The 218718-nt window shown below is 41.0% G+C and overlaps 4 protein-coding genes and 1 long non-coding RNA gene across 8 annotated transcripts; 3 read left to right on the top strand and 2 right to left on the bottom strand.

The window, feature by feature from the left end:
* Positions 1 to 22921: 22921 nt before the first annotated feature.
* C1H13orf42 (chromosome 1 C13orf42 homolog) lies at positions 22922 to 29311 on the bottom strand. Its single transcript, XM_069881875.1, has 3 exons — positions 28884 to 29311; positions 25519 to 25666; positions 22922 to 24688 (listed from the first exon to the last, which is right to left on the bottom strand). The coding sequence occupies exons 1-3, from the start codon at positions 29295 to 29297 to the stop codon at positions 24447 to 24449; spliced, it is 804 nt and encodes a 267-aa protein (XP_069737976.1). The 5' UTR covers positions 29298 to 29311; the 3' UTR covers positions 22922 to 24446.
* Positions 29312 to 47846: 18535 nt separating this feature from the next.
* On the top strand, positions 47847 to 103591 carry FAM124A (family with sequence similarity 124 member A). 3 transcript variants are annotated; one of them, XM_069881725.1, is made up of 4 exons: positions 47847 to 47906; positions 71038 to 71069; positions 89202 to 89941; positions 102573 to 103591. In XM_069881725.1, exons 1-4 carry the CDS (start codon positions 47860 to 47862, stop codon positions 103371 to 103373), a joined length of 1620 nt encoding a protein of 539 aa, XP_069737826.1. In that variant the 5' UTR covers positions 47847 to 47859; the 3' UTR covers positions 103374 to 103591. The 3 variants fall into 3 exon arrangements, with proteins under 3 accessions (XP_069737826.1, XP_069737818.1, XP_069737828.1); XM_069881717.1 differs by lacking the exon at positions 47847 to 47906 and adding an exon at positions 59273 to 59352; XM_069881727.1 differs by lacking the exon at positions 47847 to 47906 and adding an exon at positions 66031 to 66068.
* Positions 103592 to 126914: 23323 nt separating this feature from the next.
* On the top strand, positions 126915 to 147023 carry SERPINE3 (serpin family E member 3). Its single transcript, XM_069850007.1, is given in 8 exon segments — positions 126915 to 127143; positions 127957 to 128254; positions 132172 to 132405; positions 134227 to 134424; positions 140156 to 140354; positions 141559 to 141659; positions 144464 to 144550; positions 146731 to 147023. Coding segments are annotated over 8 exon segments (1386 nt in total). The 5' UTR covers positions 126915 to 127017; the 3' UTR covers positions 146874 to 147023.
* Positions 147024 to 150095: 3072 nt separating this feature from the next.
* INTS6 (integrator complex subunit 6) lies at positions 150096 to 195793 on the bottom strand. Of its 2 annotated transcripts, XM_069881644.1 has the most exons (19): positions 195504 to 195784; positions 195250 to 195327; positions 194421 to 194570; positions 176030 to 176119; positions 168317 to 168500; positions 167256 to 167381; positions 166253 to 166407; positions 163351 to 163503; positions 163086 to 163218; positions 162501 to 162595; positions 161995 to 162105; positions 160178 to 160393; positions 159943 to 160069; positions 158661 to 158803; positions 157810 to 158044; positions 156736 to 157107; positions 156201 to 156294; positions 150912 to 151656; positions 150096 to 150227 (listed from the first exon to the last, which is right to left on the bottom strand). In XM_069881644.1, the coding sequence occupies exons 1-18, from the start codon at positions 195612 to 195614 to the stop codon at positions 151563 to 151565; spliced, it is 2667 nt and encodes an 888-aa protein (XP_069737745.1). In that variant the 5' UTR covers positions 195615 to 195784; the 3' UTR covers positions 150096 to 150227; positions 150912 to 151562. The 2 variants fall into 2 exon arrangements, with proteins under 2 accessions (XP_069737745.1, XP_069737752.1); XM_069881651.1 differs by lacking the exon at positions 160178 to 160393 and having other exon boundaries at positions 195504 to 195793.
* LOC138734347 (uncharacterized) lies at positions 195255 to 199777 on the top strand. Its single transcript, XR_011339562.1, has 3 exons — positions 195255 to 195353; positions 195491 to 195542; positions 198247 to 199777. It is a non-coding gene; the product is annotated as an uncharacterized lncRNA (long non-coding RNA).
* Positions 199778 to 218718: the final 18941 nt, after the last annotated feature.

Here is a 218718-nt window from a genome sequence, read left to right on the forward strand (position 1 = left end):
AAATCTTTTTGATGAGTACCAGCTCTGCAACCATTTGGCCTCTGCTCTTTTCTGGCTCACGCAACACGGCCAGAAATAAAAAAGTCCTGCAACTGCAACTTAACAATTCCACTGCAAGACATGAATCAGGAAGGAATCTAGAGTTTTCTCCTACAGCTCTGTTAGTTCTGCAGTGCTAATAGAAAAAACTATTTGTTCCTAGACACTTTTTTAGCAGAAAACAGCTTTTCAAAATTTCTCAGAAAGGGATCAGCTCTAGGTATTGGTGACTTCATTTGCACACTAATTTTGTTGCTGTTTGTTATTACCCTTTGCAGTAGTAATTGATGGTGTAAAGTATGTGAAGGTACTTCATGCAGAGCACGGCAAGTAGCATTTCATTATTCTGTAATTAATGAGTATTTCTATCTGTTCCCTTGGAAGCATGTGTCACTAATGCACAATGCAAGTCAAGAATCTGTGGTACTCATCTCTTAAAGTGTGCTACAAGAGCATTTTTCCTACTTAATATAACAACATGGAAATGTCTTGATCTTACAAACTGGGCATTGTTTTTCCTGCAAATAAAACCAGAATCATTCAGGGTTGCATGATATGAAGTGATGCCTGAAGTCACTAGGAGGTAAGGTAGCCAGCTGAGAACCTCAGTTGCACAAAGGGAGCAGAGCAAACTAGATTCCATGCACTGTGTCACCACTATGACTAACAACTGCTGAGCAGATTTTAGACTATGAAGGCACCAGTCCCATTAACACCAACAGAACTTCTGCTTAAGTATGGAATGCAGAATAAGACTCTATTTGTTCACACAGGGAGGAAGTTATCCCACAGTAAGAAAACTGTTCTTGTAAGTTATTTATTGGTGATTTTGGGGTCGGTTACAGCTTATGTCAGGTACTAAATCACTGCAGGTCATGGAAATTTTATTTTTAAGCATTGCTCTTTTGGATGTCCCAAAAATCACTTTTACTGTGAATTATTCTGAAAGACCATGACCAAAAAAAATGTGTGAACCATAAATCAGAGCCAACATGTCCCTGCTGGAGAAGCTGAGTATAAAATAGGAAACCAGAATCTGGACTGCTAGGAAATAGATTCCTTCCTCTTCTGCAGGTATCGCAGAAAACCAAGCCTAAGTTTTCAAAGAGGCTGCCTCAATTATCCTGCAAGACCTACAAGTGCTGGCAAATGATCATGTTTATGTTCCCAAGCAACTTCTCTGCATCCTCTATATATTAAACTTTCTTCTCTCCCCTATTCTGTGCTCTCAGTTTATTGCGCACCCACAGAAAGCTTCGTTCCAGATTATTTGTCCCACATCTAGCACTGCTATAATGCACTGACCTTCTGAGCTGTGCTAAGGAAGGGAATACAAAGATACTCGAAGACTTTGTAGAACCTCTGCAGCTCAATTTTATCCAGGTAAAAGCCTGAATAGAAAGAGGAGAGCCTGCCAGTAAAGAAGTCCAAACACAGAAGGTAGCGGATGTTATACACTTCTCAAGTTATTACATCACTCAGTACACCTCATTGCTCTGAGAGGTCTTGAGCCCATGTAAACCTGTCCAGACAGGGACACATACTACTGCCGAGAGGTCTGTGTCCATCTGCAAACAATTGACTCTTGTGTGAGTAAAGCATTTGCTAGGATTTTTTCAAGGTGAGTGTTAGGAGAATATTGTTCCTCCATTTAAGCACCTGGATTTTAGGTGGTGGATGGAAATAATAATGTGAAAATAATTCTGTTCATAAGATCTGTGGGTGGCACTGTTCACACCTCCTTTTACAGCTTCCCTTGATGTCTCTCTTAGACATGCTGGATTGTCCTCTTGAAGGACCTACCTTTTTCCACTGACTCACATGTTGAACTGACAGATCTTAGGAACACCCCCCAGGTTAAATCTCCAAAGTAGCCTGTTGTAGATAATACCAAAATGTCCCTTGTTTTATTACTGCTTTAGCTGGAAGTGACAGGAAAGAAAATACTCAGGTTGGCTTTTCCATTTGGCACTTCCTTTTCCCTACCCAAAAGCTGCTGAGCTGAGGTGGATGCTCCTGAGGAGACTGCAACTCCCCATCTGTGAAGCTGTGTTGATAGTGTCTCCAAACAAGCAGTGCTTTGCCATTTTCTCATCAAGACCCTCAGCCAGAAGTGGTGCAATGTGGATCCCAACTCTCATCAGTAGGTATGAATCAAAAAGGAAATGTGATACATCATATCAGCTTCTCATTGTCACTACCTAGGATATTTAGCAGTCCTTTTTTCAACAAGCATGCCACGCACAATCTTGAATAGACTGTTCCCCATCACTCATTCTAGAGACTAAATAACAGCTTACTCCTCCACAGGAACCCATGCATTTGCTTGCATAAACAAGGACATATCCTTGGGCTGATGACAGGGAGTGCATTGTGTGTAGGGAGGAAGAGGAGGAGGATGAGTAGCAGCTTAGCTACTTTCCTATCTTGCGACTGTCACACTGTTGATGCCAATTGACAGAAGGGAAGAAAGATTTACAGCTCCATTGTAAAGAGTTGCAAAATTCCATCTTTTCAATGAATAATTTAATGTATGGCCTTGCGTAAGCAGCTCTTACAAGCAAGGAGCAACTGCAAAGTAAATCATTATGACAATTACTTTTTGTCTGTGCATGAGTTAGTAACAGACTTTCTGATTATCCCTAAACACAAATGCCAATAACTAGAGTTTGTTTCTGAGCACCTGTTTCTCTAAATTGTAAGTGGATGGACTACTTGGCTGTTGTTAAATGCATGTTTTGGTGCACTGGTGGATTCTGGACTGCAAAGTTCTTCCTGCTGTAAAATTAAAGCCCTAGAGCCTGAATTCAATATAGCATTTAGCATCAGTTTTAGATGAAGTCAAGTACGTTGACCTTCACTGGAACTTGAGGTCTTGCTTAAATATCCTTTGATATATATAACACCTATTTCAAAGTAAGAATTCAATCATCCCTACCTGAATGGGCTCCACAGTCATCAGGTTCATGATCTCTTGGGATACAAATCCCATATCAATGCAAAATAACTACTCTTAGTGCATGGCTAGTGATGGGACTGAAACACATCCAGCCACCGTGTATTCATCTCTTGGTTCTTCAACTTAACAGTGGGAAATTCTACAGCTGTAAAATGCCCGGTCCCTGCAGCTCACTGAAGTCGGTGGAAAAGCTCCCATAGATGTGGAATGGCCCCATCTTATGAGGTCTTAAGTGCTTCCATTTCCATTGAAGACATGGATATTCACCCATTGAAAAGATAAATATTGACACATATCATGGATAAGAAAATATTTTTTTAATAATTTCAAAGATTGCCCAGTGACAAATTTTTACTTTAGGGTTTCTTTATATGGATGAATGAAAGGGAAATTGAAAAGATCTCTAAATTCTGATCTCAAGCCACTGAAAGGAGTGAGAGTGCCAATTTACAAGAATGGATAGTTGAAGTTCTGAAGAAACCCTGTCACCCTAAATTTTCACAGAACCACAGAATGGTCAAGGTTAGAAGGGACCTCTGGAGATTATCCAGTCAAACCTCCTGCTAAAGCAGTTTCACCTGGAGCAGGGTGCAAAGGAACGTGTCCAGCCAGGTTTTTAGTATCTCCAGAGAAGAAGATTCCACAGCATTTCTGGACAGCCTGTTCCAGCGCTCTGTCACTCTCACAGTAAAGAAACTTTTCCTCATGTTCAGGTGGAACTTCCTGTGTTCCAGTTTGTATTCATTGCCCCTTGTCCTTTCATGTGGTACCACTGAAAAAGTCTGCCCCCATCCTCTTGACACCCACTCTTTAGATATTTATAAACACTGATAAGGACCCCTCTCAGTCTTCTCCAGCTTAAACAGACCCAGGCCTCAGACTTGTCTCACAAAAGAGATTCTCCTGCCCCCTAAACATCTTTGGAGCCCTCCAGTATACTCTCTTAACTAGTTTCTTGTCTTTCTTAAACTGTGGAGCCCAGAACGGGACAAAACACTCCACATGGAACCTCATCAGGGCAGAGCAGAGGATGAGAATAACCTCCCTTGACCTGCTGGCCGCACTTTTCCTTATGCACCCCAGGATACCATTGGCCTTCTAGGCTACAAGGGCACATTGCTGGGTAATAGTTAGCTTGTTGTCCACCAGGACCTCCAGGTTCTTCTCCACAGAGCTGCTTTCCATCTCGTCAGTCCCTAAACTGTCCTGGTGCATGGGATTATTCCTCCCTAGGTGCAGGACACTATACTTGCCTTTGTTGAACTTAATTCAGTTTGGTATCTTCAGCAAACATCCTAAGAGTACTCTGTGTACCCTAGTCCAGGTCATCGATGAGTATATTGAACAAGACTGGTCACAGTACTGAACCCTGGGGACACTGCTAGCTACAGGCCTCCAACTAGGCTGCACCACTGGTTACAACCCTCCAAGTTCTTCATCCAGCCAGTTCTCAATCCACATCACTGTTTATTTGTTTAACCCTCACTTCCTAACCTTACATCTGAGGATATCAAAAGACTTGCTAAAGTCAAAGTAGGGACCATACACTGTTCTCCCCCCACCTACCCAGCCAGTTATACCATCACAGAAGGCTATCAGATTGGTCATGTATGATTTTCCCTCAGTGAATCCATGTTGGCCAGTCTGAATAACCTTCTTTTCCTCCAGATGCTTAGAGGTGACATCAAGAATGAGCTGTTCCATCACCTTTCCAGAGGCAGAGGTGAGGCTGACCGGCCTGTAGTTTCCTCAGTCCCCCTCGCCCTTTTTGAAGACTGGAGTGACACTGGCTTTTCTCAGTCCTCAGACACCTCTCCTGTTCTCCATGACCTTTCAAAGATAATGGAGAGCAGCTTAGCAATAACATCTTACGAGGAGCGACAGAGAGCGCTGGGGTTGTTTAGCCTGGAGAAGAGGAGGCTGAGGGGAGACCTCATTGCTCTCTACAACTACCTGAAAGGAGGTTGTAGAGAGGAAGGAGCTGGCCTCTTCTCCCAAGTGACAGGGGACAGGACAAGAGGGAATGGCCTCAAGCTCCACCAGGGGAGATTTAGGCTGGACATTAGGAAAAAATTCTTCACAGAAAGGGTCATTGGGCACTGGAACAGGCTGCCCAGGGAGGTGGTTGATTCACCTTCCCTGGAGGTGTTTAAGGCACGGGTGGACGAGGTGCTAAGGGGCATGGTTTAGTGTTTGATAGGAATGGTTGGACTCGATGATCTGGTGGGTCTCTTCCAACCTGGTTATTCTATGATTCTATGATCTGCCAGTTCTCTCAGCACTCATGTGATGCATCCCATCAGGGCCCATGGATTTGTGTGTGTTCAGTTCGCCTAAATGATCTCTAATCTGACACTCCTCGACCATGGGCAAGCCTTCCTTTCTCCAGACTTTCTCTCTTTCCTCCAGAGTCCAGAATTCCTAAGGGCTGGCCTTAGCAGTAAAGACTGAATCAAAGAAGACATTCAAAAATTCTGCCTTTTCTGTATCCTCTGTTGCCAGGGCACCCACCTCATTTAACAGTGGGCCCAAATTTTCCTTAGTCTTCCTTTTGCTGCTCATGTGCTTGAAGAAGCCCTTCTTGTCCTTAATGTCCCTTGCCAGACTTAATTTCAAGTGCTCCTTACCCTCCCTTGTTGCATCCCTGCATACTCTGACAGAGTTCCTATGTACATTTTAAGTGGCCAGTCTTTTTTTCCACATTCTATAAACTTCCTTCTTCCATTTGAATTTTTTCTAGACATTCGTTGCTCATCCATGCATATTTTCTATCTCTTTTGCTTGATTTCTTACTCATAAGGATGCATTGATCTTGATCCAGTTTCATTTCCTACCACAGGTTCAGTTTGGTTAGACAGAAAAAAAGCTCATCATAAAAACAAAACAATCAATCAAACAAACAAAACCACACACACATACACAAAAAAAACCTAAAGAAAGAAATAATAGAAACACGTACTTTATAAGCTCTATGGATATTGCCTAGTCAATCAAACTTGGAATATATTGAATTCAATATTTTCACCATTTGGGCTCATAGGCAGAGCAGGTATTTGTGAATGTCACAACATCACTGAAGAGTACTGTGCAGAGATCAAATTCTCCTGAGGAACAAGTTGGCTCTTAGATGTACATTTCTTCATAAAGATTTCTATTCTTATTTGACTAAGCCAGTAATAGACTGTGACAACAGATTTTTGTAACTTGCCAAAATCCTATTAATTGGTTTTATAGCTGAAGGAAAGCTCCCTGCAAGCAGGGAGCTCCCTAATTTCTATTGAGTTCCAAGCCTAAGTAAGCTAATATCCTTTGCCACACTGGCAGAATTTGAGACCTCTCTATATTGCATCTGTTTAAAAAATCAATTCTTCAGACAGAACTTTTCTGAAGCTCGAGTGCCAAGAGCCACAGAGCAGACCTAGTGGTAAACAGCAGGATGAGACCAAAGGAAATTTGTATCCTGCGCAGTGGAAGCGTGCTGCGGAGTCATGAACTGACAAGCTGGGGACCTGCTAACAAAATAACTCATCTCCATTCACACTCAGTGATTTTTTCTGCCTAGGGAAAGCAGTGAGTTGGCGTGGGGTGAGGAGTGCATTGTAGAGTTGAGAATGGGGAGGATCTAGATCTGCACCCACGAATTTAAGAGGACTCTTGTACTTGCCTGTTTAGTTGTAATCAGAGAATCTCTCTGAACTCCCATTTTCAGAGAAGAATTAAAGGCATAAATTTGTAGGTTACACCAAATTAGTGGTCACCATTTTGTGCAGTCAAGGTTTGAAGCTCATAGTTCTAATACAAGTAAGCACAGGCAAAGTGGGCAGAATATCATGTGTACTAAGTAAAGACACATCTGACTGGAGGAGCTAAAAAGCTTTTGTTCAGCAAGTGTTGGATGGTACTTTGCAGAGTTGGTGTATCCCAGACTGAGAACAAAGCAATACCCATGCCACAAACGCCCTGCTTTCCTGCTATGAACTACTTCTACTGCTTTGTAACAGAGTTCTCTTGTGAAAAGCTTTGTATAAGCAGGGTTCAGGCATGAATTTATGATGCAACTCAGAGCTGGTGTTCCCAGGCAAGGCCTGTTCTTCATGTGCAGCCATCTGTTCCCCATCATCATACATGTAAGAGTCCCTGATGATGCTTATATGCTCTGGGTGTTGTAATTCATCATGTAGAGAAAAAGGATACCTTGGGACTGCTCTGGTAAACACACTGTTACAAAGGGAGTTGCAAAGTTTAAGATCATATATACTAGAAAAATCATGAGCAGAAGGAAAGAAAAGAACCTGCAGCACCTGCATCCACCTTAAGCTGATTCCTTAAGCTTCTTTAAGTTGATGCGTTTTGGCAGCATGGCATACAGCAAGTTCTCGGTCTTTTCTGCCTCCAAATTCTTTGAAAAGATCCTAAGCTCCTTTTCCTTTCCAGCTAGTTTGAAAGCTCCATTTCTGCTAGGTGCCACTGGTTCATCAAGATAAGTTTTGTTGTCACATCACAAGGCACAATGTCAGCTTCTCTAGTTATGCCAAGGCGCAGAGCTTGGTGGAGCACAAGTACATCACGCATTACACAGTCTCCATCTAGATCATCCTTTGTTTAAACAAAAACATAGGCCAATGACACTACCAGTGTATGCATTTTTCTCCTTTACAACTTCCAAGCCATAGATTAGTCTGTAATAGAAACAACATGATCTAGCAACACTAAGTATTTTTTAGACACATCTAAGACTAAGACATTTGGGAAAGAAACCTACAATAATAGACTAGTATAAACAACTTAGAGAGTCCAGAGAGCCACAAAGATTGTCAAAGGGCTAGAACACCTCCCATACAAGGACAGGCTTGGAGAGTTGGGTTTGTTTAGCTTAGAGAAGAGAAGGCTCTGGGGAAACCTTATAGCAGCCTTCCAGTACTTAAAGAAGACCCAGAGGAAAAATGAGGAGGGACTATTCAGGACGGAGTGTAGTGATAGAGTGAGGGATAATGGTTTTAATTTGAAAGAGGGGAGATTTAGATTAGATATCAGGAAGAAAAAGTGGAACTTATTGCACAGAGAAATAGCAGATGCCCCATCCCTGGAGGTGTTCAAGGCCAGGTTGGATAAGGCTTTGAGCAACCTGATCTAGTGGAAGGTGTCCCTGTCCATGGCAGCAGTATGAAATTACATGATCTTTAAAGTCCCTTCCAACCCAAACCATTCTATGATTCTATGGTTCTGTGATTCTATGATTCTATGATTCTATGATTCTATGATTCTATGATTCTATGATTCTATGAACTGAGTAAAGCCTCCTGTGCATCACACTGCTCCACAGAGACAGCTCTATCTCATTCATTGGCAATACTATGCTCTCTCTTTGTTTCCATGCCCTGAATGCAATCAGCTCCCCTATGAATTTGGCTGCTGCATCTGGCCACGGAATAGGAGAAAACCATAACTAGCAGTCTAGGAAGAGCTCTGTCTACCCAAAAGACTTGCTAGGAAACTTAACCCACCCTTGCTGTAACCCATCATCTCTAGTCCCAGCTCAAAACAAAAGCAGAACTTGTTTCATGGAGCCAAACTAGAGACACTTGCAAGGTTTTCCAGACATTTTAACAAACAATTGTCATCTTCACATAAAGATGGACAAGATGTTTCAAAAAAGAAACAGTTAGGAACAAGAATGGGGTTGTCATCATTGTAATGGCTGATGAGGCTTCAGAAGCCTTATATATCCATAATAAACTGATCCCAGAGCATCTGTCAATTAATTAAGAACATTTTTATTTTCTGCAAAACAAAATATTTTCACAAAACTGATTTGCAGAAATTTGCCAAACTTTTCCATAGGATGAATTTAATGGGAAAATAGAAAACAGTTTTGTTTTCAGATTTTCTAGAAAATCTGAACTATTTCAGTGAAACTTCATTTTACTTTGCCTGGAGAAATGTATTTTTTTACCACCTTTCATCAAAAGAATGAATTGAAAATGTGGCTAGCTATTTTATTCTCTAAAGGAAAGAAACATAAGCTAATGCAATAGTTTGAAATATTTCCATGAAGTACTCTGAATGTGATATTTTTTTCCAGTTCTTGTGACAATGTGCATGTACATTGTCCTGTTTTTAACGAATGCAACCTTAGCAAAGTAAAAGCAATAAGTTCATACTGGTGCAGCAAGAGAGAGCCATAAAAGCAAGATGAAATCTACCTATCTCAACCCACGTACTGTCCCATGTATATTAGCAATAATCAAATGAATTTTAATTTTCCTAAGTAAATATAGAAGTGAAATGTGAGAAAACCTTACTTATCATATTCAGACTGCTCTCCAGTGCCCAATTTCTACCCACAATATGGTTTTATGGAGAGTATAGTAAGTCTAGAAAAACTAGTTTTATGAAAATGCAGCCAGAAAAAGACCCTGCTCATACTAACAGTCGTATTTTTTTTATTGCTACACAAAATTCCTTTGCACGGTGCTGGAGGCTACCTTGGTGACTTGTGAGATGACTTTCTTCTTTACACATAGTCTCATGAACCCAGAAAAGCAAAGGCTGCATTTCATGTGGCTTGGTAGAAGTGGCAATAACTTGGCTGCCTCAGCCTATTGAAATTCTGTGGCTGACCAAAGTGCTGACCAAAGTGCAGTTATTTTCTAATTGCCAGTGGGAGAGTTCAAAAACAACCCAAAGATAGTCCAAAAACCCCACTGAACCGTGGGTTGTATATGAATTTATTCTTGTTCTAGATCCATAATCCTTAAAACTGAGACCCTGTCTTTAGCTAGTGTACATATACGCGTGTGTGTACAAACACTAATGATGGTAGCGGACGGCCATCAGCAGCCCAGGTCTAAAATCTAAGGAGTTGTCATTCTGATAAAGAATGAACAGTTTCTTCCTCTTAATCAGCCTTCCAAAAATCAGTGTCCCATCTGACACCATCTATGAAAGTTATGTTGCATTTTTTTCACTTCAGACACATCTCTGGAAAGCTAACTGAAAACAATTCTGGTTTCCTCCTTTGGTTGTATAAGCAACCGCAGCAATTATGTAACTGCTGCAAAACTAACCTCCTTTCAGGAAAAAATGTACACAAAATTATCAAAAGAAACAAAAGGAGACCCAAAATACATATTTTTCCTGAGTAGATAACCTAACGAACACCCCCATACAAATGAAAGTCAAGCAAAAGGTCTGCTACAATCAGAAGAAAATAAACTCATTGCATATCATGGTCTCGATGCATTTAGATAAGAAAACATCTCCCACCAAATCCAAACTCTGCAATCCTTGCATAAATCAATGACATCATCTTTGGTGACTCACTGCCTATAATATTTATATTCAGCAGTCTGTCTCCCTCATGGGAAAATGTACTGCTGAGACCCATAGCTCATTCTGATCCTTCTATGTGAGGTAAAGAGGATGTTCTCCCACCTTGCCTTAATTTCACACACTTTGCAAAACATCCCAGTAGGATTTCTTTCCTCAATTTCACGATGAGGTGAACAGTTCTTTGTCTCCCGAGAAGCTTCATCTTGTGCTGTCTAGGGAACGGCATAGAGAAGAACATATGTGAGTGTGCTCATGTTCCTGTGCACAACATGAATCACCTTAGTAGACTGTGTTAATATGATACAGTCAGATAACACAAAGGCTGAAAGATAAGCATTTACTAAACATGAGATGGCAGTGCTGCATGCAATATTCATTTTGCTTCAGTCTGTGAAAAAGTGATGATGCATTCTTTCATTACATGCTCATATACTCTTTCTCAAATACTCTCTTACACATTTTTGTTATGCTTTCCCATTATCTGAGCTGGTCATCCCAGGCTCCCTTTATGGTCAATAAGAAGAAAATGGCATTTCTGCAGTGCAATTCATCTCATCTGAAAATAGACATCTAAAAATGACAGCTGAATCACTCTTGAGAAGTACCCTTCAGTCATTTACACCTGTATAAAATACAGCCACTTGGCTTGATTTAGCTCACAGACAATTGCCCTGCATGAATGGCAAGATAAAGCACAATCCAACTCACCCATCTCCACCCCTCTTTAAACTTCAAGTCTGTAATGTGTGTTATCTCTAACATATTTCTGGTAGATTAAAAAAATCTCCAAAGTGGCAGAGAAAATTGTAAGCAATTTTCCTCATTTCTCTGAACAATTGAATGCACCTCATCTTTATGGAAAGCTCCATTTTCTGAATTTATGTCCATTCTTGTTTTCCTCTTTGGGCTGTTAAACTTGATGCAGCACAAGCTCATATCCCCCTTTACACTCCACTTCTTGATTAACAATTTCCATTGTCACTTCACTGTTGAAGAATTCTGACGACTGGCTCTGGGTTACCTGATTCGAAAGCAGCCACAGCTGAATATTGTGGCCAATATTTTAAAGTTTATTAATGAAACATCTTTTCTCCCTCTGGTTTATCCTGTATTTCTGCTATTCCTTAGCTCATCAACAGGACCATTTGATATAAAGTATGGCATATAAAGGACAATTATAATCAGATTTAATAATGATTTATGTTCCTGTAACTTTGTAATCTTGAAGAATTTTAGTCAAAGCATAACGATTCCAGATTTACACCAGAAGAACTGAATTCAACATCTGGCTCAGAATTTAATCCAGAGTAAGAACTATTCAAACTGTGAAGCTTCTGGGTGCCTGTATTGGGAGGGCGGGGAGAATTGCAAGAAAACAGGTGTCTTTCTGAAATGGAAACACCAGGCAATTATATAATTATATTACTAAAAGCTGGGAAAGCAAGTTATGTCTTCCACACCCAACATAAAATTATAAACCCAAAAATACAATATTCATATGACACTTTAAATGGTATCTCAATTATTTTCTGTCTATGGTATTTATAGAGTATCTGTCACTGCATATAGGCACCAGCTGCATAACCACAGCTATTTGGAAATGATCAACTTAAAGCCATAAGACTAAGAACTGCAGCCATTAATTTCTATTACGATTACCACTGCCCACAACAAAGTGATACTCACAGTAATACATGCATATGTACAGAAAATAAATCTTGACCTTCAAACGAACAACCAATGTTGTCTCTTTGCTAATGGATAGTTCTTAAACATCAACCAAGACCACAGTATCATGAATAGTTTAATTTGGAAGGGACATGTGAAGGTCATCTAGTCCAACCCCCTTGCAATGACCTGGGACATCTTCAACTGGATCAGGTTGCTCAGAGCTTTGTCCAATCTGACCTCGTGTTTTTCACTTCTTTGGGCAACCCTTTCCAGTGTTTCACCACATTCATTGTATAAAAAATTATCTTTCATATCTAGTCTATCCTCTTTTAGTTTAAAGCCATTACCCCTTCTCCAATCACAACAGCCCCTGCTGAAATGTTTGTCTGCATCTTTCTTATAAGCCTCCTCTAAGTACTGCAAGGCTGCAATAAGGTCTCTCTGAAACCTTCTCCGCTCCATGCTGAGCCCCAACTCTCTCGGCTTCCTCTGAACAACAGGTCCATGTCTTTACCATGCCAAAGACTCTAGATGTGGACACAGTACTACAAGTGGAGCCTCACCAGAGCAGAGTAGAGGGGCAGAATTGTCACCCTCAGCCTGATGGCCACGCTTCTTTTGATGCAGCTCAGGATACCACTGGCCTTTTGGACTATGAGCACACATTGCCAGCTCATGTCCAGCTTTTCATCCACCAGTACCCTCAAGTCCTTCTCTTCAGGGCTGTTATCAATTCCTTCATCCCAGCATGTATTGATATCCAAGGTTGCCCTCAGCAATCTGTATGACCTTGCTCTTGATCTTGCTGAATCTCACAAGGATCACATGGGCCCACTTCTCAAGCTTGTCCAGGTCCCTCTGAATGGTAGCCCATCCCTCTGGTGTGTCAACCGCACCACTCATCTTGGTGTCATCTGCAAACTTGCTGAAGGTGCACTCAATCCCACCGTCTTTGTCACTGATAAAGTTATTAATCAGTACTGGTCCCAATACAGATCCCTGAGGGACATCTCTTGTCACTGATCTCCATCAAGGCACTGAGCTGGTGATTACTACCCTCTGAACACAACCATCCAACCAATTCCTCTTCTACTGAACAGTCCACTCATCAAATCCATATCTCTCCAAAGCAGAGAGAGCAGCGTCATGGCGAACCATGTCAAAGGCCTTACTGGAATCCAGATAGACAACATTGGTAATGCTTTCCCCTTATGAATGAGTGAACAAAGCCTGTGGAGTTATTCAGTTCTGGTCAGCTGAATAACTGCAGACCCCATTTGATCCTTTGACTAGATCTCCATTTTCCTTTATGGGAACTTAGACCTCTAACTTTCATGTGGACACTGACATATGGACAACTGGAAATTAAGCATCTACATTGTCTACAGTCTGGACCCAAATGGGGGCTACATGTCACCGCTGTTTTGCACAGGAGTGCTGATGTTCATTGAGGCCTAAATGTAAGAAGACTGATTAGATCTAGCCAGCTAGAAGTGCCCCTTTGACATAAGAGAAAGGCCTGGGATGTAGTATAATGCAACGGCAGTGAGCAGAAGTAGAGTACAAAGACACACCCTTTGCCTCTCCTTTTGCCAAATGCAGGTGAAAGACCCTGTTTTCTACAGCACATACCCTCAAAGGGCTTGCCCTGGGATGGGAAATAATTTCCTTTTGCCCTATGAGAAAAGTTACAAGCAGATCTGCCACAGTCTGACATCTTGGTACGGCAGCGAGGTCTGCCAGGAGCCACTGTGACAGATGTCAGTGCTCTCTAAGCCATAGATGAGTAGCAAAATGCTTTACTTAGTGTGCCACAAACTTCTCAAATCAATAACATCATCGTACACAGCATAGGTCGTGAGGGTATTTTTGATTCCTGCCTGGATTCTGAAGAACACAGAGGATGATGACTTCAGGTAGCATACAGGAAAAATCATCCAAGCTCATTACCTCGGAAAATAATCCTGCCAGTGATACGAATAAGCACAGGAGAACCAGAAAAGAGATCTCAGCATTCTCTAAATTTCTTGATATTATAAAAGCAGTTTCCAAGGAACAAGAAAGATATTGAATCAATCCCTGCCAAGAGGTCTTCAGACTGGCGGGCTGAAGGGAGTGCAGGAGGCATGCAGGGGTTCCTAAAAAAAAAAAAGCTCTCAAGTGGGAAAAAAAAAGCCATGTGGGAAAAGAAAATGTATTACTTTAGCCTTATATTTTTAGAGAGCTTTATCCCTTTATATTTGTTTATTGTAAACATTTTCAACCCAGTGTAGAACTGCCTTCTTCTCACATGTTGATAAAGAAGATCCATGGATGCTCTAGATAAGAAAACTAGGCAGAAGTCCACAAACGATCATTCGCAGAGCATGCAAGTAGCCTGCATCCTTCTGCATGTTCTACACTTGAGTAGTTTCCAGAGGGCCCAGACAAACCCCTGGGCTGGTGTACCAGATACTATAAAAAAGCTTGCATAATAAAGGGCCTCTGGCCCAGTGGGAGAAGGGAAACTCTGAGAAGGAAAGAAAGATGGCATGAGTATAGAGGTACAGTTAACACCAAGGTCTCAAAAGTAGGGTTTGGATGCCCAGTTTGAAATATTTTGAAGGACCTGATCATCAGGTAACTTAAGCAGAATACCTAAAATCCCTAGAAGTTTTGGAAAACCTTGACCTATACCACTGTGTTATGATAAATAATATTTCCCTCTGCACAGGGAATATTTGGGATTGAATACTCATCTCTCAGTGCTCTTCCTTACATTAAATGTCACTCTTACCTACCTAGTGAAGGCAGATGGAGACAGGTCCCGTGATAATTGCTTTCTAGATCTGAGACACTAGTGGCATAAAGCAGTCAGTAGTAAATTCAGATACCTTCCCAGTGCAGCTACTGAGGTTGATCTAATTTACAGTCCTTTTCTGATGGCCCTGTAAGTGTCATCAAAGCAGTATAAAAATTGCAGAGAAAGGGACAGAGGTATATTCAGGCTATCCACAGTGTGCTTAAGAACATTACTACTTTCCACTTATGATCAAGAGCATTGGATTTGAGCAGCTCTAGGTAGCAGGCAGGGTGAATGGTACAATGCTCTAAGTTATCATACATGTTACAAAAAAAAAGAAAATTATTTGCAATTCATTTCACCTATCTTTGGATTCCTAGAAGACGTGCATGTAACCAGAGCTAATTGCCTAAGGTCCTTTTATAGACTGTGAAAGAAATGCATTTTCGGAAGGTTATTCATCCTACCCATCCTGCCCCTGAGATGAGTAGCCTGTATGAAGGGCTGGAAGCCTCTGGTAAGTGCACAAGGAGCTGAGGTATGATTTATACTAGATGCAGTAAGTCTTTAGCTGGTAAGAGTCACCTCAGCCAGAATTATACAGGTTAAACATGAAGCCCTTATATCCTGTCCAGAAGAGTTCACTTGCACACGTTTCTTTATATCTAATAGAATATGCTTATATCAGTCAGTCCTCTTTCTCTGCCTCCTCTTGTATTTTGGCTATGTCTATCATTACATTTTTCTCCCTGTTCTCCTGACATTACTGCAATAAAGCACTACTGGAGAAATACAGTTGTACTGAGGGGAAAAGGAGGAATAAAACACACTGTGTGCAAACCCATTTCAGAGGCTGAGAACAGAAAACCAGAGCACAGGCAGAACAGCCTGAATATTTCTGGCACGCTTGCTGGCACAACACAAGTAAATATCTGAAAGACAAAACTACTCTCAGCTCAGCATATAAAGCAAGCTGCCAGATCCAGACAAAAAATGAGTGTGAGGCCCAACCTAAGCATGTTTGTGCATGCTGAAGAGAGACGGAAAATCTCTACAAATGTCACCATCGACTCTGGTTTGACACACGGGCCCCAGAGGCCAAGTATTTGACACTCAGATCTTTTTTGTGCAAACAATCTCAGACTTACATCAAGAGCTTTCTATATGCTTTGGCTCAATATCTGCTCCCAGTTATGCTGGTGGAAGGAACTTCAAATTCACACCAACCTAACAGAGTTTATTTTGCCATCTGTCTATGTTTAGTCTTCATATTAATAATTAAGGCAAGCAATGCAGATTGGGATGGAAATTCTTTCCTGAGGAGCAGAGCTGTGTGCCATGCAAACCATCTAGCAGCTGCTGAAACTCTTGTTTCAAAAACTACTAGTGAGAAAGCTCACTACGCATTTTTCCATAAGTACCGGCATTTCTAGGATGTCCATTGCCATGTGCCTGTTATTTAAAATTTCTGCTGAATAAGAGCATGCCCAGAGAGTAATGGGCTTGGTTAATAACATGCTGTGAACTTTGTGAGGGTTTTTTGAGCTATAAATGTACTTTCTGTGGTCTGTTAATGAAATCATCCTTCCTGTCAATGAAACAGGGCTCTGCGCAGGCCAGTTGCATGAGTATCCCTTGATGAAGTTTTTCCCAGCCCATGCCACAATGCAGGCTTATTTGCACAAGGACCTCTTCACTTCAGGGAGCCCTTCCAGTCAACAGACTTCATCAGCATTTAGTATGTTTCGTGTTCATGGCCTTCCTCCACTCAAGAGAGGGAGGATGAGTTACTACTGAGCCAGGAGCATCTCTGTCAGCCATTTGCCACTTTCTAATGCAGTTGGCAAAGAAGATGATCCAGATGAACATGTCTGGTTTATGATACGCAACAAATGAAATCCCAGAGGGTGAACGCAAACCTGGCAACAGGTAAAGGCATTATTAGCCTCACAGACAAATGCATCTGTCACCACCAATGTGGGATATCTTTACGTCTTCCAAGTTTTTCTCCATTTACACTGAGCAAAAGACACTCAAATTCTATGGGGATATGACTCAGCATAGAACTCTGGCACAGGCTGCTCAGAATCAACTATAACGGTGAAATGCAGAGCCGGGGCAGGGGGCTGGTGGTGGTGTCCCAATCTTATTGATAATCCTCCTCACCACATAATCAGATTTTAACCTCCTTTGGCCCTATTACAAAAGTCCACATCCAAAACTAGTACTTCTGTGCTAGAGGATAAAATATTTGAGGGCTTTTTCCAGGTCTTTATACCAAAGTTCTCCATAATAAGGGATTTCAGACAGGAATTGATAAGTTTGTACTAAAGGGAGAGAAACATTAACATATTATAACTCACGGAATAAAAGGGTGAAAACAGAGCTCTTGGATTGTTAGTTAAAATGTAATGGCAAGCCTCTAAAAAAAACAACAATGCCCTTCATTTTTTGTGTACATTTGGCTTTTTAATAGCTCTGCTGATTTTGACCGCCAGTCCTAAATTCTTCACATCACTAATTCAACTTTCCATAAAGAAAACATTGTAAATTTTAAAGCCAGAGTGTAATTAAAAGCAGTTACAATAAAATCATCTCTGGGTAATTTGAACCTTTTTAGAACCAATATGGCTAACTATTGACAGAATAAAGAGGGGAAACTAATGGCTCTCATATCAAACTTGAATGAAAGGCAACTATTTTGTTTGGGAAAACTACAAAGCAATTGATTGGCATTTAAACCTGACTTACAAAGCTTGCTATTGATTTTTTTAAAGTGCTCTCTCATGGCATATTTTCATCTTAAACAGTAATACTGAAAGAAGCTTACCATGGTTTGGCTGCCTGCTCGCAGCTTCTGCAAGACAGGTGCTCTCAGCTCTTTGTAGCAACCACACTGGTTCTGGTTGTTGCTGTTCTGGCACAACATATGAGAAGTAGAAAGACCAAATGCTGTGTTTTAAAAGGCAGTTCTTGCACAGAATCTCTTCATCCTGGGATGTCTCATAAATTATTTCATTTCTTAGAATCGTAGAATCATAGAATAGTTTGAATTGAAAGGGACCATAAAGATCATCTAGTTCCAACCCCCCTGCCATGGGCAGGGACACATCCCACAAGATCCTGTCTTTTGTTTCCTTTCAGCTTCCTCCAGTCAACTGATGAGCTCCAGGTCTACCATAGCAGAGAATATCAGATTGTGATTTTTCATATCTCGCTTCAGGTTAGAACAAGTTTGAAACATTCTCCTGAGGTATGGGAAGTGAGGTAGGACGTTGCCATAATAGCTTGTCTGTGGAAAATGCCATGTTGCCACGTGCAAGTATGCCCTGGCAGAGGGGTACTTTTGCAAGAGCCCTTGGACATACTTTTATGAATATATAAGCAGAAGCATTTCTCATATTCACACAGAATTCATAGAAAGTCTGTTTTTTCTGAGTAATTGCACTTCCAGGAACATTATCAACAAACCTTTAGGGCCCAGGTTACATGGAAGCATCATTAACAGCCAACAGCTTTGCAGGAAGAGAGCAGCAAAGGCTGCAGAAATCTGACAAAGGTGTGGGACGATTCTTTCTTTCAGAATTACGCCACTTGAGGGCTTAAAGATAGCAGGCTTAGAGGCAGACAGACCAAGCTAATTCTGAGCTTCTTGTAAGCCTAATTGGATTCCTAGAATTGGAGCTGTGTTTGCTCAAGCTTGGCTCAAAACCATCATTTCCAAGAGCAGCCAGGCACCAGTGTAATTGTCAGAGTCCCCTAACTCCCACTGATGCTAGTTACTTGCCTTTTGAAAATCCCACTAAGAAATACTCCAAATCTTGCCCTGAGTATATTCACTTCAGTTTATGCAGATGTAATGACAGGTCATCTCTGCTCACACTGGAGTCCTTCCATTGAACTGATCACTTTCCTGGCACAGCAAAGACCCATATCATTGAGTTAAGGGATGGGGGGGAAGCAAAAATTAATTCTGTATTGAAACTGAAAAGTGAAGCTATTGAAATGTAAGAATGAGATTAATCAGTTCACTACAGTGAAGTTGTACTAAAACTAGCTCCAAATTAGGAAGAGCACAGGGCATTTAATTGTTGATCAATCCCCTTCTCCCTTTGCTGTTCCCCAAACAAGTAGCTGGAGGCAGTGGCACTGTATTTAAAGGATGTGGCACTGTATTTAAAAGTTTAAAAGGATGCAGTGTCATGCATCAAACCACCAGCATACCCAGACTAAGGGCCTGTGTGTGAGCAGTCCCAATGCTGATGTTATACCTGGGCCACCTTAATGCAGGGAACCTCATTAATCTGAACACTTTGGAACCTTACAGCCATCTGAATCAAAGAAAGCTCCCATTGCTGATGTGTAGTCATAACCAGTGCAGATATATGTGCTTTTTTTTCCTGTAAATGAGTATTTTTGCATAAAAACAAAGCAAAAGAAGTTTAAAAGTTTAGCACGCATGCACCAAATATAAACATCCCCTTGGAAGACACAGGAGCAGTTGAGGCAGGAGCAGGTTGGCTTTTAACTAACTGAGCTGCTTGGATTAGCAAATTCTGGAATAACAGCATTACAGGCCCCAAGAAGCTGGAAACCTCATATAGTTTTTCTCCTGGGCCTTGGAAGGAACTTGAGAATCAGGTCAGAAACTCTGAGCTCAGGCCTACCTCAAGACTGAACTTCTGAATCTTCAAAGCCTCTGTTTATTATTTTTAATCCATCTTGATGTTTTCTGTGCCTGAGTGCATTGTTTCTGGCAATACCCAGTCCATTTGTTTCCAGACACAGTCAGAGGTAAGTGGTCAGCATCTCAGACATGATTTACTGAGGTCTCAGTGTCTCCTATGATGTCATGGTTATTTATTTCCTAACGAAATAATCTCTCTGGAAGAATAAACTCATTTAAAGAGCTAATGTTAATAGGAAACTGCCAAACAAATTCTTGTGAATTAAGGAGCCTAGAAGTGAATAACAGATACGCACACTGACCGTCTGTTGATGAGGCAGGACAAAACATTTCCCTTTCCCTTTCATCTGTAGTTCTCTTGCTGATTGGAGAAGTAGGAGAATCAGAGAAATAGGAGAGCTGCAGAATAGCTAGGAATGAACTGCCACCGTGTGGCCAAGAGGCAATTTTAGCTATCTTTCTAGAAATCTCCTTCGAGAGCTGTTGCTCTAAGCAACAGTACTCAGTACCTAGCAGTGAAAGTTCTCTGCTTAATCACACATTTCGCCTTAGTGGTACTTGCAGTGCTTCTCTAGAAGGGGCCATAGGATTCTTGGTGAGGTCTTGCTCCCTTCTTAGTCTCATTTTAATCAAAGAGTGGAATTCCCTAAGTTCTTTTTGTATTTTCTCTAAATAGGTCGCCTCAGCTTCTGAAAGGATTCAGGGTGTCATAATCACTGAGCCATTCAGGTGATGTTGCCTGGTCTTGCCTTTAAAAAGATGGATATTTTCTTAATGTGACAAGCTTGCTAGTAGAAAACGTTTTACCATGCACTAAACTGTTGCTATTCAAGTAACAGACTCTACTCTCTGCTTCTCAGGCTGGTCTAAAGCAGCTGGGCTCATATGTTTGGATTTTCCTTCAAATTCTTTCAGAACAACATATTTTTCTAGACATTAAATTCAAGATAAGTCAAGAGCCATTCCACTGACTTGATGCAACTTGGTTCACCTTTATCATGGGCATAGCTCAGACCTATAGACCCAAAAGGTGGCAGAAACCCTCTAAACACAGCCTGCTGTGAATGGCCAGCTTTATACTGCTTTCATCAACTTGTGGACCTGTTCCACCACAAAACCAGAAAAGATTCTCTCCTGAATTTGCCCAAGCAAATTAGGCCTACAGCTGTGAAAATTTTGAAGACATCCACTAGGTGCTAATCTAATATTTTTCATACACCCCATTCAATCCAGAGTAGCAGGTAACTATCTTTGCTGTGCACCTTGGAGGAGTTCCCGCATTACTTAATGTAGTGCTGACACCTTCTGCCTTCATTGTAACTTTACGGCACTGGAAGATTCAAACCAGAGCGTACATCTTGTGTGGCTGCCAACTTTCCATTAGCTGCCTGCATTTCTTCTGTTTCTCCCAAAGACACTTTCAATTTCAGCTCACTTAGGTGCAACGTGATTACATGAAGTTGCTGAACACAAAAGGACAAAAAATTTTTAATTCCCCAGGACATAATCTCTTCAAGAGACTCCATCTCTCTCCGCTTACTGGTGTAAGAGACATACAGTCTCTTTAGTTTCTCATGGACTGCTGTGGATGTGACAGCACGGAAATTAATAGCCAGAGCCCCATCTGGGCTAGTGCTCACAAATGCCATGAGCTAAAGGAACTTCAAATATTGCAATACTTCACCTGAGCTGGATTTGAAATGACAAAATAAGAAGTGCTCTCCTAAAGATCCTGCCTATTAATCCAATGCACTCTGGGACAGACCTTTTGGGGATCAGTGCTGGGGAACACTAGTACACAGCGGCCTTGATCGATAGAGCTCCTGGTTGATGCACTTCATTATGAGGGCCTGGGGGCATGACTGAAAGAGCTCACTAATTATCTCTGCAAGGGATCTAGGTCATGCAGAGCTCTGCTGGTCATGAATAATTCTTCAGTAGGATTTGCATTGTCAGAGCACCTATAGTAGGTGCTTCATTTCAGCATTGCAATGCCTGAAAATAACTGCGTATTGCAGCAAAATCATTTAGAGGCCTACGCAAGACCAAAAGAGTCCCTTTAATGTCTGTACAGAGAGGTCTGCCTCCAAAGGCATTAGTGGAATAATTCAAAGCAGCTGAGAAGCACCTTTGTAGGGCAACCAACTGCTCCTGGAAACTGCAGACAGCTGCCTGGAGTGAATTGGTGTTAGAAAAGGTCACGGTTCTGTGTCAGGGTAATACAGAGTGTGCTGCCATCCACACTTAATCCTTCTCTGAGGAGATAGCTAACACTGGGGATGGAAACGCTTCTTCCCTTTCTGCTCTCCTGCCCTTTTTCTCCTCAACTGCCCTGTGCTTGCAGGTAGCACAACACGCAGCTTCTGGGCTTGAACCCTCAGCTCCTGTTTCCCCAGAGAGTGCCCTAAGTTGCTAGGGCAGTTCTCCACAGCTCTGTTGGAGCTAAGCCATGTCTAGTGAGGAGCTCCCAGGGGCTAATACGCTAGGAGAAGGAAGATGTCTGCATTTATGGGACAGGGGGTAGAAAAGGTTCTCAGAGAAAAACTGCTTTATTTTACTTGCTTAATTAAAATTTCCTAAGATGATAACAGATTTGAATTGAGTGTTAAGAAAAGGGGGAAAAAAATCACAGAATACAAACATAAATTACAAATATCTCCCCCCATCTCTTACTCATAAAAGCAAACATATATTTCACACTGGAGTTTGTGTGCTGGACGGCAGGGGGACCCTTACCCTCTGTCACAGCAGATGACCAGAAATACTCTGTTCTATAAGGACAGACCAGAAGTCACACATGCTGAAGCAGTCTGGTTCTGCACATCACAGTGCTTTCTTAACCAACAGCAAAAAGATCTACTACTTCCATGAGTAAAACCTTGGCACTATGAACACAAATCACAGACCAGGGTCAAAGACTGCTGGAATCCTTTTCTTCTTCTTTCATCAGTATTTAATTATGCACATGCCTAATTCTCTTAAAGTATCTCAAAAAGGTGCTGAGGTTTTCTGTCAGCATCCATCCATGTTGCAGGTTCTAGTAGCAAAAAAGACACTCACGAAAAATGTTAATCAGCAACTTCAGTGTGTGATTCTACTTAGAGAGGGGTTTTAGGGTGACACAGTTACCAAAAACATGCAGGTTTTGTCCATAAATGATCATATGCCAAAGTCAGAAAAGTTTTAATGACAGTTATGACGTTCAGTTCAGGCCAGTCAGAACAGGACGGAGGAGGTACAGACTAGACAAAGAGTGGGAAAAGCATCTCTGGAATTGAAGTGCTACAGAGACAATTCCTCCCTCTCCTTCATGAGCACCACTAGAGATAGAAACAAAATGCTTTAATCGAACAGGAGATATCAGCTCTGAATGAAGGAACATCTGGGGGTTTTTTGGCACTGTCTTATCTCATGACAGAAAGTGTCCTAGATCAGTGAGATCTGACAGCCTTGTGGTAGAAATGCTGCTTGAATAACTTGGCCCCAAAGACCAGGCACACAAATCAACAAGAATTGCCACCTGCCAAATGTTCTCTGTGGTGGGCACAAGATCTGTGGAGGTTATGATGCATCAGATGGGTTATATTGATGGCTAGTGCCCTAAGAAATTTATCCAAGCCTGTGGACACAGAAACTACTGGACACAGAAACAAGAAATCACTAGTGAATCACCAGCTGGTCATACCAGTGCTGCCATCATCCTCCTGTCATAGTGAACCATAATTTGAAAACCAGATATAAAAAATCAGGGTAAGCAAAGGCTTGATCCCAACCATCTTAGAGGATTCTTAAGACAAAGCATGAGCCAGGGGATGTGACTCATGGTTGTAGTACAAACTCTGTTGCCCTATCTGAAGTGCCATAGGCTAGTATTTCCACAAGGTCCTAGCTCCTTGTCCCTTTCCATGCATTTTTACATCGCTGTACAGCAGTAAAACAGACAGAGTATGAGTCTTAATCCATTCCAAGTATCACACACAGGGCATATCACCTCTAAGATGAAAGAGTCTGGAGAAGAACACTCCTATGCTGTGTTCTTCCTAAGATGTAGTCTTTAATGATGTAGTAGCAGAACTGCAAATACTGGGTATAATCTAATGCTGATGCAGTGTACTTGTCTGCAAATTGCCTTCTGCCCTTGACAGCAACCTTTGCTCCAGTTCATTGACAAAGTGTTCTTCTCCAAGACATTAAGCTTTTCTAGTGTACATGAGGATGCCTCGATTCAGCAGCTGGGCATTAAAATAGATGAAAACTAACAGGTAGTGTAACCGTATAAAAAAAAAAAAAGTATAAATTTTTGCATGCAGTGAGTCCCTTGATGTTGTATTCCAGGACAAAACCATTCCCAATAGCAGCAGAGTACAAGACAGCTTGTTTTCTTCAGAATACACTGGAGTTTTGTTCCTCAAAAGACCTGTTTCTAATGTCGATTCCTTCACTGCAGGTTTTTTTGCTTGCACCACAGCCTGCTTGTACCTCAGTGCTGCTGTACTCCAAGATCACAGAGTCAATGATGGCACACACAAATTTTCAAAACCAAAAAAAAAAAGGAGGAAATTCTGTTTCACTGTTCTGACATTGGAAACACTTGTGCAAAAATCTCCAATGTATTAGCTGAATTGTTTGAATCACTTTGCAGTACTGGAGTCAGAAGAAAAACTATTGCACCAGGCAATCTCTGAATCATTGCTTTCACTAACAGCACTAGAAAAAAGGCTTGTCAAGTTGGAGTTCCTCCCTAAGCTGAATGAATGACAAAGCAGTAGTGTTAGGCAGAATGAACTCAATGAGTTAAACCCTCATATGAGCCCAATGTTTGAGTAGCCATGGCTTAAAATATGTCCTACACAAAGAACCTTCAGTGACTGTACATGTCACTTCTGGAGTGTAAGAGCTGGGTCAGAGGTAAAAAACCTGAGTCTTACATGCCCTATTTCATGTATTCTATTTTCAACTGAAGAGCAAATATTCTTTCAATATTCTTTCTTACGCGTTTTGGGCTTAAATTTTAAAGTGCTGTATGCCCCTTCCACAGCTTTGGGCAAGTACATGGGATGCCTTTCCAACCTCTTCCTAGAACCAGTTGTTCTTCTCTGGCTGTTTCTTTGAGACTGGTTTGCAGCCTTTGCTGACTGGGCAGTATCTTGTGAGTATCGCCGGGGAGCACGAAGGATCCAGTTTGAATGTAAACTGTGTTCACTTGTGCTGGTAGCAACTGAAATACAGAAGAAAATCTGGCATTAACAGTTTGCTAGTGATATTTCTACATGCACAGTGAGAGAACAGGTTGCCTGCTGGGTCCTTCCTAGAGCTAACGCTGAGAAACCAACCTGTTTTCACTGCAGGATGTTGCTTGGGATGGGATTCATCTTATCTAGTATTTCAACACCTGCAGTGTAAATACGTACGTCAGAGCTAGTCTCTTTGTACACACTTTTAGAGCACAATTAATCCAATCTATTTCAGATATCCACCTTAGCCTAAGACAAAGGAGTGAAATATCTTTTTCTCTCCACTGATTATTCAGGATAGATGACGATCTCAGGTGGGCACATTTTCATTTTACTTGGGCTAGCCCATTCTTTTGGATGTAAACATACTGTTATTTAACCTAAATTCTAAATGGCTTGGGTTTTTGTTGGCTGGAGAGAAAACATCCAGCCATTTATCAATGAGAAAAATTAAAATCAGATTAGGAAAGAAATTATCTTAATTTTTTTTATTTCTCTCCTCCAAAGACATCTCAGCATAGAGATACAAGGTTGGAATTCAATGAAATTCAGCCCCGAGGAGAAGGCAAGCACTATTTCAGCTACACATACTATATTTGCTCATGTAACAGCCACATGTCACAAAAAATATTTGCTCCTTTTCAACAGGGAACAAGCAATGTCTTATGTAGTTTCACATACTGCATATAATGGTCCTATATTTGGGAAGTAAAATTCTGTCCTTTAAATAAACAAACATGATCATACAATGCCACTCCTCCCCCTACTCTCTGCACACCAAAAATAATCATATTTTGGCTGGTTTATACTGCACCATCAAAATCAACATCCACATTTGGCAGATCCACATCAGGAACTCTCCACCATCTGTCTGAATCCAGGTTTGCAATAACTGAGTCAAAGAAAGCTATTGCTTCTCCTACATCTGAACCGGACTGTGGCCCTCGTCTCTCCATGGATGCCTGTTGAGCAAATGGAGGGGGAAAGGAGTTAGCTGAAGGTTGAGCACAATGACTTCTTAATAAACAAACTGTATTAGGAATCGGCAGAAACTGAATTTGATCCCATAATTCAAGCTGTCAGAAAAGGACACAGGTCCAGATTAGTTTGTAGTCTTGTAAGAAACCAGGGCAGCAGCCTAACAAACATATATCTTACATGCTCAATACCAAACATCTTCTACTTGGGCGCTGCTAACCAGGTGCTATAAAATCCCTCCGAATTCCCATATCAGGCCATTAATTACAGCTAGGCTTTGTGACCAAATTTATTCTGCCTTAGCAGTAGGTACCTAAAAAGAAATACATTAGAAATGTAGTCATGCAGGGTTCCTTCTATAATTAATGTTGGGCTCCACTTCTTTCAGAAGATGAGTCAGGCCTTAGGTGGGCTGAATTCTCCTCTGCAGGCAACTCTTTCTGTTAGATGCAGAGGGATTGTGGGGTAACTTGGTTACTAATTTAAGCATCTTATTAAAATGCCTAGGTTAGGTGGAATGAATCCAGATTTAAATTGCCGAAGTCTTTTTGAAATGGAAAAGGACTGTGTTGCTAAAATATGAGTCATTCAACATTGTGATAATTCCCACAGGAATATATAAATGCTGAAGCAGTCACAGAGTCTTGATTAACAGTTTTGTAGGTCCATATGGGATGAATACTTCCTGCCAGGCTCTACCTAATGAGGTCCATTTATTTTCCCTGCTGATCCAAGCTAGGTCTATTGCCTGGCAGTAAAACCAAGTCCAAAAATTGCCACCTTGGGTTTCAAATATGCAAGCAAAGGATACACGTTGTATCACATCTCCAAAAGACCAGCTTACTCTCTTTTCTGTGCAGGCAAAGAGATGAGGTAGCTTACTCCACTTCTGACATTTTGGGTTGATTGACATCCTCAGAAGTGATGAAAGATAGCTTCTACCACACATCTACTGAAAATAGTAACTGCTATTGTGACTAACCCCTTATTGGGTAAAAGGTGTTTTAAAGAAATGCCTATGTACTTCCAGCAACTGACACACCTCTCTATTCTTTTCTTTCACTAGACTCAAGTGGCAGATTTTGAATTCACAGTCAGCCTGTAGTCCAGATCCCAGGGGTCTTTGGATTAAGCCTCCCATGAGGACAGAGTTGTCTGGACAAAATACCTTCATATTAATCACAGAGCAAGTAGGAAAAAGAAGTGAATTTCCACTGACAGGTAATTTAACACAAATGGGTAGTTAGGGATAAAACCATTTAAGCCTGGTGATAAGACAAACATAAAATTTGTAGTTAGGAAGCAGAGTATTCTGGCTATTCTAGAAGTCTTCTTGACTTCTTCCTAACTTTTGCAAAGCCTGTGTGGCTGTGACCCTGCCAATTGTGTCAGCAAGAATAACTGACTCATATGTGTGGTGTATCATGCTGATGTTCTTGCCTGCTGCTGAGGGGACAGCCCATGGAATTTGCTTGCCGGCCAGTACCAGGGCTGTTCATACACAAGAGCTAGCTTGCCACAATCAGATGGCAGCACTCTTAGCACTCAGACTGTGAAAAATTGACTAGTTTGCCAAACCTAAGTTAAGCTTTTGGCATTTTTTTAAGTGGTATTTGCAGTGGCAAATCTCAGAAATTCACAACCCTTCATGAAGACTAGCTGTGCAGCATCTATCCTCCAGACTCCCAGTCCACGATTTTAGCATCTTCTTGCACTCATTTTTTCCCATCTGGCTCACAGTAAGTCATGTACTGCTCTGTTACATCACCACTCAGCTCATCAGGGAACTGGCACGCTGTAAATCTCCCCTGCCTCAAGCCAATCTTTGTGCAACAGTGCACAAAGTCAGTTCACAGACTGTATCCATAGCATTGAGATCCATCTCCTGGCATTTTGCACCACTAGGTCACTCTCCTATATTTCAGGCATTCTCTTTAGATATTTTTCTTGCCCTAAATACCAATTTCTTTATAAAATCTATCCCAGCCCACTGAGCTGAATACTGTTCCTTACCACTATTTCTGCCTTCTGAGAGTCACCATTCAAAGCATTAAGAAGGTGACATAAAGCCTAATAAAACCAAATGAAAAATTCACACTGACTGAATAGGTATTAATTAAAAGATATGATACCTATCCTTAAACACATGAGCCTTGTCTTTTGGTTAAACAATGCCTACAACAGAGCTCAGCTTCAACCACTGACATTTCGCTGTGACAGAACATCTAAATGCGGCAACAACTTTTTTAAGTAAAGTCTACCTGGCCTAATCAGTAAATCAGCCATACATCCCTCCTTCCCACCATCCCTGTTAGTATCCAGTTTGAAGAATGCAATGGGTAACCTGTGAGGCTGCTGTTGAAGTCATTTTTGTGGTCATGTTACACAAACAGATCACCCCACTTGCTGCAATCCTTTCCTTTTTCCTCACTGAATCAAGTCTATAGTCATATTAATGACTACACTGTCTAGTGATATGCAGTCCATAAACTGCATCCAGGAGGAAGCTTTGCAGTGCTTTTCTCTCTAGGACATACAAAGAAATAATCTGCATCAAAGATGACATTTCAGTTTTATTTTTGTTGCATCATTACAGTAAAAGGTGAAGAATTATACTCTCTCAAAGTTAGAAGCAAACCTATTAATTAACAGAGAAAGGAACTCTTAAGAATTCCTCATGCCCTACAGGCTATCAGGAGAGCTTGCACTGATGTTAAACATAGCACTGGCAAGCTCTCTGACCAGTCAGAAAAAAATCCTATTTGTTGCAATGAATTTTGTGGAAGTAATTTTATGCCAATAAAAAGGCTGCTGGTAAACTTAGGGATTACTGTGCTTGTCAGTCTTTAACAGCTATAAATTACCATAGTGGAGAATTCTGAGGCACTTAAGTAGCCTGTCAGAGTACCCAGAGAACAGTTTGCTCTTTCACAGCACATTTTCAGATACCTCCCATACTTCCATACCTCTTCCCTTCTCCTATTTTCTCTCCCTTCAGAAAGATATAGACAGTTCTTTCCATGAGCAGCCATTCATACTTAATTTCACACTACTCAAAAAGAAACATAAGATATTTAACAGGATTTCAAATCATGTAACAGTAAAAACACAAGTGACTGAGACCAATAAAGCAGAAAAACAGCATAGCTAATTTCTTCATGGCTTAAGACCAAGCACATGACAAAAGTTCTCTGGAATTACCTTAGAAAAGTCTTTGGAAGGAAGTGGAAGAAAGGATTTCTTTCCAGTTTTGGATGATTTTGTGGACATCAGGGAATCTGCAGCCATATGCATGGATTTCAAGTTATTGATGTTGTCAAGATACGTTTTCCTCAAGGCTAACAGGTCCTGTAAGTACTTCAAGCAGTCCCGAGTCTTAGAGTACATCCAGTCCCTGTCTTCCTCTTTTTGCTGGAAGCAAGAGTCGATGCTGGTTGTGCTTTTGCATTTTTTTAGTGGTTCACTAACTTTTTCCTGCTCACCTCCAAGTACGTACATAGAAGTGCTGCGGATCAATCTCACCGCAGAACTGGTGCCATCACAGTACGGGATGTCATCTGTCACATTTCTTCGGTGGAAGTTGGGGTGAAAAATAGAATGGATCTTTTTGAACATAGTGTATTACTTTCTCCACTTTGTAGTTTTTCTCTTTCAGACGCTTAATTTAATCTTAGATCTGGTAATGAGCAGCTCTTATTCTTGCCCTCAGCAGGCAATGTTGCCACTTATTGTAATGAGAAGGAATTTGTTGCACAAATAGGTTTTCGGTCTAGTACGCTGTGAAGAGCACGATGGTAAGGCAGAAGCGCGTTCTCTCTTCCATTTGTGCCAGCGAGATCGCTTTATCCTTCCCTGGGTTTAAAATACAGTGCAGGAGGTCAAATACCATGCTTTGGCCTTTCATTTGACTGCCGGTCCCCGCAGGAACCATCAGCGGGAGGCTGGATCTTATTCCCTCTCCCTCGACTCCTCCGCGTCTCCCACGCCGCCGGGCGCTGGCCGTGGTGCTGAACCGCCCCGCTCTCCACCGGGCGCCACCTCGCCAGGTGCTTCCCTCTTGGAAGAGCTTCTTGGGATCAGCTTCCAAAGTCTGAGTGAGGGAGAATGGTTGCTGCCGAGTGGAATTCAGCTGCTGAAAGAAGTCGCTCTGGGTTTCACCCTATGGTAACCAGGAGATGGCTGCAGCTACCTGATACCACGGCACGACTAGGAATAAAGCGGATTCAGGTGTCAGGTTCTATTACACTCAACACAAAGATGCCCTCTGTAAGGGATGCCATAAAATGAAACACTCTTCCGAAGTTCTCATTTGACAAGATATTGCAGACAGGAACCAATGCATTTGTGTCTTTATGAACATTAGTTCTCCTAGAACAGTTTTAGAACATTAGTTCTTCTATATTACTGCAAGAACACTTAATATAGAGGGTTTGATTGCTTTTTTTTGGCTGAAAGCTACGGAGAATATTGACTATTACTGGCATGTTCAAGCATTGCTAGTACCTTCTTCTCGATGAGAGTGGTGAGGCATTGGAACAGGTTGCCCAGGGAATTTGTGGCTGCCCCATCCCTGGAGGTGTTCAAGGCCAGGCTGGATGGGGCCTTGGACAGCCTAATCTAGTGGGATGTGTCCCTGCCCATGGCAGGGGGGTTGGAACTAGATGATCTTTAAGGTCCCTGCCAACACAAACCATTCCATGTTTCTATGATTCTATGATCTGTGACTGTGTGACAACATGATGTATGTTTTAGAGAAAGAAGAGAATGAATTTGGTCAGTTCTCACTACTAAGACAATCAACAACTTTTTAAAGGCAAGCAGGGATGTCCAGATTGACCATGTTCAAATGAGTTTTCATAATTCATCCTGCTTAAACACTGAGTGCTTGAGAAAATAATGAAAGCCTATGGATATCACCCTGCAACTCCACTGAGCAAATTTCTATTAATGCCACTAGAAGTCTCAATTGAATGTTTAAGTACCCTAAAAGCTGTAGGACCTCAACAGGAAAAAAAGGTTCTAATATAAATTTGTATCCATTCCCTCAGGAATTCTGACTTACTGGATGCTAAACCACAACCATCCTAAAACATGCACTCTGTTCCTTTTACTTTTAGCTAAAGTTGAAACATCCTTACAACGTAACTAAAACAAGAGGCAAACTAACTTTTTCACACCTTTTCAGACTTTTAATACTAGCATAGACATAATTCCCACTACAGCTGAGAGCAACCTAGAGGATTTTTTAAAAATACATTCAGCTGCTTGAGATCTAGTACTTGTATAAAGTCATGACTGTTGATTATCTCCAAAGACCCACTTAGTCTCACAGCTATGTTATAGATCAAGTTGACTTTTTGTTAGCATAGATCATTAGAAATACAAAAAGATATGAGATCTCTCCCCAGAATTGCATGTCTGAGATGGAGAAAGTTTCCAGTCATCAATACTAGCACAGGAGAATAATAATCCTATCTATAGACTGATTTCCCTTTCAGAGCAAAAAGCCACAAAGGGGTTTTTAATTCATTGTCCTGAATTAGTAAAGTAAATATCTGTCATAGTCTTTCCAGACACTGTGTTTACTCAGTAAATTACGAAAATGAGAATATCCCTATTAAAAATAACTTAGACTTGCTACACAGGATACTGGTCTTCAGTTCTAGACATAATACAATACAAACAAGCCCCAGAGAGGCGTGCTAAGTGACCCTGTAGTCACTTCACCCACACAGCCTGTGATTCAAGAAAATCAGTGAGAGCTCAAGGAATTATTGACAAAGACTCAAGACATTAAGGTCAATAGGAACTCCACAGTGCAACTGGTTAGGGAATCAGACGTGGCCTTTCAATAGCAGATTGATTCCTAAGCTCATGTGGACTTACAAAGAGCTACAGGGTAAAGCAAGGGGGAAAAAATGAAACAAACAAAATACATCTATGAAGAGTAAATCTGGTAATTTACACCATGATTTGAAAACCATTTCATAAGGACCATACATTTTCTTATCCCACCTCAACTAAGTATTTAAAACATGTGCTGACATCTCACTGATTAAAAAAAGCTTTCAAGATCTTAAGAGGGTTCTCAATTTCAAGCATGCTCATTCCCAATTTTTAAAATAGCTTCCTTGGCCACTCCCATTCTGTGCCAACGTGAGCATGGTTCACATTGTTTGCAGTGGTGTTTAAGTAAGGAAGGATTTATAAATGCATGAGATGATACAGTAGCTGCATTATATGCTAGAATTTCATTTGGAGTAATAAAGTGTCATTTATAATTATATCAGACATTATTATTCTATTCTATGCACTGGTTATGGGCAGTAGGTATACACAATCTACCTCTCCTGTTCTAAAAATGAATATTAATTTATTTTCTTCAGAGTCTCTACTGTAATTTAAATAGCTCCTTGGATTTAGAAAGTTGAAGGACAAAATAATGGACAAATTTAAAGGTCACAAATGTCTCTAGTGTGTTTCTGGGGAAAAGGAATGTCCTATGTCTTTTCAAGATAATTTCCTATAAGGTATTTGAGTCGAAACATGTTTCCTGAACAGTGCTGTATTTATTTATAGTCAGAATCTGGTCCCCTTGTACCTGTAAGTGTTTCCATTTAAGTAAACAGAAGGACAATTATAATTCAGCCACCACAGACCATAGATCTTTTCCCCAGCATTATTTCTGGGGACTGATTATGCTAACATTATCTAAGACAGCTGATAATTTAAAAGCAGGGTCCTATTAAAGAACTATTTCTTTCTGCAAAAAGACTCTCATCAAATGGCAAATATGGTTGAACAAGAATAAATAGCCTTCAAAGTACCAAATTCACAGGCAGCTATTAAATCATAAATAAAGACCTCCCAAAGAAGGAACGTGTGAGAAGCAGATCAAATAGACCACACTAATCAAATTGGCCACTCTAAATGTTTAATGGCATCTAAGATTACCAACATTGACAAGGCAGTGCTCATACCTTGTTTGTTCATTTAGTTACTTGAATATGATTTCACCTACTCAATACCTTTATTTTAAATGACTTTTCTTACTTTGAATGTTTCTGTTCTGCTTTGTGTCTAGCAGAGTGATAGACCACCACCCAATCACTCCCCAAACTGCTTTTGTTATCTAGCCCTGGCATTCTGGCAGTTCCTGAGCCATCCTGGCTGGGTAGGAAAATCAAGTTGAAAAATATGCATGTGTTCTGTTTAATTATATTTTCTATAAAGTTGAACAAAACCCCATAAAATCAAACCTGTATATAAATTAAAAGAAATTCATGTATAATTTAAGGGTTTTTTACAATAATTTAATCAATAAAATGCATTGCTATCTCCAGGATAATATATCATGCATACAAAGCTCTCTATTTGATAGCTACATTTCACCCAAGTGACTGATACAAAGGAACGTCAAATCATCCTCGAAACAAAGTAAAGCTCTGATGCCAAAGAAGAAAACCATTGACAAACTGTAGAAGGCAAGGTATTCTTTCTCCATTGTAAAACTGTATCGAGGTGTTCTATCAAGCTGTTGTATCTCATTCAGGATAATATACTTTATTAAATTTTAAAAATTAAACTGAAAGCACTTTCTTCAAAAAAAAAGAAGAAAATAAATTCATACTTACAAAATGTGTGAGTGGATAGTTATTGAGGCTTGTGTTATTTTAGGTAACCAAGAAACTAAAGAATGATTGTCAATCTCTGCTGAAACTTGCCATGTCTAAATAGCTACATAAAAGAGTAGATTGTTTGGAGAGAGCTAATGAAACAGTCCAAACCAAAGGAAAACAGAGCAAACAATTAATCACAATAACTATCTCCGGTATCTACACTTTGCTCTCTTGTCCCTTACTATTTACCACTTCATACGTTTCCCTGAAGCTCTGCAAAGACACACACAAAAATATAGACAATCTCCTAGAGATTTAAGAGAATATCAACAAATGCAGGAATGCTGAGACCACAGCTCAATATTGAAGAAAAATAACATTCCAAGGTTTGATACCTGCATATGGAAGTTGTCATGAAACTTAACTGTTTCAAAGAACGGACATACTTGAAAACATTAGATGATGCGGCATTAACAAACCATAGATTAGGTGCTGAATGCCAGTGCTTTTGGTGGGTGGCAGGAAACATCCACTATTAGAAGTGCAATACCACAGAACTCTTGCCTCTCCTTGAGTGAAAAAGATGATGGATAACGTTGTTATCAAGCAAAGAAGAATCCTCAGGAATGGTTGTTTCTTCTCTTTCAGCCCATGAAAGTAACAGTCTGGAGGAGATCTGCCACCCCAGATCTCCTTCAAAACCAACTGAGTCAAAAAAACCAAGGCTTCTCTCAGGGGATGAAGAGATTATTTTTTTTTTTGTAAATCTGGAGCATCATCTTTCCATGTAATCTGAATTCGAATTCATGTATTTGCATTTGACTTAGACTTTGCATATTCTCCATAAATTTTCACTGCATGCAACATTTGCATTCATTGAATAGATTTTGTTGCAGCATAAGCATTGATTGTGACCAACCAAAGCAGTGACTGCATTTCTATCAGGCATGAGAGGATAAAGAAATGTTGTTCATGTACAGAGAAATGCTTAGTAAATGATTACACAAATGAAATACCAGCCTATTGCTATTATTATTGTTGTTATTGTTATTACTACTTTAACCTGGCATCTGAATGGGAAACTGTTGGGAAAAGTTTTGTATGCATCCAATGACAAAGCAATAAAATGTGCTCTAGTGAAACCCCCCCTTTGCTTTAGAGCTATCTCTATAGCTGTTGCCTTGGCAGCATTTTCAGAGGGTGAGAGGTTACCATGCTTATACCCTGTTGCATCTAGCCTCTTCTTTCCCTTTGTTTCCTCGAATAATCCTGCTGTCATTAAAAATTCCTCCTCTGTGACAAGCTTGACAAGGGAACTTTGTCTTGTCTTCTGTCATGTAGGGTCAAGGGAAAACCAGTTGGGCTTGCTTGTTTCATTGGGAGAATTAATGTCTTTTTAGCAGAAACATTGTTAGGACCTTTCAAAGCTTTGTTAATCTTTGTTGAATTAGTTATTGTCTTGCCTCTTGAGTCTTTTGTTCCAAAGATGGCTGAAGAATTATTGTGATGTCTAGCTTGTTGCCTGTCACATCCATCACCCATTGATAAAGTCTTTGCCAGGAGAATGTGATAAATAGCTAGGATTCCTTCATGATAGCTCAATGAGGAATGGATGTTGTAAGCAGCAGTTCTTCAAATTAGTTTATAGAAGGCAAACATTTAAATGAGCTGTCTGTCATGATCTTTAACTGGATCATCAGTTTCTCATTCCAATTAAATTCTAATACACAATTTATCCTTCCCACAAAGGAATCCTAGAGGAGGATTTATGAGAAGATAGTCTGGATCTTATGGTAAGTCGCAGAGTTTCCACACGTATCTGTCATCTTCAGGCAAGGCCCTCTCAGGATACCTGAGTCATTTTCAGTCACCTTTGCATCCCTGCTTCCCGCTTCTATCTCCTTCATAGTCTGCTAACCCAAGGAAACAGGACAAAGTCTAGTTAAAACTGGAGCAACAAAGAAGGAACAGTTAGGCTGGGATATCTGAGAAAGAGAAACTCGGTATAAGTGAGATAGAAGCATTAGGGAGGATGTAAAGAAACAGAAAAAAATGTCTTGAGCAATTCTTAATAGTGTTTTTGTGCAAAATAACTATTTTTTTGCTCAGACCACAACATCCCTAGGAAAAAAAATTATCTGTATACAGTCTAACACGCAGTGGTCCTGGACTGATTTTGCCCTTGTTGCTACAACATAATTAATAAAAAGGAATTATTTTCTTTTCCACATGTTCCTTGAACATATCTCCTTGTACATCTCCTTCAGCACCTGCAGAAACAGTTTCTCTGGTACATGCTAAGGAATACAAGGATCCAGGCAGGACCCTTTCAGCATACACCAGCTACACCTGCACTGACATCCGACAAGGACTGAATCCTACAATACCATCATTACTATGAGTGCAAACCACCAGCTGTCAGCACCAACAACTGCTGTTATCACTCCATGCACTGTCAAAATGGAAATGTTTTATGGATAAAAAGTAGCTCTCTGAAGGGGAACAATCAAAATATGCAGCATGATTATTAACCAGGATTGGCAGAAGTTTTTGTTGCCTCTCTCTGAGTGGTCAGTAAGGGAGTGGGAGAATTCAGATGCCACGTTGTTCTTGGTCATTTGCCAGTTTTAAAAGGAGATACTGTTGCTAGTGAACATGAATTCTTAGCTTGATCTTCTGTCTCTACTCATTTCCCAGCTACCCTTTCACTGCCCAGATAACACAGCCCTGCCTGTCTGTATTCAGTAAGACACATTGAAATTGTGGGGAAGGAGAGGAAGAAGTGACTATCCAGCCTTACCTACCACTTCCTAGCTAAACTTCAAAAAGTATTTTGCCTACACCCACTGTGAACAGCCGAATCATATACTCCTTCGAGCTGCGGCTATTTGCTGGGGCAAAGAGAGTTCATTTACATCCTCCCATGAATTTTGAATCAATTAACATCATCTTCCATTGTGGCAGATCTACTATGCTGTGCAGAGGTTGTAAAGACACCTGCCACCAGCCTGCTGGGCACAATGTAGCTGCTGCTGGAATACCTGGATTCAAAAAGGCTGCATGAAACACTTTGGCAACTTACAAAAGTGGACAGTTCAGGTGTCCCTGGAGCAGATACTGCTTGCAGTGGGTTCAGAAGTTGCAAGAAACTTTGAGATGGCTCACTAAAAATACTAAAGGAAATAACATGAAAATAACTTTATCTACTCATGTTTTTAAAGAAAACTGGAAAGCCTCAGGAAAGATACCTGGGTTAAATCTCAGTCATGTCAGGAAAAAAAAAAAAAAGAAAAAGAAAATATAGGTGCAGGTAGACATGCATGCTGGACTGAGTGTGTAGCTTATCAAGATGTTTGCAGTAATCTGCAAAGCCGAATGATACTTCCCAGGCTAAGATACTCATTAAATTCACAAAGCTTGCAAGTCAGTTTAGGCTGTGATCAAAGGAACATACCCTGTATGTTACACCCACACCCTGAAATCAGGTAGAACATGAGCCTTTGACCCAAGATGGGCAAAATATGGAGATATTAAATCTCTCTTTCTCTGAGAACCCCAGGTCTGGCAGGAGGGATGTGAACTGAAATGGAAGGACGTATTTATGTGAACTCTGGTGAACTGAAACATCTGAGTTTTAAAGGCCTGTAATCTGGGCTTCAGCACAAACTGAAAGGGACCATCACAACAGAAAGGATTGATGTAGCCAATATTCCTTTTGTGATTTTTGTTTTCCCTAAAACCATTATTAAGAAAAAGCTTCTCCAGGAAACCGAGTATTACAAAAGCACACAGGCCTAAATAGCTGATGAAATGGTGGCCAGAGCTGGCAGCAAGCAAAGGTCACAGCATTTCTGAGTCAAAACACAGTCAGTGAGGATCATGGAGGATGTTTTACACATCCACTGGAGCTAAGCAGATACAACAGGAACATCCAAAAGAATTTGCTGCAGTGGAAAAGAACTAAAATTTATCATCCATAATTCTTCTTGCACAAAGATAAATGCAATTGTCTGAACGCATGAGGCAGCAGAAACTGAGTTGATATTTCAATTTAATTCACTTCAGTTCACCTTATTGACTTAAACAGTATGCAGAACACTGTTTTTTATCACTCAAGTGTCACTGTACTTCATTTTTTGCATAGTGAATATGGTTATGGCTATCAATATAATTATGAAATATGCACTTAGATTCCTCCACAGCGTGTCTGGATTTCTGCCAGTGGATATCAAGGATTTTTCTGTATTCACTGGGTGTTTGGTTTGGAGGGGTTTTTTTGGGGTTTTTTTTGGAAGGAGGAGAATATGCAAGGGCAAAGGAGGTATGCTAGTCTTGTAAAAGCAATCTCAACAAGGTCACAGAACTCTTTCTTTACACAGTTTGCTTCTGTTGCTGACTATAATGTTATTACAGTTTCCAAGAAGGGCTCTATTTGTTCCATCTCTTTGGCATATCCTTGCAGAAGTGATTTTGAGCTAGACTGCAGTTCTAAGCCATATGAGAGAAAAAAGGATTATCGAGAGCTCTTGACAGAACAATCACAACATGAAAAATGTCATTCTCCTTGCCCTCTGTGACAATCACATTTCTGAAAAACAAACTCTGAAAATACAGATTCTCGTGCAAAGACCAGGCTTTGCTTTCTTCTGTGCCCGAGGCCATGGGTTGGGCTCACAACTCATGAAGTCCTCTTGGCTACTGCCAGTACATCTACAGAATGTCCTGCCTGGTTTTAAGCAAGAGACGTCACCACCCCAGTGAACAGTCCTCCCTTTCTGCCTGAACTACACAGTTCCTCTCAAACCTCGGAGATATTTTGAGTTGCCTGGCTTTTTTTCCCTGCTTTTATTTTCTTGCTTTTCTCATCACTTTCAGTCTGGAAGAAGAAAGAGAATGCTTGCAAGAACCTCGGTCGTTCTCATTCTCAGAAACTGCTCCTTTAGCACCTTTTAGTTCTACCACTAGATGGAAGCCTTGACCTCCAGAGTTAGTAAGATTCCTCACTTTCTAATTGCACACTCGAGCTTCTTGGTGAGCTGTTTACCTACTCTGAGTCAGAAATTTAAGTAGCAGTTCCCTGGGTTCAAGCATTTCTATAGCTCACTGATTTGTACGCGTAAAGTGTAAACGTGTGTGGTGGCATTCTCAGATGAAACTGTAGCAATTACTAGGGCTACCTACTTCTTTACTCACAATTAGGAATTAGATTGGATCAGCTGTGGACATGCAAAGGAAAGAGAATTGGATCAGTGCTTCCCACCAGTTTCAGCACAGAGGCATAGTCACTAGTGGTATATAGTCAGGGTTGCAAAGCCTGTCAAAGGCCATTCCTTTTGGCATCACTGAACTCCCCAGCTCATTACTGAGGTCTCAGGACGTAATATAAATAGTGGCTACATACTCTGACTTTCCTACAACATTTCTCACGTGAATGAAGAGCAAGTTTTCAGTTGTTACAGTAAGAAATTTCTCACCAAGTGCTCCCTATAAATGAGTAATTTTTATTTCTTGTTTCCAAGCAGTGTACCTTGAATTTTTATGTTCAGCATTCAAGGTGTCTAGGACACATGGCTCTCAAGGGATTGTTCTCTGACTGGGGAAGTAGCTCTTAGTAATGGGATATGAACCGCTGAACACTCATGATTATGAACTCAGAACTTGCTCTTGAAGAAAACTCCTGTCAGCTGTTAGCCAACATCAGCTGAAGAAATTTCTGCTCCTGAGTGCCAAGCCACATACTGAGAACTCTACTGTTTTAGCAGATAATAAATTTATTTAAATGCTTAGACAAATGAAACAGGAAACAGTTTACAAAAATTTGCTTAGAAACTCAGATGGCTATTCTTGAAAAGAATTTCTGATGCTTATGTGTCTGTAGTCCTTACTTTTGTGAGTCCATGGAAAGATCCAGGGGCAAAGGAATTAATTTCCTTGTTTCTTGCTCTTCAATTACTTTTTAAATAAAATCGAAAAAATATGATATAATCTTGCTGTTTATTCCCATGATGTTCTCACACACAGCACTACAACTGTTATGTCTTTAGTGCTGCTGCAGAACAGTTTTGATTAGATGCCGTGCATGTCAACCAGTAACATGTGAGGCTACATCTGCATCACAGTTTAGCCCTTTGGCCAGCATCTAAGCCACAATCACTCCATCAATCTCTTCTCCCTACCACCCAGGGCAGGAAAATCAGGAAGGACAGTGAGATGTGTGGGTTGAAAAAAAGACAGGTTTACTAAAACCGTGAAAGAAGAAAAAATAGTAGTAGTAATAATAATAATAAATATACAAAACAAATATTCATCCCTGTGCAGGACAGTAGTAGCAGAATGTGTGATACAAGCAGTGATAGACAAATGGACACAGCAGGCACAGCAGTTCCACTAGGCACAAAAGCCACAAACATATCAGAGAAACCCTGAAACGTGGAAGCTGAACTTGGAGGAGCACCATCGCCAAGAGCAAGGGACCGTCAAGAGCTGGGGGTCTGAGGGAAAGAGACCAATCCCTGGAAAACCTCCCACCTTACACTGAGCTTGAGAGTATGGAATACTTCCTTGGCCAGCTTGGGTCAGCTGTCTGCATCTGCTCTTCCCAGCTTAATACACCTGTGTACTTGTAAAACATGAGAAACTGAGAAAGGTCCTTGGTTTCCCCAGAAACAACTACAAACTTTAGTACTTTTTGGCATCCCTCTGACACAAAAATCTAGAAAAACAGCAGCTGCTGAGAAGAAAATCAGTTCTATCCGAGCATAAAAATTGCTTAGCCACAACTATAACAATATGTGTTCTCAACGCTGTTCTTACAGAAACTAAAATGCTGCAGTTAGTTACTTAGAGATTCCGTTACCTAGAAGAAAATTGACTCTCCCAGTTGAAACCAGGACAATCTGCTCTGGTACATCACATAGTGAAAGATCAGACCTCTGGTTCTGCAGACAACAGACAGCATGGATTACATCTACCTAAATAAATGACCTTTTCTCCCTGAATATCTTGCTTTGTTTTTAATACCAGACAGAAAGATCCCTAGTCTGTGCTGCTGCCTAAATTGTGATGGGCACTGTTTGATGGAGAGCTAGCTGAGACAAGCTAAAACTGCTGCAAAGCATGTAGCCAGTGTGGACAATTGCAGGCTAGTCATGTTTCTATGGTGCCATGAACCTGTTTCATTTACTACTATAGCATAGCTCTTAAAATGTAGACCCTGAACTGGTATAAATAAGCTAATTCAAAGGATTTACATGCATTCAGTGTAGTCACTGAAGTCACACTAACACAGATCACTACAGTTTAGAGAAATAAACCTTCTATAGCTTTGTCTTAATCACAACATACCAGGGAATTTCACATTGCTATTTGCAAATGATTTGTACGTAACACAGACAACAAAACCAACCCTCTCATGGGCTTCACAGGCAGCTCTTTTCTCTTGGGCTCTGCTTGGAGTTAGGATTGCGCTGTCATCACTCTAACTGTTATTAATCTCTTCTGTTCATTTGAGCTAATCTGTTTTATAGCCCTGCTTGGTTTCATTGAGTGCCCTTTTTGTGGACTGGGACGGGAAGGACCATCTCTGTAAAGCAATTGTGTTATAACAAGCAATAGTATTGCTTATTACAAGAAGGAAAATGCCTTATGTGTATGAACTAGTCCATACCGTATACGTGTTACCTCAGTGGGACAAACCACTTGAAGTCTAAATGTAGTATGTCTGAACTTCAAAAAGACACTGTAAAACAGTTACTTTTCCTGATAAATTGTTTGGTGTTACCACAAGTAACACTGAAGATTGTTATAATTGCAAGGGATGGGAAATCTTTGGCTTATGCACAGTTTCTTTGTGTATCATAGAGCATTCTACATGGGTTAGAGCATGGTCCTCTATCAGATAGCGTTTCTAGCTAAGCTCATCTCAACTTCACCATGCCAGAAAGATAGATTGAACTAATAACATTCAGCTTGTATGCATCTCTCATATAGTAATGAAGAGGGGAATAAGCTATAGTTGAATGCAAAAAAACCCAAAACCAACGAAAGAACCACCTGGCAGGAATCACGAGTGGAAGAACTATCTAAAAAGATTTTTAATTTGTCTCTGAAACCAAATTCATTTCAGGATACTAGTGTCCCTTTAAGAAGTACCATTTAATATGAAAGCCATTTAGGCAAAGGAAGCAAAAGTCTTATTGACAAGGGCATCAGCGTGGAATGAAGGATGATGTCACTGTATTTTGCCACTGCCTTCTGTGGTAAGCCTTGTGTTTATTGAATGGAAAACTATAAATAATAAATATGTGGTAAGCTTATATATATATAGCACCTTTTTGTTATACTAATAACTTTCAGTTTTCCATGATTTGCAGATGCCTTGGATTTTACATGAAGAACATGAACGTACACAGTATGGAGCTTCATGTACAGGAAGAGGCAAGGAAGCCAATCTGATTGCTAAAATTTGAATTAATATTTTATTTGAGTTTTATTTTGATTTATAGTTATAACAAACTTTTGTGAACATCCATTTTAAGGACCAAACTGGTTAAATCTTTTCTTCCACTGCCAGCTGCAGCCAAGATGTGCACCAAAATCAGCAGATTCACAATCTGTTCCTTAATTTAATTACTACTAATAAAGATCCTCACAGAAAAGTTGGGGTTTTATTGCTAAATTTTACAAAGTTTAATATGTTTTTATCAGTCAGAGATATATGTCAAAGGACGCACTGGTTCCAATGTCTGATACAATTAGGTTAATAGCATGAAGCCACTGGAGTGTGGGGATGCAGGCAGACTGCTCCATGCCCAGGAGTCAGAGCCGTGGTTATATTTGCCCTTGCTGTCAAAGAGAAGAGAACAGCAGTGACAACAGTGGCTAAAAGGATCTTTCTAGAAATAAAACTGTCAAGCTCTCCTTGCATTCTCACACCCGTAGGCAGCTGTCTCCCACTTCCTAGAAATTTCAGCAGGTTTTTCTTGGCATGGACAGAAAACTTTTCACAAAAAAAAAAAAAAAACAGAACAACTTGGTTTAATGAAAGATGTGAGCTGCTGTGCTCTTCAAGTTAGAGTCTTTCTTATGTAGGCACTAGCATGAGAACATAAGGAGAGATCAGAATGAAGTCTCCATGCAAGTCAGAAATCATCTTGAATGACTTGAATATTCTCCAGAAAAAAAGCCTTAACATGTTAAACTTTTTGCAGCAGTCTTCCCAAGTGCAGCAGTTTTCTTCTCATTTTCTTCCTGCTCCTTGCCTCTACTTTTGTGCGATTTTTTTTTCCTTGTTTCTATCACCCTGCTTCCAAGCTGTGTTTTAGTTCAGCTGTAACAAAGTCAGTACTGGAATCAGCAGCATATTGCCCTCCTTGGCCATTGTTCCAGCTATATAACGCCTTACCTCACTCAGCCTTCAAGGCAGTGATCAAGATCAAAGATGATCAAAGATGCCAAGTTCAATGTCACATCTGTACGCTCCTCCCACAACTGTTTCTCTTCTACAGAGCTGTGGGTACAGGCAATTTCCACCTTGAACAATACCTCTGACATGTGGACTTGCCCATGTATTTTATGGAAAGCACTATTAAGTATCGCTGAGCAAGAGCCTAGTTTATATAGACATGAATTCTACTTTTATCAGGGCAGTCACATTTCAGTTATTTATAGGCTGGTTCTAGATTTTTTTTTTATTTTCTCCTCATAAAAATATTAATTACTCTCAGTCATATTCTTGTTCTTGTTTCATGTGGAAAAGGAGACGACTAGGAGGGACTAGAAAACAGAGCAGATTAGGTGGATCGTTCTCATTAGTGAGATGAATGATCACTGTGCAACCATCCATGCAAGGGTCAGACTGATTTCTGTATCTCCACAGACAAGGACCTCTGCCAGCACCACAGCAGTGGAGGTTACATTAAGGACATTTAAGTGTGGAGTGGGAAAGGAAACACTGATAGCTTTTTAACACATAACGGCGTGACCAGCAGGTCCAGGGAGGTTATTCTCCCTCTGTACTCGGCACTGGTGAGACCGCTCCTAGAATACTGTGTTCAGTTCTGGGCCCCTCACCACAAGAAGGATGTTGAGGCTCTGGAGTGAGTCCAGAGAAGAGCAACAAAGCTGGTGAGGGGGCTGGAGAACAGGCCTTATGAGGAGCGGCTGAGAGAGCTGGGGTTGTTTAGCCTGGAGAAGAGGAGGCTGAGGGGAGACCTCATTGCTCTCTACAACTACCTGAAAGGAGGTTGTAGAGAGGAGGGTGCTGGCCTCTTCTCCCAAGTGACAGGGGACAGGACAAGGAGGAATGGCCTCAAGCTCTGCCAGGGGAGGTTTAGGCTGGACATTAGGAAAAAATTCTTCACAGAAAGGGTCATTGGGCACTGGCAGAGGCTGCCCAGGGAGGTGGTTGATTCACCTTCCCTGGAGGTGTTTAAGGCACAGGTGGACGAGGTGCTAAGGGGCATGGTTTAGTGTTTGATAGGAATGGTTGGACTCGATGATCCGGTGGGTCTCTTCCAACCTGGTTATTCTATGATTCTATGAAAGCGCTCTCGAGCTGCTGGAGACTTTTGCAGTAACTTGAGTGCCTCTAGAAGTCCTGAGACACACAACTTCTAGAGATTTTATTGTAAAAAGGAATTCAGATAAACACCAGTAGCATCTTGCCTTCTTTGCAGCTGCTTTCTGTCTGCCCTGGCCACACTGCTGCAACTGCTCAGTGACCCATGAATATCAACAGAAGACCGCAAAGTAGTAGTACACACATTCAGAGCTCAGCATTGCAACAAACTGCTTGTTTGTCAATTGTCAACGAGATCTTAATAATGTGAATTTTCTGGTTCAAGGCACAAAATCTGCCTTTCAAGTAAATACAAGGATTATTGATTTCATCAGCCTGAAGCAGCGAAAGTAGGTGTCTATGATACTTCCTGCTCACAAAAAGTGTGCTGCCTAGTACTTGGAAGGGAACAAATTCCTTTGGAGGTGACTCAGAGGACCTGTTTCACTTTGCTGGTTTTGAGGGGATTCCAGAGAGGTAAGTTTCCATATGTTTAAACTTCAACAGTCTGACCACTTGCCCACAAACCTTCTCCAAGAACCTCTGCTACGTGGGAGCAAGGGAGATCTCCCAGAGCACAGCGACAGTCCTCCAGTACCGTGTCCCCAGAGCTGTGTGGGGCAGCAGACAGGCAGCTCACAGCCAGGGGCCTTACTGCAACAGCCATAGTGACACCCCATCTCCTGTCCCCTAGTCAGGGCGCTCAAAATCAAGGGAGCTTCTTTCTATGCAAAGGCTTTTTGCTAACCTGCAACACAGAGGAGTGAGGGCTGGTCCTAGCATATTTCTTAACTGCATACAAAAAGATAAGAAAGCAAATTTGCACGTGAGGAGCCACCCTAAAATTAGCACAAAAAAAACCCAGTGTGCAAATATAATGGAGAAGTTTCCTCTCATAATCCAATCTGTACAAATAGAAAGAAAAGCAAATAGCAAGAAAAGCAAATAGCAACATCTATTTACTACAGACTAAACAGATACTGTGCTACTGAAAGTAGAAGCAGTATTCTAGATTTACTAACACATGCAAAATAATGAAGACAACATGCTTACATCACTTTGCATCTTCATAGTACTGTGTAAACATCACCTAGCCATATACCACAACAAATCCCTGTATCTTCTCAATGCCCCAACAAGACCTAGCTTTAACCAGACACCTGCTCTGTGGGAAGATTTGGTTCCCTAACTGTCCAGCCTTTTGCCACTCCGACAAAGTGGCTAGATATAGCTGTGGTCTTCTGGAACTCACACTAGAAGATAAACCTACATCAGATAAATCACTATATGTTTATTACCCTGTAAACCACTGCTATTTTTTTTCTTGGCTTGTGAAAAGATCCAGAGCCTACAGTCAGTTCCCTGAGCTGTCTAATACCCTTTCCACAGCCACTGCAAAATTAGTCACAAGCTATACCATAAGCTCCCACCACTACCACCCATTAAAATTCTTATTTACTTATAGAATGTTTAAATATATATTATTATATCATGGCTGATATAATCACGGTTGACAACGTGGGTGGGGAGGTGAATAAGACTTTTTTCATCCATTTACCTCTTTCAGTGCCCAAAAGCTTGCCAAAAATGTAAGAAAGGAAGCAATCACTTAAACAAACAATCCAATAAACATTTCCTTCATGTGGGTGACCTCATGGTACAGCAACCACAGTAACTATAACAGTTACTAAAAGAAACTTTTCTACTGTATGTAAGTAATCTTATCCCACAAGAAATGTTTGTCTACCAGAAATAGTCAGTATGCTATGACAGTTACATTGACTGCAGTTTATTGGATAGTATTAGAAAGCTCCTTCAACAATAAGGAATTTGGAGGTGTCTTTCTATGCAGGAGAATACTCTCATAAGCCTGAACACATTTGCCCCACCACCCATGTGTAGCCTCCTCCTCTAGCAATGGAGAGACACCATGCAATGTGAATCACCTTGAGGGTGATTCTCCATCAATTAAGGAAGGCAGATGAGTAGGTCTGCTAAGCTCCTCATTTAACAGTGCTCAGAAAAGTGCCTAATAGTAACTGAAATTCATTCTCTCAGATACCTATTTGGTATGGTCACTTTTCCCCTGGAATACAAAATGGAGCTGCACACAGGTCTTCACACAATGAACTTGCTCCCTGCTTTCATGTATAGACAATCTCCATTTTCCTCTTCCAAATATTCTTTCAGGAAAATCACTCCCTTTAAACTTTTCTCCATGTGAAGACTTCTCCTCTATCTTTGTATGCTGGGCTGGTGACTAATGCATCTGATTTTTTTTTTACCTATATTTTAACACTACCAAATTCTCTGGACAAAGATCTGTTTCTTTCATACATTCAGTGCAGACTTCTGAAGAGTGAGAGTGGAAGAAGATGACATAGCCCTTCTTTATAGCAGTACAGATTTCCCTGTACTTCTGCACCTTCTCCAAACTGACTGTCTGAGGATAATAGGCATAAGCCAGAACCCGTAGCAAGAGTTATTTTCACTGTGGTTTTCTGGAAGCACCAGACGTGTGGATTTTTGAGGGAGATGAACAAGCCAGGTAGGAACCTTGAAGATGACTTAAAGGAGGTCAAGCTGTGTCAGTCAAAAAAAAAAAAGATACTTGTAAAAAAGTAATCCCCTTAGGGATATGAGCCAAAAAGAAAGGGCAGAAGATGGCAATTCATATGAAAATTGAAGGCAAGTAACGGGAGGGTGTAACCTGGGATGAGATAAGACACTCTTCTTTCCTATTAATCAGTGCATCCCCTTCTTCCATGTTTGAGAGCTTTCTTATCCTCTGCAACCAGTATTTAAATTAATGGCTCCTATTCAGAGCAATAACAGACATGTAGCTTTTGAAGACTACTGAGTATCTGTGGACAGCAAGCTCTGAAAATCTTGTCAGCTTTATGTGGGAATCTAAACATGAATGTAGACAGGCTTTAAATGGATAGACTTCAAAGCGGTTGTCTTAACATAGGATGAGATTTTATTTGATAAATCCCATGTGAGCAAACTTGGCATCTGAATCATCAGTGCATCCACAGAACTTCTGGAGAGTAGTTCTGGGAGCAACTTCTGAGCAAGCAGAAGTAACTCACAAAATTTCGCATTCTTTGAGGAGAGACAAGTGCTTAAAATCATGTGTTTTGCTTCTTGCTTTGACAGCCTTGGAATAAAACTTTTACAAGTTTTTAGAGCTTTTTTTTTCAGCTCTAGCATTGTAATGGAAAATAGCTGAAAAGGATCTATTTATGAGATCAGCCCTGAAAATACAGAATACTTCCCATAGTACAAGTTCCAAAAATACTGCGTACATCTATAACATACTATGCAGTAATAGGCTATAGTAAATCTTCCCAGAAATGCCAACATGCATTTAAGGACACACATATAAGGACATAAAGGATCTACATATTCAAAATGAAATTTAACATTTTTACATAATAGTGCCATTTGCTGAACAGATAAAAGTAATAAACCCTGTTGCCTTAGAGTAAAGATTAACAGCGCATTTTCAGATAACAAATATAACTGTTTCATTGGCTTCATGCATTTCTATTTTGCCCAGAATCTGTATCTGAACTATTTCATGAAGGTCACACACCATTTCTTTGAGCATAAACAATATTCCTCACTCACAGACAAGAACATGCTGATCAGCTTCCCTCAATTGCTAGTTAAAGGAGAGATGATGAATTTATTCCCCATTCTCTGCAAAGTGTCATTTTTTCACATGCTGACATCCTGTGATGAGCACTTTATGATGCATAGCTGACTGGCTCTAATACCACTTGATCCTTTATAAATTAAGAGGCAAGCGGCTGCAGCCTATTGTGTAACTCCATTACTGGGATTTGGATTAAGAGTGTCTTGCACATGTCACTGTCTTTCTTTTAGCTACTGCATCCTAGGTGACTTGAGAACAGCTTTCGGAAACCTTTTTCTCAAGTTGTCCTTTTACTGCCCATCTGGGGTCTCTGAAAGGATCTATTTGTCAGTGAGCTGCATGGGCCCAACTCTGGGAGAAAATCCAACAATCAGCAGAGAAAAAGAGTAAGTTTAGAAAGAAATGTTTCCATTTAATTTCCATCTGTATTGCAAAAACTGATCCTGGCTACTAAAGTAAATGCTTTTATTTGCATAAGTATTTCTAGGTTCATCCTAAGAAGATTTTGCCTATTACACTATGGCAATGAGTGTTTTCTGAAGGCATCTGTTATAGTAGGTATAACAGAGGGTAAAATAGCAGTTAAGCCTTCTCCTTTCACCTTTGACAGCTGGTGTTCTTTTAAGTTTAAAGACAACTTGCTTCCTCCTGCATCCTCCAGGAGTATGGAGCTTCCTACTGCTGTGCACCCCTCCCTTCCCAAGTCATGCAGTCCCTGTTCATCCAGCAGATCAGCTACATGGAATTTTATGGGAAGGAGTAAAATTTATGGCGAGGAGGGAAACTAGAGTTTAGATCCCCTCCTTCCTTCTGCCACAATAGAGAAACCAGACCAATGGCATTATTCCAGCAGTGGCCCAAAGGAAACAGGGCAGAGTGGGCCAGTGGGACTAAGGGAGTGCAGTGCAGAGCTAGCATAAATCCTGTAGCATGATGGAGAGAAGATACATTTCAGTCTTATTGTGATGAGCAGGACCTGCTTCTTCCTGAAAAACAGAATGTTTAAATCCAGCTGGGTTTCCTGGCACTTGTGGGCAGGTGGGCTTTGGTTTGTGCATCAGATAGCTTGGATCTAAGAGGTGAAATTAGCAACTTTGATAGTTGGACACTGTCCCTTGACATGTCTTCCATAGTGATTGATATTGTTACTTATATTCTTCCAGACAATGCTTTTCCCCCATTAAATCAAATCATCATACTCAGAGAGGATACAATCACCCAGATGTGCATAGGATGATACCTATAAATCACTAGAGACCAGCTCCAGGCAGCAGTGCTGCCAGCCACTAGTGTGACGGTCTTGGCAGATTCACCAAGAAGATTTTGCTACACCACAAAACTCAATCTGAGGTATATCAGAGCGGAGGACAACAACCACTAGATGCTGTGTCACCTACACAGTGCAACTTTCCAGGGAGAATGAAATTAGAGTGCTATCTGCTGCCAAGACAGCTTTCCTGTTTCATTAAGATTTTTTTCCCATCACTAGCTATGTGATGCTACTTGAATGCTTCTAGAATGTGTTGCATTCAGCAAATCAGCCTCATATTCTCATAGTCAAACTGTTAGCACAGCCAAAAGTAGGCTAAGCATACCTACACTCTGATCCACTTGGTACACTCTTATGATCACTGGCCTTCTTAAATATCAAAGTTGCATCTTGAAATAAATCAAGGAAGTATCATTAGAAGTTTGCCTTGTCCTTATGCTTTTCTTAAACATCTTCTTCTGGCTACTGAGCGAGATAGATGCTGGGCTAGATGGACCTTGGATATAAACTAGTACAACTATTCTTATAGTCTCTAATAGAAGAAGATTGTGGAGCAGCCAGGGAATCCAGGAGGCACTGCTGTTTGAAGGGAAGGCACTCACACACTCCAGAGATGGGCAGTCATGCAAAATGCTAAGGTAGGTGGATGGCAATAAAATCTAGAGATAAGCAGATGGCTCCCAAGCTACAGAATGAGTTTACAACAGCAAATGCTAATGGATTTAAGACATTTTATGAACTTCTTGCAAAATACCAGAGTCAGCTATTATACATCTGAGCCTCTTAAACATCAAAGCTATTTTTTTAAAGTTTATTTATACAAGCCAAAAGAAGGTATGTAATTTTCAGCTAAAATTTGCAGACCACAGAAATATCATCCAACTTTTTTCCTAATAAACCTTTGTGGCTGATGGATTTTTCTGCCCTTCATACTTTAACACAGTCCAGCTATAATTCTGCAACACTTTCGGCGCAGTTTGAGAGCAGCAGCTGAAGTTAAATTCAGTCTGGGCTGCTGTGGTCCTGTCCTCTGCCCTGGAGGAGCCATGCTGCTCTGACTCTCTCTGTTGTCTTGCTGCTGGCATTTGTACAAGCAGAAGGTGTGTCTGTCAGGTAACCAATTTGGTTGAAAACGAACAGCTTCTTTCATTTTCTGGGCTGGTTTTCAGTCAGATCAGCTTCTTCAATTTCTTTGCATAGTGTGGAGATGAGGAGGTGGACGTGCATGGTCAGGGACAGATGACAAGGGCAGAAGCTCCGCAGTCTCTCTTTAGACAAGTATTTGCTGCTGAGGAGCTCTGCTGCTAGCAAAAGTATGAGAACCCTGGTTCTGCAGGTCCTTGGATGATGCAGTTTGCAGGTTTATTTGAGACCTTTAATTTGATCCATAAGTTCTTGGAAAAGGCCACCCTGGTACAAATGGATCAACCAGAAAACAGGGATGGTTTTCATTCTTTCAGCGATTTGCCTGCTGTGATAAGCCATTAAAGAACTGCCTGGCCCATATGTTGCATCAGAGTGTTTCTCCTTTTAATTCCTGTGATGTCCTTTCTATGCTTCTTTTACAAGACTCTGCTTTCATTCCTTACCAGCTTTTAATAGAAAGACACTTCCACCAAGTGGGATTTCTCTTTTGCACCTGCCTTCCCCTCATGCTGATCATGAGAGATGATACCTATGAAGCAAAACACCCTGGACACACAATTCACTGGCAGTATTCTAAGCACAGGTAGAGACATAATGTATATGAGGTTCTTCCTGACATGAGAGAAGGGGTATTTTAACATTTCTTGTTTCACCATATCAGTAAAAAGAGTAGCTAAAGCCTCAGTTTAATGAGGGAAGGAAAAAGAAGCTGTGTAAAGCCACCAGATACAGGAGCTCCTATGCCAGCCAGAGCTGGGACTTTAACATCTCCCTCTACACCAGTAAATCTACTCTTGTTTACAGATCTCAGAAGTGGAAACAGAAACAAATATCTTCTAGCAAAAATTACAAGTTTTATTTCTTTGATCTACTTCACTATGTTTACCATGGCTCAGATTATGCATTAAACAGGCAATTCCTGCTGTTCTAGTAAAAACATCTAAACTGAAAAGGACCATATGATTGTCAGTTTTATGATTAAAAACTTATATCACAGGTAATACAAAGCTGGATTTTAAAAAAATGTGGTAGAACAATTAAGAAATATAACCTCCCTTGGAGATCCAACAGCGTTTTTTAAATGTAGCTGCTTTCCAGTGTAAAATGTTTTATTGTCACAACCAGCCGCAAAGGGAAAAGAACTGAAAACCATTTTCCCCTTCTGAAAAGTCTACATGTAAAAGTTGCTATGTTTACTGCTGCTGTTATAGGGGTTTAATCCTTCCTCTTTGAATACCAGTGCACACAGGATTGGTCCTTGAAAATGAATGTTTCCTCTGCCTTGTAAAGCACACTATTTCATGAAAAACTTCATTTTGCCGGAGTTGCTATGGTTACCATCATAGGAGTGCTTTTGTGAATATGATGATCATTCACTGGGTATCTATGAAGGGCTCAGGATGCTCAGCAAAAGTCAGAACTGTCTCAGTGACCTCATAAAAGTGACACCAAGTCTGTTGTCTGCTTACCTGGTAAACTTTCCATACATGTGGCACTGCATGACACTTGCTAGCACTCTGAAACTTTTTGACTGTTCTTTAATGAGTGTGTGCCAATACACTCTTAACACTTCCATCATGGGAGAAACAAAGCAAACACTTGAGCATCACCTAACACCCACTCTGGCTCAAGTGTTGGTTTCACAGATCAACAAGTCCAGACAACACAACTACATTCGCCACCCATCAGCCATCACAGATAAGCATAGTCTCCAGCCAACTGGGCTAAGAGGACCTGGAAATACATGCAAATTTATAGGTCTATATCCAGCCACTGAGATCTTGAAAGCACCTCTCCAGTCCCAGTGGCATCCCAGATGACCTTGTTTAGATTGTCCTGGTGCAATTCCCTCACAGGGCATCAAAGGAGTGGTGCAGTGTAACACCAGCAGCTGATGATCAACAAATAGGAATCCACCTTTATGACCTTCACATTTCTTCACGTAACTCTGGCACGCAGCCCTTGTACACCAGGCTTTCCACATTCAAAGCTGTCCAAACTGGTGCTGAGCTCTTCTAAGTTCCCTTGCAGCAGTGAGGGCTGGGTCAAGATTTGAAGCAAATGCTCACCTCTTATACTTTATCAGGGATGCAAGTACCAAACAATCTGCTTCCAGAGCCTGGTGACTGATTTGCTATTGCTTGGCACAGAAAGTCCAAGCCTGGCACCTACATGCAGCACACCCACTGATTACATCCACTGAAAAGATTTGGCTGGGTGAGATCATTTGTAATGTGAAGGCAACAGGAATTCCTTCAAGTCCATGATACAGAGCCACCTTCACTTTATGTCCCCTGAACAGGGCTTTCCATTGCTCAGCTTAGTCAAGCTTCCAGCTTGATGGTTGCACAGAGATGGGGTGCAGCTCTGCTCCCCCTTGTACTCCCATTGAGTTCTGGGCTTCACGATGATACAGAAAGGGACTCCAAATACTCAAGTTTTTATAGCAGTTGTTACTGAGTGCTAGAAATTTTCAATAAAAAAATTAATATACTAGAATTCAAGTAAAAATGAGCAATTTCCTTATAAAATGCACATTTGCTGCACTGTACCATGAACTTTGGTACAAGTGTGCATGATAGGGTTTTCAAATGAAACTTAAAAGAGTGGGACCTGGGAATCAAACTGCCCAAAACCCCACTGAAAAGCTTCGCCTCAATGCTTTGAAGAAACAGCTTTTATTGCATAGCTGTATTTTACCTCAAAACTGCAGAATTTTAGGAGATTGGGTGTCTGGCTTGAGACCTACCACAAATGAAACTGACCTCATCATAACCCTTAAAAAATCCCAGCAACACAACAGTCTATGTGAGAAACTGCCACAAATATTTTGGCAACATTTACTAGTCTGAAAGTCAGCCTTTTGGGGCTGACCTAGCATGAAGACTGAATCACAAGCCAAGCCGTAACTCCCTTACTCCTTCCAAAACTGCAGTTGTCTCTATTTTTTTCAATCCACAACCCAGTGTCTTAAGTCCAGTAGTGAATGTTAAAATAGCCTTGACCTGTAGAGTGCTAATTTCCTCCAGGTCTGCTAAAGGAGAAAACCTTTTATATAAACACCAGGTTCTGTAAATGGAGAACTTCATCACTGTAACACTTAGAGTGGGGTGGAATGTGTCAGGAATGGAATCCAGAACCCGTTGCTAGGGGTGAGATTCTGCCTCCAGAGTCAGCTGGCAGAGGATGGAGATAGTGTAACTATAGTTAACTTTGGAAAACTGTAGTTGGGAATGAAAAATCCCATCCTTTAGCATCTTTGCCTTTTCTTCATCTGCAGTCCTGAATCCTCTGCTAAGCTAGGTCTATGTTCTGTCTCTCAAAATCTAGAAGAAGTCTTTAATTTATAGTATAATGCCAGAAGAAACTTCAGTGGCATCGGTCCCCTTTCCTTTTAGAATTGCACCAGAAAAGGGACAAATCCTAAATGCTGCATGAAAAGAACTGAACTGAGTACTTTTTTTCCCAGCAGCACAACCTTACCACCAGAATTTCAGTTACATGAAAAGGCATACATTTTCCTCTTCTCTCCCTACCATGCAGTGAAGCTCTGGATAGAAGGAAAAATATGAGAGAAGCTAGAAATATCCCAGAAGCAATACCAGAATCGGCAAGACATTCACATGGGGCAATGATCAAAACAGCCACTTCTTTTCACTTGCTACTCTTTGGGCTGGAGATGCAGGCACACAGTCTTAGTCTGCTTATACCCCGTCCTCACAGCTGGTGCAGGAAAGATGATAGTCCAGCATGCAGAACTCACTGAGCAGAGAAGAAATTGAAATTTGAACCCAGGTGTGGATTCGTCAGGGAAATGGATGCTTTCACTTTCTCTTCTGTTTTAACACACACATGATATGATGCGGTTCAGCTTTCAGCTTTCCACTGTGCCTTTCTTCAGCTCAAGGCTGCTGCAATCACTCTCCTTTACCGTGTCCTCGGTTACTAAGACCATTATGTGAGGGATGAGGAGGAGGTTCTGCTGTCTGCATTTCCTTCTGCGAGGAAAGAGGCTACAGCAGCTGGAGGATGCAGTTAAGTGGTGCTTAACCTTACTGATATGACCTAAGACTTTTAACCTTGTACAATCTTGACAAAACCAGGCAAATTTAAAGTTTCCTTTGGAAGGAAGACACCTCCTGTTTAGCCATTGTATAGGATGTATCAGGCTAACAGATTTAAACATAGCCATAAAAAAAAATCACTTTACATCTTCTTTCAAGTACTTAAAGGTCTATTTTATACCAGGCCCTACGGAACTAAAAGCAAAGAACTTTTTTGCAGAACTAGCATTAATTTCATGTCCTCAGTGTTAGTTTGGTTTTGACAACAGAGTGGTTTACTTTTTGGGCATCTTTGAAGATCATAGATTCATAGAATCGTTTAGCTGGAGGAGACCTTTGAGATAATTGAGTCCCAATGTACCTGTCCACTACTAAACCAGATCCCTGAGTATCTCGTCTACCCATCTTTTAAATAGCTTCAGGGATGGTGACTCTACCACTTCCCTGGGCAGCCTGTTCAAGTGCCCAATAATGCTTCACCACTCCTATAGTAAAGAAATTTTTCCTAATATCCAGTCTAAATGTCCCTTGGCCCAACTTGAGGCCATTTCCTCTCGTCCTATCACATGTTACTTGGGAGAAGAGACCAACACTCACCTCGCTACAACCTCCTTTCAGAAGCTTTCAGAAATTTGCTTTCAGAAGCACAGGTAACAGAGAGAAAAACAAGTAAAGGAGAGGACCTAGCACTTCATTCATTAAAATCCCTGAAATGCTTGGAATTTAATGTAGAAAAGTCTCCTTTTCACCATAATTATGTGAAAGACCAGAATAAAACAGAGTTAAATGAGGCAAATATATAAATAAAAGAACCTAGAGTTTGTGGTAGCTTTACTTACTATGTTAATTATATATTTCCTTCAAATGTTTCTTTTTTCCCTCCCTGGGACAGATGGAATAAATTAATCTTAAATGCGGCATAAAATCTATTCCAGATCCTCTCATATGCCAGTGCTTAAACATAACTAACTGGAATAATAAAAGTCAGAGATGGAAAAGATCTGTTAGCTGACTACTTAAAATTTTACATACAGAAATGCATAAGTTTAACTGAACTTCTTTCTAAATATTTAAGGAGGTTTGATTACATCTTAAATCAGTTCAACAGTGGCTAGAGTCAATTTATTACTTTTTAAAACCACACTTAAGAGCAAATGGAAGTTACCTGCTTCTAAGTACAGTTGCACTAACTAAATAAATGTATCTGTGTAGACTATGAATCCGAGAGACAGCAAGTTCTTCTGAGTTCTGGTAACACTGACCACCGGTATCTCCTCTGTGGGGCTCAGGGTCCTCTGCTGTCATTGCAGCTGATGGAGAATAAATATTCCCGTGTTCCCAAAACACAGGCCCAAGCTGGGAATCAAGATACACTGAACTGATGTCTCAGTTTTGCTTTCTCTGGCCTTGGACGAACCCCTTCACATCACATTATGTCTGAAAACATGTTGATGCCTTTTACCTGAATATAATAATTTAAATATAAGCAAACTGAGAACCAGCTCATGCCAGGGTTACTTTCATGGCCAGGCACAACTTTTTTGGTCCCTGTCCTAAAATAAAGCCTATGCATTTAATTTTGTGAATAAATTGGTTTAGATGGCAGTTTACCAGTCACAAAGTATGGAAGAGTTTGTTTCTGTATATTTTGAACTAGTACAAAGGTGTTTAAACAGGACTGTTCTGTACAAGCACTTTTTATAGCTTTTTGTCCAAACTAGCTTTTAGCAACTTGCTAGGGGAAAGACGGAAGAGGGATTGTAATTACAGGGGCTTATTCTATGCCTAAAGTCTTATATTTATGGTAATGTTTATGTGAAATCCTCCACATAAACTGAAAAATCATTTATACTGCCTTCAAAATGACATGTATGCAAACCTAGCCAGATATTCAAGACAGATTAAATACCAATTTTCCAATACAATCTTTTTTTTTTCCTAATTCCTGACCAATAGCAGAGGCTGAAAGTTTTTTCTAGAGATCACTGGAGAGACAGATTGACTGACCTCCTATGATGCTGAGAGGCCACAGGACTGCACACAAGTCCAGAATCTCTCCACAACAGAGCAGTGGAAATTCAGCACTTCCATAATAAGCATTTCTGGGGTTGGTGCCCACTTGTCATTACTTCAATACGCGAACAACACTTTGACAGTTCTTCCCAAGCTGCTCTTCTTTCGATTTTACAAGTGTCTCACCCACATCCAGATTATTTTAGAGAATCAGGGTCACACACTGTTAGAGACAACAGCGGCATTGTTGTGCCTGTTGTCTCTAACTAGCATGAGCCTGTTAAACAATGTTAGATGTTACTATTAATTTGTGCTACTGTAGGCCTATATACGGCTTAACGTACCATTGACAAGCATGAATGTATCTTGACATGAATGACATCAATGCCATTCAATGCAGATGTAGCTTAAAAAGTACTGGTGGCAAACTAAAACAGTTTAGCACTTCTTATGCCAATGTAAGATTGTCTTGTGCAGAATATTTTTGCATTCCAGTCCATTTTATGTCTAAAATACAAAGATTTTCACTATTTTTCTTCTTTCTTGTAAGGCACAAATAATAAAAAGTAGAAGGAAATAATTATTTTTAAATAATTATTTTATATCTGATCACCTTCTGCGAGTGGCCACCTCCTCCAACTGACAGTAATTTGGTAACTGGAGAATTTTTAAGAAAAAATTTGAACTCAACAGACCTGATATTTTCCACAAAACAGTAATGGAAGAAGTTTCCCAGTTCTGAGAGTTGTTTTTGTTTTGTTTTTTTTATTGTCCCACAACATTTAGATTGTGGGGAACACAGAACACCATCCCCCAGTTCTGTGCTTGAACCTGACCCAGAAGACACAAGTGTTGCTCTTCTCTTGTCATCTGCTACAGCCTGAATGACCAAATAGGTTAAAGAAAGACCTTTTTTTTTTTCACCTGAGTAAGTAATTGATTCACATCTATGTGGATGAATATTTATTTAAGTGATGGAGAAATAGAGAGGTGTTCACTTCTAAAAACAGAAAAGACAGGCACGTGTTACGTGCACAGAATACAAGAACTTACCCACTGTGCTCTCATGTTCTCATGTTATTGAATACAACTACCCCACCACCAGTAGGCTTTCCTACATCAGCATTTCTTCACAGGCGGCATTCAAAGTGCTCCTTATGCATCACACAGTATTTTGTTATTTTGTATATTTATTCTTTTGTATTTATTATTTCGTATATTAGTATTTATTATTTGTATTATTAGTATTTATTATTTTGTATATTACAGAAATTCTCATGGGCTTGGAAAACCGTCCCCATCCCCCCCTGCATGTGATTTCAAAGTTATTATATTTGATGTAATGATCAAGTGCCAAGCAGCACTATAGGAGACTGGAGAAAGCTCAGCACAGCAAAAGGCTGCAACAGTGGATGCTCCAAAAACACCTGAGTGCTGGGGATGTGCATCCAACAGGTTCTACTAACTTTCCTAGAACCACAGAATCATAGAATGGGTTGGGTCAGAAGGGACATTTAAGATCATCCAGTTCCAACCCCTCTGCCATGGGCAGGGACACCTCACTCTAGACCAGGTTGCTTAGAGTCCCATCCAACCTGGCCTCGAACACTTCCAGGGAGGGGAAATGTTCAAGTTCTGTTGACAGAAAAATTTTGGAGTAAAACTTGATGAGCTGTACCTAATTTCTAATGTGTCCACTCTTATTAAACTGACGCAGGCATTAAGTAGCTGTTTTATTCATAACAAACTGTTGATCTCAAGCAAATCATGGAATTGCCATAACAAAATCATTTAACACAGCTTTTCATTTTCTAAATTAACATTTTTTTCTTTATTAACTTCACTGAAATGGGTTTTTTTCTTCTTAAAGAAAACTTCAGTCTTAACTACTAAGCAACACAATGTGTAAAGCATCACACTGCGACAGGAAGTAAAATAGTAATTGTATTGCAAGTTTCCCTACTAATTATTATTAACAAATTCTTAAGCTAATGTGGCAGGATTTTGAAATCTTTGACAAACGCAAGTGCCAACTAAATGACAGACTGGAAGAACATTTTGCAATAGTGTGAGAAAGAAGAGACCACAAAAACTGTTTTGTAAAGTAGATGGTATTTCAAGAGATAATCTGTTCATTTGACAGCCCTTTACTTCATAAAGTGTTTCGCTTGAAATACCACCTACTTTCACTGCATATGGAGCACCACACAGAATCACAGAACCATAGAATCATAGAATCTCTAGACTGGAAAAGACCTACAGGATCATTGAGTCCAACCCTTCCTATCAACCACTAAACCATGTCCCTGATCACCTCATCCACCCCTCTTTTAAATACCTCCAGGGAAGGTGAATCAACCACCTCCCTGGGCAGCCTGTTCCAGTGCCCAGTGACCCCTTCTGTGAAATTTTTTTCCTAATGTCCAGCCTAAACCTCCCCTGGCGGAGCTTGAGGCCATTCCCTCTTGTCCTGCCCCCTGTCACTTGGGAGAAGAGGCCAGCTCCCTCCTCTCCCTCCTTTCAGGTAGTTGTAGAGAGCAATAAGGTCTCCCCTCAGCCTCCTCTTCTCCAGGCTAAACAACCCCAGCTCTCTCAGCTGTTCCTCATAGGCCTGTTCTCCAGCCTCTTCACCAGCTTCCTTGCTCTCCTCTGGACTCGCTCCAGAGCCTCAACATCCTTCTTGTGGTGAGGGGCCCACAACTCAACACAGGATTCGAGGTGCAGGCGTTTTTCCTGTTGGAAGAATAGAAGTGATACAAGGAAGGGGCTGAGGTAGTTTCGAAAATACCGCCACCCACACGCAGTGATGAAGGGTATTCCCTGCGGGAAGATGATCCTTTCACAGAATCACAGAATCATATAATTGCTTGGTTGGAAAAGACCTTTGAGATCATCAACTCCAACAGTACCTGTTCACTACTAAACCACCTCCCCAAGCACACCATCCACCTGCCTTTTAACCTCCTCCAGGGTGGGGACCGCACCCCCTCCCAGGGCAGCCTCTTCCAGCGCTCCATAACCCTTTCGGTGAAGAATTTTTCCCTAATGCCCAACCTAAGCCATTCCCTCTCGTCCTATCACCTGTCGCTGGGGAGAAGAGACGGACACCCCTCCCTCCACAAGCCGCTTTTCGCTAGTTGTGGGGAGGACGGAGGTGGCACACGCTCCGGGCTGGCTGGGGGAGGGCCGGGGGGCCGGGCCGGGGCGCGGCCGCGGGTGCCGCACACGGCGCGGCGGCGGCAGGAGGCGGCGGGGCCGCTCCCCGCGGGGCAGGGCGGCCATGGGCAGCCGGCCCGCCGCCGAGGACGAGTGCGTGGATTCGGGAGCCGAGACGGGCGGGTGAGTGGACGGGGAAGGGCCGCCGCGGCGGAGCGGAGCAAGATCCATCCCGGCTGCACTTGTTGCCGGCGGCGCGGGGGGGTGGGGGGGGGGGGGGGTGCTTCGTGCCCGGCTCCGAGCGTCCCTGCGAGCCGGGCAGCCCTGAAACACGGGCATCCCTGTGAGCCGGGCAGCCCTGAAACACGGGCATCCCTGCGAGCCGGGCAGCCCTGAAACGCGGGCATCCCTGTGAGCCGGGCATCCCTGAGAGCTGGGCATCCCTGTGAGCCGGGCATCCCTCTGCACTGGGCATCCCTGTTAGCTTGGCATCCCTCTGAGCTGGGCATCCCTGTGAGCTGGGCATCCAGCGACCCGGGCATCCCTCTGAGCCAGGCATCCCTGTGAGCCAGGCATCCCTCTGCGCTGGGCATCCCTGTGAGCCGGGCATCCCTCTGCGCTGGGCATCCCTGTGAGCCAGGCATCCCTCTGCGCTGGGCATCCCTGTGAGCCAGGCATCCCTCTGCGCTGGGCATCCATGTGATCTTGGCATCCCTCTGAGCTGGGCATCCCTTTAAGCCAGGCATCCTTCTGAGCCGGGCATCCCCCCGAGCTGGGCATCCCTGCAACCCAGGTATCCATCTGAGCACGGCATCCCTGCAACCCAGGCATCCCTGCAAGCCAGGTATCCCAGCAAGCCAGGCATCCCTGCCAGCTGGGCATCCCTGTGACCCAAGCATCCCGGCAAGACGGGCACCCCTGCGACCTGACCATCCCTTTGACCTGAGCATCCCTGCAAGAAGGGCATCCCTGCAGGCCGGGCATCCCTATGGGCCAAGCATTCCTGTGAGCTGAGCAGCGCGATGCTACCTTTCCAGCTCCCACACTGGGGCTGGGGGTCCTGTGCGATGCCCTGGGGAGCACTCCTGCCGTGGGGCACAGCTAGAAAAGCACCTTCGGCTGAGCGGGGAGAAGCTCCCCGTGATTATCCTTCTGTGCTCAGGGTGGAAGAGACCTTTGGAGACTGTGGCCATGGGCTTTAAGTTGGAACTTGTAGAGCACGTCGTGCAGCCCCGCTCTGTGCGTTGTGGGCTGCGGGCGTGCTGGATCAGGGCTTGGTGCAGCACCATCTTGGTATCCCGGGATAACTTGTGTTGAGGGTCATCTGGAAGCATTCCCAGCTACCTGTGCTGTCCTTGTGGCAGTGACACCCGGACAGCATCAGGCAGACAGAGCTAATTCCTTGGAAGGACCACCAGAGCCACTCCCAAAAGCTGGTTAGATTTATAGGCACTGTAAAATCGAGTTGCTGCTGACACGATACTCATACTGACCTGTGAAGTGCTGTAAACTTTGCTGGTAGTTGTCCAACCTGTAAGTGTCATATCAAATAAGGAGAATGACCTTTTTTCCAGACTTTGTGACCCCGCTGCCAGAGGTGTACTATGTTTGTTAGTTGGATGACTTCTCCAGAGTCATCCCCCATTCAGCTCTCACCTTCAGCCCATGTCTGTAGGAGAGGGGAAGTGCTTTCCAGCCTGTCCTACGTGCTGCCGCTCTGTCATCTTGTCAGGCACACAACTGAGCCTTCGCTCTTTCTGCTGCTCCAGGACAAAAGGGAATTGCCCACTCCTGTTAGCACTGTTCTTTCCTAGCTCGTCATTCTCCTCCCTCCTTGCTTTCCCAATTGTTTTTATCCCAGCTCCTTGTCTGGTGCATCTCCTTTGGTCTCTAGTCTGACTGTTGCAAACTGTACAGCTAATCCATCTTCGCCAAGCGGTGTCAGGCGCACAGCACCAAAGCTGAATTAGCAATACTACAAAATTTTTTTGTGAAGGTGGAAATGGAATATGGTAATCTTTGTCATACCTCCAGCTATTAATTCAATTTGATTTTTTAATCTCTTCTCTGGTCTGAGGACTTTTTCCATCACCTTGTACTGTGGGCATACCTTACAATGAAAGTTTGAAAATGCTTTACGTGACATGAGCTTAAAGGAAGAAATCCAGGCCTTCTTTCCAGATATTGGGACAACAAGGTTTTAGTTCATCTTTGGAGGATGTGGATGAAAGGAAGACTAAATAAACAGTGAATTCATGGCTGGTTCAAAGCTCAAAAAACATTGATGGATCAAGTGATTTTGAATTTGCTCTGTTTATCTGGAACAGAAAAACCTGGGTTTCCTTAGGATGGGCACTTGGAAGGATTTGACTTAGCTGGTAACATAAGCCTTTAGACCTCTGTGACCAGCATGGCAACTGTTTGCATCCAGTATTGATGAACTGACAAACTTGATAGTTTTATGAAGCATCTCAGTCCCAGGCTTGACACTGGAAAGTGTTGGTTAGTGGAGGAGTCTGACTGAGGAATTTGAACAGTGATGTATGGAAATTAATAACGGCAGTGCTTTGCACTTAAGTTCTCTTTGAAAAGCAATGGGTCTCTGCATTTCAATTGTTATTTTTAGTTCTCCTTAGCAGCTATTTTAGTCTGATAAACACGTTGCGTATGTCTCTTTCACAATGTTTATAGTTCAGCTTTCTCACCAAACCAACTGTTCACATCACTTGCTTTTCCCTCTTATAAGAAGATCTGCTTTTTGCTTTGTCTCAGTCCCGTCATAGCTATTGCTAAATTGAGCTGTTTTCCTTTTTCTCTGATTACTCAATGGTAAAAAAATATAAAATAATGAACTGTTTTGAAGTTCAGCTGTCATCCGCTGAATATATAGGAAGAGACAACTGTCAGAGCAATTCAGTAACAGTTTTACATCAAGTGGTCCCTTTCTGTCACTCAGGGAACAATAGTGGATAGTGACTGTAGTAAATCCAGGCCCTGCAAGCCCTTGTCATCTTGATGATCATATGTAATGATGTGTGAGCTCTTATATGGAGCTTGTACTGCTGAAGCTGCTTATAGCAGCTAACCAATTGAATACATCAAGTACTCTAAGAAGCATATGTTCCTTAAGGTTTGGCTACAGCTTCCAGCTACAAGAGCAGGAAAATGGTGCTACAGGCAAGATCAGTTACAGTTTGAAGCCTTCATTTTCCTAATCTGTTAGAAAATATGTTCCTCTTACTGCATTCGCCTGGTAAATAGGGTAGTAAAGAGGCTGCTGAACAAAAATAGTGTATTTTGAGTTCCTGAATCCAATAAGAATGGATTGAGCTACCGTTGTCAAGTACCTAAATAAAGAGGGTAGAACATATAAGCCAATTAGTTTATATTGGCTGTTTATTAATGAGATTTGAAAGAGTTTCACCATCCTTGGAATGAAAGACTTTGCCCATACAGATTGTATCTTCTCAGGAAATGTACTTTTTGGGCTTTTTATATAAAACCTTTTTGCATCTGCTACTGAAATCTTTTAGCCCAGAAGTATGGGAGCCAGAGAGCTTTCTCTGGTTATAGTTTTAGTAGTGGATTTGTACTATACAACCTGACATTTTAGGAAGAAGAAAATCGTCTTTCTTTGGTCTTTAATTAGAAAGCAGAGGGAAAAAGAGCAGAAGAAAGGAATTGAAGGGAGAAGAAATGTGTATGTTTAAAGAACTGTAGATAAATTGTTAAGAAAAACACAAAATAAAAGACTAGAAAAATCAATAGTATGTTGCTTAAAATAAGTTGTAGAATTTTTATTTTCAAGTTTTCTTGTTTTTTCAAGCCATACAAATGCTGTTATTTCACTATCCTAACTCTGAGTAACCGACTAAAGGTCTGGGGGCTAAACCACCCAAGATGACAAACTAAGACAATTTTAGAAGTCGTTAGGCATGTAATTTTGAAGCAATGAGGCAGATTCTTGCTACCACTGATAACAAGAGCAAAGCATCAGCTGAATTCATTGCATTCAGGGCTGATAATCCTGAGTGACACATCATGAATATGGAAAACAGGTTGTCTCTCGGACCTAAAATCTTATGGGTTTTATACCTAAACTTTAATTTGGTCGTGTGAGCTGTGTTGGAGGGTCACTTCTATAGGAATGCACTCTCCTGTTTATCAAGCATTTGTGCCTTAGCTGAGCATAACAGGTCTGTGACATAGCAGGCTTTAATGAAGATTTCCATATACATGACAATTCCCATCAGAACTTCACTTGTTTCCTAGACAGCTATAAGAGCCCATGTCCTAAAGGGTTCACAGTTTAATCATTAGCTTACTAACAGTATCAACGTTTGCCTTTGTTTTCTCATTTCTCACTTAGAAGGCATGTCAAGTTTTGGGAAGTTGTAACTTTTAACTTAAGTTATTTGAATGTACAGTTTTTCCACTTACATTTCAAATAATTTATTAATGTTTTCAGAGAAAATGGGGAGATACTATTGAAGGGGGGTTGTATAATAAGTTCAACACATAAATAACAATTATACAAATGGAATTAAGTAGTAGTTAATTGCTGAGTATTTGATGAATTTTAGGAGGAGGGAAAATTATACTGTTTCTTTGTAGCAGGCAACTGCAAAGCAATGGTTCAATGATACATAGAGAAATCCGTTGCAAAGCAGAAACGAAAGATATTTGAAGCTTAGGACATGGCACCATGCAGCAGCTATTTTTAACATATATTTAGCAAAATCCATTACTGTTTGTTTGCAGTTGTTATCCAAGGGGGTTGTTCCCTCCTTTTTGTTTTCTCCTTGTTCTATTAGTCAAATTAATTTTTCAGAGATTATGTCAGTTTTTGAGACTGCACTATGCTTGTTTGTTGGTTTTCCTTGTGGTTTTCACTAGCTGCATGTGTGATCCTGGCCAAATCATAAATTATTTGAGCCTCCATTAACTTATCTGTTGAGCAGATTTAAAAAAAAAAAAAAGCATTTATTTGTTGCAGTTGTGTAAAATGTGAGACTAAAGCAGAAAGTAAAACTGTTAATAAGCAACAAGGCAACCTATAAAAAAGGAGGATGTACCCCACTTAAAGGTAAAAGTAATAAGAATATTGTAATTCATATGTGTCCTCTATCAGAATGGGTTGCTTAAATTATCAAATGAATAGTTGAATAGTATATTGGGGTGAGAGGTTGCTTTCATGTCACATGTTTCTAGCTTAAAGGGATTTAACACGACTTTGTTATCTGTATGGTAGTCCTTCAACATGACATGTTAGTCTATTGGCACATATTTTATCCATCTATGAAAAATTCTCAGGCTTACAAATAAATCACTGCTGCTAAAGCCTGTTTTAAGACCTTCTTTTAACTTGGTTGTGTGTTTTTTGTTGGTTTTTTTTGCTGAGCCTTCCACTTCCTTCATATCCCTCATTCCAGATGTGTCGATGTAGACAACTTCTCTCTGATTTGACATTTAAATAATGTAAAGTTGACCTGTTTGTTGCAAATTTGGGCTGAGACATCATTTCTAATCAGATTTACTCAGTGAAGCTGAGCTGTTTTGCTGAACAGGCAGACCTTCTAGCATGTGGCACTGGGGCTAGGCACTGAAAGTGAGGTGACGCAGACTTTAAATCACATTCTGGTGGCCAGGTCTGTGCTGACACTCGTGATGGCATGAGGTTCAACAAGGCCAAATGCAGGGTCCTTCACATGGGGCACAACAACCCTGTGCAGCTACAGACTACAGAGAAGTCTGGCTGGAAAGCTGCCTGGAGGAGAAGGACCTGGGGGTGTTGGTTGACAGCAACTGAACATGAGCCAGCAGTGTGCCCAGGTGGCCAAGGTGGATGGTGTGCTTGGGGAGGTGGTTTAGTAGTGAACAGGTACTGTTGGAGTTGATGATCTCAAAGGTCTTTTCCAACCAAGCAATTATATGATTCTATGATTCTGTGAAAGGATCATCTTCCCGCAGGGAATACCCTTCATCCACACCTGCCGACAGCCCACTGCGTGTGGGTGGCGGTATTTTCGAAACTACCTCAGCCCCTTCCTTGTATCACTTCTGTTCTTCCAACAGGAAAAATGCCTGCACCTCGAATCCTGTGTTGAGTTGTGGGCCCCTCACCACAAGAAGGATGTTGAGGCTCTGGAGCGAGTCCAGAGAAGAGCGACGAAGCTGATGAAGGGGCTGGAGAACAAGTCTTACGAGGAGCGGCTGAGAGAGCTGGGGTTGTTTATCCTGGTGAAGAGGAGGCTGAGGGGAGACCTCATTGCTCTCTGTAACTACCTGAAAGGAGGTTGTGGAGAGGAGGGAGCTGGCCTCTTCTCCCAAGTGACAGGGGGCAGGACAAGAGGGAATGGCCTCAAGCTCCGCCAGGGGAGGTTCAGGCTGGACATTAGGAAAAAATTTTTCATGGAAAGGGTCATTGGGCACTGGCAGAGGCTGCCCAGGGAGGTGGTTGATTCACCTTCCCTGGAGGTGTTTAAGGGATGGGTGGATGAGATGCTGAGGGACATGGTTTAGTGGTTGATAGGAATGGTTGGACTCGATGATCCAGTGGGTCTTTTCCAACCTAGTGATTCTATGATTCAAACAAACTCTCTTCCGTACACACTGATGATGATGATGATGGTGTCTGTCATTTGGGGCCTCAAGCACTGCTGTTGGTAATAAGCTTCTGAGGGTAGTAGTTAGAGCTACTAGTAGTTAGAGTGATGGGAATCCATCATCTAATTTCATCACTCTACTAGAAATCCAAAACAAGGCATTTTGAGACAAGTGACTCTGACTCACTCTGTTGCAGTCATCTTGATTACACAAGGAGAAGTACAATGAAGGTAACAGATTTGTGTTGGACTGCTATTAGTGAAGCAGATTGTAATATGAACCACAAGAATTTGGTAAGAAGAAACCAAAGGCAGAGCTACAAAGCTAAATTTTCTGACTCGTGCATTGTGCTTTAACTGCTGTAAAATCCTCCCGTGTGCCCTGTGGAGAGCTTTATGGGGAGAGGGAAGGCAAAGAAGCTCTTAATATGAAACAGTGAAATCTGAACCAACCCCAGGCAGAGAAGGCAGGGGAAATGTGAATCCAGCAGGTGCTGTTCCATCAGTCCAAGGCAAATGAAGGATGCAGACAGAAGAGCTTGTAAATCTTTCACAATTTTATTGGGGGGGCAGATAAGGAGTCCTGGCAATGGAGACCTTGGACATATTCTGGTGTAATATTGTGTTAGAATAACATGAGAGATGTTATTCTGCACATCACACTGCCTTGTGGAGATGCTGCCTGGCTTAGAAACCCCAGTTACAGCCATGCCAGTGCATTAAACAGCATGTGGAGGGGTCCCTGAGCACTGGCACAGAGTTTTCCATATTGTTGAATACTTCAAATGGTTGATGACATCAGTTTGCATCTAGCTCTCTCCCATATGATCCTTGGGTATGTTTTACTGTGGGACAAGGACTTGTTTTACTATGTTACCATGGCCCAGGGACCATTCCCAGCAGACCACTTGCCAGTATGTTTTGGAAGGCAAGGGGTTTTAATGGTACAGGTGCAGACTGTTTCATGGAGTTGGCCTCAGTCCCAGACAATTCTCTTGAGTGCATTTGTTTATTAGCGTGTTTGTCACCACTGTAGCTACATCAATTTAATGCTGTGCTGTGGCTAATCAACATGCTGAAGTACCCAAGCACAGCGCGTCGCTGGTGTAGCTACATTTCTTGTGATTCAGAGATGTAACACAGTTATGTTTCTTACCCAAATAAACAGGTTTAGGGTAGTTTTGCATACCATACCCAGTAACTGCAAGTTGTGCTAGCAGCACTCAGTGGGCTGTTTCCCTCTCTCGGACATTCTGAGGCTCTGTGTTACTGATCAGAAATGAGTAGTGCAGGCTGATCTCAGAGGATTGCTCAGGATTGTTTGAGCTTGTGATGGTCTTATGTTCTGATAATGCACAATCCTGATCCTTCAATGGCGCTAATGGGAATCAGAGTCCCACATTTATCTCAAGCTTCTACCTTCCTATTCTTATGTCTCTTGATGTATTCACAGCTCCTCTTTCCTGGTGGGCTTACCATTGAGCACAAAATCTTTGCAGACTGATGTGTCTTTTGACTGAGCGATGAGCCTTCCTTTTCAGTACTTCCCATTGCTTCAATACCCTTTGTGGTATTTTTTTTCTCATTATGTGACTCTAAAGGGAACGGTCCTTCATTTCTTCAGTTTCTGTCTTGGATGTCGCTGTTCTTTTTATCTGTCATATAATAAATATCAGAGGAACTATCCTGCTGCAAGACCACGTAATTGGGCTGGAACCTCTGAGCCCCAGTATGGCCCCAGTGTGTCACCATTAAAGCCCATGAATGCTTTACTCCTGGGTTATCTTAATCTTAATCGGAAGATCCTCTTCCAAGGGAACAGATAGAATCCAGTACTCAGGAGATGGAAAGAATGGGAAGGAATGAAGTTGCTGTCCAGAGAGTCTACCTGACCCAGGACACGTTATTTTAGTACTTAATTTTTCTAATGCATGATCTTGTCAAAGGGAATGCTTATTGTGCATACCAGACTAAAAAGCTTAAAAGACTTACAGAAACTTCAGAATTTAGTATCCTAAGTAGCTGATTACAAGGGGAAAAAAAAGTGTTTTGTAAGCCACTTACCAGCACGTCATGAATCTGAATGGTTTGTGCTAATGTTTTGAAAATATTAAGCGTCTTACTAACGCTTAGCTTTGTTCTTAAGGACTAGATTCAAGCCAAAGAACTTCTAAGACAGAAGGGAGTTGAAGAGATGACAAAAGGTGATTCAGGTTGGCCCTGACTGCATATAGGGAGACTCATATTCATCCTGTTTGATTACAGGCACGTGACCGAGGGTCCTACATTAGGAATTTGGTTTCTGTAGGCTTCATCCCTAGACAACAGCTAGGGAGAGACATACTTCAGACCTCTCTTTTTATTAGAGGTAGCTTGGGGAGGGTACAGTCCTCATTTTGACACCTGAGGCTAACAAACCTTTAAGCTTAATTATCCCTTTTTTTAATTCTGTATATGTCAGTTATGCAACAAACATGAATTAAATATTAGCTTGAACTATATTAGAATAATAAATAAATACAATTCTATAACCTATTAAAACGTGTCTGCAATTAGTCTCCAAGCACACTCTTGTCTCGTCTTTTCTCTCTCCCCGTCTTTTTATTTTCCTCATCTCATTTTTCATGTCCTGCCTGTATGTAGACTGCCACTTCTTGGGTTTAGGACTCATTAATTCTCCGTGTCCTATAATGTGCCTGCAGCACGTTGGGATAATAAAATAACAGTGTGAAGTAATAGAATGCTGCTTTTACTTGCAAAAAGCAAAAGGCAAACTGTTGTTTTGCTTCTATCTGAAATACAAGCAATGCAGATTCATATTGAATTAGCCACCAACTGCTGAACACAGATACATTGAAGGACAGCCCCGGGCTGTTTTCAAACAGAAGCGCAGACTGAATGAATCCTTGTTTGGGATGCTTGGAGGCATCTGGATGTATATTGCTTGCCTCTGGGCTTCTGAAGAGTGTCATGTTATACAGTTTTCCCACCCTTCAAGATATACATGGTGCCAAATGATACCAACGTGACTTGCTACTGTAAAATACCATGCAGCTCTGTGGTCCACACAGCACTACCTAGCCAGCTGCTGGGATCGCTTCCCCTTGCTTCCTACCCAGAGCCGAACCAGTGGTGTGTACATGGCCTGGCAGTAGGCAGAAGATCTCCTTCTACGCTCGTGTCATTACTGTCTCTGCGTTTTTTGGCTACACAAGGGTTGTGAGTGGGGTTGGTTGAAGAATAGCATTTTATTCAATGAAGAGGTGTAATGTAGCGATTTATATAGGGTGACTGAGAGGGACTGCTACTGATCTAATCCTATGGTCTCTGCCATGTGTGATAAAGATGTTTATTGCTCCCTAGAATTATCAAAGTGGCTGGGGATGCAGGATTTAGTAAAGGAGAGAGCAAGAAAGAGCTGCAAGCCCCCATCATTGCTCTATACAACTAGAGACCTCGTTGCTTTCTACAACTACCTGAAAGAGAGAACTACCTCCTCACCTGTGGAGAGGAGGGCGCTGGCCTCTTCTCCCAAGTGACAGGGGGCAGGACAAGGGGGAATGGCCTCAAGCTCCGCTAGGGGAGGTTCAGGCTGGACATTAGGAAAAAAATTTTCACGGAAAGGGTCATTGAGCACTTGAACAGGCTACCCAGGGAGGTGGTTGATTCACCTTCCCTGGAGGTGTTTAAAGGACAGGTGGACAAGGCACTGAGAGGCATGGTTTAGTGATTGATAGGAATGGTTGGACTCGATGATCCGGTGGGTCTTTTCCAGCCTGGTGATTCTATGATTCTATGATCAGTGACTCTTTCCTCAGCATTGCCCAGACCTGCTACAATAACCTCATGGTACTTGTTGGTATTGATGGATTTTTGTTTTCATGAGTGTAATGAAAACATGAGATTGTGTCGTCTTTCACTGGTCCATCAGGATTGACAAGAAAAATTGGGGGTTAGTTCCTCATGGTCTTTCTCAACTAAACCAGCAGTCTCAGCATCTACTCTGCAGAATACTGAGTGCTAAGCACAAGGCTATGAAACACGAGGATGACTGTAAATGCTTTGTTTCTTCTGCAAATCTGAAGCAGCCACTATAGTTATGTAGGGTTGATGTCCTTTATTCCCTTGGATACCTAAGAGCCTAGAGTATGAAGGCAACCTGAGAATATGCTTAGATGCTATCTATTTCCAGACAAATATCTTGGGAGTCAAGGCTCATGGTTTTTTTTTTAATTTAAAGCAGTATTGCAAACTTCTTGCAATTATTTATGTCACACAAGCATTTAGGTTTGGATCCAAGAACTGTGTTACGGCTCCCCAAATAGTTATGTTCAGGGCATACATGCAAGACGTTAATTGTGGCAGGGAGCTCAGGTGAGTGGAGGTCTGTCCTGGGGACCCAGCAAGTAGGGGAGTGGAGGCTCTGTGACTGTGAACTCCAAAACCAAACACTCAGAAGTCATAGGTAGGGCCTTAGAAGTGGAAATCAATTATTTTTTAATATTTGGTGATGGCATATTTGCTTTATATTAGTATTTCTGAATTTTTAGGACATAAATTTGCCGTATTTTCATCAGTCCAGAATGGAATTTTCAGAAGTTTGGAGTTACAGCTGCAAAATTAGTTGCACTGTTGCTCAAATTACTTAACTGCTCTGACTTTCTCACAGGTAATACACCGAGGCAGAACCAACGGGCACATAGTTTTACTGAGAGATGTCTTGAAGAGGAAAAGGGTTTCTGAAAGGAAAATGCTTTGTCATCTTTATGTTTATATTTTAGTACTCATTTTGTGTCTTCCCTACCAGTTGGGACCAAAAAAAAATAAAAATTCTGCTCTTTTAATAGAGTCCTCATAAAAAAAAGAAGAGGAAAAAAATTACAAAGCAGCATTTAGAGAACACATGATGAGGAAGATGAGAAGCAGAGTCAAAATCTAGTAGACTTAAACTATCCTGTGTCTGAAGTAGCCTGTTTTTTCCTTATGAAGAGCCTTCTGAGCTTTAATTTTTATGTCTAAAGTGAGGTAGCATAAATAGCCCATATATAAAGCCTTCGTTGCTTTACTCACTCTACATAGATGGTTTCAAAACTCACGCGAGAAGCCAGTTTTTCTGAGGCCACATTCAAAACCTATTCTATTTATTATCTGAGGATAAAAATAATGATAAATGGGCATTAAAATATTTTAATATGCAGTGTAAGTAGATTTGGTACATTTTTCATTGTCTTTTATATCTAATATGGTCTAATTTGTCTTGCAGGTCTGAGTACAGCCATATGTCCTCTACGAGCAGTGAGTATAACTTTGAGAATTGTTTTGAAATGCATTCTTATAATTTCTTTTTTCTAGTTGCTAATATTTATTAACATCAACTAGTCTTATGGTGGAGTTCAGTCTGACCCAGTAAAGCCCTTGTTACTTTTCTTCTTGGATCTATATTTAGAAAAAGTGTAGAAAATTAAACTGATTGGATGTTAATGACCAAAATACAAGCCACGTGTAAAGTCATAAGTTTTGAAGCTCACAAGAATGCAAGGCAAAATGGAAACAAAATATGTAGGCAAGGTGTGGCTAGCGAGCATGGGTCCTCCAAATTATTTTGCAGTGATGAATGTCATTGGAGCTGGGGGATGCAGGAATAATTGAATGCTTGTTGTAAGCTGATGCCAAGGAATCACTAGAGAGCAAATTCTGTGAAGTATTTCCTTTATTTCAAAGGCAATAGATGTTCTAGTAAGTGTCACAATCTTTCTAGGTGTTTACAATAGCCAGTTGAATTTCAGGTTATCCAACTGATAAAAGATGAATTCTGCTGTCTGGGTTATTTTTTCTTTCTTTTTCACCAATGCAAAATGGCAATGTTATAAGGAATGCATTTTCAGTCCTCTGTCTACCCATTCCAACCATTTTCTTAGTTGCAGGACATATTGTATCCACAGCACTTTGAAATGCAATAATGCTTATTCATGCATAGCTACTAGTATCTCCCTTGTCAAAGTGCAAGGTGATGCCTGTCTCCCTAATTCACACGTAGATGTGAACTTCGTTTATGCCAAGCAAGCAGATCAAAAATTCACAGATGACAAATTGTGTTTTATAATCAGGATCTTTTAAGCACCATGAAATCAGTGGGGAAGAAAGCTGTCAGTTTTTTTCTCATTCACACATTCTGGCTGAAGCGTGAAGAGGGTTATTTTCCATCTCCCATGGTCTTCAGCAAAGGGCTTTTATTGATTTCAACAAGAGCTGGATCAGACAGTGTTCGTAATGTCTGGCTCCTGCGCTGATGTGACTAGCAGGGAGCTTGCTGTCTTTCCTCCATCTGCTCAGTATGTGTGTCTGAGAAAGAGAATTTAGTGCAGGTTTTTTCTAAATTCTGTTGTTTAAGTAGATTTCTGGATTCCCATTGCCAGACATAATTTTTTAAATGATTGTGAGGCACGATCCAGGCAATCAACTTCTCAGAGATAGTAAAAGCTTATTGGATTTGGTTGGCTACACCAGATATGGGCCCCACCATCCTCTCAGCTCACAATTTTGGGTCATGGCTTGGGGAATATGCTGCCATCTTCCTCCACTTTTTAGGTGGAGGAATGTTTTAGGTGGAGGAATGTTTATGTTAACTCATAATTATTTGCCTAGTAGCAGTGCTTATTTGGGAGGTAAGTTCAGGAGACGAAGTGTAAATAGAGTATTTCTCATCTGAAAATTTGGGGTTGATCCCTTACCAACTTTGCATGACTGCTGCACATTTTACAAATAAAGGTCAGAGATTGCATTTGTAAATCTTTATTTATGATTTATTATTATCAGTGAGCTGTTTGTAAGGGCAATTTTTGGTTGTGTGGCAGTGACAGTGTGTCGTGTTAACTGTGGTCACCTCAGTGTCTTGCTGGCCGTGGCTCTCCGGAATATGTGGGGATTACAGTTGTATTTCAACACCTGTAATTTGTCAGTACAAGGAGGTATTATCATTCCAGCAAAGATGCAAAAGTTGAAGAGACAGGACAATCTCTTCCTTTCTCTTTTCTACTTCCAAGGCAAATTACACTGGTACAGCTTCACAAGTAGCTGTATTTAGCTTTGGATTTTGTGGAGTTTGTGTGGTTGGTTTGGTCAGACAGTGCAGTTGTAACAGAAAAGCCTACATAAAAGAATTTCAGTAAAATAGAAATGCTTTCATGTCAGAGGCTGGCAGTCAGGGATTATCATAGAGTGGTTTGGGTTGGAAGGGACCTTAAAGATAATTTAGTTCCAACCCTGCTGCCATGGGCAGGGACACCTGCCACTAGATCAGACTGCCCAAGATCCATCCAACCTGGCCTTGAATGCTTCCAGGGATGGGGCAGCCACAACTTCCCCGGGCAGCCTGTGCCAGTGCCTCACCACTCTCATCATGGGTTGCATAATACTTTTGAAGAAAAGATTATTAGGGAAGAGATGTTAGGGAAAAAATGTGATTTGGCCGTTTTAATTTCTTTGGGGAAAAAGATCCAGCAAGTGGTATCAATCGTAGTACAGAAAGCAGTCTAATCATTAATGCTGTCAGGCCCTAACATAATATAAACTGTTGCAAATTAAAAAGCAAAGAATCTCCATTACCTACAGCTGCTTCATCTGAAGCTCCTGTTCTAATGAAGTGGAGTTTATCTAAACCAGAAAGATTACAGGCTAATTTGGTTTTACAGGGGTCTTATTCAGTGGTACCAAGGAGGATCTGATTTCATTGTTCAATAAAGGAATAATATTCTAAATTACTGGATGGAGTCCACTGGACAAAAATTTTCCACAGACATGCCAAGAAAAGAAGAAAGACTTACCAGGTGAACTAACTAGAGCTGCTTGTATCACTTACTATGATGTCAGCAGCTGAACAAACTGCAAGATTCTGCACCTGCAAAAGTGCAGAAATCCTAGACACCCCCTCCCCCTCAGGTCAGAAGTAAAATCTCATCAGCTGCTGTATGGCAATGGAAGGAACATTCTGTGCATGTGCTATTTCTAGTACTTTTTTTTCTCTAAGCACGTGGCAGCAGTTTTTGTGGGCACCGTACTACTACACCAGTTCAAAGCCCTGCCTGGTATGTTGGTTGGACCATGGGTCTTATGCAGCATCTCAATCCTTTTCTTCTTTGCCCTTGTCCCCCAGCTTTGGGTAACCCAAAAGTTCTTTTTACTGGCAGCATTCATCCAACATTTGTGGGTTTGTACAGTAAGTACTCTGGGAAGGAGTACCAAAGTTTGCAGAGTGTGTTTATTTCTGCAAGAAAATGCAGCAGTTATCTGCCGTGTAGGCTCTGCCTTTTGTCAGGGTGACTGTGCCACTTTGCCTTTTCTTTTTGAGCAGAGTAAATAGGCCATGCAAGTCTGTCTGCTAGATGCTGAATTTTGAGTTATTACAGATTTGAAAGGCTCAGCAGTGTGATTTCAAAGAGGAGAAGAGCTAAATTGATTTTGACTTTTTTTTTTCCCTGAATTCTGGTGTGTATAGTCACTTTTCCCTTGTTCTTTAGCAGGAGGTGCGCTTTGTCTTATTAGGTTGTTTTGCCCGTTGGTGTGCTCTTCCTTAACCTAGAAAATGTATTAAGCTTCTTTTTGCTCATATTTTCAATTATGATTTTCAATTACCTTTAGGGATGCCTAATCATATAAAAGGGGGAATTGTGCTAGGCACTTAACACACACAGAAGAGACCTTTAGCCAAAGTACATAATACCAGAATATAAAGACCATAGGTGGCATATAGATACAGAGAGTTTTAATCACAAAGAAATAATTAACATTGGCAGCACAATAAGCAACAATCTGTGCACACCAATATGTTAATTATCTTCAAATTGCTTTGAGCTATGTTTTCCAGGGATGATTTTCGACCAGGGAGGAGGAGTTTTGATGGAGACTGCTTGTTTCCTCCTGTGCATAATATTTAGATTCATAATAATGGCTCTTCAGGAAGATTCAAACCAGAAGTGGGCATTTTAAAGCAAGACCTTTGTGATTTGTAACAGCTGAAATACTCCATATCTAGTCAGCTCTGGAGCCAATTTAACCAGGTTGTCTTAGAAATAACTGGGAAAGTCAGTGATTTCCCCCTGCCCCCAACAATTTTCAGCTAAGCAGTCAGAAGGGAACTGCCTGGGTACACATTTGTATAATTCCAGCTAAGTTGGTAAATGAAAAAAAAGCTGGCCCTATAGGATTAGGTGCAAGTTTGTGGCAGATTTTAAAGCATTTGAGATAGTAAAAGCCTGTAGCGTACAGTGATTCATGTTGTGCTTCTCAAGGAGGTAAAGTGCTTGTCACTCACTTGCTTTGTAGATGGAAAGCTGATAGCTCACCTTCCCCTGCCTCTCTGCCTTTTATTTGGCAGCTGCGGTGACTGAGTCCTTCTGGGGTGTTTTTAGGTTGTTTGTATTCTTCCATGATAAACCTGAGGGCTGGAATATTAGGATTTTGTTTTCTGTGTTGCACACACTTCCTAACCCATGGAACTTCACCCATTTTTCTGGTTCTAAAAATTGAGCACTAGACAGTTTCTTTTGGCAGATTTACAAATATATGGGTTATGGAGCAGGTTTCTTTTAATAATTTATTTTTCTTTTTGGCATTCTCTTCCTTTGCTGGTCTAAATTCACATCTTTGTTTTGGGATTTGGTCAATGTTTTGTCAGTGTCATCTGCGTGCGCTCCCTGGGCTGGTTTTGAACTGTTTTTTTCTATTAAGTGGCAATGGTCCTCATGTGCAAAACTTGCACAGTCTTTATGGAGGGCTAATAAAAGCGAGGTTTCTCTTATCCTTGATTCCAGAGGCAGGGTGAGGTGCTAAGGCTGTATCTTACCTCTATGCACCAGCTGTATGCTGAAATAGGCTGCCCTAACAGCATTTTGGATGGTAGATTTTATTTCCTGAGTGGTGTTTGCTCTTTGTGCTGGATCTGGCCATGCGGAATGGGAAAGCAAGTTTGCCAATGACATCAGGCTGTGTGGCACAGTCAACTCACTGAAGGGACGGGATGCCATCCAGAGAGACCTTAATAGTCTTGAGAGGTAGGCTTGTGGAAACTTCATGGATGAAAAGCTCAACGTAAGTTGATAATATGCACTTGCAGCCCAGAAAACCAACCATATCCTGGGCTACATTGAAAGCAGCATTGCCAGGTGGTTGAGGGAGGTGATTCTCCCTCTCTACTCTGCTCTCGTGAGACCTCACCTGGAGTACTGTGTTCAGTTCTGGAGTCCTCAGCACAAGAAGGACATGGAGCTGTTAGAGTCCGGAGGAGGGCCACAAAGATGATCAGGGGGCTAGAACACCTCCCATACGAGGACAGGCTTAGAGAGCTGGGGCTGTTCAGAGAAGGCTCCAGGGAAACCTTACTGTAGCCTTCCAGTACCTGAAGGGAGCCTACAAGAAAGCTGGGAGAGGGACTTTTTACAAGGGCTTGTAGTGACAGGATGAGGTGGAATGGCGTTAAATTGGAAGAGGGGAAGATTTCGATTAGACATTAGGAAGAAATTCTTCACAATGAGAGTGGTGAGGCACCAGCATAGGTTGCCCAGAGAAGTTGTGGATGCTCCATCCCTGGAGGTGTTCAAGGCTGGGTTGAATGAGGCTTTGAGCACCCTGATGCAGTGGAAGGTGTCCCTGCCCATGGCAGAGGGACTGGGACTATGTGATCTTTAAGGTCCCTTCCAATCCAAACCTTTCTATGATTATATGAAATCACCAACACTACAGTACTTGCTGTTTATAAAAAGCCCCTTGAAACCTTGTGTTTGTGTATACACCCTGAGCTAGTCCAAGATGACATACCTCATTCAATGTCATTTTTCTTTCAGAGTTATTCCTAGTCTTTTTTAGACACCTAACAGTTCTCATTAAAGACAGTTAGGGTTACTTAACATATAATCAAGTGACAATCCTCAAATAAGAAAAAAATCATTGCCCAAAAGATAGTGCTGTCATGAAATTGAGATAAAACTTTGTTTTCCTGAAACTGCATTACTTTTCTTTGCTAGCTCAGTGCTGCATTTATCTACTTTCATTTTGTGTAACAGTGTTTACTTTGAAGCCAAAGTAAACACGGTGAAATTAGGGCCCCATTAGAAGTAGAAATTACATCTTTGTATGCATTGTCATTCTGAAGCTGCTCAGGTGCCCATGTAGCCCATCAGGTGGGTTGTGAGGAGTTGGCGTTAGGCCACCTGTCCCATCCATGCTTGGAGCTTGCCGAGGCACAGTTACATGACAGTTTTCACACCACTTCTGTACCACGTGCATGTAACAATATGCTGCCTCTCTCTTTTGCTTTTTCTGTTTTGTCTCTTTTTCTTTTTTTTTCCCCCACCATGACATCTGCTTCTTGATGTTACCTGGCAAGAATCTTCCTCTTCCTTCTCTGTTAAAGTTGTTAGATTGAAGCGTTGTTGCAAGGAAATGTGAAGAGGAAAATGCATCTCTGAATAAAAGAGAGAGTGAGATCCAGCCTGAGCACTAAGTCCTTTATAGCAGAGAGCGAAGTCAAGTGTCTTCCGAAGTTACCCCTTTTCAATTTCTTAAGAGTTTTTGTTACCAAACACTCCAGAGACCAATGGATCATTTCTGTCAAAATGGGCACTAATAGAGTTTTTGACAAAAAAAATAAAAAAAATAAAAAAATAAAGATGTAGCCTTTCTGGTTGCGGAGATAAGGGAGCTATAGGAGAGCAAGGGTCTATAGTATGATAAAGCACATGGAGGACAGGGAGGTGATTAGTGGCAGCCAGCACGGCTTCACCGAGAGCAAGTCCTGTCTGACCAACTTAGTGGCTTTCTATGATGGAATGACCACATCAGCGGGCTCAGTAAAAGCAATGGATGTGATCTGTCTTGATTTCTGCAAAGCCTTTGACGCAGTCCCCCACAATATCCTTCTCTAAATTGCAGAGATTCGTATTTGATGGGTGGACTGTTCAGTGCATAAGGAGTTGGTTGGATGGTCACATTCAGAGAGTAGTGGTCAATGGCTCAAAGTCCAGATGGAGATCCATGACTAGTGGTGTCCCTCAGGGGTCCGTACCGGGACCAGTGCTGTTTAATATTTTCATAGATGATATAAACAGTGAGATTGAGTGCACCTTCAGCAAGTTTGCAGAGAACACCAAGCTGAGTGGTGTAGTTGTCACACTAGAAGGACGGGATGTCATCCAGAGGGACCTGGACAAGTTGGAGAAGTGGGCCTGTGTGAATCTCATGAGGTTCAACAAGGCCAAGTGCAAGGTCCTACACCTGGGTCAGGGCAATCCGCAGTTTCAGGGCAGGGTGGGGGACAATGTCATTGAGAGCAGCCCTGCAGAGAATGACTTGGGGTTGCCGATTGATGAGAAGCTCAACATGAGTCGGCAATGTGTGCTCACAGCCCATGCCAGCTGTATCCCAAGCTACAACAAAAAGAAGCATGGCCAGCAGGTCGATGGAGGTGATTCTTCCCCTCTACTCTGTTCTCATGAGACCCTTAACAGGAGTACTGTGTCACAACATACTGGAATCCCCAACATCAGAAGGATATGGAACTGTTGGAATGGGTCCAGAGGAAGGCCACAAAGATGATCAGAGGAATGGAGCACCTCTGCTATGAGGACAGGCTGAGAGAGTTGGGGTTGTTCAGCCTGGAGAAGGCTCCAGGGAAAACCTTATAGTGGCCTTCCAGTACATGAAGGGAGCCTACAAGAAAGCTCAGGGAGGGACTTTTTACAAGGGTGTGTAGTGATAGGATGAGGTGGAATAGCTTTAAATTGGAAGGAGGAAGATTTCGATTAGACATTAGGAAGAAATTCTTCACAATGAGACTGGTGAGGCACTGGAACAAGTTGCCCAGGGAAGTTGTGGATGCTCCATCCCTGGAGGTGTTCAAGGCCAGGTTGGATGGGGCTTTGAGTGGAAGGTGTCCCTGCCCATTGCAGGGGTATTGGAACTGGATGATCTTTAAGGTCCCTTCCAACCCAAACCATTCTATGATTCTGCGATGTATAAGTGCCTGGTAATGACAACATATGAAGAAATGTCTTCCCATTACTTATGTATCATTTCAAAGTCTCTCTGCTTTCACTTACCTGTTAAAGGTGTTGAAAACTAACAAGGAGCAGGCAGGGGGCTGGGTTTGATTTGGGCTTTTAAAAATCTGTCGCAAAGCTAAAATTTCATCGTATAATTGACTACTCCGAGTTAGGTTAGTTCAAGCCAGTTCTGACCTAGGCACTGCTGGACTGAGTATCTTCTAAGCATACTTCTCAAACAATGTTATTCAAGAAGTGTAAGGAAATAATTATATTTCTACAGCAAAACAAAGATCTCCTGTAGTATATTGTTTCTTATTTCCATAGAGAACTGAGATGCTTTTACAATGGCTGGCAACGAGCTATATGAAATACTATTGTAAAAACAATTTGCAGTGGGCTTGCCAGCATCATGCTGCATTTCCAGAAGGTGTTATTATAAAAGGAAGACTAATTAAAGTATGAGGAATAATGGAAGAGGAAATTGGACTGAAATCATGTAGTGTTCTTAGCCAGCAGCATCTGTCAATGTTGCAAATTCAGGTGTTTTATATTGTAGTGAAATCTGAAGTGTCAGCTCCTGTGGAAAATATGGTGAGCATCTTCTGCATATCTTGCCTGGCCTGTGTTATGCTGCTAGAGATGAAGACTAATGCTGTTTCCCACCGTGTATGAAGAAGGAGAATATTGCTGCATTCCACCTAGCAGCCAGTGGCTGTGCAAAACATGTTTATGTAGCTGCTTGTCATCAAATTCCACCATGATGACAGAGTGAATCCTTGCCTACAGGACAGAAAAGTATAGTACTGAACCACAGAAAGTCGAGGTTGGAAGGTACCTCTGGAGATCATTTAGTCCAAACTCTCTGCTGAAAGCAGGGGCAGTGATAGAGGGTTGCTTAGGGCAATGTCCCATCATGTTTTCAATATCTCCGCAGGCTCTCTGGGCAACCTCTTCCAGTGAGTGACCACCCTCAGAGTTTTTCCTTATGTTTAAAAATAATTTCCTGTGTTTCAGTTTGGATCATCAGCCCTGAGCAACATCAACAAGCCCTAGTGCTCTCCAGTCCCTAATTTTCCGTCTCAGTTGCACAATTTTTAAACAACTTCTTCCTGGTTTGCTGTGGGTTTTGATCACATAGCACCATCCCCTGCTCTCAGTCCACTAGCATCCCAGTCTCATCCATAAGCCTCCACATACGATGCATATTGACTCTTACCTATGTCAGAACTGGGACAGGGTCATCACTGCTGCCAAGCACCATTGCCTGGAAACTGCGCTGGAGATGTTGATATTGACTTAATGCTGTTATTTGCACTTTTCCCTTTTGATAAGTTGAGGTTAGGGTGCTCTTCCAGTAGGAAGAAAGCATGTTGAGGTTGGCCTTCCTGGCCATGGTTGTTTAGAAGCATAAGAAGCAGAGAGGAAAAGTGCCCTTAAAGATATGACTAAAGATGGCCAATGGCCAGAAAGCCAGAATAGAAAAGGAATGAGGCAGAGTCATGTGTAAGTTGTGCTTAAAATCAATTTCTGAGTTTGGTTTTTGCATGGCAAATGTATGTCATTAACCACAGGCATGTCCTTCCCCTTGTAAAGACTGTTCCTGTTTAAATAAATATAGCTAAATAAATAATAAATAAATAAATAATAAAATAGCTAAATAGCTTGGAGTAACCCATGTATCTCTGTTCTCTGTTAAAATCAAAGTTTCACTCTTTGAGATCTTTTAACATGCACCAAACTGTGTGTCCCATGGTTAAATTACTTCCTGCTGACTTAGTGCTAGCTTGGGATTTCTTCATCAAGGGTGTGTAAATCTACCCTAAACAGTTACTGGACCAGTGCTATCAAAATTCCAGTCGAGTTTATTTCCTGTCATAAGAATACAGCAGATAAGAACTGGGCTAGTTGTTAATAATAATAATAATAATAATAATAATAATAATAATAATGATGATGATGATTAGTGTATAAATGACAATGTGAATGTTTTTCTAGCTCCTTTTTTAAGCATGCATAGTCATAATCAAAACCACATCAGCAAATATTTCCTCTATCTCATTATCAAGAAGCATAGGAAGTCTTAGGTAGACACAGAACTATCGAGTGCCACGCAATTCTAGTAAACATTTACAGAAAAGATTTTGGAGAAAGTTAAATCAGATTATTAGGTGATGTGGTTTCCCTCAGTGGAAATGTTATTGCTGCTGTTCCAGAAAACCACAAGGAGCTAGGCAGGCATTTAGTGGGAATTTTACCCTGAGGAATGGGTGAAAGGAAAGGTCTTGGCATTCCAAGGTCAGCTGGTACAGTGATGAGAATGATCTGGAAATTGTTGAGACATATGTCTGAATTGTTAATGCCCAAAGAGGGAAGCTAAAAACTTAAATCTGTCCCATGGCAACTCCTGACCCAGAGGCACTAGTTGTGGTGGAATGGGAAGAGCCATCTCACTCACTGAATAAAGCGACAAAACCCTTGTGAAGGCTGAAGCTATTAAAGTAGTTTCTACTAAATGCATGCTGTTTTGACAGTGCTAGAATGTTTCCTCATTTTATCACTACAGTACGTTATAGTGTTGTATTTTCTTTAATTTGAACTTTTAAAAATAAATGAAATAATTTTTAAAATAAACAAGTAAAATTGCAAAATTTATTTATGCAGGCTCACTGGGGAACTGGAACATTTGGTAATCAGTGTGTGCCACATTCTAGAGCAGTAGATGTCCACTGCCTGCATCACTTTTGTTGGTACCACATATTTGTTGATAAATAGTTTTGGAAAAAAGCCCTTGTATGTGTAATTTCTGAAAGGTTGATTAAATGTTTGCCATGGGACTCCTGGCTGCTGCTGTATGGGATCAAGACAAAGCACTGATGACAAAGCTTTTTGTTACTGCTTCCATCAGCTGGTGGGGGAGTATGTCTTTTGAACCGCACACTGCTGTCAGCTGAAGGGATTATGAGATTCAAAATAGTTTTCCACTGCTGTCAAGTCCAAATGGCTCCTTTGCTGGGATGCTAACATTATTGATGGTCTACTTGCGCGCGCACACACACACACACACGACAATGCTTGACCATGCCTCACGGTTTGATTCCATATTTTCTTTAGATGTGTCTTGGGTGTAGATGCTTTGTTGTAACTTCTGCCTTCTCTCTGGCTGGGTTACCTAGCTGCATCTTTGTGATGCCAGGAAAGTTTGTGCAAAAGTGCAAACTGATTGAAAGAAGAGATCTGCCTGAAAATTAACATTTTTAGTCAAAGCAGTTCTCCGACTTCCACCAGAAGGCACAATCCTGATTACTCCTTGTCTGAGGGCTTCTTTTCAGTCTGTCCAGCAAGCTGTTTCAACTTGCACCTAGGTCTGACACATGGGAAGCATTGGAAACTCTTAGCTGGGAATAGTAGAGGGAAGACTGCCAGCAGTGAAGTCTTAAATTGTCTTAAGCCCCTCATAAAATCACACTCTCTGTTAATTAGCGTAAATTGTATGAGGTATGGAGCTTACTGTTGGACCAAATTTGTCAGCTGCTCAAGTGTACAGCATTTCTTGGGTTTTTTTCAAGACAATGTTCTTTCTGCCCTTTTATATAAAGAAAAAAGAAGATGAGGGTCATAGGGTTCTGAAGGCAAGATGATGTGGCGATCTCAACCATATGACTGCAAATAGGAGAGTGAGTATCAAGGTGCAGCTGTATGATCAGCTTAAGATGTGTAGCTGGTTACACAAATACCCAGACCAACATAAGGGAGTGGGCAGGAGTCCACAGAGAAGTGAAGGATGCGAGGTGGCCCCTTTCAACAGCAGCTTAAGTTGATCATGGAATGTTACCCTTAGGCAGGTCAGGGGAATGTAACTGGTGGGAGAGGGATGAGAATTCACTGGGGGCTGCAGCACAGTGGTGAGTTTCAGCGATTGCTGCACCATCTAACAGCCGAGGTACCACATGATGAGATCTGCCATTGCCTTTACTTGATCATGCTGGCCCTCTATGGGCATTCAGTATCTTTTTGATAAGATTAGTTCCTACAGGGTTGGCTGCATGCTGTACACTAAGGGCAATGACACTTTGTAAGACTGTTCATATTAATGTACCAGAGAAAGCTTTTTATCTCCATCAGACAGATAATGGGCTTAATTTTCCAGCTTTAGCTTTGCTCAGTATTTTTTTTTTGATTCTACAGTAACTGGATAACAACTCAGACAGCCTGTATCATTTCCTCATCTGGAGGAGCAGAATAACCATTTTGCTGTGCTTGTCAGTATGCTGGTCTGCTGTGCATTGTCTATCCTACTTTAGTATGGATGCAGGAGTGAGCATCCTGGCACCATTGTCTCCATTAAAGAACATTCAGCTGCAGCTCTGCAGGAAAATGCTGCTCTGATGGGCGCACGAAAGAGGCTTCTCCTCTTGTCCCTGTGCTGTGCCAGAATATTCCCTTTCTTATTGCTTCTGAACATCCTTCATGAGTCTGAGGTTGTGTGTAAAGCAGGGCATGCTGAGAAGCACATTATCCTGCAGCCCTGCATTTGTCAGATGCTATTAAACAGCAGGGAAAGAGAATGGAGGAGCTGGTGAATCTGTCACATCCTGCTTGTTCAAATGATTATTGATGCTGCATAATTCATCAAGGCATGACCTGTCAGATAGTTGTACTGCCAGACGTGTCCAGTAACTACTTCTGTTGCAGCTGCCTATAAAGTTATGATCCTTGTTTATGAAAATAGCTTCTGTCTTTGTATCTGCCCATGGGCTTTTCAGTAAGTACACCTGAAACAGTCATTCTTGCCTTGGACTGACATAAAATGTGAAGGTCCTGTTCATGGAAAAATGCTACCATTTTGACATTTCTTTGTGTTTTAGAATGGGATTGAAATAGGGAAATAATGATATTTTCCATGCAACAGAAATCCTGGGAAGTTTCAATTATGAAAGTTTATAGTGCTGTGTTTTTCTGACAGTATTTATACAGTGATTTATTTTTTTTTTTACATTCCCACAGTTGAAATATTTTTATTTATTAGCAATGAACAAAATACAATGATCTGGAGTGTTCAGTTTTGAATTATTTCATTACTTCCTCGTAGTAATTATTTCCTGATAATGAAGAACTTCTTGATGGGAATCACAGTTCAGAAGCTTGGCACATTCACTCTGACCCTCTCTCATTGCCCGATTTACATCTCCTGTAGTGCATCATGCAATTTGGTCAGAATCAAATGTGAAATATTACTGCTGGACATGGTGATAAAGGAATCTAGTCTGTATGGCGTAAGAGAGGTCCAAGCACTGGTTCTCTGAAGCAGCATGTTGCAGTGGAAAGAAGAAGTTCGTGTTTCAGGGTTCAGATTCTCAGTGCACTATTGCAGGTCAGCTAAAAAAAAAAAAATCTTTCTGTTAAGTATTTATAGGTATTAAGTATTTATAGGCTGAACTCTGAGTTTCCTGAATAGAAGATTGAAAATGCAGGTGCCTAGAAAAGTGTAAGTATCTGCCATAGTTCGGAAATACATTTTCCCATGCACAAAACAGGGATGGGATCTAGTTAAATCTCTCTTTGGCATAGACTCCCTCCTAGCTTTCATACTTACCAAGTTTGCCAAACCCTTCAGGTAACTTTAAATATCTCCTGGTGAGTCTGTGAGGTCTTTAGGTCCGTACCTTGATTCCCCAACACAGTGTAAGGAGAAACATTCAAGGACACAGGCACTTATCTCCTACATAAGCTTTGCTATAGGCTTGTTTTAGTCAGTCAGTGGATTTCCAGCCAAGTCCACTGGAGCAACCTGGAAAATCAGGTGTCTTCAAGACTGCTGAAGGTTGAAATAAAGAAGTGATTGGAGCACTGCCCCAAGAAGGGGCAGATCTTTGTGCAGGGCAGCTCCAGGGGGAATGCAACCAGAGCCTCTCACAATGTAAAAGAGGGACCGATCTGCAAGATCGTGGCCAGATAACCCAGTAAACGTTCTTCTGGAGCTAGATGTGCAACAGTCCTGTGGCAAAAAAAGCAAATGCAAGAGGGAGACTTCTCTAACCTAGGGGTTATTCAGGCAGCATAGGAAAAAACTCTGTTCATTTCTTCTAGGTAAATTTTGCCTCTTGTGTGGTTTAATGTAAAATGCATACATACTCCAGCTAGAAGGAGTTGTAGCTCCTGTTCCCCATACCTTCAGAAGAGCCTAGCTGCTTCCCAGCTGCTATGGTTATGACTTGATGTTACACCCACGTGTGCCTGCTTTGGGCCAGAAGCTCTGCCTTCCTGGCAAGCTGCAGCAAGAATGGTGCTAGAAGTCTTTATGGCACCTCTCAGGGATGGTGGCTGCCCTCCCCACCCCCTACTCTAAGGTAGGAGTGCACTTAACCCATTGCTTCATTTCATCCGTGAGTGTTTGTGTCACTAGATCACCAATGTGTCAGGGCCATCCCGCTATGCACTTGTCCTGGTTTGGGCTGGGACAGAGCTTATTTTCTTCCTGGTAGCTGGTATGGGGCTGTGGTTTGGATTTAGTATGAGACTAATGTTGGTAACACACTGATCTTATAGTTGTTGCTAAATAGTGCTTAGGATTTTTCTGCTTCCTGTACTCTGCCAGCAAGGATGTGCACAAGAAGGTGGGAGGGAGCAGCGCCAGGACAGCTGACCCAAAGGGATATTCCATACCCTGTGATGTCATGCTCAATATATAGACAGGAGGAGGTGGACCAGGGTGCTGCAATCACTGCTTGGGGATGGGGTGGGCATCAGTCAGCAGGTGGTGAGAAATTTCTGTGTGCCTCACTCATTTTGTATATTCTATTATTATTATTGTTGTTATTTCTTCTTCCTTCTCCATCTTACTAAACTATCTTTATCTCAACCCATCTTACTAAACTATCTTTATCTCAACCCATGAGTTTTACATTTTTTATTCTCCTCCCCGTCCCACTGGGTTGAGGGCTAAGAGTGAGTGAGTGGCTGCTTGGTGCTTAGTTGCCAGCTGAGTTTAAACCATAACAGCACGTCTGGCCAGAAGAGGTCTGGGCAGCTCTGGATGCCAAGAGAGTTGTCCTTTGCAGGCACTACTGTTCTGAGAGAAGGGAGTGTAAAGGAATTAGGAAGGCAAGATCATCCTCCATAGGTTTTCCAGAGAGGCAGCCTCTCTCCATCCTCTGTCTGTGCTAGATAGATAGGTAGCTGTCCTGTCTGTCCCCAGGACAAGGCAGCTTGAATTTCAGTGAAGTTGTACCAAAACGAAGCAGCTGGCACAGACAGACTTGACAGCATCCAGTGCTTTCTGTCAGACTGTCATTCTGATGAAAAGATCCCAGGCAGGGAAGTGATGAGAGCCACAGGACAAGACTAACATTCTGCTTTGCAGGACTTTCTTTTTCCTCCACTCAGCATTACTGCATCAGCAATGAAATAAAAATAATATGTAGAGAAGGAGCCATCCAGAGCTCAGTCATAAAATATCAGTCCACCTTCAGCTCCCAGCTTTAAGACATCAGGTATGACAGCCTCACAGCATTTTCAGCTGACTGTTTTCTTTAACCTCTCAAGGGTGGTTAATACTACCTAACAGAGGTGTAAAAAGTTTAGAATTGAAAAACGTTCTTTCAGTCCTGGTAGTAATTACCTCTTAGCAATGTTAGTGCTTTGCCAGCTCAAAGAGAACTAATCCCCTCCTGTCATAGGAAAGAAAAAAAAATGTAATAGCTGTGAGAACTGTGGAGCTTATTTTCAAATAGATGCCTCAGCATTTTGATATTTTCTGTGGGATTAACTAGTAGACAGGAAGGCTAATACATATGCATAGCTTTCGTTTGCTTCTGTAACAATTTGCCAGGGGCAAATTGAACTGTGTTGTGAGATATGGTGTAGTTTTCCCACTTTCCTTGTCTGTTGAAGCAAAAGGACTTGTAAGTAACACAGAAACAATTTGCAACTTATCATCAGTTCAAGGGAAGCTTGTCCTAGCTCCTTGCCACTTCTTTCTGCTTCTCTTGTTTCTCTTTTTCTTACCAAAACAGAAAGGGCTGCCATTTCATAAGCACAGGAGCCACCTAATGAAAGGTGTAAAAATGTTGCAGTAAAAGCATCTTTGCTAACATAAAGTAGACACTGAGGCGCTTTCTGTACTCTTTCATTACACTTCACCCCCTTCAGCATAGCTGCTTCTAGCTCAAAAAAAAAGATCATTTGCTCTGCTGTACATATAACCCTAGCACCTAACGATAGCTATGTGCTGTGCTTTGGGGGCCTTCTGAGGCTGCCTCTGCGAGCATCTCATGCTGATGGGCACAGGCAGCGATGGCTGCAGAATACTAATGCTGGGACTGGCTCCCACAAGCCTCCGCTTCTGAAAAATGCTTTAGCCGTTCACTGTCTGTGCACCGTGCTGAGCAACAGGAGGGCAGAAAAGCCATGCTCAGGGATTTTTTCTTCAGTGCAGAGCAAGAAGCCAACAGGAACAGTGGCTCTTTGCTTCACATTGTTGTGTCCGGGCCTCTTTCAGAGCTGCAGTCATTTATATGCATAAATATCAAGCCTGTCACTTGTTGCAGGCTTTGATTGCGTTTGAGTAACAAAGGAAATGGAGGGAGAAATGAGCTGAACATCTTCTATGCCAGTCTTAGAAAACAAATGACTGTGTAGCTATGGTGATTACTTTCTTTCTGGTTTTATTAAATCACTGTCCTCTGCAATTTGATTTTCTTCCTGTCCTGCTGTCCTGTGAAAAGGATCATGAGAGGACCTGTCCCTACTCTCCCTTTGTCTTTCTCCCACACTGTGGCTATCCCTAGGGGATATCTCAAAGAATTACCTACCACTAACGATTGACACAAGACAGCCTCTTGCCATATATTGACACAGATTTTTTTTTTGCTTCAATTTTTTCTTCCATTAACCATCTGACAAAGCTACTCCACAGAGATGAGAACTCAGCTGTAATTGTATTTTTTATTATTTACTTGATTTTTCTATACATCCCCTAAGCAAAACACATGCTTGCACTTACTCTGCATATCATATCTTTTTGCAGCTTCTAAATGGAGGCTGACGGTATATTTACCATTCAGCTCTGGAAAGCTATGTAGTTACATCTAGCTTTTTCCTGGGTCTCACAGCTGTTCTGCATTGAAAGACAGCTAAAATACTCTACTTGTATAATACTCTTTCTCCATTAAAGCAATTGCTAAAGTATCACAGGAATGCTATTCTGATGCCAGGAGGGAGGAGGGAGAGGTTCCTACTGATTGGCAATAGGAGGGGGGGAAAGCCTGTGAGACAATCCCCCTGTTAAATGGGTTCTGTACAATGAAAAGCTTAGGAAACCTTTCTAAGGCTTCACACTTTTAGGCTTTGTGCCCGGGCTCGGAGTCTCAGACATGGAAGTGGCTTGAGAACACCACACAGAAGGAATAAATTCATTAAGAATATTCAGATTACCTGGATAATTTCTTAAACTGTCTTGAATCCCCATTCCTATGTATCTTTAACTGCAGCAGAACAGAAGTGACAATTTCTCCCCTGCCCTCCAACCAGCCATTGCTCTGTTGAGCTATCAAAGAAGTTTCAAGGATAAAAATAGACAGAGCCCCTGTGAACACTTCCGAGGCTAGTTAGAGGTTTCTTTTTTCCCCTGAGTAACTGTAATTCTTTGTGCTTCCTTCTTTTACCAGTCTTCCCTAGTCTTATAAAAACCTTGAAGTAGTATTATAGTCTTAATGGTCTGAAGATATAAACAGTGCAGGATTTGTAGGGACAAGTAATGTCTTTTCCTGAAGATGGACTTGTGTGCCTGAAGGCTTCCCTGTTTCTTTTCCTAACTCTATCAGTTGGTCTAATACAAGATATTACCTCTCCCTACAAACTTTGCTGTGCTTATTAAAACAGTTGCCTCCAGGACATAGAACACTCTTAATTGGGTGGAAACCTCCAACGCCAAGGTGATAGAGTGGAGTTCAGCGGTGTGATTTCCATGCCCTGAGCCAATTGGCACAAAGTAAAAGAAGGTGGGATGAACACTGTGTCCACTCTGATCACTCTGCGCATCATTAGTGTTCCTTTCACCTCCACTCTATGTCAGTATTTTTGCCTTTCCTGCCTCGCAGCAGTATGGGGCAGCTCTCTTCTAACCCAGAGGCGCACAGTGGGTAACATCTTTTGGATGCTACTTCAGTAAATACAGGAACTCTTATGTTATGCTTGAAATGTCTCTACCTTTGATTATTTTCTTGGTTGATGTATCTCTGTACATTATTTTCAGTTTACTGCTGGTGAGCTTCAAAGAGATTAAAAAAAAAGCCCAGTGTGACTGAATAGACTGTTTCTTCTTTAAAGATCACCTACATGTTGACAACTTGGTTACAAATCTTAAAGGATGTTTTTCTTTTTATACTCTCAGGTGAGCTTTCTGTGGAAGGAATACAAGACCCATTCCTTGTTAGTGTCCATATTATCACAGACCCAGGTGAATCCAAGACTCTTCAGCAAGCCATTGATAAACTTCTAGCCTGGATCCATCCAGACCTCCAGCTGTTTCGAGTCTCAGAAAGACGAGCACCCAAGAAGCACAGGAAGCCAGGTAAGGCTGGCATTTCTCAGCCAGCCCTTGCCATCATTCTGTTTCTGCAGGAGGAATATGGAGAAGAACCGATCTTGCAGCTCCATGAAACCTTTCAGCAACCACCTTGGCATTTCCACCACACAGAGCGAGTGCATGGGAAGTTCCTCCCTTACATGCCATGCAGTCAGGACTTTTACACTTTGGCTCCAGAGACTCCTTTGTGGGCCATTCGCCCAGTGCACTACGGGAGAGAAATTATCCGCTTCACTATATACTGCAGGAGTGAAAATTTTGTTGACATTATGAAATTGTACGAGTTGATACTGAAAAGACCGGTATGTCAGAAAAAAATGGACTTCTGTGTTTTTCCTATCTATTCTAACATGGAAATAGACATCCAGTTTTCTTTAAAAAAACTTCCAAAGGGCCAAGTGCCAATGCCAACAGAGTCAGCAGTGCTGGAGTTCAGAGTAAAAGATGTAGGGCAGCTTGTGCCTCTCTTGCCCAACCCTTGCAGTCCCATCAGTGAAGACAGGTGGCAAACAGAAGACCACGATGGAAATAGGATCCTTTTGCAGGTAAGTTCAGTACATAGAGAAACAGAAGCACATTTATTGGGTTTGTGCAGGAAAGCTTGACCTGCAATGACAGCCAGAAAAGGACCAGCACTTTTTTTGTGCTGTCCTAGGAAAAAGAACCAGGACAATACTGCTAAAGAAAGAACTTGAAACCCCTTTCTGGGTGTGTAACTAATCAGGAAAGCAGTGGATGATACCATCCAGATAACAATCAACCTCAGTTTAGGCAAAGAGTGATGTGTGATGAGGCAGTTGTTTAAAAGAATGAGGAGAGGAGGACTTATGAGCCCAAGTGGAGAAATGATGGCTCGTGGGTGTAGTTTTATAAGAAATACGGGCACAGAACTGACAGGAGTTTACAAAGTAGCTCGCAGCTATGAAATTTTTATGGAAGACAAGCAGAATTCCTGATGGTACTCATTATTTCTTAGCATCACAGAGTGACAAACTGCATCTCTCTTTTGCACAGTGATTATCAGGATGGAGAAAGAGGTGGTGAAGGAAAAGAATTGCACCCTGAAGAGCAGCCTGAGAGAGACATTCCCACAGACTCTCTTTTTGAACTAATCTCAAGTGCTTGTAACCAAGAAACTTGAAAGAGAGCTTATTTGTTAGGACATCAGTAGGCAGCATATCTGGGCAATGTATCAGCATGCTCTCCTTCACTACACTACATCCAAGGGAGATGAAGGGGATAACAAGCAGCAAGCTTTTAATAGCTGCCTGCTCTGCATAGGGGTATCTTTGGCAATCCAGAGACAGGTTAATGTGCATTCCTACAATACAGAGGTATTTATTGCTGCTTAGTTTTGGAAGACTGTTGTTCAGATTTTGAAGAAGGATATGTTTTTTAGAGTGAATTGCATTTATGAAGCTTGTCAAATTGTCCTACCTTGTTTCTGTGGAAGAGGCATTGTGGATGCCATCCTCACTGTAAAAAATTGGTAGATGATAGAGTATAGGTTACAGGAAACACTGGATTTGGTGATTCACAGACTCCTTATATTCTTTTAACTTGTTCTGAGTTCAAAACTATTATAGTATCTACCTTTTAAAGTAAAAGTGCTACCTTTTGATTTCTCAGGAAGCGCTGCTATTCACAATATTGTCAATGCGCAGTGCTGGTGGTAACTTTCATGTCTTCCCAGTTATATGAACCCTAACAATAACCTCCTAGTATTTTTCAGCCTGCACATCAGTTGGTAATTAGCAATCACCAGAATATATTTCTTTTCTTCATATGGCTACTACACCTTTTGAAAAATTAAAATTGCTGATTACACCCAAAACGGTAGATTAACATCCCTATTAAATTACAGGCAGTGTTTAATGTTTAAAGTTTAAATATGCCTCCATGATTAGAATAACAAGATGTGACCTCTGTGTTTTTCTTGGTGTGCTTACATGGACTTGGATACTTGCCAGCCAGATTGATCCATGTTCTTAACCCGTGTCACAAATGCAATTACCAAGGGGCTTAGATGAAGTCAGTGCAAGAGAAAATAAAGTTTTTCACAGACAGGATAAGTCTGTTTAATACCACAGAAACTATTCCTTCATTTGCAAGGAAACCCTTCAAAATTATTTTGTCACAGTAGCTCTCCCATGTTGGCAAGTTAGACCCAAACTACAGCTATATAACAGCTGAGGCAAAGGGTAGGCTTCAGTTGGCTTTAGCAGGATCAAGGCTTAAGAGCATGTTTGCATCCTGTGGGAAGACGTCCACAGCGCTTCACTAGTGCTAAGCCCAGAAGCAAGAGCTCTGGGGGGCTCCTGTCAGGGCGCTGCGGAGAATATGTAAATAATGTAGCTAAGAATATACTATGTACTGGTATACTGAATAGACTGCCAGTTTTATAGGTCTTCTCCAAATTTCTGGCTGCCTCTGGACATAAACCACACAGAGACAGCTGAAGTGCTAGTGAACTTGCACTCCTGGCAGTGCAACATGGGAAACAGGAAAGGTAAATAACTGATGGACTTCACCTGGCCATGCATGTTTAGGAAGCAGGAATAGTGAACAGAGAGAAGAAAGTGCACAGATGGCTCCTTTTAAATTATGAGAATGTAAAGAAAAGGTAAAATAACGTTTTGGCAGAATTTCCTGCCTACCTTGCATGAGGGGGGACATGCAGACATACTTGGGAGGAAGGTGGGAGACAGCAAATTAATATCTTTCCTATGTAGTGACTCAGTGCTTAAAGCGTAAGACCTACTGCCATATTACATGCCACAGGGTACCTGAATCATCTGGAAGAGGTGTCCTGGCAGGTTACACTCAGGACCTACAGGACATCTGTGCCCTCCTGGAGTGACAGGCACCTTAGGAGATGATAGAACACACCAAATGTCTATGTTCAGGACCTGATTTATCCTGTCATAACCAATTTCTTACTGAAATCCCTCCCCTTCCACCAACTTCAGCACCAAGAAGCGAACAGCAGTGCCAGAAAGCCAAGACAAATGAAAAAACCAATAAATGTGATTTGTTACCAGTTTATGCTAGTCCTGCCTGAAAAAAAGGTAGCCAGATCTGGCATTGTAGGGCCTTTATGCTAGTTACTGTGCTAATGAATGTATGCTGTTTATGGGGTGGTTATTTTCTGCCTAGTGTCGTTTTGTAGCGCATATTTGGAATAGCAGTGCAAATGGGAACTGATCACAGCTCTTAGTTTGAGGGGTTTTTTTAGTTGATTTGCTGAGTTCTTTCTACCTATACCAGTCAACCATAATCTTGATTTCAGAAGTGGTATATTCATATTTAGGAATGGTTTTGGTGGTCTGTTACCTGAAGTTTTGATTCTTTGAAAAGATTGATTGTGGACCCAACCGCTGAGTATTATTAACCTGCTGCTCTGCTACCTGCAGCCTCAGATCTCTGCTGCCTTGGAGATTTCTCTGTTTGGTGTGCAAAATGAGTACTTTAGATCTATGGTCAGGAAGTAGTCAGCCCCTGATGGTTTCATTAGGTCAGCTGCAGTCATTTATGAACGAGATCAGCATGTTACTGTTGAATGTGTCCTTGGAGTTGCCAGAAGCTGATAAAGGGGGCAGCTGTCTGCCAGCTGCATGCATAAAGGCATTCTGTGCTAGGCATTTGCAGTGCAAAACGCCTGAAGATGGGAAGCAGCATGAAGGTTACATGCCTACACAGACATCAGCAGATATATTATGCAGAAAAAAAGAATCAAAAGTTTATAGCTGAAAACCTCTTTTCTTGTTCAGTGTATTACATACAGGTGTCTGTGAGACTCATGAACTCATCTTTTCATCCCCTTTTATCTGGGGCCAAGAGAAGAATACAACTGCCTTTATTTCCCTCAGCTTATTTAAAACATGTAGGTATCTGCACAAAAAGTATGGTTGTGGTCATACCTCACACTCGAGATAAATGAATGTGGGAATTGGGCAGAGAGATTTTTCCATGATGCACAACTGATTCAATGTGTTTAAGGGAGCAGAGGCAGTCCCCTCTTACAGAGTGATGGAGACTGTTTGTAGCTGAAGCGAGGAGCTGGGACAAGAGGACTCGGAAAATGCAGAAAATATCATCTTACCTACATGGGCAGCAAGAGTGGGTATTACTGAGCTGCTGAGGTCAAAATAATTACAAGATCTGTGGTTAGGACAAAGCTTTTCTTCTTCCTCTCCCAGCCCCAGCTGAGATTAAAAGAAACATTTTAGTTTCCTCTGCTGCTGAGGGTCCACTTCTGTTTCTGTTGGGAGGTTTAGGATGCAGGTCAGTGTGGGCACAGCTGGGATTTACTTCAGCTGGTCCACCAAATCCTTCCAGACCTCACCTGGCTCCACATTTCCTCTCTCCAACACAAAACAGTGTTCCTTCTCCATTCCCTTAGTCTCCAGTTTGGATGTCTTGACGGTCATCCAGCATTGGTATGATCTTGACTAAACATGCAAAGAGCCTTGGACCATTAGTCAACCCCCAACAATTTTAGGGGCCTTGGGCTTTGTGTCCTGTGTCCCTGCCTGAAGCACACAGTAGTTTTTTCCTCCTGAAAACTGGAATGCTTTCGTCTGCTGAAAGTGTCTACATGTTCAGTAAAGAAATGGCTTAATGATTTGTAAAATGATGAACACAAGGTCAGACAGGATGATATAATGTACACCTATAGTCATAAATGCAGTTAAATCATCTCGTCCCTGTTACTCAAAGCATTGACCAGTTACAAACTCTGGGAAATAAAGAAACAAACACTCCCATTACTACAGTCTGAGTCACAAGTAGAAGACAGAAAGATGAGAAAGTAAACCACGGTGAAAAGACGGTAAAAAGGAAAGACAAAAAGAGGCAAGGAGAGGGCACTTTTGCAGAGAATAGTTCGATCTGCCAGAAGGAAAATGGAGGTGAGAAAAGAGCTTCAAGCTTGCTTCAGTTAATAGTGAAGATGGAGCAGGTGTGAACACAAAGAGGAAGAAAGACAAGAAAAGCATCAAGGATGAGCAAGGATGTATACAGAGCACCTTTACAAAAATTACTTTTAGTTTCTCTTGAAACTGATGGTAAGGACAGAATTTTGGAGTAAAAATTGACTCGGTTAAGGGAGGCGCCTTAAGATGATTTAATTAATCAGTCTCCTGCTTTTAAACATCTTCTGCTCTATTTTTTCTTTCCTTTTAGTGCCATAAGTGTTTGGTTCTTCTTAGTGCAAATGATTAGATTGTAAATCAATCACTGACTCAAGTAGGAAGAGATTTTTTTAGTTCGTTTTCCTCATTCTAAGGTGCTTCCTGTCTTTCCCATTTGTGCAGTTATGTTTCATGGCGTAGTAAGATCTTTGGTAACTCTATACACCCAGCAAAAACTATTGAGAGTGAGTATATTTAGCATTACAAGACACCCACCTATTCTAGTTGTGTAAACACAGTACATGCCACTTTTCAAATATGTTCAATTCAATTTTAGGTCAAAGTTTTGCAGTTTGCCTTTTGATATACTGCCCTTCTGAATGCATTCTGCCTTCTAAGTAAGGTGTGTTATGGTAATATTGAGGAAAAACCTCTGCCACTTTTTCCTGCGTTGACTTTTTTTACCTGTATCAATCCCACTGGTTTTAACAGATTTCACTGTCACACTCCTGTTGAGCAAGGCAGGCAAAATCTGGGCTTGAAATGGTGATGTCATTGCTGTGCTGGCTGTGTTCTGACCTCAGCAGAGCCTCACTGGCAGTGCTTAATAGAGATAATACGTATCTATCTGCTTTCTTAAAAAGCACATACCTTAAAATAGACTGCAGAAGCACTTGTGGATTTTTTATGTCAGGTAGAGGCAGCCCAAGTGAGGTTAATTGTGCATTTCTGTGAGATTTGCCCCAAGTTGTTTATGGCATTCCCAGATATTCATCATAAAATTCTTCTGCAGCCCATTGTAATACACAAAGCCTCTAAATCCCTCCAGGCTTCACAAAGATTTGTGCAGAGATTATGAATGAGCACTGATTAGCGCCAGATGAAAAAAATCTGTTCCGTTGAAGAGCTAATCTCAGTCACTTTAGTCAATGATTGTGTTTGTGGTGTGTTTTTATGGCAGTCTGGCAGATGTTTCTCCCTGTATTTGGAGTTTCATTAAAAATCAACGTGTCCATGGGATCGAATCTTAGTGCTCTTGGAGAGCTGACCACCTCTCTAGAGCCTCTGCCACACTTATGCCCAACACAGCAAGCGTGACTGTACCAGGCAGGGCTCTGCGGGGCTGCAGTCAGGTATCAGTCAATGCAGAAAGCAAGCTGTGAGAAGGGTGAAGATAAGGACTTGAAAAAGAGGAGAACTCAGGAAAATTAGAGCAGATGAAATGACTTCCAAATCCAAGGGACAAGCTGGGGAGGAGGGAGAAGGGTGTTCTGCTGAAAAGAGTAGCTTCATGTGAATCACGCTGCACTCAAGGCACAAAAATATGTCTTGCTGTTTTCAGCATCCCATGACTGAAAGGAAAGTGGAAGATTGGTGTCTTACGCTTGCTTGTTGTGGTTTCTCCTGAGAGTAGTCACATGTGTAATTCCAGTTTGAACTTTATGGGACTGTCAGGCATTGTAAAGTTAAAATGAAGAGGAGCGATCATATGCACGCACAGGCTGCATGCAGCTACCCCTGTGCCGTGCGAGGGTGGTACGAGGGAACACAATCAATGGCTTTAACACAGGTAGTTTTGCCTGAGTTTTAATCCTGGATAAATCATCGAATCCTCTCTGTGATTTCTGACAAGCTACAGAATGTAGATATAGAAAAGTCTTCTTAGTCCACTTAATCCAGTTCTCTACAATATAGGATTAGCCTGTAATCTTTATTCACTAGTATGCCATGAGATGGAGCTTCTGTCACTCTACCTGTAGTACAGTTGTGCAGTCCAGTATTCTCACAGTCAGGAAGGTTTTTGGTTATGTTGCTTTAAGATGAAAGTATTAAAAATGTCTCCCCCTATTATTTCCCCTTTCTGCCCATATCATGAAGAGCAGCATTGGAAAATAGATGTTCTAAATCATAACACACTTAAACAAAAAGCATTGAGGCAAGCAATTCTTCCTGTAAATAGGAGGTCCAGGGAGGTTATTTATTCTCCCTCTGTACTCAGCACTGGTGAGACTGCTCCTCAAATACTGTGTTCAGTTCTGGACCTTTCACCACAAGAAGGATGTTGAGGCTCTGGAGCGAGTCCAGAGAAGAGCAACAACGCTGGTGAAGGGGCTGGAGAACAAGTCTTGTGAGGAACGGCTGAGAGAGCTGGGGTTGTTTAGCCTGGAGAAGAGGAGGCTGAGGGGAGACCTCATTGCTCTCTCCAACTACCTGAAAGGAGGTTGTGGAGGGGAGGGAGCTGGCCTCTTCTCCCAAGTGACAAGGGACAGGACAAGAGGGAATGGCCTCCAGCTCCGCCAGGGGAGGTTTAGGCTGGACATTAGGAAAAAGTTTTTCACACAAGGGGTCTTTGGGCACTGGAACAGGCTGCCCAGGGACGTGCTTGAGTCACCTTCCCTGGAGGTATTTAAAAGACAGGTGGACGCAGCTCTGAGGGGCATGGTTTAGTGATTGATAGGAATGGTTGGACTCGATAATCCGGTGGGTCTTTTCCAACATGGTGATTCTATGATTCTATAGAGCTGTTTAGAAATAAGTTGTGTTAGTAACGTCTCTTGGCCTGCCCAGCCAGCAGCCATCCTAATGGCAGGCTGCACTTTTCTTCTCTTTGTTGACCCAACATTACCTCCTACCAGGCCAACTGGGCTTCACCTGGATCTGATCCATTCGCAGGAATAATAGCAAATACCTAGATCCTATGTGAGAGACCCTGGGGTTTGTAGCAGGGGTGTTTCATCTCACCTCATCCATTTATCCTAGCGGTGCCCTCTGCTCCACACCCTGGTAGGCTATGCCTTAGGTAAGCATCCTTTTAAGTGCTCGTAATCTGATTACATCTTTAGTCATTGCCTTGTATATTTACAATCCAAAACGAACACAAGCTGATTTTAACTGGAGAGTTTGTAAAGATTGTAAAGGGGAGGGACTGTTCACGAAGGCTTGTAGTGATAGGACTAGGGGCAATGGGTATAAACTAGAGAGAGGCAGATTTAGTCTAGACATAAGGAGGAATTTCTTCACGATGAGGGTGGTGAGGCACTGGCACAGGTTGCCCAGGGAAGCTGTGGCTGCTCCCTCTCTGGAGGTGTTCAAGGCCAGGTTGGATGGGGCCTTGGGCAGCCTGGTCTAGCAGGACGGGTCCCTGCCCATGGCAGGGGGTTGGAACTAGATGATTTTTAAGATCCCTTCCAACCCAAACTATTCTATTCTATGATTCTATGATTAGAAACAGTTCAAAACGGTCATTCTTGTGTCTGTGCTTTATTCCTGAAATGCTTAAGATTTTAACTGTATTAATAAATTAAACATTCCCAGGAACATTCCCAGGCACTGAGATCCCTGATACGGAGTGCCGCGTGCCTGTGCTTTTGGGCCAGGTAGGATACAGGAGGTATACCCGTAATTACACAATCAGACCCAGTATCTCTCACCAGTGGTGACCTGAGAGCCAAATTTAATTACCTTTTCTTTGGGACACATGTCAAAAGTTACATCAATAAATAAGAATACAAAGGATTGCCCAAGTGACAGGGGACAGGACGAGAGGGAATGGCCTCAAGCTCCGCCAGGGGAGATTTAGGCTGGACATTAGGAAAAAATTTTTCACAGAAAGGGTCATTGAGCACTGGAACAGGCTGCCCAGGGAGGTGGTTGAGTCACCTTCCCTGGAGGTGTTTAAGGCACGGGTGGATGAGGTGCTAAGGGGAATGGTTTAGTGTTTGATAGGAATGGTTGGACTCAATGATCCGGTGGGTCTCTTTCAACCTCATTATTCTATGATTCTATGATTCTATCTAAATACATTAGACTTCCTAGTGCACAAAATATCTCCTCTAGACAACGAAGCAAAATGAACATGTAAGAGTTATCTGTGCAAGATTTGGTTCAGCTTCAGATTGTAGACACACAAAACTGGTGTCTAACTGCAGGTATTTTTTAGTGAGCTGCAGTCTGTGTTCTCACTGTAATGGATATGTACTTAGTACAGCCCAAGGACCTAGAGACCAATGCAGCTAACCAGGTAGAGGAATTTCCTCTAGGGAAAACTTGATTGCTCTCCAGACTGTATTAACTAGACAACTAAATCCTACCTACACTTTTTATTTAACAAATTAAGAAAATCAACTCAGATCACTTTAAAAATAGTTCCCTACTAAGTTGATACACAGCTGCATATGATGCTGCTGACATTTCAAAGGAATTCTGCAGATCATTTTCTGAAAGGCTGTTGAGGATCTCCATCGTTTTTGCTTTCCTATCTTCTACTGACAAAACTGGGTTCCTGTGAGCACCAGCTTGATCTCTGGGAAAAGGCAGAAATTGCAGAGAGCCAGGTCTAGCAAATAGGGTGGATACTCAAGCATAGTGATGTATTTCGTAGTTAAAAACTGCTTCAAAGATAAAGCACTGTGGGCTGGCCCATCATCTGGGTGTGAAATCCACCAGTTTCTCCGTAATCCTGGTCACTTCCTCCTCACATATTCATGCAATTTCATCAAGTCTTCGATTTAATACTGCTGATTTACCATCTGGCCACTGGGAACTCACTCTGCCATCACTATACCCTGGATATCAAAAAAACCAATCAAGATGGCCTTGAACTTCAAACAACTCATCTCCTTTTTTTAGTCTTGGAGATGTCGCTGACTTCCACTGCATTGGTTTTGTTTGGTTTCAAGATTGTACATAAATACCCAAGTTTCATCACAAGTAATTACCAAATTTAACAAATCTGGTCAATCTTCAATGCATTGCAAAAGATGCAAATACAGTTCGTTGTGATGCTCTTTTTGTTCATCTGACAGCATTTTTTGAACCATTTTTGCACAAAACCTTTTTCATGTTCAGTTCTTCCGTTAGAATGCATCAAACACTTTCCCTGTTCAAATGACCTCTAGTTCTCAGCTACTGCTTGAGCACATGGCCTTCTGTCTTTTCTAACCACATCTTGCACTTTTTTAATGTTGTCATCAGTAACTGCTGTGTGTGGGCGGCCTGGGTTATCATCATTTTGCGCACTTTATTTGCCTTCCAGAAATGGTTCATGACATTCAAAAACACGTGTGCAAGACAGGCACTCTTCACCGTAAGCCTCAGTCAATAACTGAAGTGTTTCTATGGCAGATTTATGCAGTTTCACAAGAAATTTGACATTAACTCGCTGTCCAGTCTTGCACGGAGACATTTTCTGGCCAGGGGTAAGAAAACCTCTGTATTTGACCATGTGTCCATTCATACTGAGTGAGGTGATCAAACTGAGCCTTGTCTCACTGTAGCAGGTTAGAACATGTTCTATAACCATCTCTTTGTCTCTCCCATCCCACTCTTGGTTCCTGGACTATAGGGTTAGTCTTGGGGTTTCTTGTGTCGTCTGTCATTATATAGACAGATGGTATGTTCTGTGCAAGCTAAAGGCAAAGTGTTTGTACTGCCCACAAAACTCTCCCCAGCGCAAGTGTCAGATCTCTCCCCAAAAGCCTTGTGTTTTCAGGTACAGTTTTGTCTGAATTGTTACCAGTACTTGCAGTCCCCAGAGCCTCCTGACCTTTTCACAAGCAAGACTGCACTTGCTTGGATCCTTGGTTTCTTTGGATACTTGATCAACTACGTCTGCGAAAACACAAGATTATAGCATGAAAACCAGCCATGTTCAGGCAATACACCATCTTCTCTCTGAGAGGTAGGAGAAGTATTCTGGAGGTACTTCTGTTGATTCAGCAAGTGTGGTGGTTGAGTCCGCGTAGTGTATCTGATATCAGAGCTACTGAACAGAAAAAAATAACTTTGGTTAGTGCAAATAGCAATATAATGGGGAGCATTTTCTTGAAAAAAAACTAATCAAAGTGGTCATGTACTTTCTGCCTGTCGTATTGTTATTGCTGGCTTATCTTGAAATGTCTTCAGTTAAGAAGCAGCTGGTAATTTCTTGATAGATGCAAGTCTTTTATCTTGCTGAGTAATTTTTTAAACAAATTATCTCACCTATTGCATAAATAAAATAATGTTGCTTGTAGAGGTCTAAAGGGATTTCTGGTAAATGTTTTGTTTACCATTTGACTCTGTACTCATTTTCTTATCAGTTAATGAAACTGCTACACTACTGTGATTAATTTTTGCATTAATTCATTTAATTCTTTATGGCATCAAGGAAAACACCATATTATGTTATACAGAAAAAGGCTATGAATTAACATACATAGGTATATATTAGATATTCATCTACAGTGCCCAAGTGAACACTTGTGGTTTGAATGTCCTATAAATCACCTCTAGCTAGACAAACATGAAAGAGCAAAACATTTTTTGCAGATGTGAAAGTCCTTTTTTGCCTTTAAAATCACTGCAATGAAAACCAGAAGGTGGTTATGACAGATACAGGTCACTAAGACAATTTAATGTGCACTGGCAAGATACTAAATCAGCAATGTGTGGAGTTCTTTTAGAAACAGTGGTTACATAGAACCTCCTTGGTTGCCAGGTCTCAAGACTTTTTGCTGTGTCATATAATTTCTTTGGTAAAATTATCAAGCTCTATCTATTTTCACTACTCACCCCAGAAGACTCTTCTGCTTCTGTTGTGATTAGAAACCTTTTATTAGTTTGTGGTTCAGGTTTTTTAATGGATAGTTAGTATTTTTTTTTCTCTTTTATGGCTGCATCTTTTTCAGTTTGAATTTATTCTTCCTCACTTAGACATATTTGAGTCATGTGCAGTATTCTGGATGAGGCCATAGCAATGTTGTACACAGCACATTAGAACTTTTTAAACTCACTTAAGACTGCTCAGAATCATGTTCATCACAGCCTTGTCACATTAATAGTACATAGTGGCCAAATACCTAGTACTTTCTTCTCCGTTTACAACTGACAAGTCCTACATCTGTGATTGATGTTTATTCTCAAGAGTATGATATTACTCTTTGTCCCACTGTCTCTTTTGGATCACAAATCTAGCTTTTTTTTTTATTAAGTGAAAAATTTCACTAAGAAGAATTTAAATTAAACTTTTAAAATGCAAACTTCTAAAAGCCTTACTGAGAGAAGTGTGATGATGCAAAAATCTTATCATTGGTCAGAGCTCAGAACACTAGGGACTCAGTTCAGTTTCCCACACATCAGTGTCTAATCCCGTAGAAAGGCCACTTGGCCTCCAGCAGCTTCTTGAGAAGGACATTGGGTCCCCACTTGTCACAGCTGCTGTCCCTGTGCAAGTGCTCAAGTATCTGGCAGATACACAACTGAACTCTGCCCTAGGGATGAGATTCAGGTCCAGATTCAGATCATAACCACCAGGTTAGGTCTTCAGTCTAGGTGCCTACAAGTAAACTGGATGGGGCTTTGAGCAGCCTGATCTATTGGGAGGTGTCTCTGCCCATAGCAGGGGAGTTGGAATTAGGTGATCTTTAAAGTCCCTTCCGACTCAAACCGTTCTATGATTCTGTGATTCTATAAAATTAGGTGTCCAAAGCTGTGCTTAAAGTCAATAGGAGCAAGTCAGTTCTAAAGCAAACTGTTCAACTAACCAGATGTGAAATTAAAAAAATGAAGGAGTTGAAAGTAGTAAATTCCCATCGCAACAGTAGAGAATGAGGTTGCTTGCTAAATGCTTTTTGATGTTTCAAAGGGAAGATTAAAAAGATTTGCACCACAGTAAGGAATAAATGAGAAATAATAATGATGGTCTCCCACTTCTTCATTTTTGTTCTTTGGCTGTCCACAAAGGCAATAATGTTGGAAGACAGAATATGAATGAATCTGAGCAAGTCAACAGTAAGCGAGAATTTCAAGCTAGTGTAATTCAGCCCACAAGGCAGAGTTGTTCTACCATTTATTCTTGTTGTCTTCAAGGCTGCTTATGTAAATATTTGGAATTTTGGCAGGATGTGTTCTTTTTATTATTGAAGGGGAACATTTGCTGCAAGCACACTGAATGAAGCCTGCTTCGTAATTATTTGCAATAAGAACTCAGCAATGGAGACTTACTGTTTTAAGACTGCCAGTTCTGTATTAATGTAATCTTCTTTTCTTCCTCTCCCGGCTGCAGCAAGCACACAGTTGGTGTAGGAAGTCTGCAAAGCAGAGAAAGCAACCATATCCATCTGTGTCAACAGACTCCCGCCTCACCACTCTGCCAGCCTTTCTTCCTGAGAGCCACCAATCTGTCTCTGAACAACCAAAAGAAATGGGTCAAAACAAGGTACATCATACAAATGGCCTTGGTCATCATCTTGGTTTCTCCCAGCAGGACTTGAGACACAGTGATCAAGGAGACTTCACACGCAGATCCAGCAGTGCCTCCAGTGTTTCATGGTCATTTCAACGAAGCAAGTCTCTGTTCTGCTTGCCCACAGTGAGCTCAGCCTCAGAGACTTTTCCTTTCAGTAAACCATTTGAGTTTTTAAATTCTGGGTCACCTGCAACCAGGTTAAAAACATGGAGATGCAGTCCCAGGCTTAACATTGATGACTTGGAGGGCACCCAGGAGACTGATGTAGACACAGGGATGAAGCTGTCCTTCTCAGACCTGTCTGTGGTCTCTGCATACTCTGTCCTAAATGGATTTTGCAATGATTTGGAAGCCTCTCTTCCCCCACAGAAGCAAACTGTCAGTAAGACTAAACAGGCAGGGGGTAGTGGAAGGCCTGTATCAGCTATGTGCAATATCTTTGAGTCAGTTGATGGTTCACTGCCTTCTCTCTCTGAATGGTCTTCCAGCTCATTCACATCAGCATCTCTTTCCAAACAACAGCCCAAACAGTCCTCCAGAGCAGCTCTTTGTTCTCTGAGTGATCATGGCAGTGTTTGCCCAGCCTCACCAGCTAATGAAGAAGAATTTTACATATGAGGTTTCTCTGTCTTACACCTTTCAGTGCAAATGTGTTCTACTTGTGAATGACAGCAGTGGGCCCACCTTGAGCTTGCAGAAAGTTCCTCACAGAGGAGAAGGTGATGCAGCAGAACATGCTAAATGTTTGAAGAAAGCATTCAGATCCCTCAGAGATGTATGTCTCCAAATTTTTTTTACAGTAAAGCAATCTGAGCTTGTACCCAGCATGTTTGTGTTGGAGGAGACGACCAGAAGTTTGTCGATGGGCAGTGCAAGGTGGGTGGTTTCTGTGACTGCCCTTTGGACTCATGGTGAAGGAAATGCCATGAGAGGCACACAATAATCCAGTTTTCTCTGGAAGAAACTGGTGAGCGTTTTGTGACACCAGACTCCTTTAACTTTTCTGAGAAATTCCCTTAACTCAGGAACGATGGGAGAAGAAAGGACCTTCTTTTCCTTTCACAAGTTCCAAAGGCAGCTCTATGCACAGCAGGTCCCCATAACACGTCTCCTCCAGAAGAGTCAGTCAAAATATTTCCTGAGAGGACACGCACAATTCCTTCTAACTTCCGAGAGCTGGCAGTGCTGAGGTGGGGAGAAGTTTCACTCTTTCATCAGGAAAGAGGAAGCTCTGCTGTTGCTTTGACCAGAATGTGGAAAGTGCCAAAAGGGAAACCTTACAGAATATTTCCAGCCCATCCTTTCCAGATGGACAGGAGATGGACAGGCTGTTGTCTGACCCACTTGTGTAGACAATGGTAAACCCAAATAAGCCATGCATACTAGTCAGAGCCTACCTTTTTGGAATACAAAAGAAGGAACATAAACCAGCATTTTTATATATTGCCCCACTACTAATCCAAAATACATGGCAGCTGCATGTTTTTTAAGGGGTTGTTATTTTTCTGTTGAGAATCATTAATGCAAAAACTTATTTTTCATATTTCCAGTTCAACTTCTTTCTAAGTAAAACACATTTCTTCTCAAATATCTCTCTCTGAAGGGAGAACAGATTATATTTTACTGGCTTTTCAAATGATAATTTTGAAATACACATTCTTGATAACCTGTTTTGCTCCAATTCATTTGGTATTTGAAAAACAAAAAGTAAGTAAAAAGCTGTTAATATGAGAGCTAAGTACCTTCACCAAGATTTAAGTTATATATACAGATTGCATCATGCATGTTCTGAAAAGTTACCTTTTTGGCAAAGAAGTGATGCTGATTGCAGCACTGGTCTGACCAGTGAGAAAATAACCACGTCAAAAGGTGTATGCATAATAATGTATGTAACCTATATACAGGTACAGATGCTGAAGATCTACCATGATGGCATTGACATTGTGGTGGATGGAATAAAAATACATTTGAGGAGAAAAATGTTTGCTATATTTTCAGGTAGTTTTACTTAGGAGAACTGCTGCTTTGGGAAATAAAAAAAAAAAGGAAAAAAAGAGAAGCACACACATAGTCTACATAATAATTACAAAAAGTGGAACAGCCTCCCTGGCCTATTTAAATAAATATTGTTTGTACAAAGAGTTCTGGAAGAAAGCCTATGGAAACTGAGTACAGGTTTATTGGGGAGGAGGGGATATTCCATTAAACCTGCACCCCCAACCCAGAAGAGGCCAGAGGGATAGTTAAGAGTCAGGATGCTACTCCTCAAGGCTTTTTCTCTTTGCTGTCATTTTTTCCACACAGGGAAAGAGGCATCAGGCTGAAGTCCAAGCCTCCTCCTTGTGAGATGCTATCATAGCATGTACCAGAGGTAGAACTTGTCTTTTGTGCTAAACTCAGTGTATAAATAGAAGCATCTATTCAAGCTCTAAGAACTGAGGAGATTATCAGCTTCCTCCTGCCCTCAAAACTGTTTAGGTTTACTGCAGTTTTGGGTAAATTGTTCTCTTAAGAAATATCTGGGACCAGAAATAGCTCTAGTGAAGGATTTGTCATGGTGAGCATGTGTTTACTTGCACTCCTTCAGAGCCCATGCCGTCTTTCCTCTGACTTTTCACAGCCCCTCTGAACATTTCAGACCCAAGTTATCCAAAGTTGTGCTCTGTGTTACTGTTTGTACCCTGTCAAAATAATTGTAAAACACTGTGAGGTCAGACCAGCATTTTTTTCCATCAGCTTTCAATTGACTGTATGAGTAGTGATGCCTAGGACAATCAGACTCTGCAGGTTTGAACTTACAATTCATTATTTTCTGTTTTCTTTGTGGTAGTACAAAAATGAATTATGAAATAGCATTATTCATGGAACAGCCATTTCACCAACACTAGCCACTTCCAGATACGACAAACAACAAAATTAAGTTGGTTCGAGTATGTTAAAAATTTAGTATTCATTATTTGGGAAAGAGGAAAGAAAAGTCTTTTCAAAATATTTTAATAATATAGATAACATTTGATCTGAACAGGACATCAAAAAGTCTTCAGAGAGCTGGTTTGCGCTGATCTGTCTGTCTCATCTTGGAATCATGCAAACATCCAGACTCTCAATCAAAGCTGACTGGGGCTTTAAATGAAGAGGAGGCTTTGAAACATCCTTATGCCCAGGGTGTACTTCTGCAAGGAGTTCAGCACATCAAAGGACACCTCCTCACACAGCGCGAAGTACTGTTGGTAGAGATCAACCAACAAGCACAGGATAGCTCCAGTGTCAGTCATGAAGCTTGGGTGTGGCATTAACCAGCAGACCCACAGACATCTCAGCTCCAGATTTTACCACGTTAATTCATGTGGGAAGAAAGCCAAATGATCCTCCACGGACTTTGAATTTATGCTGTCTCCACTGGTTCTGTCTTCAAGTTTTTGTGTTCTGTTTACCAATACTTAACTAGAGATGAACGTTTTAATTGTTTACATTCATGGTGCTTGTAACCAAATTTTTTAATAAATTGAGTGTCCTACTGTCAGGCAAACAGAGATGATAGTGCACAGAAAAACTTTGTCTATAATAAAACAATGTCTATAATTGAACAGTGTTCTACTGAAGTTAGGCATCATTAATTCTCTTTGCATTACTTAAGAAGGGACTGATCTCTTCAGAGACTTGATTATGCATAAGTTTCATGGCATTTACTTATGTATCATATTGGTTTGGTTAAATTATGAACAATGTCATTTGAGAACTGTAGGTTTTCCCTGAACAACTTCTCTTTCTCAACCCCTGAAATGTGTTGCTTCTGTGAAATAAAGTATAGATGAAAAGTCAGTTGTGCTCAACCTTCTGTGTGTTCATTAAAGAATTGCAGACTCACTGACTATTTTAACTAGGCTTCAGAATGAATGCAGTGACACAAGCTCTCTGGCTCTTGGCAGCGTGAGTGAGTGGGATAATTACAAAATAAACATAGCAAAAATATTTTTGTGTTGGACTCAGCTTTGCCTCTGCAGACAGGATCTTTTGATTCCCACTGTGGTGGTGTAAATCATTTGCTCCAGTAAAGCTGAATGATAAAATAGGAGCTGTGACACAGATCAGTAATCCTGCATGCTTAAAACTCATCTTGGTTTGTTTCATGTACACTGGCCTTCATAATAGTGCTTCCCTATTGTTTCCATTAATGTGTGGTGGTATCTGTTAGACATATTTTTATTCCCCTTGTGGCATGTGCCTGCACACAAATATTACATTGTATATGCAAAGCTATGTAGGTTTGGCTTTGTTTTTGGTTTTATGGTATAACAAAGTGAGGTTTACATGTGTTTATATGGCAATTATAGAATCATAGAAACATCAGGAACTGGAAGAGGCCTCTGGAGGTCGTTTAATCCAGTGTCTGCTGAAAGCAGGCACAAATCTGCTCAAACCTCAAAGCTTTGAATTTAAATCAGTTTGCTCAGGATCTCATCTGATCAGGTTTGAAAATACCCAGAGGTGTCAATTTCACAGTGTCTCTGGGCAGCCTGTGCCAGTGCTTAACTGCTGTTGTGGTGAAGAATTGCTTCCTAATCTGCAGTCAGAGTTTCCCATGTTTGAACTTGTGGTCTTTCCCTCTTGTTTTTTCGCTGTGTACCTTTGAGTATCCCTCATACTATTACTACACTCCCTGATAAAGACTCCTTCCTAATGTTTCCTGTAGGCCCTCTTTAAATACTGGAAGGCTGCTAGAAGCTCTCCCTCAAGCCTTCTCTTCTCCAGGCTGAACAACCCCAACTCTCTCAGTCTGTCCTTATAGCAGAGCTGCTCCAGCCCTCTGATCATCTTTGTGGTCCTATTCTTTGTTCCTTTCCTATTAAAGTAACTTGCTGCTTTGACTGCAGCTGAGTGTTGAGCTACCCTCTTCATAGATCTTTATTTAGCCCCAAGGTCCAATTCACAAGCAATAAGTCAGCTCAGAGCCTACTATCATGTATGCAAAATTACATTTTGTATGTAATTAATTTTAGAAATAGCTACCTTGAATTTCATCTGCCTTTTTATTGCCCAATTGCTGTGTATTGTGAGACTCTTCTGCAGATTCCTCAGTTGTGCATGATATTCACTATCTTTGATCTTTAATAGCTTCAAACAAACTCCCATCTGATGAAAGCCCGCTTTTTCCAGGTTTAAGTCATGCTGAACAATGTAAGTTTGAGTACAAATCCCTGCATGACTCCACTGCCAACCTCCTTCCACTGTCAGAACTGGCTATTTATTTCTACCTTCTGTTTCCTGCCTTTTAATCAGCCCTTTATTCACATAACCTTACCTCTTAAACCATCACAGCATGGTTTCTTTAAGAGGCTTTGATGAAGGACTTCGGAAAGCTGTACACCTATTTTTTGATGCCTTCTGAAGTCTCTAATAGATTTATGACGTGTGATTTCCTTTTATAAAACCATGTTGATTCTTCCTCAAACTAACTCAAAATTACTTCTGTTTAAATAATGAATTCTGTCTCATCTGAGCCCAAGAGTGATTTGAGTACAGGACAATCCTCCCTGTGGCATCGTTTCCGAGGTTCCAGGACTCAGCATAGCATAATTGCTAAATTTACACAATGTCCAGACTTCCTGAGCCAAAAACTGTGTTCAGATCACTGTGTGACCAACTGCTACATTGTGCTAATGATGGATTTATCCAACTGCTTAGTGTGGAAAGCCCTGCAAGGCTTGTAAATCTTATGATGGGAAATGTCTACAATAGTAAATGGAAGAGGGACAGGGAGAAGGTTCAGACACTGGATCATTTGGTTGCTTGTTGGCTGTGTTTTGAACCTCCTCAAACAGTTTTCTCCAAGACAGTACCCTCAGCCTAAGGACTGTTCCTGCTATGGAAAAGTCTACATCAAGCCTGGACCTCTCTGTCTGCAGCACTGTCCCATCAGACTTTGCATCGTCCTGTGTTCCCACATACCCTTGAGCACCCCACTGGGCATGAAACACAACCCTCCTAGGTCATGCTGTAAACACACCTCTCATATGGGCTGCAACACAGTCCTCACTGTTTTGGAGAACAATCTACCCAGCTGTAAGGATCCCACAGCAGTCCAGAAGGTAGCAGCCAAGCGGGCTGCTCCGTGCTGTGCCTCTGACCAGTGGGACAGCTCTGAAGGGTGTGGAAATGATTCAAACAGTGCTGGTCTGGCTTTGGAGATGGAGATCAGTGTTCAGCTTGCTTTTATTTAGCAGCTTACAGAGAGAGTGTTGCTTCAATCTGGGCACACAAAGAGCATTTGGAGTCTCGGAATTCTTCACAACTGAACAGGCGCACCCTGTCTCCTCTTTGACGCACCCTTTTGCATTAAGCATGGTTCACTTTAAATCATTTGTCCTTTTTAATCACTTTTTCATAGAATCATGGAATCACTAGGTTGGAAAGGACCCACTGGATCATCAAGTCCAACATTCCTATCAGTCACTACTAAACCATGCCCCTCAGCACCTCATCCACCCATCTTTTAAACACCTCCAGGGAAGGTGACCCAACCACCTCCCTGGGCAGCCTGTTCCAGTGCCCAATGACCTTTTCCGTGAAAAATTTTTTCCTGTCAACTCTGAACCTCCCCTGGCGGAGCTTGAGGCCATTCCCTCTTGTCATGTCCCCCATCACTTGGGAGAAGAGGCCAGCTCCCTCCTCTCCACAACCTCCTTTCAGGTAGTTGTAGAGAGCAATGAGGTCTCCCCTCAGCCTCCTCTTCTTTTTCCTGAATGTATGAGGCATATACAAATATATATATGAAATAGCTTAGTATGTGGGCTATTAATCCAGTCTTCCCATCGTACATAAAAACTGCTGACCATTAGTAGGTAATGAAATGGAAATGGATCTAGGCAAAGATGACCAGTCAGTAAGAGAAACACCCTGTTCACATCCCCATGACTGCGGAGTGCCTCTGTTTTCTGACGGGATCACACCAATGCAGCATGCTGGTTTTTTTGTCTGTATCTCTCTGGGAAGCCACCAGCCTGCAAAAGTTCCTAGTGCCATCTCGTGGTTTTCATGCACACGAGAGTCAGCGCAAGGAGCTGCAAGCCCCTGTGGGTGACACCTGCAGGGTACAGTGCCTTCTGAAGCCAACAGTGGTCCCTGGCACAGCCTGAGACATGTCCCCTTCCCCAGGGTCCACCCGGGGCTTTGCAGCAAGTGTCCCCGAAGAGTATGGGGTGAACACGGTGGCATTTGCATCATAGTGTGGTAGAAAGCGAGCCTTGTCCCAGCCACCACCACGACAAGATCTGCCTGCCCTCACATTCGATGTGCCCTGCATTTCAGTATTTGGGCAGCCTGATCTAGTGGGGTGTCCCTGCCCATCACAGGGGGATGGAACTAGATGATCTTTAAGGTCCTTTCCAACCCAAACCATTCTATGATTCCATGATACTATGATTCTATGATTTGCTGCTGATAGTGCCTATGCTGGGCTTTCACTTCACCTATTGCCTCCCTTCAATCACAAATCTGGGGAACAGAATAACCCAATGGCCTGATGACCCAAACGGCTCAGCCATCTCCTTTTGCTGGCAGAGAAGCAGCCACAGTCCACAGGGCAACTTCCAAGGGCTGCACTCAGGATGGAGCTGAGCATCTGCCATGAACAAGCCCTTGAGCAGTGCTGTAAGCTGGCTGGCTGTTGCAAATTCCACTATTTACTTTGACGAAAATTTTAGCCCTCCTGGTACGGAGATAATCTGCTAAGTATGACCCAAGTCCTGCCAAGACAATGCTTCTTGTGAGGTCAGCAGTGCCACCAGAGCTCTCCTGGTCCATAGGTGTAATGAACTCAGTGACAGGGCCTCCTGGAACAGATACAGTGTAAGAATGCAGCACATAATACCAATTCTATAATTCCTCCCGTTTTGGTGACTTAACAGCCATCTTTTTGCAGTTCACACATGCCGCTGCATGGACAGATGTATATATTTTTTTAACTGGACTGAGACTAGGAGCGGGTGTCTTATTCACGTAGTTTGCCATGACACGGCTGTAAGTCCCACTTTTTCCTCCTGTTTGGGTTTTTTTGGTCACAAGAAAGAAAAGCTTTAAGTCATTACTCTGTGGCTCTGCTCATGGATTTTAACTAGTTCTTAGCATTCTCTTGTTGTGCCACATAAAGCCACAGAAATGCAGCCACTGTCTATAAGTTTCTCTCTCCAGCACTTTGCTGACTTGTTTTCTTTGAAGAGCTAATTGCCCTGTGGTTTTCCCACAAGAGGGATGAGGTTGTTCCCAGTCTGCCACGTGTGTGAAGACTGCAGAAATTTGCAGGAAGGAGTTATGGTGTAGTAGTAGGAACAACCACCAGGCAGTAGTAGGAAAAATCACCACCAGGGCTGCTGCTGATGCCCACCTGGGTAGGAGATGGGGATGCAAGAGCTGGTAATAAGGTCAGGGGACTGCTGGGACAAGCCAAAGGGCAGGAGAGGAGCAGAAAGGTAGGATCAAGTTGTGACCTTCCTCCCTTTTTGTAGGCACAGATGGTATACCAGCTCCAGGCTTGCAAGGCCATGCAAGACCCTGCTCTTCAAGGCAGGGGTGAAATATGGAGATGGTGGAGGGGACCTGTCAGCCCCGGGGGATAAGGATGCTGAAGCTGTCAGGTTGCGAACAGAGCCAAAGTACACAAAATGTTTTCCAGATTTCCAGGACAGCCTTTGCTCTGAGCTGGTGGACTGGTTTGCTGTTTCAGCCCCTTACTTTGCAGATGAGTTCCCTTGGATTTATGCTACCTGTCCCTACAGACACTCCTTTTCCCTGTCTTTCCCTTCCTTCCCTTAATCTTACCCTTACTTTTCTTTCTTTTCCCACCTAGTTCATCCCTCTCCTTCACAAAACAACAGGGCCATAAAAAATCACACTTAGTACCATGCCAACACATCCTTGGCCAACACAAGCCTGGAGGTGCTCCTGCTCTGCCCACTCCCAGTTCCCCAACATATCCCATCTCATCTCTTTAGACAGAACCCAAATCTGGGGCTGCACTTGCAGCTCGTGTCTGGAACAAAGCAAGATAGGACCTAGGCTCCTTTCCTCCTGCCAACTCCTCTTCGCAGCATCTCCTTACAAAATCAAAGGGATTTGGTACTTACCTATCTCTAGCATACTACAGCATAGAAAAGTGCTTTCAGCATCACTAGGAGTCATTCAGTGACATTGCAAGGATGCAGCTGCAGGTATGTCCTGCTCTGCTATATACTTGGAAGGTTGTTGTCTCTTAGACATACCAGGTCACCAGAACCTTTTCTCATGCTGCAGTTTTTTGGTAGATGATCCAAACAAAACCTAGCTACTCTCTGGAGTGACAGCTAGCTTGTAGCCTGACATGAATGAAAAGCACAGCAAGATGGAAGAGATTTTTTTTGCTCCTGGCCTTCTCTGGTGATTTGTTAAGTTTGGCAGCATCATTTGGAGAAGTGAATTAATCTTACTGGAGTTATGTACTAAAAGACACTTTGGGGGAAAAAGAAGTGGGCAGGGGGGCTGATGTGTGAATCTATGTTGATTATTTTGAAGACATAAACAAGTAGCCTCAGAAAAGAATTTGACAACCATATGGACTTTCAGAAGTGTGAAAATTTCTGAATATGATATGCAATCATGTAAGGACTGGCATGAAACAAAAGGTTACTTGAGATATGGGTAGATGAGAAATCTAGACAGGAGACTGCAATCTGTGATAGAGGAGTTAAGATTGTGGGTACATTAAAAGAAAGCTATATAGAAAGAAGTATTTAAATTAAATTAAATTAAATTAAATTAAATTAAATTAAATTAGATTAAATTTAATTGTTGCATAACAGGATTCTCCCCAAGGTGTTAGGAATAACAGTCAGTCCTATTTCTTATAGGAGAAAGTTCTTCCTAGAACTGGACTCTTCAGGGAACTGCAGTCTCAGGCCATAAAAATTGAAATTGTTTTCCTGGGAAACTTCATTGAAGATCCTGCATCCAATCTGGACTTTACAAAGGGCAATATCTACAGATACAAGAGCACAAGATACCTGTCCTACTGAAGGGCACCAGCTGCTTCAAGTGAGTTTTGTAACTAATATGACAGTGCTAGATCTCTCCCTTGATGTTCACAAAGGGAACACTTCTTATTCCAGAGCTTGGGAGGTGCTGGCGTTGCCCCTGAGAGGCAAGTGGGATGACAAAAAGCAGATTGGTAAGTTTTGTAATTTCGGTGCAGCACACATCTATACACTCTGTATGTGCAGGGGCATCTCCATGGGCCACAAGGCCTGACAAATGAAGGTGCATCGTAGGAAAGGAGTTAAATGCTGCTCTGCTGTCATGGGGAGAGGGGCAGGGGCAACCCATCAGATCTGGACAAGGGCCACCACACCGTGTGAGGAGAAGAGAAACTTCTGAAGTCTAGAGTCTGTCTGGGGTACTAAGTTCAAGTGCTGACACTCTGAGTCTCTTTACTACCTTCCTTTCCCCTTAAAGTCATCACAGTGCGTAATATTGTGAGACACAAATTGCAGCAAAAAAAATCTATTCAGTTTTGGTTTATAAATGGCTCTGATTTGCTTCTGATTTCAACTTCCCCTTTGGCAGCAATTCAGGTCCAGATACTGGTTTGTAATGCTCATGACACCATAAGAGAATGGGAAGAGCAGATGAAAGGTGAAAACCTAGAAGTGGAACACAAATCAGCTGTACCATCCTAAAAATGCAGAGGCAAAAGTAGGTTGAATGCTCAGAAACATGTGTTTGATAACATCAACAGAACATTGGCTGTGAGGCTACTGTTGATTGAAAAAAGGAAAATTATGTTGACCTTCTGTACCATAATGCACCTTACTGCAGGTCACCAAAGCACTGGTTTGTATCTAAGCAGGATACATGCTACGGGTTTGCCTACCTCTGTGTTGCTTTGCACCCAGAACAAAGAAAGTACAGAGTCTGGGATGTACACTCCTACAGTCTGATATTTTGAGTTGTTCTTTCCATTCCACAATATTCCCATTAGACCCCAATGTCTTCAAGAAGTCAGTACATGCACACAGATGTCCTCATATATCTTAAATTTTTCCCTATGTATCTTCTAAGTACACCCTTTCTATCTTTCCTCTTGCCTTTTATAAGGCCATTGCAACACCCAACAACCTATAGTTGCATGGTGACAGTAGCACAGTCACCAGTAAATTTAAAGTCTCATGGTCTCTTTCTACCACTGAAGGTGGTACTTGAAGTTAGTCCTGCGGGGCACAAGCAAGAAAATGCCACTGATGACAATGTGACAAACTGTATAGAGAAACAGAAAGCTCTTTTGCAATTTAAAAAGGAAACTCCTGAGAATAATTTCAGAATCCACAACCTCTATTTTCAAACTTTGGAGTGACAGGCCTAAAGAAAAGCATATCGAGATCCTTCTTTTCTCTTTATTTAATGAGGTATGGGCTTTAGCTGAGGAATTTAAATGACTGGTTGGTAAGTATTTGGAATTCTTGAGAGTCATAAAGATCGAGGCAAATGGACCAATCCAAAATTAAATTAATTTCAACACTGTGACAACTCCTGGCTGTTTCTATTTTCCCCTAAACAAACTATGAATATTTTTACTCTCCTTGAAATGTTGAAGTAAAAGAAGAGTCTTATTTTGCAAGGAACTGCAATATTACACGTCCCCATATGTGACAAAAGTGCTTATAGACAGATGTAGCTGTTCTATCTCTAAAAGAAAGAAGACATTGGAGAACAACATTTTCTTAATTTCATGATTCATGCATTCATCAGCTGGTCCTTTGACACTTTTTCATAATTAATAGAGTTGTTATGAGACAAAGCAGCAACAGAGACACGTTAAGCACAGGGAAAAAAATTCACTGAAAAGTAAATGTTTTACATCTAATTACAACAGGCATGCAGTGAGCATATGTGCCATGCCACATCTCAAGCAGAATCAGCGCGTCGTTATGTCCTTGAAGAAGTGACCTTCAGAAAGAGCAATTAGATTTTTAACACTTTTTCTTTTCTATTAGTAGTAGTGTTTTTGATGAAACAACATAATTTAACAGTTTGATTTTGTCTTTGTCCAGAACACAGATTTGCCATTTTCAGACATGCTACTTCAGGGGCTGGGAATATAACAGTGCTGAGTGTCCTAGCTTGAAAGGTACCTCTAGACAAAAGTGCATAGAGAACAGCTTCAAATGAAACACCAACAGCCATCCTGTAGTGAATGGCACATGTCTGCTGCATGGCTTCACACAAGACCCTCAGTCACTTGGTACCCTGGTCGTCTTGGAGAAAAATTGATAATAACATTGTGTTCCCAAACGTAGGTCTAATGTAGTGCTGCTTACAACAGAGAAACGTAAACAAACCAATATTATCTTGTTGGATGCCTATTCCAGTACACTTCAGTTTAAAGGAGAAGAAGGCAGTGCATATTTTCCGTAAGGCCTGCATTAGATCCCTGGAAGCTCAGCTTGGAGCCAGCTCTCTTCTGCCAGTCTCCAGCTGTGTCAGAAAGAGCTCATGGCTGGATATGAAGCAGGCTGCGCACTGATACGAGAGAGGGCAGCTTTGCAAAATTACTGTCACTCTGGGGATTATTTTAAATTTCTTGACTTCCAGGAACTGTTACAGCTCAGAGAGGAATGCTTCAGAGGTAAGAGAAAAAGAAGAATGAGCATAGAGAGCAGACAAACTATGCTGGAAAACAGCGCTTATTCCTGCTAGTGTGTGCTCACCTGCTTCTATGGTTTGAGCTGACTTTTGGCTCTTCGGTTTGGAGCACTCTGAGCAAAGGCAAGTCCCAAGTACTGAATCATGCTGTATTCAGAGGATTGGTGGTGTCTCAGTCACTACAGTATCTGAAGAAAATCCATGTAGCACCCTGGTGAATTTGCCTAACCTTAGCCACTTCAGCATTTCTAGGAGATTCTTCTCCCCGAACTTTGTTCCACTGCTTCCTCGCTTTTTCCATCTGTAGTAGCATTCACAGCAATATAGGAAAAAAATGTCAAAGTTTTTTCTCTGAGCAAAAGGATGATCCTATCAGCCTACCTGGATCTGATGCAGAAATCCATCACAAATGAGACAACATGGCAGAGGCAACAGTCCAGCAGGGCTGAGGGTCTATGAGAACCTGCAGGCAGCAAGCTCTGTTGTGTAATTCCGATAAAAAATTTATTTTAACATCTTGGCTCCCTATTCAAGTACTGGTCTGGCCATGCCACTGTTATGAAGATCAAGAGCTGTAGCTGCTAACATGCAGCTTTAACAATGGGTAGGGTTCATTTTGGCTCTACAGCAAGGTTTTCCTGTCACTTTCTGCACCCAGTTTTCTCTGATGCCTTAGCAAACAGTGGACTAACCCTGGCATTGCTGCATCACCTCCCGATACCAGCGATACCACTCATTCCTGTGGGACAGAAATCCGTGAAGCAGCTTCAGCTCTCACACTGCATGACTCCTTTACCCTTGCACCCTCTTTCATACCTAGGAGAGAAGAAATGCAGCTGCCACTGGTGAAACCTGGATGCCACGGCCAGACAGAGCTGCCTGAGGCCCATGGTTGTGATAGAGGTGGGAGGGAAGGGAGGCTGGAGAAGGGTTAGGAGACAGCACAGGGCCATTATATGGGAGGGGAAATGGGTGGCACAGGGCCAGCCCCTGGCAAGGGAGTTGGGTGGATGGTTTCCTGAGCTCTTTCCTGAAGAGTAAAGAGATCCGCTCTGTATCTTTGTATCTGGCTTGTTCTTAGCAGCTAGCTCTCTCTCTCAAGCACAGTGGAGAAAGAAGGGAGACCTCCTTCCAGGAGAACAATGGTACCCTCAGGTAGTCCCTAGGGAGAAAAAGGACAAGCTGGCCTCAGCTGCTGCATTTCCCTGTTCAGGAAACAAGCGCCAGGTCCAGGTCTGAGCCGTTAGAGACCTGCTCAGGCCTGTGAAGGATGTGTGCTACATAGATTCCTTGTTGGAAAAAGCAAAAAGACCTGCTGCAAATGCATATTTTTGGAGAAGAGTGTCAGCAAGAAAGAAATTGTGTATAAATATAGGGAACATGTTCACTCAAAGTGTTCCATTTCTGAGCCAATCAGCCAGGTCACATTTAACTGGACAAGAGCAGCAGATACAGCCTATCCATCCACCCTGCTGTAAACCAGCCACTTAATGTTCTCGTTTGCACTGACTTTGACTAACTTGAATTACCATATTCTCAGGCCATTGTGAATGTATTTATCAATCCAATTTGGATCTCCTTTTTTCCCCCTGTTCTTAACCTCACCGCTGTAAACTAACCCTGCATTTTCTCCAGCAGGATTCTTCATCCTTGTGCATGGCTGCCCCCTCAGGAGTCCTCAGCTGTCGCTCACAGCAGTCACAAAGATAAGATGAGCCCTTCATCTGGACCACTAGGTAGGAATACTTGATGTAGCAGTCCCACAACAGGGACAGTAAGCCAAACATTTTGCCTTTCATGGTGGAGGACACTGTGGGCTATGATTGGTCCTGCTTTGGGAGAAAGGAGAGAGCAGAAGGCTGGGCTGTTTTGAGATTTTGGGTTGTACCAGGAACACCTGGACCACAGCAGCCTGAGAGCTTTGCTGTGATCTCTGTGCTTCCTGCAGGTCTCCATTGCACCTCCTCTTCACACATACCGAGCAGATGCGTTCCTCTCCTCTCAGGGAACTCTTGCAGCCTGCAGCCCCTCAGCAGTGAAAGGCTCTCAGCTGCCTCTCCCCACCACCAGAGTACGATTCTTCTCGTACCTTCCTTGCTCCACTGCATGTTGGTTTTGATTTATGGACTGCCGTGAGGCTGGAGAAGACCTTCAGTGCTCTGCTTTCCACGTCATGAGAGGAAGACAGAGCTTAGCTACTTCATAAGGGAAGATGAGAGCCATGGTAATTAGCTTGCAAGTGGACTCACACGCTCATTCACTTCCTGAGGCTCCATCAAACATGGTATTTATGCACAGGGAAGAAAAAGAGAGAAGACTTTTATCCACTAAGTCATGTTCCTTTGCCGCTGAAAGAGAAAAAGGAATTGATCTTCTCTTTGGATTTTCATACTTTTCACTTTCTGCCCTATTGCAGACAAATGCTATCAATAGAAAAGGAAACCTCGATAGAAAGGCATTAGGGAGAGGCCTTCAAATTAGTGCTTTCCCCTTTCCTTATAACTCTAGCTACGTACAGTGGTGTCCCCACTCTGCATTTAAAGCTGCATCTGCCTGTAACTCACTCACAACATGGAGCACCAGACCTCCCTCTGTGAAGCACATGCACCGGTAGATAATCCAGATCAGTTTACCTCTGTGTACCTGGCAGCACGCTACTGTGCAGTGACCAAATATCAGAAGAGTTTGTGGTTAATTAGGATCAGATTAATCCCTGCTGACTGCCTGTCTCTGTGCAAAAAGGGCACTAGAGGTTAGAAAGTATTAAGTACCTTAAACGTCTACTTGCATAATATAAAAACCTACTGAAGATCCAGACTTTGTGCTTGAAAGTGTTGAGGTGAAATTATTTAACCCTAGAGGCATTCAAATATCCACCTTATCCTATCAAAGCAAGAAAATCCATTCAAAAATTTCCAGGAGAAAATGTAACAAATGTTTGGCCGTGGAAAATAATAAACCAAGTAGCACAATGGAGACAAGACATCAATAAAAAAAAGGCCTTAGAGTTTCTGAACATTATTTCCAACTTCTAAGAATTTAATTCAGCAGATGAAGTATAATTTTTATAGCTGCAATAAAGCTTTTTCTGGGGTAAAATTGTACCTATTTTTCCATTTTATTGATTCTTATTTATCATAAAAATACAACAGCTAATAATTAGATAGCTTCATATTTACACCTAGTCTATGGCACTCCCCGTGGAGCCCAGGGACTTCACAGAAAAGACACATTTCCTTGCTTTTATATGTTCAAATTATTTAATACATTCTTGAAATGTAGATAATATTTTATTGAGATGCTTAGCTATCCCTAAGCTTGTAAGTGGCTATTAGACATGTCAAAATATGAAGATTTTTTGTGCTTTTCTCTTAATTTTAAACATAATAGTATTTTTAAATGAGGAAGGGTCCTGAGACTGATTTAAAAAGCAGAGCAGCTATGCAATTGGAGACAATGGTAGAAGGATTTCTAGAGGCAAGACAGACTAATAACGGATCTACAGGTCTGTGAGAGAATGTCGATTTTACACACATCTTCACATACACTGATAGACCATTAGGCCTTTTTTCTTTCTTAATTTCATTAGTAGCACATTTATATAAGTATTAGGGACATTTATATAATAACAGGATATTAGCTCCTTTTCAGGTCATCTGTCCTTGTGACTTATTCCCCATTTACAGTTATAAGCTTCTCATTGTGACATCACCTTGGCGGCCACAGCAGTAACTGTGGTGTCACTGAAAGGGATTATAAATTGAAGTGGGGAGTAAGCTGCAAGAGCAGATCAGGTCCTAAAGAATGAAGGTTTTGTTTTGCCCTCCTAGCAAAGGGAGAAGGAAGTACCCCACCCACCTTTCTCCTCCACCTGTCATGATAGAGCAGGATCAATTTTCCATTCATTGCTGTCTGGTAGTGCAAAGACCTTTGCTTCTGCCACCAAACCCACTGAGGTCCTGCCTTGATCTCAGAAGGAACATCACTGGTGAGGGAGCTGGGTGAGGCCCTCCAGAGCTGGGATGCCCCAGCTGCTCTTCAGTGCTGCGGTGCCCATGATGAGAAGGCGCAAATACAGAAATCTGCTTAGGAATGAGGCAGCCAAGACTGCCAGGAGAATTGCCTGACATACAGAGATATCTGCGAACTACACCTGAACTTTCCCACAACTATTAACGTGTGGGGCATTCTGATGTAGAAGCATTCATAGAATCATAGAATAACCAGGTTGGAAAAGACCCACTAGATCATCGAGTCCAACCATTCCTATCAAACACTAAACCATGCCCCTCAGCACCTCATCCACCTGTGTCTTAAACACCTCCAGGGAAGGTGAATCAACCACCTCCCTGGGCAGCCTGTTCCAGTGCCCAATGACCCTTTCTGTGAGAAATTTTTTCCTAATGTTCAACCTAAATCTCCCCTGGTGGACCTTGAGGCCATTCCCTCTCGTCCTGTCCCCTGTCACTTGGGAGAAGAGGCCAGCACCCTCCTCTCCACAACCTCCTTTCAGGTAGTTGTAGAGAGCAATGAGGTCTCCCCTCAGCCTCCTCTTCTCCAGGCTAAACAACCCCAGCTCTTTCAGCTGTTCCTCATAAGGCCTGTTCTCCAGCCTCCTCACCAGCTTCGTCGCTCGCTGAATGCCAGGGAGGAAACTCCTCCAGGGAGGAAGGTTGAGGCTGGCTGGGCAGAAGGGTTTGGTTAGCTTGAGTGAAATTCTGTGCACGGAAGTGGGTGCACCAAATGCGTGCAATGTGTACAAATAAGTACAACTTTTCTCTGCCCAGCTCAGAGGTACTTTACAAGCTGCAGTGAGAGGTCAGGACAACAGCTTGTTGCAGAACTGCAGCAAGCACAGGGTGGTTCACACAAAAGCCGCAGTGGGACATGGTGCAAATGTGCTGTTCCTGCTGCGTGGCCCAGCAGCCCCAGAGGTCATTTAGATGTTGCTCACTTGGGTACGGTTGGTATTCTGCCCTGATACCTAGGCTGAAGGGAGGGTATCTGTGTGATGACATATGAGATATAAAAGCTGTGGCTCAGTGCTAAGCCGGCTGGCAATCTGGCTTTCAACATGGATCCACCTGGTCAGTTCAGGCCACAGAAGTAAAACTGCAGCTGATGAACTGGCCTATGCAGAACTGCCCAATAAATAACTTTCTTCTATGTCATTCTCTCTGTAAGTTCCCATATCATCTCACCACTCTCACCTACTCAACTAAACAGCTCTTTCTGAAAACCAGGTTTCTTATGGGAAGTCAGCTCTGCAACTTCATAAACATCGTCATGTTTTTATTTTCAGTTTGGCTTCTTGTCATTTCAGCCAGATCAGCAGCAGAAATTGCAATTGGCAACATGCTCATTTGAGGACCTCTTCCAATGTCATTTACTTGGCATCATTTATTTGGCACTGTAGGAGACAGTGGTAGTCAGTTAGATAAGCATTTGGGAGTATCTGAATTAAAATCATCTTTTATCATACTTTATATTCCCTGTCAAGCGTAAATGTATTTAAATCGTCAGTTCATGTAGTCACGTGGAAGAAAAATGCGCTACCACAATGCTGCTCCCCACTCCTGGTTTTGGCTCTCTGGCTTGTCTTGTCTGAGTGTGAATTTCCACCAGGCCCCATGCAGGGTACTGGCTTTCCCAGAAGCGTTTTAAAACTGCAGATACCAAAAGGATGACTTTCAGGGGCAGAGGTGGCATTTCACAGACCCGCAAGTCAACTCTGACCATGCTGATGCAGCACCTCTGAGCTACTGCAGGCAGCAAAGTAACTGATCTGTGACAGCAGCTGTCACAGTCAGCTGTGCACTGTGGAAGGCTCTTATCACACATTCAGAGTCCACAGAGAAGAGGCTTTACTGCTAAGATCTTCATATATCACTGCAGGAAATACATACAAAGCTGAGATTATCTCTTTGGAGCTCATGCATTGTTTCTCCTGGAGTCTCTTAAGCCATATTTCCCTGTGAGACATACATAGGAGAAATACTTGGATTACAATAAGGACATAGAAAATCTTTATTCAATCAGATTTTTCTTCCTTTTTTTTTTTTAATTCAAGTAAGTTTCATCAGCCTAAAAAAAGAAGTGATCGTGTCCTCGTAGTGTCTCAGCCCTTTTGAATTCTGTCTATTGAAAACTGTGTGACAAGACGGGTCACTGTCAGGTAGAAGACTGACCTGGTTTGGGCTCTTATTCAGCCTGCACTTCTGCATTTGGAAACATCTGTTGCTTCATCAATGTTGTGATGTTAGCCTCATAGTGATTGATGGGAATGGTTGGAGTTGATGATCCAGTTGGTCCTTTCCAACCTAGTGATTCTATGATTCTACGATTGTGTGAAAGAGGAGTTCCTTTTTTTTTGTTTTGCTTTCCACCAGAGAAAAGCAACATTCTGCCCACTGCAGAAGACATCACACACCACATTAGAAATACTTGCCCTGCAACTTGAAAAAAGGAGTTAATTCCAACACTGGTAGCTCACCCTGCTTGTTAACCTACTGCCTCGCAAAGTTCTGGGTTGCTTCCAATACCTGTCTCCAAAATTCTCCCTGGGCACTGTTCAGGGCTTGTTTACTCCAGGACTAGTCCCCAAAGCCCCTGTGCTGAAGTCTGTCACAAACCTGGCTCCCACACAGTCCTCCAACACCAGCCCATCAGCTCTTGCACCCCCAAGGGTGCCCAGATGCACCTGGGTACCTCACAGGGCAAGAAACACTGATTTTCAGTGTGAAGCTGTACAGTTACTGCTCTATTCTTCATTTGCAGTATTACAGATACAGGAAAATGACCCCACAAAAATGTTGTGTTCATGTTTTAGAGCTATGGGGGCTGAAGGGGACCAAGAGCCAAGTGCAGCACAGTTTGCTCACAGCCAGCCTGTGCCGCTGACCCTCCACTACTCAGCCTGTAGCTGTGGGCAGGGAGGCTACCTCTAGCTGTGAGAGCTGCAAAAAAGCCTTTATCACGGTTAACCGTGCTTCTTTCCACCTGGAGCTTGCCAGGAGGATGTGAGGAAAGCAGTCTGGAGGCCCCTGCAGGATGAAGCACCTTCGTGGGACTCTGTGTCTCTTCCTCAGCAGGTCCTGGCTGGCCAGGTGCTGTTACCAAGCCCACCTGTTCAGTGACGCCATTTCAACTTCTCCCTGTGGAGGATTTTTTTGCAACACCCGCACGTGCGCTCTGGTGTCAGACATCACCACAGGGTAAGCTGGCTGGTTTTTTTCTTTTAATAAGCCCTACAAAAATGATTTACTTCACTGAACTACTTCTTTGAATGTGATCCTCTATAGTGGTCATACTTTGAAGAGCCTGATACCTCAGCAGGAGGCAGAGGTGGTGTTAGTTTTTACACAGCATGTGGATAGCAGCAAGAAAATTTACTTGAACGTGCTCAGCTGGGTATTTCACAGCTCCATAGCCACATCCCTGCAGAATAAGCTCTGTACGAAGTGATGAGGCAAATTTTTCCTATCCTGAAATTCAGCAAAACTGCCTTCCTGACTGAGCATGTATGTCAGTATCTTGTAATGTGGGCTCTCTCCTGGAGGGGAGATGTCAGCAGGAAGGAGGCTGGTTTGGATCCAGTTTAATTTCCCCAGGGTTATATATGTTAATGAGAGCAAGCACACAAAATACCCAGATGCAGATAGAAGGTTAAATTCTGTTCTCCTTTATGAAGGGGTAAATGTACAGTAACCCTGCTGATGACAGTGTTGTGCTAGATTGAAGGGAAGATACCTGGAGACCAGCCTGACACAGGAAAGCAAACGAGGATTCTGAAGAGAAAAACCTTCTCACCTGGTCCTCTCACCTTTTGCTCTTCCATCCTTTCACTGGGCCAAATTCTGTTCCAGATTGCTGTCTAAAGTCTGTGCAGCAGGAGCGGGAACTGGCCAGAGCCCAAAGTAGGAATGCTCCCCTTTTCCTCTCAGCTGCCACGCCAAACCAAGGTTTGGTATTATTAGAACAGAGATTCACAAATCCAAGAAAACTCCAGTCTCCTGGGAGAAACATTCTGGAGCAAAAAAGGCTTCCAAAGAAATATCCCTCTGCCCACAGTCCCAGTGCAGGCTATGTATATCCCTCTGGTTTCTAATTTCAGACCTGTGAATTCTAGCTACTCCCAGGGCTGAACAAGCTCCTCACCTTTCTCCCTAATGCCACCACTGTGGAGGCTCAACCCTGAGTCTGTTTTCCACAGACAGGGAATGCTCTGTCCCCCCGAGGAGCCTCCCAGCCCATACTGCCTGGGCAGCTCCCCATTTGCTCCATGGCTCAAGCTGATGTCAATGATTTGTTTTCACATTCCTGTACCAGAGAAGAGAATCTGGCCCTTGAAGACCTTGAAGATTAAGTTCTGGAGAGCAGCTGTCTCTGACCATTTCTTTTTTTCTTCATTTGTCCTTTCTACTCCTTTCTCCTGCATGTTTTTCACACCAGATAACACAGCTCCTATGATAGTATCCTATGATGCATCCATCAGTGTTGAGTGGTGGAGGATGCTTCAACTGTCTGTGCCCTTGCCCACCATGATGGCCACATAGGAGGATGTCAAGGGCTCATACAGTGACAGTACTGGCACACCACAAATGCAGTCAGGATCTAACCCATTGGTGAGAACAGCTACCACACACCATTTCTCTTCAGTGCTTTCCACCAGTTTTGCTCCATTTGGGATTTTGCTCACTCATCAGGAAGTTCTTTGCTGTTTTCCTTTCTTTGTGTGTGGTTACCTCAGCTCAGTGAGGGGACAGAGAGGCTGGGCTCCCTCTGAAGCTTTCAGAGCTGCTCCTGTAGATGCCCAGATGAACTCTACTGAGACACAGCACTCCATGCTCCAGTCTCATACCTGCACAATCCTGTGCCATATTTTCTCTGGATGTCCTCGGTTTGTCTCACCTCACTTCTTTCGCAGACAGTTTAAGTTATCTCAATGTCAAGAGGCATTTCTCAAAATACAGCTCCTACCTCTGCCCCTTTCTGTCTTTGAAGGGTTACCTTGGAGACCAATCCATTGTGTTCCTTTTTAACTGCATTTCAACAAGGCCAAGCGCCAAGTCCAACATCTGTATCGGGGCAATCCGCAGTTTCAGTAGAGGATTGGGGATGATCTGCTTGAGAGAAGCCCTGCAAAGAAGTTGGGGGTGCTCATTGATGAGAAGCTTGACCTGAGCCGACAATGTGCACTCACAGCCCAGAATGCCAACCGTATCCTGGGCTGGATCAAGAGAAGCGTGGCCAGCAGGTCAAGGGAGGTGATTCTGCCCCTCTACTCCTCTCTTGTGAGATCTCATCTGGAGTATTGTGTCCAGTTCTGGAATCCTCAACATCAGAAGGATATGGAGTTGTCGGAATGGGTCCAGAGGAGAGCTACAATGATGGTCAAAGGGCTGAAGCACCTCCAATATGAGGACAGGCTGAGAGAGTTGGGGTTGTTCAGCCTGGAGAAGAGAAGGCTCCAGGGAGACTTTATAGTGACTTTCCAGTACCTGAAAGGGCTACAATAGAGATGGGGGGGACTTTTTATATGGGCATGTAGGTATAGGACATGGGGGAATGGCTATATATTGGAGGGGGGAAGATTTAGATTAGACATTAGGAAGAAATTCTTCACCATGAGGGTGGTGAAACACTGGAAGAGATTGCCCAGGGAAGCTGTGGCTGCCCCATCCCTGGAGGTGTCCAAGGCCAGGTTGGATGGGGCCTTGAGCAGCCTGGGCTGGTGGGAGGTGTCCCTGCCCATGGCAGGGGGGTTGGAACTGGATGATCTTTAAGGTCCCTTCCAACCCAAACCATCCTGTGATTCTATGATTCCAGCATCTTAAAAATAAAATTATTCCATTGATTTCTAGTTTTCTTAAGCCCTCTGTCCTTTGTCCTTCTTAAGTCTTCTGTCCTTTCTTAAGTCCTCAGCTTTGTTTCTAAGATCCCTCCACAGCTTTCCATTCCTACATCAGGTGCAGAGAGGGAGGGTTTCAAAGAATCACCCCAACTTCTAAGTGCCCTCTGTGATGAGAAACAACCCAGAATGTTTTTTCCCCTCTTTCCCACATAAACTAATATGTCCTATACCACATTTATACTGGGACCAATTTTCAATTACAACTTCTATAAATACTTACCCCAAATCTGAACAGCAGCATTTTTGCCAGGTCAGTTCTTGACAGTAATGCCTGAAACCCTCAGGGCCTCCCTATCTTTCTTTCAAATCTTACTAAATCCACAGGAGAACATCAAGCAGGGCATAGAGGAAATGTCTTATCGAGTCTGGAGCCTCTGAGGACATGACATCAAATCCTGCTGTACAGTCCTCACCAGTGATGAGAGTTAATTTTTCCATTGACAGCTATGACCTCTTTGAGAAATCAATTGGAGGCCTCTATTTCATTCCCTCTGAATACAACTCCGGTCCAGTAGACACTACTAATTATAACTTCAGCAGCAAGGTCCCCGTTCAGCAAAACTCTTCAGTGCAAACTTAATTTTCCCTGTGAGGATACTGCTGTTGAAACCCATGGTGAAATCTACATCCTGGACTGGGGCTAGTTAAGCTCCTGCCTTTCATCTGTCCTAGCAGGAATGTGGTCTGAACCGCAGGATCCTGAAACAGACCCCAATATCAGTGTCTATTCTGTCATCTCAAAACAACAGAAAGAGAGGAAAGGCACAAGTGCAGATGAAGAGAAGCTCCATTCTCATTTGAGCTCTAATTCAATTGTGTTGCTGCTCCTTCCCTGCTAAGGATGAAATAGTAGCACCTAAACACTATTGCTTGATTGTAATGACCTTTTCCACATGTTTTCTTTCCCGGTTGCAACAAGAATGCACACTGTAAAGTACCTAAGTGTATATATAATGTCAAACTCTATGAAGATCAATAAGCTGCAGATTTACTCTAATTTTTAAGCCAAAACCTTGCTTGCCTTGTGAAGCTGTGAGGTTGAACCTGTGAATAAGACGAGCAGGATTTGATCCTGTGACATGAAGTAAACCATGAACCATGCAGGTGCCAACTGCCTTTAAAGCTGTCACAACCACAAATCTTCTGCTTCTGGATCATTCAAAGTGATCCCTTCCTTATTAGATCTCCTTCAAGTTCACCACTTTGTTGTTTCTTTCCTCCTGGAAACTAAAGAGTGAATGAAAATCTTGCTATTTTGGATGGCATTTAAAAAAAAATAATGGCAAATAAAGACATTTTAATTGCATGAGATTTCTGAATAAGGTTTCAAAGTAGGAGGGGGGAATAGCTGTGTGCCTGGTACACAGAGAGCCCTTTCTCTTCCCCTTCATAGCAGAGGAATCAATGGAATTCATATAAAAGAAGGAGGGGGTGGGAAGAGAGATAGGAGATGCCTTGCTCGGTACCAGCAGGTCACAAGTCTCATGAGGCTCAAGCAGGGCTTGCAAGGAAGTTGCTGACTGTATCTCCATGTGTACCTTTTTGTTCCTTGCCTTGGATTTGCTGGTCAGTGGCATGCTGCTTCGCCTGGCTCTCCATAGAGCTTGTAGCCTACAGGAATTTGGACAGAGTGGTACAGACATCGCCGACAGAGACTCTGATCACTGACTATCCCTTTAAATGCAGTCTCATGACTTAGTCTTTACTCCACTACCTATTAAAGAAGGAGACAAGACCTACATAGACAGCTTCCATTCAGACACCCAGAAGGACACAGAAAGGCAAGACCATTTAAGAGAACTAACTGTGAGTAAATACAAGGCATTAGAGGTGCTCTCTAGAGCAAAGGGCATGGAAAAAGATTTATAGGAAATCCTGAAGGGAAAGAAGGTGCAGTATTTTTTAAAATATACTCGCATACAATGTTCAAAAGGCGAAATTCTGTAAAGAAAGCTAATCTGTGATTTTAGTATTTCTCATCTAAATACAAATCTATGTGTTGCAATATAACATTTACCAGTGCTTGATTACCCACAAAATCTGAAACAGTGATTTTGTGTTGGAGACTTTTGCAAACACAACTTTTTTTCACGTGAGTAGATTTCATAGAAGGGATATCTGCAGGGGGACGAATTTGAAGCCAGCCTTTTGCAAGTTTGGATCTAAGCTCCAGCTTGGAGCCCCCTGTTAGATACCTTCATCTCACAAGGGGTGACCTTTCTTCTGGGCGTGCTGGATGTGACCCCTTTCTGCTGGGGACAGAAAGGAACCACAGGTGCTCAGCAGTGTGGAGACTGCACAGCTTCCACTAAGGTGTCCTATCAAATGTACAGGTAGCTAACTTTTTAACCAAGGGGCTCTGTTTCTCCATGCACTGTAATGGCCAACCATGCTATAAAGGTACATCATTCTGAAAAACTTGGTTCCCGTTAGCCAACAGAGCCATCAGCAAGTCCCTACACTTTATTTTTTATGACAACAGCTACTGGGTAGATCTGGACAGATATTTTACCAGTGGTCATTACTATTGCAAGTGATAACATCACTTTGATGGAAAGAGAAAGTTCCTCTGTTATTTCAGCCTGTTGCTTTTCTAAATATCTGTGTTATTAATTGCAGGTATGATTATCTGGTGGAGAGAGTTCCCAGCTTGCCTTCATGTTGCCCATTTTCTTCTCTGCATTTATCTTGTCTGCTTGCTGCTTAACCAAGGCAAACTGTGTGTCCTATGATGAGCTGAAAGAGCTGAAGACTGAATTTGCCATTAAACTCTACCGGCACGTATCCGAAGCAGAGAACAGAACCAATCTGGTAGTCTCCCCAGCAGGCGTGGCTGTTTCTTTGGAGCTGCTGCAGTTGGGAGCTCAAGGAAATACCCTTATGGAGCTGCAGAATGCCCTGGGCTACAACATTCATGGTAATGTACTGCTTAAAAAAATTCTTCTTGCCATGCATTTTGCAATAAATTCACAGCTTTACTGAGAAGACAGCAATTGCACACAGCATACTAAACTTCTGTCTTCTGTCTCACTGCAAGATGTAGTTTAGGAGAATTTTATCCCTATTTGATAGCCAAGTATGAGCTGAATGAACAAAAGAAACTCAAGAGAATAGTTGATCTGCACTTTATTATTATTTCTTTTTTTTTCTTGGTTAGTGCTTATTCTATTACTGCAGTGAAAGACAACTGCATCTATAAAAGCTACTTAGATGAACAGCAGAGCTGCTCCTGATTTCCAAGGGGTCCATGGTGTCAATTGTGCCTGGCCTCCCTTGTGTCCTCAGTGACAAGGTGCCAGGCAGAGGACAGTCATTTCCTCTCCTATTCCACTTACATTTCCTTTCCTATCCCATTAACAAATTTTATGAAACCTATAGAAATTGAATTATCTTTAAGACTTTACATCCCCTTCTAATGTTATTACAACTGGCCAAAAAGATGAAAAGTTATCAGAAGGAGTCTGGCAAAGAGAGATATACATTGACAAATGGATGGTGCAATTGTATCTTTCCCTGAAAGCAGGCTAAAATAAAACCCACTGGAATCTGGAAGGGATATGGAAAAGGCAGAAGTCTTAAAATCCAGCATTAAGTCAGCTGAATTTAAGGATGCTGTTCTCATTTTAGCTCTGGATTATCCTACCACCTCACATCACACATAAAACGATTTTAAATTATGGGCACAACATTTGCAAAAAGCAGATAACTGCCTCATCTTCAAAATTTGCAGTTTACATACAAGACTTACATATAGAGATGACATCTCTAGTTCTCAGCTTAAATTTACTTTCAGTGGGTGAAGACTAAAGATAAAGCCTACAGCAATTTCACCATCCTGTGCTGTAACCCACCTTAGTCACCATTACCAGTCTGTATAGCACTGATATTCCAAAACAACACAGCAGGAAGAGTCAATTCTCGCTAACATATAGAGATGCACCTGCATGTGCTGAGACAAGGACAGTGTGTCTATATTATGAGTTGCTAGTATAATGAAGTCTTGCCTATAAGACTCCTGTTTCTCCAAACTCATTAGAGTAATTTCAAACAATATTAATTCATACAAGGATTATACCTTGCTTGACACTTCTGGTCCTTAGGAGCTCAGTTATTAAGAAAGAACTTAAGAATAATATTGCACAGTGAAATTTCAGGTACAGCTCTCCACACAAAATGTAAGAAAGAGAAGTGCAGAGGCTTTTAATGACCTGCTAGTTGTTTTGTGCTGCCTCACTTCTCATGTGGCATATCATACCAAGTAGACATTTTACCTCCATTTCAGCTGTCTGTGGCGCAAGCCACATGAGCTTTGGCTTTTGGTAATATTAATGCATGAATGTGAAGATGAAGTAGGATAGGATCTATTGCTGTGGCTTCTAACAGCACATTTCCAGTGACAGAGAAGGAAATTACTTCCTCAAATGGTTTAAATCAAATAAATCCAATACCCCAATCAACTTTCCTATCAGATGAGTAACACCAAATCACATACATATGCATACCTGATAAAATTGCTTTCTTCCATTGGATGTTTGCATTAATGTTTCTGTTGGTCTGTCTTAAAAAATAATGAAGGATGTGTTTAAAATCTTAGCAGTCTGAAAACAATGCAAACATTGATGGTTCATTCACTATTCATGGAGAATCCGCTCTTACATGCACTTGTAATCTTTTGATGTTTGGAAGATTTTTTCACATTTATTCTAGTACTAGAAAAACAATGTGTAACAGGATGTCTCTCTGGATAGCACAGATAAAATGACATGCTTTTAAATGGTTTCTCCTTGCTGTTTTATTCTATCCATGGTAGAGTATTTTAAAGCAATTTTAAACTGTTTTCTGGGTAAGAATTCAAGACTTCAGTTAGCTAAGCACTTTGATATGACTGAAGTTACAAGCTGAGGATACCACACCTCACGTTAACATCTGCTTCCAATTTACCATATTTGATTTCTCACATCCTCCAGAGAGCTTGCCAAATGCTCACGCACTAATGCAAAACACATGAGAAAAGCACTTTACACTTCAGACTGTGTGAGTTTTCTTGGCATCTGTTCAAGGAGTTCAATATTTTATCCCTTAAAGAGTAATAGATCTAAATGTTAATACCAAACTTCCCATAGGTCTTCCTGCAGGTTATTAAAGGAGCACTATTAGGTCAGAAAACCTACACTGGATTCTCAGGTGATAGAAATCAGTAGACATGAAACTCCAATTTTACCCAATCAAGAATCTGAACCAACATAGTAAAAGTCTCCTGATGAGCCTAGGGACCTTGCTGGCAATTGGAGGATCATAGCCCTTGACCTGCAGCTCAGTTTGGGACAGGTTGACCCAGGCAGCAGGGATCCTTCCCTGGTTAGCCACCCCAAATCACTCACGCCCCAGGTGGCAGCACAGTTTGACTTCTCTCCTACATGTGCAAACATCTGGAGAAACTGGGTGATGCCTTCTTTTGCTTAAGGTCTCTCAGGAGTCAAACCCAGGATTTCTGGCCAGGGCCATAACAGCAAGCCCAGATGTGGCCATGGGGAGCTGGAAACCTGAGGGCTGCCCAGGGCAGCCTGGGGTTTCAGAACAAGGCAGAGGAGCACCTAAGCTGAGTAAAACACCCTTGAAAATTGAGGTGTAGAGTACAGATCCCTCTTGGAGACAGTGGGCAGCAATTTGTTGTTTAAGTTTTCACACAGAAGTTGGGACACCTGGTGCCTCTTTCCCAGGGGAAAACAGAGAGGTCCTAGTAGTCCCACAGGGCCAAGAGGCACTGATGTCTTGCTGAAGAAGAGCAAGCTTCAGAGGTATCCCAGTCCCATTCCCACAGGTGAAGCTTACTTATGGGAGGAGAAACATGATGGAAATATTTTAGATTAAAATAACAATCTCAACAAGGCTTTTATCAGCTGGATGTAGGCAACTCTTCAAAGCACAACAAGGGATATGGGGAAGGGGCTGAACCACGAACATGAGAAGTTTGAGGAGAATTGACACAGAGCTCATCAACATTCTTCAGAATAGATGCAAGTCCCAGCCCTCGGGAAGTTACCTCAGCATGAACCATCCCATCACAAACCCTGACAGTGAGCAAAATATTGACAACCAGAAACAGCTGCTAAATCACCCTTCTAGGGAGCCTACTAGAAACTTTGTGATTTTAAAAACACAAAATATTCTAAGTCTGCAGGACTCGTGTTCCTATTGAGCTCACACTTCAGACCTGTGTCCATCAAAGAAGCCACCACCACCCTGATTTAGATGGAGATGTCCCTGCTTATTGCAGGGAGTTGGACTAGATGATCTTTAAATGTCCCTTCCAACCAAAATCATTCTATGATTCTATGAACTGCCATGAGCTTCCCAGGAACAGGACTGGAGAACTATTCTTTTTTTTTTTTCATTAGTAGATAATGAACTAGAGAATACATTACTGAAACCATTAATGGCACTGAGCTTGTAGTTGCTACACATCCAGAGGTGCTAGGTCTCACTAACAGGAACCCAGATTGTTCCTGGAAGAACATAACGTTTCTTACGAACTGTGTTTGAATAGAGGTGTGAACCTGATGTGAAATCAGTCCCTTGTCATATCTGCAACCGAGCAATTCCTACAGCAACATGAAGAGTACTTTCTGATGCCCAGTGCATCACTGTCCTTGACTACAGTGCTTGACAGTAATATTGCATAAAGTCAAGTGTGCTTCAGTTGTTACAGTCCTTTGACTTTTAGAGGACACTGGTGTCAGTGCTGGAGGTGAGAACTGCTGAGCCCTGGTGCAGTCTCTGCTGTCCCTAGCCTCAACATGATAAACTACAGTTTCTCTCTCTCTTGCCTGGCAGATGAAAGTGTGCAAGATTTCTTGCATACAGCGTACGAAGGAGCAACCAATTCCAGCCAAGGCACGGTGGTTCAGCTGGCATGTTCCTTCTTCGTGGACACCAGTGTGCAGCTCTTGCCCCACTTTGCTGCGCGTGCTGCGCGCTGGGCGAACAGCAGCCTGCAGAAAACCAACTTCACTGACCCCAACAGCACCACAGCCCAAATACAGGAATGGATCACCAGTAGCCTTGGAGGTAACGCAAGAGCCCATGAGAATGATTGCATGAGAATCAAATGTAAAATAAAAGCAATGAGAGAACCTGCACTTAACCAAGTATAATTTTTTTTCCATACGCTGAGTTGTCTAAACCTAGGCTGAAAGCCAGGAAATCTAATTTTTGTGCCGATGCTCATTTGTAATGTGAGGGAAGAGCCAGAATAGGTCTGAATCTGTGAGTACAAGTTTGCAGTATCGAGCTCGTAACTGCTTGGCCTTGTTCCTCTAATTTTTAAAATGACAATCCTTTGCCGTGCTTTCAGTTTTAATGAGAAGCAACTAGATTCCCCAGGGTTGGATTTTGCTGCATTGAATGCTTTCAGGTTGCAATGGGGAATACACAGGGCCAGAAGCTCAGTTGCCAGTTTAAAAAGTCAAAATGGGAAATAAAAAGAACTCACTTTCCACACAAGCAAGAAAAGTAATTAAATTAAATTCTATGTTAATGAAAAAAATAATTGAAAAGCAAGTCCTTAGAAGCAGCAGAGCAAATCAGTCCCTGATTTGTCCCATCAGTTTAAGTTACATGAGTGTTAAATTGGCCATCAACATGTGAGGTGATGTTAAATTCACACATTAAAGCTAATAAAAAAAACCCATCTGTCCTTTTCAAATGAACTATAATAAGTGATCCAGCTTAATGACTAAAAAGTACTGCTCTAGAAGCAGGTATTAAAATTTGACTTCATATTGTGGTACTCACATGTGTATCTTTGAATTAAAGGCGGATCGCACTTTCAAAAACCTTTGAGATACCCACAGCAGGAGCAGTTGAACGGTGAAGTAAATAGGAGAGGGGTAGAATTAGGATATAAGCCCTCAGCTGACTTAATTACTTCACAAAGCTGTCTGTAATCACCAGGGAGGTTATTCTCCCTCTGTACTCAGCATTGGTGAGACCACTCCTCGAATACTGTATTCAGGTCTGGGCCCCTCACCACAAGAAGGATGTTGAGGCTCTGGAGCGAGTCCAGAGAAGAGCAACAAAGCTGGTGAAAGGGCTAGAGAACAGGTCTTACGAGGAGCGGCTGAGAGAGCTGGGGTTGTTTAGCCTGGAGAAGAGGAGGCTGAGGGGAGACCTCATTGCTCTCTACAACTACCTGAAGGGAGGCTGTGGAGAGGAGGGAGCTGGGCTCTTCTCCCAAGTGACAGGGGACAGGACAAGAGGGAATGGCCTCAAGCTCTGCCAGGGGAGGTTTAGGCTGGACATTAGGAAAAATTCTTCACAGAAAGGGTCATGGGGCATTGGAACAGGCTACCCAGGGAGGTGGTTGAGTCACCTTCCCTGGAAGTGTTTAAGGCATCGGTGGACGAGATGCTGAGGGACATGGTTTAGTGTTTCATAGGAATGGTTGGACTCGATGATCCGGTGGGTCTCTTCCAACCTGGTTATTCTGTGATTCTGTGAATCTATTTCATGAGGGATTTCTAGTGCTAACGATGAACCACTCCAAGATACATGTGGGCACATTTAAGCTATTAAACCAGTTAGGGTAAGGGCATGGTGCTGAGCTCCAGGCTGCTGCCTTCCACACTGTTCAGTGAGTGGCGTAGTGCTAGCACAGCTTTGGCCCTCAACACTGACCAGCTTGACCTCAATTCTGGGGAAAATGGCACCACAGGCAACCACAATGAGGTCAGTGGAGGTGAGGAGGGGAAGGGAGAGGGTTTAACAGTGCCTTGTGAGTGATCCCTCTTGCCCTTATGGACAGATAGTGTTCCAGCGTATTTTATTTACTCACACAGATCTGGGTGAGTACGATGGCGTGTGACCTTTGCCCACCTCTTCTCCATGCAGATGGGGACATTCACGGCTTGACGTTGGAGAGTGCTGGGTCACCGCTCAGCCAGGTGGCCCTTGTGAGCACCATGTACTTCAAGAGCATGTGGCAAAAGAAGTTTTCATTCATGGATACCCAGATGTTGCCTTTTACCACAGCAAAGTGCTCAACCCTGAAAGTGCCCACAATGCATCACACAGCTGAAGTTAACTACGGTAACTATGCTTGATCTGAATCTGCTCTATTGTACCACATGGAACAGTTTTATTTATTTAATTTCCACACATACCACATTTAGATATGTTAATTTTCCCAGCTTGGGGAAGTTTCAGAAGAAATCCTATCAAATGAAGAGACCACCTGGGTGACTGAACTGACTCCTTGTAACCCCAGGCAATCACAAAACAGATCCTGGTACAAAATGTTTCCTAAAATATCTGCTGTCCATGCGCCATCCCTCACAGACCAACACCTCCAAGCATTCCATAACAAGCTTGTCAGCTGTAGCAAACAGCCAAAAGACACCAAGATATTGTGCCAAAAGAACAGGAGAAACTGAAGGTGTTGCAGTACTTCACAATAGCACAGAGCTTGTTAGATAGCTGTCTAGGAAGAAAGGACTGCTAGGAAGCACAGCTGAGCCCAAGGCAGAGATGCAGTTAAGACTAAGGCTATATAAAGTCCTGACCAATTTGATTTGTGGGGTAGGTAAGAAATTTCCTGGTGCCTCAGCCTAATCACTGTTTGTCCCTTGAGTGTGTGAGCACCAGAGAGAGGATAGTATCACCAGGAGCACCAGCACTGCACAACCATCCCATCTGTCTATGGTCACAGCTTGTATCCAAGGTTTTAGGGTAAAGCCGTGAAGCTTCAGGACCAAATTCTGTAGGAAAGGGGAAAGGAAGTTTTATGGCCTTTAGACTCAATCAGTGGATGATCTCAGCATGGACTTAAACCAGTATAAACATAGGTCAAACTTTTATTGGAGTAATACGTGAACGCAGTGCATGTTCCTCTGAAAAGCTTGGAGTATGTGGGTTGCTGACAGAAGGACTTAATTTTCTACCACCATGAATTCTGCAATTTAGCTCTACGAAATATAAACATTTCCTATCCTTTTTACCCTAAATTTCAGAAATGCACTTGGGTAAAAAACCTTCCTAATTCAAAGACTAAATTTTTCAAGACCAGTTTATACCTCTTAGCATCATGCCAGCAATATCATTTAAGTTAGTTTCTCTTCAGCTTTGATATTTATTCCCAAATGTATTTGCAAGTCACCAAGCTGCCTCTCGATTTCTTGCTAGCTAAGCCAAAGATGTCAGGTTCTTTTAAACTATTGAAAAAAACAGATACTCCAACTCTCTACGAGTCCATTTCTGCCCTTTTCCAACTTTAATTCACCTTTCTTGAAAATAAAAGGCCATCTTTTCCCAGCTGGTGAGTCCTAGGTAAAACAAGGGAAGGGAAATCTCTACAGGTACACACCTTTTTGAGGGGTTTCAAACCATCATTTTATTTCCACCATTCCAGTCATCATGGTAACCTCACTGGTTTTTTTTTGTTTCATCCTATCTTTGTCTTTATTTGTCTTTTGCCTGAGCGTTGGCACTATTGTGAAAAGCTACTGGTAACCTCTTTTCAACCTGGGAGCCCTTCTATTAACTTAGCTCATTGTAGTTTCCCATTCAAGTGTCTGCTTGCTGTTTTTCATTTACTGTTCCCATTTCCATCACTTCTGCCTATAAATACTGCCACAGTGAAACTATGTTTAATGTTTTGCTTAAAAAAGGTAGTTGGATCCATGTCATTTTATCAAATCAATTTTCAAGTCAAAAAAGTTTATAGATTTATTTGCAAGGGTCTACCTGATATTGTAAATTATCTCATTTTCTATTTCCCTCTGTGACTTGATTATTGTTTTCTACAGAGAATGTTCTAAAACTTCTCAGTGATCTAAAATTTCCCTGATTACTTCATTTTTTTTGTTATAAATGTGCTCCTGTTTTCCAGTCTAGGAAACAACGGAATCTATGATCTACTAAGAATCTTTGCTGACCTGTTTGCAATTCCACATCCAAGTTCTTTTCATATTCTGAGGTGGTGATCATCCAGATCCCAGATTATTATTTGTCTCTCTCAAGTAGTTCAAGCTTTGTTTCTGTCTCGGGTGTTGTAATACTTCCCTTCTTCCCTCATTTCTGTTAGGAGCCTTACCAATATCCTTTGCTATATTATCAGATCATTTCTTTTTCAGCAGTTCCCACAAATAATTGTGAAGAATCTTAAAACAAAAATTATGAATTCACAGTGTTCAGCAGCACCATTCTTTCTTCCTTTTTCTCTTGTTCATATGGCTGAAACATTTATTTTCCTTCTCTGTGGATCAGTCACATCAAGCAGGCAGTTGGCAGCTCATTATTTCTATGCCTTTTTATCTCTGAACTATAATTCACCTAAGAAAACACTTTTTCCACTCTTTGCAAGTTTGCCCTTACTATTATGTTTTTCTTTGTGGGGTTTCTTCCAGGACAATCATGGTGCATCTACCATGCTTCTTCCTCCTGCTGCGACTGCCAGCTCCTGGGTGTGTTCACACCTCTGACTTGGAGCATCCTCATCCTCTTTTCATTTGAATCTTCTCATTGACTAATTGACAAGCTAATTGACTTCACTGAAGAGTGACGAGTTTGAGTTTCCCTTTCCAAAACCTGACATCATCCTTGTTGAGCAACATAGACTAATACATCAGCTTGTGATCTTTCAGCCCTAGGTGATTTTGTATCATCAGCTTAATGCAGGGGCTTTACTACTCCTGATATCTGGAATAGCCTCATTGTTCATTGCTTCGAGATGTTCAGGTAAACAGTTTTCTTAGGACTAACACACACCTATTAGCTCAGGAATACACCTTGTTTCTGAACTTTCTCTTTTAGTAGAATGCGATAAAGATATGAGAGGTCTAAAACGGTGGAAGTCAGGAGACTGCCAGTGTTTAAACAAGTGGAGATCTCAGGTAAAGACCAGTGACCAGAAATTCAGCAGCTGAACTGCACTGACTGACCATATATTTGGTCCTGAGCCCTTGTGAAGTTGATGTGAAATCATTAGTTGTGCCCGCCTAACCATTTGACAAGAACTTCATCCTATCACTCTTAAGTAGGCAGATGAAGCATTAACCATTTGCACAGAAAAGAAAAATTAGTCAAAATAGTAGGATTACTTTTTCATCCACCCTGAAACATGTGAGCTCTCTGCAGCTGAAGAGACATTTGAGGAAAGTCAAAACGAAAGGGATCATTTAAAATTTGCCAGTTGTCAGATTTGGTGGGGTCAATACAGTCTTTGTTGCTAGAAATGCTAGAAACATTTCATTTGAGATTAATACAAAAGACTAGTTCAGTACAACAAAACAGAGGCATGAGATTTCCTTTGTTACTAAATGATAGCAGCCGTTTCCCACCAGAACCAAAACAGAGAGCAAGAAAGATTAGCTCTAGCCTGTTATCGATTGCAGCATTCACAACAATGTTTATCCTTTTAATGTGGCCTTGCAGAACAAATCAGCCTGGGGACAATTAACACTGCTTTAAGAAAATGTCAACATTACTCATTACATGTGCCTTTTAAACACTGCAGCTATTTTACATATTCATTTTTCCAAGCAATTTGTTAACTATATTTGAATACTGATTTAGCATCCTTGCGGGATGCTCAAGATCAGTTCAAGTAAGAAACGCTAAATGCTCTGACTCAGTTATCTCAAGTCTTTGATTTTCTTTCTAATGAACAAATAACCTTTGTACTGAACATGCTGACTTCAAAATATCAGCATGCCCACAAATTAAACCACTCCTGTCCAGCGCACTGCACTTCACGTATCTTGATTTAGGATCCTGCCAACTACACCAGTTTATTGCGAATGGGTGATTAAGATCATTGAAAGAACCTCTCTCAAAGGTATTGCCAAAACGTGGGTTTATTATGATGTTATAGAAGTGTGACTTAACAAAGTTTGATGGCAAGGTTCACTCTATTAATTGCTGCACGAAAGAAATATACAACGGAAATCTGAGTCGGAATCTAGTTCACAGAGAAACCAGAGATGTAAAAGGGCAAGGAAGATGCTCCTGTTGAGTCACGAGGTTCAGAGTGGACCCTCTTGCTTTTTAAACCCCTTATGGGAGCCTAGGTGAAGGTAGGACCAAGCTTAGTCTCAGCCTTGTTCAGTAGTTTATGTCTAATGAAAGAAATAGAAAGAGTAAGGGCAACCCTTTCACTGAGTCACAAGAATGGACCTTCTTGCTTTCTTAATTCCTTCTCAGAGAGCAGTCTAGGTGTGGCTGGATCCAGACTTAGTCCCAGGCTCAGTCAACAGTTTATGTCTAAAGGCTCATATACGCAAAGTTTATCATAATTAATATTGAGCAGCTACATGGATTAGCAATGTTTCATTAGTATCGATTCAGCATGCGATCAGAGTTACCAAGGCAAAGTTAAAGTTACCATTACAAGGTTATGCACAGTATCACTTGCTTACCAAAGATCTGTTGTTGGTCAAAGGTCTCTCTGCCTCAAGGAGTATCCTTGAGAGGCATCCCAGCTCCAGGGGAGATCATGACCATCCCATCACACTGCCTAGCAGGGAGAGCTCAACCAAGGCTGCTATATTTATGGAATAAAGTGGTAGGCTTACAGTCAAATTACATGCACCAGGGAAAGATAAGCATGGCAGGAGGGCTAATCTAGGAGGTTGAAATTTAATGTAGCAGAATAATCAACACTTATGGAATCCTATCTAGTTCATATCTGCAAAACTAATGTTGTTACACTACACTAAACATTTGAGACATCCTATAGTTATACATTTATTGGCAAATATTTGGATATTATGAACATGATATATTCTATATTCTGTTGTTTATAACTCCTGACTCAAAAAGCCTGAGTATCTAACCCTTGAAGATAAAATTACCACACCTGGGTGAAGGAATAGATTCAGTATCTTGGATGGCCTGCAGCAAAGGCAATAAGCTATTTGCTTGCAACTTTTATTTAACTCTTGGTTTGCCAACTATTGCTGAGTGTTCTTAAATGCTATTTATCGGATTAACAGAAGAAAAAATTAGAAAGTAAAATTGTGATGATTTACTCTGTTCTACTATGTAATAGACTCATTTGGAAATGCTTAGATTAAATGTTCCTCAAAATATGGAACTAAAATGGTACTTTTAAACAGTGTTATAAATTGTTGCATAACTAATCACATGTTTGGAAGCACACCAGCTTTTACTTTTGAGACCAATTTTTATAACCTTCATCTGATTTTGACAGGCCTTTCTACCTAGATTTTCGAAAATAAGACACCTGCTGCTTAAATAGGCACAAACCTGACTACTTTATTGTTTAACGTAACTGTTTATTGCAATCAAGTTAAAACTGATTTTGAAAGATAGTAAAGATGGAAACATGAGGCCAAGTAGGTTTCAGCTAATTAAATAGGATGCTTCATTTTGGTTTTGCAGTTTCTATCAGTATGAATTTTTAGTGAAAGATATTAGAAAATTTTAAGTTTATTCAATGAACACACATTGCTTGAACAATAAAGTCACTGTCATGGCCTCAGTAATAGGTTTGAAACTGAGCAAGGAGAACATGAGAAAATAATAAAACATCTATTCTCTATTGAGACAGTATTTCGGGTTCTACTACTAGCACTGGCATTTTCCTGCCAAGATTTATATATATTGCATAATCAACTCTGTTCAGATGAGCCACTGTTGTGAGTTAATAAGAACCTGAGCTGGCTGTAAGAGCCTACGTGCTAGAGATAACTCCTTATATCCCATCACTGCTGTTTTGAACTGTCTGCTGATGGTTGTAGGGTTCAGGTTTTTTCCCCTCCCTTTGAATGATGAAATAAGATCTACATTTGCCTAACAACAGGCCAGTTCCAGACTGCATCTCTGGAGGCTTTCAGCGTGGTCGAATTACCCTACCTGGGAGAGAAACTCAGCATGTTTCTAGTGCTTCCCAGCCACAAAAGAACACCTTTGTCCCAGATTGAGTCTCACTTTTCTGCCAAAACCATAACCCTCTGGTCCAACAGCTTAAAGAGAATGAAGATGGACATTTTTCTGCCTAGGTAAGCAATGTTAGTACTCCAAGACAGATTCCTGCTTCTGTTGTCAGAATTATGTGTGATAGTGCTGACAGAAGCAACGTGTGAGACAAAACCAAAAGTATCATCTGATTTATTCATCACATGATCAGAAAAGCTTTAAACCTCTCTTAATCTCCAAAAAGGTGAGCTGGGAATGCCAAAACTTTCCATTATGCTCTGCCCTGTTTAAAAATACAAATGTTTCAATTGATCCCAAAGCATTTACTTAAATTTGTTTGGGGTGTAACAATTGTTATCTAAAAAAATAAAGATCTAAAGAGAAAGAAGTGTTCCTGGCCCTTCCCCACACTCCATTTTTCTCTTTGCTTAAGAAAGAGTATATATACATAACCTTTAAAAGATTATTTTCACAACTTGCTACTATACAACAAAAGTACTCTACAAAGAACTTGGGGGCCTCCACCAATTACACCATCTTCCTATGCACAAAGTAGTCTTCAGCCACCCGTTTTTACAGTAGTCACTCGCCATTGCTTGCTTGACACTGGAATAGGCTGCCCAGGGAGATGGTTGAGTCACCTTCCCTGAAGGTGTTTAAAAGACGGGTGGACAAGGTGCTGAGGGGGATGGTTTAGTGATTGATAGGAATGGTTGGACTCAATGATCCAGTGGGTCCTTTCCAACCTGGGGTTTCTATGATTCTATGAAATGCACACATCCTGAAGTATTTTCCATCAGCTATTCAAATGCAGTGGCATAGCAGGAGGAATCAGGGCCTTTTGTGGCTGCACCTATTGTGCCAATCAGTGTGGAAGGGTTTTGTTAAACATCTATAACATTTCCCACTTAACAAAGTGCTGAAAAACAACTTTACATTAATGGTTTTTTCTCCAAGCTAATCTTTTACAAACGTTTCTAAGGGTCTATTGCTCCAACTAAAAAGATTGTTAAAGAGGATGCTTGGGGAAATGCAGAGTTCATGTGTCATGAAGACTGAGAGGCAGTCTGATTGCAATAGGTGGAGGTGAGGGATTCCTTCTATTAATGTCTTCAAGTGAGGGCGAGTCGCTTTTCTGCAAAGTACACTTAATCAGACAGAAGGCATTGGGCTTATACAGGAATAGATGAAATACAAAGGCTTGAAAGAAATTCTATCTGTTCCACCTTTTAGCTCTATGAAAGCATAAATCCCACATTTAAATAAAATCTATTATATTAATTTCAGGTTCAGTATTCAAAGCCTTTTTGACCTAAAGACGGTTTTTTCTGCCTTGGGAATTAGAGATGCGTTTGATCCCATCACCGCTAATTTTAAAGGCATTTCAGGTAAGAGTCTTGACTGAATAAATAATGATCACTGACCTAATAGTTGTAGACTCTCACATTTGAATGATTCAGTAGACCTGAGCCTTCTGAATTGACTGTACCTCTTCCCCAGTGAAACTCTAAAATACAATTCACGTTCAATTGTTCTACTTCAGTATTGGCAATTGTGTTTTGAGTGGTAATTTTGTAGGAAAAAGGAATGTGAAAGGGACAGGGTTGGGTTTGGTCTTGCTTTATCATTCTTTCACCTTTTTTTCCTCCATTCTTTCTTTAAGATTAAAGCTATGAAAACAGCATAGGCCTGGAAAATGGTTATTTACCCAAAAATTTAAGATACTTCAGTAAAACTTGCATTCCTATTTCTGTTTTTAAATAGTCTTTTAACAATTAGGGGTGCTGGTACAACAAGTCAGTGTCCCAACTCCTGACACCACAAACAATATTGGCACAAAAAATATTGGCATATGCCCATGCTGCATTGTCTGGCTAATCCAGTGACCTGCAGAATAAATTATACTTTCCCTTTGCTGTGTTTGTATGATGTGTTATGATTATAAACTGTCTTGGTTTTGGAAATCTGAAATTAACACACTGTTTGGAAAAAATTTATCCCTATTAATTATAATTATTATTTTACTTCTTTCAGCAGCACAAATTATTCCAACTTAATGATTTCTCCTCATAGCAAAACCCCAGGGGTAGCTGCTCCTAGATATGCAGAAAGATCATGCAATTTCCTGTGCATGTGAGTAAATAATTAGAGGCATGACAACAAGCAATTCCTCCAATTCAGACAAACCTGCCTTTACAGAAAAGTTGCTCTTCTGGGATGAACCTCAGAAGGCACGTGATTTATGGGATTTTTATACCCCTTTTAAAATTGAACACAGTATTTTTTTATTGCAGCACACAACTGAGACTGCAAAGAGCTTCTTGTATGAGAGCCTGGAAGAGTTAACCTGAATCTCTCAAACACTATTGCAAAGAAAGGCTGAGTTGATAAGCAGGATATGCCTGGGGAGAGAAGGTTGAGGCACAGCAGACTTGCTATGCTGTAGCTTATTTGTTAAAACCTCCTGCCTTGTTTATTGCAAACAAAGGATAATATCGTGATAAAGCACACAAGGATGCATTTAATATGTTAATATCTGTTTAAATAAGTACTTTGAGAACATGAAATCCATCATAAACAATCGTATTTAGAAGCTTCTTTCCCAAATAACTTGGTGGCTTTCTGTTTCATATCATACAGGGCAAGGCTTGTAGAAGTATTTGATCCTGTCAGTGGCAGGGTTATGGATTAAAGAATATACTGAGGCCCTGCTAAACCCTACTCTTACACTACTCAGTTATGTATCATAATATTATGCTTACAGCTATGACGGTCTAAGAGTTACACGAGAGTGAGGTAGAGTTTATAAGGAAGGTTTCTCTTTTATTTAACCAACGGATACAACTAGAAAAAGAAAAGTAAGTTTTCAGTTCCTCTTCCATCTAAAGCACAATCCATAATCTTCAGAATATTTACTCTCAGATCACATTTAGAAATGTGTTACCTAATTTCAGACCTGGAATAGCTTCTTTATGCCTGAAAGCTTCTACTTTTCTTTTTTTCATCCCAAATATGTCAGATTTATCCAATTAAAAAAAAATCTGCCTCTTTGCAGAATTCTTGTCTTACTTGTTTGCATCCCAGAATTTTGACTGGACAAAAATCAGATGGAAACAAATAAAATGCTCTTTTAGTATTTCCCCATTTTCACCTATATCATAGAATGGTTTGCGTTGAAAGGGACCTTTAAAAGTCATCTAGTCCCACCCCCCTGCAGTGAGCAGGGACATCTTCAACTGGATCGGGTTGCTCAGAGGCCTGTCCAACCATGAATGTTTCTGGGAATGGGGCATTTACCACTTCTCTGCACAACCTGCTCCGGTTTTTCACCACCCTCTTTGTGAAAAATCGCTTGCTTCTATCTAGTCTAAATCTACCCTCTTCAATTTAAAGCCACCTCTTCCTGTTATTGCCCCTGACCCTGTCCCAGACTAGAGAGCAGATCTGAACAATGAGAAGTCAGTAACATAAATGCCTTTAAGCAGAAAAATATCCCAATTTCGCATTCACAATAGTTGACTCCTAAGAACTTCGCTGCTTATGTGCAAGTGGGATCCATGTTCCACATATAAGTCAGAGGCTCCTGGGCCATCAAGCAAGCCGCCCTCCGTGACAAAGGACATGTTGAGGCAGATAGATAGATTGAAGATTCACGGGACTGTTCTAGCTTGTTCTCTAAGTTGCCTGCACATAAAGTCGTCCTGGTCTGAAAGTCATAGTGATACTATCTCAGCCATGTGCTGAGCTCAGAAGTCTTTAAGACCAAGCTAGCTTAGACATTCAGAATGTCTATGCTCACCCACATCATGTACACGTGAAAAATCAGGAGCTGAGTCAAAATTAGAACAAAAGGTCTTCCAATATGGAAGACAGATTCAGAAAAGCAACTGAAAGGCAGGTTTGTACCGTGCTGGCTTTCCAAACATGATGTGATGGAGGAACTTGCAACAGAAGAAAAACTAATACTGTGACATATACTGCTTTCAGTACGCCGTCACTGAATTAGCTGCCCAGGTGAGATATATACCTATATTACCTATATATTACCTATATATACCTATAACTGTTAGGTTATGTCATCCTTAGATAATGCAGAAGAAAGGTAAAAGCATTCCAAACTATGAAAAAAATGCTGTTCACAACAGAATTCAGAAATTAACTTATGATATTAATTCTGGGGGTTTTTTTGCAGAGGAAGGTAATCTTTATGTTTCAGAAGCTATTCACAAAGCAGAGATTGAAGTAACAGAAGATGGTACAAAGGCAGCAGGAGCTACAGGTAAATCAAATATGTGAACTTTACTTCCTACTTCTGGAGATTATCACTACTGCAATAACTATCTATCTTTTACATGAAAAAATAGTAGCATTTAAATGTACACCTAAATTTAAACCTTCATAATTAACATACTTCCATTTTATCTTTGTAATTGTCTATAAGAACTCCCAAAACTCTCCCCTTTCCATATTTGATCTCAGACTAACATACAAAGACTCAAGTGAAAACCAACTTTACCAGTCCCAGGAAAGTCCAGTTTTATAAAAATAAACCATTTCTTTTTCCATTGGTCAAATCAGTTCGCTCAGATCATAAAAGAAAAGAAAGAAGTTATTAATGCTTTGACTTTAGCTCCTGAACATTAGGAAGTTTGGTTTTTGAAGATGAGCTCTTTGCTGGCGTTGCAGGTTCTTATGTAGATTGAGGTGTAGCATTCATGTGCAGTAGTTTTGGCTAACAGATCGTTTTGATGTGAGCAGCTGGGGCTGGCCGAGTGGGATGATTCAGAGGAAAATCCCAGCTATGGACTACACAGTCAATAAATTACCCTCATAAGTTGAATGGCAACTCAACATAAATCCTGCATCACAACCACGTCACATAATACAGGGAAACTAAAATCACTGAGCTGTGCAGTCCCCCTTGGGGTGGGCAAATATGCTTTATCAAAGGAAGCACCAACTTTTTTTGTTTCCCTTTTGGAAGCCTCAGACACTCCAGAGGTGCTACGTGCCAGCATGAAAAGCATCGACAGCCTTAGACCCCTACGTGAATTACACAGGTGTTATTGCCACCTGCTTCTCTTCAGAAGCTGACCATGCCCTCAAACATCAGTACAGAAGGGTGATTATTAACCAAATCTCTCACCTTGCTGCTTTCCTGGGCTGTGCTGACTGTAGACGTGCTCCACACACACACTGCAAATGCTGGCGGTCCTTGACTGCAGATCAGGGCAAGACCTGGGACTCTAACATTTCTCCTTTCAGAAAGGAGTCCAAGAGGCAGGTAGGGAGAGCTCCGCAGGACATCTCACTGCAGTGCTGGGCTGCTCAGTGAAGTGCACTGCACACACCCCATGGTCACAATGCCAGAAGGAACCTGAGCACACCTGGTTTGATGTAGTTCTCCCCTAACAGCAACACTGTGTAAGACACATGCTGTACACATGTGCGTGCACAGTGGAAATTTTAACATAAGTTAACCTTGCTCCAGAGCTGTCCAGGTTTAAATTTTATGACAACTTCCATCACTGCTGGGGGATCAATATTTTTAGTAATTTTTCTGGCAACTCACATACAAAATAAAAGCTTTCAGATAGCTTAAATTACATACCAAAGCCTAAGGATAACAGCAATCAGACCTTTATCCCATTTAAACCAATGCCAAAACTTCCTTTAACTCCAGTCAGACCAAGCTGATTTTACAAGGTATAATCATGTTTATTGTTTACTTTAAAGGCTCTGGATCTAGTCACCCAGTGGCTCAAAAGCTGAAGTTGGCACTTCTTTCAGGAGCACTGAAACAGCACCATTCAAACTTGAGTAGAGCTTTACCGAGCTCTACTTAAATTTTCAATTGAATTCCACTGTTTCAATTGTTCATTAAAAAAATAACCCAAATCCAGGGGGTTTAGTACTGGGTTCTTTTGACAGAAGAATTGGTAAAAATTATTTAAACAGGACTTATATTAATAATAGCTGAAGCATCGTAATGGAAGGACAGCTATAACCTGAGATCATGGTTTTGGTGAGAGCTCTGATGGAGAAATTCCAGGGTGACTGCTGTTAGTGTCTCATTTAGAAAAGGGACTGCATTTGTGCCTTGCTGATCTTTTCTACCAGAAAAGCATAGCCAGGAACTGACTAATGGGCTAGGCAATAGCGTGGTACGACCTCAGCAGAGTTACGACTGTGATAACACAAAAATTATTTCCCTTGAAATCCGAAGCCAGACAGACTCACTTCAGCAGCAAAATACAAATTGATTTAGTGTAACCTCACAATACCCAACTTGTTCATTCCCCCAGACCAATTACACTGTTGGATAAAATTGTTTTATTCCTAAAGTAGAGGAGCAACTCAGAAATCAAGGTACTGAACATCAGAGCTAGAGGACACTGTACAGAAGATGGAATGAAAATGGACACATTTTACTAATGTTTTCTTTTTGTTACCTTACAGCAATGGTGTTACTAAAAAGATCCCGAACACCTGTTTTCAAAGCAGACAGACCTTTCACCTTTTTCCTGAGACAAGCTAACACAGGTACGTATGCTCCCCAATTCAGTAGCAGAATCCTTCACAAGGAGCAATTATATCAGTAACAAGTTCTCTGTAAATGACCTGCTATTCTTCAGTCCAGGAAGTTCAAACCACCACGGAAACGGGGGGCTTAGGGTTTGGGAAGCATAAAGAATACACCTTAATTGTCTTAAATAGAATGCATGATAAGTCACAGAAGTCAGGGAAGCCACATTAGCCTCTTCAACACATATGCAGTATGTGCTCAAGATTTCTACCATAATTATAAGCACTAGAAAGATTTTTGAGATCTCAAATGCCCCAAGATTAGGGACCGACCTCCACAGGGCAATTCAAATTACAAATCAGCTGGATCAGCTGGATTGATATCTGAAGAAGTTGAAATATACATCTTCCCAAATAGATGAAACTCATTCATGCTTATGCTGACAGTACACAAAGTTCCGACTGCACCAGGACTACAGGGCCTGTAGTTCCCTGTATTAATCCCACCTCAGCAGTTTCTAGGGGGTTATCTCAGGAATTCTGAGGCCAAATAATTTTTGCCCAGCTACAGCTCAGAATATGCAGAAGCAAGTTTGTCTTCCTTTGTTATCTTGAATAGCAACACCTTAAAGGATATAGTTTTACACGTACAGACTTTTTTCACTACTTCATATCCTCATGAGACGCTCAGGTTACCAAAAGCCATGGATATTCACTGTATGTAATCAGGTAACTTAGCTCTACAAAAAGCCTAACTGCTACCTTCACTACCAAAGGAAGCAAGGAACTACCAAAAAAAAATGTTTCTTTTGGAGCTGATAACTCTTTCTTGCTAATGAACTCCCCCAGCCCTCGTAACAAACGAGCAAAACCACAGAGCAGGTCTTCAAGAGCTAAGAATGACAGTGCTCCTCTAGCTTCAGTATCAGACTACGTCTTATGTAGTAACTCCAGAATCTCTACCAATGGAAAACACCACACGGCTCATTAGCAATAATAAAGAGTTGCATTATGCACAGTTTAGCATGTGTTTACTCCTCCGAAGATCAGGTCATCACCAATAACTCTTACCCTTTTTCGCAATACAGTAAAATTTGTACCTTTTTTCCAAAACAGTCCATCAAACCACCAAGTTTCTCTCATAACTGAGGTCACAGCTATTTATACTCCCTGGGAACATTTAGCCATTTACAGGGTTCAGTAAAATACAAGGGCCTGGAAAGAAGACCAAGAAAAATTTTCATAGAATGGTTTGGATTGAAAGGGATCTTAAAGATCATCTGGTTCCTACCTCCCCACCACGGGCAGGGACACCTCCCACTCAATCACACTGCTCAAAAACACATCAATTTTCTTTCTCTGCTTCCAGGCAACACACTGCTTTAAGAAGCTGTATCTTACATTTTGACCATATTTTTGACAAGAAAAGCACTATCTTATGCTGGGGGAGATGGGTGTGGTGTTTTAAAAAATATGCTTTGCCAGTCATTATCATTCAACTAATTAAAGTACCTTTAATTAGCAAATACAAAATTTAAAATAAAAAGGCACTGAAAGTTGATCTATGGAGGAGACCTTATAGCAGCCTCCCAGGACTTACAAAGGGCTTACAGGAAAGATGGAAAGGGGCTCTTTATCAGGAGTGTAGTGATAGGACAAGGGACAATGATTTTAAGCTGGAAGATGGTAGATTTATATTAGATATGAGGAAGAATTCTTTTACTGCAAGGATGGGAAGGCACTAAAATAGGTTGTCCAGAGAAGTCATCGATGCCCCCTTCCTGCAAGTGTTCAAGACCAGGTTGGATGAGGCCATGAACAACCTGACCCAGTGGAAGGTGTTCCTGCCTGTGGCTGGGGGGCGGTTGAAACTGGATGATCCTTAAGGTCTCCTCCTACTCAAATCATTCTATGAGTCTATGAAACCTGAGACACACTCTCTTCAGAATTAAGAAAAAAAACTTCTTTTGGTGAATAAAATTGCTCACTTCACAGTATAAGATAAATAATAAAATTAAGGAAGGAAAACAGATCTTAAACCAGGATTTTTTATACAAAGCATACACCTTCCGATCAGTTAGAAATTAGAAGTACATTTTTGTAATTTAAGCTTTTTAATGCAAAAAGTGAAAACTGAAAACATTCAGTCATTTTGCTTTTTCAGGCATAGTGACGGAAGTTGTTCAGATATGAAAATGTGAAGGGTAGGCAAGATCTGCTTTTAATACATTTCATAAACCTAACTAGAGGTACTTACAAGTTACTATCTGCATAAAGTCCAAAATGAATCTTCATGGAGACCAGAAGCCTTCATTTTATCAGCCTTCTAGTAATAGCAGAAATATATTTTCTCAGGACTTAAAAATAGCATAGTTCTGCCCAAAATACATGAAAAAGCTTGGGCTTTTTGTAATCTGAATTTCAGGTTTGAACACACTCCCTTTAAAGGACAGGCAAGGTAACAACAATACAAACAACTGAACCACAAATTCAATGAACCCCAGGTAGTGATTTCATTCCAGGGATTGTAATACTCTCCTGGAACACTATCACCACAAAAGAACATATTTAGGCTTTATTGCTCAGGACAAAAGGGATTCTTTAGCCAATGGCTTTGGCAGGTTACAGGTCTGGGCAAATTTCTGCTTTGGGTTACCAACTATTTGGAAAGGTCTCTTTTTAATATAGTAATGTTCAAATTATTCTAAAGCAAGCGCATGCAAGTACAGTCAATTTTTTCCATACAAGGAAAAATCACAAACCTGCTAGTTCATAATTTATGAATTTAAGCTATATTATGCTTTGAAAATGCGGTCTCAAACAAATAATGTTAATACTGTTTTCATTTACAGGTTCAGTACTCTTTATAGGAAGAGTGACAAATCCTTCATAATAAACACCAGACAAATACTCTGTCTTCTGTTCGTCTTATTAAGGCACTCCTTCAAGGAAATTAAAGGCTACATTCTATCTATTTATTAAAATATTGTTTTAAAACAATATCACTTTTGCAAGAGTAAGCATGAGCAAGTACTCCATGACCTTATTGCCTGGTACACACACTACTGGAAACTTACTCCTGTCTAAGAATCATTAGCACCATGACTACAGCAAAGATAAGCACAAGCATTTGAGGAAAAATTTGTGCTTTGCCACCTAAACATTTAGGAACAGACCAAATATTTAAGATTACATCAACAGCTTCTGCTTAACTTCATCATGGCTGAAGCCAGCTTGACCATTGCCGAGTATAGGGGTCATATGAAAGAAAGCATCCCACAAGAGAACTTTGCGATACATATTCTTTAAGCACAACTTTATTTCTCTGTCCTGAGGTCAAAAACTTAAGAACAATATTGAAGTTCCATCTGGTTCCAGACTTAAGATGTATTCCAGTTGAGATGGTAAGGTAACAAGCAAGCAGCAAAATGCTGTGAAAAAGAAAATCAAATTGAGAGGTCATTTCAAAACTGACAGAAAAGGTAGGAAGCACAAATACCCACTCAGTGACCAAACAGATAAATATTATTACCAAAAATGCAGTGGTACCACCCTTACTACCTTTTACTTTTTTTTTTTAAATGAACACACCATAGAATGGACATTCCTGAAGAACACTGAATGAAGTTAAAAGCATCTACAAAAATGCTTTTTGCAGCATCCTCACAAAAACTGGGATACGGTGAGTGTTGTAGCACAATATTCAGCAACTCAGGGCACAAGCATCTGAAACCTAGACCCATAAAGATTTTGGGTGAAAACTGCGAGCCCCTGACTCCCAGTAAAAGCATCAGAGGGGAGCTGCTCCCACTGAAAGCCTTCCAAAGTTAGGAGCATCTAGTGTAGACAAAAGATGTAGCAAATGAAGCATTCAGTGATATTTCACCTCCGAGCAGCAGCACCTTCTGGTTGTCCCCACGTTTGTAAGCACGTAAAACCTTCTGACAGAACTCAGCAGCATTCCTCAAAGCTTACACATCCCTGCTTTCCTACATTGTAGCTTCAAAACTGTGGGGTTTGTAATGTGTACACATCCGCAGTAGTGACATCAGGTTTTTATGCCAGACACCAAACAGTGAAGCACAAATATACAAGGTTACAGGGTGTCCTCCTACCGTAGCTATGACTCAGCATTAGCTTCCTTTTGCTCCTTCTCTGATTAAGAGCAGAACATATCCCAGAGATACAAAATGGCTCTTGATTCATTGATACTAGAACATGGAAGCTCTGGAAAGGGAAGGCAAAATGAACCATTCCAATAAAAACTGTACTGAATCCTACACAAAGATTAAAATAGAGATTTTATTGATGGAATAACAAAAGTGCTTTTCTTAAATATTTTTCAAAATACATTTATACAACTTCCAATAATATATCCAAAATAACTGTATATACAAAACATTACCTTGTTTAATGTATGTGCTTTTTTTCTGAAAATTACAAAGCAACTTTTTGGCAAAGTTCAACCTTAAGAGGTGATAATTTTGAAGGTTAGATTAAGAAAAATAGAACCTGAGGGAAAGTGACACTTAAGTCCATGACAAGAAAGAAGTTCTCCATTTAAATAAAAACATTTTTGTGACATTTTTCACATTACAAAAAAACAGAAGTGAAGGGGGGAAAAAAGATGATGGATACTTTTCTCATCATTTTATAGAGCAGCTTCTCTTTTTTCAGGTACAGGAACTTGAGATAGGAGCGCATGTCAAAAATGAATGCAAGTAAAGACAGCAGTGCCCTGCTGTGGCTCTCATGTGCAGTGTTTCTTAGCTGCTGTTGATATGGTTGACCTGATTGGATCTGCGATGGATTTCTTCCAGAAAACTCTCAAGCTGTTCTATCAGCATTCGTTTTTTAAACCTGTATTTAAAAGAAAGCATAATAATGGATGCACACGGTGATATGTGAAATATTGTTCACAGAACTTTTACTGAATCCTGGAAAGATGTACACACACAGTCTCCTAAAGCTTGGTAAGCTACTAACTTGCTTTTCCAATTTCTGAGAGAACACAAAACTATGCCTACTACAGTCTATTCTAGCATATTGCTGAACATCACTCAGTCCTCAAAGCCAGGTAAAGGTCAGTCAAGTGTTTTCTGTTTCCAGAAGTTCTAAAGTAAAGAAAATATATGCTGAAAGAACTATGATCCTAAAGCTGGCAACAGCTCTTAGGGATTATTTGCTTGCCTTCATGAAGCACTCACAAAACTTAAGTGAAGTTAGTACTGGTGAAGGAATAGCAATTACACACTGCATAGCAGATATCCTGACAAGAAAGTACAAATTAAAATTCTAAGACAGAAATTAAAAGAAGTTACAGACATCATCCACCCCTGGAGTCCCTGCTGTTCTATTCCACACTGATTACATAAATTTGTACAGCAGACCATTTTGTCACCTTAGCTTACACCCTGCCTTGTTGTTTCCAGCTAGCCCTCCCTCTTGTAACACTTCTACATCCGAGAAGCCATTTCTGACTGATGCTTTGGCAGCCATACATGTACTCAAAGATTAACAGCAATGAAAAAGATAACGCTTTCTCAACTCTGTACTGTTCTGAGCTATACACCAAGTTCAGTCCCATGACCTCTAGTCCCAGCCAGGCCTCCCAGTTCATGTTCTTAACTCACAGGAACATGGCACCTGCCGTAATTCCCAGACCACGGGTCTCCTTACAATCCCAGCTTCACTATGGGGAAGCAAGCTCCCATCCTCAAACACCTACCTTGTTGAATATCCATGCCCTGGGCCCATACTCATCCTCCTCATCACAGCTCTCCTCTCTAACCCCACACTCTGAGTACTGCTTCCCCTCCATTCCTCCTCATTGCTTCAGAACTGCTCCCTGCTTGTTGAAAAGTATTAACCTGGGAGGTAATAACTACTCCTTCTCATTCCCTCTAGTAAATGTCAAATCATTTAAGCTATTAGCAAAGTGCTTTACTACAATGCAATCCTAGTGAAAAGTTAACATACTTATATTCTGTGAAGGTGACTGGGCAATATTACTTTCCAGAATACCTTCAACTGTACAAGATAATGGCAGACATTTCCCATAAACTTAAAATCTGATGGAATGTAGGGAAAAACCACCTTGCTAATGGTACAGGTTTGGGCTAAGGCAGAACATGGATTTATTCTCTAACTTTTCAGAGTGATAGTTATCTCCAAGATAACGGGCCATTGTCATGCAGAGGCCACTGCTCACACCTATTCCTACGTAAATCAAAGCCATCCCTGAGCTGAGTCACATCTGCTGGGAGGAGGGATAGGACAGCCAACCTAGCCTGGCAAACGAAGTATGCCATGCCATACACATCATATACTCATTACAAAGGCTTAGAGATGATGAGGGTCATCTCTCTCCTGTTTAATGGCTGATGTCAGGGAGATCTTTGCCCATCTGTTTGCCTCTGAACCCATCTATGTGTTCCTGAATCCAGTGCCTGAGACCAGCTCCCACCTGCTGCTGAATCCACTGCAGGACCTTCCCTGTGCCAGCCCTGCAGCAACATCAGGGGGTGACTTATCTGGAGAGTACAAACTGTTTCTGTATACTCATTATTTTCTTATCTCCCTTTTATTATTGTTGTTTCATTAAAGCTCTTAGTTTCCAATGCAAGTTCTTTTTCTCCCTCATTTCCCTTTCTCATGAGGGGGTGAAGAATTGGGACTAAGAAGTGCCCAGTTTCAGCTACTGGACAAGGGCACAAGTATTCAGGTTTACAGTGCACTATTTTCAAACCTTTCAGTACATCTCACTGCAAGTTTTTTTCCAAATGCTGAACTCCACAATTTCTTTCAAGGCAAAAGAAAGTTTACCACATTAATTACAAAATTAGCAGATTAATCAGTGACTAATTCAATTGTTCATGGGCTAGGAATAATACTGTCATTAATAAAACTTTCTTGAGTAGTTCTAGCTATTGAGCATAAAGCTTCATTATTACTTTGAAACTGGTTGTGTTAATTCTCAACAGCACTTATCACAAGTGGCCACTGCTCAGCATTTTGTCTAGTTACTTGCTTTGGGCTTTGCTATGTGTATTAGTAGCTTAAAGCTCTTAGTTTGGAGAATAAATAAAAGGGAACTGAATTGCTCATACTGAGAAGCTGGTTCATGTGGAGAACATTGATCTGTGATTTGTCAGCTTTTGCTCTAGACTATTTAGCAGAGAATTAAAAAACACTCATTCTTCATGCTAGAACCATGCTATGCCAACTCCAGAAATACTGAAGACCTCTCCACTACACCTGCTAATTCATTTTAGCCCTTTCCTAAATAACTATTTTGTGCATCTAAAGTTATAGTCATCTATTGGGACTGTTCCATCTCTTGTGTTCAGAAAGGAGTCCTTATAACCACTACTACAACCTGCTCAGGCTGATGCAAATGTGTATCGCTAAGCAATAGAAATAGCTAAAGATTTGAAACTGAGATGTGGTATCTCCTCGTCCTTAGTATTTTCACAGTAGACAAAAAAACCCACTACCTACCTCACCTTTATTTCTGCCCCTCAAAAGTGTTAGCTTTTCTGCTATCAGAAGAGGAACTGTAGGATTTTGAAAGGAAGTAAAAAATTGGATTGTTTTAGAAATCTTCCTTTCCCCTCACAGCTCTCTACTGGATTAACCTCCAGAACTGAATGGGTATTGTTTTTAAACACATACTTCGTTGCTGAAATGCTCAAGATATTTCTTAATCCTGTGTTCAGAATCAGAGTTCCTTGGAGCAGGGTAAGAGAACAGGCATTTCAAACCTGAATTGCATTCTGGCACTGCAAAGGTCAGCTATCAGTTCACAAAAACATGACTATCTTGACAACTCTGGGGAGCAAAGAGACACTTCCAGTAGAGAACTTGGTTAAGTGTGATTGGTCAGCTGGATAAAGAAAGAAGCAAAGAACTGCATAGAGATTGCACACAATGTTATCCAGGTGGATAAAATGACCACACTATAAAAATATAAACTAGGAAAGAGGAGGAGGAGAGAGATTAAGCTGTTCCTATACACAAAACACTAAGTAGTAAAGTTTAACAACAGTCGAGAGAAAGAACTGCCAACTTTTCCCAACAGTAGGTAGATTCAGAAAACTGTTAGCTATGTTAACAGACAGGATTTAATTCTGATGCATCTAACAGCACTCAACCACTGCCAAATTTTGTAGGTAGTCAACTCAAGATAACTGGAGTAGAAAGGCTGTGCAACAGAAATGAGAATTAAGGGTGATCTAAAGAGTCTAATTTCAGAGGCACAAATGTTTCAGTCCCACCAAGGGCTGCCACAGACTCCAGGGGCAACACTAATACTTGGGTGTGCCAAGACAGCATGGAAGCGAGTATAATGCACAGGCTATGGGACAACTCTGACAGGTGATATAACAATAAAGAGAGTGAGCAAAAACGTGATAAAGTAATTGTTGCCATGGGATGAGCATGATCTATACAAATATACATGCCCCACTGTGCTGGCAGCAGAAGGCTAGAAGCTGTATAATTTACACTCAATACCAGACACTCAAACTCTCAGCACAGTTTTATCTAAAAATTACTTGGTGTTTAGTCATAAAATCTGTTTAATAATGCCACAGGAAAAACACTGACAACTACAACAACAGATTAGAGAAAAATCAGCTGTTCTGAGGCTTCTGAAATAAGCCTCAAAGCTAGTTATACTTATGATCCTAACAAGATGCTGGAATTATTAGCTCACTTCAACTCAAACACTACTGGTTCCAATCATAATCACACATTTCTCCTTTCTTGCTTTTAAGCAAGCATGTAGAAGCCTAAGCAAGTATGGTCTAAGGATGCTGTAAGGAACAGTTTCTACCTGGATTAACAACACGGGGTCTAAATCCTGAGTAAGTCTCTACTCCAGTGACAAACTATCTCCCATGTCCAGAGTCTGAGACAGGACTACAATATCTCTGAAGGAAATAATTCTGAAGAGCAGAGACATCTTTACAGATCATACCTAGATCTCAGAACTAATTTTAGGACAAGATTTACTGTTTCTGCAGAAAAACAAAATCCCAACTGTTTCCAAAAGCCTCAGTGATAAGCAGTTCCATCAATTTTTCAAATTAGCAGCATGCTCACACTTGAATTTTGCAACCCAAGTGATTTTCTAAAGTTACTTTCTCTTTCTATACCTTTATCTACATTTACAGTGATTTGGCAGTTACAGCTGTTAACACTTAAGACAATCTAAGGCAAAAAAAGGTAGGCTTGTCCTAACAAGATACCTCAGGAAGTTTGTGGGTTTTTTCCTAAGGAATTATTTACTGGCAGTACAAAGCACTGTGTGGCAAGTTTCAAAGAACTATATGGTTGTCAGGCAGTTATGTATGGCAATACATGATGCAATTTTATAAGACGAACACAATTCAGCTACCTACCTTGAAGCTTCTTTAATAACATTCTGTAAAAATATCAGTCTGGTTTGTAAGCTTCCTTGTACGTGCTTCAGTAAAAAGAAGATTCTTTCATACTCTTAAAGGGAAAAGCAAAATCAATTACTTAAGAAAACCCTATACAGATATCTGCTGTAACAGATGTAAGTGAAATGCAGACCTCATTCAGCTTTCACAAGCTCTCAGAATATACCTCCTATCAACCAAGCTTATACCAAATGACCTAAGATTTAATGAACACTAACATTAAAAAGCACATGATCCTGCAGTTTAGGATATTACTGGAACATCTAACAATCTAATTCTGAGAGCATCAAACGCATGACTCACGAACATTGATAGGTATAGCCATGTTTCAATCACTCATCCAGGAAGTTATTAGCAGAAGCTTTAGAACAAATCTTTTCAGCTCTAAATTGATTTTGCTTCTGTCTCACAGTTCAGCATTTTACTAAAATAACATTGAAATTCTTTGCCTAGCTCTCATGCCAATCATCAGAAAGACATTTAGTATACTTACTCCTTCCTGGTTTTCGGATCTCTTTCATAATTTGTGCTCTTAACTCTATATTAATCTCCCTTGAACTTCTGCAATGCACTGTTTTTTTCCCTTTGCTTGGTGAAGACATTGGCAAGTTCTCTTCAATAGTTTGTTCTTTACTACCCGATTCCTCATGATTCTCCAAAAATCCATCAACGTTCAAGTTATTCCCTAAATGTTCATGGCCTACATCATCTGCATGAGCAGCCGGTCGATCCAATGAATTGAATGGAGAAGACGACACCGAAAACTCTGAATCCATGGCATTTGGGAAAATGTCTGATGAAAGTGGGTCTGTAACATGATTCTCAACCATATCATCCATTGTAACCTCATTATTTGTTTCTGATGCTGGAAAAAAATAGAGCCAAAGATAACAAATGTGAAACTGGCAAGTGTTATCATCTGATAGAAGTCAATGAGTCAGTTCAGTCCTCAACTCTTGTAAAGCTATGGACAGCTTGTATAGACTACTGTACACGTCAGGCATAAAACATCTGTGAGTTGTAACACTGAGGACGTGACTGCACCTCTTGGCAATTATTGACTTAAAAACACCCTACAGCTATATTTATTATATAAAAAGGGAAAATGCTATATGGACCACCAAGAAAAAGCACCTGTAAAATGCTTGTCTTTCCCCATTAAATCGAACTCAAACTGCTTCTGTGCTGAGGAGTGAGCAAGACACAGCACCTCAGCTCCACACCAAGGGAAGTGAAGTTGCTGCACTACAGCAAAATTCAAGTTAACTTTATGTTGCAATACTTTTGTAGGACCTGAATCCTCATGCAGACATAGAATATCCTTCCTGACTATTTACATTGTCTCCTCATTTAATGCAGAAAACTGCCTATAGCATGAAAGAATTCTGTCTGAAGAAATGTTAACTCTTTCTGTAATTAACACCAGATGCACACTTAAATACTTCATTTTCAAGAATGAGACATAAAATTGCCATAGCCAGAAAATCATCCCATACCATTTCTACACAAGCAAGTGTTTTTGCATAAATTAAAAAGCAAACTCTAAAGATGATGAAGATTCACTTACTTTTGTTAATAGGAATAGGTTTAACAAGGTCAGGCTGTGCTTGTGCAATTGGTGTTGGTGGTCCCTTTCCTCCAATGTGATTATTCACAACCAGAGGAGTTTGCAGTCGACCTCTGAGCAGGGGGGACATACAACGTCGCCTTTTTGGAATCCCTTGCATATTTGGTTCTCCAGGTCTTTTATGTTTATTTTGAGGTCCTGATACAAATTCATCTGCTTCATCAATCATCATTCCCTGTAATTTGTGAGAATTCTTAAACTTTAGGCCACATGGTATAAAAAATAACAAGTGTTTTGATGCTATGATGAAGCTTACCATGTATAAGGCAACTATGCACAACATGCCATTACGCACTTGAATTCTCAAACATAAATCAAAATAATACAGGAAAACCATATCATTCTTCCTAGACTAAATCAATGTGCATAAGACCCTTATCTAACAGTCTGCCAAGTAAGACAACTCAGTGGGCTGTCAGTTACTTTTCAGTAATTGCAAAATGATGCGAACATTTAAAAGAAAAGCTCTAAATTATATCGGTAATTTGGCCAAATCCAAGACAGATTTGGACAAAAGAGAAAGTGCACACTCCCCAAGTTACAGGAAGCTTTTTATGGGGGACACCTGATGAAGGAAATATTATCTACAGTGACAAACATTTCATTTACAGAGATTCAGAGGCACAATACTGTTTTCCAATAAAGCCTGTCCTCCACAGGACACTACTGGTGGAAAAACATCCAGAATGCTTTCCTGTAAGCAGTGCTATTCCAGATATTTGAAAGCGTTTACCCAATCAGCAGTGCACACACAACAGCACATTTTTTAAAAAGCTTTACAGAAATGTCACCTTTTTGTCCAATTTGAATGGATTGCCAAATGTATGAAGCCTCCGTGGTTGGTCAGGATCAAGCTCTCGGAGCGGAGAAGGTATTTGTTTTAGATACTCCTGGTAGTTTCCCATTTGTGTTATAGGTACACTGTGAACTTGATCTATCATAACAGAAGGGTTCATTAATACATGACACTGCTCACCTTACAAGAATTTAGCCTATATCCACTTCACATCTCCAGCTTTCAGTCTTTTCTTCAAAGGCATTAACAAAACAGACATGCAAAACTCACCATTATTCTTGCCTAACTGGTATTTACAACATTGATTTGAGTGCAGGAAACTTATTTAACTGAATCAGTGTCTTATGTATTTATGACAGGGAAATAAGCAATAGCTGTTATGCATATATGTTAGTTTTCCATGTTCCATAACACACCAACAGGGTAGATAGATGAGAAAACAGACTGGGAACAAATTGTAAGTAAAACATTACTAAAACCAGAAGCTGCACTAACCCTAAGTAGTAATTCCACACTGCATACAGTTTTGACATAACTCTGCCCAACTTCAGCCACTCAAAATTTACTCAACACCTGCATTTTTCTAAAGCAATGGTGATTTTTGACCCCTGGAATCAATAAATGAAAAGGCTGCCAAACCTTTGATCAAGCAAAACATAAGCTAGTAGGAATAGCAGGAAAAAGCCCTAACAGTTTTTGTGCATTACTCCCCTCCCCAAAGATCAAGTTATTTGCACTTCACATTACATTACCACTTAATCACAGATATTAATTCAACCTAAGTAGTGGCAGGACTAACAGGCACTTTCATTTGCAATGCCCTTCTCATTTTCTGCACTTGTTTCATCTTCTGTTTGTTAGATGACAACGCAGTGCCAAAAGACAGCAGAAAGATAAAGGAACAAATCAGCAGACTACTGAACTATTTGGCCTAAAGGGCAAAATACTCACATTGGCAGCACACAGTGCACAAGCCTACTTCTATGGAAAGAGTAAAATTTTGAAGTGCCCTGTGATTTTTTTTTTCCCTCAGATATATCAAAGTTAGGAAAAAACCATCAAACAGTATAAAAGCCCAAGTATCGTCATGGGGACTAGAGGACAGAACAGTGAATCTGCATCTTGCCTATCCTCATAACTTTTTCTTCGAATAATTTAAGAAAAAAGTCTAAAACCCCATGCAGTTTAACAGCAATATCAAGCATCCACTAAGTTTTCTTTTTTTTTTTGGGACCAGTCATAGCACAGGTAGGCAAAAAAATTAACTATGATCTGACCTTCATCTTGTCCTCTGAGGAACTTGCGAGTACTCTTCAGTAAATTAGATCTCATTCGTGTTAACTGATCCAAAAGACTTCTTCTGGGTATGTCATAAGCATTTCTAAAAGTTTGAGGTTTCAGATCCTATGGTTCCAGTAAATAAAGTTCCAATTAATACCACATTTAAAACAATAGCTAGCATTTCAATGGAAGTATATTGAAAATAACAACATTACACACAGTGGTGCTTACCTTATTCAGCAAAGCTATTTGGAACCCAGCATACTCCTTCATATTGAGGTCTAGAGGTCTATGAGGAATTTCCCCAGTAATCCCCTGTAGCAGATGTTGAAAATCGTTCCTATGTGCCATAGACAGGTTGTGTGATCTGCTTCTGACCTTAATTCCAGTCTCTTGCGCTACCTTTTTGCCTACAGAGCCAATGACTCTATCGGACTCTATTTTGGCCTTAATTTGAAATAAATAAATAAATAAAATTGACAATATGCTCTTAAAAGGATTAGTCAGACTTAATCATTTTAAATTCCTACCTAGAAGATTCAACAATGTGCTAATACACTATGACGACCATAACCAGGATGAGTGCTTAAGGAGTGCTTAATACATAACCATTTAATGCTTACTACAATTTTAAATACAGCAAACAGTTTGTGCCTAAGTCTTCTGCATATTTCTCCTCTGCTGCCCGTTATGGTATCTAAGCACCAATATGCATGCAATGCTTTTATTTTCATAAAATGCCATAATTTGACTAGTAATTCCCTGCCAATCTATCTGTACTCATATACTGTTTTCTATGACAACAGTTAAACACTGATTATTGAAAGACCGATTATGCCACAACTATAGTTGCGATCAGTCCCACAACAGTATTAACTTTTAAAAAGCTCTATATCAATAATTAGAACGTTAATAAATATAAAATACATTGTGATACTTTATTCTGTTTGACTAGACAGGCCTAACCCCTAATCGTGTTAGAGTTGTACTAAAATTAAACATTCAAACACCAGCTTTTCGGCAGAATGCATTCGGACAGAAAGCCAAAAGTAATTTAGCAATACACCTGCCAACATTGGTTTTGCAGTTTCACATAAATTTGTAGACTACTCAATCTGAATATGTACTCAGTAAGAATACTGAGTCTCTACTGGCAAAGCCTTTCAGAGGTTAGAAAAGCTTTAAGTACTATTTGCAGTGCATGTCATTACATTTCAGGAGTCTAAGATGTCTAGGTTGAAAGAGATTAGTTCACAGAATACTGAGTAACATGATTATGAAATAATAAGATATACTGTAAACCTCAAGAGGTTTGCCTCCTCAAATAATCATTTATATTAACATTTTAAGAGAAAGCTTGTCCATAAGAATTCATTAGCTAAGTTACAAGTACCTGCACTACTGTTTCTTGAAATTTCAAGCCTACTGCATTAATTATCTTGAACAAGAAAGCTTAACATGCACAGTTCAACAAAAGTGGAGGTAGCAGGGCAGAAATGCTTTAGCTGGTGCAGGAGACTAGTCAAAGTTACAGGCACTATTCTGAATACAGTCAATTTCAAAAGGTCACTTGCCACTTCTATCTCTGCATCCCTACTTCAGATGCTGAATTATGTCAATTTACTTTAGATTTACCTAACACTTTCCATTTCATTTCACAAGCCAGAGAAAGGACATTTTCTGATTCAGATGCACAAAGTACAGATCTATTTCCTGAAAAAAATGCTAGAACATCTTTAATAGCTAAAGACATGTTTTACAAAACTATGTTACCATCTACACAAGTAAAAAAACTCCTTAAATACAAAAAAAAATATCTCTATTTGTACCTCCGTATCTATCTTGATAGTCAAGTCTAAAATATCTATATTTAAATGTCAAGTTTTCCTTCAACTCAAAAAACCAAAATGCTTTTCTCCTAATTGCTTATGACAACATATTAACATGATCTTTCTGCTCTTTTTTCCTTCAAAGTCACAGAACTTGAGTATTTTAAGATTATCCTGATATTAGAATAAGTTTCTACTGTTCTTTTGTTTTAACATTACCTGCTGACTCAACTTTTTGAGATATGAAATGACACTGTAACTAAGTCCATATTCCACATTGTCAGCTATAAGGTTCGGTGCTCCCATCATTCTAACAGCTTTCTTCAAAGGCTGAAACATGTAACATTGTATAGTCATTTTTAACGTAAGTGTCATATACATACTTCAACTAACTGTATCCATTACAAATAAAACCAGAGGTCCTCAAACTTAGAAAAATACTTTCAAGGCAGAATTTTGTTCTTGTTTTAAAGCACAGTTCCATTCATACAGAATCAATTATTAACAGAGATATCATTTATATACACATCACAGCTAATGAAATTTTCATAACATTCAGGTCTCATGCCTGCCAGAGGACTCCAGTGAAAACTATCATTATGCATGAAGTTTAGTTATTCTCTTAAATTAATATTTATTCTACTTGAAATAGGGAATACAAACATAGTGGAAAGATAACCATAGTTACCTCATAAAATAGAAATTTTACAACTAAGTCATCTTACCCCGAGATAATAAGGAGGCATTGTCTTCAAATAGCTTTCAAAAGACTGTCGCCATTTCAATGTAGGCTTTGCCTTGTGTACTTTAAACAAATCATCTGATGGTTATAAAAAAAAGACAAAATCAACGGCACATCTAGAGAGCTTTGCACCTTTTTATTAAAAAACTCCCCAAAAACGCCAGTTCCTCAATGCTTGAATACATATACTTGAACATTGTACACCTAGCTAACTGTATGCACACACAAAATGCTGCAGCCAGACAGAACCTGATAAATTACTTGTGGAATGAAATTGTTAATGAAGACAACCAACTGGGGAAAATGGCTCCTAAAATAATAAAAGAAGTGAGATCAAAGCATGCCTGAAAGAATGATGATTAAGTAAATCTTACACATTGAGTCTGAGTCATGAAGGTCAGCCAACTGGCAACAAGTGAGCCAAGTTACTGATGACAAATACATTGGCTCAACATTCTACCTTCCTACAGGTGTGTGATTATTACAGGCACTAACTGCAGTAATCTATTCAGATGAGACCAATTTTCCAATTGCCTAAATAAGAAAATTTGTATGAAGTGGTATTTACCTAGCAGTGGAAGGAGGACTGGATAATTGTAAGGCATCACAAATAAATTCACACAATTCAGCGCTGTACTAGCTTTCAAGTACCCAAAAGGATGACCAAGTTCACTGTACTTTGCACTATTGCTCACGTATACCTGCAACAAAACATTATATTGTACATAAATCCGAAACACTGCTCAAACTTCACATCCTATTTTGATTATAGAATGAATTCTATTTAAACCAGCATTCTATAAATAACTGAGGTCAATATGCAGTATACTTGCCTGCCAGCAGGTCTGAGGAGATTTTCTCTCCAGGATAAACTGGGTCAGTGGTGAAGGTTCTAACTCATATTTATCAAAAGGCAATTTGTCAATGACCATCGGTTCACAGTCAGTACAGGAGAATTTCACCACAGGATGAGACGTGCGAGGTGGCTAAACACAAGCATTCCACCATTAATAAGTCTGCACAACAATTCAAATGCAGTTCTGCTATTACAATTACAGTAATACAGCTTCATTGAAAACAGATACTTAAGGAGATTTTTCAGTACAGCATTCATTTTTATTGTTGAGTCCTAAGCAATTTATTTATGGCCTTAGCACAGTTAAAATCTGAAGGAATCTTACTTTCTAAGTAAACATCAATTATTTTACCCAGTAAATCAAGCTGAATTCGCAACAACTTTGCAAATTGAAGTAAATCCCAGTGGGGATAAAATGTCTTGAATGTTACTCCAGGGGGTGCCCATTTTTATTCCCCACAGAAGCAGGCACTGCACTTTCGCACCTGCTGACTTCCCCCAGCACTTAACCTTCTTGTCAAATTTAACAGTTACAAAATTCAAACTGAATGACAACCACCAAAAGCAGAATTACTTCAGAAAACAAGAACTGACATTTTAACTAGGCCAGTGAAAAATCATTTCAATTCAAACAACTTCAGTGTTTGGATTTTAATTTTTATAAATCACAAGGAAAATGCTTTTGTGCCTCAAGTTTCAAGTTACCAGCATATTTGGTATTTCTTTTGCTGAAAGGGAAAGCTGATGTTTGTGCCTGATGAAAACTCCCACTTAAGTCTTTTCAGGAGAGTAACATCTGCTCTTCTACTTACCCTGAGCATCCCCCAAGTCCACTAGAATCTGGGGAAGTGCTCAATTTAGAATCCTCCTTCAATTTACTCTTTATAAGAAGGTAACTAGTAAATACATAAGATGAACTAGGAAAACACAAGGTTTTTCTTAGATCCTCCTTCCACCTCACCTTGAATGCAAGGTTTCTACATCTATAAGGTCTAGCATCTTCCTTTTAGGATGAGCCACCCAAATGTTATCTGCTCAGAGAGCTCATCTTGCCTTGAGTCTTGCCACTGAGGGAGGTGTACTGTCCAAGTGTATACATAACAGGAGGCTTAACCAACTGAAGAAGCTGCACTTCTCTTCAAATAAGATACCTCCAATAAATAGTTGTGGCAGAATTTTTGACCAAGCCATGAAGCAGTTACACTAGGAATAATAAGGCTGCAAAAAAGTTGACCACTAAGTTTTGAATAGTTAAATGACCCTTGGCAGGAGAGAACTATTTTCACCTCAGAGCAGCAGGAGCAGCCATTTACATGTTGCTCTGCCAACATAATTAGTAGCACTTTTATATACATTTAAAAAAGTCTTGATAGCATCATTACCTACAGCACACAAAATAGTTGTTGGGGTAGGACCATTTTAGACAACTCCACTGTGCATCAGGTAACAGGGAGGAAAAGAAAAATGTCTAATTACACACAAGCATTACAACATACATTAAGTTTTAACAGCATATTTTCAGAACAGTAAGAAATACAAGTCTTTAAACACTATCAAACCTAACACCCCAAAATCACACAAGGAAGGTTCAATGTGAAATTCCAGTTGATGTCAACAGGAATTTGGCTGCACATGCAGTAATCCAGTGCTTTATGCAGTTGAGAGCTATACATGCTACAACTGAGAGAAGAGTTTTTCCTCATCTTCCCACCATTTGACTATGATAACCTCATGATTTTAGCAGATTTAGTTCAACAGCTCTTCATTTGGCAAGATGTATTTTAATCATCTCAATCAAGATCTGCAGTAGCAGACAAAAATGTACCTACTCTATACAGTGAATAGAGGCACATAGGCCACTGATAGTGATTGCAAGTATGACGGACAATTTTCCTACAGAGCAGCTTTTTAATACCCAGTATACAATGATATTTTCTTTTTCAAATGGACTACAGATTTACTTTTACTCATACATGCTAGCCTGCTTTGTAGTTCAGAAGGGCATACACGTCCTTCAATGAACATGGCCACAAATGCCAGTGATATCAAACCTCTAAATACAAAAAAAATTCATACTTCTATTACTCTTCTGCCAGTGTTTCAAGGGACTTAATACATTTTTCAAACAAAGGAGATATAGAATTTTTCATAAATTTTGAGATTGCTAGCCAGCACACTAGTTTTAGATAAAAAATCATCATGAAATGTAGGCAACAATTCCAATACAACTGCATTATTTCTACTTTAACAATTTTCAAAGATTAGCAGAAATACAAGAATGTATTATACTACATGAATGATTAGTTCTCAGACCAAACAAAGGCAGTGGTATACATTCTCTTATGAAGAAAGAAATAAAATTCTGTGGTTGGTATTTAAAAACAAGATGAGTTTCTCTTCTGGGGAAAAACTGAAGGTATGCCTACTCTGAACAACAGCAGATAGTTATATTCACCTGCTAGAACATACAGAGAACTATCACAAGGATTCATAACTGGGAAGATCCTACTATCATACTAATACCATCTGCAAGGCAATAGAGTTTGACAGTCTATTAGCAAAGTGCCATCCTGCTTCTGGTTTGATATTTTAACAGAGTTCAAACACTATGTGCATGTACTAGGTCAACAAATAAATCTATTATAGGCAGTTTCTTAATGCTTCAAAGTTAATAAAAAGCAAACCCCATAGTATTATTTGCTCATCAGTAATTTATCCGAGAACTACAACACTGGTTTTACATTCATTCTTGGGTCACACTGCTTTTACAGTTGCTACAATGAAGTACATTATCTCAGAATTTAAAAATCAGTGAATAGGAAATCCTGGAATATTCCCTCACGCACACACCCTTTGTTTCATCTTATTTCAGTACATACCAGCGTTGGAGAGTTTTGATCTGGCCAAAAGGATTCAGGAACAGGCCAATGACCTATAGGAACCCCAGTTTTAGGGTTTGGTCTGACATAAATAAGTTTGTGACAGCTGTGCCAAGGCTGAGGTCCAAAGGATCTAGATACATCCACCTGCCCATCTAGAGAAGAAAAAGACTTTGAGTCAAAGTAATCTTAAAACTCAAAAAGAGTATTAAACAAATTGTGCAGAGTTTATGCCCCCAGGGAAGCTCTTCCTGCTGTTAATATTATTTCTAAGAATAGTAAATAATTGTCAGTAAGCATTTCTGCAAAAACCCAGAAATTATGAGAAACCAAATGAACACTGAATGTTTACAGGATCAGAGCTGGGAAAGCCAATTATCTGGAGCCCTTCATAATAATCAGTTTCTTCCTCATCCCTTTGTTATTAGCAGATAACCTTCAAGTCTCCATACATAAAATGTGATACACAACCAATACTGCTGGACACTTTTTATTGCAGCAAAGTAGGATTAAAAAAAAACCCCACAGACACTTCCCAGTAACATCCCAAGAGGCACCTAAAGTCATTTAATACAAAATGTTAAGGCTGTATAGTCATATTTGCTATTTTAACTCTTAACATGGACACTTCCACATTAAACAGCAAAGGATAAGTATGTAAACCCACAGTATTTCCATACTGAACTATTTACATTTGTAGCTGACTGAAAACTACTGCTTCATGCTCATGAACCCATTTAACTATGCCTGACATGAATAACTGCACTTAAGACTAGCTGAGTAATATCATCAAATGTAGAATTTTTACACATTGTATAGCAGCTATAGCCAGTACTTTGAGAAAGTACAACAGAATTTCAGACATAGCAGGTTCTTTTTGTAATTATATCTTTTAAACAAGAAGTTTTCTTTTTGTTTGAGCAACTATTACATTAGGTTCACTAAATTATATCAATAGTCATCCTTGCCATTTCGTATCTCAGTGTAAAAAAAGTTCAAGTACCATCAATTGGAGAGGGATCTGGTCCTGCTTTTTCAAAATTTATTACCACTCCACTTTGCACTTTTTGCACCAATGACTCAAGACACTGATTCAGCATTCTTGAAGAACACACACAATATGATCGACCTAGAACAAAACAGCCAAGGTTAAGGTTGTTCAGTGTTTCTGCCCTTAATTAACTTGGATCATTCGAAACTGTTCACCCACCACACTGATTTATGCATGGATCACTGATTTAAATCTTCTCCTGAACACTCTCTCTTTGTCTAAGCAGCAAGACAGCCTAGTGAAGCAGAGTGCTACAACCACCTCACTGGAAATGATTGGGTTTCAGCCCCTTAATGACTACTTTAACTCAAATTCTTGGTTGCATTTATGGTAAGTGGGCTCCCCCTTGTGACAGGCATCAACACTTAAATACCCATGAATTTCAGTCAAAGCACTGTTAGTATAGCCTACGAGTCAGAAAGCAGTGGAATCAAATCCCTTTGGAATGCCTTTTAAATGTCTATTTTCTATCGCATCCCCTCTGGTGCATCAGAAAAATCATCAGGCTTTTAACAGGGGATACAATCAAAAACTTGTACAAAAATTATTAAAATTATGTCTGAGTTCAATCTGGAATAGAATTTCTAAGAAATTAAACATATGAATTATAATAGACAAACTAGGTTTTCAGATTATGCATTCTACATTGCAGAAATCCTGCAAGCTCTGGAAGTAAAAAACCAAACCAACACACTTCTTTAGATCAGAGTATGACAGGACTTCAGCAGAACTGCACTGCAGGACAGATTCAATTCATTGAATTTGTAACTGCAATACCAAGGTGCATTAGAAAAGATTAAGTTCTCGTAAAATGCTGAAGACAGATTCACACTCTTTCAAGACAGATTATATTAAATTGTCTGTAGCTTTAATGCAGTAAATATCAGTTCTGAGGTTTTACAAGTGATATAGAAATTAAAAATGCTTATTCCACAAGATGTGAAATTGGAGCTAATTAGAATTAATTTTTTTTTCAAAAGTATCAACTTGTCAAAGGAAACAAGGGCACTCACCTCCTGTGACTTCACACATAGGTGTGATTGCAGAGTCATCTACTGGTACCCCCGTCATCTGCTCTGATTCCGGTGCTGTAATACCAGGCAAACGGAGAACCAGAGCAAATAATCTCTGATCCCATCGAAAAGGTTCCTTAGTCAACTCGCTTCCAGGTAGAGGGGAATTGAGGGGTAAATGGAGCTGAAAAGCAATTTAAATCTGTGAATATAATGCTTTAAAAAATAAAATTCAGATTACATAGTGATTGCAATTTGATCTGTATAAACACTTGTAAAATTCTCCACAGATATTTGTAATTCAACTCTGGTACCACACATTACAAGCAAGCATCCATCATTTAATTAACACTTCAAGGCAACATGATGCACGAAGTTATAAATCACACAGGAACAATGACTTTAAAACTGATCTGAACTTCAGAATCAATATTCTTTTTAGAATTTCTACAGCAAGAACTGCTTCACTGCAGTGTTCTTTCATTCAATTTTCTGCAGAACAGTCCCATTCTCAGCTCAATTTGTTCCTCCATTCTTCAAGATAAAAAGGACAACTGAAAAGGTAATATTCATTTAAGGTGCCTGCAGAAGAAATAACTGGGTTATAGTTTAAAAATATTTAGCTGCCAGGATCAGCTACTCAGCTTCAACAAGCAAACTAATGTAGTTATGTTACAGAAACAGAACAGATTCTATCAAACTTGTGTGTATCCCACAACTAAACTCATCCTGTGCTCTAAGTGAAAAGCAGAGATTAAAATTAAAATCAAGAATAAAATGCAAAATTAACTCTCACTTTTAAGCAACAGATAACAATAGCCACAGCTACCCATACAAGGAAAAACTGCTCGCCACGTGTCATTGTGTTGCCTCTATCTGGAAAGAACTATACAAGAGTTAATTCAAAATACCAAAGATACCATTCAGAGACATATAATACATGCTAGCATTTTTTTGCTTTGATTCCCAGAAAAGACAATAAAGATATTCAAGTTTCAGGCTTCAAGCATGCTGCACTAAAGATACAGCAATGCACAGGATATTATTCATTAACCACTAGCAGCAATAGCTAGAAGCTAACAGAACACCTTCAACTTTCCCAGGGTTAGTGGTAGTTTTATAATTAGTTAACTGAAACAAGGCGGGGGAGGGGTGGGGAAATCGATGTTTCCACTTCTAAGGGACAGCACAAGATCTTCAAAATAATCAAGTCTCTTCAGGCATCCAGACCTCAGATTAGTGAGGAAAAGAAAGCTTACTGAAACATTCAGCTACAGAAGCCCTGAACAGATAGACCAGACTTCAACTACAGATGTCACAAAAATTTGTTAGATCTCTGGCCAATGATACCACTGTCAGTACAAGCAAAATCCTCATTTCATCTGGAGCACTACAGCCACAAAGGGGAAAACTAATTCCCCAAATCAAGGACTCAAGTGGTGTAAACAGTTCCATTACCCAGCCAAATACAAGGGTTAGGTCCAACAGCCAAAGCAAACTCAACAGCTTCTCAAGCACTTTTTCACACACAGCATTCAAAAAAAATCCCAATTGTCAATCTCAACTCTGTTAGCAAAGGAAACTACGAGTCTGTTCCAAACCTTGATGAAAATCCTCAAAAAGCACTCATAACAAATTGGCTTCATTCCTAGTTCACATTGGTTAGTTAAGGAGCTTGCAACAAGCCACTAAATATAGGGTTTTGTTTGCTTGTTTTAAGAGATGAACTTGACAAATTGGAAACATTATCTATTTCTTTTTACATAATTGCAAGCATCTTGTATTGGTAAAAACCACATTTGTGTCTGAAAAAATCCATTTATTGATACAAACTCAAAGCCAACAAACAGTAAACCCACTCATAACATGCAAGCAAGAATCAGAACACTTTGGACTTATCAGCACACCTGATTCTTCCTCCTGAATTTCTGCTTTCAGGGATACAAGCAGAGAGCACACATGAGAAGGGCACTATTTTCCCCAATGTTTTACACAAAATTGGTCAAAGGGCACTCAGCTATGTACCTCCTTTATTAGTGATTCACATGTGTCTTTTACACAAACAGCCAGTAATGCCTGCCTGGCAAAGGAAAAATCAGTTAGAATAGCCACATTCTTAGTAAAGAGCCTAGGATCTTGACTGTAAGAGGACTCGACTGTAAGCTTGACATCACCCTCACTTGAGGCTATTATTAAGGAATGCCATTCACCCAACTTTCCTATACGGATCTGACTGAACAGCAAATTTACTAGCTCTGAAGAATACATTTCATCTGCAAAACATACCTATGTAACAGCAGTGCTTTTCTTCAGGTATCATACATAAACATATATAAAAGTGTAGATAAGTATCCCACTGGACCTCGAACCAACACTATCCTAAATTCACTCTTCCCAAACTACAAAACCCTTCTTTGGCTCAGTTGGTTATACTCACAAGTAGGCCACTGAGTTATGTACATATTACTACCAGAAACATTTTCGAACTGTAAGAGTGACATGCAAAGCCACCAGCAGTGAAATGTCCTCACTCTCTCAGTTTAATTCCAGTTAAATGTAACATCCATGTTACTGAAGAAGCTACAGATTTAAGCCAGGCTTCATTCTCCACAGGTATTAGTTAACTCGGTCTTCTTGCCTCCAGTTACTTCTTTTTTAACTGGTGTTGTATTATCATAGCAACTTCTACCTAACAGAAAATAAGGTGGGCCTAGAAATGTACATACTGCATTTCATTTCTCTTTTCCTACAGACTTCAATATGAAAGCACGCACATCTTTTCCTCAGCAACCAGACTGAACAATTTAAAGCGCACACAAACCCTGCCATTCCCAAATGCCATTATGCTACAATAAGAGAGCAACATGTGCGTTGTGCCACCCTTTGCTGCCTTTAAATCCAATAAAATGTTCAAGAACTAAGGCAAGTTGCAGGACAGCCTGTTATTGAAGAGACCTTAAAGATCCTCATTACTCATGAGTAGGTTTTTTGTTTATTCCGAGTCTTGGTTTCCACATGCATTTATGCAATCATAAGAAGCAGTGCAGTCTAAGATCCTCAAAAAACAGAGGATGCTTGAGAGCCTAGGCTGAATAAAAGCTAGATGAGTATTAGAGAACTCAGTGGTGGCATGGTAGCTGGTGAAAGAGTGCAATGCTCTTCTGGCAGTGACTGCACATCCAGGCTCACATTACAACCGACAGCACTAATACTGCCTAAGCTTTAGTATCCAGGCCATTACAGGCAGCTCCCTGGAAACCTCATAGAAGATTGTTGCACTAATAGGTAGCCAATAAAAATATCCATACAAAAACAATCAACTTCAAAACAATCTTTAATAAAATAATCTGTGTGCAAGTAACCTTCCTTGTGGGCTTTTCTGATATCCATAAAAAGACAAGACACATCTAACATTCCAAGCAAGCACAACATTCCATCCTCAGAGGACTGAAGGACTAAGGATGGGCCATAATATTCAAGGCTAGCTGAGAAAACAAGCCCTTGACAGACTGAGACACTACTTAAAGAGTTACCAGCAGCATTTTTCTATCTTTTTCAATAAAATCATATGCAGTTATAACAAAGTCAGATTGTTCTTCCATAGGAAATGAGATCACAGAGAGACACTAGGTCAACTGACACCATGTCAACGACACAATGTACTTGGCCATTCTGATGCCAGCACTGACTTGATAGTTCCACAGAATCCACAATTCTAAGAGGTCTGGGGCTCAGGGTCAAATACTGTGATCCTGGCAACTGCTTCTACCAGGAATAACATGGATGAGGAAGGACTAGAACATACACCTAGTGAGGTATATTTCTTGCAGAATCTGTTTAGAAATCAAGATTTTTAGCTGAAGGAATTATGATTAAAAATATTACGGAGCATATACAGTTCCTGCTTACTACTGAAATTAAGCAGGATACTGACACTTCTTACAGCACTGACACAAGATTATCAACCATGGGAACAATCAATGTGACAATATCAAACAGTTCTGGGATGAGGAGTCAAAAAATCACCAATTCCTCCTGAACATCGCTTATAACTGGAAGATGAGAAGAATGGCAACATACACAAGCCCAGCAACATTGCTCATGATTTTTGTTTGCATTATAATTCATCACAATGTATCCATTGGTCAATAACCAGTTTCAGTCTTGCAAGCAGAAGTTTAATGCTTGCTCCGAGGACAGAAGCTACAGAGAAGACAAAGGGAGATAGCCGAGCAGCTGTGGAACAGAAGTATGAAATTTTCTGTCATAATATAAAGAAGAATAAGAAATACCCTCAAGCAACTGAACACTTGCTAAAGGGAAAATCAGGAAACAGCCTAAGAATAAATCTGAGGGACCCGGACAGAAGTGAAAGCCACCCCCATGATGAATCCATAGCATGAGACCAATCATCAATGATGGTATTCCAACAGTACAAGCCCATCCCTTCCTCAAGTTATGACCGGGACACATGAATCCAGGGAAAAGTCTAGTCAATATGCCATGCTGAACATGGAACTGATGCTAGCACACTTCAGGACATCAGCACTGGTGTGTTAGAAGTCAATGCCAGAAGGCACAGGACTGAAAATCCTACTAACTTGTGCTGGTAGAGATATAATTGCATAGACTACATCATTTCCATCTTCAATCTGAGGAACCACAACAGTCAGAGACAAGGTAGTGCAGAACAGGTAAGGCTCTTTATCTGCAAAACCCACATTAAATTCCACAAAGCAAGACGACATCTGAAGAATTCAGTAAGATCTCTGAAACAGGCTTTAAGCTTGACTGCTTCACACTAGGACAAATGACAGCGTTCCCGAAGTGATAAAGCTGATTTCATTGGTAAGAATGCAAACATCCATCTGAATGACAAAGCTTTGAAAAAAGTTGCCTCCAGGTTCCATGCTGGCTTCACAAGCTTTCCAAAAGCAGAGTTCTGTCATTTCTCTTGTATATAAGTTTTAAAAGAACTAAAAATATGCTGCCTTAGTCTATGATAAGAACTTTACACGGGGAGTAAAACCACTGTTGATACAGCCAGTGGGACACCAACTTCCAACACCAACTCTGAAAAGCCTCTCCTAAGTCAAACCCAAAGAACAAACAGACATTTTAAAGTGACCAAAAAGCTTTGTTATTGAACAGAAAAGCAACAATAAACTTCCGTTATATCCAGGGTGAAGTTACTGTATTAATTCTGCTTCCTTTCTGATTGTCCAACTTGAGAGGTAAAGGATGCTCAAGGTACACCAAGAAAAACTTCTGATCAATAAGACACATGTTGACAAAAGCAAAAGATCACCCCCAAAAGACACAAGCACCCTTGGATGCTTTGTTCCCCTGCTCTTTGATAATGTTAAGAATGCTCCTACTCATACAGCTACAGCACAAAAAGAAAAATAAATCACATACATTGCTGGGTATAAAATATGTACCCTGTAAATACATATGGAAGAGCACTCAACTTTCATTTTGTCTTGCAGGAAGAACAGTGGTCATTTTCAGTTCCTCCAGAAGGCAATGCCTTTAAATTTTCTCATTTACCAAGAAATCATTACATCACCATCATTAATGGAGCAGATTCTGCATCTCTAGAATGTAGTTAAAATCATCAAATCATAAGTGCTGAATTTGATCCAATGTCACGATCATGACACTAGAACTCTGGGCACAACGCACACTTCATGCAGCACCACTCATGAGCCAAGCCCAGATTTAATAGATTAAATCAGCCATCAGAAAAGCCATTTTCTCAACATAAATTACAACAATTTGAAGGTGAGAATGTGTGACCAAATGGTTATCTAACAATGTAAGCATCTTCTTGTGAAGACTAAGATGAAGAAGCTGTAACCACATTTGAAGGAAAAGGAACAAAAATTTTGCTGGCTATAAAAAAAATCTTGACTCTTGCTGTAAGAAAAAGAGCTCATGACAGCCAGTAGAGCTTTCTTACCAAACTCATTTTGGATAAATAAACAAGAAGAAAGGAAATGTAATGTAGAATCATGGAACTGGGTATATTAGAAAGGACACATGAAGGTTATACAATTCAGAGCCCCTTGGCTCAGGGCCCCTCCAACTCAGTTTTGACCCCTGCCAATAACAGATCTCACAACCACTAGGCAACCTATGCCAGTCTTCAATCACCCATAGTTAATTATTTTCTTGATATCTAAAATTCAAGGTTCAATTTGCAGCTGTTGCTTCTCATTTCAGCCCTGTGCACCTCCAAGTAGAGTCAGGCTCCCTCCTCCATTAAGCTGTTGTAGACCATGGTAAGATGTTCCACCTCACAGGCTTCTCTTCTTAAGACTGAACAAAACCACTTTTCAGCCACTAGCCATAAGTCATTAGATTCACTCTAAGTAACTTGGTGCCCTCACTCCAGGATGTCAGCATCAGATTTTATAATCTGGTCATCTGACAGCAGAGAAGTTGCTTTTCCTCCAAGTAAGAAAGGATTTATACAGCTAAGCAATTACACAATTAGCTCTTAAAAAAAACCAAAACCATGGCCTACTGCAAACAGCACTGAATGTTTAGAAGGCTCCAAAAGTGTCACACTACCCATTGTTTAATTAACACTTACTCATTGCCAATCACTGCAAATATGAGGCCACTATTCTACACTATTTTGGACCACACCCAATCAATCACAGTTTTAAGCTGAAAATAGCTTACAGGGTATAAAAAATTACAGAAATGAGGTTTTACACAGGCAACTACTTGATATCATGGATCCAGGCATTTCCTTTCAGTTACTGGCTATGGCTATTTGCTAGCAGTCCACTGAATTTTTAATTCAGATACATAACAAAAACTCAGCCAACCACCTTCCATATAGACTTCTGTAAGTGCTGTTTGAATGCAATATAAGAGAATATCAGCAGAAATTCAAGTAATTTTCAAGTAATTAAAGAACAGCAATGTATGATAAGTTAATCTGTATAGTCAAATGATTACCTTCAGCTTCAGGACAGACCTTTAACTACTAGGCTTTCCCCTGAAAAGGGAATGAGCTTAGGGATTTTTTATTTGGTTTCTTTACTACTGCATAGAATTGCACAGAGCTGGTCAGACAAACCCTATCCCTAGTGACATCTTCCATCTTCTTAAGGGCAAATTCAAAATGGCCAGTACATTAAAACAGTTCAGTGCCTCAGCATATGCTACATCTCTGACTTTGCCAGATGTCTCAGCAGGTATTCTAGTATACTGAAAGCTTGTGTTTTAAACTGCTCTACAGATTTAATTTGAAATACATTTCTTCAGCCCTCATCTTGGATTGTAAATACACTACCGATTTGATTATAATCACTTTTAAGAGCCCACTGTGAAACATGCATTTTATCTATTCCCTAGTGGCCACATCCTTTGGGCCTCTATGTAAAGAACTTATACCTAGACCAGTTAAAAACAAATGCTTTAAAGAAATCAATTTCTTCTGCTAACACATCTGAAAAGCCATGAACTCTCTGGATAGAAATAGTGAACTGAGTCTACCAAACAGCCCTACTACACAATTCTGTGACATGATAAGGAAAAAAGGCTATTCATATTTTTGTAGTACTACCACATTAAGGAAAAAACATCTAAGTTTAAGCTACTAATGAACAAACTTTTGAGTCATTTATGCTTCAACTGTAAACAGTATTCTAACACAATGCATAGTGCACATCATTGTAAACACAGGTCACATCTTACCTCTTCCTGTATCCCACTGGTAGTAGTTAATTTACTTCCATCAGTAACTGTTATAATTATTGCTGGCTCCAGAAAAAAAGGGTTCCGTCCCTAAGGGGAAAGAAAAAGCAATTTCATTTAAAATCCTGCATTTCTTTTCATTCATTAAACAGCCATTGATAGCAAGCAACAAAACGATGAATAAGATATTTATTCTTATGTACTATGCAGTACAGTCCTATGGGTTTCTGGGTCTTTTTTGCGGTTAGGCCATGTAAAGCTAGACACTTCATATATGCGTTCAATAAATACGTGCATAAACATGGCAAAAATGCTTAACAGTAAGACTTCAAGAACAACATGTATTGCAGTATTCTGACAAACAAGCAACTGTTTAGAGGAGCAACTGTCTCTTCAAACCCAAGATACCTCCAATTCCCCTTATTCTAGCATTGATTGAATGCATGATTTAATTGCTAAAGGGAAGATCAGGAAAGGGCCAAGACCAAATGTGAGGAATCACATCAGAAGTGAAAGTCACCCCCACTAAACTGTGACAAACTACAGTATTTACGTAGTACATTGTGATCATGATACCTGGCTTAAGATCTAACACCATGTATTAAGGAAAACTGACATGAATACTAACAGTTACATCTTGAATACGGCAGTTCAACCACATATGCAAGACTTCAGAAAACAATACTTGAAAAACAGATGAACTTATTATATAAATCATTTAAAAAAACGTACACAGGGTAAGACATTCTGTGATTCCACCACAACACAACCACTTTAGCCATAACAAAAAAATTTCTTATTAGCACTTCCTGTTCCTACTACTAGCATACCAGGAATCTTCTTTCCCTGCTGAAAAAGAGGATCCCAAAGTAGTCCATGCACACGTGAACTCCAAGCCTATGTAGCACATTCCACTCTAGCCAAGGTTAAAGACAGTCTGGATAAAAGTCAACACAAGTTTTTGTTTAGCGGGTCCACTCTGCTTCTATTACCAAGCTTAAGACCCTGTTTTTCTTCAGGAAAAACATGAATCAATAAACTGAAGAAAAATACAGCCAGATCCACATCTAGTTCTGCTTAGAAACACAAGCTATCTTATGAATGCTTATAATTTACTCTAAAAATATAGAGAGTGAACTAACTGGTTTCAGTAAAAAGACCTTCAAAATCCCTTTTTTTAGGACTCATTTAATACCTTTATATCTTCTGCTGATTGCATGCTTAGAACAGAAATATCACCTAACAATTTTAAATATATTTGGTCAAGGGTATCCAGTTTGAAGTGGCAATATCACATTAACAGCAATCAATTTGCTATATATGCCAAGAGGAAAAGTTAAGAGGTTATTGGCTCAATGTTTCCTCAAACCCTCATGAAAACTAACATATTGCTTTTAAATAGTATTACTACAGACAGAAAATATGCAAAAATTAAGTTAAACAGTGAAGATCAATCTCTCCCACAATAGCTAAGCTAGTTCATAATCCAATTTAAAGAATTACTCAAAAGAATTTAAGGACTCTCAAAATACACTCAATTTTAATTAAAATAATTTCCTAAGACTACTTAGCCCTATTTAATTCTGAAGAACAGTTATGGTATATTATTCTGCCAACTAGCAGGTTACCACAACCATAAAGTATCAGCTGGAAGCTAATTACATTGCACTGAAATAATATTGAAAGTCAGGTTTCTAACTAGAGGAAAAGGATATTGTTCTCATGAATAACGAACATGAAAATACTTTAAGCCTTTTGATAATAAATTATTGCAAATAAAAGACAATTGATAAAAATAAGATTTTAGATTTCGAATGTCATAAGTGATGGTCTTTAGGTCAATATTCTGGTCCAAACTGAAATAAGTATAAAAATCTAGTTTCTGACATCTGTTATCCAGGTATCATCATCATAAAAACTTGCATAACTCAACTATAATCTTTCTCAATTGCACTCATCTAAAATTTAAGACTTGAAATTTAACACTGGGTTCAGAATGATTACGAAATTATAAGGAAGGAAACAAGAGATTCTAAGCTTGAGCACCCCAGGGAAAAATATCTGAGAAATGACTCATCCTCAGTCCATCTTTGATAATTCCACAAGCAGTTTACCTATACAATGGATGATCTTCAACGGAGACAAGAATCAACTCATACCAATACATAGACAAAACCAAAAATCTCTCTTTACCAGAAGAACAACAATTCTTATTTGCAACCAGAGTAACAATTGATTTGAGAATCTCTGACCCCAAAGACAAAGTAACTCACATTTCCACACATCATCTGCTTAAGGGGAAGTTTCCCCTTGAAATCTCTTCTTCACTAGCTACACATGAAAATACAGTAATCTTGAGTTCAATACAGCTATAAATATTATCATGTCAGAAAAGAATTTATGAAATCAAGTCAGATTACATAATTCACCACTGAATTATCCAAAAAAGTGAACAGAGCCAAGTTCATTTAGTTGCACTTAGGTCACAGCTCCACGCAATTTAGAAACATGAAATGAGTATCTATGTTCCACCTAGTGGAGCTGAGACAATCAGAATATATCAAGGAAGAATTTCAGATAAAGCATCTATTATTAAGGCTTACTAATTTTGACTAAAAATCCCCATGTGAGTTCTTAAAGAACACCACTGACTCTTCTGACCTTACTCCTCACCTCAGCTATATGAAGTCATATAAAACCACTATTAAGTCAAGCATCCTCCCAAAAGCCCGTTATTTATGTAAGCTCTTAAAACTCAAGATGTTTTCGTAAACCTGACAAAATGACATTTCAGGAGACTTACTCACCAGTTTTTTAAAATAAACTGTATCAGGTTTTTTTTCCATTATTGTTCCAGAACTTTATTTCAATCAACACATTTGCTGTTGTTGTTTTAGAAATGTGCTATTAAAATGAAACACTATGAATTTACACATTTTGGAAATACTATATTCTTCAAAATACTTAGCAGCACCATTGACTGCAAATGCATATGAAATCAGTTCAGCACAGCTCAACTATTTTGGTTACACAGTGAAACAGTGACAGGGCATACATTTCCAGCTCTTTGGCAGCTTACAGGTATGTTGAAATGCACTGGAAATCAACTCAGCATACCAAGGTGTAAATAAGCAGCCTGTTTACAACTTATTCTGACAACTAATCACCATGAGGTTTGGTTCATTTCAAAACCAAAAATAATCCAGCAGCTAATTTTAGTATCTTACATTCCCACACAGGAAAGTCAAAGATAGATAGTGTGAAATCCTGAGTTCTTAAAGTAACTAGGGGAAAGATCAACTCTGCCTCAGTGCCAATATACTGAGAAACATAAGGGCATTGATCACAGTTTAAGCTAGCATTATATAGGCCTATTCTAACAAGCATACCAGCAAAGACACTTCTGTTCTTGTGTTATCTGCTTTCAGACAGGTTATAACCACTGACAGTCTATTAACATTTTGAAGTACAGAAACTTAACTGTTATATTTAAACTGTGGCAGTTTGAGTACCAATCTACTACTCAGGCTACAGTAAACTGAGAAGTACTTTCAAGTTGCATTTTAAACATTTTTTAAACACATTTGCTTATAAACAAGTATTCTGGAAAACAAATATTACTTACTTTCCTAGCTGAAAATTCAACCACAAAAAGCTCCCACGGGGACTTGAGCTAATTGTGTCATGTAGGCAAACTGGCTCATTTGGTATCCTTTTCAGTCCAAAGTTCTGCTACAGTCATCAGACCACAAATTCTTTTCAATAATAATCTTTTCCCTCTGAAGGTTCCTAGCAGTGATGAAAACAGTACTAAGGGAGAAGCACCAAAAGTTTTAATGGCTGATCATCCTATTCAACCAGCAAGCGTTGGAAGTGGTACAAGAGGCCTTTCATTCACCTACAACCTGCATTTTCAAGGGCAGATATGCCCCAAAGAGACAAAACACCCCACACAATTCCTTTTATAAGAAAGATATTTAAAATTCAGCATCAATACGAGGCCAATCTTTCAAGCTTGCTAAGCTAAAACAGAATAAGCAAGAGATTCAAAGCCAGAAAACTTCTGTTACACAACACATTCCTTTGAACAATTTGACAGCTTTACAACTATTTCTTCCAAATGACAGAGCAACTCAGTTACATTGGTTGCCATTTATTCACTCTCCAGCTGAAGTAGTTCTTGTGCTCAAATACAAAACAAATGGACCTGAAAGCACCACTGAGCTCTGCACCGTTCACATGGGGTCACACTAAGAAGCAGGGTCAGCTCACCCCAGCTCATGTGATGCTCTCAGAGGGAGTCGCAGATCAAGCCAGAAAGGTATGAAATTATCAAGCCACACTGTGGTCTGGTTAAGACTTTCAAAACTTAAGAATTCACTTTCATAGTCAAATAAGCTTAGCCACCAGTTTCAGCATGACTCAATACGTTCATGGATTACCTTTTTTTCCCATCTTTGAAGTGTACAAGTGAAGCAATTCAAGAGCTATTGTGACCTTTAGATGTTCAAGTATAAGATATTATACATGGAGCTAGAGAAATTGATTTAAGACTACTGTTACCTCAATGCACACAACAGATATTAATTTCAGTCAAAGGAGTTGAAATACTCAAAAAACAGCTAAGGTAGAAACATGACCAAAAATGCCAAGTCAGAAATAAAAATTACACGTTCAACAAGCAACTACTATTAAAAGAAAAGTATTTCGTAGTTAGTACAAAAGCCTCATGCCCAAGAAAGGCGAGAAGTCAAAAATAAATGCAATCTGATACAAAGGGCATATTTAGCAGAACACATGACTAATCACTGGGAAAAGACTCATTTTCAGATCACAATCAAATGTCTGAAAGGTACACTATTAGTAAATCAAAATCTAACAGAATTTGTATTGCACATCCATATTATCTCAGCAGAGCCTTTTCATTTGTAGAAGTATCAGCCCTACTGCCAGTAAAGTTAGTCATCTGATCAGGAAATACAGAAGTGCACTATTAGTCTTTTCGATTCAATAAGGGTTTTTTAGAATTTAAAAGGTCAAGATTACTATAAATGCTCATGAGAATCTGAGCAACCATTGTTCAAAAATAGTTTAAAAACAAACCTAGAAGTCAGACTAACAGTAAAACACTCAGCTTTAAAGATATTTTCTTTAAAGAGATAACAGCTTAATAAACACCAAAACATTAAGAGTTAATTGCAGTAAACTAAAAAAGATCATCCAAATCCATCAGAGTTTTCATTTAAGTTTTGTATCTTAGGAACTCCAGTTACACTTTAGCAAAATCCTTAAATTTCTAAAACATTAATTTAACATTTATTAGAGACTTTCCCCATTATTGCTCTATTTGGAACAGTATCTGTCAAGTACAGAGGTATTTAACAGTTGCTCTGTGCTCTGATAGCTACACAAGGACAGTAGCAACTTGTGCAACTTCTTGTCCCACCCACATTTTCAGAAACTCTATCTTCTATTATGCCTGCAGAACTAAGCAATACCATTGTGGATACCTACAGAATCACTTTTATTTTATGCATTCACATTATTCGCAAGTCACAAGCACAGTTGTGTACACTGGCATCACAGTAGTACTTTAATGAATTCATCATAAGCAATATTAACTCTTTAAAAACACTACTTCAACCTTAAGATTTTCTCAAATGTAGGCAAACATGCACCATAATCATGCCCATAAATGTACACGCTATAGCACATGGGAATGAACACACTACTTAGATCAGTAAATTTACTCCTACTAATAGTTAAGCAAAATGTCTCTAAACAGAGGCTTTCCCAGATAAAGCTGTACTGCATATCACCTAATCAGTATTTAGCACAAACACACTATGAAACACTGATCTACCAGAACAGAAGGAATAATACACTGGGACAGAGTGGGAGGAAGAGCAAGAAAAGCAGTTGTGTTCTACAAGACTGTTTGCTTTGATAAATCTGACTTCTCACAAGAGGTTCACGTACCTCTGGACAGACTGAAAAGTATAGCACCTTCGAACTGCATCATGGTTTTCATCCAAGTGACTGAGCTTGCACAATAGGAACAGCTTTGAAACCCTATTTGTTTGTTACAGATGGTTTAGAATAGAAACTGACCCTAGAGACAGGAACACAAGTGTCAGACTTTTGTGATTTCAACCTCAACAAGCAAGACCTGAAGAACATACTGGAACTATGTACAGGACTAAGACCTCTAACAAGCCAGGCTTCATACAGAAAGAAAGTTGCTAACTTTGTTTTGCTGTCTCTAGGATTTTGTTATATTCTCTTGATACTGTTGATTACTCAGATAATGCAATTTTGCAGTGGTAGCAATTCCACCTTACTAATAGATGATCATGTTATTCCTAGAGCAGATCTATTTCAAGATCACTTTCAGAAGCCTCAGAAGAAATTTCAATTAAAGCTATGCTATCCAGTTTTGAGTTTTACACAGTTTAAGTGTTTCTAAGGCTGTTATGAAGTTTTCAAGACATTGAAGAATTTTTAATATAAACTGGAAATTTACCACGTGAAAGAGGGAAATCAGATGGGTCTCAGATTGGAGTTTTATGAGACAACCTAATGAAACACTACTCCATGAATTACAGTACCTCCAAGGAAAAATGCACAGCGTTCTTCTGAAAGGACTGCAGGACAGCAGGGGGATTCTTACTATCAATTCTAGTACACAAGCTTCCACAGTACTGACATACATTCTCTATCACAACACTGAAACCTCTCAGCTCTCCCTGTAGTATTCAAGATGGACTTACCTTCTACCTCCCCTTCACGCGAGTCAGGTGGGAATACTACCTCACCTGCATAGACAGGTTTCAGGAATAATACAGGTAAGTTAATCACCTGTTACAAGTAATTTGAGAGAGCCCTTTACTACACCAAAAAGAAGGAAGTTCTGCATCTTAAGGGGAAAATGACTGCTATCAGAAAAGCTTGTGACAATAATAGGTTTTAGAAGGTTAAAGTCTATTCCCCCATAGCCCCAAGAAACAAAGACGTAGTTCCTCTGTATATGAAACAATATACACAAGGGGGAGGGGGATAAGACCACCAAATCACTTCAACTGAGGGATAAGGGAAAGAAACAGGCTTGACAAATGCCAAAGGAGTCTTGACTGAACCCATGACAATAACTATGCAGCAACTCTAAACACCAACTCTCAACACCACCACTGACTCTCACACATAAGGATCATACGGGTTTTGCTGTAGTTTCATCCACATAAAAGGGATTTTTACAAATCAAAGTTTGGCTGAAATAACTTATCAGAGAGTACCTCACCTATGCAACATATTTTAACTTTGTAATTGGAAAACCAGCCAGCAGAGGGGGCACAAGTTAATAAAATCTACCCATGTATGAGGTAATTGAGTAACAAGATAAACATAAGACTTGCTGAGCTTGAATACTGACTCAAAATACAAACAGGGAAATACTTTTCTAAAACTATATATACCTAAAAACCCTAAATCACTGTATAAGTACAAATAAGTAGTAATCAGTCACTGAATCCTAATCTTGACTAAAACAGTGAATTCACGGTTTCTGACACCAGGGACAGCATATACTATCATTTCAATTCCGTTTTTTGCAGCAGACTGCCCAGCTTTTAGAAGGTTCAGCCACATACATTCAACTGTATTGCACACCCTTCTCTGCTGAAGTTAAAAAATAGTTTAACTCAAATGAATTTGTCTTTTGGAGAAGACCTTAAAAATAACATTTAATGAAGGCCACTAGAATTAATCAAGGTCTGTAGTCCTGTTTCCATTAGCTCACCATCCTTCCCCCAACTTTCAAGCAGTAATGATTGCACTCTGAAAGTCAGGGTATCAATGGCAACAACCTTGCAATAAGGATGGCTACTACAAAATACCTTTCCTCCATTAGGTGAGGAGATTCCAAAACCTAAATTCAGCTATGTACAGTTGTTGTTCCCTTTGGGCTACAGCGAGGTTATTAGAGGCACTGTAATTTTTCATGTCCTACACAACTCTTTAGTTAACTATATTATAAACACCTAAGAGTTATTACAACACCCAAGAGGTGCACTAATCACAGTTTCTTATTTGAAATGCCTATGGAGGATTACAATGTAGTTACATGGGTTTTGCTTCATCCCTTACTGGCACTATAGATAAGCAGTAGATAATATTATTTTTGCACAGGCAGTTAGGAGACTGATGTGGTGGTATGACCAAAGCTTTCAGTCAGTGATGTGCAACAGCCGACTTTTCCTAAAGCCAAGCCAGAAATAAAACTCCTCAGCACACCAGTTGGAGAATATAAGAATTAAGTGAGCATTCTTAAAACAGCCACTGCTCCTGTAACATAGCCTGCATTAGTTCCATTTGAGCAGAGGAAATTTTAAGTATTTAGGCAAATAAATGGGATGAAAAAAGGTCATTTGCTCAGTTTTTTCTCCTAAATATTTTCCTAAAAAGTCTTTTTTAAAAAAACAACATTTATGGTTTCAATTAACTATTGAAGCTCCAAATGTAAGTCACCTTACACTTATCCTGCCCAGTATGAAAGCCTTACAAGCAAAAAAATCAGATTTGATCAAATATCACTTCTATAATTAAAAACATTATAGAGAGTTATCTGAATTTGACAAGGAAGAGACAGAAACCCCTTTGCACCCCCCCTCAAAAAAATTATAGAACCATATTTAAACATATCAGCTGCTTGCTTTGCCTTAGCTTGCAAGTTTGTGATCTGCAGATGATACAAGAAGTAGTAACTATTACAAGAAGTGGAATATTTTGATTTAAGCTAATGTAAAGTTTCTTCTAAGCAGTTGTGTCTAACTTTCAAAAAAGCCACAACGTCCTTCTGACAGCATGTTTTCTTTAAAACAGTGTTTTTCCCAGACACTGTTCATTCTTCAAAGATAACACCTTGTATTCAGTATGATCTGTGCTGAACAGATGTGTCTTCTTCTGTTATCACCTCCATTTGGAGTTTCTCCATATCTTATAAGGCAAGGTCTAGCAGAGAGCTGGAGCCTGCTCCAAATCAGCAAGAGTTTTGACTACTGCAAAGTTTCATAGCATTAAAAAAAGTATTGGAAAACGATAGAATATGCATAAGATTTCTGGAAAATTGTAGACATATGAATGTAAGTGGGAAACATTCTGTAACCAGCTTTTGTCTCATCGCACATGATTGACAGAGATGGCTCCCGCATGTTTCCCAGGCTTGATAAAGGCCTTGCTTTCCAAAACTCAGAGTTTTATTTGCCAGCATTTTCAGTATCTCAGACAATGATTTCATTGCACATCCATCTTGAAATGTGCAACAAAAATTCTCTGTACTTAATACCATTTTTATAGGTGCTCATAACTTTACACATTCCAGATTTCCAAGTCTAGCACCAAATGTACTGCTTAGACTTTTTAATTGCGCAACTTCAGTCATTTTGGGATTCTACTCAAGAAATTTGTGCTAAGAACTAAGCCAAAACTAACAGCAAGAAAATAAAAAGGCAACTCAAAGCAGCCTGAAAAGAGGATTCAATGCAATAAATTATAATTTTGGAATATAATATCTCCATATTGAATAGTGCATATGAAAACAGAAGGAATGTGCATCAAGGAAAGATTTTTAGGCTATGTTCATAATTAACAATAAAGGATGATCACATGGTAGGATTTACTATGATATCAAATTTAAAATCTCAAGATAAATTGATGTTTTCATCTGCTTAGATCATAGAGTTCCCAACACTACTAAGTCAGTTTCAAGAATGCCAGGTTAGTATAAAGGTTTCTCCTGTTTCTTTCATCTACAAACAAATTTAACTGAGTTCTAAATAACATTATGTAAGTGGTAACTACTTGATTAATTTCTAAGTGCTCCAGTTAGATGGGATCCTTTGTAAGTTTCAAAAACAATTCAGTCCTTGTATCTTTCATTATTGTGTGTCATTCTAAAAATAAAAAACATACAACAGACTTCACATATAGTGAATTCAGCAAGTAACTAAATAGTGAAGAACAACATTGAAATTAAGAACAAAATGTCACTAACATACGGAACACATAAGCACTAATAGGACAGAAAGGTCTTCGCTTTTGAGGATTATCATGCAAGTCTTCTGTACATTAAATTAACTGAAATACATAAGCAGCAAAGCACTCATACCTTAGTTTTGAGGTAACACAAACAGCATCTTAAAAAAAGATGCACCTTATCAGTTAGCTACAAATCAGTAAATGTAGCACTACTGGAATCACCTGAAAGTGGATCAATCTACCAACAAATCCTGGTGGTTTCTGAAGTTATTTGACTGAAAATAGTAAATGCAAGCTGCTAAAAATACATTATATTTCACCTTTTATAAATTTTAAGAAAAAAAGCCAAAATAACCATACATACCAAACAACTTTTGAAATCAGACCCAAAGAATCCATGTTTAGCAATTATTTTGGTCATACTTCCTAAAAATACCTCTGAATGTTGTCTTCCAACAACTCCTGTATCAAGTCCCTAATTATTCCAGCCTCTCACCTTCACAGCAATGACTTCACATAGCTGGTCCTGGCTCAGCCCAGGCCTCTGTTCTCCGCATACAGGAGAAGGGCAATAAATTCCGTAGTTGTTAGCCAAGTGAGTAAACACCAAAAAATACCCTCAGACAAGAGGAAAAGCCAAAGAGTTGTATACAGAACTCTTTGTACCTTTTGGGGGGATATCACTCCAGAGTACTGACAAGCTGACTGAGAGTAGCTTAATGATGCATGAAGGCAGGGCAACTCTGTCCCAAGATTGCCTTGTAAGTCCCTCCCAAGCAGGAGCAACTTAGGTGTTTTAAAACAGATTCTGATCCACTACAGTTCACAGTCCAGCTTATTAGGGATTTGAATCGATCACTAATTTATTCTACTACATGAAGTCACAACCACAACAATTTTGGCACAAATATGAGCACACAAGAGGCCATCAGTTCAGGAGCAGAGCAGGCAGCCAGGCTGAGTATGTCTTACATACAGTGATGCATACAATCAAGTCAGCTTGTTGGGATTCAAAGTCTCAGGGGGAGGCACATGGGTGAGACAGCCAGCCACTTTTCACTCATTCTATATGCTGAGCATCAAAAAAGAACATTAATGCCCTACATGGATTCCAGTGACAAATATTCTGGATTTGTTCAATTTAACAATGTCAAAGAGATATTGACAAAATGAACAGTGTATTCAGATAACTTATCTTCAAACATTATTATTGGATGAAATCAGATTAACACCTTACTCTCCACAAGCAGCAGCAGTTACACATAGACAGAAAAAACCCATAAATTAAAGAAATTGAGTGGCTACACTGAGCAGAAACCAAATGCAATTATTCAGGAAAAAGTTTCCTGGCCAAGTCAACAGCAGGACCTTAAGCATTACTTTCAAAAAGCATGCTTGAATCACTGTCAATCTCCCACACTAGACAACTCCACTGCACTGGAGATCCTCCTAGATCAGTCTTCTAAAGAACTTTCAATATTAAAGCCATGAAACTATGCTAGATGCAATCAACGCTTCCACTGTTATAGTTATCTACCATTGCAGTGCTGCAAGACCCACAATTACCACCTATATTTAAATAGAGTATGATCAGATCTTGACAGACCCTCTTGTCCTCTCATACAAGCAGAAATCTTACCTATCAGGTGTCCCAATCACAGTCATTCAACATTCCTGACTAAGGTTAGCATCATATTTTGCAGTCAGCAACTTCTCACCTGTCTATTTTAATTCAGCTGTAGGCACTAACCTAGTTTCCCCATTGGAAAAATTCAGGCTTAAATGTATAGGGGACTGTAGATTTATGTAAGCAAGGGCAATTCAATTAACTGAGACATGAACATCCGATATTCTTTGCAGACATCACAGAAATGTAGTAAAGGACTACCTCAAATCTCTGATGGCTTATGGACTAGTCCACTTTAAAAAAGTCAGTCAAGGATCTTTTAATACATGTGAAGGATTTATCCTAAATATACATATAACCACTATCTCCTATCTGAAGTATTATTTTTTTTTAAATTAGGCTGGTCTACACTTCCAACAATTAAAATTAGAATCATAATTTGCTAACAGTTCCGTACTAGCTAGATGCTGACACATGAATTACATGGAATTCCAATCTATTGCATAAACAACTTGAAAAAAGGGTCAGACAATGTGATGCTAAAAATCACTACATGAAGTGGTAACATTAATATGTTCTCTAAGTAGGACTTCAATAGACTAAATTGTTAAAGGTACATAACATACCACAAACAAAAAGCAACATCAGGCAAGATGCTCAAGCAACACAGTTTCAGCTAAGCCTCAGCTGAATTGAAATTCAGACACACATAAATAACAGCTCTTCCCTTTAAGCTTGAGAGATATGGACCATCTACAGCAGAAATCCAAGACTGAATGCAACTACTCAGTAAGAAAAGTGAAAGCAAGCTTAAAGAGAACAAACACTGAGACAGAGAAAAAAAAATACTTGTGCTTCACAATTTAACCAAACTCCTGGCTCTGTATCTACACGTATTTGCTTTGCATCCCTGACAACTGGCTGTGATGAAGCACAAATACATTTCAAAACAATAATCCCTCAACTATGGGACACACACCTGTAAGCATCAAATAAAAAAGCTAGTATATACAAGGAGTGTATGACTTGAGGCAAATAAACTGTTCCAGATAGAAAGTCAAGCCAAGAGACAAAATTTTGGTTCTCCTAACTGTCCTCAGACTTTCTTTGATGGCATTTTAGCAAATCCAAGAATATCAGCCAGAGACCAACATCAGTATCATCTGCTTAAGCTTTGGCAGCATGACTGCGCTCACCAAAGCTGCAACGAACACATTATGGCAGTGCCCCTCCCAAACAAATATGAAGCATTTTGGATTCAAAGTGGTCAAAGCATATTTGATATTCAGAACATGAGGAAATATCTCACTTCTTTCTTATAATGAAAGATTGAGAACATTTTCGTAAGAAAAAAAAGTACCTTGTGTAAGCTTGTTTTAACTTTTAAATCCTTCTTTAAAAATATACTGGATTAGAACTAGACAAGCGACTTTAAGAACACTTAGGTTTGATGTGATTGAGACTTTCAGTGAACTCTGTTGCTCTGGGAAAACTGAAAGACACAGTTCCACCTCAATGTTAAAACATACTTGCAACAATGCCTGCCACAGCTCTCACTAAAGGATACTACAAAACAAAACTAAAAATTACAAACATTTCAAGAGTGGACAAGATGGCATGTTTAAAGGCTACAACGTAAAAAGTATAAATTGGAAACAATATGCTTAGTTTTATCATATAGGTCATAAGAACTGGCTTTTAACATCACTTCACATACAGATCTTTGACATTAACAGGCATATAGGCTTACATCAAAATAATTTGTGCTCCACAGAAAGCAGGAGACCAACAAATCTTTTCATGTATGTATTTCTGCCATTACAATGCTTAAGCTTGCTATGCTGTTTTCTATTCTCTGAAAGTCTCTCATTTGGTTTTGCTGGGTGAGGTGTGGTTAAAGAGAGAATGGGAGCTATTCCAGAAGCACAAGCCTCTACCTCTACCAACATGAGAAGCAAAGTGCCTATGCAACCAGGCCAGCATGACAAAGCAGGAAACACTAACCTCAACTTTGGTTCCAAATTTGGATGCACAAAACAGGCCATTCCAGAGCAAAGCTTATGACATCAGAATGCCAAGACCAAAGTCATGGTCAAAGGATATGGAGGTTTGAAAGCAAAGAATCTAATAACCCTAAAAAACCAATCAAAATTACAATTGCTCACCCATTTAAAGAAAATAGATACCATTACTGCAGAAGTGTAATGTATGCAACACTAGGGGACAATATCTTCTGTGCAACTGCTGCAAGCAAGGAGTCAGTGTATAATGTGTGACAAACAAAGCTGTCGTGTGCCTACAAACACAATTAGACTTGATCTAGGTACACTATTTACATGTATTTGAATACTACAGTATTTAAGCCATTAAGGCAAAACATACCAATCTCAAGAGATCAACACCTGTACAGTGTTAACACATCAGCAACACTGCTACTGTACTTATAAATGGGTCTAAGCATATACTTAAAAGAACAACAGAGTAGCAGTTACCCTAAGATTTGGCTGTTTGATGGTCATCATGCATAGTATGAAAACTCTGTAGAAAAAAAAAATGTAGCATTTAAAAACATTGCTATTACATGCAGGACATCTTCCAACCTCCAGGTCAGAAATACATCTTTCCAGCCCTTACTATATTTTTAAGTTCCCAAATTATTCTTCATCAGTTGAATTCCTCATGGAGTTTAGTTTGTTTCAAGATTTTAGTTTTGCTTTATTATGTATGGGAAATGCACTGCAGAAAAAAGGCTTTCACCAAGACTACACACAGGCCAGTAAGTCATCAAAACAGCATTTCTTGTATTAGTCTAAATCTGGAGAACACCTCATTAATCACTGTGAATGAAAAATACCTATCCCAAGTCCACTTGGATAAAAACACTTTAGTTGGCTTTCCTGTTTCAAAACAGCTAAGTTAGCACATGCTTTTGTTACATCAAATGTGTTTAAAAGTCAAATCTCATCTCTAAGCTAGTTTTACGATATCAATAATAATTATGATGCTGAAAAATATGTGCAAGATACTCTAGTGAGATAAAAAGCTCATAAAAAGCTTACATTATTGAGAAGTGCTGTTTCTAGCTGCAATATTAAAAACAAATTCCACCCTGAAAAAGATGTGGAAAAATACCTTGTGATACATCAACTCAACCACTTTGAAACCCACATTTTATCCTCTCAAACCTCATTCTGTGCAATACTGCTAAAAAAAAACATAAGACACTATTACACAAATAATAAGCAAGGTGAAACACATAGGGTGTCAGAGAATCAGTTTTGGCAATTTCAAGCATCCATCAGATTCAAGTTGTGGTAGTGCTGTGTTGGTCCTACGTGAGTACCAAAACACCATTGGTACATATTTCACCTACCTTAGATTCACAACTCAGTCTTAGAAACTTTACTAAACTGCAAATATTTGAAGCACAGAGATGGTTCACAGTTCAACCATTGGTTTGCACTCTCTGCTGTATTGTAGTAGCTACATTTTTCATACTTTCTGCTTCCACAGAAAAATAAAAACACACCTATTAGTATTTAACACCTCCATCAACTGTAACAAACTGCATATTTGCCTCACTCATAACTATTCAGTTAAAGTGTGACTACACATGTACTGCTAAAAAAGCCATAGCTATAAGATTCAGGAGCATGTTCCAAGAAGACAGAACACCTGCTAGTAAAAGTCTTGGCATCTCAGATTACCTGACAATGGAGAAGTTGAACTGGGACAAAAACATGACAAAAGTTAATTAGATAACTGCAAACTGGGCTAATAAACTATGATGTTTTGTGTGCTATGACAGTTAGCCCTTACTGAACCTTAATGCATTTAAATTGCTTTCTTCCTGATGATATTCAAAGCCTGCACTTTTTTTCCCCTAAGTGTTCTGTAAAAATGCAGAAGGTGAAGAGGATCACTATTTTTAGCAAATGCTAAAAGCTGACACCATGTTTGAAGGTTCATCATTATCAGCTGTATTATACAACAGGGAAAAATAACTATTATTGGACTCTAGCAATAGAACATGGGCTTTATCAGTCTGGAAGTGCTGTAAAAATTAAAGGGTATAAAGCCATACCATGGCATTAGTATCAGAAACAGCTTATGAAAAGATCTTTCATATGCTTGACAATCTAAATGCATTGACTGTGTCCCTTTGAGATCTGTGAGGTACTGTGATTAGCTAATACAGCTGTACACATGGTAACTCCATCTTCATGGGCAACCAAGTACATACTTATTTACTGGCAAAGTAGTATTATAAATATTCATAATAAAATCCAGACATTAATGTTGCAAGAAATTATGAAGCAGGAGATTTTCCTCAATCTCAGAATGACCATGCAGCCATTGCTCTTGTTTGGGAAGTCAGCTGACAGAGGACTCTGGTCTGCTGTGAAATACATCAAGTATAGTGAGTCACACTGCCATTTAAACACAGCTCACACTCAGCAGGGGGACAAGATATCACACCGTTGTATGACATAATCCCATCAAGCTTGCATCATGTCTTATTGGTACATATAACAAACATGTTCTACAATTCATACATGTGAAATAAGTGGATCAGCAAATACCTTAAAAGCTTGTCAATACAACAAAAAACAAGCATAATAGTTAAAAAAATATTCAGCAACTTCCCAGAGAAAAGCTTAATAAAAGTTTTGATTTATTGCTGCACACAATACGATACCTAAGATCATCTAAACATCACATTCTTGTAATATTATCTCCTCCTTCTACTCTAAGATAATCACTCTTCAAGTATCTGTCCACTATATGTTAGTTATGCACTACTTTTCTGGTCTTAATATTTGTAGCTGCTTTTTAAAAAGTGCATCAGCACTTTATTTTGTGGGTGAAAACTACTTCAAATGAAGCAGAGCATTCCGATCACTTCCATTATCCTGAATTCGTAAGTTTCTCATACCATGGACATTGAAATACCCATTTATCTTGAGAAAATTTAGGTAGTAGACATGAACAATAAAAGATGACAGGATAACATGACAGTGCTCAAAGGCCAATGTGAAGTTGAGGAAAGTTAACTGCCCTCAATCTCATCCTACATGCACAAAAGGACAAGTCCTCCAGAATTTGATCTGGTTTATGAAAAAAAATGTTACTTTGATTAGTAAATCCAAAATGGAAACCCATGACTTATGCATCTCATGACCTGGCACTTGCAATATATTCATCTATTTTTGCAGACACTAAAAAGAGTTAGAATATCTATTGTCACCTGGCTGCACATGTGAACCTCTTCAACAGCCAACTCCACACATGGAAGACTTAAAAGCACACAAAAGCAAGGGTGGGTTGAGCCCAGATAGAGACTCATAACCAAAACAGATGAGAAAAAAAAAGTCACTGCTCCACAGACAAAAGAGCAGCTATTTGCAGTAATGAACATTGCTAGGGAGTCAAAATAGTCATGACAACTCAACTGCCCACTTGATTGAGTAGTTGAGCACAGCTGGTTCACTTAGAGAACAAATTATTCAACATGGGTTTAACTGAATATTATAATTATCAGCAGCAAAGGGTAAAAAGTATTTTGTGTGTGTGCCCACAGTGGTAACTGTTCAAAAAAGCTTCACATAGTTCATGTGACTGAACAAAAACAGCAGAAAATGGGAAAAATCACAGACCTAAGAGGACAGCAGATGGTAACAGACAAGAAAAATAACCATTTGTGGAACTAGTACTTTTAAGTTTCATCACTAAACTGGCATTTTAAAAATTTTCAAGCTCACTTGATCACCTAGTGGCAAAGCCACACAAGAGAAATTTCCTTCTCAAACATGGCATGTTATCGCATGGACTATACTTAGACTGGAAAGGAGAGGGGGAGAAAAGGGACTTATTTTCACAACCAGATTCCCCTGCTAAATACCAAAAGCAGTAACTAATCCTGAGATAGCAGGGGGAACATTATATGAGAAAAATGAAAGGGCAGATTCAACTTAGTAGATCTCAAGTGAATAATACATGCTATACTTTGCCCAATACTAATAATGTCTTTTAAGGTAAACAAATCCAGGCTTTGAACCAATGTCAGAAAGAACTGGGTACACCTCCCAGCACATGTTTATCCTAGAGTTACTGTCTTTTAGCAGCTTATACTACTGAGCAAGAGAATGCTGGCCCATCCCCAAAAAAATTCCGCCTTAAAGGAATAGCTGCAATATAAACACAAGAAAAGCACAGCTTCTCAAGGCCCTCATACAACAAGCAGGTTTATAAAAACACAGGTATGCAGAGAAAAGTTGTAGTAAACTTATTGAAAGAAAGGGTTTTGAAAAAGTGCTCCATTCAGTACTTTTGGACATCCAGTGTTGTTAGAAAAAAAAAACAGCTCATTTACCAAACTGCACTTAATTGGTTATACAGTGCTGTAGAGAGAAAGCGAAGTTTTCATGACCCCACCAGGGTCACCAGCTGAGGATCTGAAACATGGATTTGATACAAAAAGAACAGATGAAGTTTAACTGAGAAGGTCAACTTAGAGGCTACACCACAGTTTAAAAACTGAAGAATAACTGAATTCTTAAAAAAAAAGAAAGGAAAGTTTGGTATTAAATCATAGTCAGCATTTCTTCAAGCTATCTGAAGAAGTCCCTATATTAACTATTTCATGAAGATGCCACTTTGGACAACTAGCTAGCAGCCGTCTGGGGAAAGTTTGTGTTTTATGTTTTTTCCACCTTTTAACAATCAACCTACCTGCCCATAGTTGTCTATGCCAGTTACTAATCTATTTAAGTTTAATAAATCAAAAGCTGTCCTTAGGGACTGGCCAAGAGTCGTAAGTCCTTCAGCTTGAAGGTTTTTCAGTTCATTCATAAACGTTGCATGGTTTTCCTTCCAGCCAGCCTGAAAAAGAGAAACACAAGAAGACTTTTTTTCCAGGTATGAGCTCTGCTTTCCTATGAGGCTTTTCTGTTTTGGAGCAGGCAGGTATGATTGGAGTTGATGATCTCTAAGGGGGTCTATGGGTCTGGTGCCTTCCAGACACAATATTAATAACTTCTGAGGCGTTTTGTTAGTGTTTGTGGTGGGCTGCCCACCACAAACACTAACAAAATGCCTCAGAAGTTATTAATATTTACTGTCGTTTCATAAAGCCTGAAAATATGTGCTTCTATTAAACCCCAGAGCTCCCCATCTGTCGAATGGAAGAAACCAAACCCGTTCCTAGGACAAATTTCTGTTAAGTCACCGACACCCGAGGCTCACGGCCACCTCCACCGCGCTCCCACAGCCCCTTCCAGGTGGGAGCGGCCTCCAACAGGTCCCCCGTCCCGCCGCCCCCCCCCGCCGCAGCCGAACTCTCCTCGGAGTTGCTGTCACTTCTCCCGAGTTGGCCGGTCTCCCCCACAGTCCATTGCTGCTCACACGTACCGCGCGGGGGGGGGGGATGTCGGCCATGTTGGTGTCAGAGCCACCGGAGCTCCCCGGGACCGCGGCCGGCGGCGCCGCGGGGAGGGACGAGGAGTCGGGGGCGGGGGGGGCTGGTGGGGGGGGGAGGGTTGGGGAAAACCTCGGGGGTTACCTTGATCGCGTAGGGAGGCTCCTCGAAAGTGACCAGCATGTACCTGTCTCCCCTGCTGGCCGGGTCCCGGGCTCGGAGCTGCGGCGCGGGGGACAAAGCAGAGGGTGAGGCGAGAGGCGGCGGCGCTGCCGGAGTCCCCCCGGCTCGGCCCTGCCCTCCCCGCACCCCACACCGCACGCCCACCACCCCCTTTTTTTTTTTTTTTTTCCTTCTTTTTCTTTTCCTCTCTCTCGCCTCCAAGGGGGAGCCGGTACCTTCATGAAAGTCTCTACAGCGCCTTTGGCTACGTCCAGGTAGGTGGTGCCCAGGTGGGTACGCTGGTTCATGGAGGCAGACGTGTCTATCAGGAAGAGTAAGATGGGCATAGTGCGCGGGGGCCGGCGGCCGGGCGGCTACATGGGCAGAGCCGCGGGGCCGGGGAGGGGAGGGAGACGGGGGCGAGGGGGCTGTGAGTGCTCTGCACGGGGAGCTGCCGCGGGGCCAGCGCTGCCCGCCCTGCCCTCCTTTGTGTGCGGGGCGGGAGAGGCGCGGAGGGCTGCTGCGAACCGGCCGCCGCCCGCCCTGCCCTCCCCTCCCCCCTGTTGATGCTACTCGGAAGTTTCGGGCCGAGCGGCCGCGCACCCCGCCGCCACGGCACTTTCTCTCCCTGACTGAGGCGCTTCCTCGCTCGCCGCCCGGTTTTAAGGCGGCCTGGGCAGGTCTGGCTCCGCCCCCGGGGACCACGTGGCCGGCGCCCGGCCCCGCCATAGGGCGCCGGGAGCCCCCCCCTCATTCGCATATGCAAACCGCGCCGGGGCGGGCGCCGAGCGGCGCAGGCGCGCGGCCGGGGGACACGGGGCAGGGCGGGGCGGGGGCGGCCGCGCCCCTCGGGGGGAGATCGCGGGGCGAGGGGGACGGGGGGGAGGAGACCGGGGAGAGAGGCAGGAAAAATGGAAGGGTCTTGGGGGCGATAGGGGCAGGAAAGAACGGGAAGGGTTGGGGAGAAAGGAGAGGGGGCCGAGGGTTAGAAGAAACGGGAGCGGGGGTTGGGGTTTGGGAGAAATGGGAAGGGGTTGTGGGGAGCGGGGCAGAAGAGACGAATCGTAGGTTGGAAAGGACCCACTGGATCATCGAGTCCAACCATAAAGGATTGGAGGGAGAGGGTCAGCAGGAACAGGGAGGGGTTGGGGGTTAGAAGAAATGGGGGGGGGGCTGGGGTTTGGAAGAAATGGGAAGGGGTTGGGAGGGAGCAGCGTGAAGAAACGAAGGATTGAGGGGAGAGGGTCAGCAGAAACAGGGAGGGGTTAGAAGAAATGGGATGGGATTGTGGGGAGAAGGGTAGAAGAACGGGGGGGGGGGGGGCAGAGAAAGGGAGCAGGAGAACGGAAGGGGTTGGGGAAGCCAGGCAGAAAAAAACGGGAAGGATTTGGGGGAGGAAGGGGAAGGGGTTAGAAGAAAGGTGAGGGGGGGGTTGGGGTTTGGATGAAATAGGAACGGGTTGGGAGGGAGCGGGGCAGAAGAGACGAATCATAGAATCATCGCTAGGTGGGAAAGGACCCACTGGATCATCGAGTCCAACCATAAAGGATTGGGGGGAGAGGGTCAGCAGAAACAGGGAGGGGTTGGGGGAGCAGGGGAGAAGGAACGGGGAGGAGGGGTTAGAAGAAATGGGGAGGGGTTGTGGGGAGAAGGGCAGAAGAAACGGAGAGGTGGGAGGAGAGAGGGGCAGAAGAACCGGGGGAGGGGATCAGGGCAGCACAGGGAGGGCTTGGGGGAGCAGGGCAGAAGAACAGGGAAGGATTGGGGATGGAGAGAGGGGCAGAAGAACCGGGAGGTCTGGGGAAGCAGGGCAGCTTGTGGGGTGCCCTGCAGCCCCTCGCTGGGCTGCTCCAAGGGAAGGTGAGACTTTCAGGGCGCTGAGTCGGTGACTGCCGCTCTCCTTGAGGCTGTGGGAAGGCCCCTGGGGGCAGGGAAGCCAGAGTTCCCTCCCCTGTCGTGTCCTCCTTGGGTACCATTTTGATAGTGAATTCTCAAAAATGCGGTCGGGCCTTTGGGTCGATGCTTGGGGGAAAAGAAAAAGAGAAAAAAAAAACAAAATGGCTTAGCCCCAGCTGTGACCTTTTGCCCTGTGTATGGGCAAAGATTAACACTGATGTTTCTTTGATCCACGCTACAGCGCTCCAAACGTACTTCCAATAAATCGTATAATTGTGGAGTGTTTCCAGCCAGTTAATGACTAAGATCTCTGGTCTCTGTTGTTGTTTGGTGGTCTGGTTTGTTTTTTTCCCCCCACCCGGCAATTCAGTCTCTGTTGTTTCTGCTCTCACAGCCTCGGAGCGATAGCTCCGGAGCCATTTCTTAGCATAATCTCTTCAGGAGGCTGCTCTGCTTCCTATCTGACTGGTATTTTTTAGCCTGATCCAGCTGATGTGCTCCCACAGCCACTGCTCTAGAAGGTATGAAGCCACTGTGCTCCTTCTTTGAAGATAAAATTGGCAGTGTCCTGGTTTGATTAATTTTGCTCTTACAGGCAAGATTTCTGTCATTAGGCAAGAGCTGGGTTGGGTTTGTTTGTGGCTTTTTTTAAAGGCTAGTGAAATATTAGCATTTAGTTTTGAGGAAAAGAGAGGGATAGAATCATATTTCCATTACAGATTGGTACGCATGCTAATGCCTGTGAGCAGTTTATTATGGCTATCCTGTTGGGGCTTCATCTGTGACCTGTGCCGTACATTTTAAGGCTTTGGGATGAAGTCAGGGACACTTCCCTTTCAGCCCAGTTCAATGTTTTAGGCCATTAAGGAATATCTGGGACCCTGTGAGAACTGGGAAGGAATCTCTGGAGTCAGTAAAGACCACAATACAGCAACGGATTTTACTATGATTATTTCTAAGTGTAGATCCTGCTGGTGGTGCTTGGAGTGACCAAGCTGTGTGCACTCGGTGGCTCTTGAGCTGCCTGTGTCTCTCCAGCAGTGGTGCTGTCTCGTGACCAGCAGCAAAATTGTTCTGGTCCAGGTTCGACTGATTAATCGGAATCCTTGCTGTCAGAGGAAGCAAACCACCAGATGCCACAGAGGTTGCATTGCCAAGTTTCCCTGAAATACAGCTGCATGCCAGCTCCTGTTACACACTCAAACATCTGGACTATGGGAGAGGCTTTGTTTAAAGTAATTATGTCTCTACAGAGGTGTTTTGGGACACCTTTCTTCACCTCGGCTCCACACAGAAAGCTGCAGGTATCTTCTACAGCTCTGAAGGTCAGCAAGACTGAGTACTGATAGAGTGATATTTGTCTCCCTAAAGTAATGGTATTAAAGTTAAGTGAAGGCTATGGTGCTGCTTTAACAAATCATTCCTTGGGCTCTGTAACTTCATTGGAGAGTAATGTTGAGTGAGCATATGATGTTGGCCTCTAACTAGCTTCCTTTTAAATCTCTGAGAGGCACGTTCTTCAAACATGCTGTCTTCTTTCCTATTTGTATGTTGCTGATGTTTCATTTACCATCCTAATAAAAATAATGCCACTTTTACATGTCAAGCGTCATGTATCTTCTTAGAGAGCATCCTAAAAATGGGGAGCTTCTGGAATGGTTCATTCTCGAAAGTGCTGGAAAAAAAGCCCTTGCCATACCAGAAAAATGTCATGGTGAAGGGCAGGCTAGGCCATGGAAACTCTGCATAAATCCTGGAGAGTCATTTGGAATTTTTAAGTTTTGCTGCCGGTAAATGAAGAGAGAGTGGGGGGAAATGCCATGTTAACTCTTGGTGGTAGAATCCATCATAAACCAGCATGAATTTTGAATCAATCGACTTGGAAAATTACAAGCTGTAGGCATGCTGTAATTTTCTCACCAATAGAGGAGGAAGGTGGGACTGAAGCAGCTGGTCCTGCTGTACTCTTAGTCTTCCCAGCCCTGGTGATTATTACTAACAGAAAAATCCCACAGACAAAACTTATACACAGTTCCAATGGGTTTATACAAGCAAAACCACTTCCCTGTATTTTTCTGTATGTACTTGCTTTTTGCTGTTATCTTTGAAGCCATTTGGAACATTCAGTTCTTCCTGCTCCTGTGCGTCTTGTATTAGATCCCCTATAGGGGAGAATCAAGGCTGGGGGTGTGTCTGTGGTACGCATTAGTATTTTTCTGCTGGGAGCAGACCAATTTGATTAATATTGAGAAAGATTCTTTCAAAAATAGACAATAAACCCAAGCCTTAATTGTGTATCAGCCTCTTGATGTGAATGTCATAATGGCTAGTGCTGCCATCAGAGTCACATTTATAAATCTGTACAGGAGATTTGCTGTGAAGGAGCAAAACCCAGTGATACTAGTACTTATGCTCATTACTGGTAGAGCTGACATGGCTGAGCAGGGAGAGAGCTTGAGACTGTCACTGAAAACAGATACATCTTTCTTTCGTTTCTTTGACATGGCGGTCAAAGTTATAAACTGTGTGTAGTCTAAATGAGCCAGTTCTACCTTTTCTTCTAAATCTAGATGAATGACTTCAGCACACTTCTGTCTGGAGGAATACTCCTGCTGTCCTGATAATGCGAAAGATTCCAGCTACTTTTATACATTTTTTTGTGTGGCATTTGTCTTGCATCCGTGAGGAAGCATCAACATATGTGTATGTCTAGGAATATTCATTTACTGATCTTCAGAATGGGTACTGTCTATGTGGGGGAAAATAAGATGCAAAACAACAGATTTCACTTTAAAATTGAATGCTAAATCAATAAATAAAATCTCAAATGTAAGTATGAAAACATACCCGAAAAAAATACAAATATTTTTTGTGTAATATGCTGTTACTGTGTTTTTTTTCTTAAACATCATCTTCTCCTTGTCAATATTTGTGAGATTTTTGTTCTATTATCACATACCATTAGGCTTATTTTGCCCTAGAATGCAGGCTTGAATGGAGGCTGTTATACTAAAGACCTTCAAGCAGGTCTGAAAACTAAAATTGACAGTATAACTTGTTGGTTTTTTTTAAAAAATTGTCTGTCTCCTTCTCAATACAGAACTGTTTCACAAAGAATATTTCAGCTGACCTTGGTCAGTCCAGACTTTAATGACACAGGTAAATTTTTCAGGGCTTCTTTCAGAACACCATTCTCTAGCCTTGTCACCATTAAACTTTTTCCCCTCTGTTTAAAAGTCTTACATTTTACTAATTTTATTTTAAATTTTTTTTATTTCCTAATTTCATGTTACTGCTTATCATTAAAATATGTATCTTTATATAGCATTCTGAATTTAATTTATTATCTTTTAATACTTGTGTCGTATTCCTCTTAGGCTTCCTTTAGCCAAGTTCTTACTTGGCAACTTATTGCTTTTTTTTATAAATAAAATTTTAGTTTCCACGTGTCTTGTAGCTTGTTGAGTTTTTTCAATGTTTTTACTAGTTTTAGTTCAGTAGGGTTTGACCCTACATATTTTTCTTTTTCTGGAATTATTACCAAAGAGAAACTGATTTAATCTTATAATTCAATTAACTTAGGTAAACATATAAAACTCATCCTAGACTGAATAATTACCTGAGAAAGCTAGGATCAGATAAGATGCAATTTCCAACATTTTTCAGAAAGTGACATTAAGATAACTGGGTCTCAGTTTTTTTATGTATATTCTAGGACTTGGACTGAGGATGCCTATTTTTCTAAAATTTGCAGAGGCAGCTGCCTTCCTTTGAAACTGTCTAGCACCTTTTAGAAGTCTGTACTTTGGCTTCCCCAGCACTAGAACACAGTGAAACTACATCCCTTTGCAGAACAATGACCTCTAAAAGAAGTTGCATTCTGGCTTCTCTTGGCCCGTCTTCAAAGACAGCCTCCTTTCATTGTCTGTCCATTGGGAAACCCAGAGGATAGCCTTTGAAGCTTCCTAGGGAATTTTTTGTATTCCCCACCACACCTCCAGTCATCCAAATCCCTTGCTGTCTCCTGGCTCGGGAGCTGGAGCCACGGCAAGCAGCATTGTACCATCCACGGGGAGAACAGTTAATGTGGAAATGCAAGGAAAGGGGTATCACAGTAGTTTGATACAGTTTGTTTTCTAACTGTACAGACTGAATGTGGGTACTGGGAGACTAGGTTCATGAATATTTGTGAAGTACTTAGGTTCTTCCAAAGAAAGTTATGATAGAAGTGCACAGCAAGATTATTTTTGGAGGAAAAACTAATCTCTTTGAGGACCATCTGTGCTCTGACAGCAGAAATCAGTCAATTAATGATCAAGAAGTTGCAAGACACCTGAATGCAAGATAAGGAGGCTTTTGTAATTAAAATCAACCTGTATGATACATGCTTTACCTCTAGTATTACTTGCCTTAGATTGAAAGGTCTTTCTGTTGTCTTCATATGTATTTAACAGTGTTTGACAGAGCAGGACCTTTCCTATTTGGTACCATGAGGGAATATTAAATCTAAGATGGAGAAAGCTGCTTAAAACAAACATTTCAAAATTACAGTTGTAATAAGGTAGTACATATGAGAATTCAGATAGCCTTACAGTTCTTATATATCTTTCCTGATGTGTTACAATGCTCCTTTCACTAAAGGTAGGATTCTGGTCAAGAACAAAAATCTGTCTCAGCTCCAGGCCTTTAAATTTATTCCATCTCTTGAGTATCTCAGCTGACGTGTCAAGACCCAAGAACAGAAAACACCCTCTAGCATACAAAAGCTAAGACATTTTACCTATCTTCTTTTTTTTTTTTACTTTCTTTCCTTCTTCTTGAGCTTATTTTCCATCCTTGAGATGCTGGTAGCAGCAGGCAGCAGCAGTCTACTTTATTCGTGATAACAGCAGAGTTATAGGGAAATACTGGCACAGGCTTCCCCGCTTCCCTTCAGCTTTCCAGGCTGTGAAGACAGGAGGAGTCTTTTTGCATTCACTAAAACAACAGGTCTGAGGAGACATTGGCTCATTATGCCAAGGGAAAAACATAATCCCCTCTTGTCAGGATGAACAGAAATAATAGTTATGTCTATCAGATGGTTTGAGAGAGATCATTTGTAGCAGTTCACCATGGGTTTGTCTAGCTTTCTCCTCTTGTAGCCCTGGTTAAAAGCTCCTCTGTGTGTGGTAGGGGTTAATACAATCCTCCACACAAATACCTGTGACACACAATGTTGCCATGCAGGCTTTCCTCAGGATGAGGGGAAAAGAACTAGGATATTCTTCCCCTGCACCACCACTTTCCTGGGGTGTCAGCGCCCTGCATGTCCCCACTGACCTGAGTGATCCCTTTCCAGCAACTGCTTTTGTTCGTTTCTCCAAGAATTCCTTCTTGACTACACTGCCAACTTGTAGTAGCCCCAGAAATCATATCCTTCCTGAAACGCCGGACCTTCCTGCACATTTCACAGCATAGCAACGTAACTCCATTACCATGGATCCCAGACACAGACGTGCAGAATTTATCTAACTAATCGAGCAGCTAAGGGACACCAATTCGAGCTACAGTCATCTTGGAGTATAAAGCAGTTACAGCTAAAAGATAGTCTACAAGCACTTCCCAGGGAGGCAAAACAATGAGTCGGGTTTCTTTTTAATGGCCCGTGTGGTGGGTATAGTCTTGGTAAACAAGAGGACAGAATTATTCATTCATTCCGAAATTGCTTCCCACTGAGGTATCACACCTGCATGTGGTATTTGAGAGCTGGGAGCTCTTTCTTTAAAATACTGCCAAGCTGGAGAAGTTTATTATCCAGCTTTTACTCTAAATGTGATTATTATGCATTGCCATCTTTTGCCCAAAATCAAAACACACTCTAAAAGAAACATGCACTTGGTTGCTCCCTGCAAAGCATCTCACACACCTGGTGTCAAATGGAATAAAACCCAGTTTATGTCTTTTGCCATTTAGCAGTTGATGAAAACTAACTATATCTCTACTAGCAGCTAATTGGAAAGCTCTAGAAAAGCCATCAATATAGCACAGACATAGTTCTTCCAAAGTAAAACAAACCAGATAAAGCCTTTTTCATTCAAGAAAGAAATCTGTTAATCTGTATTCCCTGACTTCAAGCACCTTTGGCAAGGTGTTTGGGACTGTTTGCTGAGCATGTTATTCAAAAGGTACAGTTTAAATGAAGTGAGAGGTTTTTTTCTACTTTTATGCACACACTGCTATAAAGCCTATTTGTTACAGAAAACTTGAACGGATGCCACAGTGGGCAAATCCGTCTTGCACCAACTTGCAGAAAAATAGTGTCTTGTTTTAGAAATATTTCAAGCAGAAAGGAAGGACACTTAAAACATGGCTTCAAAAAGCGCAAAAGGATAATTCTTACTGAGCTGAGATTACAAAAGCATTTCTCATTAGTAAAATTTTAGAATTGACTTAAGATCAGCCTATAAGGAACTTTGTAACAAGAGTAAGCCTTTCTCATAACAATCAGCTTCACCACGGAGCAATGTTTTGGTCAGCACTAAGTTCCTTTTGTTGTTGGAGATGGGTTTAAATTTCATGATGTTGCAATCGGAAAACCTTGAACATTTTGAGATCAGTTCTAATATTTTCCTGCTGGTAAGCCATTTTTAAGGCAATATACAGTTTATGGTTATTTTCCAAACATGGGTTCAAGATAAAAAGTTCAAGAAAGCTCATCCCTTCAGTTAGGCTGACACTAAGTCTATGCTCCTGCAGGTCTGGCAGAGTGAGTTGTGTACACTGGTTGTGTGATGAATGTAATGTTTTCTCTGAGATTACCCTGTTCCTTCCCTCCTTTGAGGTATTTTCTGTTACTGCTTTTCTCTTAAGTCCTTGTCACTGTTGTATGCATTCATGTTGGCTGGCTTATGAGAGTTGTGAATACATAGCTAACAGTGACTTATATAACCGGGGTCTTGAAGGAAAATGAAACTTAGCAATGCAAAGCATTAAAAAAATTCATGATTTTAACTATTATATCCATTCTATTTACTTTCAAGTTGTTGCAGGGCGGGGATGTGTTTTACTGTGTTTTCCTTGATCAGTTTTTGGTTTTCTTCACGTCTTCTGTTTCAAGTTCTCGTTATCTTGTCTTTACCTTCAGAAAAAAAAAAAGTTATGATGTGTTTTTCTTGACATTTCTACTTAGATATTCAGTATGGCTCTCCTCAGCTGGCTAAGGGAAAAAAGCCAAAACTATTCATTCGCCTCGACTCTCCATGTTTGCAATGAGTGGTTGTGCTGTGTGCTTGACTTCTGCAGCAGCTAATAAGTAACTTCTAATCCTGCAAAAGCCTCCAAAGGTTGACAGATATTACTTGAGCTCTCATTTTAGAGGTAAGTGAGAGCCTTTTAATTCAACCGCAGACTAGTACAGTAGAATTAGACTCACTTGTGAGCCGCTACCCAGTGGGGAATTGGACAGTATTCCTTTTCCAAGGGGAATTACGGTCTGTTGTGCTTTAATTGATATATCATTTGGAATGCTTTATTCTGTTTCCACTATAGCACCATTTTTTCCTGTGCTGAATCTGCTCATTGTTTCCTGACTCCTTGTTTTAATACTGAAATCTATTAGTCGTGTGTTGACATGTTTTACAGTAGTTTTCGCTGAGACATTGTGAGTTTTTACTTTTGTCTAGTTAGCTGGACACTTGTCACAGGGTCTCTCTAATTAATGACAAATTTTGCCATAATGTCAGTTACTTTGTGGAGTATGTAGCTGTAATTGTGACTATCATCTAAATCTGTTCCTTATCACACTGGTACCAACCCAACAGACCACTGCTGACTGGCTGCCAAGCTTTCCTGTAACTGACATTGCAGTGAATTCCTCCCCAACTGGCAATAAGGAAGTCTTCTTACACTGCTTTTTCTCTGCTTGATTTCTCTGTTTTCTGGATTGTGAAATTATCCTCTGCATAAGTCAAGAACCATTTGATGATCTATGTTTAGCAGAATTTGTTACCCAACAGATGTCCGTACAGTTAATGACCTCTGTAAGTACAGCCCTGTGATTTCTTGCTGCTGATGGTCCAAGAATTTTTCATCTCTAGTGCTACAAGTCAGCACTAGGGCAGCACGCCACTTCTTATTAAAAACCAAATGCATAGTTTGTATAAATTTTCCCTTCAGAATTGTAATGCCTAGTCAGAAGTTGTATTTCTTCCTTGTTCTCTTTCAAATCTCTGTGTTCATGAGTGTGTGCATATGTAAATGCACATAGTTCCATATTTTTTCTGGCCCAAACCAACAGACATGAGTAAAACCTCCTGAAATTGGGGAGGGACTGTTTACAAAGGCTTGTAGTGATAGGACATGGGGTAACGGGTATAAACTGGAGAGGGACAGATTCCGACTAGACCTAAGGAAGAATTTCTTCACCGTGCGAGTGGTGAGGCACTGGCACAGGTTGCCCAGAGAAGTTGTGGATGTCCCATCCCTGGAAGTGTTCAAGGCCAGGTTGGATGGGGCCTTGGGCAGCCTGGTCTGGTGGGAGGTGTCCCTGCCCATGGAAGGGGAGTTGGAATTAGATGATCTTTAAGGTCCCTTCCAACCCAAACTATTCTGTGATTCTATGAATCCATTAAATTAATCAAATATCATTTTGAAGAAAAACTGCTTCCATAAACAGAAGTTGTAACTGACACTGCCAGTATTCAATTTGGGGAAAGGGTAGGTGCCTGGAAAAGTCCATAGTAGGAAAACCTCCTTGACTATCACTTCTGTGCATAAAGCAAACATGGTCTTACAAGAGAGTTCAGAGGCACTGGAGCCAGATCAGTAGCCCTGGGCAGCGATGTGTTCACAGTATGAAATCATGTTGCAGCTGCACAACCATTTGCTTGTTCCTCCTCCCCATTCAGAAGTTTTGAGCCCATCCCTGCCTAGAAAACTGTCCTACTTTGTTTTTTCTCTCTTTTCAATTATTGGCACTTGAGAGAGGAAGATTATTGGGCAGAATTGTATCATAGAAGACATAAGACAATCCTTAACATCTGGCACTCCTCTCGCAGGGGAGGGACTCAAGGATGAGGAGGGACTTTCTATCAGGGAGTGTAGTGATAGGCCAAGGGGTAACAATTTTAGGCTGAAAGAGGGTAGTTCTAGATTAGATATTAGGAAGAAATTTTTTACTATGAGGGTGGTGAGGCACTGGAACAGATTGTCCAGAGAAGTCATGGATGCCCCTTACCTGGTAGTGTTCAAGACCAGGCTGGATGTGGTTCCTTGCAGCCTGATTTAGTAGAAGGCGTCCCTGCCCATGGCAGGGGGGTTTGAACTGGATGATCATTAAGGTCCCTTCCAATCCAAACCATTCTGTGATTCTATGAATGCTGATTGGTACAGGTCCAGTCAGACATCGCTATGGAGGAATTCTACAAGCCAGATGCTTAAGTCCCTAGAACTTCAAACTGCACAGTGGAATGCTTGAAAGGATGGGTCATACTTCGCTCTGTGGCACTGTGAAGGAGAGAAACTGGACTGCCTGCACTCAAGTGCTTCTGTAGCAGTCAGGCTCTTGGCAGCCACCCGGGACTCTTGTCATGTGGCTCCTGAATGCCAAGAAGTTTGCTAAATGTCTTGTTGCTACCTCAGCTACAGTAGAAGGGGTTATTTTAGCCAAACTGCTAGATTAGAAGGTACCACAACCTTGGGAGAAGATTGATCAGCTGGATCTGCCCAGGGAGGTGGTTGAGTCACCTTCCCTGGAGGTGTTTAAGGCACAGGTGGACGAGGTGCTGAGGGATATGGTTTAGTGTTTGCTAGGAACGGTTGGACTCGGTGATCCGGTGGGTCTCTTCCAACCTGGTTATTCTGTGATTCTGTGATCTACGCTGGTAAAGTTCAGAAGCCAACACTCCAGCACTGCTTCACAGAGCTCTTACAGTTGAATTGTAAGCCGGTTACCTCATCACTGTTTCTTAGGGGAAGAAAAAATTGTAGTTCTGTGATGCAAGCTGGGACATGATGTTTGACCTTAGAAGAGCAATCTCTGGTACATTTTATGAGCTAATAGAGCTGGACCTGTCCTGGAGCAGGTACCAGAATTTCTTGCTACAGTTTTGCCCTCACGCTGTCTAGTTTTAGGGAAAGGTTTCTATTTTAGTCTGGTTTTGTGGGTTGTTTTTTTTTTTATTGAGGGGGGAGGTTAATGTGTTTAAGAATGGTTGGACTCGATCCTGTGGGTCTTTTCCAACCTAGTGGTTCTGTGATTCTGTGAAGTATGTGCATGCAGGCATCCCCAACATATTCATTACAATCTGAGGGTCTTTACATGCTCTTAATAACTGCCTGTCCCATCTCCAGTGTCTTCTTACTTGAACACTTAGGGAGCACTAACATGACCAATTCTTACAGCATTTCTTGTCGTGGTTAAGTGAAAAATAACTATTGCCCCAGTTTCTTCCTGTTAGTGGGAAATGATTTAACATACCAGAAAAGTTCTTTTGACTTCAAGAGCATCACTTGGCCTTATATGGAGCCTTTTGAACACCTTTATTTTTGACACTGGTAGCTGATTTAAAGCCTCTGTATGAAATTTGTCCTGTGCTGATTTTAAGCATACAATACAGAGGCTTTTCTGGTGCCAGTTAGCTGGGCCTAATCAAAACTACTGAGAATGTCAGATTTTTTTTTCCAGTCAGACCCAGATGAGCCAACTCAGGGGTTTTATTTATTTTCCCTTGGAGTTTCTTCATCCACTTGCAGAGATATGAGACGTACATTGATCAGTTCCTCAGTCTTCATAGAGGTATTTCTACCGTCTTGTCTTGATGACATGTTTACACAAGGAGGTCACCAAGTTACATTAATGTGACTGAAAAATTTCTTTTCTTCTCCAAACACGTGGCCTCTTGTCTCTAGAGCTTTATTTTACAGACAAAGAATATTGCTCCCGTTTTCATGAGTTTTCTCATCTGGTGGTTGTCCTGGAGCGGGCCGGTGCTTTAACACCCACACTTGTCCAAAAGGATGTCTCCCCCAAAGCAGCTAAACCTGAGTCAGATATGGTTCTCTCTTCAAAATCAAAGGGCACTCTGTAGATTCAGACTATAGGCATATGGGCCTACAACTGTGCAAGATGTTCAAAGCAATCAGACATTCTGGCTGTAATCTATCTAGAATAAAAATGATGCTTATCAGGAATGGCCACGAGGTAATCAGGGAACCAAATGCTCCACAACACCATCTGTGATAGTGCCCATCTAAGTGTGGCATCACTGTGATGTATCTACATGCTCACAGGCTGAGGAACTGCTTTCTGCACTGATGGTCAGAAATGCTGGCTTACCTGCTAAAGTGAGGGTGACTCATAACATTTGCACAGAATAAGACATGAAAAAGTTTCATTAGACAATCTGGGATTCCTTTTTAACTCCTCCAACAGCCCTGTGGTACTGAATCATAAGTCCCTGTATACAGGGAAACTTCTGCCATTTTTCTTTCAAGCTGCTTCTTGGGGCTTCTGTGCAGGAATTGTTTTCCACAGAAAGGATGACTTTTTCAGGAACCACAAACTCTTAAAGCAATCTTTTGTGACAGGTTTAAGTCAATAAAACTTGGTAGCTTTAGTGGAGACCTACCTACTTTTTTAGAATACTGTTTTGTACCATATTGTTTTGTACAATATGAAGCTTTCCACGTAATTGCAGTAAGAGGTAATCTACAAAATGACTTTCCTTCATGAAAACTGCCCATCTCCAAAAACTTTCTATCAAAAAATGCATATTAAAATTACACCAGAGTGTTGTTAGCAGTAGCACTGTTAGGGTCTTAAGTGTATCATAAGTTGTATCAAACTTTTTTTTAATTAAAAACAAAAAAAACCCAACAAGCCAGTGTTTAATAGTTTAATAGGGTATTTTTTTCTTGCTTTGTTTTCTCTTTATATGCTCAGATCATAGAATCACAGAATGATTTAGGTTGGAAGTGACCTTTAAAGATCAGCTATTCCCAATTCGCCTCCCATGGGCAGAGACATCTTCCACTAGATCAGGCTGCTCCATCCAACCAAAGTGCCATCCAGCCTGGCCTTGAACAGCTCCAGGGATGGGCATCCACGACTTCTCTTTGGGCAACCCGTTCCAATGCCTCACCACCCTCCTCATAAAAAAATTTCTTCTTATGTCCAATATAAACCTACCCTCTTTCAGTTTAAAATCATTAGCACTTGTCCCATCACTCTCTCTATCTTTCTTATCAGGCCCATTGGAATACTGAAAAGCTACAATAAATTCTTCCTGAATGCTTCCCTTCTCCAGGATGAACAACTCCAACTCTCTCAGCCTTTCATAAGACAAGTGTTCCATCCCTCTAATCATTTTCATAGCCCTCCTCTGGGCCTGCTCCAACAGGCCAATGTCTTTCCTGTGCTGAGGACTCCAGAACTGAATGCAGTACTCCAGGTGAGATCTCACTGGGGTGAAGTAGAGTGGCAGAATCACCTCCCGCAACCTGCTGGTCACACTTCTTTTGATGCAGCCCAGGATTTGGTTGGCCTTCTGGACTGTGAATGAAAATTGCTGGCTCATGTCCAGTTTTCGTTCACCAGCACTCCCAAGTCAGCAGCCACAGGGCTCTCAGTTTCAAACCTTCAGCCTGTACTGGTATTAGGGATCACCCTGACTCAGGTGCAGGAACTTGCACTTGGCCTTGTTGAACTTCATAATGTTTCAGATGGTTGAAAGCTTTTTTCCATACCTAACAACATCCACTGTAGGTCTATGTGTAGTAAAGGTGAGAAATTTTATTTAAAATTGCTAAAAGACAAAAAGTTTTTGTAAGAAAATGTTCCTTGTTATTCCCTGGACATGTTCTTAATTGTACACTTTAGATGAAAGAAAAGTAAATACTTCAAAGCTTTCATACAGTTTGTGCATTATGTATGAGAACTTTATTTACCTTTCAAGTTACATGGGTGATTTTAATTAATTTCCCAAACAGAAATCATAGAATCATAGAATAATAAGGTTGGAAGAGACCCACCAGATCATCGAGTCCAACCATTCCTATAAAACACTAAACCATGCCCTTTAACACCTCGTCCACCTGTGCCTTAAACACCTCCAGGGAAGGTGAATCAAGCACGTCCCTGGGTAGCCTGTTCCAGTGCCCAATGACCCTTTCTGTGAAAAATTTTTTCCTAATATCCAGCCTAAATCTCCCCTGGTGGAGCTTGAGGCCATTCCCTCTTGTCCTGTCCCCTGTCACTTTGGAGAAGAGGCCAGCACCCTCCTCTCCACAACCTCCTTTCAGGTAGTTACAGAGAGCAATGAGGTCTCCCCTCAGCCTCCTCTTCTCCAGGCTAAACAACCCCAGCTCTCTCAGCCGTTCCTCATAAGGCCTGTTCTCCAGCCCCTTCGACAATACTCCATGATTCTTCAGTATCGCAGAGGGAAGGAAGATTTAGGGAGGAAAAAAAGTCTGAAGTCCTGAAGCCTAGAAAAATACAAGAATAATGAGCTTAGAAGAATTAGTGGTCAGAAAGTCCACCAAAAAGACAGTGAATTAAATTACAGAGGCTTTTTACAGCAAGTTGCAAGCCCAAAATGTGAGTAATACTATAGCAGGATCAATGAGGACAAAGGAAACAGCAATAAGACTGCATACAATGCCAGAACTGCTTATGGGGCAAAATGTATGAGCCAGGAGTTCTCATTTGCTGCCCACACATGACACAGCATCGCTTTTTTTGTTCTCACATGTTCACAGTCAGTTACAAAGCCAATTCCCATGGCATTAAAAATGAGTGTATTTCTTCTCAATAAGGTGCTGCACAGTGATACTGCCATGTGTATTTTTTAAAGCTAATCTTTTTCTCCATAACTTTGACCTACAGCAGATTCAGGCTGTGTTTCTGATAGGTCCTCATTTTCTGAATGCCCACATGAAACAAAACTAATGAAATATTGAAGAAAACTGCCATAATGAGTGTGAAAGGCTTATTAATAGAAACATGATATGCAGTACTATTCATTGTGTGACTGATAGATACCTGCAGCAAAGTAAGGAGCGAAGTCTAAATCTGAGGGTGCATTTTTGTAACAAGTTTTGCATTCTTAAGTAAGATGGACAAGAGAATTTTCCACAAAGCATTTTGATGCTCTGTGAAGTTTGGCTTTCTCTATAAAGAGCTCATCTATATTTGTTTCCTGCATGGTTCCAAGAATGATGTACTATCTGAAATTAAAAATATTTTTCTTATAAAGGCTATTACTGACGACAAAGCAGGCAGAGAACATTTTAAGCATGCATTTTTTGCAGTTGCATAGAAGTGCAAGTTCTGAAGAAATTGTTAATCCCATATACTGTAAAGCTGTAAGATGTTTAATTTACAAACATGCAGAGAAGAAAACTATAGGAGAGAAAAAAACACTGCCACATTTGATGGCTATTGAGAGGCAGCTCTACTTGTTACCAAGTGGTTTTACCTTTTTTTATGTGGTTATCTTTTGTGAATAGAAATCCTTTGGTTTTGCATGAGTGATTAAGGAAGAGGCCTCAGAAGCTGAAATCTGGCTCACTGTCAATGGAGCAGTTTTAAATATAAGCACTGAATCAGTCAAAGTGCAGTTTCACTCCCACACTAGTTCCCCTCTTGCAGAGTGAAAGCAACTGGAATCAAACAACTCAGTGGCTCAAAGGGGCGTGTGTTGAATAGCTTCGACCTAAAATTTAATCACCAGAAAATAGTTTTTCTTTATTAAAGGCCTGTTCTGGGGATTGTTAATATTACTTTTATTATTGTTGAGCACTTTGTAAAAGGACTGTCTTTCTTAGTATCCACAAAGAGGCCAACCTGTTTATTAAACTGTCCTGCTGCTCAGTGGCCCCCCTCCTTGCCAGTTCTAGCTGAAAGGTAGGTGGGATGTCAGTATGTTGCCAGATCATGTAATGATAGTAATTTTGCAGAAAAGTTACAATTATGCCACAACAGAACATATTGGGGTGCTTTCTCGCCAAGGGATTTCCCCTCCTCTTACAACAGAAGTAACAATTTTGCAGACAGGAGTGCCCAAATCCAGGGCTGACCACAGAGATGGAGACCCTCCAGCTCCCTCTCTCTGGGCCACCCTCTCACCTGTACGTCGGGATTCTCTCCTGCTTGTCTGAAATGTCACACAAGACGTGATTACCTACTATGTTAAAACAAATTTAGTTTGAAAACCTCAGAACCCTGATATACATACAAATATAAATATATAAAAAATAAATCAACCCCCACATCAACCGACCAACAAAACAGAAGATGGAGCCAGAGAGCAGCTCTTAAAGTAAACTGCCAGAGAAACTGGAGAATTACATTTGCACCAATTCCTAAGCTTCAATCAAGACTGCAGGTGAGGAATTGGAGAAAGTCCTCCAAGATCCAGTGGGACGTGTCCTGATCTAGTGGGAGGTGTCCCTGCCCATCACAAGGGGCTTGGAACTCGACTATCTTTAAGGTCCCTTCCAACCCAAACTATTCTATGATTCTAAGACTTTGGTGCAGTAGGAAGGCATGGAGTGCAGTTCCACAGTGTGTGAATGGATCATTTCAAACAGCACTGCTTCTTCCCAGAGGTCTTCTGTTGTCATCCTGTAGATGAAGACATGAGCCAGTCATTATTGCACATAGGCAGCCGAATTCTGCTCTATCCAAAGCAAAGGACTGAAAGTCAAACTGCAACAAGAAAATAAAGGCCAAAACTAATAACAGAGGGAAGGATGTTTCATTTATCATGGCAGCATGCCAAAACACAGAGTAAAAGAAAAGAAACAAAGATGAGGTAATATTAACTTGATATAAAGTAAACTGCATTTTTCAGCTTGTTTTTTACTCTGTGTTACTGATGAATATACTCTTCCAAGAATGTTTGAATAACCCAAGCATACCATACTAGTAACCACACTTTTTACCAATTCAGAATTTGTGTTAACTAAAAAAGAAACCTTTAAATGATGTCATTATATAGACCTCCTCCCATGTAATTCTTGTGATTTCCTGCAAAAAGCACATACCTGAGGAGCATTCTATAATTCTTAACCCTAGAGGGTTTTTTGAATGTTGAAAAAAAGCTGAATAAGCTTGGGTTTTTTGGTGTCAAATTCAGTTACTCGGTTGTCCTGCTTCTGGTCCTAACAATACTTTTAATCTGTGCAATTCGATATGAAAGCTATGACAGAAAATGGGAAAAAAATCTGCTAAGAAGTATTTATAAGCTTTATTCTTTTTTTTCAATTTTATGGAGAAACACTTCTAAACTACCCTAATTTGCCTTCTGTTGTTACTTGATGTCTACAGTGATTCTAACTTGAAGTCCTTCTGTCCATTAGTTTTTGTCACTATAAGGAAATTATTTTTAAAAGTTTTTTATTGAATTATGTGTTACAATGATAGATCTGGGAGAACGCTCAGGTCTTGCTGATAATTTCAATGCCTTTTCCACCATTACAACAATATTCTTTTAGCCTGTCAAGTGGAACGAAGGAGAAAGGTTCCTGTCTCACTTTGAAATCTTTCTATTTCTTCTCTGTTTCTCTTTCCCCTCTCCCCAGGTTTCCATGCATTACTTTTTCTTCCCTCAGTCGTAGCAAAACTGCTTTTGTGTGCAATAATTTCCCAACCATATTTCTCCATCTTATAACAAAGAGTAGAGCACTGACCTCAAGTTTGGACACCTGGTAAAATAACGTACTAGACTTCAGGACACCCTTCTATTATTCATGTGCCTTTCTGATCTTGTAGAGGAAATCACCCTTACAGATAAGCCCTTAAGATTTTTAAATTTTTATCTTCACTAGCCAGTGAAGCCTCTCTTGCATTGTGTTGTCTTCTTTTCCCCGCCCCCCCCAAGGGTAACTTATTTCCAAAGACCTAAAGTTTACATGAAGGATATATTTAATTTCCGTATATTATTATTTGGCTTTGGTCCAAAATGCATGTCCCTCTTTCAGTGTTTTCCTCCAAACAGTGTCTTGAACCTTAGAGGAACAGCATTAGACTTGACACCGTTTAAGGATATGGAAGAGATAAGGTTAACAGGGATACATAGTATGTCTCAACAGGGAATTGAAGAAAATCCAGCTAATCTGAGGGATATTTAGGACCTACTTTCAGTCCTAAGAACCTATCAAGACACTAGTTTTCTCCATTATTTACTTCCTTAAAGGCCTGTTTGGCAAAAATTATTCTGGGTCTCCCAAGAGCCTGCAGTCTATTGTCACACACACTCTGAGGCCCTGTTTACCTGTCAGTGATGCACAGTGCCCAGTCTGAAAGGCAAACAATTGCAAAGACAGCAGACCTTGCCAGATTTCAGTTTTAAAAGACGTTTTTAGATACACATCCATTCTGAAGATTATCAAGTATATCAACATCTTCAAAGACCCTCTCACACTGTACTCGGCACTGGTGAGACCTCTCCTTGATTCCTGTGTTCAGTTCTGGGCCCCTCATCACAAGAAGGATGTTGAGGCTCTAGAGCGAGTCCAAAGAGCAACGAGGCTGGTGAAAGGGCTGGAGAACAGGCCTTATGAGGAACAGCTGAGAGAGCTGGGGTTGTTTAGCCTGGAGAAGAGGAGGCTGAGGGGAGACCTCATTGCTCTCTACAACTACCTGAAAGGAGGTTGTAGAGAGGAGGGAACTGGCCTCTTCTCCCAAGTGATGGGGGACAGGACAAGAGGGAATGGCCTCAAGCTCCACCAGGGGAGGTTTAGGCTGGACATTAGGAAAAAATTTTTCACAGAAAGGGTCATTGGGCACTGGAACAGGCTGCCCAGGGAGGTGGTTGATTCACCTTCCCTGGAAGTGTTTAAGGCACGGGTGGACGAGGTGTTAAAGGGCATGGTTTAGTGTTTTATAGGAATGGTTGGACTCGATGATCCAGTGGGTCTCTTCCAACCTGGTTATGTGATTCTGTGATTCTGTCTCATGAAGTAGCGAGCCAAGCATTTCTAGTTGTAGGTCTAGCCTAGGATGGCAGGATCATTCATAGCAGTAAGAAAGTTGGTCTTTGCCTCTTTAGTAGTAGTTCCCTTCTAAGAATTCTGAGAAAGAGAGCTTGTCTAATGTGATCACACATCCTCTGGGAAACAGCTTGAGACTGCAGATTCATTTCCTATAAGCCATTATACAGCCATCAGCAGTTGCTGACCGGACCTTTCCCTCCACAGTACACTTCAGAACCTCAAATAGTTTAGTTGAATAAAACTTATATGTCTTGCTGTGGACCTACAGATATTGCTTAATATAACACAGATTACTAAACATTGTGAAAATTTTGTTTCTGCCCCAAAGAATTTACTGTATCTTTCCTCTGTTGCCTCTGTTTATGTTGGCAACATAAACACCGAGTTTATGTTGGCAACATAAACACCGAGTGGGTAATCAGGATTTGTTCTGTTGCTGATGCTGCTGTGTGTTACTCCCAAAGTAAAAATGCTGAGGTTTTGATAGCTGAACTCTTACAAGTCTCCTCAGTTTTTCTGCTGATGGGTAGGAGCACTGTATTCTTTCAGGGAGAACTGCTGCTTGTTGGGTTAGTGTGGGTAAATTTTTAAAGTTACAGCTGAAATAATGCTTTCCATTCTGCTGGCTGCTTCTGTGATGTAGAACAAGTGTTCAGACATTGAGCATGATTTTCCAGAATCTTCTGAGACAAATTATGAAAGTTTGATGTATACCTCAGGAAGAAGTGCTTTTTCTCTGGCTTTAGCACAGAGCTTTGAGTAAGTTATCTGACTTTCCTGGATCTCAACGAATCCATCAGGAAAAGCAACTGAAAAGTAGCATCTTGCCAAAACTGAGCTGCTGGAAATCTGTTGTGTTCCGCTTAGGAATAAGCTCTACAGCTGTGAATTTCCACTGCCATAAACCCCCGTGAACACTTGTATTGACCAGTCTAGCAGACATTGCTTGCTTATTTAGCATAACGCAGATTACTAAACATTGTGAAAACATAATTTCCACCTCAAAGAATTTACTATATCTTTCCTCTTTTGCCTGTAGCTATTACATAGGCAACATAAGTGCCGAGTGGGTAATCAGGATTTGTTCCGTTGCTGCTGCTGCTGTGTGTTACTCCCAGAGAACAAGTAAACTCCTGATCTTTGACTTTTGGTCAGGGCAATGAAACTTGCAGGACTTGAGTTACTTTACTTAATGTGGGTAAACTAGGATGTGAGATCGCCTTCATCATAAGGATTGCTGGGGAGGTTGTGGAGATTTTTGACCTTGCCTGAAGATTGAGGTGGCATTGGCTAAATTTCTAGTGCTGTGAACTGCCAGGCAACCAAGTGCAGAGTTCTGTACTTGGGTCACAACAACCCCTTGCAATGCTACAGGCTTAAGGAAGTGTAGCTGGAAAGCTGCCCAGCAGAAAAGGACCTGATGGTGTTGGTTGACAGACATGAGCCAGCAGTGTGCTCAAGTGTCCCAGAAGGCCAACAGCATTTTGGCTTGTATCAAAAATGGTGTGGCCAGCAGGAGTAGGGAAGTGGTCATCCCCGTGTACTCAGCACTGGTGAAGCTGCATCTTGGACATTGTGTTCAGTTTTGTGCCCCCCAGTACAGGGCACACACTGAGGTGCTGGAGCGTGTCCAGAGGAGGACAACAAAGCTGGTGAAGGGTCTGGAGAATGAGTCTTATGAGGAGAGGATGAAGGAACTGGGGTTGCTTAACCTGGAGAAGAGGAGGTTGAGGGGAGACCTTACTACTCTCTGCAGCTATTTGAAAGGACATTGAAGCGAGGCAAGAGCTGGTCACTCCTCCCACATAACTAGTGATAGAATGAGATGAAACAGTATCAAGTTGCATCAGGGGAGGTTTAGATTGGATATTAAGAAAAATTTCGTGACTGAAAGGGTGGTCAAGCATTGGAACAGGCTACCCAGGGAAGTGGTTGAGTCACCATCCCTGGAGTTCCTCAAAAACATGTAGATGTGGCTCTTCAGGACATGGTTTAATGGGCATGGGGGGGTTGGGCTGACAGCTGGACTTAATGATCTTGGAGGTCTTTCCAACCTCAATGTTTCTACAGCTTTTACCAACCAGTACCTCTGCCCCCCCATTTTGTTTTGCCCACTTTCAACACTGAATACGGAAATTCACATGGAAATTCTTCAATTATGTAAATATTGCATGATGCAAAAAAAACCCCAAACAAAACAATTACAGAAAGTTTGCAGATGACACCAAGCTGAGTGATGCAGTTGTTACACCAGAAGGATGGGATGTCATCCAGAGGGACCTGGACAGACTGGAGAAGTGGGCCTGTGCAAACCTCATGAGGTTCAACAAGGCCAAGTGCAAGGTCTTCCACCTGGGTTGGGGCAATCCCAGATTTCAATACAGGATGGGGTATGAAGTGATAGACAGCTGCTCTGTAGAGAAAGACTTGGGGGTGCTGGCTGATGAGAAGCCTGACATGAGCCAGCAATGTGCACTTGCAACCCAGACGGCCAACCATATCCTGGGCTGCATCAAAAAAAGCATGGCCAGCAGGTTGAGGAGGTGATTCTGTCCATCTACTTCTCTCTTGTGAGACCTCATCTGGAGTAGTGTCTAGTTCTGGAATCCTCAACATGAAAAGGATATGGAGCTGTCAGAACGGGTCCAGAGGAGGACTACAAAGATGATCAGAGGGCTGGAGCACCTTTCATATGAGGACAGGCTGTGGGAGTTGGGGTTGCTCAGCCTGGAGAAGACTCCAAAAAGACCTTATAGTGACCTTCCAGTACCTGAAAGGGCATCAAGAAAGCTGGGGAGGAACTGTTCACAAAGGCTGGTAGTGACAGGACGAGGGGCAATGGGTATAAACTGGAGAGGGTAGGATTTAGTCTAGATATAAGGAAGAATTTCTTCACCTTGAGAGTGGTGAGGCACTGGCACAGGTTGCCCAGAGAAGTTGTGGATGCCCCATTCCTGGAGGTGTTGAAGGCCAGGTTGGATGGGGCCTTGGGCAGCCTGGGCTGGTGGGAGGTGTCCCTGCCAGGGGGGTTGGAATTACATGATCTTTAAGGTCTCTTCCAACCCAAACCACTCTGTGATTCTAGAAAAGTTTATACAGCAAGGTCCTGCTTTGTGGGAGGCAGCAGGAACCCTGCCCACCTCACGCTAACGTTCAGACCCGAGGCAAAACCCCTATGGGAAAAAAACAGCGTAAACAGAAGAAAGCAATCGCCCTGTTTCCCGCTTCCTTTGCGGCAAGGAGGATACAGGAAGGACGGCGAAACCAACAGAGGAGCGCTGGGCACTTCCCAGAAGCGGTGCTCCTCCACCCGGCCGCCCCCGAGGACGCTCGGCCCCAGGCGGGCTAACCGCGAAGGAGACTCGAGCTGAACCCCCTCCTGCCCAAGCGCAGTGAGCCAGCATGGCAAGATGGCGGCGGGCGGCCGCCATTTTCCCCGCTCGCCACGCCCAGGCCACGCCCCTTCAATACTGACCACGCCCTTCCACGGGTGCCTGGTGTCACTTGGCCACGCCCCCACATCATAGCCACGCCCACTCCCCAAATCATCTGGTCTCCCATAGGCCACGCCCCCTCCGCATG

This window comes from Phaenicophaeus curvirostris, chromosome 1 (assembly GCF_032191515.1).
Source record: "Phaenicophaeus curvirostris isolate KB17595 chromosome 1, BPBGC_Pcur_1.0, whole genome shotgun sequence".
Lineage (NCBI taxonomy): Eukaryota > Metazoa > Chordata > Aves > Cuculiformes > Cuculidae > Phaenicophaeus > Phaenicophaeus curvirostris.

What these genes read in the sequence shown, in the direction of transcription:
- C1H13orf42 (XM_069881875.1), bottom strand. Translation starts at nt 29,297, where the DNA reads ATGTTCAAAAAGATCCATTCTATTTTTCACCCCAACTTCCACCGAAGA. An exon ending in CTTCCAAAGACTTTTCTAAG is followed by an intron (nt 25,667 to 28,883) that starts GTAATTCCAGAG and finishes TTTGCTCAACAG; the next exon opens with GCATCCATGGAGAGACGAGG. An exon ending in TGTGGATGTTGATTTTGATG is followed by an intron (nt 24,689 to 25,518) that starts GTGCAGTATAAA and finishes TCTGTATTTCAG; the next exon opens with TTGCTACCAGCACAAGTGAA.
- INTS6 (XM_069881644.1), bottom strand. Translation starts at nt 195,614, where the DNA reads ATGCCCATCTTACTCTTCCTGATAGACACGTCTGCCTCCATGAACCAG. An exon ending in AGTCCTCCTTCCACTGCTAG is followed by an intron (nt 162,596 to 163,085) that starts GTAAATACCACT and finishes TATAACCATCAG; the next exon opens with ATGATTTGTTTAAAGTACAC. An exon ending in ACCTATTCCTATTAACAAAA is followed by an intron (nt 157,108 to 157,809) that starts GTAAGTGAATCT and finishes ATTTTTTTCCAG; the next exon opens with CATCAGAAACAAATAATGAG.
- FAM124A (XM_069881717.1), top strand. Translation starts at nt 59,294, where the DNA reads ATGGGCAGCCGGCCCGCCGCCGAGGACGAGTGCGTGGATTCGGGAGCC. An exon ending in TCGGGAGCCGAGACGGGCGG is followed by an intron (nt 59,353 to 71,037) that starts GTGAGTGGACGG and finishes TTTGTCTTGCAG; the next exon opens with GTCTGAGTACAGCCATATGT. An exon ending in GAAATAGGATCCTTTTGCAG is followed by an intron (nt 89,942 to 102,572) that starts GTAAGTTCAGTA and finishes TCCCGGCTGCAG; the next exon opens with CAAGCACACAGTTGGTGTAG.